This window comes from Poecile atricapillus, chromosome 27 (assembly GCF_030490865.1).
Source record: "Poecile atricapillus isolate bPoeAtr1 chromosome 27, bPoeAtr1.hap1, whole genome shotgun sequence".
NCBI classification, from domain to species: Eukaryota; Metazoa; Chordata; class Aves; order Passeriformes; family Paridae; genus Poecile; species Poecile atricapillus.
The window spans coordinates 8,126-226,061 of NC_081275.1; the positions used below are offsets into that span (position 1 = coordinate 8,126).

At 45.0% G+C, this 217,936-nt stretch overlaps 3 protein-coding genes and 2 long non-coding RNA genes across 6 annotated transcripts; 1 reads left to right on the top strand and 4 right to left on the bottom strand.

Moving 5' to 3' along the window:
• Positions 1 to 2,411: 2,411 nt before the first annotated feature.
• On the bottom strand, positions 2,412 to 6,852 carry LOC131588954 (uncharacterized). Its single transcript, XR_009279678.1, has 5 exons — positions 6,793 to 6,852; positions 6,670 to 6,713; positions 6,537 to 6,581; positions 4,855 to 4,972; positions 2,412 to 3,980 (listed from the first exon to the last, which is right to left on the bottom strand). It is a non-coding gene; the product is annotated as an uncharacterized LOC131588954 (long non-coding RNA).
• A 16,319-nt stretch (positions 6,853 to 23,171) lies between these two features.
• On the bottom strand, positions 23,172 to 26,583 carry LOC131589000 (histone-lysine N-methyltransferase EHMT2-like). Its single transcript, XM_058858096.1, has 3 exons — positions 26,462 to 26,583; positions 25,834 to 25,938; positions 23,172 to 23,270 (listed from the first exon to the last, which is right to left on the bottom strand). The coding sequence occupies exons 1-3, from the start codon at positions 26,573 to 26,575 to the stop codon at positions 23,244 to 23,246; spliced, it is 246 nt and encodes an 81-aa protein (XP_058714079.1). The 5' UTR covers positions 26,576 to 26,583; the 3' UTR covers positions 23,172 to 23,243.
• Positions 26,584 to 30,887: 4,304 nt separating this feature from the next.
• On the bottom strand, positions 30,888 to 32,204 carry LOC131588956 (uncharacterized). The gene is made up of 4 exons (XR_009279679.1): positions 31,691 to 32,204; positions 31,434 to 31,596; positions 31,271 to 31,350; positions 30,888 to 31,193 (listed from the first exon to the last, which is right to left on the bottom strand). It is a non-coding gene; the product is annotated as an uncharacterized LOC131588956 (long non-coding RNA).
• Positions 32,205 to 49,114: 16,910 nt separating this feature from the next.
• Positions 49,115 to 210,670, top strand: TANC2 (tetratricopeptide repeat, ankyrin repeat and coiled-coil containing 2). The gene is made up of 31 exons (XM_058857940.1): positions 49,115 to 49,458; positions 50,046 to 50,184; positions 50,932 to 51,007; positions 67,950 to 68,012; positions 76,178 to 76,277; positions 95,062 to 95,133; positions 99,367 to 99,546; positions 121,171 to 121,278; positions 129,959 to 130,107; positions 136,628 to 136,814; positions 145,227 to 145,490; positions 148,981 to 149,106; positions 152,605 to 152,886; positions 155,442 to 155,575; positions 164,073 to 164,304; positions 166,866 to 167,032; positions 168,478 to 169,085; positions 179,929 to 180,037; positions 184,299 to 184,421; positions 185,437 to 185,673; positions 187,507 to 187,692; positions 188,571 to 188,664; positions 191,699 to 191,832; positions 192,445 to 192,568; positions 194,815 to 194,990; positions 195,791 to 195,923; positions 196,479 to 196,508; positions 197,385 to 197,476; positions 198,964 to 199,110; positions 201,012 to 201,112; positions 203,045 to 210,670. The coding sequence occupies exons 5-31, from the start codon at positions 76,211 to 76,213 to the stop codon at positions 205,041 to 205,043; spliced, it is 6,261 nt and encodes a 2,086-aa protein (XP_058713923.1). The 5' UTR covers positions 49,115 to 49,458; positions 50,046 to 50,184; positions 50,932 to 51,007; positions 67,950 to 68,012; positions 76,178 to 76,210; the 3' UTR covers positions 205,044 to 210,670.
• Positions 210,671 to 211,112: 442 nt separating this feature from the next.
• Positions 211,113 to 214,385, bottom strand: LOC131588941 (transmembrane ascorbate-dependent reductase CYB561). 2 transcript variants are annotated; one of them, XM_058858020.1, is made up of 6 exons: positions 214,274 to 214,385; positions 213,479 to 213,578; positions 213,094 to 213,192; positions 212,720 to 212,823; positions 212,485 to 212,642; positions 211,113 to 211,884 (listed from the first exon to the last, which is right to left on the bottom strand). In XM_058858020.1, the coding sequence occupies exons 1-6, from the start codon at positions 214,277 to 214,279 to the stop codon at positions 211,686 to 211,688; spliced, it is 666 nt and encodes a 221-aa protein (XP_058714003.1). In that variant the 5' UTR covers positions 214,280 to 214,385; the 3' UTR covers positions 211,113 to 211,685. The 2 variants fall into 2 exon arrangements, with proteins under 2 accessions (XP_058714003.1, XP_058714002.1); XM_058858019.1 differs by having other exon boundaries at positions 213,371 to 213,578.
• Positions 214,386 to 217,936: the final 3,551 nt, after the last annotated feature.

The window sequence follows — 217,936 nt, forward strand, 5'->3', positions numbered from 1 at the left end:
GCGGCTTGCGCGAGGGGTGTTGTGCTTGCGTTACTATGCCGTTTTTTCGTGTTTTTGTACGTATTTTATTAAAAATTTTTTTTTGTCGTTTTTCAACATGGCGGCTGCGTGACGTCATCGGAGGCGGTCCTTGGGGGCGGTGCGGCGTGACGGACAGCTCCGGGGCGGGGCCGGGGGCGGCGCGGCGTGACGGACAGCTCCGGGGCGGGGCCGGGGGCGGTGCGGCGTGACGGAGAGCTCCGGGGCGGGGCCGGGGGCGGTGCGGCGTGATGGACAGCTGCGGGGCGGGGCCGGGGGCGGTGCGGCGTGACGGACAGCTGCCGGGCGGGGCTGGGGGCGGTGCGGCGTGACGGAGCGCTCCGGGGCGGGGTCGGCGCGACAGACAGCTCTGGGGGCGGGGCTGGGGGCGGTCCGGCGTCATGGACAGCTGCGGGGGTGGTGTTTTGGGGTTTTTTTTGCTGTAATTGGGCTGGTGGTTTTTTGTGGAGCCGTGTTGGTGCATGGATTAGTCACAGGGATGGGTGGTGTGCAGGGGCAGTGCTTGGGGTTGGCTGAGTCATTTGGGACTGGGTGTTTGTGGCTGGGGGGTGTATGAGGGGGTCGTTGTTTTGGGCTGGGGGGGTGCAGGGGCGGGGTGAGTGCTTGGGCTGGGGGGGTGCAGGGGCGGGGTGAGTGCTTGGGGCTGGGGGGGTGCAGGGGCGGGGTGAGTGCTTGGGGCTGGGGGGTGCAGGGGCGGGGTGAGTGATTGGCGCTGGGGCGGTGCAGGGGCGGTGTGAGTGATTGGGGAGTGGGTGCTTGGGGATGGGTCAGTGGTGGTTACCTGGTGGTAGGAGGCAGTGGTGGTGTGAGAGGGCTTGGGGGTGGGTATAGTGTGGGTGTGTATGGGTGGGGACCCCCTATAGAGGGTATATACTATAAAGAAAAAGAATAAAAACTATAAGTCTGGTGCAGCAGTAGAAGGTTTCGTGCTCCCGGGGAGTAAATGGTATCTATTTATAATCAAGATTTATTTGTTTATTTACTCCCCGGGAGCATGAAAGGTTCTACTGCTGCTTTTTTTAAACTTTAAAGCTAGAAAGCAAAACACAAAGTTAGAGGAGAAAGGAGTTTGAGTTGATCATTTCTTTTCACTCAAACTTTAAGTTGGAGTGAAAAGAAAGGATGAACTCAAACTTGAGAGAAAAGAAAAGTTCTTTTCTCTGTAACTCAGAGTTAGAGGGAAAGGAAATAGAGAAGGAAAAGAAATACAGTCTAAACTCTGAGTGACAGAGAAAAGGGAAAGAGACTTAGAGTGAAAAGAAAGAGAGGGACAGTGCAAAGCAACAGGGAAAGGAAATAGAAAGAGAGGTAGAAGGAAAACAAAGAGAGGGAGAATGGAACAAAATAAAAACTCTATTTCCTTTCTCTCTGAGTAAGAGAGAAAAGAAACAGAGTTGAAGGGAGGAGAAGAAGAAAAAGAGAGGGACAGGGGAAAGAAACCAACTCTGTTTCTTTCCTGTCTAACTCAGAGGTAGAGAGAAACAAAACAGAGACAATTCCTGTTCACTGTAACTCTAAGTTACAGTGGAAAGAAATCGACTCCCTTTGCTTTCTGTCTAACTCGGAGCTAGAGGGAAAGAAAACCAAGTTGGAGTGAAAAGAAGAAGAGAGGGACAGGGGAAAGAAACCAACTCCGTTTCTTTCCTGTCTAACTCAGAGGTGGAGAGAAACAAAACAGAGACAATTCCTGTTCACTGTAACTCTGAGTTACAGTGGAAAGAAATCGACTCCATTTGCTTTCTGTCTAACTCGGAGCTAGAGGGAAAGAAGACAAAGTTGGACTGAAAAGAAAACAGCTCTACTTCTTTTCTGTCTAACTCAGAGGTAGAGAGAAAGGAAACAGAGGCGAGGGCCTGTTCACTGTAACTCAGAGTTACAGTGGAAAGGAATCGTCTCCGTTTGCTGTCTGTCTAACTCGGAGCGAGAGGGAAAAGAAACAGAGGAAGAGCGGAGAGAAACCGACTCTATTTCATTTCTGTCTAACTCAGAGGTGGAGAGAAAGGAAACAGAGGCGAGGCCCGGACACTGTAACTCAGAGTTACGGTGGCAAGGAATCGACGCTGCTTGCTGTCTGTCCAACTCGGAGCTAGAGGGAAAAGTAACAGAGTTGGAAGGAAAAGAAAGGGTTAGACTCAGAGAGCAAAGAAACAGAAAAGTAGAGGTAGCAACAGTGACTCAGAGAAAGTGACAGACAGAAAGGAGGTTAGAAAGAGACAGAAAAGCAAGAAATAGAATGAAAATAATGACTACAGCACACCACAAACACAGGGGTCGGGGAGGAGGGGGCAGTTGGGATCATCTTTATTAGGGGTTAGGCACCTTTATTGAATGAATTTATTTACAGTACAGCAAAACACATCGAAACTGGATACAAATGCAGTACAATACAATACAATCCATGTACATGTTGAAAAACTCCTAATTCACACACAGAGTAATACAGAGAAACACGGCAGCAAATACAGAACAATACAAGCCAAATACATATTAACATAAAATAACCATTTCTGAAAAGGACAATGCACGCTGTTTCATTATTACCGCTCTCCCAAACCACAGCGAGCACACACAAAACACAATACTCATTCATCACAGAAGCCGGCTTCAGCTTGCACACATGCTCACCTTCGCTCTCCTCTCGACCGCCCCGTTATAACCCTGCCGTCAGCGGTCCTCGGGAACGTGGTTCCCGGGAGCCTCAAAATCAGCCTGCCTGACGAAAACCCCGGTCCGGGGCCGGTCCGTGCCCAAACTTAGGCGATGACTGTCGCCTCGCAGACCGGCCGGGACCGAGGAAAAAAAACCCCAGCTGGGAGGGAAAAAAAAAAAACCCCCCCAGCTGGGGATTTTTTATTCTAAATTTAAATGTGAATTCAAAGTCCTGAAAAGCAAAAGCAATACACACAAGGTTAGAACCGCACAACACGCACCCGCCCCTCCTACCCCACGGGAACTCGGTTCCCGGGGGCCTCAAAAATCGGCCTGCCTGACGAAAACCCCGGTCCGGGGCCGGTCCGTGCCCAAACTTAGGCGATGACTGTCGCCTCGCAGACCGGCCGGGACCGAGGAAAAAAAACCCCAGCTGGGAGGGAAAAAAAAAAAAACCCCCCCAGCTGGGGATTTTTTATTCTAAATTTAAATGTGAATTCAAAGTCCTGAAAAGCAAAAGCAATACACACAAGGTTAGAACCGCACAACACGCACCCGCCCCTCCTACCCCACGGGAACTCGGTTCCCGGGGGCCTCAAAAATCGGCCTGCCTGACGAAAACCCCGGTCCGGGGCCGGTCCGTGCCCAAACTTAGGCGATGACTGTCGCCTCGCAGACCGGCCGGGACCGAGGAAAAAAAACCCCAGCTGGGAGGGAAAAAAAAAAAACCCCCCCAGCTGGGGATTTTTTATTCTAAATTTAAATGTGAATTCAAAGTCCTGAAAAGCAAAAGCAATACACACAAGGTTAGAACCGCACAACACGCACCCGCCCCTCCTACCCCACGGGAACTCGGTTCCCGGGGGCCTCAAAAATCGGCCTGCCTGACGAAAACCCCGGTCCAGGGCCGGTCCGTGCCCAAACTTAGGCGATGACTGTCGCCTCGCAGACCGGCCGGGACCGAGGAAAAAAAACCCCAGCTGGGAGGGAAAAAAAAAAACCCCCCCAGCTGGGGATTTTTTATTCTAAATTTAAATGTGAATTTAAAGTCCTGAAAAGCAAAAGCACTACACACAAGGTTAGAACCGCTCAACACGCACACACACACAAGCACACCCAGACCCACCGACTCTCACAGACAGACACGCTCTGACACACAGTAGGAGACTAACTCACACAGTGACCGCAACCCTTATTTAAAACACTGTGCTAAACAAAATGCCCCGAGATATCTTCTCGCTGCTGCTTCTCAGCATCAAATGGTAGATCCTCAGAAAATAGGTATCGGAGACCTGCAAGACAACACAAGGTGGTCAGTGAGGGATTGTATGGTAGCTAGGAGTCAGCCCCCCTCTAGGCCCACACATTTTGTACACAAAAACCTCATAGAAAACAGGACCTATAACCTTTTATACCTGTTCTACCTAACTCTAACTATGTGCCAGGGCAGGGCAGCTCCAAGCCCAGGCACTTTACAGAGGCAAGCACAGCACAAGGCACTTTTTACAGAGGCAAGCACAGCACAAGGCACTTTTTACAGAGGCAAGCACAGCACAAGGCACTTTTTACAGAGGCAAGCACAGCACAAGGCACTTTTTACAGAGGCAAGCACAGCACAAGGCACTTTTTACAGAGGCAAGCACAGCACAAGGCACTTTTTACAGAGGCGAGCACAGCACAAGGCACTTTTTACAGAGGCGAGCACAGCACAAGGCACTTTTTACAGAGGCGAGCACAGCACAAGGCACTTTTTACAGAGGCAAGCACAGCACAAGGCACTTTTTACAGAGGCGAGCACAGCACAAGGCACTTTTTACAGAGGCAAGCACAGCACAAGGCACTTTTTACAGAGGCAAGCGCAGGCGATGTCTGCCGGGTGAACGTGGCGATAGCCGCAGGGACGCGAAGGCCGGTTCCTCGGACGAAAAAATCCACGACGACGTCGAGAGGCTGAGACGGCCGACGACGTGAAACGCGAGCGCATGAGAGGATGGATTGGAACTGCCCTGCCCGGCAAAAGCTCTGGGGAGCTCGAAAAGAAACCCTCTCCCTTGGCTTCAGAGGGGCCCACCCCACTACAGCCCTGTCCTGTACCTTAACTTCAAATTGGCTCCACTGATTATAAATGCTTTTCCCCTGATCCCAACTTCCACCTGTGATGCTTACCTTTTGTAACGTAATAGGACAAGACCCATCCTCGATAGGATGTGTACGTCGAGACGTCCCCCGCGCCGGCTTCGGTGCGGCCGATCGCAAACTTCGGCTCTGCCTCTCTGCACGGAACCTCGGACAAAACAGAAAATATGACTGGCACCATCCACAAGGTGGAATTACTGATGCGGTTCCTTTATTCCATCTTGGACTACAAAAGCTTGTCAGCCAACCAGGGACTTAAACAGAAGAAAAACCACTCAGTCCCACCTCTTGTACTCAAAGATCCCCTGTAAAGTTCTGAAGACAGAGCCCTCAAATGAGTGTGGGGTGCTTTGCATCTAGGCATGTGCAGTTTTTAAAAAATTCGAATCGCCTCCCTTGCTTTCTAGACACTGCTCACCGGCATGGCAGGCTAGGGGCGGCTGAGGCGAAACGTCTTTCCCCCGATACCGAGTGCACGACAAATCTGCAACCCCTTCTGTCTCTCAGAATCCTGTCCATGACACCAATTCGTGTCAGGATCCACGAGGTGGGATTTGTGATGTGGTTCTTTCATTCTATCTTAGAGAACTAAACATTATCAGCAAACAAGTACTTTAAACAGAAAAATCAGTCAGTCCAAACTCTTGTACTCAAATATCCCTTGTAAAATTCTGAAGACAGAGCCCTCAAATGAGTGTGGGGTGCTTTGCATCTAGGCGTGTGCAGTTCTTAAAAAATTCGAATCGCCTCCCTTGCTTTCTAGACACTGCTCACCAGCGTGGCAGGCTAGGGGCGGCTGAGGCGAAACGTCTTTGCCCGACACTGAGTGCACGAAAAATCTGCAACCCCTTCTGTCTCTCAGAATCCTGTCCGTGACACCGATTCGTGTCGGGATCCACGAGGTGGGATTTGTCATGTGTTTCCTTCATTCTATCTTAGAAAACTGAACATTATCAGCAAACAAGTACTTTAAACAGAAAAATCAGTCAGTCCAAACTCTTGTACTCAAATATCCCTTGTATAATTCTGAAGACAGAGCCCTCAAACGAGTGTGGGGTGCTTTGCATCTAGGCGTGTGCAGTTTTTAAAAAATTCGAATCGCCTCCCTTGCTTTCTAGACACTGCTCACCAGCGTGGCAGGCTAGGGGCGGCTGAGGCGAAACGTCTTTGCCCGAGACTGAGCGCACAACAAATCTGCAACCCCTTGTCTCTCAGAATCCTGTCCGTGACACCGATTCGTGTCAGGATCCACAAGGTGGGATTTGTCATGTGGTTCCTTCATTCTATCTTAGAGAACTAAACATTATCAGCAAACAAGTACTTTAAACAGAAAAATCAGTCAGTCCAAACTCTTGCATTCAAATATCCCTTGTAAAATTCTGAAGACAGAGCCCTCAAATGAGTGTGGGGTGCTTTGCACCGAAGCGTGTGCAGTTTTTGAGAAATTCGAATCGCCTCCCTTGCTTTCTAGACACTGCTCACCGGCGTGGCAGGCTAGGGGGGCTGAGGCGAAACGTCTTTCCCCCGATACTGAGTGCACGACAAATCTGCAACCCCTTCTGTCTCTCAGAATCCTGTCCGTGACACCGATTCGTGTCAGGATCCACAAGGTGGGATTCGTGATATGGTTCTTTCATTCTATCTTAGAGAACTAAACATTATCAGCAAACCAGGGACTTAAACACCAAAACACACTTAGAGCTTGCACCCACCTGTCCTCTGGCATCCTGGGCTGGGATATCTTGCAAGTAGACCACCTAACATAAAAAAACAAGGGATTAAAGTGATAGCAGAAACTGAGACCCCAGCAAGAACAACTGCTTCTCTCCACCAACCGAGGCTCACCTTCACAATGCTTCACCTTCACTGCTGCTATCCAGCTTTACTTCCTGAAAAAAAATACAAAGAGCAGAGCTGTAACACAGTGACCGACTCCAGCCCCGCTGCAAAAGAAGAACCGTGACCGACCTTCTCAGGGGGATCCCCTCATCTGGGACGAGGCGCTATGCCGGGAGGTCGATCCATCCGCATCTGAAAGAAAGTTAGGAAAAACGTCGAAGTGCTGCAGGGTAACTTCACAGCTCCAGACACCTTCTGCCAACGTAAGAATACTACCTAGACTCCAACTACAGCCCGTATTACGAGTCTCCAATTACAAGTGCCCGGGACTTGTCCTTGAACACCTGCAACGGGGCCGGGCGGCAGGGCAGAGCAGTTCCGGACCGAATACCCCCAGACACCCGTGACACGTGAGACGAGGGGACACGACAGGGAGAGAAAACTCTGAGACGAGAAAGTCCTCACGAGGACCGAGAAAATGCTGAACGAGATGACCGAGGAGGGACCGAAGGCGAGCCCGCCGGGCTCGGATGACCCCGGAGGAAAAAGATGCTAACGGAACGACTTATTCCGAGAACCGCGGAGACGGATGCCTGAGAATCCTGTGGCTGGAAGTCTCTGCCTGCCTTTGAATCGGCACAAGTCCTTATCCACTGTAAAGAAAGATTACTGCATACAGCTGTCAACACAGCTGAGAACAAGACCTAAAAAGACATCCGATCGGATGCTGCTGAACAGAGATGCGATTCTGACGCCTGTCTGACCTCCCGAATCGAAACTTCGCCGGCGTCGGCCCCGGGCCGAGGAACGCAAAGATGGGAGATGACCGGAAGGACCTGGGGTTTCTCATAAGCTCCTGGGAGAACTAAGGCAAGAGACATGTTACACGAGATGAACGGAAGACACAGAAAGCACAACAGACAAGTGACAACACACCTTGGGACTGCTCTGCCCTGCCCGCCTCAGCATTGTTAGCCAAAGTGAGCCTTTCCCTCACGGTGGCCCCAAAGGCCAGTTCTCAAACCTCCCCCTCCCCATAGCTGACTCAAAACCCTAACCGGTGTGAATCCTAACCCACTACCCTGCTTCGATCCCCTCTGTGACCACAGCCCTCGACTTATCTCTCCGAAGCGAATCCATCGGAGAGACCGATCTGCTGCTAAGGAAAGCTGCCGCAGCGGTTCCCTTTTGTGTCACGATGAATCTGCTGAGAGAATCTGAAGTATCGCACTTGACGTGACCTAGAACTTCAGGAAACTGCAATCCTCCTAAAAAAAACCCAAACAGAAGAATCATTATAAAAGCATCTTATCACCCCTGAACTCTCAACCCAAAATCATGAACTTAAATACTCCCTGTGTTCCATAATGTTTTCTTCAAGGTGTTTTCAAAACCTCTGCTGCTTCAAATGCCCAAAAGATACCTGCTAAAAGCAGGCTGGAGTAAATTGAAAGAGCCTCTTCGCTGAAATGAGAGACAAGCTCTTTAGCCCAGCTGATTCCCTTGGAGGGAATAATGCCCCTTAGCACAGCCTGGGGTTAATATACCCCTAATTGAGCCCGCCTCTTTTTCCCACGATGCCTGGGAAAGGGGAGGCGGCAAATCCCACCGGGTATAAAAGCCCTCAGAGGGACCGTAGCTGTTTGGCTCCTCTGAGTTAAAATTGAGGTAAAGAGCTCTGCGTAGAAGACAACTTTTTGGGAAAAGACAGTGTTTTCTTTTTTTACTGCAATTACTCAGAGCAATGGAGCAAAGGGAAAAAAAAAGGTAAGAAGCAAAACTTTGTGTTTCAGCAGTGTTGCCGGCTAAGTTGGATAATTTATGGACTTGCATAATTATTTATTAGTGATTACTAAGTAGCACTCCCCCTGTGATTAATTAGGGTGGAGAAGAATAGTATAGATATGAATGGTGTCTTATAGGGACCTCTAATTAGGGCTCTCTACATTATAAATGAAAATAAGAAAAAGAATAGACTCCCAGTTGGCATTACCGTTACATACCTGCTGGACTCACTCCTGTTGGAAATATTTGTTGCCGGGGCGTGGGTAGAGGTACCCTGAAATGCAGCTTTAAACCCTTGAAATGCTGTGTCCTAGTTTAGGGCAAATTAGGGAGGAAAACTCCAAATGGGGGTTTCCCCAGGGAAATGACCCCTCCCTACCAACTGGTCCAGGAAAGGAAAAAAAAAATTCCTTGGAAAGAAGTGGAAAAAGCTGTTTATTTAACAGAAATTGAATAATATGAAATAATAAAACCTCTCACTGTTCGATGGGATGGCAAGTCTAGGAAGAAAAGTCCTTTTCATGTGGTGTAGCTCGCCTCGCTCGGGTTCTCATCGGTCCTTCCGGCGCTGAAAAGTGCCGAGGCCCGGGCCCCGGTGGGCCAAAGGCGTGAGCTCCCGGGGTTTGGCCGGGTGCTCGGTCCGGAGCAGGTTTGCACAGATCCAAGGAAACAAAAAAAGGAAAAAAAAACAAAGGTCCAGGGAACTCCTCTGCCTCAGCTAGCTAAAACCAACTAAAAGCCAGAGAGAAGCTCTGTCCCGCTGTCTGTCTGTGCTGCAGACACCACGGTCCAGGAGCGGGATGTGTGGGAGTGATGTTTGTTCCTTAACGCAAACGGCATGCTTCTTCTTCCCCCCGCTCTCGCTTTCGGAGCCAGTCTTAAAGGTGCAGAACTTAATATTTAACATTAACCAGACGATTGGGGATACCGGTATCATAAAGTCACCCCAGGACATGCTGGAAAAGGCAACGCTAAAAATGAGCAAATGGGGCAGCTACCTCCACTTAAACGGATACAGTGGTAAATAAATGGCTTCTCCCCTTTAATTTAAACCCGTCAAATATTGGGAAAAAGAGTGGTTTTCCTCACTTTAAATCTCTCTGGTGATTGAAAAGGGGGCATTTTTCGGTTAATTCAGATCCATAAAAAAGCATTATCCCTGCTTTCCCTTTCCACTTAAAGTGGAAAAAAATAGAAAATGGGCATTCTCTATCAATTAATATCTCTAACAGCACAGAAAAGGCAGAGTTACCTCCAATTGAGACTATCAAAATTGCAGGGGAAGTGGATTTCTGTTCAATTCAAACACAGGCGATTGGGGAAAAGGAAGCTTTTTCCCTCAGCTTAAACGCCTTTTTACCTGATAACCCATCCCTTCTTTGGGGCTGTGGAGATGGAGTAGCGAGGTAGAAGAGGAAAGCTGAAAACTGCCGCCCCCCCCCCCCCCCCCCCCCGCCGGGAATGTGCGTGCTGCCCCGCCCGCTCGGGTGACCCTGCTCGGCAGGACGGGCTTTTCTCTCGGCTTTATCTTAAAGTGACGCCCCCCGCCCGAGTGAAACCGCCTGATCCCCCGGTCCCTGCTGGGTGCCGTGACCCTCGTTCCCGGAGGAACTCCCGGGATGCCCCCGCTGGCCCCTCTGGCGGCTCCCTGCGCGAGCCTTGCCCGGGTAAGCCTCTCAAAACTGCCTCTGCCGGGAGCTGCTCCCTTCTTGTCCTCACCAGTCACACCTGAGGCTGCAGCACCTTGGGGGGGGGGGGGGGGGAGGGGGTTGGGGGTGAGGCGCAGAAACATCCTGCCGATCGTTCCCTCTCTTACGTGTCCCGGGGTCCGTCCCCGAAACGCCGGGGTGCTGGGCTTTCATTTCCGCGATAGAGAACCGGTCTCCTCCTCCGGGTGCTGTGGCCGAAATTGGGATTCTGCCGCATAAATCCCCTGCGTGCTGGGTTTGTGATTACCGAGGAAATTCCTCACGGGGTCCTAGGCGATTACCGGTTACTGACTTCTGCTTCCCTTGAGCGGTCGGGGGTTTGCCCGGCTCGTTTAGGGCTAATCCTGGCTGAACCCGAGCGCCCCCGTCGCTGCTCTGCCCTGAATTTCAGTGAAATATCGATATAGTTTATAAATGCTCCCTTTGCTCGCCGCTCGGTCTTTCCCCACGCAGCCGCGGGGATCGGGCTCGCTCTGCGCTTCGATCCCGGCCCCGGCGGTCCCGCCCGGAGGCTGCGGGTCATGGACGCGAGCTGAGGACCGCTACAAATGTGGGGTTTTAAAGTAAAATTTCTATTACGCCCGGCTAAATGATCAAAATAACTACGTGTATTGATGATCACCAGGGAAAGCTTTTCAGGGAAGAAAATAGTCGTTTTGGTAGCGCAGATCCCGTTTTGACAATAATTGCATTCATTTGGGTTTGGGAATCCTGCCGGTGTAAGACATCTGAGAACTGGTATTTTGCAATTTGATATTTTGAAATCGGGTGCTTTTCATATTTTGGAACTCACTAGTTTACTATTTTGAAACGGAATAATTTTGGAATTTTGGAACCCCGTATTCTGGTATTTTGCAATTGGATTCCTTTGGAAATTTTCAACTCGGTGATTTGAAACTGCGTGACGCTGGTATTTTTGGACTTGTTCTGCTGTTTTAGAAGTGGGCATTGCTCTCCCCCTGCGCGGTTTGACAGGCTGGCAGGGGGGGGGAGGCACGGGGGGCGCGGGGATGGCGGCAGGAGCCTCGGCGATAAAAGCTGTGATTGCGCATGCGTGGATGGCGTCAGCGCCGCAGGGCAGCATGGGGGAGTGGTGTACGGCAGCGGGAGTTTCGGATCGGCCCGGGCCGCACTGCTCAGATCGGTGTCGCTGGACGGCAGCGGCGGCGGCGGGGCTGGCGGCCCCACGGGTGCCGGGAAAGCGGAGCCTCTGGGGCGGCAAGGCGGCGCGGGCGGCACGGAGGGGGTGTAGGGGAGCTGAGCTGCGGGAACGGCGATGCCGAGGGTGGGCGGGGTGGCGGAGCCGGGAACCACGGTGTCGGCAGGGGAAGCCGGGACGGCGGTACGGGGCAGGACCGCAACATCGGGGGTAGCTGGGACGGCAGGAGGGAGGCAAAAGCGGGCGGGCGGTGGGACGGGGAAGGCGGGGGGAGAGGTGGGAACGGAGCGTGCCGGAACTGGGGTAGGGGGAACGGGGGCCGCGTGGTCGGGGGCGCGCCGGTCTCAGTGGGCAGGAAAGGAGGGGGGCCGGCGGGGACAGAGGATGCGGGGGCCGCGTGGTCGGGGGGAGGGGTAGGAGATACGGGGGTTGCGGGGGTACGGGGGGCTCGTCACGCATTGTGTATTGGCAGCACGCATTTCTACGAGTGCTCTGCAGGCTGGGAGGAGCTTAGCGGCCGCCACAGTTCGGCGAGAGATGTTATTAAAAAGCTTATTACCAACTGTGTCCCAAAAATGTCTAGTAAAAAATTCTGAGTGTTTTGCGTTTGGGAAATTAACTAGAGTCCAGGTTAGAAGGGTTTTTAGTTCTCGTTTAGGCAATTTACTTTGGCTGGCTTTTAGTGAGAATTTTAGTTGCTTATACAGCTTTTTTTCTGGGGTTGAATAGTTTTGACCCGTGATGGACTGGTTTGTGACTCACCTCTTATTTTAATGATGTCGGCTCGTCTCTCAGAGCTCGGGTGATGGGTGCTGGCCGGGCACCTCCCGTCCATTCTCGGGTGTCACTTAGTAATACTCGCACATAACCACGCTGCAGAGTCGTCTGAAAACTACAGTGCGGACACTGCAGCAGAAAAACTTTTAGAGAGTTCGGGGTGTAGATGCTGTGACAGCGTCTGCCCCTCGCTCGACCACGTAGAGGCTTTGCCCACCTAGCCCAGGTGAGACGTCGCCTCGCAACGCCCCCCTGAGCTCGGGGGCTCCACGGAAACCAGGGGTTCAGACGCTGCTTGGCAACCCCCGAAGAAACCACGCAGGGGATGTCCCGTGTAGCACAGAAGAGGCGTGGCTTTGCCACCCTTCTCAGTGCCACGGGGCCCTGCGGAAACCAGGGGTGCGGACGCCGTTCGGAACGTGCGCCCCGAAAAAGCCACGCGGCGGATACCTCTAGAGCTCCGGAGCCGACGCTGCTGAGCGACGGCCGGCCAGTGCCCGAGGGTGCCGCGGAACAGTGGAAAGAGAGTTACAGTGTTATGGTGATCAGCCGCATAAACTGCGCTCTAGACGGCCTTAAAGGGTGAAAAAACCTGTCTTCGTAGTTGCCAGTGATGATGGAGCAGTGTCTCACCGATGGAGGAGTCGTGGGATGGCTCGTAAACGTGCGGGCGCCAGGTATTGGTGTGTAAAAACGCTCACTCGCGGTGAGAGACTTCTCCGGGGTCAAGCTGTTCAAGTATAAGCAATTTATTATAAGGGTAAAAAGAGGGGAGATCCGTGTCCGCCACCGGCCTCGGCGTCCGCGTGGTCCGGGGAAGGGGAGAGAGAACGGGTAGAGCAGAGGAGGAGAGGTTGGGAAAGGGGAGGGAGGGAATAAGAGAGCAATAGAGGGAAAGAGGGAAAAACCAGAGGTAGAGAGCAGGGAAGATTAGTGGGGTAGGACCAGGGAGAGGGGGCTGAGAGTTAAGAGTGGGGGAGAGGGCTAGACGGGAAGGAGGTGAGGGAGCGGGGTTCAGAGGTAAGAGCGGGGGAGAGGGGAGCTGAGAGAGGGGTAAGAGTTGAGAGCGAAGTTCTTGTTACAATCCAATATATCTTTTTCTATCGTGAATATTCTAATTCTTAGTAACCGATCACCATGAGACACGGCCACTAAAGAGTTTACATACAGTCTATGCGCTTCCCTATATTAACGTACAGTGCTGCGCTTTAGACTCTACAAAGCTTTACAAGTTCTTTCCTTCTTTACCTTTGGACTTCTCGATCAGCAGAAGGACATTGTTTTGTCAGCAGGGATTCTCGTTCAACTGGCTAGGCTGTTGTTCTTTGGTTAACCGGCACTCAGTATCCTAGGACTCAGAGCAGGCTTTCATTTCTGCTTTGATTCTAGCCTTCATATTTTCAGAATCTTCTGACAAACAATCAGATTCATAAGGTTTCCCTGTTTCACCCTCCCCAACAGAGTTGCTTCCCTCAGTTTCAACTACTTTCGTCCTCATCATCCCCATTTTTTCTAGGGACGCTTTGGAGGGACTAGGAAGATGAAATCAAAAGGAAAAAAGGAGAAAGATCCCCCCTGCAAATCCAGATCCCCCCTGCAAATCCATGCACCGGTTCATCTGCTCGGCTGCTGCTGCTTGACAGAGGTTTGTCCGATACCCGGTGCTGTTGCCCCTGGGTGAGAGGGTAGGGGCGGAAAGGGCTCGCCGCTATTTCCCTGAACGCCTCGTTGTCTGCACCTGACACGCTGGGGCGCTCGGCTTCCCTTTATGTGGCTAAGGACTCCTGTCCTCCTTCGGGTGCCCAAAGCTGAAACTAGAATTCCACCTTCAGAATTTCACGTGTCTCGGGTTTGTGACTCCCGAGGAATTTTTCCCCAGCAATCGTTCAGTGGTGAATTTTTGCTCTGCAGTCATTACTGCCTTGGCCTTCTGTGGACGTGTTTCAAACGCTCATTGAGAGCTGAGGAGCCGAGTTGGCTTGTTTATGACTTAGCTGACAAGCCCAGGCTAAATCCAAACACCCCGAATTACGGCGAAATACTAATGCGGTTTAGAAAGAGGCCTCTTCCGTGCGACTCGGTCCTTTGCCGCGCGTGCCCGGAGATTTACTCCGTCCTTCGTTCCCGACCGTGCCTCTTCGGCGGCCCGCCTCTCGCGGACGCAAACCGAATGAAATTCTACTACGAGTGTTGCCTTGAAAAATAATCTTCTAAGTACATCTAGCTACGTGATTAAAACACATCCGTGCCTTGGCAGTCGTGTACGGAAAGCTTTTCGGTGGAGAAAATAGCTATTTTGATAGCACGCTTTCATACGCCTTCAGAAAAAGCAGAATTCGTACCGGCTCCTGAGACTCCCCGCTGAAGAACCCGGCCGTCCTCGCGACGCCCGATGCGGCGGACGTCGGGGGAAAAGCCGAGCCTGGAGTGAAAAAGAGACGGTGAGTATGCGGCCTTTAAAAAAAGCCTTCGCGCGACAATAACGGGAACCTGTCGTGTTTATTCTTTGCTCATTTTTTCTGATAATGTAAATACCACGTAAAAGTACGTGAAACACGAAGCAGAGCTAGGATTTTACGGGTCTTCATTTCGGCAGTCTGGATGAAAAATGTCTCTTCCTGCGCTAACACCCGGTCCGGTTTGAATCCATATTTAGCCTGAATCTTCCTTGCCTCCCGTTTCCCATTTCTAGGAACTGCTTCCCGGTCTAAGGACGAGGCTGGATGCCAACCCTGTTCCACAAAGTTCAAGGAGAAGCTGGATGTCCTGTTTGATCGCTTGTGACCATTTGTACCACAGATCTTCTCTGTTGTATCCTGACCAGAGGCAGAAGTGAATCCTCAGGTCTCCAGAGAAGTAACCCACATTTCATCGATAATTTTACCGACAAATATTGTCCACGTATTTGTTACTATGGCCTAAAGGAATTACTCACGTGAGACGCTTGCGGCCGAGGTCACGTGGGGTAAGTTGAGATTCGGATGTGGGCTCTGGGATAGCCTTCCGTCCTGGCAGGGGAGGCCCGGTGATTAGCTTAGGACTAGACGAGACTAGTCCCCGGTGCTTCGAAGGAAGGTACGAGAAAGCTCAGGAGTAATAACTGTTTTATGCATCCATCTGTTGCTTAAGTCTCTGTAGTTTTACCTGTGAATGTAAACAACACTTAGAGCTTTCCAAACGACCCTTTCTGCACCGCTGCGCGTGGGACCGCTCGGGGAAGGCGGCCGGAGCGGGACGTACCGGGGGACCCGGGTGCGGCGGCCGCGAAGGAATGCCGTGAGGTCAGGAGACGCCGAGCGGTACGTCTGGCCCGGGTCAGAGCCACGCCGGAAGGGGAGCGGGAGCTGAGAGTACGGGACGGGGTCGTACTTTGTTCCGAGACAAGTAATTCCCCATCATTTTTCCTTATTACTTTGAACTCTAACAGCATCGAAACAGACATAAACTTAGAAGAATTTAAGGTTTTAGAGAAGTGGAGGCCTTAATTAATAATAAGCCTTGCTAAATTGAATTAAAATAAATAGATGGGCCTCGTTAAAATTAAAAGTAGATAGAAAGGCTTTGCAAAAATCAGAGGTTAATGATTGGCTAATAACTAATTGTTCATCAACTTTATGCTAGTTCAGCTGAGCTTATAATGAGAAACAAAGAATCTGGTAAGGAACTTCAGAAACATAAGACAATTGCAAATCAGAAACTCATTGAAAACATGAAACTAGGAGCCCGGCCGAGGGTTCATTTGCCACTTTGCATTGAAAAGATAGAAAGGTAAGGAAGAGGAAGAGATATATTCCCTCCTCCCTTTGGTGACCGCTTGTCATAATAAGACCACCGACCCATTTCAAAGAACAAACTACGCATGCTTAATTGCTTTTTACCTAATTAGCATAAGAAGCAGAGAATGGGTGGCAACTGAGTTATGAATAGGCATTTGTATTGGATATTTCTGTAGATAAAAAGCCTGTGTTCACCTGTATTAAGGGGAGAACCAGCACTGGCCCAGAGCTGTTACTAAACATACACTTTTGAACCCTAAAATGTTAAAGAGTCTTTGTCCAGCTCAGTTAGATGTTGATACTAGATCATATCCTTATTTTGGTAAATCGCAGCCTTTGTGTTTCTCTGTTTAAGATACAGGTTTCCGGTGAGTTGGTTGCTCGTGGCTTTTCTTTGTTTCACCGCAAAATCAGTTGTAAGTTGTTTTTGGATCAAATCCCGATGGCTCTCGTTCCTTGTGGATTCGGAAGGAAAATGTTGAAACCGAGGTGCCTATAAAATACCTTAGAAAAAAAAAAATCAAAAAGGACTCGTGAGCGGGGAGCAAGCTTTTAAACTGCAACTAATCAGATTTCAGTCCAATGAACTTGACTGTTCAGTGACATGATATGAAAATGAAATCATCACATATACACATACAATACGTTATACATCTACTAGACATATCTCAATATATAATTGATTATATGTCTCACACAATTTGTAAACAACTATTGGCCAAAATTCGTACACAGTTCTGTGACTGTGGCATTGAGCTTTGGCTGAAATAAAAGTCCGGTTTGCTACCTTGCGAGTGCGCAAATCCGCCGGTCTATCGCGGCGAGCCCCCGTCCTTATAGAGTTCCGGCTCCTCCGGAGAGGCCTCAAAACTTGGCGATCTCGGGCAGCGGTTTCGTGGGCGATTCAATCGCTTAAAAAAGGAAGCGTACAAATTTATCTCTACGTTGTGAAGAGCGACTCGCTGCTGCCACACGGTGTGTTTGTGTAAGGGAACCCTGAGTGAACGGTTACGGAGCGAGTGACGCCACGATCTGCCGACAAATTTTACGATGCGGCTGCCAAAACCCACGGCGTTGCGGCTGGGGGAGGAGCGGGTGGTGTTGGATTCTGGAATACAGAGTGCGTGCCCTTGTTTCTGATACTTAGTTATAAGAACCAGAAAAACACTGAATTTCATATAATATGAAATTCATGAGCATGTTTTTGTGGTGATACATGAAAACAAATGTTAAAGTTAGATAGGAAAAGCTGAAAGTGTAAGTGTGTAGATTAGGAAGTTTTTTTTAAATCACTGGGTGAAAAAGTTAGTTTAGAGAACAGGAGACAAGATGGAGGATTTATGGTGTTGTCTGTTTACCTTCTTCTTTCTTCATGTTCTTCTCCTGGAGGTTTTTGGGTAATAGTAAGAGATGGGACAGAAAATGCCGTACTGCATCACAGAGGAGATGGGTCATTGGGTCATTAAGAAAAATAATATACGTGTCTATTGTTAATTGGGTAAAAATAGGTATAAAGATGCAAGAACTGCGTATTTTTGGGCCGTTCTTAAACCACAGCAGAAACAACTCGGGCGACTTCGGTGAAACCGCTGAAAGCGAGCGACAAAAGAAAAGAGAAACAACAGAAAGCTGGACATCTTGGAGAGGGATTAAAAAAAAAAAGAGTTTTAATTGGACAATTCAAAAATTGGAAGCTTTGTAAATTGTATTGTTGGTAAATCAGCAAATTGTTGTAATCTTGACTGAGTTTTAAAAAGAAGTCTCTATTGAATGAAATGCCTTCAAAAATAGATCAAAAAGTTTATAGATATTTTATAGAAAAATATATATAATGTGGTATTTCTAATAATATCTGCTGGTTTTGTTTTTACAAAGCAACATGGAAAATGATGATACTTATGCATCCCAAGAAATTTAAAAGATTTTTGTTCTGTTTCAGTATTCCTAATACGTGAAGGTTTTGAAAATGTTGTCTTCTCTGTACACCTACTGGTAATATAGTATTGTATGATATGGAGTGAGCATCAAGTATTATTACTGTAGTTACAGTCAATTTCTGCAGGACACACTTCTTTAAAACTGGATTGAAAGATCATATGATTAACCCTACAGAAAAAGGACTGAATGACAGGTTTATTTCATTTGAATAAGTGTATTGTTGATTGAGATGAATACAGTTTTCAGTAATTGCAAAGTTATGTTAACCACATATTACCCATTTGCTTGGTATTTTTTTACAATTTTAGTAAGATAATTTTAATGTGAGTCCTTTTGGTAGAAAAAACATGTATAACAGTATATATACCATTTTGGATTTTAGTTAAAAAGTTAGACTTAACGTTTCTGAAAAGTACTGCAACAGCTGAATAGCAACTTGCCAAATCTGTATTTTTTTATTGTATTTCTTAATCTAGTAAAACTGTGTTCTAAAAATCCAAACAAATTTAAGCGTATGCCGAGCAAATTCTTGCTACGAATGGGTATTTTTAATAACATCTGCAGTTATTGTGAGTTATTCTCAAAGCCAGATAACAGGGAATTGCTATATATTTGTTGCGTCCTTATAATCGCTATAGTGAATCAATATTCCTGTTCTATTGTGTTCAAAAAGTATATACCAAATTTTTAGTTGCCTTTTTTTTATAATAGAGTAAGATTGAGTTGTGTTTTCATCTGATATAGATTAAGTGTTAATAGAATTCATCAAAGTTAAATTTCACTTGGTTTAAGTTTGAGTGTTTTTAAGTTAAGTTATAACTTTGGTATTTTTTTGATGTTTAAATATTGTTTAAATTCAAATTGCTTCATGTTTTATTGAAGACATTTGTTTAAACTGCAAAGTATAGTTATTTTCCTGGAGAGATGAAGATAACTACAACTGAAACACCTGTGATAGAACGCTGATGAACACCTGCTTGTGGATAGAAGTGAATGCGGTCTGTGACACCCTTGACTTCATCGGGAGTTCTATTGCTTGTTCCAATCTCTGCAGTTTTTGTTTGTTATAGCTTTCTTATTTTTCAGTGTTTCCAGAATTTTAAGATGTACCATTGCTGAGGGTCAGCTGCCATGGAAAAGGCTTCAGATTAAACCGACTGCTGAAAGGTTTAAAGGTCTGGTACCTGAGGCTTCTGATCCTTTGCTTTGTACAAACGCATTTTAACAGTTTGCGGTGCTGTAAGCATCTCATAGCTGCTACTATTGAGAACCTTGCTTTGGAAATGAGTTAAGAGGCATCTTTCCGGTTCAAACCGTAGGCCCTGGCCAAGCCTTGACTTTACCTGGATAGAGAATTGACAAACCCAGAAGTTTTCTGGACCAAAACAACACTCAGGTCAATTTGACTTGGCAATTAGTGAATTAATATAGCAGCTGGATTTTTACAGTGGGCTTGGAAATTTGTTATCCGGACATGTCAATACAAACTCCAGCATCTCTGGAATGGTTTCAGAAAAATAGCTGAAAAGTAAAAATCAAAAGCATTGTAAGATGCATTACTGGCTTATCTGCAAATTATAGCAGTCACAAGCTTCAGAAAGAAGCCCTTATTGAAGTGCCTTCAAAAATGGATCAAAAAGTTTAAAAATGTTGCATAATAGAATACATATAGATGTTGTATTTCTAATGATATCTGTTGGTTTTGTTTTTACAGAATAACATAGAAAATTATATTTATGCATCCCAAGAAATTTAAAAGATTTTTCTTCAGTTTCAGTATTCTCAATACATGAAAGTTTTGAAAATGTTATCTTCTCTATACATCTACTGATAATGTAGTATTGTATGATACAGAGTGATCAAGCAGTATTACTGTAGTTACAGTCAGTTTCTACAAGATGCATTTCTTTAAAATTAAGTTGAAAAATCATATGATTAATCCTACAGAAAAAGGATTTAATGACAGGTTTCTTTCATTTTTAACCTTTCATTTGAATAAGTGTATTGTAGATTTAGTTCAATACAGTTTTCAGTAATCTCAAAGTTATATTAACCATATATTACCCATTTGCTTGGTATTTTTTTTACAATTTTAATAAAGAAATTTTAATGTGAGTCCTTTTGTTATAAAAAAAAAAAAAACCAAAACCAAACCTGTATAACAGCATATATACCAATTTGGATTTTAGATTTTAGTTTAAAAAGTTAAACTTAATGTTTCTGAAAAGTACTACAAAAGCTGAATCGCAAATTACCAAATCTGTGGTGGTGTATTTTTTCTCTAGTAAAACTGAATTCTAAAAATCCTAACAAATTTAAGCATATACCAAGCAAATTCTTGTTACGAATGGTATTTTTAATAACATGTGCAGTTATTATAAGTTATTCTCAAAACCAGATAACATAGAATGGTGATGAATTTGTTGCATCCCTATAATCTCTATAGTGAATCAATATTCCTGTTATATTGTGTTCAAAGAAGTGTATACCAAACTTTTAATTGCCTTTTTTTATAATAACAGAGTAAGATTAAGTTGTGTTTTCATCTAATATAGATTGTGTTAATAAGATTAAGCAAAGTTAAATTTCACTATGTTTAAGTTTGAGTGTTTTTTACTTAAGTTATAACTTTAGTATTTTTTGACGTTAAGTTTTGTTACTTTCTTTTATCATAATTATTTTTTAACAAGTTAAAATTTAAATTTCTTTATGTTTTATTGAAGACATTTGTTTAAAATGCATAGTTATTTTCCTATAGAGATGAAGATAATTACAACTGAAACAGTGGTGACAGAACACTGGTGAACACCTGCTTAAGAATAGAGGTGAATGCAATTTGTGACACCCGTGATTTCATTAGAAGTTCTATTGTTTGTTATAATCTCTACAGTTTTAGTTTTCTAAAAGTTGCATAAAAAACTTAGTGATTGTTATTTACAAAAAATTTTAAAGTTTTTCACTTTAATTCATTTTTAGTCACTAAGACGTGAATATTTTAAATTTATTATCTTGATTTCCTCAGACACTCACTGATGACATATTCATTCTATAATGTAAATTTATAGATTTCTATGATGAGCATTATGTATAAAGTGTCATTGTATTTACAGGCAGCTTTATACATATTTTAATATATCTTTGTGTATAAAGGGTCATTGTATTTACAGGCAGCTTTATACATATTTTAATATATCTTTGTGTAATTACCTTTTAGACACGTGTCATTTGAGATTTTTTTGTTTTCTCACTACAGATGCATCTTGGTAAATAAGTTATGCAGCTGCTTCTATACAGAGTTTTTTTGTCTTGGTTTTTACTCTTTTCCTTGTTTAAGAAGATTTGCATTTACCTAATCCAATGTAGCTTTATTATTTTAGTTTCCAGAATTCTAAGAAAATGTGTCATGGTTGAAAGTCAAGGGTTATGAAAGAAACTTCAGATTAAATTAACTACTGAATGGTTTAATTAGTCAATTACCTAAGACATCTGATCATTGTTTTATACAAATGCCTTTTAAAAGTTTGCTGTGTTTTAAGCATCTTATAGCTGCTATTTTTAAACCCCTTGCTTTGAAAATTACTTAAGAGACATCTTTCCAGATGAGGCCTAAGGCTCTGGCCAAGCCTTGACTTTACCTGGATAGAGAATTTACCAATAAACCCAGAAGTTTTCTGCACCAAAACAATACTCAGGTCAATTGGACTTGGCAATTAGTGAATTAATATAGCAGCTGGATTTTACAGCGGGCTTGGAGAATTGTTATCCAGACATGATTTTCCAATCTTCCGTTGATTTATCAGCAGTGACAGACTCTGGGATGAGAGTATATATTTAGTAATTCATATTACAGATTATTCAGATAAGTTTAATATTGCATAATATTAATTATGAATCTTCTTAATAAGTTTTTGATTTCTGTAAAAGTGTTATTTCCTATATGTGTATACATGTGCAAGTGTTTTAATTTGATGGTTTTTCATTGTCATAACAAAAAAACCAAATACCTTACTTAATTACAAAAAAAGGGGGGGAACCAAGGCTATGCCTCAGAAGTATAAAAACCTGATAAATCTTAAATTTTTGGAAAAAGTGTAAAGATCTTATATCTATTGCAAATAATTCTTGAACGGTCCTTTTTAAACAAGTCTTTTACTAAGCCAGTTCCATCAATTATCAGGTATTGTTCTAACAAGACTCGAGCAAAGTTGAGAGAGAATTCTTTGGTTCTGGTCAAAAGTTCAGAAGCAAAAAGATTAAAAAATTCATTTCAATTAATAATTTGGAAGAAAGTGTATGTTTGTGTATTCACAGGTTTAAAGCAGAAGTAACTTCCTAGAGAAGAACCTGGAAACTCATCAGCCGCAGAGACAAACAGACGGCCCAAAGAGCAGAAGAGCGAGCACGCAGATGTGAACCGTATCGAGACCGCAGTTGACGGCTGAACGCCTTTGATCCCGCGTGCGAGAGCGATGAACTTTGGGTTTCGTGTGAAAAAGTGGGAAAATGAATATTGTAAAGCCTCATTTGTTAAAACATGAGTGAAGGAAAAATAACCCTTCTTGAAAAGTAATCCAATAAAAGATTTAGGTTGATTTTCTTTATTGTTTTTTTGGTTTTTTTTAAAAAAGAGAGGGGCGGATGTTGGAGTCTGAGATACAGACTGTGTGCCCTTGTTTTTAATATTTAGTTCTAGGATTCAAGGAAACACTGAATTTCATATAATATGAAATTCATGTGCATGTTTTCATGGTGACACATGAAAACAAATGTTAAAGTTAGATAGGAAAAGTGTAAATGTGTAGATTAGAAAGTTTCTTAAATCACTGGGTGAAAAAGTAGTTTAGAGAACAGGAGACAAGATGGAGGATTTAGGGTGTTGTCTCTTGTCCTCCTTCTTTCTTCTTCATGTTCTTCTCCTAGGGGTGTTTGGGTAGTAGTAGGTAATTGGGTAGAAAATGTCACAGTGCAGCACACAGGTGTTGGGTCATTGGGTCACTAAGAAAAATAATTTAGTTGGCACCTGTTAATTGGGTAAATGGACATATAAAAGACCTTGAAGAAGATCTTTGTTAGCCATTTTACCCCTTTTCTATCATAGTGTACATAGCTCCTTGTACCTTGTAATGCTGATAACAAAAAATTAACAACTGAGACCGAACGAGAGAAAACTTGCCTCCCTCTCATCAATCTTCAGTTCAAAGGGAAAAAGAACCCAAATCTAAAAGTCCATAAAGAGACAAAATCACTCCATCAGATGTCACTGGTAGCCCACCAGAAACTCCTCTCCTCCGGCATTCCATGCCGATGTTGATTTGCCACTCGAATTTGGCCCTGTAATAACAGCAAAATTGTTGCCGTCTGTCAGGTATGTGTTGTTAGACGCAGGTTTTTCCATAGCCATCTTTTCAAGAACGGGGTGCCATCCCTGCTTGATTGCTAAATTATCAATAAATTCTGGAAAAACTAAATAAGAAAAAAAATCTAAGAGACTGAGGAGTTAATATGGAAACCTTTATATCATTAAACTAGTATGTTTTGAAATAAAGTGAATTCTTCCAGGCCTACTGCAAAAATCAAATTCCTAAAAATAAAATAACCAAAAAACAAACAGCATCAAATTCCCATCAATGTCATCAATAAAATCTCAGTACCTCCACCAACTAAGGGAAAAAAAATCTTAAGCTAGAAAAAATCTGAACCCCCTCAAAAAGATTCAACACTGAAACACAACTCATCCAAACACTTCAACTAACAATACCAAAACAAATTTTCAAAACAAATATTCCCCCTATCTAAACAACCAATACCACATAAAACAACTAATGTACTCTCATCACAGTGCATCCGTGTCAAAAATCTAAATTGCCCTAAAATTTTTAATTTAATCACAACCCCAAAATAAAAACTTCAATCTCATTAACAAAAAAAACCCCAAAACAGGTAACACAAACAAAACCCACACCGTACAACCGACTACCGGCAAAAACAGATGCTATGCTCTGTCACTAACAGTTCTTATCACATCAGCAAAGTTAAACGTAAATAAAAAGCAACCCTACTGAACTCCACACAACAAATCACACCAACTATTAAAAAATAATCAGACCAATGCACTGAACTCAAAACCATTCAACTAACCCTAAACAATAGTTAAAAAAAACCCCAAAGCTCTACCGTTATACTAATACATAATTACAATACTCAATAAAAAAAATAATACCTAATGAAAAACATAAAAAATCGATCTAAACTACTAAAATGTTAAAAAAATCACCCCCAAAAATATACCTCTAAAAATCCACCATATAAATGCCTGTGTCCCCAGAAGTAAAACTAATAAGAAACACACTACAGAAAGAAATCCAAACTTATCATCAACACCTAAACTAAAAAAGACAACATTAAATAAATAGAACATATACGTTTTTATACACCAACTACAAACAAAATAAAATTATACCATCAATTACTAAAAATCACCTTAAAACCACTCAATAGAAAAACTTTCAAAAATTGAAAACTGCATCTAACAAAAGCCACCTAATTAACACCCCAAATTCACCTAAACAAACCAACCCTACCCCATCTGAACTCCTACATCCAATAAACAAAACCCAATAAGGTGTGTTCCTTCTATCCCAGGTGTGCCCAGGTGTCCCCAGATGTCCCCAGGTCCCCCCAGGTGAGTTCCAGATGTATCCTCTCCATCCCAGGTGTGTCCCAGGTACCCCCAGGTGTCCCCAGCTGTCCCCAGGTGTCCCCAGGTGTGTCCCAGATGTATCCTCTCTATCCCAGGTGTCCCCAGGTATGTTCCCAGGTACCCCCCCCAGGTACCCTCAGGTGTGCCCAGGTGTGTTCCTTCTATCCCAGGTGTCCCCAGGTGTGTCCCCAGGTGTATCTCAGGTATCTCACGTGTGCCCAGGTGTCTCCAGGTATATCTCAGGTGTCCCCAGGTGTCCCCAGGTGTGTCCCAGGTTTATCTCAGGGGCCCCCAGGTGTCCCCAGGTGTGTCCCCAAGGTGTCCCCAGGTGTATCTCAGGTGTCCCCAAGTGTGTCCCAGATGTCCCCAGCTGTGTTCCAGGTGTGTTTCTAGAACGTGTTCTAGATTGTTCTAGACTGGGTTCTAGATCGGGTTCTAGATCGGGTTCTAGAGCGTTCTAGACAACGTTCTAGATTGTTCTAGACTGGGTTCTAGAGCGTTCTAGACTGTGTTCTAGAGCGGTCTAGATTGGGTTCTAGAGTGTTCTAGATCGTGTTCCAGATCGTTCTAGACTGGGTTCTAGATTGTTCTAGATTGGGTTCTAGATTGAGTTCTAGACTGTTCTGGACTGGGTTCTAGACTGGGTTCCAGGTGTGTCCCAGCTGTCCCCAGGTGTCCCCAGGTCCCCCCAGGTGTCCCCAAATGTCTCCCAGATGTTCTCCAGGTGTCCCCAGGTGTGTCTCAGGTATCTCAGATGTTCCCCAGCTGTCCCCAGGTGTGTCTCAGCTGTCCCCAGGTGTCCCCAGTTGTCCCCAGGTGGTCCCCAGGTGTCACCAGGTGTCCCCAGGTGTATCTCAGCTGTCCCCAGGTGTGGTTTTGGTGTCCCCAGGTGTGTCCCCAGGTGTGTCCCCAGGTGTCCCCAGATGTCCCCAGATGTGTCCAGGTGTCCCCAGGTGTGTCTCAGGTCCCCCCAGGTGTCCCCAAATGTCTCCCAGATGTTCTCCAGGTGTCCCCAGGTGTGTCTCAGGTATCTCAGATGTTCCCCAGATGTTCCTCAGCTGTCCCCAGGTGTGTCTCAGCTGTCCCCAGGTGTCCCCAGTTGTCCCCAGGTGGCCCCCTGGTGTCACTAGGTGTCCCCAGGTGTATCTCAGCTGTCCCCAGGTGTGGTTTTGGTGTCCCCAGGTGTGTCTCAGGTCCCCCCAGGTGTCCCCAGGTGTGTCCCCAGCTGTCCCCAGGTGTGTCCAGGTGTCCCCAGGTGTGTCCAGGGGTCCCCAAGTGTGTCTCAGGTCCCCCCAGGTGTCCCCAGGTGTCCCCAGGTGCGCTCACGTTGTCGGTCAGGGTGACGTCGGCCCCTCGGGTCAGCGGTCGCCGAATGACCTCGATGTGTTTGTGCTCGGCCGCCCAAATGATCGGGGTGCAGCCGCCGTTGTCCTGAGGGGTCATCCAGGGGTCAGCGCTGCCTCCAGACACCCAAAATCACCCCAAAACACCCCAAAAACAACCCAAAACCAGCACAAAACCAGCCCCAAAACAACCCCCAAAACAACCCCAAAACCAGCCCTAAAACAGCCAAAAAAACACCCGAAAAACAACCCCTAAACAGCCCAAAAACAGCCCCAGAGCAGCCCTGACCCTCTGACTACTGCCAGGACACTCCGGACACTGAGTGGACACTCAGGGGTCACTCAGGACACAGTGAGTGGACACTCAGGGGACACTCAGGGGACACTCACACACTCAGGGGTCACTCAGGACAGTGAGTGGACACTCAGGGGTCACTCACTGACTTCTCACCTGGGCGTTGACGTCCACCTGTCCAGTTCCCAGCAGGGACACACAGAGTGGACACTCACACACTCAGGACACACTCAGGGCTCACTCAGAACACTCAGGACAGTGAGTGGACACTCAGGACAGTGAGTGGACACTCAGTGGTCACTCACTGACCACTCACCTGGGCGTTGACGTCCACCTGTCCGGTTCCCAGCAGCAGCTCCACCATCTCCAGGTTCCCGTTCTTGGCCGCGTGGTGCAGGCAGGTGGAGCCGTCCTCCTCCTGTGACGTCATCGACAGGGGACGCAGTGATGTCATCGACGGCCGCGCCATGACGTCATCGACGGCAGAGCCGTGATGTCATACACGGGGGACATGGTGACGTCATACACGGGGGTGGTGACATCATATGGAGGCGTGAGGTGATGTCAGACACAGGGGGGTGGTGACGTCATACATTGGGGGGGCTTGTGACGTCACACAGGGGGCGGTGACGTCACGATCTGGCGATGACATCACGGAGTGCGGATGACGTCACCGGGCGGGACACGTGACGTCACGTGGGGAGAGAAGGTGACATCACAGGGAACACTATGACGTCACCGGGCCGACGATGACATCACAAAACCGGTGATGACATCACCGGGTGCGGGGCAGGGACAACGTCACCGGGATCAAAATTGAGGTTCCCAAAGATCCTGAAGGAGATTTGGGGCACTTTTGGGGGATTTGGGGCACTTTTGTGGGGTTTGGGGACAGAAGATGAGACACCCCAGGCAGGAGACGCAGCCCCGGTGGAAACGGTGCCCGATGCGCACGTCAGGGTGGCATTCGAGAAATGTGCCCTAAAATCCAGAAATCGGCACAAAATCAGCCAAAATCAGCAAAAATTGGTGAAAAAACGGCAAAAAACCAGCCTGAAATAGCCCAAAATCACCTAAAACCACCCTGAAATCAACCAAAATCAGCCTGAAGTACCCCAAAATCACTCAAAATCAGCCTGAAACACCCCAAAATACCCAAAAATTGCCATGAAACACCCCAAAATCACTCAAAATCACCCTGAAATCAACTGAAATCAACCTGAAACACCCCAAAATCAGTCTCAAGCACCCCAAAATCAGCAAAAAAACAGCCTGAAATCACCAGAAATCACCCTGAAATCAACCAAAATTGGCCTGAAATGCACCAAAATCACTCAAAATCAGCCTAAAATACACCAAAACCAAACTGAAGTCACCCGAAATCCGCCTGAAACACCCCAAAATCAGCCTAGTCAACCAAAATCACCCTGAAGTCACCTAAAATCAAACTGAAATAACCCAAAATCACCCTGAAATACCCTGAAATCAACCAAAAATCTCCAAAAAACCTCCAAAATCCCCCAAACTGATCCCTAAAAGGCACAAATTGAGGTTCCCAAAGATCCTGAAGGGGATTTGGGGCAGTTTTGGGGGATTTGGGGATTTTTACAGAATTTTCTTGTATTTTATGAGATTTTTTCTAGATTTTTTAGGATTTTTCCAGGGTTTTTTGCAATTTTTTTGTATTTCATGGGATTTTCACGGGTTTTTTTTTTTGATTGGGGTAATTTTTGGGTTAAATTCCGGTGATTTTGGGTTTTTCTGGACTCACAGTAGTGCAGAAGTGCCCGCAGCCGGGGTAGCAGTGCTGTTTGACCCCAAAATTCAGGATTTTTATGGGATTTTTTGCCGTTTTCTCGTATTTTATGGGATTTTTTGTTTTGTTTTTTTTTTATTTGAGTATTCTTTTGGATTAAATTCCTGGTATTTCGGGTTTTTCTGGACTCACGGCCGTGCAGAAGTGCCCGCAGCCGGGGTAGCAGTGGTGTTTGACCCCCAAAACTCAGGATTTTTATGGGATTTTTTGCCGTTTTTGCATATTTTACCCAATTTTCACAGGGTTTTTTTTGGATCTGAGGATTTCTTGGGTTAAATTCCGGTGACTTTGGGTTTTTCTGGACTCACGGTGGTGCAGAAGTGCACGCAGCCGGGGCAGCAGTGGTGCTTGACACCCAAATTCGGGATTTTTATGGGATTTTTTGCAGTTTTCTCATATTTTACCCAATTTTCACAGGGTTTTTTTTGGATTTGAGGATTTTTTTGGGTTGAATTCCGGTGATTTTGGGTTTTTCTGGGCTCACAGTAGTGCAGAAGTGCCTGCAGCCGGGGTAGCAGTGCTGTTTGACCCCAAAATTCAGGATTTTTATAGGATTTTTTGCCGTTTTCTCGTATTTTATGGGATTTTTTGGTTTTTTTTTTTTTTATTTGAGTATTCTTTTGGATTAAATTCCTGGTATTTCGGGTTTTTCTGGACTCACGGCCGTGCAGAAGTGCCCGCAGCCGGGGTAGCAGTGGTGCTTGACACCCAAATTCGGGATTTTTATGGGATTTTTTGCAGTTTTCTCATATTTTACCCAATTTTCACAGGGTTTTTTTTGGATTTGAGGATTTTTTTGGGTTGAATTCCGGTGATTTTGGGTTTTTCTGGGCTCACAGCGGTGCAGAAGTGCCCGCAGCCGGGGCACCCCTTTTCTTGTTGCAGCAGAGCTCCTTTTTGGGAGGGGGTCTAGTCCTAGAAGGGCTTCCAATAAAGCAGGGTGCTGCTGTCCAGGGCAGTTGGAGTTGTTCTGTGCCTTCTTTGGGGGTGAGGAGCAAAGGCTGAGGGGGACGGGGTGGGCACTGGGGGGCTCCCATGTCCCTTGCGGCATGCCGAGGTCCCCGGCAGAGGGAGGCAGGCGCTGCGCTGGAGGAGCAAGGTGAGCGGGGAATGGGGAGGGCTCGTGCCGGGTACCCTTGCCCAGAGGGGACCCCGAGCTGCCAGGAAATTCCCTGGGAGGGCTGGATGCAGAATCCAAAAAGCTGTGGAGTTGTTCTGGTTTTTACGGTAGGTATTGGCAAGGAACGGGAACTGATCTCTCTAAATTCCCTTGGAAAGAAACCCCCTCTCTGTGCACGCCGTCGTTAGGGTTTTGTTATGTCAGAAATGGCTTAGGGTTAAGAAAGTGGGTTTTGTGTTTCCACCTCTTACTTCCCTGTAAAATATGAGTGTATAAAACACATCTGTGCATCCATGAGGTACTAAAATGCACCAAGAGAAATTTCTGTGCCTAAGTTCCAGACAGACGAGTGCGTTCTGCACTCGGGGTTCACCAGAGCTTTATATTTTTGTCATTCTGACCTGTTAGCTGAATGAATGGGTAGAGTTTCAAAGAGAAAGCAATGCAAAGTTCAAAAAGCAGAACATTAGAAAGAGAAATATATAAATATATACATGTAAAAGTAAATATAGGGGAGCTAGATAGATATATATAGAGAGTTAGAGAAAGAAAAAAGAAATAAATACAAGTAATCCAAATCTAGACAAGTAGATTAATATTCAGTATGAAAACCATATGGATAGATGCTAATATAACATATTTTAATATCTGTTGTGTATTATATCTAGGTGTGTAAAAAAAGAAGTTCAATATGATAGAAATAAGTATGAAAAATATTTAAACCAAGGGACTTTTTGTTTTTTATTTACTTACAGGCATGGCATTTAAATGAATAATATAGAAATGAAAATATACACATCTATAATAAACAAATGAAGATAGATAGATAGCCATAAAATAGAAATAAATACAAGTAATCCATTTCTGGACAAGTAGATTAAAACCTCAAAAAAAGCTCAGAGACTAGAACTACATGAAGGCCTCCACCCTGAGAGACATGAACTTAAGGAACACCATTACAAAGTCCTTTATCCCACAGTCCTTTTTCCCAACACAAAGGAAGTACCAATATAACGTAATTAGTATAGGTTTTTCTTACTCTTTTGAACCCCACATCGGGCAGCAAATAATGTAATGCTTAGAAAGCTAAGACAAAACTCAAAGAGCTGAAGGATAAATTCACAGCTCCAGCCACCTTGTGTCCATCTAGGAACACCCGCTAGACTCCAACTACACCCTACATGACAAATTTCAAATTACAGGGGCCTAGGACTCGGCCTTTTACACCTACACCCAGGCTGGGCAGCAGGACAGAGCAGCTCCGGGACAACTACACCCAGACACCCGTGACACACAAGACAACAGACGAGGGGACACAACGGGGAGACAAAACTCTGGGCCACAAGAACGGCCGCAAGGACCGAGAGAACGCGGAACGAGATGAGCCGGGTGAGAATGAAGGCGAGCTGATGAAGCTCGCAGAACCCGGGAGGAAGAAGATGCTGACGGAATGACAAACTCCAGCAACTGCCAAGACGGATGCCCGAGAATCTGAGGGCCACAGCCCCCTACCTATCTCTGCGTTTCTTCAAGACCTAAGCCGCAACAATGGATCCTCGCGGCGCACGGCTGTCGACACAGCTCGGAACAAGACCTCTAAAAGACATCCGATCGGATGCTTTTAAAAGAGAGACGCGATTCCGAGGCCTCTGAGGGCTCCCGAGGCAAAGCTTCGATGGTGTCGGGCTGAGGAGCCCAGAGATCAGAGACGCGAGGAGTGACGCCGGGGTTTCTGGTAAGCCCCCAGAAGAGATAAGGCGAGGCATGTACAACACGAGAGGCACAAAAGACACACAAGGCACGATGGACAAGTGATGGGACACGCCCCGGGACTGCTCTGTCCTGCACACCTCAGCACTGTGAACAAATGTGAGGCTCTCCCTTCACGTGGCCTAAGGGGCCACAGCCTGGACCTCCCCGTCCCCAAAGCTGACTCCATAACCCCAGGTCCAGAGTCCCGACCCGGCACCCCGATTTCAGCCCCTCTGCAATTCGCAGCCTCCGACTCAGCTCTCGGATGCCTAGCGGGGAGGATCCACATGGAGCGCCAAGGAAGGCCGCCTCGCCATCTGGGAAGTTCCTGCCATCGCCAGGCTGCCGTCTCTCGGTCAGCTACAATAAATAAAACACAAAATCAGAGGCTGATCTTTGCAGGGCATCAGCCAAAACCCAACAATTCCGCTACTCACGGTCTCCTGCGCACGGCCGCATCCTGAGGCCGCGCGCTTCGGCCGCGCCGGGAGCTGGACGCCGTCGTCACAGGGCGCGCCTGAGTTAAGAGAAGACAAAGTGATGCGGCATTGCTGAAACTCAAAGGGACCCTCGCTCCTCCTCCCGACATCCCCAACTCACGGCAACCCCTCGGCCCGTTCCTGAAGGCCACCCACACGGCCCCTTTACGTGGAAAAGGCTGCGTCACACGGTTCCATAACGCTTCCGCAGGGCTCACGGGAGCGGCGAAGCAGCTGTGCCGGCCGGTTGGCGAGGGGGTCTCGGGGAAATGCGACTGGACCGCCTAAAGCACGCAAACAAGATGGGAGGCTTAGCATTGCACCGGAAACTGAGAGCCCAGCGATAACAACAGCTTCCCTCCACTGGTCAACGCTCACCTTGCCCACTTCGCCTTGACTGCTGCCAGCTGGCTCTACTTCCTAAAAATAAACACAAAGAGGAGACCTGTAACACAGTGACCGGTTCCAGTTGCCCTGCAAAGACAAACATTGACTTACCTTCTCGCGGGAACCCCCTTACCCTGGATGGGGCGCTCTGCCACCGATTTTATCCGTCCGCATCTGAAAGAAAGCTGAGACAAAAGTCAAAGTGCTGCAGGGTAACTTTACAGCTCCACGCATCTTGTGTCAATCTAGGAACACCCGCTAGACTCCAACTACACCCTACATGACAAATTTCAAATTACAGGGGCCTAGGACTCGGCCTTTTACACCTACACCCAGGCTGGGCAGCAGGACAGAGCAGCTCCGGGACAACTACACCCAGACACCCGTGACACACAAGACAACAGACGAGGGGACACAACGGGGAGACAAAACTCTGGGCCACAAGAACGGCCGCAAGGACCGAGAGAACGCGGAATGAGATGAGCCGGGTGAGAATGAAGACGAGCTGATGAAGCTCGCAGAACCCGGGAGGAAGAAGATGCTGACGGAATGACAAACTCCAGCAACTGCCAAGACGGATGCCCGAGAATCTGAGGGCCACAGCCCCCTACCTATCTCTGCGTTTCTTCAAGACCTAAGCCGCAACAATGGATCCTCGCGGCGCACGGCTGTCGACACAGCTCGGAACAAGACCTCTAAAAGACATCCGATCGGATGCTTTTAAAAGAGAGACGCGATTCCGAGGCCTCTGAGGGCTCCCGAGGCAAAGCTTCGATGGTGTCGGGCTGAGGAGCCCAGAGATCAGAGACGCGAGGAGTGACGCCGGGGTTTCTGGTAAGCCCCCAGAAGAGATAAGGCGAGGCACGTACAACACGAGAGGCACAAAAGACACACAAGGCACGATGGACAAGTGATGGGACACGCCCCGGGACTGCTCTGTCCTGCACACCTCAGCACTGTGAACAAATGTGAGGCTCTCCCTTCACGTGGCCTAAGGGGCCACAGCCTGGACCTCCCCGTCCCCAAAGCTGACTCCATAACCCCAGGTCCAGAGTCCCGACCCGGCACCCCGATTTCAGCCCCTCTGCAGTTCGCAGCCTCCGACTCAGCTCTCGGATGCCTAGCGGGGAGGATCCACATGGAGCGCCAAGGAAGGCCGCCTCGCCATCTGGGAAGTTCCTGCCATCGCCAGGCTGCCGTCTCTCGGTCAGCTACAATAAATAAAACACAAAATCAGAGGCTGATCTTTGCAGGGCATCAGCCAAAACCCAACAATTCCGCTACTCACGGTCTCCTGCGCACGGCCGCATCCTGAGGCCGCGCGCTTCGGCCGCGCCGGGAGCTGGACGCCGTCGTCACAGGGCGCGCCTGAGTTAAGAGAAGACAAAGTGATGCGGCATTGCTGAAACTCAAAGGGACCCTCGCTCCTCCTCCCGACATCCCCAACTCACGGCAACCCCTCGGCCCGTTCCTGAAGGCCACCCACACGGCCCCTTTACGTGGAAAAGGCTGCGTCACACGGTTCCATAACGCTTCCGCAGGGCTCACGGGAGCGGCGAAGCAGCTGTGCCGGCCGGTTGGCGAGGGGGTCTCGGGGAAATGCGACTGGACCGCCTAAAGCACGCAAACAAGATGGGAGGCTTAGCATTGCACCGGAAACTGAGAGCCCAGCGATAACAACAGCTTCCCTCCACTGGTCAACGCTCACCTTGCCCACTTCGCCTTGACTGCTGCCAGCTGGCTCTACTTCCTAAAAATAAACACAAAGAGGAGACCTGTAACACAGTGACCGGTTCCAGTTGCCCTGCAAAGACAAACATTGACTTACCTTCTCGCGGGAACCCCCTTACCCTGGATGGGGCGCTCTGCCACCGATTTTATCCGTCCGCATCTGAAAGAAAGCTGAGACAAAAGTCAAAGTGCTGCAGGGTAACTTTACAGCTCCACGCATCTTGTGTCAATCTAGGAACACCCGCTAGACTCCAACTACACCCTACATGACAAATTTCAAATTACAGGGGCCTAGGACTCGGCCTTTTACACCTACACCCAGGCTGGGCAGCAGGACAGAGCAGCTCCGGGACAACTACACCCAGACACCCGTGACACACAAGACAACAGACGAGGGGACACAACGGGGAGACAAAACTCTGGGCCACAAGAACGGCCGCAAGGACCGAGAGAACGCGGAACGAGATGAGCCGGGTGAGAATGAAGGCGAGCTGATGAAGCTCGCAGAACCCGGGAGGAAGAAGATGCTGACGGAATGACAAACTCCAGCAACTGCCAAGACGGATGCCCGAGAATCTGAGGGCCACAGCCCCCTACCTATCTCTGCGTTTCTTCAAGACCTAAGCCGCAACAATGGATCCTCGCGGCGCACGGCTGTCGACACAGCTCGGAACAAGACCTCTAAAAGACATCCGATCGGATGCTTTTAAAAGAGAGACGCGATTCCGAGGCCTCTGAGGGCTCCCGAGGCAAAGCTTCGATGGTGTCGGGCTGAGGAGCCCAGAGATCAGAGACGCGAGGAGTGATGCCGGGGTTTCTGGTAAGCCCCCAGAAGAGATAAGGCGAGGCACGTACAACACGAGAAGCACAAAAGACACAGAAGGCACGATGGACAAGTGATGGGACACGCCCTGGGACTGCTCTGTCCTGCGCACCTCAGCACTGTGAACAAAAGTGAGGCTCTCCCTTCACGTGGCCTAAGGGGCCACAGCCTGGACCTCCCCATCAACAAAGCTGACTCCATAATCCCAGGCCACGCTTTCATCCCCTCTGCAATTCATAGCCTTCGACTCAGCTCTCAGATGCCCGGCAGGGTGGATCCACATGGAGCGCCAAGGAAGGCCGCCTCGCCATCTGGGAAGTTCCTGCCATCGCCAGGCTGCCGTCTCTAGGTCAGCAACAATAAATTAAACAGAAAATCAGCGGCTGATCTTTGCAGGGCATCAGCCAAAACCCAACAATTCCGCTACTCACGGTCTCCTGCGCACGGCCACGTCCTGAGGCCGCACGCTTCGGCCGCGCCGGGAGCCGGACGCCGTCGTCGCAGGGCACGCCTGAGTTAAGAAAAGACAAAGTGATGCGGCATTGCTGAAACTCAAAGGGACCCTCGCTCCTCCTCCCGACATCCCCAACTCACGGCAACCCCTCGGCCCGTTCCTGAAAGCCACAAACACGACCCCTTTACGTGGAAAAGGCTCCGACTCACGGTCCCGTAAAGCTTCCGCAGGGCTCACGGGAGCGGCGAAGCAGCTGTGCCGGCCAGTTGGCGAGGGGATCTCAGCGAAATGTGACTGGACCGCCTAAAACACGCAAACAAGATGGGACGCTTGGCATTGCACCGGAAACTGAGAGCCCAGCGATAACAACAGCTTCCCTCCACCGGTCAATGCTCACCTTGCCCACTTCGCCTTGACTGCTGCCAGCTGGCTCTACTTCCTAAAAATAAACACAAAGAGGAGACCTGTAACACAGTGACCGGTTCCAGTTGCCCTGCAAAGACAAACATTGACTTACCTTCTCGCGGGAACCCCCTTACCCTGGATGGGGCGCTCTGCCACCGATTTTATCCGTCCGCATCTGAAAGAAAGCTGAGACAAAAGTCAAAGTGCTGCAGGGTAACTTTACAGCTCCACGCATCTTGTGTCAATCTAGGAACACCCGCTAGACTCCAACTACACCCTACATGACAAATTTCAAATTACAGGGGCCTAGGACTCGGCCTTTTACACCTACACCCAGGCTGGGCAGCAGGACAGAGCAGCTCCGGGACAACTACACCCAGACACCCGTGACACACAAGACAACAGACGAGGGGACACAACGGGGAGACAAAACTCTGGGCCACAAGAACGGCCGCAAGGACCGAGAGAACGCGGAATGAGATGAGCCGGGTAAGAATGAAGGCGAGCTGATGAAGCTCGCAGAACCCAGGAGGAAGAAGATGCTGATGGAATGACAAACTCCAGCAACTGCCAAGACGGATGCCCGAGAATCTGAGGGCCACAGCCCCCTACCTATCTCTGCGTTTCTTCAAGACCTAAGCCGCAACAATGGATCCTCGCGGCGCACGGCTGTCGACACAGCTCGGAACAAGACCTCTAAAAGACATCCGATCGGATGCTTTTAAAAGAGAGACGCGATTCCAAGGCCTCTGAGGGCTCCCGAGGCAAAGCTTCGATGGTGTCGGGCTGAGGAGCCCAGAGATCAGAGACGCGAGGAGTGACGCCGGGGTTTCTGGTAAGCCCCCAGAAGAGATAAGGCAAGGCACGTACAACACGAGAGGCACAAAAGACACAGAAGGCACGACGGACAAGTGATGGGACACGCCCCGGGACTGCTCTGTCCTGCACACCTCAGCACTGTGAACAAAAGTGAGGCTCTCCCACCGTGTGGCCTAAGGGGCCACAGCCTGGACCTCCCCGTCCCCAAAGCTGACTCCATAATCCCAGGTCACAAGTCCCGACCCGGCACCCTGCTTTCAGCCCCTCTGCAATTTGTAGACTTTGACTCAGCTCTGGGATGCCCGGCGGGGAGGATCCACACGAGGACGCCCTGTAAGGCCACTGCGCTATCCGGGAAGTTCCTGCCATCGCCAGGATGTCGTCTCCTCGTCAGCTACAATCTAGAAGACCAAATATCAATGCAGGATCTTAGCGGCACATCTGTGAAAACCCAGCACTTACCTTCTCTAGAGAATGCCCAAGTTCATGGGCTGCACACTTCACCCCACAGGGAGGCAGAGGCTTGCTTCACAGCAGTATTGGCTGACACAGCCAAATTACCACCACCTCAAGAAGGGGAGGAAGACTCTCCAGTCAGTGAGGGACAGGGAGCCCAGGGTACCCCAAGGATGGAAACCCCAGCTTATATGACAGCAGTAGGCCCTAGCACTCACTATCACTTCCTGGCTGGCCCTAGCACCAGGGGTACTGCCTGCAGCTCTCGGGGGTTCTGGCACTCTGCTGCTTTGGGGTTCCTGCCTGCAGATTTCTCAGGAAAATGGGGGGCATTTTTAGGGCTACTGTTTAGGGTTTGAATAGTCCTGTACGCTACCTTATATCCCAACCTGTACCCCTTTTATTTTCACTGTTTGTCTCCAGCCCTTGAGCTTTTGACCTCTGAAGCCCTCCCTCAGCCTCTCTGTGTCACTGCCAAGCTCCCCCGCTGAACCCTACAAACTTATTTAGAACCCTACGCTTGCAACCGGGGATGCTCCTTATCCATAGGCCCCAAGAGATGTCCATTAGCCCGGACCAGGCAATCCACAGTTGCTCCCTACCCTACCTAAGTTTGGCCCTGAGACAGGGCAGAGGCTGACAGAGCCGAACTCTTTGCGGAGGCTAGGCACGAAGCCCTGCCAACCGCCGCCTCGAGGAGGGGTGGGAGCAATCCCCGGCTGCGGAGGGACCGAGAGCCCAGGGTGGGGCGGGGCGGGAAACCCCCTGTTTCCCCAACCCTACGGATCGTCCCCCCACTATCTCCTGGCTGACCCTAGCACCAGGGGTACTGTCTGCAGTACCAGGGGTTCTGGCACTTTGCTGCTTTAGGGTTCCTGCCTGCAGCTGTCTCAGGGAAATGGGAGCGCTGTTAGGGCTGCTGTTTAGGGTTTGAATAGTCCTGTACGCTACCTTATATCCCAACCTGTACCCCTTTTATTTTCACTGTTTGTCTCCAGCCCTCGACCTCTCTGTGTCACTGCCAAGCTCCCCCGCTGAACCCTACAAACTTATTTAGAACCCTACGCTTGCAACCGGGGATGCTCCTTATCCATAGGCCCCAAGAGATGTCCATTAGCCCGGACCAGGCAATCCACAGTTGCTCCCTACCCTACCTAAGTTTGGCCCTGAGACAGGGCAGAGGCTGACAGAGCCGAACTCTTTGCGGAGGCTAGGCACGAAGCCCTGCCAACCGCCGCCTCGAGGAGGGGTGGGAGCAATCCCCGGCTGCGGAGGGACCGAGAGCCCAGGGTGGGGCGGGGCGGGAAACCCCCTGTTTCCCCAACCCTACGGATCGTCCCCCCACTATCTCCTGGCTGACCCTAGCACCAGGGGTACTGTCTGCAGTACCAGGGGTTCTGGCACTTTGCTGCTTTAGGGTTCCTGCCTGCAGCTGCCTCAGGGAAACGGGAGCGCTGTTAGGGCTGCTGTTTAGGGTTTGGGGTGGGGTACACCTGAACTCCACCTTACCTATACCCCTTCTTTTCACTGTTTCCTCAGCCTTTTTTTTTCTTGGAATTCTTGTGACAGATTGAGGGCACCGGGGAGGGACTGCCAAGATGAAATCAAAAGGGAAAAGCAGAAAGATCACCCCTGCAAATCCACACTGGCTCAGCTGTTCAGGTGCTGCTTCCTGGCAAAAAGCTTTGTCCCTCACCACCTCCTTTAAGCGGTGCTCCACCTCCAAGTGCATCCAGGTGCTCCCCCAGACCCTATGAGATGCTCTCACCATCACTCCATCAGATGCCACTGGGAGCCCACCAGAAACTCCTCTCCTCCAGCAGATCCATACCAATGTTCAGTTGCCACTCGAATTTGGCCCTGTAATAACAGCAAAATTGTTGCCCTCCGTCAGGTACGTGTTGTTAGTCACAGGTTTTTCCATAGCCATCTTTTCAAGAACGGGGTGCCATCCCTGCTTGATTACTAACTCTATCAGTAAATTCTGGAAAACCTAAATGAGAAAAAAAAAATCTAAGAGACTGAGGAGTTAATATGGAAACCTTTACATCATTAAACTAGTATGTTTTGAAATAAAGTGAATTTTTCCAGGCTTACTACAAAAACCACATTCCTAAAAATAAAATAACCAAAAAACAAACAGCATCAAGTTCCCACCAATATCATCAATAAAATCACAATACCTCCACCAACCAAGGGAAAAAAATCTTAACCTAGAAAAAATCTGAACCCCCTCAAAAAGATTCAACACTGAAACACAACTCATGCTAACACTTCAACTAACAATACTAAAATAAATTTTCAAAACAAATATAAAAACCCTTCTAAAATCTACTGGTCTTTTCTCCACAACAAAAAAAAATTCCTTTAAAATCAGTTAAAAAATGGACTGAAACCTGCCTTCTATTAAGAAACACATTCATTTTAAAACATTTCCTCCCAGTTTGTCTCAAACCTTTCCGAGGTTTGGATCCCGTTCCAGTGCACCAGAACCAAATCAACCTGCTCTGGCTCCGGAAACATCAGCGACACCAAACCCAGAGCACGAAGCACCTCGCCGCTCCTACCCCGCTGTCCCTCGGCCCTGCTCTCTCGCGTCCTACGCTGCAGAGCGCTGGGAGCCAGGTTCAGCCCCGAGAATTGTCACATCCATTTCCTCGGACATTCCAGCTTCCACGGGGATATTGCGGGGACCCCCTGCATTCCATTCCCTAGTACAGCAGCAAGACAAAGTTCTCCTCCAGCCCGCGTCTCCAGAAAATCGTGTACAAGGGTTAACAAGCCTCGAGGTGTGAGAAATACGGTCTGCCCAAAAAGCCCTCCTCTGCATCCAGAGGAAATGAACATCACAAACAGATTCATGCACACCAGATGCACGGGACGCTGTCAGCTTGGACCTGCAGTTAACTCGGCAATGGAAAAACCTGAGCTCGAAGCCCTCACGTGAGGGTGCAAAAGGTATTGGACGCAGTTTCTAGAAGGCGCCACATCGTTATTTAAAGGCGCGGCTCGGCTAAAGAGCAAAACCGACAAAGCCCCGAGACAAAAAGGCCGGAAGGTCGGGCTTTTCCCCCTCCCCTCCTCCCAGCGGCTTTTGCCAGCGCACTCTGAACCTGACGAGCCACGAGTGTCCCCCAGCGGCCCTCGCCGGGACTCGCTCCCGGGCTGGCTCCGCTCCAGGTGCGGGGGGACCGGGGGAGCCACGCGAGCCCCGGCAGCGGCGGCACTCGGCACCCGGGGGCGGCCCCGCGCTCCCGGCCCCGGACGGAGCGCGGCTCCCGGCAGGAAAGCGGCTCCTCCGGCGGCCCGAAGGGACCCCGGCGGTGCCCGAGCCCCGCGCCCGGAGCGGGCGGAGCGGCCGGGACGGACACAGCTCCGCGCCGCGGCTCCCGCCTGCCGGCCCGGCAGAGCTCACCTCGCCTCCGCATGGCTCTGTCGCTCCCCGGCAAGAGGAAATCAAAAAGGAAAAGGAGAAAAGTCCCCCCTGCAAACCCGCACTGGCTTACTTGCTCCGATGCTGCTTCCAGACACAAAGGTTTGTCCCTCGGCACCTCCTTTAAGCAATGCTCCATGTCCAAGTGCATCCAGCTGTTCTCCCAGACCCTATGAGATGGTCTCGGTATCGTTCCATGAGACACCCCCGGGGGAGCCCACCATAAACCCCTCTTCTCCAACTGCTCCGTGCCCAAGTGAACTGAGGGAAACCCTCCCCCTAAAACAGCCCCGGGCAGGACCCACCCGCTCCTCATCAACCTCACTGCTCACACCTGGGGCTGCTCTGTCCCCTCATCAACCTCACTGCTGACACCTGGGGCTGTTCTGAGCCCTCATCATCCTCACAGTTCAGTTTGTGCTGTTGCCATCCTACGGGTGAGGGCAGGGGCAGAAGTAACTTGTTGCTCATTCCCTGGACAGCTCATTGTCTGCACCTGACACACGGGGGCACCAGGCTTTCCTTGCTATGGATGAGGACACCTCTCCTCCTCCAGGTGCCCAAGGCTGAAAATGGAATTCCACCTCCACAATTCCATGTGTTTGAGTTTCATAATTCCCAATGTAATTCCCCATGGATCATAAGACATCACCTCCAATTTTTCCTCTAGAATCACTGCTGTGCCTTTCTGTGGAAGTGTTTGACACATCAATGCAGAGTTCAGGGGCTTGTTTATGGCTTATCCTGAGGAGCACAAAGGAAATCCAAACACCCAGAATTACAGGGAAGTAGGGATAAAGTTTATAAATACTCCTCTTCCCTGCAACTCCCTGGCAACCTCCCATTGACCTTTTACTCTTAACCTCTGAATTTTGACCTTTGACTATTGACTTTAGCTCTCTGAAGTTTGATTCCCTGATAATTGACTTTGAACCACACAACCTTGGAAAATTAACCCGTAACGTTGGACCTTGGACCCTTTACTCTTGATCTTTGAACCCTGACCATTCACATGTGACCCCTGAAGTTTGAATCCCTGACTTTTCACTTTAACCGCTGACCCCTGATCGCTGAGCTTTTGCCCTTGACCTCAGCCCTTTAATATTAAAGCACTATATTTTAATAATTTTTTTAAACTTAGATTTATAGTTATTTATATTTTATACATATTCTTATATATAATATAGATTATATTACAATAAAATACATAATATTACTTATATTTTGTGTGCATATTTATTTACGTCTATATTATAGATTTTCTATTGATATTACGTGTTGATGTTGTCTTCGAGGCGCTATTAGGAGAGTTCCTCCTAATCTTGCCTGCCTTCGCTGTTAGTTTCAGATCTCTGTTTACTTGGTAATAAATAGATGGCCTCTTGGAAGACACACAAATGACAATGATTAAATTGTACATTTTCTGCTGATTGCAACATGGACCTGTGCAGCTTTGTTTGGTGCAGGTCTCCTACTTTTCTGCCCAGACCTGTCAAGGCTCTGCAAGGTGACTTTCTGCCCTGGAGCACTGTGCTGAGGCCCCCTAAATGCCACATGCTGAGCCATAGAATAAATAAATCTGCCTGTCCGAGAGTCATTGCTGGTCCCGCTTAGCCCTTTGGACTTACTTTACCGCTGTGTAGAGCCTCACAAATTTGTTTGTTTCCCTTAAAAAATAATAAGTCTGCCTATATTTAAGGCATGAGGTGGACATTGTCCCCCTAAAAGATAGAGCCAGGGAATGGCTAAGCCTTTTAATATCCTTAGGTGGGAATTAGGGAGCAAGAATGGATGCTTTGTAAGGAATTACTGGTTATTATTACAGACCTCTGAAAAACAGACATGAAATTAGCAGTTTTGTGTCATTTCATTACTACTTCGGCAGTCTGCTTTCTCTTCCTTTAAAGCTAAGATGGTTGCTAGGGCCTTGTAGCGAATAACCTTTTTTTGTTCAGTGCAAGGTGGAGTGTAATTACTTTATAATTTTGGTTTGTGGGGCCATTTTAGACATTTTCAGAGAAAAATAATTCAGCTTTTGTTAACCCGCTTCATAATTGGCTGCCAGTCGCTGGCATGTCACAGCAAAGACAGAGGAGCTCTGTGTCTGTGCTCATCATTTGCACTCGGTACTTGCCTGAGAATCTGGCACCACCCGTGAGATGATCGTGGACTCGACATTGTTGTATGCTGGCACTGGCTGACTTTGAAGAGTGAAGCTCCCTGTCAGCGTCTGGTTTAGTGGCAGGATCTGTGTGGAGGAGAGGTCATGGACAGCAGCTGCTGGAGCCGAGAAAGCGCACTTTGGATTAAGGCGGACGTGCTGCAAAATGACCGAACTCTTTCACTTTGAGGCAAAGACTTACTTCTGGGAGTCAATAAACTTACTCTCCTACACGGTTGTAGTAAAGTTTTCCCCCATCAGATTGCTTTTTTAGGACATGGCAGCTCTTTAGTTAGTTTTTATGGTCGGAGGACCGGAACACCTCTGTTACGAAGAGAGACTGAGAGAGCTGGAAGTACTCGGCCTGGAGCAGAGAAAACTGCGAGAGCCCTTAGAGCCCTGGTACGGGTTGCCCAGAGAAGCTGTGGCTGCCCCGTCCCTGGAAGTATTCCAGGCCAGACTGGATGGGGCTTGGAGTAGCCAAGTCTGCACGGTCTCGTGGAAGGTGAAATGAGATGGGCTTTAAGGTCCTTCCAATTCAAATCATTCCACGATTGTATATAACTGCGTTACAGCTGTGCACGGAGGGGCACGGAGAGAGCGGTAGGGCAGGTTCTTAGATCAAAGTGGGTGTCTCATACCCAGGTTGCTCCATCTGAGCGTTTATCCAGTGTGGCTCAGGGTGGCAGAAAGTCTGTGGTCAGTCATCCAAGGCGTGATTTTCTCCCCTGCAAGATAGGTCCTCCCTGCTTGGTCAGTTATCTCAGGCTTCGCCTCTAGCCCATGAGGAATTTACTTGCGGGCTGAGAGGCAGCAGACATGTGATCTGCTGCAGACGTCTCTTGTGGGCCACAGATCCCACCTGTGATGTAGGTATCGTGTGAAGCACGGGTGGACCTGCAGTATCACTGGTGAGTCCCTGAAGGGCTTTTCAAGCCACAGCCCCACTGGCACGTGGTCCCTACTGCAGCCTTAATGCAGCTCACACCTACAGGGAGAAACCTCTCCTCCGTTCCTGAATGCCCTGTGGGCCTACACTGACACAGCTGCTATGCCAGCACCTCAGTGGTTGATGAAGTGCTGCAATCCAGGGCTGCAGACGTCACGGTTTGGGGTTTTTTCCCCTTACTGCTTTCCCACATGTACAAATTCTCAACCGGTGCAAATGCTGACAAACGCCTGGGGAGCCAGCCTTGCTGGGAGCTGCTCAGAATGGCAGACGCTATGTATTTATGGCTTGAAAAGTGTTTAAAATCACAGGAAACATATTTTTGCTTAAGGCGTGTCTCTAACTTGGGATCCATCGCTTGCGCATGTTGCCATAGCAACGCTGCAATGGCATGGGAGTTGTTTCTGTGGCTGATTTCCGAGCAGATTGTGTCAGGAGCTGTTACCAAGCAACCCACTCCTATGCTCCCATGACTAGGAAACGCAGACAGTGCTTTTTAATATTGCCCAGGTTTTTGATCATATGTTCATTTTGTCAACTTTGGTCTTTTTGATGTGAAGCAATCGCTGTGGAGTATTACAGAAAGATCCCTGTTTTGTGGGGACCTCCCCCTCCACGGTTTCTCTCACAGGAATGTTCGGTGTGGGAACATTCACAGGAAGGCAAAAACAACATTCCACTTATTTACAAAAAAAATAAAAAAAGGTGCACTCAACAGATGCTGCTGAAGAACAATTAAAGGCAGACCTTCGGCCTCAGTGGAAAGAGCTGCATCCTTTACTTCCCAGGTGTGCACCCGATCCGGTATCATGTTCCAGGATAAGCCTCCCAAAATGCAGGTGTTGAAATGCTCTTTGGAAGCTTCTCCTAGTTTCTGCTCTGATTCTCATTCCTTCTGTTTATCTCCCCAGTAGTTAGAAGGGTTTTGATAACAGTCTGCTTGTGGAGAAGGATGGGTGATGATCCAGTCATTCCCTGGACCCCTCTGGGGATGGGAACTCCACCACCTTCCTGGGCAGTTCCTTCTGACAACCCTTTTCTCCAAATAAATTACTCGTGATGTCTAGCCTGAGCCTCCCCTGGAGCAATACAACCCGTATCTGTGTGTTGCAGAGGTGGGTTTTCTCCAACCCTGTGATCCAGCTGACACTGGAAGGTGTTGATGTCCCCTCCTGCGAACGGTCTCCTCTTTTCCGTTTCTAGGAATGCGGCTGTTTGTCTTGAACAGCTCTGCAGCTTCTTTGGAGCAGGAACCTGACATTCTGTACCCAAATGGCCTAAAAGCCACCTCAGAGTTACACAGACATTTTAGAAATGAACCCATCGAACACTTAACACCTGGTGTTACTTTCAAAACTGAAAGTTATTTTAATTTGAAAAGTGCTCCAAAGCTTGACAGAGTTTCCCACATATTTTTACTGCCTTCCAACTGGAAAAATTTGGAAAATAGTAGGAAAGTATGCGCATATGTCCGGAGGGAAAGCTCGCTCTGCAAAAGCCTGGAAATGTGTTTGGAAGCAATCTCTTTTCCAAGTACAGTTGAAATTAAATAAAATTAAATTAATTGAAATCTTACTTTTCTAAAAAAGTGGCAATCAAATTAAATCTTATTTTCTTAATAATAATACTTTTGTCAAAATTTTCTGATGCATTCAAATTCTCCTGTATGGGATGGAGCATTTGCTTTTCTCATTCCTCTAAATAACAAACCAAGAGACTCTGGGAAATAACATTAAGCATTAAATGAAATTGATGTTAGAATTGCAAAGCCAAGGATTTAAGCTTAGGAAATGAAGGAATTGAGGCTCCTGTTTGATTTCATTCATCATTTAGGCCTTAGCTGTCCTTGCTACATGCCTCCTTTTGTTTTCTATCACCTGTTGGGTTGTTATTGACATAGGGCCAAGTATGCACCGAACGCATGCATGTTACTGCTGTAGGAATTCCATGGCCTGACTGCACAGGACTAACTCGGTGAGTAAAGCAGAGGTAACACTGTACTGGACTCACGTCTCCAGCTGTTTTCTGTTCATTATTCCTGTAACCTGCAGGCATACTTCCAGTGGAGCTGTGGCACATGTGGTTCAACGGCCGGTTTAGAAACCTTTGGCTTTTTCACAGTTCTGAATAGATCTGTGGCAAACGCTCAGCCAAATGACATCTGGAAAGCCAGTGGGAAGCAATCAAAAAGGGGAAAAACCTTTCCTGCATGTGAACAAAAGTGTTGGCTGAAAGGTAAATATCTCCTAGATGGGCAGCTCCTGCCCTCAGCAAGTGTCCCGACAGCTCAGCATTCTGATCCAGAATCCAAGTTTTTAGTTGTGTTGCTGCTGCTGAGGCCAATGTATCACTCACGGTATCATAGAGTCAGAACGGTTTGAGTTGGAAGGACCTTAAAGATCATCTGCCCTGCGGCGGGCAGAGAGACCTTCCACTAGACTAGGCGCTCCGAGCCCTGTCTGACCTGGCCTTGGACGCTTCTGGGGCTGGGGCAGCCACAGCTTCTCTGGGCACTCCGTGTCAGGCCTCGCCACCCTTAGAGGGAACAATTTCTTCCCGGTATCCCATCTCACCCTGCCCTCTGTCAGTTTAAAACCTTTTCCCCTTGTCTTGGCACTCCAGACCCTTGTAAATAGTCTCTCTCCATCTATCTCATAGGCTCCTTTCAGATAGCGGAAGGTCACAATTAGGTTACCCTTGGTCTCTTCTCCAGGCGGAACGATCCCAATTCTTTTGGCTTTTCCACGCAGCAGAGCTGCTCCATCCTTCTGATCATCTCAGTGCCTCCTCTGGACTCACTCCAACAGGTCCCTGTCCTTCCTACGCTCGGATCCCAGGGATGGATGAGGCTCTGCAGGCGTCAGTGGCAAGTGAACTCTCAAAGCTTCCTCAGAAGGTTTCATTTTTGTTGTCTAAATGGAGGAAAAACCAAAAGGAATGCTGCTAAAATTATCTCTTGTTTTATAACCGAGTGGGAATGGCTGAGGGAACCCTGACAGGCAGCGGGATCTCCCACCGGGGTTGAGTATATGCCCTCTCTCTCCTATTGGGGTCCCTGTGGTGGATTAAACAAACTACAGGAAATGTCAGCAGTAACTGAATAAACAATCTGTTTGAATAGTGTTGGCTGAATAAATGACTGGTTTGATGGCAGCCACTGGAGAAGGGTTCTGTCAATAACAGTGTCACTCAGGTATGTCAATATGGAGATTTGGGATTGCACTATCAGCATTTGTCAGGCTATGGATTTTTCCTGTATTAAAAGGGAATATAAAAGAGGCAGTGTGAATACAGGACAGTTAGAGCACGGTTGGCATAGCTGGGGGCACGTGGCGAGGAGCAGGTCATGTGGCGTTGCCCTTACCGGGTGCCGCGCCTTGGTGCACGTAATCTCTGTCCCAGGAAAATCACCTCTGGGCTTTTATGGTCACTTGTAAAGGTGTGTCTGAGAACTTTGTAGAGATGACCCTAATTCTTGAAACTTGGCTGTAAGGAAAGAAATGAACGTTTATTTTCTTAAACCATTGTTAAGCCTGAGCGTCTGCAGGATGGCTGTTTCCAGGGAGGTTGAAGGTAAAGGATGATAATTGGAAGGTCTGCGTTAGTAATGCTTTTGGAAGGCGACATTAAAATTTTGAAGTGTAACTTTTTGCTGTGCAGAAAATGTACCTAAATCCTGAACTTCTCGAGTCAGTTCTTTTATGTGTTAGCTTGGGCCCGGGTGTTGTACGCTGCTCTGTGGCTTACCAGACATTCTGGGACCCGGTCATTAGGATACTTGTGCCCTTTCCCCAACGTGTGGGATGATCTGCCTTATGCTCAAAAGTGTAATAACTGGAAAAATATTTAAAACTCCAGCAAAAACTTGCTTTGAAATCTGTTTTCTTAGGAGTGATATTGATACAGATATAAGCAGTTGACATCAATCCTGAGAGTATTTTCTTGTAGGTGGAACTGTTATTCCTCCTTGAAACTGTAACTATGCACAGTCAGTGATTTGCTATGCTAAAAAGTTGCTGAAAGAAAAATGGGAAGTATTATGGCTTTGTATTCCCCTCAGTACAGGTGGTTAAAAAGGACTAAAGGGCAGCAGATGATAAGCAATTCTGGAAAGCACTTGCGCAGGAAGTAACGAGGGAGGCAGGAGAGTACGGATTTAGACGAAAACGTTCCTGGAAGGTTTCCCTACTGTAATTTTTTGTTGAAGTGCTCGCTGCACTGCCTCCTGTGATGCCGCTGTCCTGTGAAGGCAAAACCCAGCGACTGCACTAACAGCCGATGTGGATGACAAGTCTGCATTCACTCTGATCCCAACTTAATTCCAGAAACTTGGCATCTTGTTCGTCAGTTCTGCTATAAATACATGTAAAACCCAAAGCACAGCTCTCTTTGGGTTTCATTAACATTTCTGAGGCAGGATTCTTTCTATTGCGGTTTATTCCTTGTACGAGTCGTTTTCTTGACTCACAACTGAAGATTACCCTATTGCTTAATTTATTTGGTGATTAATTTGGCACTGTGGGCAGATGTGATGTAAAGCTCTTAACCATTCCAGGGTGAGATGGAGGCAAGCGATCTGCACCCAGGAGGTTTAATGAGGCATCCATCCCAAGGGAGTGGAGATAATTTAATTAAAGGGAACATTTTGTACTGGACTAAAAAGATTATTTTGTTGACTAAGACATAAATATTAGTTTTCTTAAAGGGAAATACCCAGTGAAAACCCAGTATTCTGTTTACCATATAATTTTATTGTGAAAAAATAATGTTTTTCATTTTTATGAGAACCCCTATTTTCTGTCAGTTACATTTCATTCATATGGACAATTAGGTAATGCCAAGATGCTAATTGGATTGGTGGTTTCAGTGGGTACCTTACACTATTTAGGGAATTTAAGTAAGTGCTCATATTAGCTTTAACAGGTAATGCAGCATTTCCTGGGTGTTCCTTGTGCTTCTGGTCTTCAACTGTATGTGATGATCAGTAAAACATTTCAGTTTCCAGGTATTATTCCCAGAAGTCTCATTTGTTACCAAGAACCAATGGAAGTCAGTGGAGGTGCTGCCACACACCTAGAGGTAGGTACCTGGAGGTGGTCACAGGCACCAGGGCCATTGTGTTCCATCGCATCATGACGTGTCAGCACCCAAACATCCCTCTGGCAGCCCTGGCCGAGCAGTATCTGCAGGAACAGGTTCAACCCTTTGCTGACTAGGCCCTGCACAGGTGCTGACAGAGCCTGAAGCTGACAGAGGTCCGTTCCTGGCCCGTGGAGCTGCCCTGGAAGGTGTTTCCTTACTCCCTCCCTTGTGGGCGACCCTCCCTGCAGCTCACAGAATCATACAATGGTTTGGGTTGGACAGGACCTTGAAGACCACCCAGTTTGAAGATATACCCCCTTGTCCTGTCACTCTGGGCCCTTGTAAATAGTCTCTTTCCATCCTTCTTGTAGGCTGCGTTCAGGTAGTGGAAGGGACAATTAGATCACCCGAGGTTTCTTCTCCAGGCTGAACAATTCCAATTCTCTCAGCCTTGCCTCAGAGCAGAGCTGCTCCACCTCTCTCATCATCTTGGTGCCTCCTCTGGATTCCCTTCAACAAGTCCATGTCCTTCCTGCGCAGGGATCCCAGGGCTCGATGCAGCTCTGCAGGTGGGGGTCTCACCTGAGCGGGGCGGAGGGGCCCTGGACCTGCTGCCCACAGGGGTGGGGAGGCAACCCAGTATACGATCGGCTTTCCGAGCTGCGAGCGCACGTGGCTGGAGCACGTCCCGCTTCTCAGCCACAGCCCCGACCCCCACCCGCCGCCGCCAGTGCGCGGCCCCCCGCCCACGGCACCCCGCCCGCCTCCCGCCAAAGCTTCCGTTGCTCGCCGGGCGCGAGCGCTGCTCCTTCGCTCCCAGCCGGGGCCGAGTACAGGCGGCAAAGTGTCAGCGAGGCGCATCCCCCGCCGCCTTCCGCAGCCGCGCCAGGTATGGCCGGAGAGGAAGGGGTGGGGAGGAAAAGGAAAGAAAGGAAAGGCAATGCCCGCAGCACGGACCCGAGAGCAATCGCCCGCAGCGGAGGCTGCGCTCTAGAGGACCGTGGCGCGCCGGTTTTGTATAGCCGTGCCCTCGTCATGAATCCGCGCTTGGCCGCGCCCCTCCGTGCGTTCATGGGGGGTGGTGGGTAGGGAGCCCCGGGAGCGCGCGCGCCCGTGCGCCGTTTCCCTTCCCCGCCCTCTGCGGGCTCCCGGGAGACGGCGGCGAGCTCGGAGCGACCGAGCGAAGGAACCGGGGCAGGGAAGAGGAAAGGGCAGGGGAGGAGCGGCGGCTCCCCGGGGAGGCCGCGGCGGGCCCGGACGAACGGGCGGAGGGGGCGCTGTGGCCGGCGGGCAGTGAAGGAGCCGCCGAGGAGGGGCGAGACCGGCCGCCCCCGTCCCCTCCCCTTCGGGCGCGCGCTCGCCGCGGCGGCGGCGCTTCCCGGCGATGCGGCGAGAGGAAGGCGCAGCCGCGCTCTGAAAGGGGCCGCCGGGAGCCTCCCGCGCCAGGTAAGGACCAGCAGAGCGCTGGGCGCGAGGGTGCTGGTGGAGCCCCGCGGCCGCAGAGGGGAGGGTGGGACACGACAGGGACACACCGCGAGGGGGCAACGCCCGGCGGTGGGGGGGGGGCGGGGAGAGAGATCGTGACCCCCGCCACGTCCCTCCCGGGGGCGGGGGACGGGGCCGAGGGGACCGCAACAGCAGGGCTGAGGTGAGGGGCTCCTCCCCGCGACTCCCAGGCAGGGGGAACCGGCGCCGTCGCTAATTGAACCCTGCCTCGCTAATTCGACTGGGATGCGGCAGCGGCGAGCGCTGGGAAAGGCGGGGTCGACGCGAGCAGCGAGTTATCGCTGTTTATTCCGCCCTGGGAATGCCGATCCGACCTCTCGGGCCCGGGGGAGGCTGCAGGGAGGCCGTTTTTCTCACGCCGCGTTTAGCGGGAGGTGCCGCAGGTACCGCACACGTGATGCGAGCGCACACCGCCCTCGCCCCCGCTGCAGCGGAGACCGGGAGGGTTAAGCCCCCTCCCTCTGCGCCCGCGGAGGGGTGAGTAAGGCATGTGGAGTCTAATGACACACTGTATTTCTCTGTTACAGGCGTGGGTTGGTCGGTGGGGGCTAAAATGCAAAAAAGCTATGCGAGATGATGAGGCAGACGGCGCTCAGATGGGTATTTTGGAAGAAAAAGGCAGATTCTCATCCCCGTTTTTGTTGGGAAGTTCCGGAGCTAGTGTCGGTAAGCTGGTTTAGACAATGATGAACCAGCGTGGGTTTTAGGCTTTTATAAAGGTGAAAATAGTGCAAGGAAAATTAAATATCTGGAGAATTGAAATAAATTATGGAGGCCAATTAATACTGCAGGGGAGTGCAACATAGCTTCAGTATAGGAGCGAAGGCAAATCGGTGTTGGATTGGGAGAAGAAGAAATATGGCAGACGTGCTTTGGAGAGCAATAACATGGCTGGGAGACCCTTCCAGCTCAGGCTGGAGCGTGGAAAGATTCCTGGAAAATGCTAAAGGTTGGGTGTTGTCTATTTTCCTTATTCAGTCCTTTGAACTTAATTTCCAAACCTGCACCTGGAAACATCCATTCCTAAGGCATGTATTAAAAAGGAAAAGGGAACTGGTGCAATAAGTGCCTTTTGGGGAGAGTGTTTTGAAGGGGATTTGCTGGCTACAGTCACGTGAAGCTTTTTACTTTCTGTGGTGAGAGACACTTTAGATTATGGGCAGTTGGTGTGGAGGAATGTTTACGTAGGAAATGCGTGATAGTCCTGTGGTTGAATGCAGAAAGTACAATATATTGCCACTTGCCATAATCAAAATCTCATTTTTTTGGCTCTGCAAACAAACTATTGGTGGAAAGAGAGAGGTAATGCTTAGGCAAAGACTACCTTGGCCAGTTTGAGGTCTGTGGCTTTTATGACTCTCGGGCTTCTAAGAAAATAAACAAACCACTTAGAATTGTGCTTCTTTTTTGTAGTGACTCATCCTAAGGGCATCCTACACAGTCAAAGACCGTGTACTCCCACTTTACCCCAGTTTTGTTGGAGTGGCAGGTTCGTATCCTGTTTGGATCTCTGCTGTGGCCATGGAATATTGTAGCATCTTGGCCTGCAACGTAGACTTGTAATTACTGTGTGAATACTGGTTGCATGTTCACGGCAACAGGATGGCTAATATAATTGTATAGAATAAACTCCTTATCAGTATTCATTGCCTTGTAGCGATTCCTCACTTGTTCTCATCTTTCTGTCTTTTCCATTGGTTTTCCCAGGATCCTGTGTGAGCTTCCGGGTTGGATACGCTAGATAAATTTCAGGTTGCGTGCCCTAGATGTACATTCAGTTAAACCTTTAGAAATACCAGTGCTATATACGTTGATGTTGAGAAATCCATGAGCATATCTGTTATGTGCAGGGCATTTTTACAAGATGAATTAATACATTGCAGACAAGCATTCCTAACTTCTGCTTGCAAATTCTCACTTATTAATATTAATGACCATAAATGCAAATGGTTTAAGGCCCAAATATGTATCACACACAGCATTATGCACTCTGTCCTCTGAGTTTTGTGAGTGTGGAATAATGTATATTTCCAGAAGAACGCTTTGCTGCCAGACCTTCTTGTGACACATTTAAGTTATTTATACTAAGTATTCATTAGTTTATAGTCTGGTATTTTGTTTAATTTCAGGATGCTTGTTAAAATTCAAAGTAGCATTTCTTACTTTTTTGTTAGACTGCAAAAAAAAACAATAAGAAGGAAGCCAGAAAACTAAAGCAACCCCTTAGTACGTTAAAAACAAAAAAGTTGACTTGTGACCCTCCCAAATGTGTGCATGGTTTTTCTCATTAGAAAAAGAGTAGGATTATGTCCTTCCTTATGTTTTATCAAGGTGTGCCTTTTCTGGAGGTGGTTAAACGTGAGAGCCTGGTAACACCTGTAATCCATGTTTCGCACTATTAAAAAAACCCTTCTGCTTTGAAATTCTTTCAAAAGCAAACGCCTTATTTCTTGTCTCTTTGATGTATAAGCATTGATTCTTTCAGCTTTTGAGAGTGAATTTTCTTCAGAGAACAATAGTTATTTCCTTTGACATCCAGACAGGCAAATGGCTTTGAGTGTTGTTTCTTGATGAGGTTAGGCAGATTTTAAATAGCGCCGAGCTGGTAACCTCTCACCCCTGTTCTCCCACCTGCAGTTTTGTGGACCCTCTGTCATGTGCTTCGTTCAACTTTTGATCGGCTGCTATTTGAATGACAGCTATTTATTTTGTGGAGTTCATTTCTTGCTGGATCAACAAACTCAACTTGACCTGTGGAACGTGAAAGTGACAGGGGGAGGATGCAGGAGTAGGAAATAGACCAGCTGGGTTTATTCTTTGTGGCAGCCGTGACCTCTCTGCGTGGTTGATGCCAGTTGGGAACTTGTGTCTGGAGTATTGCACAAAGCCGTAAGATGGCACCTTTTGGTGTACAGGAAGTGAATGGTTTATGTTTAATAGTCCAGAAATACTCACAGTCTTGCGGCCTTTGTTATGTCATTATATTGGTTATAACCCTCGCAGTCAGCCTGATCGGTAGTCTCAGGTTGTTTTGCGCTTTGTTTCCAATGTGATAAAATATGTGCCCACCTCTAGGAGTTCTTTCAGCATCCTTAGGACATGGGAAGCCCTGTGGTGACGTAGGACACGGTGACATTGCCGGTAAGGGCTTTGGGAGGTTACCGTGGTCATCGGCGATGACAGAACCCAGCCCGCTGGTTGTTTTTGAATCTTGTAGTTCAAGTCTTCAACTGAAACGTGGCCCTGCGTGAGCTACTGCGAAGAAAATTAGCTCCAGCCCAGCCCAGAATGGCACCTTCATTTTAACTTGAAGGTGGAGAACATGCCTGTTGCACTCACTGGAGATAAATTAGTGTTTGGAGTTCACTGCACCTACCTGCAAATACTTTATCCAGTGAACTGAGTCATTTGTCTCTGGTTTATTTGCCAGCTGGATTTTATGAGCTTGGAAAAACCAAATTCTAATTATGTTATTTAGAATGGTTCCAGTCCCATTACTGTGTGGGTCAAAAATGCAGTTGTTTGTTTTACATTAATTTAAAAAGTAATTACTTTAAATAAAAACCTTACATTACTTAGAGGAAATAGCACTTGTTTTGTGGACTTGCATTAGAAAGGGCATTTAGAGCCCAGCCTTGGAATTATCCCTTGCGAAGCTGTCCCATCTCAGGGTACCTCGAGTTTCTGCTTCCGCAGCCCGTCATGGAAGGATTTAGTTTAGCAAGGATGCTGAACACATTGGAGAGGAATTTAGCGTGGAATTACCTGGATTCTGATGAGAGAGCAGAAGCTACTTTGCTAGGTTGTGAATAAAAATGCTCTGTGTTCTGGGTGCTGTGGTAATGGGACTGTGGTGTTTCAGTTCCTCAGGAGGAGAAATCTTTGAATAACCTGTTGAGTTTCCTGAGCAGCCTGGCTTTCTTCCTGCGTAGCATTTATTCCCTGTCTTTCCAGAATTCAGCAAATAACAGAATTTATACTGTGGCATGAGAAACTCTATCTTGAAAAACACTCTGTAAGAGAACATCAATTAGTAACGATAAAACATTAAAAGTACCATGTGCTTATTTGACTCAACTTTGGGTTTGTGCCATGTTGTGTCATTATTTGATTTGAAGGAATCATTACTTATTCATGGCTTTTATAAAATGTATGCAATAGTTGGGTGTCTATGTATTCTGCATAAAGAAAACTTGGGTCCAAGTTTTGCTTCCTCAGTAATTTTTATAAGATTTTGGTGACGTTTTTTCCTGCTCTGAGTAGAGGGTTTGTTTACTAAAAATGTTGCTTTTTTTGAACTTAAAATTTGAGTAGCTTTCTTTTCCCTTTCCTCTCCCATCTGTCTGTCCTGTTGCATTGTAAAGAAGAGGATTATTTAGCTCTACTGAAGAAGTAACCTGAGGTAGGAATCCTTTAAGAGCCAATTTGGCAGAGGCACATGCAGATACTTGAGGAACACACAGGATCCCGGTGAGTTCATGTTACTATTCCTATACGGGCAGGTCTCCGCACGCCGCCAGAGCCCTGGTGCTGCTGAGGAGCGATGCTGTATGAGCTAGGGAATGGAAGGCAGGGAAGTAATCTGGGAGAGTGGTGTTGTCTCTTGAGCTGGCATCACTAATGAAGAGAGTGATGAATCATGCATGTTGACATTTCAGCTCTTACCAGCATTTGTTATTTATTTGTCATTTATGAAAAGAACATATTTGTGACCGGAGGAGCATCTTCCTGGGCAGACTGGGAGCTCTGCAGAGTGAGGGCAGGTTTGCTGTTAATTTTGCTGTTTGGCTGCGGAGGGGTTTGTTGTAAGACAGATGTAATTTCAGAATCTTGGGGCAACTTGTTGCTCATTAGTTGCTCACTTGTGCTTAATGAGAAAGAATGGAGCGGTACGTCCGGAGTGGAGGTCCTGGGGTAGATGAACGATCCTTTCTTGCACCACAAGTGGTTCCATTCATGGTGCCTCGTTTCACAGAAGTTACTGAAAAGTCATCTGATGAGCATTTGTGACGTTACTGTGCCGATCAAAGCGGAGCAAGCTCAAAGCTGTGTTTGTTCCTCACTGTGCTGCAAGTGTATGCAAATATCAAAAGGGTGTCTGCCATTATCCCGGCCTTCCCAGAGCTTGGAAGAGTGGAGACAAGCCTTCTGCTGCTCTGTCCTGGAGTTCTTAATTTGTAAATTTGTGATAATTTCTTTTAGAGTAGGTTGCAAGTGAGACTGCAGAGGTCTGCTTGTGTTTTGAAATGATTTGTCTTTACATCCAGATTTCCATATGTTCTGGTTCTCTGCCATTGGAATTAGCTGACTTGGTTTTCAGAGATCAGGTTTGCCGATTTCCCTTCGCAGATTTCCAGTGTGTAAAAGTTGAAGCTCATATCACACCAGTAATGAAATTCAGCTGACTAGTTGAACTACATCATTTACCGTCATCTGCAGGGAATATTTTTAAGATTAAAATACAGAATAGCTTGACAGTTGAGGAAAAAATGCCAAATAACAATGAATAGGGTAAATGCGTCGCTCTTGTCTGAGTTCCTCACTTTATTGGTGGATATTCAATTATTTTTGCTTACATCAGCTGTAATCGATAATTATGGTTGAATTGTAGTGATCTCATGATTTGCAGCAATCTCTTTGATGGAAGGAGGAAGTATTTTGGATAGGTGAATCGTTACTTGCAAATCACACTGAATATTTGTTCTTAATTAAGAAGTGTGAGAAAATAGATGATTGATTGGTATTTTATGATGGGGACCTTCTTGTTTACTTATTTTCTTTTTAAATATGTTGGGTATTTCTTTGATTTTCCCCTTTCATGCCTGTACGATTTCCATGGCAGGTACAATAATATTTGACAGATAGCTGCTATTTTTCTGTATTCGGATTATTTAATGCATTTATAAAGCAATCAGTAGGAAACACCTCTGCTGCAATTTATGTTTTTTATATGCCTTAATAAGTAAGCCTTGTACATGGGTGTGAATGGTTTCCTCCTTTTTTTTGTGTTCTCTTCAGGTGTCTTTCTTAAAAATTGGTGTTTCCTTCCTTGTTTGGATGAGAACCTCGATGAACACATACGAAACAGAGAAACCATCAGTGCATATGAAAAATACCAAAATTAAAGAAGTGTAAAAAATCTTTCAGAATGGGATGTAGCGTTAGTGGTTCAGAAAGCAGTTGTGCATTGCCTTTAATAGGCTGAAAAGCATTAACTGATATTCTTGAAAGTGTCTTAAATGTCTTTAATGTGGAAACAATAATGGTCTCTTCTGTTCCTGCCAGACACCTTGTTAGTAATCCGGACTTCCCCGGAGGTGAATTTTCTTTCCTTGAATTGTGGAGTGCGAAGCTCATTGAGTTGGATCCTGTCAGTGTTTCAACATTGGCTTAAATATTGGTAATAATATAAATACTCTGTTGATGGGCTTTGATGCCATGCTTAGCATTTCCAGTGGTCTGCCTCTGGCTGAGGTTATGAAATACTACTTCCAATGAAGTCAAGGAGAAAATAGAAAGAAAACTGGGAGAAGACACTGGAAAGAAAAAAATGTTAATTGATTCCTGGTCCTGTATCTAGAGGTATGTTGGAGGATTTAGATTCTCTCTGCATTTGTTAGATGGAATATTGCTTATTGGCTTTATTATTTTAGAGAAGCGGCACAAAGGAAAATAAAGGTCTTTATTGCTCTTTGAGGAAGTTTTGCCTGCCCTGTCCCATCATCCAGCTGGTGATTCCTGCTTAAAGCTGCTGGTTTCTCAGCTGTGCTGAACCAGGTGTCTGGGTGTAAGGTAAAAAGAATTATCACATTTTGCTGCCTTCTGGTGTTCTTGCCCTGAAATTGCTTACTGGTAGAGTTGATCAAGAGGAGTTAGCAGTCCTGCTTGCCCCACCAGTCTGGTACAGGAGATTGGGGTGCAGCCTATTTCCATCAGTAAAAGTGAGCTTCTGCTATTTTAATTTCTTGGGTTGGGTCTCCTAAAGTTGGCATTTTGAATGAAGAAATATAAGAAAGTGAAGGAACAATGTGTAACCAGAGTGTGCTGAACAGTGAAATGTGAGTATTCCTGTGGTCGGTCCTTTTATTTACCTCTTTAATAAGAGACGATTTTCCCTTTTGCCCTATCTTCCATTGTTTAGCATAGGATTATTCTCTGTCTAGAAATTATTTTATATCGTAGGGTGCCCTTAATGTTCCAGATAGCGGCGTGAAGAGGCCTAGTAACAAGGAGATAAAGGTACAAAGTGATTTTGTAGAAATCAGTTACATGATTTTAATGCTGAGAAGTATCAGTGGGAAAGCCTGAATGTTCTGTAGTTCACCAGGACTGGGGTATGGGAGCATTTATTCATTTATTTATTTATTTAGGGTGCTTGAAATTTGAAATTGGTCAAAAAGTGTTGTCTTTTTGGACCTAAGACCCTTGTGCTCCTGTTTCTCCAGGCTCCTTCAGAGCAGACACATTCCTGGTTTCCTGTCTCAGCTCTGCTCAGTGTCTGACTGAGCAGAAGATGATCTGGGGGCAGAAGGGGGGTCGGTGACTGAGTAGATAACTGGAATGGTTTTAGCCAGGCTGTCCCTGCAAGTGCTCTAGAGGAAAGTCTTCGGCTAAAGGCAGTTTAGCAAGCAAACAGATAAACAACTTTCTATCCTTCAGAGATGTTATGGCATAGAATATGGAAGGGTTTAGAGAGAGGGAAAACCGAAGTCAAATAGTGAGGATAGGTTTTTAGAAATAAGTGATGCTTGGAGAAGAAAGACAAAAGGGTGGGTGGGGGTGTGTGTGTGACTTTAATGAGAGTTGTTAAACTGAGCCTGTGGAGAGGTGGATAGTGTGATTTGAATGGTCAAAGTAAATGCTTGTGCCCGTAGATTTTGCTGATTTATCCCAGCTTGCAGGCCCTGGTGTTCTTCATGTGACTTTGTATTTGAGGATATTTGCAAAATGATCTAGGTTATGGCAGGTATTCTGCGTGTGTGTAGCTGTGTGCTGCTTGATCTGTTGCTTTCTGTGTAAGTTGGGCTCTAATGCTGATTATCTTTCCCAGCAGCTTTTGCATTTCTACATAATCTTTGTTTAGTAGATAATTTATATTTTATGGAGGGACAAATCCCCCATTTTCTTACTTAATGGATTTTTCTCTTCTTACTCAAATGATTTTCCTGATTGATTTTCAGTCTAAGATTTGATTAGAGGACCCCAGCTCAGTTTCCTGCTGCTTCACACAGTTGTTAGTATGAGATAACTCAGCTTCACAGTTAGAACATCTGTGTTTGATTGAAATCCTTCGGAGCAGCTTTTCACTGGCACCAGCCTTTGGTTAATACCTGCATGTGGGCCGTGACATCCCTTGTTTCCGTGTCTTCAGGAGTGGGGATTTAGTGTAACAGGCACCGGGAAAGAAAAGACTGCTGTTCTTTGAAGGCTGAAACTGTAGTGGAGCTACATGTGCCCACCCGCTTTCTCTTCGGTCCGGTAATATCACCTCTGTCTTGATTCAGAGAAAATGAAGAAGCTGTAATGCTGACAGCAGGCAGTGCTGCTCCACCTCCTCAGCAGAGGTGGAAAGGACCATCTGGCACTATGTGGGTAGCAGTTATCCCAAAAAGTAATAACAGTGGGAGTTCTTGCCAGTTACAAGTTGTGATCACAGGCCAAATGGTGTCATTCTAAATCAGTGTACGTTTTCAGAGATAAAGAGATGCAAGTATTTATTTTTGCCAACTTGAGAAGTATTTTCAGTCATGGGGGGCTCTGCTGGGGTTTTAGTTGCTGGCATTTCAGAGAATGTGTGAGGGGAGTAAGTCAGAGGAGTATTGCTGTGATGCCTGCTAGACCAGCTTCTAGGCAGTAAAAAAGTTGGCTTTTTGTATTATGTAAGCCTCAACTTGATTCTTCCATGAGACTGAGGAGTTTTTTTCAGAGGCTATGTAATGGAGTGCTCTGTTAATTCGATTTAGACTTTGCCCCATGAAATGGGGACTGAAGATCTCAGTCCTTATCTTTAGCCCTACTAACTAGTCTTGAGCAAATTGCTGCTCTAAAATGATAAGAAAAAATTTTTAATGAGGTGAAAAACTCTCCCTCTTGCTTTTAGAAGCACTTCAGTATAGTGGCCTGTGGTATTTTTGTCAGAAAAGTTGGGTATGGCATAATCAGAAGTGCTGTACAGTGGCTGCAGAGCTGGTTAACAGGTTGCTTAGTAACCCGGATGGAGGAACTGAGAGTGTACTGGTAGAACCTGTGGATGGCATTAGCTTTCAAGGTGTTGCAGGGATAGGAGCAAAGGATTAGATTCAAATGGATCTTGAAAAATTGGAAGCTTAGAGTGTGAACAAGTTAATTTCTCAGCATTTATTCTGAATAAAAATGGTCAGCACTATAAATACGCAGAAACAGGAGCAGCACAAAGTGCTGTAAAACATCTGAAATGAAAATTGAAAAATATCATTTGCATTTGCACAGAGCTAGGGAAATTTAGGGGGAATTGTGAATTTGTACCCTTTTTCAGACCTAGGTTCTTGTTGCAGACTTGCTCAGACTATGTCAATACTATGCATCAGTGTGGAGAAAATTTCTGCGCAGATGCAGACAGGCTTTCAAAGAGGACTTTGGTCTTTATCACATTTTCTGGGCAGATGTAGCTGCTTTCCTGTCAGTGTACGTTGTCTCGGCACAGAGACTTTGCCAGGATCTTTCCAGCCCCCGCATAGCCGTAGCTGCAGGAATCCTCATAACGTGTCTAAGCTTTGCTTTGGACTCTGATTTTGCCGATTTCTTTGTGTGGTGGTGGTGGTGTTCTGTTTTTTGTTGGTTTTTTTTTTTTTTTTTAACTGCTTCTGCCTCTTGTAAATTGTCCAGAGGCCCAGTTTACCAAATCTGGTCAATAAAGATTCTGTCCAAGCCTACTGGATACACCCCTAGTCCTTGCACTGAATCAGTTTTCCTTGTTCTGTTACTGTAGTTTGGATCTTTGGGAGTAGAAATCAGAGTTGAAATTGGTGGATACATGTGCAGATTTCTTAAGCGAGTTAACAAATGTTATTTTGTAAGTGTGTGCATGTAGTTGTTTAATCTTTTTATCAAATTATTTCTCTTAAGAAATATAGTTTAAGTCAGATATGAAGGCACCATTTTGGAATAATCCCCTCAATTAGTTAACTTTTTGTGACAAGTTTCAGCACTCACGTAAACCAAGTCCATGGTATGGCTCGTAGGTACCTGATGTATTCTCTAATGTTGCCTGGTTACAATTAAAATTTTGCACTAAGAAAGCCATTATGATAAACTTTTGCATTGCTTTTGTCCTCACAGACAGGCAGCTGAAAAAGCGGATCAGGCCATCACCTTTACTGATGACATGTGCACGTGTTTTCATGTAGACAAGGTTTTTGACTCCAGCACAACCGCTAAAAATCAGATGCAAATAAACGTTCTTCATAAATGGAGGCAAATGAAAAACCTTTCCAAGTCTGGATAAAACAATCGTTAAAGGAAGATTCAGTCATGCAACATAAGCTTATTTAGCTGTTCCTCATTATCTGGAAACCGAGCAACCGTACAGACCTTTCAAGTGATGAGTCTGGCTCTTTATCTACCATGTGCTCTGAGCTGGTTTTCCTCAGTTTACGAGTAATGCAATATAAGAATAATCTTGTAGTAGTAACGATTACCTGTTTAGCTGTGAATGCAGTAGAGCTGAATGTGGATGTGTAGATTTATTTACCCTTATCAGATGTCACATTCTGCCACCTGTGCTCTTGTGTCTGATGGACGCAAGTGCTGGCTGCAATGTGCAGTTCTGGAATTTGGGCAGCTTAAACCTTTCCTGTCAACTGTCTATACTATAAATCCCCAGATTTATATCTGCTGGCACCTTGTTCGTAGTCTAGACACTTGTGCTGACTTCTGTGTAGAGCCAGTCCTGCCTGCTTACATTCAAGAAGTGTCTTTCTGTATTGTATTAAGAGCTTACCCATATGCTTCAGGCTTGGAGCGCAGGAAGTCTGCTGGCAGCAGGCCTGCTATTCCATATTCTGAGCTCAGGCTCTTTGTGAATAGTCAGGAAGAAAAAAACAGCCATAAAGCATGCCAAGTTGTTGACTGACTGATATCTAGGTAAGTTTTTCAAGAAAATTTGAATAAACATTATGTGTAAGAAATGATGCGGTGTGGCTGGTTGTGGTGTAAACGGCAGGATGTGACTGAAAATAAGATTGAGCAGTGTATAGGGGGAAGTGCTCAGCTTACTCTGGGGCTCTCACAGTGAGAGTGTTTTCTGCATGCTGCTGTTTATCTCTTCAAGGCTTTCAGGACTTTGCTCTTTGTGATTCCCTTTGTGAACCCCATGCAGCTTGCTTTAAGGTTATCTGGTTTCTCCTGTTAAAAAGAATCTTCACTTGCATCAGGAAGTGAGGAAACCACAGTTGTTTTGGCCAGAAGCATAATTCTGTATATCTCCGTTTTTGCTGCCGGTTGTGGGATGAAGCCAGAAACTCCTGATTGTTAGCTGAGGAGGACAGTATGGAGTGGAGCTTGTGTCTACAACACTGAATTCTTTTGAAGCCTGCTATGTGCTGTAATTCCAAATATACTCATACAATGGCTTCAGTTATAACTCACAGTTTAAACACACCGTCTGAAGTAGTCAGGCTTATGTTAAATATCACTTATATGCGCCATGGAAGAAAAAAGGTATATAAAGAAGCCCTGTCCTTCAAGTACTTACTGAACTGTGTGTTGCCCTGTTGGAAGGTTTGAAGAAGTGACTTAAAGCAGAATATGCACTTCTGCCGAGTCCCAGTTTTCCTGCATGGAACAGGTAGCCAGCTATCAAATAAATGAGAGTCAAGTGAAATGCTCTCATTTAAATCCCCTCTGCTGCATTTCACTCAGAATCTAAGATCTGGTCTGTAGTGCTACCAGACTGTTAACTACACAAAAAAAGACTGTTCTTTTACTGTAAGTGTGGATTCACAGATGAAACATCCTTTGTAAGGTATGTTCTTTCCTTCTGTCTTTCCTCTTGTTTTAACCCAAAGCCCAAGTTGTTTGTGTCTATTAAACCTTAGCACTTCTGATTTTGCTGAATACAAGAAAATGCTTGAAAGATAACTGCAACAATACAATATGTTTGATTGACTTTTTATAAGGATATGTACGTACCTGGGAAAGCTGTCAGTAGGATGTTACTTTTGTTTCAGTCAACTGTGGATAATTATTTCCTCTGGCTATATGAGAACAAACTAATTCAAATCAAGTATTCAACGTAATTGTAATACTTCTGTTAAAAAAAAAAAAAAAAACAAACCAAAAAGCAAGACCTCTCTTTTACCCTCTCTTTCCTTTAAAGATTCATTTCTCCCCCTCCTCAATCCTGTTTAATTTTTCCAGTTTCTTCCCCTGTGTGCATTTCTTGCTCCTGACTAGTGTTTTTAACTTCAAGTATTTCCAGCTTATTTCCACATGTTGTATTTACAAAGAGGAAAACAGACTGGGAAGAGTAGTGTTTGAATTCAGGTTGGGCTTTCTGAAGGAACAGAGAAAATATTTTGACGTTCTTGGTTTCTTCTGTGGAAGCTGATTAAGGAGGTTTGAAGTAGATATTTTATATCCTCAGGGGTTATTTTATCTCCTCAGAGGGTTCTGAGCTAAAGCAGCACAGTGCCAGCTGTTGAGATACTGCCTCAGGTTGGAGCAACAGAAGTTCCCTGTGGGACAGGTCCTATGCATGTCTCCTTTCAGTGGAAAGTTAAATGAGACAAATTAAATGAGACTTGTGAAAGATGAGCTCAGTTTCTAGCAAAAATTAAAATAAATCAAAAGGACAGCAGGGAGAAGAAGGAATCTTTACCAGTCCATTCTGGAGTCATTTCCAGCAGGCCGTGGCTCTTCCAGCTGCATCTCAGTCTCACAGCATTAGCTGTGATGGTGGTGTGTGGACACAGGGTTGTAAATGTGCCGCTTGGGATAAAGCTGCGCTGTAAATGACACTCTTGAATTTTAGCAATTTTTTCCTTTCAGTTGTTAGAATCCCAGGACGGTTTAGGTGGAAAGGGACCTTAAAGTTCATCTCTGCCTGCGGTGGGCAGGGTGGACTTCCACAAGATCATGTTTGGTCCACTAGACTAGACCAGGTTGGGTTGCATATATTTAAGCAGTGTTGTCAGGCATTTTTCTTTGGTTCTTACTGAAATCCCTGGCAAAGCTTACAGCAGCATTGAGAGGATGGGAATAGGCTTGGGATTGGGATGTTCCGAAGGCCTGCTGTGTTAGATGTCTTCTCAGTGTCATGGTGTCTCTGGACCATTAAGTCTTCCCGTGTAGGTATTTTCTGGCATCTATTAAAGGTCAGAAAATTACAGTAAGTCCTCTAGCCTTGAATTATTCTGGAAGGAAAGTATTTTTCTTGGTGCATCCTGACCATACCCCATCATTTCCTAGTCATATGGGCACAGGGAGTGCAGGACCCAAACCAGCTGGATAATAAACAACCAACTGATCTGAGACAGAGGAGGGAGGGAGGGCGAACAGACAGGTTGTATTCAGAGTTATTAAACATAGGATGGTAATTAGAGTGTGAAGACGTGAGACAGATGAGGGCTGGGGACCACCAGATACCGTAAAAACAAGACAGTAACAGCTTCTGCCCCCACACTGATGGGGGAAAGGTGGTAAATAGCTAAGTTTGTAAATTTTATAAACATGATTAAAATACTGAAAAATACGATCCTCCATTAAAAGGTCGGAACTATTTGTGAGCAGAAAAAAAATAATTTATCTCTCTATAATTTTCATATAAAAGCAGGAGTCTGAGTTGTTAAGAGCAGAATTTGTATGTCATCTAGATTTAACATGCATGGTGGGGTTTTTTTAAGGCACATGAGATAAGCAAAAAATATCTTAATTTAAAGCATGGTCAGTTTTCTGATTTTTTTTTTCATAATTCCATTGAGGTCTGGATGCTTTCCCATACTTATTTAGAGGGATGATCATGAAGAAACTGTTGCCAATTTAAAATAGGATAGAGTGGATGCTTGTTTAATACTGTTGAAAATCAGCCAAGACGTATCTAATTCTGGACTGGAGTGTTACGTTGTATGGTTTTATTTGTGGAATTCTTGATTTATCAATGGTCTACGTTCCTCTGTAAGAACAGTGTTGGGAGTAAGGTGTCCTTTTAGTTCTGGCTCACCTATGGAATTTTTACCCATTAGTTGCGAGGAAAACCTGGCTGCGGGTACTCAGTGGGTGCTTGAAAACCACAGAGTTCGGCCGGGCCCAGAGGGGAAGGGGGGCAGGAAAAGGGAAGGGTGGGGACAGTTTGGCGGCTTCTTCAGCTTCAGAGAAGGACACTTTGCTGGGAGCTGTTGCTGCGGAGAGAAGGGAATTCGCCATCACCCAGACGGAGCTGCTGCTTCTTCTTCTCCTTCTTCCCTCTTCGTTGGTGGCCTCGCACCCCCTGTCCTGCCGGGACGTGTGGCAGTGCCAGGCACCTCTGAGGAGCTGCTGATTCACCTCAGCCACCGGCCCGGGATCTCTGCTCATCCCTGCTGTTCCACCTCGGTCGCCATCCCGCGATCTCAGCTCATCCCTGCTGTTCCAGCTGAGTGTTCCTCAGAGCCCTGCAGGAGCACCGGCACTGCCCTCCCGAGGGGGTTTGTGGAGCAAAGCCTCTCCTCCATCCCTTCCTGTCCCAGCCGAGAAAGCTGTCACGGGCTCCCTGGTTCTGTTTTCTTGCTAATGCTGTAGTTATTGTTGTTTGTGTGCCTCGTTATACTAGTGAAGAACTGTTATCCCTATCCTCATATCTGTGCCTGAGAGCCCTTGATTTCAAAATTATAATAATTCGGAGGGAGGGGGTCTACATTTTCATTCCAAGGGAGGCTCCTGCCCTCCCTAGCAGACACCTGTCTTCCGAAACCAAGGCAGTACAGCCATGATGTATGGTAACATATGATTCAAATCTTACTTTTAATTAGAGAATAAATTACAGAATACCAGGTTCATTAGACAAACTCTTTGTCAAGATGGAAACATAAGACTTGTTTTCCAGATTAGTTCCCAGTAAAATTAGGTCAGTATAGTTACATGATGGTAACTTAAAGAATGTTGTCATTTTCCTGATCTTTGATTTGTTAGGTGACAGACATCATTAAAACACACATTTTCCTTAAAAATTAATGTAGGCAAGTTAGAACTGGAATCAAGATTATTTTTAGTCAGTATGTATTTTGTTTCCAACATGTATATATGTGCAAAGAATTTAAGCTGTGATTTGATTTGATTTTAGAATACTATCCAAGCTTACTCAATTTGTCAAATGAATACCAGCTGGTGCATCTGACAGCCAAAACTAGAAAAATAACCTCATTTAAAGATGGAAATCCCTATTCATGAGACCATTTCAGAGCCTTTGCTTTCCAGCAGGACTGGTTGAGCAGCATGTTCTAATCATTGGGGTAGTTTTGGTTTTCAAAGACAGATGGTCATTGTGTTTAATGTCTGTGTATTAATGTTCTGTTGATAAAAGTATGAGTAAGTTGCTAATTTCTCTGGGAAAATATAATTAAACTGTTGAGATCAGGATGCATGTGACCTGTACTATGTTTGGTCCAGAGGCATCAGATCCAATTAGCTTTGCAAAATTGCTCTGCATTTTTACCTGCTTGCTTGGATTGAGGGGAAAAAAGGTTCCTTTGTTTACTCTAGGATGAACAGAAAACTAGTCTTATTTCAGCCTTTTATTCGGATGTTTCTCAGTACTAATGTTCAATATATCATACATTCTGGTATGATTTCAGACTAGGTAGTCAAGTTGCCATGGGTGGCAGCTTTTTTGGTTTCCATCTCGAATCCTTTTTTCTTCATGGATTTTAGCCTGACTTGAAAATATTGCAGCTACAGTGTGTGTTGCTATACCTGAAAGTATTCATTCCTTATATAGGCAGTTTTCTGTATTAGGGTGACAGGAAGGTGCTTAATTCTGTCAGCTGAAAGTGTTGACAATATTGGGATTTTTTTTTTTCATAAACCATGCTTACCTGTTTTAGTAATTGCTGCATAGTCTCTAAATATATTTGTTGTGGTACAACATGTCAGAATTTATACCTTTCCTACAGTTCAATAACAGAATTTACAAATATAATTAGAAGTTTAAAGGTATTTAAAGAATAAAAGCACTTTAATGACATTCAGTTTTTATTGACAACACACTAATATCTGCTGCATTACATAAAGATTTCTAATGTAATCCTGTGAGCAGATAAAAGCTCTGCTGTTTAAAAGCCCAACACAAAGCAGATTTCATTGGATCCGCTCGTGGAATGCTGACGGGCGGTTCCTGAGCAGATGATGGGTTGCAAGTGCTTGTCTGCAGCTCACACAGCACAGGCCATTCCTGCTCTTTGTTTTACGACGTATCATATTAAGAGCTGTATTAAGAAGATAGATGGCAGCAAACTGAAACATTTATAAGGAGTTATTTTTAGTTATTACCTTAATGTTTCCTGTTTTCCAAAAATTGTAACATTGCTGCTTTTCAAAGAAAAAAATATTCACTCACCCCAGGTGTTTGCAGGTACTCACATTTGGACTGTTTAAAAGAATTGTGGAAAATGCCAAATACACATTTTCAGATCTGTTCTTTCTTTTGTCTATTTAGGGTCTAAGGAATAGAGGGGTTTTTTTAGATTCACAGAATGCCAGAACGGTTTGGGGTGAAGTGGACCGTAAAGTTCATGCAGTTCCACACCCTACCATAGACGGGGACACCTTCCACTAGACCGGGTTGCTCTGAGCCCCGTCCATCCTGGCCTTTGACTATTTCGAGGGATGGGGCAGCCACAGCTGGGAAACCTGTGCCAGGGTCTCACCACCCTCACAGGGAGCAATTTCTGTCCAATATCTGATCTAATCCTGCCCTCTTTCAGTTCAAGGCCATTCTTCCCTTGTCCTCTCACTCAATGCCCTTGTGAAAACTCCCCCTCTAGGAACTTAAATCATGTGAAGTAATATCTAAAAAAGTCTTGCTTGATCTGAGCCTGTTTGGGTTTAGGTTCCCTGCTGGTCTTGTGTTCTGTGTGGTTGGACACTGAGAAACTGGAGCCGTTTTGAGTGGTTTCTGCCAAAGGCTAAATGCTCCTGCATTCTGGTGATTTGGGGCACAGGCAGCTTCCACAAGTCAGAAAGGGACTTTGAAGAAGGAACATCCTCTCGAAGAGCAACAGAATGCTCAGCTAGTGGGGCAGAGTCCAGGGCAGGACTGTGTGGGAGCTCGGGTCTCTGACAGAGGCTGTGGGACATTCCTCCTGTCGCAGGGATCCCCGTTAGTGCTGCAGGATGAGCTGCCTTTGGAGATTTACTTGCTTGACTGAACAAAACCTCCCTGATCCCTTGGAAGGGCTCTGCCGATTACTGGCTCTGTAGCTGTTTTTCCAGAGAAATGAAAAATTGAAAGCAGGGAGGTAATTGGCGGGCCTGAGAAATAAAATAGGGTTTTTGATCAATTTATGGAATGTCCTACAGTTTTACATACAAAATTATAAATCTAAAACCATAGGAGAAGTCGCTGTTACGGTTCTGGGAGCACCATGAATCCCAAGTAAAGCTGTCAATTGCTTCTCAGTGTCCTCTTGCAGGAGAACAAAAAACCTGACTGATGCAGTTGAACACTTATTCTACTTCGCTTTAAACTTACAAATACAAGGTGGCCTCAATTTACTTGGATTCTTTTTGTTTGTTTGTTGGATGACAAATGAGGTGTGTCTGTATTTCCTTCTACTTGCTGGTTCTCAAATGAGATTTCTAAAACAATAGATTGGTGAAGGCTGTAATACAGTAACATCAGCACAAATAAAACACAGGCTGGGAATAAAATAGCTGCTCTCATCTTTTTCAGTAAATTGCAAGATACAGTTCTTGCGGCTTTTAGTTGATGAACTTCATGTACATGATGACAAAGTGAAGGGCCAAGTACTGAACTCTTGATTTAGTGCTGGATCCCTCTTGGAAGTTATGTTTATGTAAGGATTGAGTTCTTCAAAAACCACAGTGGGGAGGTTATAGGATTTTAGCAGAACTTGATAGGATGAAGGGAAATACACTTGTTAAACCGTGTACTATATGATGTGTGTCGAAGAGCAGTATATCTGCTTTTCTTCTCTCATTTGAAAAGTGGTGAGAAGGAAAAGGCAAGTGACCAAAGTTACTATGGATTAACAGCAATTTAAAAGCAGGAACATTTGCTTTTTAAATGTAAAAATGAAGAGGGGGATCTCCTGATGCTTACACAGTAATACTCTGGAAAAATTGTGGGTTTATTCTTGGGATGAGATTATCGTAGCTCTGCCCACGTCTGGGCAGGACGGGGCACAGAGGGTGCTGAGAAGATGCTACTTAATTCTGTTGTGTTTCTTTATGTCTTCCAGGACTTGCAGTGAATGGAGGAGGACACTTTTTGCTAGAGATTTAACTTGTCTAAAGATATCGAGGTAAGAGAATTTTTCCTTCCTACAATCCCATGTGTTCTTTACAGGCATGATTTAATTGTTTAAATAGAGTTACAGTTGTCTTCTCTCGTTTCATTGTTAATGTGTGATCACCTGAAATTGGAACAAGGCCTGAAATTGGAATAAGTCTGCTGTCTTTGTATAACAGTTTTACCAGCCCTTAACCTGATTGTATTAGAGAAAAAGATGTAAGAGCTTTCACATATTAGTGTTTGATCATTCTCTTTTCCTACTGGAGGTAGGAAAGGTAGAAGAATGGATGTAATAAAGCAATATGTGGGCTTTCATGTTACTTCTTGAGTTCATTCTAACTACTATATAAAATTCTGATTCTTCTTTGTAAATGCAATGTGTAATAGTGACACTGCATTCTGAAAAAATGTACTTTGGTGTTTTAATTTTTCAAATTTTTTTTTACTAATATAAAATCCAAAATATCCCATGTTGTGAAAAAAATCTCCAGTGCTTGCCAATGGATTCAATTCCAGTTTCATATTAAATATTATTAAGACTTGAGCAAATTTGCAGAACAGGCTTACAGCAGCTCCTTAATTAGGTTTGTGTTTGAAGATGTATTTTGATAATTTAAGAACAATAATTACAATTTCCTTTAATCTCTTGGAATAGACGAGTACTATAACATTTTCTATCTTTATACATTGCCCATTTTTTTGTTTTCATTTTCTGTTGTACCAGTTAATCTTCAAAAGTAACTTCAGATTGATAAGAGGCTTGAGCAGAATGTCCAACAGGGGGCTGGTGTGATTTTGAGGGACAAATTTTTGGACGCTCCATGTCACAGCCAAAAGCTGAAATGCAAGAAACTCTCTACATTTCAGTCTTGTGATGGTTTGGGGAAGAATCAGAATGGTGGATCCTGGCACAGTGAGGTTTGTTGATTCAGCACAGGGAGGACGTGGAGCTATTGGAATAACAGGAGGCACCAAAATGATCGTAGGGATGGAGCAGCTCAGCTATGAGGAAAGGCTGGGACAGCTGGGATTGTTCAGAAAGCAGAGGACTCCGGGGTGGCCTTACACCCTTTCAACACCTGAAAGGAGCCTGCAAGAAAGATGGAGAGAGATTATTTACAAGGGCCTGGAGTGGCAGGACAAGGAAGAATGGCTTCAGTGACAGAGAGTATATTTGATTAGATATGAGAAAGAAATTGTTGCCTGTGAGGGTGGGCAGGGCCTGGCACAGGTGCCCAGAGAAGCTGTGGCTGCCCCTGGATCCCTGACAGTGCCCAAGGCCAGGTTGGACACTGGGGCTTGGAGCAACCTGGGACAGTGGAAGGTGTCCCTGCCCATGGCAGGGGGTGGGACCAGGTGAACTTCAAGGTCCATTCCAGCCTTGGCCATTCTATGATTCCAGCAATAGGAAGTGCCCTGAAATTTCTTTCAAGGCAGTTTAGCAAGACTCAGCTTGTGCAGAACTGTACCACATTTTATTTCAAGCTTAAATGCCTATTCACGTGGTTGTTGATGGAGGCAGCTACTAGTAATATTTAAAACCAAAGCAATAATTTTAACTGTTATGAGCAACACAGAAGACACTAAAAGCACCAGGGGTGAATTGATGAAAGTGAGGTGATGGAATTTCTAGCTTTTGTTTAGTTATCATTTTTCTCCGAGGCTGGATAATTATGACATTGTATATAGAGAATGGAAGTGTTCTTTGGGAATTCAGTCTGTATCATTAATCTAGGTATAACCCTAATCTAGAATTAGAAACCAGGTTATGCAAAATGACAAAGCCTGGTTCAGAATTAAATTTTCTGCATTTCAAGGTCATCATGTTTTCATGCTGGGGAGAGAACTGACTGTTGACTTTCTCCTACTGAGTGATTGCATTCTTTCTGCTATGTTTCTGGTCTCATTTTAAATAGGTGTTAAATGTCAACACTTAAATAAAAAGTATTGCTGGAGAAATCTTTTTCCCAGAAAAGTAAATTCAAATGTTGACTGAAAAGTTATGGTTACAAAGTCCGTTAATTGGTATTCTGTGGCAGGCAGGGTTATCTGATGAGGATTGTTATTGTTTGAGAGTAGCGAGTTTCTCTGGATTCAGAGCGAGTAATAAGCTGTCTGTCATTGCAGTCTTTCTCTGAGAGCAGTCATGCTTTTATTCTCCTTTGTCCTTACTTGAAGTGCGACTGTGTTCCGGACAAAAGGGAAAACAATCTCCTGTTAGCAAAGAACGGGAAGCTTGAGCCTGCACAGAGCCCGCGTGTGTTGAGGGATTGAGCATTGCCCCTTCCTGGTGGTGTACTTTTGCCTCTCAGCTCCAGGTACAAACAGCTTCACCCTCTGGAAGCGCTGCTTTCCTAGCATAGCACCAAAATGAGCTGTTCCTCTGCTAAATTGTGTGGGTTTCCATAAGAATACAGTGCTTGTCTCCTACCTTCCAGGCTGTAATGGTATAAAAATTACCTCTGAACATAAATGCCACAGACTTAAAGTGAACGTAATTGCCACAGACTCGTCAATAAATTTGTATGGCCACAGTCACCTTAGGGATGTTGTTGGGAACTTCACAACCATGGAAATAATTACTTTGTTATGTTCTCAGAACTGCTTTTTAACAGGAGAATTAACAGCTGCTTCATTTGATAAAATAAAAGGAGGGATTGAGGTCAACCTCCTGCTTCCTTGTGAAATGTTGCGTTGATCTGCTGCAAATGTTTTTCCAGTGGGAATACTGTTAGGTGTTTTATGGGTGCATTTTTATGTATTTCTATCAAAGACAGTTGGAGAAGCAAAGACAATGGGGTCATATCAGGAGGACAGGTGAGCGAACAAGTGCTGGGGCTCTGGGATTGTAGGAGTCAGTGCAGGATCTGTAGGAAAGGCAGTCCAGAGATCTCCAAGTATTTTGTTTAAGAGTGAAACAGCAGATGGGCCTTCACATCAGGCCCCCCATGATAGTTACTAGTGGTCAGGCGTTTGTGAGGAAACATAACATCAAACAATTAATTTTGTTGTTCTAAAGCCTGTTAGAGAACTCTGTTTAATAAACTTTTAATTGCTTAAAGACCTCTAGGCAGGGTTTAGTGCTTTTAATACCTTCGTTGTTTTCCTATTTCCAAATAATCCTAGAAGTTCTTGGCAAGCTCGCTAGGTCTCAACAGTACTCTTTTCATTCCTAAAGTTCCTGGAAATACTTAATCTCTAAACTTAATCTCTAAATTGTGCTCCCGTGTGTTCAAATGTGCACAGACCAAGCTCGTAAATATACATTTCCTTTGACTTCAGAGTTATTGTAATCAGTTATTCCCGCCGCTGTGGTGAGTCAGAGTGTTCTGGGAGGCAGAATTTAATGGATTTGATCGTCATGAAGTTCATGGAGCTTCTGCCGCTTCCTGACAGTTCTCGGTGAAGACTGTGGCCATCCCAGTCCTCCTGTGAGCATCAAAGTACAGTTTAAGCTTTCTTTAGTCCTCGTCATCAGGCTGTCTCTCAAAACACCCTCTGGAATTTCAGGGCAATTTAAAATAAGGATTCAGGTTAAACTTTGAATAATTAATTTGAGGAGCATGAAAAGTTTCAGCTTGGTAGCAGTTACAGGCAAACGTGGAACACATCTGTTTGCAATACCCATTATACATGGAGTAAATGCTTGAAAGTTAAGCCCCGTTGTGTGTTTTGTTTGCATTTTTCAATTTATTTCATTGTGTGATAATTAGTTTTATAAATCTGTCACTTGTGTAAAAAAAGTCCTTGTTATCTCTTCCTTCCTGAAGCTTCAATGCTCTTTGAAAACAGTTCACTAATTTATGAAAAGTTAGGGGGTTTTTTTGTTCAAAAAATGTTCATTTGGGCTTTACATGTTGGTAAATCCTGAAAACTAATATTCAGAAAGGTTCCTTTTTCTGGCATCTTCATATAGGATCCTTGTTACACACACTTCTTAATTTCTACTGTAGTGAGTTCAGCTTCCCTCATGAAATCAGCTCATCTTGTGCTACCAGGAACCTTTGAAATAGAATGTTTTACGAGTACCAAGGTTTTCCATTACATTGCACAACTGCATATATTTTCCATCAATGGACTTTTGGTTTGGTTGTGTTTTTTTTTAAGTGACCCTTCAAAAACAATTTTCTTTCCTTTGTTCCTTTGGGGAATTCAGGGAAGGTATACTGAAGGAATGTGGTGCCTCAGGATTGTCTGAGATGGACAGAAGCTGATAAATAAAGGAATAAGCACTGAGATTCTCATTGAAAAATGTGCTTTAATTGAAGTTTACAAATACTTCTGCTTTATAACATGATAAATGTTTATAACATTATTATTATTATTTTTATTTATAATATTATGTTTAATCTATTAACATAATGTATTGAGAGTTCTTGAACACTCCATAGTGTATTCTGCTGAATATTAAGAAGGTTCTGGAAGTAAATTCTGTCTTAATTTGCTGCTGCCTGATCCAGAGAGTGAGGTAATGGGATCTCATGGGCTGGCACAGGCTTGTACTTCAGTTTTCAACTACAAATTCATATCCAAGGAGGCAGCTGACAGAATGGTTGACCCACCTCCGATTCCAATTTAGCAAGATGGTATTTTTATTTTTTTTCTTTTTTTTTGGAGGGGGTGAGGGAGGGGGGTTGTCTTTTTCAGCTATTCAGTTAAAGCTCTGCTGTTGCCACACTCTGGCTATGCTGCTGATACCTGTGTGCACCATGTGCTACGCAGCAAGCCTGACTGCTGCACAGGGCTGTCTCCTGGCTGAGATTGGGTACACGGATAAAGAGCTCTGTTTCTACTAACGTGTTTGTTTGTAAGACCAAAATGTTTACAGTAATTTTATTTTCTACGACAAGTTTTTGTAATGCTCGTCCCTCTACATAGGTATTTTTATTGCAGAGGTGAGGAAGGAACTGAACACTTAAGGGGAAATCAAATTCTTAAGAGATGTGCATTGCACACATGACTTAGGATGCATTCCCTTCCTCCTTTTGTAGTTAGAAATTTGTCTTATTGGAGAAAGCACAGAATTCTAATATTAAGATATACATTTAATAACTTCTCACACTGATGTGCTTGAAATTTGGCAGCAATGTTTGTACAACTCACTGGACATCAAACACACTTTTGAACAAGAGCTTAGCTTTGCTAATCAGCTTTATAGAAAATAAAATTTTATTTTTAGTACGGTGATCAGAGAGGAGGAGAGTACAGGGGTCTGGTTGTTCTACTGGTGGTATATAGGCAGAAAAATTTGCTTTGATTTTGTAGTTCTGTGTCTGACACACAATATCTCTGTAAAAAGAAGCAAAACTGACTTCTGTGGGCTGTAATAATATGTAGCCACCCAAAACATGAGGTGGTTTTTGGAGCCTGTCTACAAACTCTGTCTTAAAATTAAGAAAATACTGAATGAAATAGGCCTTAGTCATCCTAGAGGATTTTATGAGATGTCACTGACTTGTTCAGGCTTAGCATTTGGTGTAAGTTTGCAGCTTGCAGAGCTCAGTCTGCCTCTACCCCCTCCATTTTGTGTTTTTTTCCTCATCGTATTTGTACTACTGCCTTCTCACGCTCCAGAAACTTATTATTGTTTGTGTATTTCATTGAAACTTAGATTTGTTGGAAGATCAAACAACATGTGGCAGTGTCTGGACATTAACCAGGAGATTCTTGAGCTGTTTTTTTTCTAAAAATGCTGTGTAGGAGATTATACCTTTTTTAGTCATCTGCTGATACTGTTTGGAGACTTGTACTCATGCAGTGTTTTCATTTTGTTTGGTAAACTTAAAAATGACAAGATAAAGGGAAAATCAAGTGTAGTATCTCTTGGTTGTCCAAATTCTTGCCACAGACATCCTGTGTCATTGGGGGTGTGAAGGATCCCCATCACATTCCTCCAGCTTTTGCTTCTGACAGAGCTGCTGCTGATTCTGAAGAAAGGCATTAACCTGGGCTGTGAGGTACATGAAGGAGTTCACGGTATAGGATGAAAAATTGTCTGATCCAGCTCCTCCTAATACTGTAATTCTGTTTGCTGTTTAATGCTTCTAATTCCATGAACTAATACGACCAACAGGATTTTTAATTTAGAGTGCTTATTCTTAAATATTACTTCTGGCTTAGTGGTGTTGGCTGAACAGAGGAAGAGCGGTGACCATGTTTGCTCAAAGCCACAGAGAGACACAGTTGTGTGTGAAAATGAAAGCTAGCAGCTGATTTTGGTCACCTGCTCCTCTGTGTTGTGAACACCTTAACTAATCAGGATATAAGGATATAGGAGTGCTTAGCTTAGAATACATCAATATTGTGTGTGAGCTACAATGAGGAACCATGCCAGGAATTGCAGCTAAAGTAGAGTCACAGAATTACTGAGTGGTTCAGGTTGAAGGAACCTTAAAGACCATCTAGTTCCAACCCCCTGCCACGGGCAGAGTCATCTTCCTGTAGTCTAGCAGTCCCCTGAGAGTATGGAATTAGTCCTTGGGATATCCCTTGTCTGGTAACGCAGGGTCTTTAGGCAAGACATCAGTTCTCTCTCTTGTCTGGGGTTCTTAGGAGCAAATTCATGGCGACCCTGGCTGTGCCCTAGACAGAGCCTTAATTCAGCCCTAGTACCAGCACAGCACTTCCTGGCCCTGTTGGCCACGTGCAGGATGCAGGTAAATACAATTATTAGCAAACTATCAGGCTCACCTTTGGCATGGCCTAGGCCCAAGCTAGGTGACTTCTTTGACAGAATTTGGTTGAATGCAGTTTTAGCTCAGCACTGGTGGCTTAGCTCTTCTCAGTTCTCTCCACAGTGCATGCCAGCATGGGGAAAGTCTCTAAACAATTGTCTGTGTACCCAGATGGAATTTTTTTTGATCGTCATGTCAACAGTGGGATGCTCTGAAGGGGACCTAAGCCTCATTTAGGAGCCTTGCGAATGAGCCTGAACACCAACTCCTTGTGTTTTGGTGGTGGAAGGGTGCCGGGGATGCTCAAGTGATTCATAAATGCAAAGGATTTATGAATTTAATACTCATTCATGCATGCATACAGACTCCCAGATCTGTTTGTGGAATTTGGCAAGTGAGTGGGAACTTGTGTCAGGAAAGGCTTCAGTTGCTGTCATCCCTGTGTGCTTACTGGGGCTTGGGATGTGTGTACTCTGAGCTGCTGCCCTGGAATGCCGGTGTCTCTCGGTAAGTGAGTAAATCATATTCAAAGGACTTTCAGTGGCTTTAAAAATACATACAAAGCTCTTTGAACTGTCCTCTATTGTATTATCAGAATTGAAAGTATCAAACAAATGTGAAGAAATGCAAGATGGCATTTACTGAGCATCCTCCAAGAGAAACCAAATATTGTTAAGGGAAAAAAAATTCGTTACTTTTACAAGCTGAATGTGTTACCTTGTAACTATGGAACATCATATGTCCAATAGAAAGAAAATTGATTTATTTTATGTACTGATCAAAGACTCTTTACAATTATTTTGGTCTGGTTTGAAATGCTTTTGTTGTAGGTGTTTTGATGCTTTACGTGCTTTAGTAAGAGGCTTTTCCCCAGCACAGGCTCTCAGTGTGCCTGGTGATCCCAGACATTCTTATCTTCAGCAGTACTCAGACAACTTTTCTTTTTCCCCCCCAAGAAATATACAGCAAGGAAAATATAGGGGTAATGTTTATGTTCGATTTTTTGCATCAATTACTCTGGGTTTGAGTGATTTGTCTCCTCATGACAATTTATTCAACTTGCAGGAGAATTTGGCAGTCAACCAGCCCAAGAGCCGCAGAGCATCTGGAGTCATGGTTGGTGTCAGCAGGATTGATTTTCTAAGCAACAGGAAGGGCAGCAGCTCCTTCTGATGGGTTTGGTTTTAATAGTGATGGGAAACGGAGGCAGTTTGCTAAATGCTGTGGCTTTCCCACTTCTGTGTGATAATAAATTATTTGGTAAAATAGGTTGGCTCTACCAGCAGCACTGGAATTGTACCTGGAAATAAAGCCCGGATAACTTGAAAGCAAACTAAATGGTAGGCTTTATGTGGATGTTGTTGTTAGGAATTGTATTGGCAAAATAGTTTTTCATCATTTTATCTTGGTTTTAGCACTTCTTTACCTCTTCTCCATAATAGCTTCCTGTTGTCCAAATGGGACCATTGATTTTTTATGTCTGTTGTTCTGCTTTCCATAGTGTTTGCAATAAACCAAGTGGAACAGGATCGCCATGTTTCGAAACAGTCTCAAAATGCTTCTTACAGGAGGGAAGTCAAACCGCAAAAACAGGTCCAGTGGTAAGTAATCGTCACCTCGTCGTGCATGTGGAATGTGGGCACTTTTGAAACCATTCCTTTTATATGTGTTTTGGTCTTAGCAGGACTTTCTTCTTGTTAATGAACAGATGTACTCAGCTGACGATCTTGTAGACTCCAAACATCATTGTACTTCATTTTAATATTGTGATGTGCTTTTAATTTGAAACTGTATTTATATTTATTTTAAAATGTATGTAAACCATCATCAGGTTTTATTGTGGAGATGAGATGCAGGGAAAACCAAATGAGAGTTCTATGTAATCTTGTAGTAAACAAGAATCAAGGTTCACATTTCATTTATGGGAAGTAATAATTTTTCTTTTTCTTCTGAAATGTCTGTGATAACTTGTGGCAGTAAAACCTGCTTAATTGCAGCCAAAATTTCTGAGAGCAGCAGCAATTTCTTTTAAGCTTTTATTTTTAAAGAGGAGGGAGGAAGAGGAATGGGAATAGTTGAAATTGAAGGAGAAATTGCCCAAGTTTAATAATTTATGTCAATTTCGTTTTTCCACCATCTCAGGAGAGGAGTTTACAGTTAGTATTGGTTCATGTGGCTTGGCCTGTTTCATCCATGATATTTTGGGAGATAGTAATTGTAAAACAAAGCATTACAGAAATATTGATAGGCTTTAAAAACATTTTTATTTAACTTTCATAGTTTTTTCCAAAAACTGAGTGTTGGCAGAATAAGAGCTTTTAATTAGATCTTTCATTTTGAATTTTAAAGCCATCTGGCAGCACACCTTAAATATTTTGGGATATGGTGTCTATTTGTGCTCGTGCATCCGTGTTAATGTGGATATTTATGTTATGGATGTTTATATGGATGTTCTTTGAGAAACCGGAGGTGAGGATGAAGAGACGCAGTGGTGGTAAAGGCAGTGGGAAAATGGGCTGTTTTCCCTCGGTTTAAGCAAGTTGTTTAGTGTTTCTCACACTGCTAGAATTTGGCCATTGTTATTGGCTTCCTGTCTATGTTGTATTTGGGGAAGGAGAGTTGTGGGGCTTTGCTGTGGGGCAGCACTGATGCCTTAGGCATCAGTGATCTCTTATTCCAGTGTCTGGTGACAGTTGCGGGGTGTTGGTCTATCCTGAAGGCGCTTGCCCTGGGAAGTTCAAGAGTGCATCGTGGTGTTGTAGTTGGTGTGGATCTCAAAGCAGGGAAAAGTCTGTTTTGCAAAGGCACCATGTGCATTCAGGCCTGAAGTGGTGGCTGTTCATTGCTTTTATGGAGAAGATTTCCTTACCATGGGAACTTCTCAGTGTCTTGTGGTAGGAGTGGTTAGTGTGAGGGAGATGCCTGCATGAAAAGACAGGTTTGGGGAAGACGTGAGCAGATGGCTCCATCCTCTTGTGATTTGTGTCACTTTTACTGTTTGAAAGTATAAATCCTTTGATGATACCTTTAGGAAACCATACACAGACAATTCACCTTAAGTTGTAATTTCTGTACAAAGCCCTCTCTTTGTCAGATGTGCTGCTAACAGGCCGTAGTATTCCTTTTGGCTTATCTCCCAGAAGCAATATTAAAGATTTTGTACATGCCAAACTCTGCAAATACGTGTTTCTTCTTTTGTGAATGAAAAATGTCAGTTCTGAAGTACTGAGATTTGACAGTGGTTTTGGGCAAAGCAGAAGAGATGGGTTTTCTTATTCATGTACTGAAAAAATAATACGACAGAATTGAATTGATAAGGTTCTCTCTAATGCCTAGTGTCTGTACTGTATGTTTAATTTACTGCAATTCTGCCCTTGAAATAAGTTGCTTTTTTGAGAAGTTTTGTTTGGCATTCTTCAGGGCAAGAGAGGGAACGGGAGAATGAGATGCTCAGGTTTGTTATATTGTTTGTGACTAAGCGGCAAACATCCCTGCACTGCATAACAATTTTTCAGATAGTTGTTAATCTTCCAAACTCTTACATGATATTAGATTAATTCCTTGCTGCCTAGATTTTTTTAAGACGAGTATATTTAAGTCTGTATTTCTTTGCAACACACTGAAGAAAAGAATCAGTAAATCTTCCATGTACATTTCTGTGTCACATGCAGTACTGTAAGCCTGAAACTTGCTATATTTATTTGCTTTGCAGTTCTGGCAAACTACAGTTTTGATACTTTAAAAGCAGATTAAAAAGGACACAATTTACCTAATAATATACGAAAGGGATTTGTCACCCTGTCACTGACAGGATCTTGATGAATCCTCCGATCCCCTTGAAGAAATCCCAGAATGGCTTGGGGTGGAAAGGAATTTAAATGTCTAGTCCCATCGTCCTCCTGTGGGCAGGGACACCTTCCACTATCCCAGGTGGCTCCAAGCCCCATGCATCCTGGCCTTGGATACTCCAGGGATCCAGGGGCAGCCACAGCTTCTCTGGGCAACCTGTGCCGGGGCCTGACCACCCTCACAGTAAATGCAACTGTCTTTCAGCAGCTGGGTCCAGGTGTTGCATTCTTTTGAACATTTTCACATGGTCAGTGCTGTCCTTCAGGTCCCTCCAACAGTGTTGTCTTCACTTGTGGGTTTTGTCTTGGCAGTTTCTATAGGGACATAGGTGGGACACTTCAGGTTTTGGATTTTTTTCTCATTCAAGTGCTCTAAAAAGATTATGTGTTTATTGAAATTTTTATTTTTTTCCCTCATTAACATGATTTAGAATGCTAATTAGATGAAAATTAAGCTTCCCTGATGGTTTTGGTGCTCTCATTTGCTGCATGACCTTAGAGCTACACCCATCTCTGAGAACTGTGAACAAGCTCTAAATCCTAAGGTCCATGTTGGGTAAATCATCTGTTGGCTTCAGGTGTGCTGTGTACTGAGTCTGAGTCTCGTGGGCTGATGGCAGCCCACCCAGATGTCTCTGAAATTGCACTGTGCCTTCATTTCCTACACTCCAGTCATCTTGCATTCCAGTGTGGGAATAAACCTTTGAAGCAGGGTTAAAGGTATTTCGTTGTTTTCTTGGGGAATCCAAAGGAGCACCCTGGCCTTTGCAATTCCTGTGCTTTGCTGCGTCTTTCATTTGCAGTAGCATTCGACAGACAGGAGCAGTGGAGTCAGGGTAATGATTCCTAGAAGCGATGTGGTTCTCGATTAAAAGAAAACTGGTAGTGATAGCAGTGAAAAGCCTTCTTAATTTTCCTTCTTTAGAAACTGCTGAGCAACTTCTCTGGGAACCGTGGTTAACATTTATTTTACCTCAGCCAGGGTGGGTTTTCCTCTTTGGTGCTCGATGGTGTTGTGATTCAGGAACACACAAAATATTTATAAAAGAAGAATACAATTACACACATCTGAATGTATAGTTACGTACACTACTACCAAATTAAAATAAATTAATTTCTACTACAGCATCAGCCTAGGTAATCTCCTGTGATCAATTCTGGGTGTCTGGGTGTCCTTTCAGAGCTCCAGTGCTGGGATTTCAAAGTATGTGCTCTGGACACAGAGTGCTCAGTGCACATGTGTGTGCACATACTTAATGTCTTGTCTTAAGAAAAATTCCCCTGTGACTCAAGAGCACTCAGGATGGTTTACATTAATGCCTTGAGGACCCAATATGCCTGCAACAGTGTTTTGATTAGGTTGGTTTTTTTCTGATATAAATGGATATTCCACAAAGCTGCCAGATAGCAGCATCTCTGGTGCTGAAATGGGATCTCAGTATAGTTGCTGATTATCTTTGTTTTTCCAGTGTAAATTAACTTAGAGATGCACAGACATACAAGCTTTCTGATCCGTTTATATCCGTAGCTATATTATGTAAGATGTGTTTCTTTTAAAATGCAAAAGGACTGTGTTTTTCTCCATCCTGTTATTCCTTCTGGGTGAAGATCCAGCAGGATTGTTGTGGCCAGAGCCCTATGGCCAGGGCAAGCAGGTGTAATAACCTGCAGATAGGCAAACCTGCTGCTGCTTCTAAGAGATGTTTGTGGCTTCTTCCCCACTAATTCAGTTCTTCCAGGGCAGTTCTGTTCTCTGAATCCAGAGACTGAGGTTTTCTGTTGTTTTCACTTGTTTTTATCAAGGACCTGTCTCATACTTATCTGCAGTTTTCTTGCTTTATTAATCATTCCTTGGTCTGGGTGTATACTGAAGTAGTGCATATCAAATCAGTGCGCTTGTATTCATTCCAGTATCCTGTTAGGGAACTAATTCCATGTAATGGATCCAGTCATTCCACCTATTACAGTTTTCCTTGTTCTTTTCCAAGCAGATGGACTATTTCCCTCTTACATTATCACATTAAATTAACGCTGCTGTAAGAGTTTGGATTCCCTCTAGAACCTGGTAAAATTCAGCTGCAAAACTGCACATTTTCTTTGGCTTTGTGTTTCGCATTGCTTTGTGAGGAGAAGCCCAAGAATTTGTGCTGTTTATTTCTGACAGAGATAAATGTAGCCTTAAGCAAAAGAAAAAAAATGGGGGGGGGGGTGGAGACCCCAAACCAACAAACCACCACAGAAAGAACCCAAATGAACAAACAACACTCCCCGCACACACAGAAGAAAAAAAACCCAAAACAAGGCAAGTACTCTAAAATCTGAGTATCTGAGGCATGCAATCCTTAGCCCAAAGGGTCTTCTTTTCCCGTCTGAGTTAGTTAGGAATTACATCTTGCTTGTTCTTAACTATAAAATGCATGATTTTTATCTGGAGCTTCCCAGCCAGGAGCCTTCCTGTCATTCAGAATATTTTTGGTGCAGAGTGTTAAAAAATTTCTTCTTTCCTGGTTCACAGAAGACCCAATTACTACTCACTTCCAACATATTTATAGGGTTTTTTGGAATCTGCCACTTCATATTTTAATTCCAGGACTGAAAGGGCCCCTGTCAAATGCTCTTCTCCTTTGATTCCTGCCTTTCAAAGATAAAAGGCATTTCTATGAAGGTCTCATTCCTGCTTGACCAGGTCTCTGTGCAGTTTCTGATCTATCTGATCTTTTGTGGAAGTCTGAGGATAACTTTTAACCCTGAAGAGTTTGAGGGTCACAATTGTTTTTTTCAGTTTCATTTCTGAAATAAATTGCTGAGTGATGAGATCCAGTCAATGGGTCCTATAGATGTCAGGTAGCTTAATTTAAGAAAGTGTTAGAAGTGAGGTATTAAAAGACCCATCATGTATTATGGTCCTGAATACTGGCTGTATCCACACGTTCAAGGTATTCCATCCAAATAAAAATGCGGATCCTGTCCTTCCACAAAAATGGCAGGTTTTTCATAAATCCATTTTTAAACAACGTGCGAGTATGTTGACAAAGCCTCTCACCAGAGTAAAGTTTGTCCTTCAGTTTGTTTAAGTATGAACTGACCTTTCCTGAAAGTTGGTTTTGCATTTATGTAGTGCGGTGTTCTCCTTCTGAAGAAGGCAGTATATCAGGAAGATTTATATGTACACAGGCATGCTGTTTGCTTCCTAGGATTCTGATTTATTTGATCAAAATATGTCTTGTTCATGTACCAGACTCTCAGACAAATAGAAGATGTTTGGACATTGAAGCTTCTGCTTCTCTCCTGCACTACTATTGTAGAGGGAATTTTAGCAGCCTATATTGGAATAATATGTGTTTATTTCCTTCTGATTCACAAATACCGGACAAGATTTTTCCATGTGTGACCATCGCCAACTCCTAAGAACATGTGCAGAGCCAGAAGGTCCCCCCTGAGCCTCCTTTTCTTCAGGCTGAGCCCCTTTACCAGCTCCCTCAGCTGCTCCTGGTGCTCCAGACCCTTCCCCAGCTCCATTCCCTTCCCTGGACGTGGTCTTTCTTGTAGTAAGGGCCCCAGAAGTCAGGACACAGGACTCGTGTTTTGGATACAAAAACAAGTGGGATTTTGTGGTGGTACTCCCATTTACTGACAGATTTGTGCTGAAATATTGGTGCTTTACTGGGGCTGAGCCAGTAGATGGAGCAGGCGTTTTCCATCAAATCCCACCGAAATTCCTGTGCTGATGTGCAAAGGAGATGAAGTTGCATCTTCCCACATCTAATGACCTTGTCTTCTCTTATTCGGCATAAAAAAGCTATTCTCATATACAATTCACTAGCCTCAAAAGGAAATAATATCAATTTGAGGGATTTGTTCAGCCAAACTGTTGTAAAGTGGAGTGTGCTTTCCAGAATGTCTGAGGAAACCTTAAGGATTTGCATATCTGTAATAGTTTAAAAATCCAATCAAATCTTTTAAGAAAATAAGGTTTATTTCAGTGAATTCAACATTTTCACCTGGAAAATCAGTAAGAAATCACTGAGATATATAATAACTTGGGGATTCTCTGCTGGAGGAGGCCTGGCTCCAGGAACAAACTTGGATTCCTTCCCTTAAAGCAGGATTTAAACAAAATCTGTAATCTATTAAAAAGGATTTTTTTGTTTTTATACAAGCAATCTAAAGTAATATTTTGCACAATTTTAGAAACTTACTAAGTATCGAATGTTTCTAACTGAATAAATTGTTTTAGAAATATTCAACCATATGCATGTTGATTTTGCCATTTTACCTCAGTGTGTTGAATATATAATATGTTTTCTTGTCATCACACCTTGACCTGTTACAAAAATAAGCAACATCTTCATGTGCAGGAAAGAGAATTAAAATGGAGAAAAGTCTAAGCTAAATACAGCATCAGAGAATGCCAGAATGGTTTGGGTTGGAAGGGACCTTAATGCCCATCCAGTCCCACCCCCTGCCATGGCAGGGACACCTCCCACTGTCCCAGGCTGCTCCAAGCCCTGTCCAGCCTGGCCTGGGCACTGCCAGGGATCCAGGGGCAGCCACAGCTGCTCTGGGCGCCTGTGCCAGGGCCTCCTCTCACACTGCAGTTTCCTAAGTTCTCACAAGAAGGAAGGGATCTTACGGAGCAGGCTGTGAGGCTGAGTACTGGTTCTGTGCTCCTTGAGCAGAACACTTTTGGATTTAAACAGTTGAGTACCAGCTGCAGATGTTCTCGTGTTCACTCATATAGTGTGGTAGGAGCATTCCCAGACAAAATGAAACAAACCCTACTGTACTTAGTGTCTGTTACCCAGCTCAATTTTCAGCACACTCTCCTCGATGTAATTAATCCCTGTTAGTCTTGACATGCCTTTACTTAAATCTCTGCCCAAGAGGTGAGATTTTTTCCATATTGCATTTTTCCCCAGTTCCTAAAGATAAATATTATTTATATTCAGTGTTACTTGTCCCTGGGAAGTGTTAGTGCAGATTCTTACAGTTGTTTATTATATTGACAGGTGTTGAATCCGTATTGATCCATTTTAGGATTTTATTTCAGGTATGATTACTGTTTTTATTTTTGAGGGATTTTTACGATCAGCACTGTATATGTGAAGTGCTTTTCCAAGACATGCATTCCACTTGGTTCACATAAAGCATTTCTTGGCTGCAAGAAGTACCCGTGCCAGGTGTAAGGCATGACTCTGGAATTCCATCATGAAATTCTCTTTTTGGAGTTGCAGTTGCCCTTCCTTTTTTCCTTTTTTTCCTTCAGGAAGAGTAAATGTCTATAACTTACTAATACTTTTAATGGAAAATCCATATTTTCTTTGTGAGAGGATTGACTTTTAAGCCGCACCTTTTCAGGAGTTTCTTCCCTTCGGCCTCTTCTACTGCTCGCACAAACTTCTCCTCTCAGCATGTCTATGAGGACTCTTTTTTTTAGTATCAGATATATTTTTAGACAACTCATGGATAATTTTTGCTAGAGCTTCCATCTATAACTGACCTATTTGAAGGAATTCTGGAAATTTTTGCTGCAAGATCTTCTGGAGTGGGAGGATTTATGTTTCCTTTTATATAATTTTCTTTTTGAGAATGAGATCAATATAGCAGCCAACCCATATTCTCTAAGCATGCAAAAAACCCTCAAAACCTAAGCAAGTTATGGACATGATTTTATCAGAAGCTTTGATAAGGTGTCTCGATCTCAGCAGAACATACTTTTTGTCATCTAAATAGTTTTGAAAATCTTCTTCAGGTGAATTCAGAATGATTATCAGCCATCACTTATCCTCTGAGGCTCTGTTACTGATTTGCTGATAGACAAAACTAATCTGTTGAACTGGACCTTTGGACCATTTTTAGAGTAAAAAATAAAGTTCATAAATTATTTCATGATTCCAACATGCAGATTTAAAAAGAGGCTTTTAATTTTTATATGGGGGTTTCTTTTGTTATGATTTCAAGTGACACAGTTTAATTGTATACTAAATACAGTCTGCTTTCAACTTATATTAAACCACTTTCTTTCCCTGATACCACAAGAATTAATAGTGCATTTAAATTATTTTTTCATCGTATTGTTCTTATCTGATTTGTATGATTGAGTCATTTATTTGCCTAATGTGACATGGGAAGCTCCTTTTTGTCTCTCAGTCCAGCTGTCTGTATTTTAGTTACATAGTTATGGTGGTTTTAAAATTAATGAATGAAATACAGTGTATAATTTCTAAATATTATTAGCAACACAATTTTTTATTCCATATATGTTGCCGCTGAAGATGAACAGATCACACGGACACAGGTCGAGGTGTGGTGAGAGAAAAAAAAGAGTTTATTTTTCCCCCCAGGATTTATAGGCTTCTGACCACAGCCAGGGATTGGATGGCCAGGATAACACTTTCTCACAGCACTGGCCATGAGAGATGTCCATCACAACACGTGTAACAGAAAGAATGTACACATATCTATGTTTACAGTTACTGTCCTGGGAAAGTCTTTAGAAAACTATGTTAGCAAGCTCAGAAGCTGAGTTTTCAGGGCGACATCTCACCCTTTTCGGTTTAATAAAAAGAAAAGAAAAAAGAAAAATGAACAAAGAAACTAGCAACATTATAAACAATCCAAATAATAAATAATAGAAAAATACAATACTCCATACAATCAGAAGGCTGTAATTTCAGGGTGATATCTCACCCTTTCGTTAGTACAAAAAAAAACTTTTTTTTTTTTTTTTTAAAACCCAGAAAAACAACAAAACTCAAAAAAAATAAATGAAACAAATGTCCAACATCAACACCTGCTTGTGGATGGCTCTCAATTTGGTCACGGAAGCAAAAGCCATGGCCAAACTGAAAGGTGCCTGGGAAAACATATGAAATGCTATGACAGCAGCCTGTAATTCCATCAATTGGGCTGATCCAGCCCCATTACTCTCTAAAAAAAACAAACTAAAAAACAAAACAGCGACATCAATGGAAAGATTAATGTAATAAACTTGAGGAGCAGAAACTGCTCACAGAACCTCCTCCAGCATCTACTGTGCCTGTAAGGTCAGTGTCAGAGGTGACTTTAAAATCAGAGTCCCCCTTTAATAGACCAAACAAGGGAGACAGTTCTGTCGTGGTCAGTCCCATATAAGGACACAACCATGTGAAAGTCCATTAATATCTGGACAGCATTCATGCGGTGTCTGCACTGAATGCAAAAAAAAAAAATTGCACCTCCAAATGCAGGACTGTTTGTCCCAAAATCATTTTTGACCCTCAAATAATTTCAGGGAGGTTGTAGAGACAAGCAGCAGGAAACTGCTTGCAAACTCCAGAGTGGGCTAGAGCCCCATATCATCGGCAAATGCCGGCAAATTTTGCATGCCTTACGGCAAAATCTCCATTGATATCTCTGCGTGGGCTCAGCATTAATGATAGCTGGCACCAGAAAGACAAATTTCGGTCTGTCATCGGGATGCAAAGGAATTGCAAAGAACAATCCTTCAGATCCACAATGAGGACTAGCAAATCAACAGGAAATATGGCAGGTGAAGGCATGTTAGCCTGCAACATCCCCATGCTTTCCATCATAGCAGTAACTTTCTGGAAGTGTTGTAGCAACCTCCATTTCCCAGACTTCGTCTTGATACAGAAAACAGGAATGTCCCAGGGACTGGTTGAAACTCCAGATCACTGTGATCCAACTGTTCCTGCATCAGGTCACGGAGGGTGACCAGTCTATCATGAGAAAGGAAAACAGAATCTGCTGAACAAAGAGTCAGTCTCTAGTTCTTCTTTGTGTTGAATGTCTCAGCATCGGGTCCAAGGGTCCATCAGCAAACCAGACAATCGTGATGTCCATGCCAGTGTCAAAACCCACGGAAGCTAATCTCTGACAGCATCTCACCAAGGATGGACAGGGTGCAGACCCATTCAGGATGATCCCTGGCTGTCAGAACAGCAGTCCAGTGACCCAGGGAGGTCCAGGGAACCCGAAGCCACCATCTCCCCGCAGCTGGTTCTCAGCGCTGCGAACACAAGACTCAAAAGGCACAAGGTGAGCAAATCTAGGAACAGGAGGCAGGAGTGTGGAACCCATGGCAGAAATGCACCCCAGGAAATTTGAATCAACGTCCCCTAGGTGAACAATGATGCCTTGAGCAGTGGTGTTCAACCATGCCACAAGAAGAGCACTCATGCCCTCACCCACCGGACCAAAGCATTCGGAAGCACATGGAATGCCTGATATGCTCAGCTGCACAGTCATCTTACAGGAGGACAAGGTCCATAGGCCAGCTGAAGAGGCTCCAGCAGCCTGGGACCCCTGGCCCGTCAAGGCCACCGACTTCTGTCCCGCCGCAGCACCACCGGAGCCAGTGGTAAACAGCTCAGGACCTTGGTCTGCCACAGCCGCAGGAGGCGACGGGGGAGGCCTGGCTCCAGCCGCAGGCTCGGGCCATGCCCGGGAACCCGAGGCGGGGGGGGCTGAAGGCAGCTCGGCACAGCCCGCTCCCGGCGCGGGGGGGAACCGGGGCGCCGGTAAAGGCACAGCCGGGGAAGCCGCAGCACCGTCCCGCTCCGCTGCCAGGGAACAACCCGGGCTCGCAGGACGGGAATCCGGCAGCACAGGGCCGGCAGAACCCAGCCCCGCGTCCGCAGCACCCGCAGCACCCGTGCCCCCGCCCCACGAATCCGGCACGGGGCCCGGGCCCGTTCCGTCCCCCACCGCGGGGCAGGGCACGGCCCAGCTGCAGCACGGACATGGGACGGACCCCGAGGCATCCCCCGGGGCCGGCACCACCCCCGTTCAGGCACCCCCTCATCGGTCTGTGCCTGGAGGGCACGCGGAGGCGGCGACCCTGCCCCGGGCTTCCACCGCCGCGGCGCGGGCCGAGGAGGGCTTACACCCCCCGGGTCCGCGGCGCCCCGGACAGCCTGCCGGCAGGGATCCAACCCCGCCCCGGACAGCCTGCCGGCAGGGACCCAACCCCGCCCCGGGCCCACACCGCCGGGGTGCGGGCCGAGAAGGGATTACACCCCCGGGGTCAGCGGCGCCCCGGACAGCCTGCCGGCAGGGATCCAACCCCGCCCCGGGTTTACACCGTCGGGGCGCGGGCCGATGAGGGCTTACACCCACCGGTCCCGCGGCGGCCCCGTTCAACCCGCCGGGGGCCCCGGCGATCCTAGGGGAGCCGACCTCGGGACCTGACCTCAGAAAGCCGCACCTTCGCCAGATCCCCAGCAACCGGAGCACCCGGGGCTCATAACCGACCAGCAGAGCCTCGATCAGGGAACCGCCTACAGCGTCCCAAGCCGACTGAGAAAAAATCGCTTCAACCACAGGGAAAAACCCCTCAGTTTTCCCGTACTCACACAATTGCTGAAAGTCAGCATACGAAACATCAATTCCTCTCTGATCATGCACTGCACGCCATATCTCCAAAACCAGGCCCTCCGTAAGAGAGAGCCCAAAACCATCCATAGCCACAGGCTAGACAGTACCCTGTAACACACGCGCAAGACACGGCGAGGTCACCAGATGTTGCCGCTGAAGATGAACAGATCACACGGACACAGGTCGAGGTGTGGTGAGAGAAAGAAAGAGTTTATTTTTCCCTCCTGGATTTATAGGCTTCTGACCACGGCCAGGGATTGGATGGTCAGGATAACACTTTCTCACTGCACTGGCCATGAGAGATGTCCATCGCAAGACGTGTAACAGAAAGAATGTACACATATCTATGTTTACAGTTACTGTCCTGGGAAAGTCTTTAGAAAACTATGTTAGCAAGCTCAGAAGCTGAGTTTTCAGGGCGACACATATATATTTGTAATGAAGTCATCTTCCCACATCAAAATAAAAAAATAAAAAAAAAAAAGAAAGGGTTGTTGGGTTTGATTTACATACTCAGTATAGGTGTCTCTGGATAAAAGAGTCACTTGATGTTAGTAGAAACAAGGATGCCACTTTTTCTGTATGATATTGGTGAGATTAATTGTAGCCCAGATTAGAAGTACCGGCTTTTTTCCAGTGAGAAATAACAGCTTCTGCAATGATGAAGGTACAGATCTGTGTCCCTGCTACCGGAACGAACTTAGGATTCATTGTGCTCCAGAATAACTCAGATGTTGGTGTATATGATTTCTGATTTCCTGTACATGCCAGGGAAGAAATCCATTTGTACTCATGTCTGAAATACCTGGGCAGGAATGTTGACTGCGTCTCTTGTAGGAATAGGACATAAGTTAATAAATTTATTATGACAAGGGTGTTTTTGTGCTGTGGTTTTTGTACAAGCTGCCAACACAGTAAGACCTTAATTTCAGTTTAGGCTTTGAAGTACTGCAGCAATAAAAATGAACACAAATATACTTGCAGAGGCAATTTTTTTTTTTTTTAAATGTCCTCTAAGAAGCCTTTTGGCCTCTGACCACTGGGTTGTTTGGTTGTTTTTTTTTCCTTTCGGTTTGTTGTTTCTTGGGTTTTTTTCCTATGGATTTTCCTAGCTACTGAGCCTTATGCGGAGCTAATAGAGGATATGCCACAAGAAGACAATGGATTTTTGCATTTTGAAGTCCATTTATCATTGAATTGCAGAGTGGTTTGGGCTGAAAAGGACCTTAAAGCCCATCCAGTGCCACCCCATGCCATGGGCAGGGACACCTCCCACTGTCCCAGGCTGCCTCCCAATGTCCAGCCTGGCCTTGGAAGCTTGCAGGGATCCAGGGGCAGCCACAGCTGCTCTGTGCAGTCTGTTAGGAAGTGTGTCTGTTGTCATGCACAGTCCCAGCAAGTGACAATGCTCTGCTCCTAAAGAGAGGAAGTTTTTGCCATAAAAATGTAGCAGGAGGAGGTGGAGGAAAATAGTGCCAGCTTTTGGAAGGCGCTGAGGTATTTTAGCATCGCATTCGCTGATGATTCCCTGGATCTGTGTTAGAGCTGCCTCAATAAACCAAACAAATCCATAATTCCTCTGTCCAAATGACTTTCCTCGAAGACACAGGAACTTGGACGATAAATGGATGGACTTCAGTATGTTTATGAATTGCCAAAGCCTCTTAAGCCAAATTGCTACTTGTACCAGCCACAGCGTGGGCACAGGACCTGAGCAGTGCTGGGTGCTGGAGAGGTACCTCAGTTGCTGTGTCCAGTTCTGGGCCCCTCATGGCAAGACATTGTGGGGCTGGAGCATGTCCAGGGAAGGAAATGGACCTGGGGAAGGCTCTGGAGCCCCAGGAGCAGCTGAGGGAGCTGGGAAAGAGGCACAGCCTGGAGAGAAGGAGGCTCAGGAGGGCCCTTCTGGCTCTGCACAACTCCCTGATGGGAGGGACAGCCAGGGAGGGGCTCGGGCTCTGCTCTCAGGGAAAACAGGTACAGGAGGAGAAGGTATGGCCTCAGGCTGGGCCAGGGAAGGCTCAGGTTAGACATCAGCAGGAATTTCTTCTCAGAAAGGGTTATCAAACATTGGCAGGAGCTGCCCAGGGTGCCGGAGGTGTCCAAGGAACAGCGACATGGCACTCAGTACTCTGGGCTGGGGACAAGGTGGGCATCGGGCACAGGTTGGACTCGCTGATCTTGGAGGTCTTTCCCAACCTTAATGATTCTGTGCTAAGGGATTCGTTGGAAAGTGATTGGGGAGCTGGATTTTCATGATACGGTGATTAATAACCCAGGTCTGTGCTATAGTTCCGTCAGTAAAAATATTCCACCCTCAACACCCACAGACATTCCTGCATCCCTCCCCTGCACCCTGATACTCCCACCAGGGAGTTGTTTTCATGGGGGTAGATGTTTTATTCTATTAGTAATTTAATGCAGTTCTCTAAAATTTTTAATTATCATAATAATTCATATCATATTGATTTTAATCATAACACTGCAATAATGCTATTTCTAACCATAACACCGACTTTTACCACAATACTAATTTTATAAAAACAACGGCGACAATAATAATAGTTTTATAATAGAATTAATTATAGCATAATAAGAATTTGTGATGGTGGTGCATATTGTTTTCTGAGGCAGAAAAATACTCACAAACTAAATAATCAGGAAGGACTTTTGATTAAAATAATTGTCTTCAGAACCAGACTGGGCTCCCTCTTCTCTCCTACTCTGGCTGGGGAACATTTTGCCCCTTTCCAGGCACATCTCATCCAGAGAGAGCAATGGGAAGATCATGTGGCACGTGTCATTTCTTACCAGGCTGGAATCCATCAGGAATGCTGAGAACAAGATTTGCAACTCCCTCTCCTACGCGGGCATCGCTGCGGCGGGTTCCAGGGTTGGACTCAGTACCGGCACCTGCAGCAGCAGTGCTGGCAGCTCCAGGATCCTTGTGGTGGGCTCTAGCCCCTGGAGCTGTTTGATTTATTTATTTTGAGGATTTTTTTCCCCTGTTTTGGGAGCACAATGGCAGTTAGGAGCCTCAACTCCAGACGCTGTGCCGTGCACACAGGGATGCTTCCGCAGGGATGCTGGGCTGGGCTGAAATCGGATCTGTCCCTAACAGCTTGACTGGCTTTGTGTGAGTCTTCCTCCTTTTCCAGATGCCATTTTGATACGATTTTGATGGATATAAACTATTGATTTATAGCTCTTACAGTGGAGTGTGCAACTGCCAGTTGCTGTGAGAGCAGCAGCACATCGAATGCAGTCGGTTCCTGCCGCAGATTCCCCAGCATGCGTGGAAGCAGCCTCACCCACCCTTGGATTCTTTTGCCTTAAAAATTGCTTTGTCAGATCAGAGATCTTGAGAGATGTTTAGTCATGGTATGGATTTTAAGGGCCTTTTAATTAAATAGGAAGCCAGAAATATTGGGCTGCTGGCATTTGATTTTGTATAAAGCTTGTTATGTTTGCCGTTAATGAGAATTACCTGGCAGGAGGTGCTGACAGAGGTGATGCCAGAGGTGCTGTGGGATTTACTGACATGAGATGTGCTGGTGCAGATGTATCTGGCTTCTGTTTGGAGCCCCCTCATACTAATTGTGGTGCTTTGTGCAGGGGATTTGTTTAGGAATGCTGAAGCTTTGAGATTTTCTTTCCCTGTCAGAACAGTCAGTTCAAGGAATCCCGTTGTGTGTATTGGGGAGGATTTGTTATGTCATTGCTTTAAATGGAGGACTGGTGGAATGGGGATGGGGTGAGGAGAGGAAACAGCAGTGCTTCTCAGACTTGGCTACAGCAGGAGAGGCTGCTCTGCTAATCCTGTGACTAATCACAATCTTTGAGATCCCTTAATCTCTTTTTAAGTTTTGGAGAGAAAGAGTTAATAGCCATGACTGTTTACTTTGTTCTTGCCACAGGCTCAGGCACTCAGAACCCTTGTCGGGTTTCTGACCTGTGTCCAGCATCCCAGATGGACTGATGGTGGACACTGATGAGACAGCAGCTTTCAAAAACTAAAATAATGTGTAAGAGTTAATGGAAAGATGTAAGAGTCAATATAGGGATTTTCTTAACACTGAGATTTTTTAAAAGATCACAAAAATTTTTCTCCCTTTCACAGTGAGAGGCAAGAGAATATGAATTACTGAGTCAGTATTTACTGTATTATTCACTTCCCTTATGGCATTTGACTATTTTCTTTTGCATGAGAACTTCTGTAAAGCTCCTTAAACAGGTTCATCTCAGTCTGATCTTTATTTTAAATTAACACAGATAGCTGTGTTCTCTAGCAATGATTTCACAACTGATTTACTTCTGGTGACCTCTTTTAGCTGTTGCATTGAAGGATTTGTCAATAACTTTGGTGTTTCACCACACTGGCAATCGTTACAGCAACTGAGTTGATTGAACTTCAGAAGTGATACTGTCCACAGATGTTGTCTGAATAGTAGGTCATGTCTATAAACAATGGCTATTGCTAAAGCAAATACTAACAGCTACCTAAAATCATGCATAAATAAAATAACTAGGAATATTGTTGTGAAGACAGTCCTGATGCACACACAGAGGTGGATGTAGATACAAGCACTTGGAAGTTCAAAAAATGTGAGAATTAATATTCCCTTAGAAACAGCAATCTCCTCTTTTTTGTGTGTACAGTGAGATAACTTCATAATTACGTGTGGTATTGTTCCCTGCTAACCTTGCCCCTCCACTGCCGGGAGCAGATTGTGCTCAACATTTTGATTTGTAGTGAAGAGAAAAAGAATGAACTAGTTCAGTTATTCAGGTCTTAACTGTGGCTGTTCCTTTCCATCCTTGGTTTCCCCCAAGCTCCACCTTTGCTGCAGCTGTATCAAATGCAGCAGTGGTTGTGTGCTGACTGAAGATTTGATATCTGCTGAGTCATCTGGTTTATTTTTTCCGTTCTCACCCACTAATTGCATTTTGGAAATTAATTTACCGTGAGCTTTCTTTCCCCCTTAATATGGTGTATAACTTGCAGGATGATCCATCCCAGACTCTCGACTCTTCTTCTCCTTCTCCAGCCCAGGGGCTTTGGTGGCCTCTTGTCACCATTTTGTGTCCCACCCTTGAGTGCTGGAACATTCTGGGGAGCAGGACCCCGCATCTGCTGCCCCCAGCCCCTCCATTGGCCATGGCTTGTTCTCGGGGCAGGGTTTGATACACCGAGGTAACTACGGCAGAGGTGTTGTCTTTCCACATGATCAGGGAGATTGATTCATAGAATCAGAGATCTCCGGATGGGTCGGGTTGGAAGGGACCTTAAAGTTCATCCAGTTCCACCCACTGAGCCCCATGTAGCTTGGTGTCAAGCACTTGCAAGGGTGATGGAACTTTCAGGGAGGGAGTTTGTCTTTTGCTGATGATCATGTGTCTTTGGATAAATACAGGAGTTTATTCCTGATTTTAATACTGGGACCTTTTTGTCTTTTGAAATGTTTAGTCTTTACAATTATTTTGCATTTGGATTTATGTTCACAGCTCAAAAGGGTTTTTGTTTTCTCTATGACTTAGAGGTTGTCTGTGGGGGCTCATAGCCAGGGGCCATTAGGGATGATAATGATTTCCTTGTGCACAGCCATGGCCAAACCAACACTGGGTGTTACTAGCAAAAATGCAGCCAGGGCTCTTTAATGCTGTTGACTGTAGGAAGGTTCAGTGCAGCTAGTTCCAAGCAGGTGTCTCCGGGTTACTAAAAGCTCCTATTGACATATCCCAGCTGTAGTTGTATTTGCAGTGTGACATCCTTCTGGCAACCAGAATGCAAAAGGGAACTGGGCAAGTGTTGTGGTCTGTGGCCTCCTTGGCAACTGGCTTATCAGGAGGGGTGCAGCTCATTTAAAATTAGGATTCTGGGCTGCTGTAGCCAGATGACCTTCACATGCAACTGCTGTGTCAGCAGGGAAGGATGCAAAGGTGACAGAAATGGCCTGGCTGGCTTCCGTTCAAGGTGCCTGAGCATTACTACAGGGAAACTGAAAGCTGGGAGCATTTCAGCAAGGGAAGAGGGAACAGAAGACCCTTCCTGGCCTGGGCTGTGGTTCCTCTTTTTCTAGGGTTGGGGGTAGACTGAAATTTTTAGTTCCCATTTTAGTTCTCCTCCTCTGCTGCAATTCACAACTTCCCATCCAGAAGCCAGACACAGCTCACATGTAGCAGGAGTTGATAAAGTCAAATTACGGCATAACAGGCCCCTCCAGCAAATAACCTTTATAGAGCTATCCACAGATACAAATATATCAAAATGCAGTTGTTTTTAGTGTCATCAAAACACATCAATGCTGAACTGACTGTTGAGTTTTTAAACAGCTATTTAAGAATTCAGTTATTTCAAAACTGTTTTTAAAGATTTTAAAAGCTTTGCCTTCCCCTGCCAGAGGAGGTAAGAACTGCTAAAATACAGCCTGCATTTGAAATCCCTGGGTTTGTTTTTTCCCAATCTGCAGAGCTGGGCTTCTTTTTGCTCTTAGCTGCCAGAGACTCCATGTACTCAAGCATCTAGATTGATGGGTGTATCTATTGTTTCTAATCTGGTCAGTTGATCAATGAAGAGCAGCCTGTAATTAATTGTATAATATTGTACACCATGTCCCACTCTGCATTTTACCCAGATGGATTTGGGATTTGTTAACTGTAGCTGCTTTCCTAAATAGTTTCAAGAGGATGTAATAAGGCGTTTTGTTCTTCCCAGCCTTGCTGGTTTTCAGCAGACAAATAATTTTAAAGGGACACAATTTAAAGTTCCATATTTCAAATACTTTTTTTTTTATTTTTTTCTGGATCTCTTTATTCCAATTCTTAATATTTTTATACTTTGACATAACAGTCCAAAGTGAAGGAACTCTTTGAAGATGCACAATTTGGTTTTTATCTCATTCAGATGTCTGTGGGATCAATAGGAGCAAGTATAACCTTCCTTCTATCCCGAGGACCTCATGGATTTCATTGCAGTGAGCTGGGGCAAAGGTGGAAGGAGCAGCAGAGTCAAGCAGCAATTTTCCCAGTATCAGTCTGCCAGAGGGACCTTCTGTCCTGCTGTTCCTTCCGAGATAGGTGATGGGACTCAAGGAAAAGTTGCATCTGCCTGACCTGTCCACTATGATGTTCTACTTGTGCTGTTTTGGTTCTCATGCAGATGGAGGGAACGAGGAGCCACCAGACCGAAGACAGGCAAGTGTAGACTCCCGTCAGAGCCGAGCTGGGCAAGGTAAAACCTGAGTGTTGTTCTGCCTCGGACACTTGTCTCATTTATTCACTTTTGATACCTCCCACGTGTTGTGTTTTTGCCAAACTGTGTGACCTGACAGACTTTGTCCCCATCATTATTACCCAGACAGCTACCAACATACTGAGATTCACAAATCTTTTTGAGTGGCTGAAGGAGCTTAATCTAATACCTGGTGCAGCACATGTGGTGCATGATGTCTCTGTAATGCAGCCAGAGGCACAGAGGGTTCTGCTGTTGGAGCTGGTGATGCTGGAATTCTTCAGTACATACCAGCCCATACCAACATTCGGTTTCCAAGTTTCTACATGCCTTTCCCCGATGTCAAAGGGGGAACCTGTCAGGTTCACCATAACCAGGTTATCCTTCCCCAAGCCCTGGGATGCAATGGAGCAGAACCTGTGTGTACCTGTCTGGGGGCTGAACAGCCCCTCATTACATCTACTTTGGTTTGTTTCATCTCACAGGAAGATCACAAAAGGTCCAAGGAAGGAAGTACAAAAACCAGGGTTTATATTCTTTAAATAACAATCCAACAGACTTTTTTGTTGAGTATCTGTCACTTCAGAGTAGGTTTAGTGGTTGGTTAACACCACACAGAGCCCTATAATGGGCATTTCTGTCCCTGACAGCAGCAGGTCTTAGATTTATGCTGGCTTATGTGTCCTTTGAAGCAGCTTTATTTAGTTTTAAGCATTTTCTCATTTGGGAGGGTTGTGAAAATGATGTATTCTCACACAGCTTTGAGACTGAACAGAATTTTTTGGAAGTAGGGCTCTAGTAGGTTCTATATGCATTAGCTTACTCTCTCTGGGATTGCAGCAATAATTTTCCTTTCATTTAGGCTCAGGCCTGTTGTTGTCATGGTGTCCTAATGACTTATTGTGGGGACATTTTCTCCAGAGAATTGTCCTTTTTTGGCAGTATTCCAGTGTTGCCTGGGTGAGATGATTTTGAGTGATTGAACTGATCAAAATTGGGGGGATCAGAATTGGTAGTTAAAACCCTGAAGCTGTGAAGTGTCAATTGCTCTGTTCACATAGGATCTTTCAATTATTGTATTTAAATTTATTATTTTAAGTTTTATTGTTTTAAAGTAGAGTTAAAGTATAATTAGGAAGGAACCATGGAATTTATCACTGTACAATATCCCATGGCAGCTTGCACACAAGATGCAGTGCTTTGACGTTCAGAGAGTAACTGTTCTTTCCCACTCTGAGCTCAAAAGAAGTTGTTGCTGTGTAACTGTGTGCTAGAGGCTGAGCTTTGCTCTTCTGTGGGTCCCTGGCATGTGTTTGACTTGTGTCTAATGGCTTCTTGTTATGGGGCAGAGCAGCTCAGATGCAGCCGCTGCTGGGAGCTTCCTGAGCACATTCTATTCTCTCAAGTTCCTTTTAAACCCATCTAATCTGGATCTCTGCTGCTATGGGAAAGGCATGTGTTTTGGGACTTTTATTTTTTTTTTTGCAAATCCTTGCCCAAGAATCACCAGTCTGTACCTCTTCACTTCGATGACTGCGACTGAAGGAACTGAAGTAACTAGCAAGAAGTTTCAGTGTGAGAGGGAATAAAAAGGGAACAGTTAAAAAAAGCTTCCAAGTTCTCGGAGCAACAAAGTTCTGAGCTAAATATTTCCATTTGGATCAGTCAATGCAATTCTAGAGGCAGCATGGAAGGAGAAGTCTCTGTGCTCTATAGAAGCATTATCTCTGACTTTTCCCAGCTCTGTGTCCATCTTGAAATCTGACTGCACATGATAATGGGTATTTTTCACGATGGTGGGTTAAGGAAATTTATTAACCTTGGTTAAAGCATCCAGCTGAAATGGGGCAGTTGCCTTCCTGCTGTCTGACCTTCCTCATTACCATTACTGTGATTCCCAAGTATCTTCAAAGCTTCATCAGCAGGACAAGTGGAAACAGTTGTAAGTTCTGCCAGGGGAGGTTTAGGTTGGAGGTTTTGGTTAGGTTGGTTTAGGAAAATGTTTTTCATTGAAAGATTTTTCATTGAAAGAATTGTCAAGCCGTGGAACAGACTGGCCAGGGCTGTGGTGGAGTCACCATCCCTGGAAGTGTTGCAAAAACATGTGGATGTGACACTTCAGGACATGGTTTAGTGGTGAACATAGTGGTTATGCTGGGTTGATGGTTGGACTTGATGATCTTAAAGGTCTTTTCCTACCTGAATGATTCTGTGATAATCATGTAAAACTCCAAGAAATAGTTTATTAGGTCAAATATGCACTTTACAGTAACATTTTATTTAAAAATATTATATAAGCAAACTGTTAAAGTTCCAGTTTGGCTATCAATGAGCCTTAATTCCAGGATTTGATAAGCCAAATATTCTTTCTCATCAAAACAAATTTCAGACTGTTTCAGGGGTTTTGTTTGTGTGTTTATTTACTCTGCCAAGGAGGAGAGAGAAATTTTGATATGTGTGAAATGAAGGTAGTACCTTATGGATGTTTTGTGAGTTCACTGTTTTATTGTAAAGCACTTGAATTTTAAGAGGGAAAACTTTGCCAACCTATAAGTACTTTTATTTCTGTACAAGATGCTGCCCTTGATTTTAAGTAGATTGATCAAAGACACTGGGAACTTACACCAGAATAACCAGTGAAATGCACGTAGACTGGTCTTTCACAGACTTTAAGCTGCAGGAGATGCCCATGACTTACAGTTCCCTAAAAGTTAGCCTGAGGCAATTGAAATTATTTTTAAGAATAAAAACCGTTGGTGGAAAATATTTTTTTCATTTGTGGTGCCAAATGTATTTTAAAAACCCATCATGGGCTGGCTTTTGGAATGCTAGTTTTGGCAGCGGTGGTGGTTTGTCTCCCCTGACACTCCCTGTGTCCCTGTGCCCTGTCCAGGCTGGCAGAGTCTGCAGAGAGCTCATGGTAGCTGGTGAGTGATGAGCAAGCAGAGATTGAGTGGTGTTTTGACCTGTCAGAGCCAGCGTAGGTGTGAAGGGTGTCAGTGCTTATTTGGCTTTCGTGTAAAGAGCAACACAAAACTGCTGAGAGACATTCCTGAATGCTGGTACCAGGAATGGATGAATTTTTGCCACCGGTGCTGCAGCCTCCTAGAACCCTTCAGGATCTGGTCCAAGATTTTGACAGTTATTTCAACATGTTTTTTCTGCTGATCTTAAGCAATATGTTGGGTTGTTCACATTGTACTTTGGGTATTGGGAATACAGCTCGTCCATCGTCTCCTCTGAAGTACCCTGCATTTGAGGCTCTTACCCTTCCGTCTTATGCCCACTCTTGTCCATCTCCCTTTCTGTACAGCAAGCATTTTCTCTTTTAAACACACTCTCACAAGCTGCTGAGAACAGCACAGCTATCCGTTGGAAATCCAGTGAGGAATGTCTTTTTGGAGGGAAAACATCAGCACGCGATAAGAGCTAAAATCCGTCTTGTAACAGCATGACACATGTCCTGCCTTCTCACATTATTGAAATATTAATGAAAAGTTAATGATAACAGGTTGGGTTGGTTTTGCATATGAATTATTAGTTGTCTGGGTTAGGTTGTTCATCTTACTGACAAGAGTGGAGATCTAGGTGTCCTTGACCACAAAGTTTCCATTATTTACAGCTAGTAAGAAGAACCTCTTGCTGATCCGAAGCACCTTCCCTTCACTGTTTATTAATATTGGTTACAATTAGCAACGAGTCCTTTTATTGTTCTATCTTCACTTGTTCTCATGCTATTCCATGTATTCCATTGTGGAAACGGATGGGGGATGTGACCCCCACACGGACTTTGTGCATCTCTCAGGAGAGTTGGACCTGTTGGCTGTTTTTAGAGGTGTGTTTTACTTCGTTTTATTTGGAGTTTATGGGGTTTTTTAGGCTAAAGGTCCTCCTGCTGAAATTTAATTTATCTGAAGGGATTTTTATTAGAAACTGACAGTCTAACAACTATGGTCATTATATGGAAAACTGGTGACTCTAAGACTCTGAAAGACAAATTAAGAACATTGAAAGAAATTCTTCATGGTTCTGCTGTTCATCATACAGAGAGGGGTACTGAGATGCTCTTTCAAATTTCTTCACGGGATGTGTCATGAGTGTGCAGAGGGAACAAGCAGTTGGCAAGTCAGCTCTGCGCAGAGCTCCCTCCAGCCAGCCCTTTTGGAATGATGGAAGCAGGATTCCTTCCCTTGCATTCTAACTAATTAATTTTTATTTTCCTCTTTCCATCAGGCACCTCCACAGAGAACGACTGTGCTTTTGAACCTGACTACGCTATTCCGCCACTCCCAGTGACCGAAGGTATGCAGCACATTCGGATAATGGAGGGCATGTCCCGCTCCCTTCCATCCTCCCCCTTACTCACACATCAGTCTATCAGTGTTCGGCTCCAACCTGTGAAGAAGTTAACTGGTAAGGACTTATATAAAGTTCACTGGGGCTTTTAAGGTCCGTTGGTGCAAAAATCTGTAAGAAAAAGCTTTGAACAGTTTCTGTATCAAAGTCATTCCCTTGTTTATTACAGCATCTGCTTCAGTCAAACCTGGGGATGGATTGGATTTTTGTGTTGAGAGAGAAATCTTTCTTTGCTGAAAAAGGTCTCTCTGGTTTACAAATACTCTCTAGTTTTTGAGAAATTTCTATCAGAGTGTGTTTTAGTTCCACTTTGTATTGCTGTTTCTGCACAGTGGCAGCATTACAGTGATTTTGAAGAAGTTAATCCTTAAATTTTGAATGTTGAGAGACCATCTGAGAAATTACGAACTTCGTAGCAAAATTATTTGGTTCATGCATATTTTTAGATACTGCTTTGTTTATCTAACCTGTCAGGATGGTGGTATGAATACCTAGAGATGGTGCAGTAGTGTGATTTTCAAAAGCACATCCATATAAAAGCCTGGAAAAAAGTAATTTTACTGGTAGCAGTTTTTGAGAAATTTGCTTCTTGCCTAGAATCTGACCCCAGCTCTGTGCCCAGCTTTATGGTCAGCCAAGGTCTTGTGCTTGTGCTGAGGGAAACTTCCAAAAAGAGTTTCTACCAAATATAATCTGATCTATGTGTACAAAAGAGAGCTTTGCTGCACTTGGTGCCTTTTGTTTCCTCTGCCCTGTGGTGAAAAGAGAACTGGGAAAGGGTAGGGGGGAGAGATTCTGAGTTGTGACAGAGTCACGATTCCACGATTGGGCAGGGCTGCTCTTTGGAGCATATCACTAGTTCCTCAAAAGCCCTGGAATTCCAGCAGTGGCTGTTGCAGGTGGTATTTGAAAGAGAAGGATGGGGATTCCTACAAACCTCAGAGGTTGGGAGCTCTCCGGAGCCTGTGCTAAGAGCCACACTGCAGGTGTTCACCCAGTGAAAATGCATATTCCTCTGTTAGTGTGGCTGGGAAATGAAATGCCATGGAATCTAGACCTGAACAGGTTGGGTAGGAGCCAGGATGTCAATAAAATGCTGGTAATTGTTATTGCACAGAAGCAAAAGAAATGTGTAGGCTTCCGGTTTTGTTCAGAGGTTTGTTTTGGGGTTGCACAGAACTCTTGGAAATGGACTGGGGAGGTGACTACATCTGTTTTGTCACCACCTTGCATACTTTGCCTTTTCTGTCTGCTTTAAAAATCCTGTTCCAGGTGGACCTAGTCCCATACACCAGTCAAACCCTGCTCGTGCTTTGCACGTCCTTGTCTTGATGACTCCAGTGAAGCTCCCAGTACACTTAGAATTAGGGATGTGTTTCCATGCACTGATGAAGAAGATTTTTTAAAATTATTAGTTTAATTTACTGTTGATATTGTAAAATGAAGGTGTTTATTTTACATCTTCCTGAAATCATGGTAGGAATTTGTTTACTTTCATTAAGGTGACATGGAAAGGAGCTGGAAGAGCAGTGCTTCTGCTCTTTGCAGTTCACAGTATTTATCACATTTCCTCAACTGTTCCTTGTTGTCCGTCTTCTAGTACTAATCTGAGAGATTTAAAAAGGGAAAATACTCCTCAGTGGCAGAAAGAATCATTAAAGTGTGCAGTATCCTGAGCTTGAAGGGACCTACAGGGGTCATCCAGTCCAGCCCCTGGCCCTGCACAGACCCCCAGCAATCCCACCCTGCCTGGGAGCAGCAGCCAAACGCTCCTGGAGCTCCAGCAGCCTCGGGGCCGTGCCCATTCCCTGGGGAACCTGGGCAGTGCCAGCACCCACTGGGGGAAAAACCTTTCCCTAAATCCAGCCTGGCCCAGCGCCAGCCGTTCCTTCAGGTGAGAGAAGGTGGCTGTGGAATGACTGACCATTTACTATATGAGCAAATAAAACACTGGGGTTTTCTTTGCTAGGGGATATTGACTGGCAGTTGGTAAAGAACCTCCTCATTTTAATTCTTTAGTAAACTACCGTGTTCTATAAAACAAAGAAAAATTGGTGTTAATACTAGGTTTGTGAAGACAACTTCACAGCCTTTTGCTATTTTTTGATGTATTTCTGCCCAGTTTCACCCAATAACCCTCTCTGATTTTACAGAAGCCTTGTAAATGCTGTCACAACACACTGAAAACCTGGCAGAATTGATACATGACCTGATTCAAAAATCTGTGCCTGTGGGAGCTTTTACATAAAACCAAGGCACCAGGAGCTGGTGGCCAGGAGTGAGTGGCCAGAGAGGTTTCACCAGCGCTTGCTGGCTGTGAAGAGCCTTGTGGGTCCCTTCCTATTCAGAATATTTATTCCATGTTTCTATAATTCTGTGATGATTTCCTCGTGTGCTCTGTCTCATTCCACTGTCCAGTGGCTAATCATACACAGTAACAGCAGAGATTTCTGTTGGAAAAGGGATGAAGGTGATTTTGGAAAATTGAAGTTAGAATCTTTTGTCCAGCTGACAGTTGACACATGGATTTTTAAAACTGACCTTCAGAGCATGGAAGGTTGTTGAGAAATTATCCAAATGTCAGGGTTTTTCATGCTCTTTGCTTCACACAGACGTTTGTGTGAGACTACCCTATTCCTGTCATAATTCTGTATCTGCAGAGCAGTTGGTGAGCGGATGGGACCCTCGCCTTTATGGGACATAAAAATCTTACTCCTTAAATTTTAATGTACATCCTAGGACCATTTAGTAGATACTTAGAGCAGCCTTCTAGTATCTGAAGGAGCCTACAAGGAATCCAAAAAGGGACTTTCTGTTTGGAACTGGAGTGACAGGACAAGGGGAAATGGGTTCAGTCTGCAAGAGGGGAAATTGAGGTTGGGTGTGTGGAAGAAATTCCTGGCTGTTAGGGTGGACAGGCCCTGGCACAGGTGCCCAGAGTAGCTGTGGCTGCCCCTGGATCCCTGGAGTGTCCCAGGCCAGGCTGGACAGGGCTGGGAGCGGCCTGGGACAGTGGAAGGTGTCCCTGCCATGGCAGGGGGATGGGCTTTAATGTCTTTTCCAACCCAAACCATTCCTTAACTCTATGCTAATATAATCTTTTAAAGTTATTAATCTGTCTAGTTTGTAACCAAGACAGCTTTTCATCCACAGAAAAGTTAAAATATCCATTTTTGGTAAAAAGCCTCAGGAACGCATTCCACAGAGTGAGTTTTCTACCCAGAGGAACTAAGGTCACTCACTCACATGTTGGTATCTGGGTTTGCTGGGTATGAAGACTTGGCTGGATTCAGAGGTTGATAAATATTCCACATGCGTGCAGTTTCCACTCTGCTGAGTAGACTGGTGATTAAGAAAAATTAAGATCATTGTGGCTCTAAGGGGTGAAGTAATAGTCAGCATAAGTAATAAGCTCTCCCCCTCTTGCCTGTGTCACCTCTTGTTTAGCACTGGCTGAAAACATACTTAAATCAGCATGTTCAACCTCAGTTTGTGTTATTTAATTTTTTTTGTAATCGTGAAATTACATTTGCATTTTTTGTAATCATGAAAATCATGTGAAAAATAATGTAATACAGAGAAAAAAAACTCCCCACCTTCCCAGCCCAGGATGAGTAATGGAAGACGCCATTTTGGTTTGTGTCTGCAATAAAATTAGCACTTAAAAGTTACTGTGCTTGCTGCACAAACACCAACTGCTGTTGAAACAATGGGCTTAAATATTCTACTGTACATCAAGAGTGTGTTATTGCTGATTCAAAGCCATAAGTGTGATGAAAATAATGCAGGTGCTCTGTATACCTGCCTTGAGGACAGCAGTACTTTTCAGGAGGGTGCTTAGGGATGAATGTATGTAAGTGCTTTTGGGAACCGGTGCCAAAAATACATGCATTAGGTTAATAAAGGAGATACTGGGCTGAAAGACTCAGATGATGATGTTTTATTCCACTCCCATGGAACCCACCATGTGCAGAGGGTTTGCACAAAGCCCTGTGCTGCATCCCACTCCTCCTTCTCCTCCTCCTCCTCCTCCTCCTCCTCCTCCTCCTCCTCCTCCTCCTACTCAGGAATAAGTGTTCATTTACATATTGTACATTTATATGTGCAGGGATAATTTTATTCATCACTGTACTTGGCTGTTGCTATTTTTTCTACTGAATGACAGATTGCAAGCATTGGGATTCTCTTAGAAAGAGCACGTGTGCGAATGCCTATGCAGAGAGTGAGATGGGGAGAAGATTAGCAAGATATTTAGGAAAAAAATTGTGTTTTTCTAACAAAAACCTGGCCTAGATGTTTCAGTTTGGATTTTCAGAGGCCTGATTCCTGCTGTATCTAGTCTGAATTAGCTGCTTCAGTGTCTTCAAAGACATGGGCCTGGGGGACTGGTTTCACTGCAGATCTTCTCTTTGAGAACATTCCTCCCTTGTGTTTGGGGAATGTGGGAACTTTCCCTAAGAATAAAATTCATATGAATCGGTAGGACTGTTCCTAAAAATCAGTGGGTTCAGGCAATTAATAGCTGCCTCATTCCTAAAGAAAATGTGTATTTTTTCACTAGATCCTTCAGAGATGGTGAGAGCAGGGCTGAGCAGGATGGAGAATTGCTCTTCCCAGTGGTGCCAGTAAGGACCCAGCACTGTGGTTCTCAACACCCTCCAGGTCCATCTGGGCTGGGATCCTCACACACAACATTCCCAGTGCCACCATCACCCATGTCATTTGTAGTGCTGGGGTCTTGTCTTCTCCCATCCCTCATGGGATACTCTTGCATCTCTTGGGAGTAGCCACGAGGAGTGTCACATCTCCCTTCCCTATATCTTCAGCAAATGGTTCAGTATTCTTTGATGTTAACTGTAATTGTGGGACTAAAAAGCTCAAATTTCTCTACCTGAAAACTTTATTGTTTCTTGTTTAGTGGTGATAAACCCAGATTAATAATTTCAGCCCCCAGGACCACTTGTTCTCTCCGAATTTTTGTACCTGCTCAGCTGGGTGTGAGCATGAGAGATGATGAGGCACAGCTTCAGGGGTGGGAGTGCTGGGGGGAAGCTGTCAGTGCTGGCACATGTGGGAAGTGGTGAAGTCACTGCTCCTGGAAGTGCTCCAAAAATGTGTGGCTCTGGCACTTAACTACACCGTTTAGTGTGGAATGTGATGGTGTTGCAGCGTTGATGGTTGGATTTGATCATCTTCAAGGTCTTTTCCAGCCATAATGACGATTATGTGATGTGAGCATGGTGGGACCCTAGCACAAGTTCCCAAAGCAGCTGTGGCTGCCCCTGGATCCGTGGAAGTGTCCAAGGCCAGGCTGGACGGGGCTTGGAGCAGCCTGGTCTAGTGGAATGTTACCCTGCCCATGGGCACGGCAGTGGCAACTGGATGATCTTCAATGTCCCTTCCAACCCAGGCCATTCTGGGATTCTGTGTTTAAAAATGAAATAAATCATCAATGGGAAGGATTTTTGATCGTTAAAGTTTCAGTTGCTGAGCCCCGGCTCCAGCACTGCAGCGCTGTGGTTGTGCTGGGTGCAACAGTGGCTGTCCTCTCCCTCACTGTGTATTGTCTGTTTGGGCACATGCATTAAGTGAAAAGCACTTATATGCTTTATACCAGATAATGGTTCTGGTAAATAATGTGTTTTTCTCCAATGTTGCACAGGGAATTCAAATTTGGCCTTGCTCACAGCTTGTGATGGCAGGTGTGTGTGAGTTGGCTTTCTCTGCTCTGCTGTACCTGAAGATGCTTTGCGTGCTCTGCCAGCCTCCCTTGCCCAGCCATGCCTGGGTTATGGGTTACTTTGGGAATGTTCTCCTGTTTCTGGGAGGCCTGGAAGGATCTGTGTTGGTGTCAGTGCCACTCAGCCACCTGATGGTGCTGTAGTTTGGCTCATCTCATCCTTGCTCTGTAAGGACAGAGCTCCTCACCTGTTTGGGGCTGCACGTGCCTGGGGGTATTCTGTTTTCACAGATGTTAGTTTGGGTCCTTATTAGTGTCCAGCCATTTTCCTTAATAATTTCAAGTATTTCAATTCCAGTTATTTGCACACACTGCAGAATCATGTTGTTTTGGTGCAATTCTCCCAACACAAACGTGTCTGAGCTGGATGTGATCCTGTCAGAAATTTGTGCCGTCTGCTCATTGTGAACAATGAAACCTGTTCCCAGCCAAGGGGGTGCTGCAGCTTTAAAGCGTCTTAGGGCTTACAGCCATTTAGTATAAATTGTTCCCAGAATCCATGTCACAGCTCCTTATATGGTGCTGCCTTTTTTTTCTTTTCCTCTTAGTTGCCATGACAACAGCAGCACTGCACCATTCATCGGCTCTGGTCCGGGGCTGCATCACCAGCCCGCCAGCTTACTCCAAAATGTTTGGGAGAGCATCCCTGAATTGGTCACTCTGGTCTCCTGATCCATTATTTCCCAGTTCTTTCAGCAGTTTGCTCTAGGAAAAGAGCAAATTAGGCTGCGCCACAGAAAGAAACTGTAAAAACCCTTCCTTTTCCCCCCAAGGGAGGCGTAGAGGCTACATTTGCTGCAACGTTCTGGTAGGAATTAAAGCCGCTCTATAGCACTGGGAGACTTGATGAAGAGGGAAGGCTGTGTGTCCTTAAACTTCTCTGGAATCCTCCTGGAGCCTGCTTCCTGCCACCCAGAGGATGTGCAGGTGATGCTTGTAGGGGCAGCAGGTGCTGCAGGGAGACGGTGCTTGTGATTTTGGGAACAGAGCTTGACATCAGCAGCAGGAGGTGTCACCTGTAACATCACCCTGACGTGGGGAGCAGCAGGATGGAGCCAGCGCTAGGCAGAGGGAGGGATCAGAGGAGGATCTGTGGCAGAGTGCTCTCCAGGCAGCGGTACCCCTGAATTCCCAGACCGGCTGACTGCGCTGTTGGGCTGCATGCGCAGGGAATGGCGAGAGCAAGCAAAGCCCTGTGAGTATTTGGACAATGTGTCGTGCGTGGTCTTTGATTTGGATTGTGCCTGGCATTCTTCAGCCTCCTGTGACTGCAGAAAATCAACGTACAATAAGGGATTCTGGAGCTCCTAGTTGGTAAGGAAGCCATTACTAGGAGGGAGTTAGTGTCAGATAGAGTGATGATGCTGGTGGTTGTCTTTTACTTGCTGCAATAGTTTTACATAATCTGTGTTTGTCACCTCTTTGCTCAGATGTGAAGAATTTCTCATACAAAATGTAAAATGTGCAATGAAAAAATTTGATTTCTGAGCATTGCTGAAATAGAACTGCTGAGGAGTGAGTTGAAAATGCTACAGACACCAAGACGTTTGTTTTCAATATGTTAGAACAATGGGATTCAGATAATGTTCCAAAATGACCACAAATTCGAGTGGATTATAAAATCCCTTTTTTGCTAAGGGAAGTAAATATTTGCTTTTCACTGAAAGAGTGAGCATCTAGAAATAAAAGTAAATAAGCAACCATTACCAAGGTAGAATTTGAGGAAAAGGTCTTGAAGTGCATGGTGCTCATGTTGAAGCTAATTTTTGGAGGATATTATGCTTAAAATTTTTGGTGTCAGGGAGACTTTGTTCCTTTTAAAGTATTTTTATACCATAGTGTTTGCAGTAGGCTTACATTTCTTGTCATTGAATTCTCTGTCATGCTGTCAGCATGACACTGATCTGAAATTCCTGTTCCTGTGTAGGAGTGGAGGTTGGGTGGGAGGCCCACCCTGTGTCTCAGAATGCATAGCAGTGCCACTTACCAGTTACCTGGAAAGTGACATTAGATTTGGGGGGGTTCCAGATATATAATTTGTTTTTTCTGGGCAGAATTAATTTTCCATTGATGTTTCCCTGATGCCTTGCAATCTCCGTCCACCTAGAAGTCTCATGAGTAGAAAACTTGTGTTTTGTCAGAATTACTGGGTTGGCCCCTTTTTAAAAATTACCTAAAATATACACAACATTTCATTGTGGTTTGGGCATATGGATTTTCAGTCCTGTTTTATGCTCTTAATGTGGTAAACCTGATGTCTCAGGAAAATTTCTTAATGGAAAGGGTGGTCAGGCACTGGAAGGGGCTGCTCAGGGTGGTGGTGGAGTCCCCATCCCTGGAGGTGTCCAAGGATTGACTGGATGTGGCACTCAGTGCTCTGGGCTGATGATTCTGGGATTCTGTCTCCATCAGTGAAACCTGCTGGAGAAGGAGAATCATCATTCAGTTACAATAACATATGCTGAGTATTTTTTTCCTGGTATGTCAGGTCTAACTGACATTTTTGGGATTCTTAATCCGTTACTTTGGGACCTGTGATTTGTTTTCACAGGCACATACTCAAATGGAAACCATTTGGGCTTGCAGAGATGAAACAGGTGGATGAACGTACTCACAAGATGGACTTTTATCTCTATTAAACCAACATAACTCTTCCTGTGAAATGAAAATTTCTGATATAAATGTTTTGGAGCGCCAAAACTATCCCTGAAATTTATGCAGATAAATGTTGTGTCTGTTTGTAATTTGGAATTAAACCAGGTCTTGTGTTGAAGGGTTTTTGTTTGTTGGAGACCTGTAAAATTAATGATGTTTCTGCATTAATTTCAGGATTGTTTGGAAGTAGCTTTTATTTTCTTAAATAAAGGGAAGGGGAAAACTGGCATGTAATATTTACTGGCTTTTGAAAGAAACTTACCAGTTCTAGCATGGATTTTCCTCAGTGCTGTTTTCAAGACAAACCCTGTCCATCTTATTTTGACACCCAACTGTCTTTCATATTGACAGAGCTGAAATTGCAGTAGAAATATGCAGAAAATCCCATGTTTTCTCCTTGGTGCTGGTGTGAGGTTGTTGCAGAACCTTTAGAATTTGCTATTCCCAAGGATGTTTTTATTTGCATGAAGGCTGTTGGACTGCTCATCCTTGCAGAGGATGTGGTAAACCTGTCATCACAACACTGGAGCTGGGAAAAGGTGATAATAGCTCTGCATTTCAGATAATTGTGCAGATGCTTAAACAGGGGGAGAACCCCAAAAGTTTCTCTAGTGTAGATAGTGTTTAAAAGGCAAAAAAATTGCCTTGAAACTCCACGAGTTTTCAGAGGCTCAGACAAATAAATTGTCCTTATTTCACGTTGGGGCTGCACAAAATGGAGCATCTGTCACGATTACACTTCTGGTGTGTGAGAATTTTTAATTTTTAGACATAGCTAAGTGGTTTCTATAGCAAGAGGAGGTGGTGTGGAAAACCTCCTGTGGAGTTAAATCAGGCCATCACTCTTCCCTTGGCTACATCTTTCCTCCTACTCCTGGAATGTGCCTTCAGAGGTGTCCTGTGCACTTGAGAGCAGAAAGGCATTCACAGGATACTTTCATGTGGAATAAGCCCTTGCATCCTCCTGGGTTGCTTGTTTTCTAAGGAAAAGCCCTCATCTCCAGCTGGGCATGTTCTCTGGTCCTCTCCTACTTCTGTCACAACCTGTTTTGGAAACTTCTTCCTCTGTGAAGAGGGAATGACCACACAGGTGTGTTGGGTTGGGTCATGTGCCCAAAGATTGAGCATTATTTTTGCAGAAGTTAATTTCTGATGTGATTTCTACCTGGCTGGCTCTAACCATGCAGGAAGCCTTGATTGGGTTCAGTTAAACTCATGGTCTTATCACCAAGCTTGGGGTGATGCCATGCATGAGACATTCCAGCACAACATAACCAGGATCATGGTGGGATCATTGCAGAGCCACATGCCAAGTTTTCATCACAGATCCCCTGACCAATGCTCAAACCAGACCAGATATTGAGGATTGAGCCGATCTTTGGCTCTGGACCATTGCTTTGGCTCTTTTCTTTCCTTGCTCTGTGGTGATTTTCCTGGAGTAGCTGTTAATGCTCAGTAATTCCTAGATAGCTAGGAGCTAGATAAATCTCATAGATTCCTAGATAAAGGAGCTACAAGAAAGAGGGAGAGGGAGTTTTTACAAGGGCTTGTGGTGTCAGGATAAGGGGGAATGGCTTTAAACTGACAGAGGGTATGTTTAGATTGGATATTAGGAAGAAATTTTCTTCCCTGTGAGGGTGGTCAGGCCCTGGCACAGGTTGCCCAGAGAAGCCATGGCTGCCCCATCCCTGGCAGTGTTCGAGGCCAGATTGGATGGGGCTTGGAGCAGCCTGGGACAGTGGAAGGTGTCCCTGCCCATAGCAGGGGTAGGACTGGATGAGCTTTAGAGTCCCTGAACCAAAACAATTTTGTGATTCTGTGAGATATTGCTGTTTTAAGCTTATTTGGAGTTCTATCAGAGATGTCTTTGCCCCAACCTCCAAGCTGTATTCCAGTATACTTTGGGACCTGTTGTTGCCAGAAACCTTCACCAATGATTCTTGCACCTAAAAATATGCAATAGTGTAATCTATCCCTCTTCCATGCACTTCACTAAGAAATAGCATATTGTTTGTTACCAAAATATGATGCTTAATTCATTTCTAAGTACTTATTGTGTGTATACATTTCTAAACAACCTGCTTTCTTATTCCAGCAGCAGCAGCTTTTTTAATCGGCAGAACAATCCCCCTCTAAGCACCCGCTTTGTTGAGCTGCAGCTGATGGCCTGAGGTTTTTGTGCTGCAGGTGAAGATGGGCATTTTTTTGTGTCAACGGGGAAGAAACATCCTACAACTAAATGAAGTGAGAAAACAAATTAACCCAAACTGGTTTGAAATAGTGCTTTCACCAAAGGAAAAAAAAGAATCCCCATTTTGAATATTTATTTGGTTCAATATCTCAGTATTCATTTCATCAAATATTTAGGGTCCTGACACATGCCGTGTCTTGACTGAATGTCACGTATCTGACAGAACCCACAGGTCTGGACTGTCTGTCATGGTCTGAACCCTGATTTTTAAAGGACTTCTGTGGCTTGTTTGTAGCTCTGTGTGTGACACCACTGCAGATTGCAGTGAGCCTGGTCCCTCACCAGATGCTGCTTTAGGTCTCGGTAGTGAATTATTCTTCAGGATTTTTTAAACACCCAGTTATAACTTACTAATCCTCATTCTCCATCTCCCTAGTTAGAAAAGATACTTTTGGACTAGTGTCCCAAATCAGCCTGGTTATACAGGCAAGAGGCATGGCAAAGGGAAATGAAGATATTCTGGAAGATTGGAACATTCTTTAAACCATTTTTGGGTTTTTTGGGTTTTTGGGTTTTTTTGGGGTTTTTGGGGGTTTTTTGGGTTTTTTTTTGTTCTACACAAGAGAAATAAACAATAATAATGTGAAGAAGTGGAGTTGAGGGTGCAAGGAGGAACCGAGGCAGATGAAAGCTGGGGTGAGACAATGCTCTGTGGCTAGTTTTGAAACAAGTGTGTCTTGCAGGATTGCCTTTGCAAAACACAGCCCACTCTGGAGCTCCCAGACAGGCACCTTTATGTCTGATACTTCTGTTGCAATGTTCTGCTCCATAGTTTCTGTGGTGGGGAGAAAAACGCCTCTGCAGTGGAAGGAGGAGCAGCCACCATGCCTGGGGTCTCCAGCAGCCCTTCACTGTCAGAATTGGATTGAGTGTTGCTCTTGGATTACAGGCTGACTTTTAATTTCTTTATTTCTTCTTCCCTGATTTAAAAAGTGTGTATATAATGGAGCTTGATTCTTAGGCACAGAGAGTCACCTGTGGCTGTATTTTGTAAGCCCAGATGGCCACCACATGTGATAAGACCTGTGGATGGTGTGCCATAGAGCCATCAGGGGCCCTTTGGTTGCAGATGTTTGCAGGTTGTGGAAGGATTAAACTTGAAATTTCTATAAGCATTTTCTCTGCAGAGATGAAAGCAGGATTAGGACAATACAGGTTTTATCCCTGTTATGCTTTTCTTTTTATCTTCTCAGCCATGGAAGTGAGTAGGTGTAAGTGAGAAAGTGGTTTGTGGAAGTGAAAGTCACCATATGGGTGTGTTTGTCAATAAATGGTCCTGGCCCTGTTGCATGTCATGGCTGTTGCTCTTCCAGCTTGGAAAGGGGCCCTGAGAGTGCTGCCTTCCTATTATTTACGCTTACAGGACTAGACCTGGTCCTGGGACATTGGCACTGTCATGGGATTTGTATGCACCAAAGCCTCAGAGAGGTTTTGGGTCTTAAATCCCCTCATGATGAGGAGCATGGCACTCCCTTGTCAGTGACAGTCTGCTCCAACCATCTGTCTTCACACAAATAATCACATGGACATTAGGTATTTCAATTAAATCCTTGAGGCATGCCATGTGTCCTTGTCCCTGCTCATCTGTGGAAAGAAAGGATCATGAACAGTCATCACTCCTCAAAGCTGAAAGTTCTAGCAGCTCCTTTTATTTCACAAGGAAATGAAGAATTTGAAAAGCAGATGAATTACTGAAAACTACAGGTGTCTGAATTAGCAATTTTCTTAGGTAAAACCCACCTTGAAAATGCAGTTTTTCAAGTGTTAACAAACAAGTTCAGCCAATTCAGGCTTGCGCCTTGCCAATAAGCAGCTTCATTTTAAGGATAGAATATTCTGTGAAGCTGCTATCAGCAGAGCAGTAGGGATCTTAAATCCAGTTTCATATGAATGGAACAGTTTTGCATATGTGTCAATGTAATTACAGCTCTGCTGGTATCAACTAACCCAACTAAATTAGTTTTAGCATAGCAAAATTTAAGTGACTTGCACAGAAATAAAATTACCTTATCTATTCTTAATCTCTTGCCTTTATTTTAAAATATCAAGCTTTTTATTTATATTGGCTTGTAGCGGTGTAGTCCTGGTCATAAACAGTAGTTTATATAGTGAACAGGGTGCAGTCTCTCACATGCTCTACCTTGGGATTACTTGGGCTGTGAACAGTCAGATATTTTACAATTTACTCTTCCCTCTTTTATGGTTACAATATCTTGGTTCGATCTTACGGAAATGGTGGGAGAATGAATGAGATTTTGTTTACGTGCAGCTTTGGCTTGCTGCTGGACTTTGCCCTGCCACTCCTGTTCTAACTTAATTTGCTGGTATAATTTGGTACCTACCTTTGGTCATTCTTGGCTGCTTGTAAAATATTTCAGCAGTGCTTTTGCAGAGGTGTGTAGAGTGAATAATTAATTTTTGTTATTCTTTCTCAGTTCCTTTCCAAACCCCTAATGCAGGTTATATATTTTTACTGGACTAATTATGGAGAATGGGTCCAGAATCAGAGGCAGTGGGTACCCAGTATGTGGGTACAGGCACTGCAAAGACAAGATGGCAGAGCTTTGTCTGGGATGGCAGCAAAGGTAGAGCAGGTCATGAAAGCAAACTGGGACGAGCATGAAGAGCAGGGGGTGGTCAAGGGTGCTGAATTACTTCTCTGCTGGATAACTGCTCATTTATAACTCTCAAAACACCAGGCAGCTGGCAGGTGGTGGTTGTGGCATCAAGTGCTAAAAAGAGCCTGGAGGGCTCTCTGGGAAGCTGCAGACCTGCTGGCCTGGTGTGTATGTAGAACATGTTAATAGGAGGTTTGAAGGGCAGAATTCATCACAGCATCACAGAATGGTTTGGGTTGGAAAGGACTTTAAAAACAGGGTTTTTTAAGTGCAGACAAAGTCTGAAACTTGAAAACTGACTGCAACAGAAATTTATTGCTTGTTATCATAACAAGATGACTTAGAAAGCTGGAGCAGGTGGTGCTGCCTTCCTTTCTCTGCTTTCATCTTCCTCATCTCATGCACAGGGTTCTACCTTGAGTCACATATGAGGAATTTCTGTTGAAACAGGCAATTGTAAGAGGCTTCAGAAGACGCTGAAAAGAAGAATATTTGATGCTAAATGACATGGAGAAGTGTACAGTGTGCCACAGCATCAAGGACTTGATAAGTTTGGATGGGAAGGTGAAAGTCCCATCTCCTCCTCCTGCCATGTCTATATATTAATTAACATAGGAACTTCTTTCTCCTCAGAGCTGTCCCTTGTGTGGACAATGACTTGTTGGCACCCCACACTGGAAAAAAGCCTTATCTAGAAGGGAAACGAGGGCGGTTTTTTTATTTCTGGGATCAGTAATAAGAGCAACTTTCTTCCTGAGGCTTGCTGGAGTATTCCAGGGAGCATCTGCTCAGGAGATTGACATTGGGATGCTCCAAAACTAAACCCTTCAGGCTGAGCTGGGGGAGGGCACTTTGCTGGCTGGTGTCTCCAGCAGTGGTAAGTTTGATAGAAGAATCAGTGTTCCATTGCTCTGAATGCCACAAAATTGTTTATAATAATAAGCGAAATGGAAGTCAAGCTGAATTCCTTTTGGAAGCACAAACTATAGCCAGTTTAGTATTTTAGGAGAAATTATTTTCTCTCTGAATATATAAATGTATTGTAAGCATCATTGTATTACCATTATTGAACACTTCAGACAGAAATCTGTATTATTTTATTCTACATATATTTAAAATTCATATAAGCCTTTTTTTCAAAACCAGGTGATGTTCTCCGCTGAACATTGAGTAGGGATGTCTGTTCAAACAGACGACCATTTTGATCAATTATTTGGGAGGGTTTGTAATAATTTTGGTAAGATAGGTAATAATTTGATTTAATTACACTTTTTCAGATAACTCATCTTTTTTTGAGGTCACTGAACATCTTTCTGTAACTTTAGTGGAGTGGCTTGCTGATATTTTCTGTGACTTGTTCATCTGGAGAGACAAGAGGGGAGGAAAGAATGTTCCAAGAGGTTTCTACAGTCCCGTGGGATTGCAGAATCCACTGCTTTGGAGAAGATTATTCCTCATTTTTTCATGGGAAAAATAAAATTCAGGGGCAGTAACAGGCAAAACCTTCATGTTACAGACATCTATGGTTTAAAGAACTTCTAAATTAATGTAGTTGCTTTTTTGAGCTCTCCTTTCCCATTGCTGTCCTGCCATCACCAGCTTGCTGAACTCTCTTCCTGCTTTTATTTGTTCTTGTCTCTTTCCACCTATATTTCCTTCAATCTTCTTGTTTCAGGGCCTTATCATCTAAACTAAACATGTTTTCTGAAAATTTTGGAACAAGCATGATGCTTCCAGACAACACATTGCTCTCACCACTTTTCTGTGCTGCCCTGCCCTCACTACTGTGGTAATGTGGGATGAGAATAGAGAGGCTGGGGAATATAATTTAAAAAGCTTTTACAGTCTCAGATAATAGAAGAGGCAAATACTGTTACACAACGGATTCTGTAAAATAGTGCTGGATTATATAAAGAGGATGTTAACCTTCATTGTATGTATTGTCACTGATTTAATTTTTAAAAAAAATTTATACCTAAAAATTCTGATTACACACAGCTGATACATTATTTCTTCTGGTGTCCCAGAGAAGCTGTGGCTGCCCCATCCCTGGACACGTTCATGGAGCTTGGAGCAAGCTGATCTAGTGGAAGGTGTTCCTGCCCATGACAGGAAGTGGGACTGGATCATTTTTTTAAGGTCCTTTCTAACCCAAACCATTCTAGGGTTCCAGGATTAGTGCCACAGCAAAAATAATCATGTGGTCCGTAATTTCCTCTTTATGGCTCTTCCATCAGCCCAATAAAAGGGTCCTTTGGGCCAGGGGAAGGACAAAAGCTTAATCCACTGTGTGCTGGATTTTGTCCAGCTGTGCTGAATGTGACTGTTACTTGTTCCAGGACTTCCATGGATCAATAACTGCAACACTGAAAACATTTTATTTCGAGGGAGGCTTCAATAAAGTCATCTCTGCACAGCACTGTGGAGCTGCTGGGATGCTTCCAAACATGAGTCAGGCTTTGGCATGAGCTGGGATAAGTGAAAGATGGGAATGGAAGATGCACTGAGCACCCACTTTTGCTCTGTTTAAGTTCAAGCTTCCAATGTTTGCTCTTCAAACCATGGCTCTGGCTCTTCCCAAACATAGTGCAGCTTGGGCAGGATTTTGTGAAACTTAAAGATTTTGAGGATTTAATTCAAATACCAAATTTATGTTACAAAAGAGGCTATGGGGGTTATGAAGGTTGTGGCTTTCTCATTCCTGGAAGTGTTAAAAGCCAGGTTGGATATAGCCTTGAGCAGCCTGGTCTAGTAGGAGGTGTCCCTGCCCATCCAGGGGTGATTTTGACTAGATGAACTTTAGGGTGCGTTCCAACCCCTTAACATTCTGTGATAAAATTGTGCTTACGCTAGTTAAAAACACAATATTAATGTGCAAAATTCATCTTTACCTCAGCTGGATTACTCACAAGAGATGAGTGTGTGGTAAACACCCAATGGCAAGGGTTTGGGACTAGGTGATCTTCAGGATCCCTTCCAATCTAAACCAGTTTGTGATTCTGTGGAACATGCCCATCATTTTTCGCATGTTTTTATCTCATCAACCTGTGATAAACAAAGTATTTTTACAGAAAGAGAGCAGATTTCATTATTTCATCCTCTTGTGACAGAGGAAGTTTCAAAGCACAGGTGAAATCCAACTGTTTAACATGGGGAGAACACAAAACTACATACAAACGCTGATTTTGAGCCAAGCTCCTTGGCCAGACTCTACCCAGGACCTGCCGTAGGAGTGATCAAGGAAAATTCAGGCACATGGCCACGTGTGTTTGTGTTTTATAGCAATGAAGTGTGTGAGAGTCTGTGAGTAAAAAGCTGCAGTAGTTTGTGTTGATGCAGTTTGGGCGGTAATGTTCATTTTCCTAGTTCTTGTAAGGGACTGGTGCACAGAGAGGCGTCCAGGTTCCCTGGGATGGATCAGTCCGTCATCTATGCAATGGGAAAAGAGTTGCTGTTTCCTCCAACATTTTCCTGGGACATAGATAAATCTGTGTATCTTCATGGGTGCACACACAAACAAAGGTATCTGTGTCTGTGTGGATTCAGATCTCCTGAAATAAAACCTTGTTCAATCAGATCATTAGGTGTTTAATAACTCCTTGTTAGTAAAGATTCCCTTCAGAGCTCAAACTGAATTTCATAGCTGAAACCTTTTGCTAATCCATGATAATTTTCTTTTATCGATGCCTTTTAATCTAAAGAAAACCCTTTTTTAATTAAAATACTAACTCACCTATAAATGGTTAAATGGCATAATAGAAAATGCAATAGGATTAGGGAACTTAATAGGCTGAAGGAGAAAGTAGTGTTACTAGAGATACAGTGATTATTCCAAAAGAATAGACACATTTGGATTTATTTTGGTTTGGTTTGATGTGCAAGTAGATGCTTGGCATTGATCACAAACAGCCCTGCATTGGTCCCAGTCCTACATGCCGGTTCAAAAAGATAAACCACCAGCAACTCCTGATCACAGTAGGGGTCACAGCTCTCCCAAACTGCTCATCCAGACTCGGGAATGGGAGCCTCAGTGGTAATTACTATGGGCATGCAAGTATGAGGGATGTTGTGAATGGGGCAGATTGTTTCAGTTTGCCAGGTGGAAACAGAACTTTCCAAGTGCTCTGAGTCCCTGTTTTTAAAGAGAGTCTTAAAAAGTCAGGCTGCTGACACTGCAGTTACTAATGTAATACTTCCCCTATTGTTAGTTTAACACAGAATCCCAGACCTGGTTTGGGTGGGAAGGGACCTTAAAGCCCATCCAGTCCCATCTCCTGCCACAGGCCGGGACACCTTCCGCTATCCCAGATTGCTCCAACCCTGTACAACCTGGCCTTGGACACTTGCAGGGATGGGGCAGCCACAGCTGGGCATCCGGTGCCAGGGCCTGCCTGCTCTCACAGGGAACAGACTTGGTCCCCACTGGAAGACAGACAGCCTGCTGCAGAAAGTGTCATAAATGAGCCAGCTAATTAAATTTTCTGATTGCTGGCAAATTAGCAGCTAAGTGTTTTGCATTAGATGGTTAATTCCTCCCCTGGAATAAGCATCACTTTCCTTGTGCAGGAAGAGTTGCTGGCAAAGTCAAATGAGAATTTTTATTTGCATCGACAGAAAGATTTTCAGTTTTGCTCTGCTGGCTTGGGCACCGGTGGGGATTGATCTCACTAAGAACTGCAGAACTGGCCCCAAAAATGTGCAGTATTGGCTTGAAATAACATCTCAGCCACTGAAATTGAAGTTCCTACTTCAGTAGTAGCAAGTCAGTTCCTATATGCTGCCAATATATGATGCCTGTATGATGTCATTACTCCATTGGGCACAGGAGTGGCCTGTGAGGTGGACATAGATCATGGGCTGCAGCCATCAGCTCCTGGCTGTCATCAGTGACAGGTGGTGGGACCCCAGGGACGAGGTTGTGACTTCAGGTTCTACGTAATCAATATGCTTTTCTGAATTAAATGCTAGTTTTGCAGTTCTAGAAAGCCAGCATTGCTAGTGACAGCCATCTTTACTCAATCCATTATATTTTTATAACTGGTTATTGCAGACATCCTTTTTCCTGGTGTTCTTGGAAGATGTCATTTTCTCTGCTCAAAAAAACTGCAGTTGTGTAACAGGAAGGGTTATTTTCATGCTGTTTAGGGCCTGGAGCTGGTCAATTGCATACAGAAAATCCTTACAGGAATAAGAGGCCTAAAGGACTCAGCAGGTACAGAATACTTCAAATAGTTGTTTCATGCTTTTGTTAGTTTTTATAATTTGTGCCAGAAACTCATCCCATGATTATGATCATAAGATTTGCCTTTGTTCTCAGGAAGAGGTTCAGGACCAAGAAAAATCGTTGTGCTTTGAAAAGCCACTTTTATAAAATGATCGGTGTTATCTGTTAACATTTGGCTGTAGAGTGTCAAAACAGATTTTAGAGTTTATGACATTGTCATTTGTTATTTAGTCCAGTAGAAGACTAATGCCCAAATCTGAATCTGTCAGGATAATCTTCATTTGAACATGAGTCAGAGGTGCTTAATTCTTGTACGTGAAAATCCTCCTTTCCTGTAATCGGGTTATGGGTGAATTAGGAGGAGTTTTTGTCTTTTCCACATTTAGGATATTTGTAATAACAGAAATTCTTCCTTCGGTGTCTTTTCCCCACCTGTATTTACATGGAGAGCCTTGTATTGACTTCAGCCTTTTAAAGTAAACTGTTGTTTACTTTAACAATGTGAGTCATGGTGACATGGTGTGTCTTGGCTGGTGGAAGTGTGTTTCTAAGGCTCAAGTCAAGCTTTTAAGGAAACGAAAACATAATAAACTAGATGCCAGGCCAGGCTGGACAGTGCTCTAAGAGCCTGGTATAGTAGAAGGTATCCTTTCGCATGGCAGGGAGTGGAACTGAATGAGCTTTGAATTCCCTTCCAACACAACCCAGTCTGTGATTTTGTGATGCTATGAAATGCATTAAAATGTGCGTGGTGGAACTTGCAGTATATGGTACAATGTTCTTTATTGCCCTCAAGAGAAAAAATGGTGGATCAGCTTGTTTGATCCATGAGCCAATCACGCCTGTCATCAGTCAGTTCTATAGAGAAGGCAGGAATTAGTGGGGGAATGAGCACCTCAGTGAGGTGTAAAAGACATCCACAGTAAATGTAGAAATAAAGCCCAATGGAATGGGAGATTGATTCCATCCTTACAGGTGAGAGGCAAAAGGTTCAGTGTTGATCTGTCAAAACATGCAGATCCTGCATCTTTCACAGACCTGTGTGTCCACACAGCAAGTGGTGTGGTGATCACATTGCCCTCTCTGTGTTTATTAAAATTCTCCTTCCTCTTTTTAAGAATAACCTTTAGTGCAGAACCTTATAGTGGCAGTCCCATCAGTTACTAACATTTCTTGAACTGTGAAAATCCTGTTAGTTTTGTATTTTAGAACACAGTGAGCACTGCCACATGTGCATGAGATGAAATATGATCCTGGTGTCAGCCAGAAGTGATAAAGACAGGCTATTTTTAATATGTATTATAGAAATGACTGTTACTGAGACTGTGCTAAAACATATTTATTAAAACTTCAATTAGAAATGAAATATTAAAGGATTGACCAGTGCAAAATTATTATTCTAAACAATTTTCAGGTCATAGCAATAATCTTCTCAATATTAAAATGTTTTCATTGTATCAGGATCTGGCACAAGATTGTTACTGGGAATGATTTTTCACAGGTGTTGGCTAGTTTGTGGCTGTGGGGTTTTTGTGTGTGCACATGTTGGATTTTTTCCAGGGGGCACTATATAGAATTGACTGCTGTTTTCTAGCGTTTAGAATCATTGTGTGTTTGAGTGGTGCTGCACATCCATGAGCATTGTGGGATGGGGGAGACAGAAGGGGCTCCAGGCTGTCTGTATCTTCCTTAGTCTCTCACATTCCTCCTGCCTGGCACTGCTCCTGAGACACTGGCCCTGATGGGCTTGTGGGGAATGTGCTGGCAATATGTCTCATATTGATCTAGGAGCTTCTTGTGTAAAATGGAAATAATACCTGTTTTTCCTCAGCACATCTCCTAAGATGGATCATGAGGGGGTAGAGAGGAGGGTTTTTAGCACACCTGTTTTGGTGCAGTGATGGGCGGTTGATTCCTTGCCTTTCTTCTGCTTCACAGGGACTCTACTGAAAAAACATACCCCAGTCATCATCTCTGTTTGGCACACTCTTTTTAAAAAGAATTCTGGAATCACTACTGTGTAGCTTGGTTAGAGTGATCTGGTTGTGTCTTTGTCTGTCAGGCTCCCCGTCCTTGGACCTTCTCAGCCTTTCCCAGCACCATGGCAGCTCCCTAAAACCAGGAGATTTGTTGCTGCCTCAGAGATCATTCTCCGACCTGTTGAGCTTTTATTACAGGACATGCAAAAGAACAACCTCCCAATCTTTAGTTGCAGATCCCAAATTTAATTTGCAAGACAATGGAACTATAAATATAAATTATGTAAATGGAAGGGCAGAAGCACTGATCCCTGGAATCGGTGCTGAGGGGCTTTTCAAATTAGCCTTTCATTGTAACGGGCATGAGAGTTTAAATTGGAAATGCAATATGACAATCTTTGCATGTAACTTATTCTCCAGCTCTCTTTCTCTGGTCTGGAATAAATTTAAAGACTTTTACTTAGCCACTTTCATTAATTTTACTCCAAACAAATGTTGTACAGAATTTCTTGTCTTTTGGAGTTCAGACTGGAAAAACATGGAGAAAATCCCATTTTTCTGGCACTAGTGGTCGGTGCTGCTTTGTTACAGACACTTTTACCTTTCCCCCATCCTCTGTTAAGTCTCTTGATCTTTTATGGATTTGCAAGGATAAAAGTGGAGTGCTTCTTTTGGGCTTGGAGAGTGTTAGCTTTGCTTTGCTCTTTTGTGTTGAATACCAAACCTGTTTGGTCCAACAATGAGACTGTCTTGAAATTGAAATTTTATGTTCAAGGAAACAATTGCTGAACATAGCATTTATGTGTGCAGATATTTACAGTTAAATATCTTAAAGCTTGATGGGCTCTGTGTACTTATCTATCATCTTTGCTTTTCCACAGTTGCTGAATCCTCATTTGCTCATTTGCTTCCTATAAAAAAATTCAATGAAGTAGGAGAAAAGTTTTAGAGGAGAAAAGAAAAACTTTTAGAGTATCAGGAATGTGTCTCAGTGTTCACACTCTTTAAAGTCAGCCTGTGCACTTTGAAAGTTTAAGAGCCATCTCCTTTGTAAAGAATGCAGATAATTGTTTTCCTGGCAAAAAGAAAAAAAAAAAAAAAAAAGTAACCTGATATGAGTCTGACAGTGATGTTTAGTTAAGTGCTTCCATCTGTTGCTTGCTATTTCCCTTATTCATGACCTCTCTTTTTCTCTCCCCCTTCTTCTCCTTCAGCCCCTCTGAGGAAAGCAAAGTTTGTTGAGAGCCCTCGAATCCCAGAGTCTGAGCTTGGCTCCCCAACCCTCTCTGCCCAGAAGCTGGACGTTGATGCATTCTGCCCCGGTAAGCTGCATGAGAAGACTCTGTGCAGAGGCAACAGGCAGAAAGATTTTTTAAATGTGTAATGTAGGTCCTTTGGCCAGGTGGTTGGTTGGACCTTCCCTAGCTAAGTTTTGCTGTCTTGGAAATTTGAATAAGTGTTAATTTGTCATAATTGCCCATTTACGTTTGTTTCTTGCAATTTTGCATGTGGCTGCTCTCCCCTCAGAAACCCTCAGAATAATTTAGAAGGTCTAGAGAGTTGCTTTTGAGAAAATGAAAATGAGCCAATAAACATACTTCTTTAATTTTTAATGCTGGTATGCAGAGAGGCTGCATCTCTGTCAAACCACATCTCAGAAACATCATTAAATCAGCTGAAGCAAAACTGTGGGACCTTATTACCTGCATCCAAGAACATTGGCGTGTTTACTTTCATTTCGTTTTTAAAGAAATACCTTCTAATTTATGTATTCTGTAGTAGTTGCTCTGAAATATATACATCTTGCTTGAGGCCTCTGGTTGAAAAATAAATAAGAGTGGGTCATGTCTCTTCCTGGCTCAGTCCTGTTCATGTCTGTCAGTTTGGGCAGGCATTACCTAAATCCCCCAAGCCCCGGCAAACCCAGCACATGTGAGTGTCTGGAATCTGCAGCTCAGTATAATTTCCCAGATTCTTCCTCACTTGGAAGTGGCAACCTGGGGAGGGCTAGAGTCTCTGGAGGTGCTGAGAGAAGGCTGAAAGCAGCAGCAAGTGTTTTGGTGGATTTTGTGCTGAATTCTGCACTTTCTTCTCTTGGCTTTTCTTGATTATGAACCAAAGGGATGCATACTCACTATAGGCTTTGGATGGAAAAAAGAGTGTTTGAAATGGTGTGCAAACGTGTGACATCTGCCTCTGAAATCTGTAGCTACAGTAGCCAAGGTCATATTAATAAATGACTGTGAAATTTGTTTATTTCTGTGGCTGATGAACTTGAAGAATAGCTTGTACTCAAAACTGGAGGAATTAATTGAATGTTGTCCAGATTTTGAATGTGGGTTTTCTTGAATGTATTGTGTCTGAAAGAGAAGTTGTCTTAGAAAATCAAGACAGTTCCTGTGCTTGGCAATGCCTAATTTGAGACCACAGTTGCCTGAAAAGTGCTTCTCCTTTTTCAATCATCATGAATTATAATGAAAATTTTGCTGCTGCTGCTGCCCGTTTTTCTAACTGAACAGCTTCAACTGTTGTAATTGTTAATAATTATAAACTTGTTATGATTGCATCCACAGAGAATTATCATTGCACTGTAAGATTGAAGAAACCTAAATTCCACATTCCCACACCCAGACATGTCCCTCCCCTCTGCCAGAGCTTTGGAGGGCAGGACTCCTGCCAAGCCCAGGGATGGGATCTCCAAGTGCCATCTTGGTATACTTGGAATAGGGAAACGGGATAAGAACAGAGGAGTACATGCCAGGGAAGTGCATGGACTTAGAGTCAAGGTGGAAACTGCAGGTTGAGGGTTCAGGTTGTTTCCATTTCCTTAAATGTGATCCCAGGGAGCTGTTGGGGAGCTGCTGTCTTCATGTGTGCCCAGGTCCAGGGACTGTGGCCAGGTTTATGCTGGCAGTTGGGACAGGCAGGGGAAGAGAGGAGGATAGAATCCATTGGGGAAGGATTTCTGAAGCTGATCATGGAAAAAAAATGCCAGAATTTGTGGATGCTTCTGTGAAAGTAGTAGTGCTGCTGGAGGTTTTGCTTGTCTGAAAGGCTGGATTGAAGGAGATCAAGATACAACACCTTGGAAGAAGTAGGTGGTTGGGAGAGGATCCTTGTGTAAATAGGGAAAGAAAGAAAGAAGAAAGAGAAAAAAAAAGAAAAAAAAGAATTGTGGTCAACTCACAAGGACCAAATGGGATATAGCATTCAGCTCCTGATGGGAAGGTGGAGGAAGAGTCCTACTCTGGATCATATCAAAGCCTCAGGCACTGACTGGAATCAGTTTACCAAGGAAATTCAACTCCTTTCTTCTGTACTAGGTTTATATTAACCCTCTTCTAAAGCGTGTGCATCCTGTGAAAGATATAGTACACAGGGCTAAATCCCAAACATTTCCAAGAATAATGGTGTGAGTTGAAAGAAGGAAAAAAATTAGGCTGATGATCTGCCTGGCAGTGGAGGGGAGGTGGAGTGGTTTTTAATGTGATCCCTGGCAAAAAATGTAATTAATTATACATCTGAAAGCACTTCCAAACACTAAATAGCAAAGAAAAGATAACATTAGCTCTAGTGCATATATAGGAATAATGATTTCAGTTTGAGATGCTGAGAGGTGAAATTCTGCTCAGTATCAAAATGTTTATTTTGAGGCTTCAGGCAAAATTCAGCACATTCCAGGGAGGTGGTTTCCTGAGCAACCACAGTGCCACTGCTTGGCCCCTCATGCTGCTGGGGGGAAGATTTGCCTGTGACATGTTCAGTGTGAGTCAGTGTGGGGGAGTGACGTGCTCCCGACGTACCAGCTCCGAGGAGGGAGAAAGAAGATCACGATACCGAGTGTCTTTTGAGGGAAGTTCTAATACCAAGCAAAAATAGTAAAGTTATAAGCTTGGTATAATTTTTTTTTTTAATTATTATTATTATTATTACATTCATTGCATAGAGAAAAGAGTATAGATACTTTAAAAATAATTAAATCTTCCTACATGAATTTAGAAATTAGCCCATATTTTATAGTTCTTGCAGCTAAGATGATGGCAAAAAAAGCTGTTCCATGACTTTGAAAAACCCCTTTCTACTGGAATTATCACAGAATAACCTGAGTTGAAATGGACCCACAAGAATCATCGAGTCAAATCAAAGTTTCTGCAGATAGTTTTGTAGTTGCAGAGGTTGTTCAGATTTCAATCCAGCACTTCTTGGCTTGAAGTGTTCCTGGTGGAGGAGTTCTTCCCTGTCTCTTCTCTGCGTGGCTAGTGAAGCACAGGTTTCCCACCCCCGGAAACGTTCAAGGCCAGGTTGAACGGGGCTTGGAGCAGCCCGGTCTAGTGGGAGGTGGATGGTGGAGTGGGATGAGCTAGAAGGTCTCCTCCAACCCAGACCATTCTGTGACTTAGCAGAGACTTTATAAGGAGGGTCTCAGAAGGTTTCTGACCCATCTTCCCTCCTTGTCTCTGCTCCAATCCTGCAGACACTGTTCAGCAGAGCCATTTGTATTTTCCCTGCTGTCAGCCTTCTGAAGACAGGGAGGCTGGGGATGACACCCTCACATACATCATTGCTCTTAAAGAAGAACAACATAGAATAGCAGGAATTTACCTTCAAACCTCTGTTGTTCAACTGTCAAACCTTTTCTGCAGTGATTCTGGTGACTCAGTTTAATATGTAGGGGTTTTCCCCCACTTTATCACACCTCACTCCTGCCAAGAGGCACTTCTTGTGTGGTGAATGCTGTCCTGACTTCCTGGTTCTTAGTTGTGGTCATGAGGGAATCCTTTGAGCTGCTTTTGGTTTTTCATGATAGCTTAAACATGTTTTGACTTCTAATTGCTCAGAAAACCTATTGGAAACTATCAGAGATGGATGGTGCTTTCAGGTAATGGCCTTTTGCCTCAGATTAATGTTTGCACTTGCGTTTTATGTAATTTATTACCTTGTTGTCGTGTTCCAAAGGCTAAGTCTGTTATGACATTATCTTTTAATTTGATTAACTCCTTCTTCAGAAATTTTGGGACACAAATCTTGAGTGTCTGGTTTGCTTGTTGCACATTAGGCTGGAAGGCATCTGTTTTCATCCCTGATTGATTTAGGAATCACTGCAGTGCTCCCACCACAGACAGGGAGGGGAGTGATTTACCATGGCAGTGGCACTTGTGTTCATCTCATCACTCCTTTTTCTCTTCCTTTGGTTAAAGAACCATCGAGCTTGACATCGGCTTGCTGGTGCTTCTCTCTTTTTGTCATGTAAAATGTGTATTTTTCATTTCATGCTATCTTCATGTTTCTTCTAAACACAACAAAATGCTTGTCAGATCTTAGACAAAGCCCTTTCAGAGGGAATGCAGGAACCAGCACTGCTCTCTGATTTGTCATTGTAAAGATACAGGTGCTAAGCCAAAAAATCCTACAAAACCCCAAACAAATTTAGCCAGCAGGATTCTGGTCCAGCCTCTGTCATATTGAACAGTGATGAAGTGGGGGGAAGGAGAGGGAATAACCAAACCAACCGTGATCTGACAAATGGTTCTACTGTTGAATCTTGTAGTTGTCCCAGCACTGTCAAGCCCACTGACCTGAAAGGAATGAGAGATGATTGTGATCAGCCTAATTGCAGTAGAGCCATAATTTGGCACACTGGTTGCTATGGAAGCGATTGACTTTTCTTGTGCTGTTCCTGGGAGGATGCTGCTGGTTCCTTCTGCCATATCAAGAGATGAAAGCAGTTTCAGAATAAACTCCTGTATTATCAAACAAGTCCCAGTCTGGTCTGAAATTCTGGATAGGAGAGGGGAATATTGAAGGCATTGCTAGAGTTCCAGGTGTGAATTGGAATCCACTTGGGATTGGCCACAGACCAGTTGCCGTTAGGTGTCATTGAGTTTGCTTGAACTGGAAGTTGCAACTTTGAGGATTGCGGCTGGGTCCAGAGTTTCAGGTTTATTGAATCTTCTTACCAAAGCGGAGTTGTTCAAGTTAAGAAGTGAAAATAATACAAATCCCATAGATTATTTCCATATGTTTTAACTGTTAAATAATTGGAGACAACATGCTTTTCTTGAAGCTTCCTGGTGCAGTCCATTACTAATCAACCCTTACAACCTAGGGTTTGGGTTCATCTACCTGGAAGAGAAAAAAAGAGGGGCTAGGGCTGTAAATGATCCAAATTCTGTTTTTGTGATGAACTGCCCAACTTTAAAATGTGGCTGCTTTCAAAGATGTAACCTAGATGGCTCCTGAGGTGTGTTTCACTTCAGATGCTTCAGCAGCAGCAGCCTAGCACCTCTGGCTGCCCATCTGGATGGATCCCCGGGAATCTGAGTTGTTGTTTCACCTCAGCAAGCAGCAGTGCTTGATTTCAAGTGGCCTTTTGGGAAACAGTAACATTTTTGTGCTAATACTTTGGCTTTTTGAATATTTATCACTTTCTGCCAGTGAATAAATATGTACATAAGCAAACCAACCCTGATGGTTTTGAAACTCTCAGTGATGGGCCTGTGAGGATCAGTGTAAAATGTTTTCTTCCACATCTGAGCAGGTGGGGCAGATTTCTCCTTGATTGAGTGGCTCTGGCAGAGGAGTTTCCTCTTGTAGTGTACTATTTTTTGACAACAAGAGCAGCCCACACTGATGCTCTCGAATCCCAGCAGGGTTTGGGTTGGAAGGCACCTTAAAGATCATTCAGTCCCATTCCCTGACATGGGCAGGGACACCTTCTACTAGAACAGGTTTCTCCAAGCTCCATTCAGCCTGTCCTTGAACACTTGCAGGGATGGAGGCAGCCACAGGTTCTCTGGGTGACCTGTTAGGAAGTGTGTGTGCTATCAGGCACAGTCCCAGCAAGTGTCCATGATCTGCTCTAAAGGAGTGGAAGTTTTGGCCATAAAAATATAGCTGGAGGAGAGGGGAAAGAAAGGAAGCTAACTTTTGCAAAGTGCTGAGGCATTTTAGCAGTCAGTGGGTGATTCTTCCCTGGATCCATGTTGCAGCTCCCTCAATAAACCAAACAAATCCATGATTGTTCACCTTGCAATAGTTCTGTTCCTACTCAGTGTCTGTCAGGCTGGATTAGGTATGTGTTGGCACTCTGTGGCTCCCAGCACAATGACAGCCTGACGTGTCAGTGATAGCACCATCCCAGTTGTGTTTGGGATCCTTGATGTCTTTACACAAACTTCATTTTCCTTCTTAGTTCCCTGTTGAGTTCTTTAGGAGTTCTTTAGGTGGGGTTTAACTTGAAGTTAGCCTTTGCCTTGTGTTTATGCCTGCCCTAAGTGGAAATACAGGGATGCTAAACAAGGCAGAAAGGAAGGAGATGATGGTTGCTGGAGGTCTTGGTCATGGTTGTGCTGATTAGTGACTAGAGTGATTAATCAGTACTCTCTTTTTCCTTCTGGCTCAGATATCTATTCCCAAATCCTTTAGAATCTAGAAGAAATGGTCAATAATTCTGCTTCTTTTTTTCCCACAGTGTTTTGGGATGCCGTTATTTTGTTTCACCTCTTTATGGAGGCAACCCCCTTAGTATTCATTTTATCATTATTGTTAGCTGTAACAATAGAAGAAGGGGTGGTTACATTTGTAGGAAACTGCTCCATTCTTAATCTTCAAGGTTAAACTCAACCTTCAAGGAGTCAATTTTGGTTGGGAGTTGTTCCCAGCACTAAACCAAAGGAAACTGGCTGTGCTCAGTGCCCTGCATCTGCCTCACCTCCTAAATCCTCCCAGGTGGGCAGTGCAGAGGTAGATCCGGCTGTTCCTTTCTGCCCAGTTGTGTAAGTCAGCATCATTTGAACATTTTTAATATTATGGTTGTAAAGACAGAAAGGGGAATGCACAATAAGCTGTGAAGCTGATGCCTTAAGTTTTAGCTTTCATATTTTCCAGATTCTGTACTGCATTAATATATAACTCTGAACTTCGTATAGTGTCAGCAAGTTCTCCTCACTGTGTAGTCAGACACAACAATCCTTTTCCAGCCTGAGAACCAAGGACCATTGCAGTTTCAGGCCCAAAAGGTGTAAACAACAGCGAATTGAGGAGAGCAGTCTTGGGAGGATGGGACTTCATAACCTGAAGCTGTAATTGGACAATTAACCCCAGTATGTAAATAGGCCAAAACTTAGAAAAGTGTAAAAACATGTGATCCATCATCCATTTTTGGTGAAGCCATGGCCAGGCTCTTGTACTGCCCAAGGTGTATCCTTTGAAGGCCTTTAATACCTACTTTATTCCTTTACAGTGTCTAGCCTCTCTTCTAGGTAGCCTCTCAAGGTATCAGTGCCATATCTAGGGAATGGCTTTTACCAAAAAAAGTCTAACTTCAAAAAGGTAGTCTACCTTTTTAAAGAAACAAAGAACCTTGGAAATAAAAGTCTCTCTAGTTTTCGTTTTACATAAATGTCTCTGTTCTGACTTGGGCTCCTAGAGCCGGTAAATGTCCACAGATTGACTGTGGGTGGTCAGCAGTTCCACAAATTGGGCCATCCATCTAAATTTGTCTCTCTTAAATCTATTGGATTTACATCAGCCTTGGTTCAGGCAGTACAGTAGGGATTCAGTAACTGATACAGCTTATGTGGACCTACTCTATCATCCATTTTCATAACAGTGAAGCCATTGTGGAAGGACAGCTCCAGATGGTCAACTCCCAGAGCTGGTAGTGCTTAGGAATGCAGTTGTGGTTGCATGGGAGATGCTCCCAGATTTTTAATTTGCAGTAATGCAGATGAGACATCCAAAAATCGCTGTAAGCTTCTGTGAACTGTACTCTGTGAGGTTAAATGAGAATTTCTGGAAGCAACTGGCTTAAATTTCTTGAGGTTTTGTACATATTCCAGATTCTGTGATCGGTGGGTTTCAGTTACAATTATCAAAAAGCAATATTTTATTTATTTAAAGTAGCATCCTTTTACTGTTTTACTGTTACTGCAGGCTTAGTGCTGGAGGAACCCAAACCAGGACAGAGCTGGGAAACAGAGATGGGCTCTTTTCCAGATTGTACATTATCAGATGAATAATTAACTGTAGACTAATTGCAAATCCTAATTAGTCTCCTATAACTGCAATAAGCACAGTATTACTTCAGTGTAATGTGGTAAGAACTTGACCTTCAAGCTTTAACCCTGGTGCTGGTGTGAGCAGGAAGAACTTGACTTTAAGAACCCAAATTATATCTGTGATACTACAAGTCAAAAACCCCCACAGACTTTTGTTACAAAATTAAAAGGATACAGAAAAGCCAGTAAACATGCCTGGCCTTTGCCCAGTGTGCATTGCTAGCTGGAAGCTTGTCTGTGCTGCTTTCCCTGCAGGTGGTGGAAAAAAAAAATTGAACAAATTATCAGGAATGTTGGTTTTGGCCTGTTTTGTAGACTTGATGAGGAATTGGCAGGCAGGTTACTTTGTGGCATGGCCCATAGGGTGAATGCAGAAGGTGAGTTCCATCTGGAGGGATTTGAATTTCTATATGAGTGTGTTTGGGACAGCAGGTGACAGTGGAAGTTGCATATGTATTTTGTGTCTTGGTCTTTCCTGTTAGCTACTCAGTAGCACAGGTTGGTTGCTCTGCAGCTTGTGGAGCACCTTCCAAATGGCACTCATAGCGTTGTCTTCTGTGTGAGTAACTTGGAGGCAGTTTCTGTGCCTCCAAGAAACAGAGGGAGGAGAGCAAACACTCTCTTCTCCAATGCTGGTGCAGAAAATCTTGTTCCCTGGTAGCTCTGGTGCTTCTGCTACCTAGGTGTGCTTCCATGGGAGGTGCTGAGAAAATAACAAGCAGTGAGAGGAGAAGCAGCAGTTAACACTGGAGAAAACTTATACCTATGTTACATGACCTGAAATGAATGACCGGAATGAAATGGTAAAACAGACTTGAATAACGTGAATAACCTGAAAACCCGGATACTGAGGGTACACAACAGGTAGTGGTGTGTTGGTAAAGCCACTGGGCAGCAGCCAAAGTAAACAATTCCTGTCTGAATCTGGTTTCCTTCTGTTTAGGTGATACTGAGCAAGAGCTGGGACCCCCTCCATCCGTAGATGAGGCAGCAAACACACTCATGACTCGCCTGGGCTTCCTCCTCGGAGAGAAAGTCACGGAGGTTCAGCCAGGGCCCCAGTACAGCATGGAGGTGCAGGACGAGAACCAGGTACGAGCCCCCCGATCCTGAACGGCATGGGTTGGGATCACTGTGGTGTTTGGGAGAGGGTGGTTATTGTCTAATTCCATGGCAACCAGGTGTTGCCATGCAGTGCATATGCATGTGGTGCTGAGGTAAAGGTTGTATCTCCTCATCATGCAGTGACTCATCCTTAGAGAACAGCAGGCCGTGGTTCAGGGTTCAGGCATGTGTAGGAGTGGGCAGTGTTTCTAATCAGATTATAGTGACCAAAATAATCTGTATTTGCCTGGCATCTTCTCTGTGATATATCAGAAGTAATTCATTCTTTTTACATAAAGACTCACAGTCTCTGCAGAAGGGAGAGGAAAATAGTAATAGTGTGGTTTTACAGATAGGCACAGTTCTTGCTCATATTTGCCCAACAAGGTCATTTCATGCTGGAAAACAGATAAAGAAGGCAAATCATAAAATCTTTATTCTGGTGGAACTTGTTACACATCTGGCTGGCTGGAAAGCTTTGGGCTATGATATGGATTTTGTAGAAACTGTCTGAGCCTGAGTTTCTCCCTCCTTTTCCTCAGGTACAGACAATTAGCAGTTTTGCTGAGAGTGAAAATAGGAGGCTTTCCCTCCCCCCCACCTCCGCCCCTTTTTGTATTTAAATTGACAGTTGGACAGTATGCAGCAGAAGAGCACAAAACTAAGCAGCCATTTCCAATTCTCTGTTCTTTTAATTGTCATTGGGCGACTCTGCATGAATCACTCAGATATTTAACATAAATGTAATTCAGAGAACCTGAATTCCTTAAAAAGAGAGTCAGTGAAAAGTGGCCTGTCCTCAGCACAGAATGAATGTGGACCCGTTGGACCAAGTCCAAAGGAGGCCATGGAGTTTGTCCAAGTGCCTGAGTCCCTCTGCTCTGGAGCCAGGCTGGGACAGCCAGGCTGGGAATGTTCAGACTGGAGAACAGAAGGCTCTAGGGAGACCTTAGAGCCCCTTCCAGTGCCTAAAGGGGCTCCAGGAGAACTGGAGAGGGATGTTGGACAAGGGCCTGGAGTGACATGAATGGCTTCCCACTGCCAGAGGGCATGGTTAGATGGGATGTTGGGAAGCAATTCATCTGGGTGGGGGTGGTGAGGTGCTGGCACAGGGTGCCCAGAGAAGCTGTGGCTGTCCCAGGATCCCTGGAAGTGTCCAAGGCCAGGTTGGGTTGACTGACTAACACATTTTTGATCTCCAGCATGAGCTAGTTTGAGTGAAGGCCAAGAAATGTGGTTCTGTAAAGTTTTTGCCTTTAACACATACGTTACACTTTTAACACTTTCCATTCAATTTTTTAAAGCAAGTTGTGGGTTTAAAATGGACTGTACTGTACATTGGGCTAGAAAATGTCCTTTTAACAGCAGCCTATTTCAACTGAATACTTCAAGGCCAAGCAGAGCTTTCTACTATAAATGGTTCCTTTTGTTGTTACCTTTTGACAAAAATTAAAATCCCATCTTTTTTCTAAAGCCAAAGATGTCTTTGGTGAATAAATAGAAGAAAAAAATCTAAAGAGAAATATTAGAGACTTGTCCTCTAAACTAGATTGATGTCGTGGGCTGTGTGCTAATTTTTGCATGAAAAAGTTTTTTCCAGGGCCTTTGAATGCAATTCATGTTCAGGAGAAGACAGAGTGAGGCTGGTTCCTCAACTACCGAGTTAATTTTTTCCTTCCTTTGTAAGCATCTCCTGATGTCAGCACTTGCCTTGAATCCTGGAATACTCAAGGCTGGAAGTGACCTCTCGAGGTCAACCCATCCATGCACCCCTGGTGGCAGGGCTGGCTTCACTGAGGGACTGTGGTTCTCAGGGCTCCTCCAGGCAGGGTTTGAAGATCTCCGCTGATGGAGATCAGTGGGCTCTCCAGACAGGCTGTTTTGGGGCTCACCAACTTTTAACTGTGAAAAACATTTTTCTTCTACCTAGTAGAAAATTTCCTCGATGGAACCTGGGACTGTAGCTCCTTGTCCTTTCCCTTTCCACACTTCCAAGAAGAGTGTGGCTGTGTCTTCTCTCCAGGCCCTGCAGAGAGTGGAAGGGTGCAGCTATCCTTGGATCCAGTGTAGCTGTCCTTTCTGTAGGCTGAATCAACCTTCTCCATCAGCCTCTCCACCTCAGCCCCAGCCATCTCACATTTTTGGGGCTCTCCTCTGACTCTGCCATCTCCTACTGGCTGTCTTAGCAAATAAATCCTATCCAAGCTCAAGTTGCTTCCAAACTGCAACAAATTTTGAGAAAACCTCTCCAGCTCTCCATCCTAAACTGAATTTCTTCTGCTATACTACTTACAGTTCTATTGAAAATCATGCAGTGAGATATTAAGGGATTTGCAAAGATTACTTCTTCTATTAATCATTGATTAATTAAAATCTGATTGAGACTTTGACCAGTAGTTTGCACTTGAATCTAAAAATTAGAACAGTATTTTAGGTTTTAATGTGTTAATTTACATGAGCTGAGCAGAGAAAACATTCTTTGTATCAAAAGCTGCTGCTTGTTATTCCAGCCATGCTTTGCCTTCTCAAGCGAGACAATAATTATGTGCCATCTCACCAGTGCTTAAGCTGAAAGGAACATAAGGAATGGGAGCATTTGCACTGAAACTGCCCAATCTCTACATCTCTGCGTTGCCTTTTCCCCCAGTTGCTTTATTTTGAATATATCCAAGGATATATTCTCTAATCCAGATTGTAATAAAATAGTCTGTTTTCTATGCTTTTAATCATGATTTCCTTAATGGGAGATGATGAGGATTAAATCTTTATTCTCCTACTTTTTCTGGAAATTCTTTCTAACTGTATTTTCTGCCAGAGCAGCACAAAGGACATTGAGGCCCTGGTAGAACAGAGTAATTTTTCAAAGTTCAGTGAAAATGTGACAGATGAAACAGCAGCAATAATAATACAGAATGTTCTGTCAATGGAAATTTATATTTAAAACTTGCACAGAGGAACATTTTTCTCTATCAATACAAAAATAAAACATGTCAATCAATGCCAAGTGATATACTGTGTTATTTCATAATTTCCAGTTGCAAGGAGCTTGTTCTTCAGGAGCTGCATTGATAACACAGCAAATAAAGGAACTTCTATCACTTCTGGCATTTCATGAAACAATAGTTTTATCAGCTGGAGGGAAGATGAGCGTACCATCCTTGCACTGAATTTTAATTTGCTTTAAAGTGAAATGATTTCTGTGTTAAAGTTAGTGGATGTTATTTTGTAGTGAGATAAGTTTCAGTGGGAATTTGTTTAATATCATAGTTAAAGACATAGAAAAACTCCACCATAAAGAATTTATAATAGTAATAAGGCTTTACATTCTGAAAGATCCCATATGTAAGCTGATTGAATTTTAGATGTTGTCGTTTGAGATTGTCAGGCACTTCTGGAGATCATCTAAACCAACCTTCTGCTTCAAGCAGGGCCAGCTGAGATTGGGTTGGGTTATTCCCCACCTGGAATTCTCTATACAATTCTGGTGCCCCCAACATAAAAAGACATGGAACTGAGCAGGGCTGGGCAGAGGACAAGCTTCACCCCTTCCCCTGCCAGCATGACTCTTCCACATGCAGGATACCCCTGGCCTTCCTTGTCCATAGCTCCCCAGTTGTATTACCTTGAACTTGATGCAGTTCATTGGATTGTCAGTGAGTTCGAAGAAAATATTGGGAGGAGCTGATTAAATGGCTCAGATGTGCTGATGGAGTCCCATCAGTTGTGATAAATCAGAAGATAGTCCCACTGTGATGGGTAACTCAGTGAAAACATCTGTGTGGCGCAAGCCAAACAGCAAGCCAAAAAGAGCCCTGTATTAGGTTATATTAAAAATAATAATAAACCCCATCAATTTTAAAGGGAAAAAAATAATGGAATGCTTTCATTGAATGTGACACACAAGTAGTTTTTAATTTGGCCACTACAATAAATGAGCTAGAAATCATTTTATAAAATTAAAAGCAGATTTAGAAAAATACAGTAGTGTATTTACACATCTGAAAAATTTGCAGTATGAGGACATGGAAAAGGTTCATGGAGAGAGAATGTGCATGACAGGTGCTGTAATGAATGTGTGAAACCAGAATATTCAGAGAGCCAAAATAACCAGAGCAGTCAGCTTGCCTAAAGTTCCTAGAAGGCAATGGGGAAAAAGGAGTTGTACTGGTAAGTGCCTAGAATGTGAAAGAAGGGAAAATAACAATAACTGGGATTTACCAGTGACACTTTAAATTGGATGGAGAGAGGAGAGGGTTGCTTTGCTTGTCCCAGATATTTCAAGAGAGATGACGATGGTGTCAGTAGCCACCACGTACACCGTGGGTATTTTAGAATCACCAGATTCTAAAATCTACTTCTTGTTTGAATGCTTCCAGGGATGGTGACTCCACCACTGTCTTGGGCCTGCCAGGTCCAGTGCCTGACCACTCTATCAGCAAGAAATTTTCCCTGTTATCCAACCTGAACCTACCCTAGACCAACATCAGGCAATTTGCCCTTATCGTGTTGTGTGTTGCTTGGAAGAAGAGACCAACCCTGGCGTATACCACAGGGAGATTATAAATTAACGTGGAAATACTCACACAATTAATTTTCTGCTGTGTTGGGATGTCTGTGTTAATACACAAACCTGCCAGCAGAGCTGTGACATTGGGACTGTGTCCCTGCTTTGCTGATGTGCTGATCCATGTTGGGGATATTCTGTAATTAGGCTGAGATCAATTCAGCTCCCTCTGGCATGAGAGTAGAGCTGTGGGGTGATCATGGGGCTGTCCCATCCCCCCTGCCATGTCCTGTTGCCTCCAGCACCAGGGCAGTTACACTCCGAGTAAGGATTTTTACAAAACCCATGGGAATACTTGGACAAAGTAGGTTTTTCCTGGTAGCTTCACATGGTAACTGCCTCCTAATATAAAACACCACGTTCAACTTTAAAAGTCCCTCCCAGACATTTTTTAAGTTTCAAATCTGAAATAGGGAGGAGGAAAAAAAAATTACATGTCAAGTCTGTTACGCAGTTTGCAGGTATGATGCTTTCTGTGGTCTCCTTCAAATGTCACAGAAAAGGGGATGCAAAGCCACACAGTTATGTGGGGATGCTCACACAGAATAAAAGAAATCTCATTTGACCAAATTCCAGATGGGGAATGAACCTCTGCTGTTCCTTCCTTGGGACAGTGAGTGAAGTGCTGTCTGCTGAGCCCAGCTTCAGCCGACAGCAGCAGTGCAGAAGAACTGGCTGTGCACTGCACTGTCCCCTGAGCCAGGGAGACGTGGGGTCACCTTCCTCTGCAGAACCCTAAAGGTAAACTTGAGGGAGGATCACATGCTGAAATTCCCATTTTTTAATGCATACTTTTTGCCAATCCTCGAGGGGCAATAGACTGATGCTCCTGAGGGTGTGGCTCCTCCCAAGTGCCCAACCTGTGAGTGGGTGCCAGTTCCGTTGGTCAGTCCTGTGCAAGTAAAGTGTTGAAATTACCTGTTTATTAAAAAAAAAAAAAACCAAATAAAAAACCAACAAAAACCTGAAGTCCACTGTAAGGGTGATGAAGTTGGTGTGTTGCGTTCACAAGAAGCCAGCTGTGCCTGCCAACCCACTTGACCCTGCATAGCAGTTTTGGCCTGCAGATGACTCATGACATGTCTTCAGCAGGGAGAACCTTTTTCCAGTGGAGCTTCTGTATCCAGTAGCATGTGGTTAAAACAAGGGCTCTGTCATATATCAAATTGAATTCAAGAATGATTTTAGATTTTTAATAAATCCATCTCCCTGCACAGGATCAGATGGATAAACTCCTCCAGGTCCCTTGTACACGGTACCCTATAGAGTCTCACCAAAAATTACTTTTAAAGCAACACCCTCTTTATGCTGTTTTATTTTCCATATTATTGCGGGTTTGTTTAAACTTTATCTGGTGGGGAAAGCAGGCCTAGGCAGGGAAGGGCTATCTGGTATCTAGATCTCTGCTGTTTTCCTGGAATGGAGAAAACATTTATAGAGCAAAATAAAAACTGCAGCCCTAGAAGGATTCTGAGAAGATGAAAATGGCCCAGAGGTCTTTGTAGGATTTCTTAGATATGATGATTGTAGCTGTAAGTAAAGGTGAGATCACACTGCGTGCTTCCCACTCCAGAGCTGTCCACTTCAACACAGACACAGAATTTCCATTTCTGTCATGGTTTTTGCACATCTGAGCTTTTTTTTTTTAAGCTTCCAGTTCAATGCTAACAAAACAATCAAAACTCCTGATCAAGTATGGAATCAGGCTTTTGATAAATACCACTATTTATGTTTCCTGTGGCTCCTATTGAATGTGGAAGCTGGGATCTCTAAAGTGTGAAGGAGAAAATGAGCCCAGTGTCTGCCACGGGTGGGGGTGGCCTAGTGGATGTTTTCATTTTTAACCTCAGCAGGCAAAGCAAATCCTCAAGCGTGAGCTATAGAAAGACCTTCCCCCTCGCAGTGCCTGTGGTGAGTGATATGTTTCTGCTTCCCATTTTCCAGAGCTCGGCGGTGACGCAGCGCATCAGCCCCTGCTCCACGCTGACGAGCAGCACGGCCTCGCCGCCGGCCAGCAGCCCCTGCTCCACGCTGCCGCCCGTCAGCACCAGCGTCACGGCCAAGGACTGCACCTATGGGGCTGTCACCAGCCCCACATCCACGCTGGAGAGCAGAGACAGCGGCATCATTGGTGAGTGTTGGGCCGTGCTCCTCCTCTTCCTCCTCCTGCTCCTCCTCACTGCTCCTTCCTCACTGCTGCTGGCTGAGCCTCCGTGCACTGGGCTGGTCTAACAAGGGTAGGTTTATCATCAGAGGATCCCAGGATGGTTTGAGTTGGAAAGGATCTTAAAGACCATCCTGTTCCACTGCTTGCCATGGCAGGGACACTTTCCACTATCACACATCACCCTAATCCCCAGTGTCCAGCCTGGCCTTGGGCACTGCCAGGGATCCAGGGACAGCCACAGCTGCTCTGGGCACCTGTGCCAGGGCCTCCCACCTATGCAGGGAGCAATTCCTTCCCACTATCCCATCTATCCCTGCCCTCTGGCAGTGGGAAGCCATTCCCTGTGTCCTGTCACTCCAGGATCTTGTCCCAAGTCCCTCTCCAGTTCTCCTGGAGCCCCTGTGGACACTTGAAGGGGCTCTGAGCTCTCCCTGGAGCCTTCTGTTCTCCAGTCTGAATAACCTCTGCTCTCCCAGCCTGGCTTCAGAGCAGAGGAATTCCAGGCATGTCATCAATTCAGTGACTACCTCTGGACTCACCCCAGCTGTTTCATGTCCCTTGGTAACCCCAGAGCTGGATGCAGTGCTCTATTTAGATAATATTATTTGTCTACGTTTGCTAATTAGGGGGATGGTTTTACATTATTCAGGTTAATAGTGCAGTGACCAAGGTGATCTGTGCCCCTCCATCTTCCATTCCTCATAGGTAAAACTACATAGTAGTTAGTGAAAATTGGGATGTATGAAGTTGATAACTTCGCATCAGTTAATTTACTTTTGGAACTTAAATTGTTTAAATGATGCAAGAGAAAGCCTTGGGTAGGATCTGAACTCAATTATCACAAATTTCAGTGAATTTCTGTAGGTGCTGTAGCAGGCTTCTATTTGAGTGATCTGTGGGTTGCAAGTGTAAAGAATCCGGAGAAAATAACATATACAGGTTAATTCTGTTCAGTAACTCTGCAGTCACAATGGGAAAACATTTTTGTTTGTATGACATCAAACAGGATGATCGTCACTTGGGTGTCTTTGCCACATGTTCTAGGTTGAGTATTTCCCCAACTTAAGAAGATTTTATTTTGCCACCAATTTATGTAGTATTTAAAAAAAAAATTAAAAAGGCAGGTTGATAATTTAGGGAGGTTAGTTGCACTAGTGGTTAACATTTTGCGTGGCTGATCAGGGAATCTGGGCTTAGTTCAGCTCTTGGATGCCACAGCAACCCTTGCAGCACTTCTGCCTGCATGATCTTAAAATGCAAATGGGTGAGCTATTCTGAGCTGTGTGCCGAAGTAGGTTAATGAATCCTGGGAAAAGTCACTGCAGATTCCCACCCCCTCGCCTCCCTGCTCAGCATGTCCCACCATCAGAGTTCCACCTTCTCCCACATCCAGCCCCAAAGCTCGGCTGGGCTGGAGGGTCACAGTGAGTAGTGAGTGGATGTTTGATCCCAGCTGGGTCCTGTCTCTGCCCAAGCTGTCAGTTGGTTCTAAGAGCTGAGCAAAGGTTGAAAGGATAAAAAAAAAGTTACAAGATCCAGATCTTGACATTCAGATATTCTTTATTTGTAAAAGAAAAGCAATAGGTAATGGGGGAGAAGGTGAGCCAAGAGGAGAGGTAGGAGCAAATCAGCCCTTTCTTCTGGATGCCACAGAATCCTTTCCATGTAAAACAGAATGGCTGGTGAAAATCCTGACCTGACTGTAACCTCTGAATAGCTTCCAGGATTTTTTGGCTCTCACTATGTAAAAGCAGCCAACTGTTGATGTTAAAAAAATCTGCTACTGAAAAGAAAACTGGTCAAAGAATCATGTGCTGCTCTGGGGAAACTGACCCCACAGCCCCTCCAGTGTGAGCTTGGAAGCTTTGCTGCTGGAATGCAGCAGAATACAGGGAAACCTCCACCAGTCTTATCAATCCTTTGAAATAACCAGCAAACTTTTCTTGCTAGTATGCAAAGCTTATCCAAATGATGTTCAAGCAGCACTTTGTCATTAGCAGCAGTCTCCTAAGGAAGGGCTGTTTTCCATGTGGCATCTTCCTGTAGAAGTGTGTTCATACACCCCAAGTTGAAATGCGGGCACACTTTTTCCCTGGGATGATCTGTACTCTGTTCCATGCTGAATTGTCAGGGGATCATCCTGTGCAGGGACAGGTAAGAAGGAAGAGCAGCTTAAAAGGGAAAGCAGTGAGCAGTGGAAATCCTCTGGTCCCCCTGCTGTGGTGAATTGTACAGGTCCTGTACCGTATGGACCAGATGTCTTCACTTAGATTTTGTGGATTTATTTGATGGAAAATAACATATAAAGGAGCTCTGTCCCCTACTGGGAATCCCTGTAAAGCTCTTATTCCTGAGCTTTTATCAAGATCCTGCCTTCTACACATGTATGTGTTTGTGGGTTAAAAATAGGTTTGTTAATAAATTTGCCTAAGCGCCTGATAAGCAGAATAGATGCTGCTGACAATGAAACAAGATTGATTTATTTCCAACTTTATCTGCTTTGAGAAGGGAACAAAGAGCAGCTCAAAAGGCGTGTCAAGATAAATTTAAGTCAGGTTAAATATTTTTGTGATCTTACAGTTAAAGCATTTGAATTCTGACATTCTCATCAGTATTATGAAATGCTCTGTTAATAATGAATAACGTTTCTGAGAATTACGGATCTTTTTTGTACTCTCAATGGCTTCTAGTTGGGCTCATTCCCCAAAGAGGAGTGTCCTGAAAAGTGTCTCATCCCAGTGACTAGTGAGCTTTTGTTCACTAATGCACCTTCATATTGTAGGTGATGGGGATGATGGTTCAGGAGGAGAAGAGGGAGCTGACTTTTCAAGTTTCTCATCAGCTCTTGAGCCAGATCAGTTGCTCACCACCACGCACCCAATGCCTTGCCAGTTCCCCACCTTTCAGGTACCAACTACTCCTTTCAGGTAGCTGTAGAGAGCAGTAAGGTCTCTCCGAGTTTCTTTTTGTCCTGGCCGAGTTGCCCCAGCTCCCTCAGCTGTTCCTCATCAGACTTGACCTCCAGATCCCTTCCCCAGCTCTGTTGCCTTCTCTGAACACGGTCCAGCCCCTTCATGTGTTTTTGTAGGAACATGTTTGTAGAGAGAAAGCTCAGCATAAAGAGTCAGGCTGGGCAAGGTTAAGAGCCAGTGGCTTGTGGCCATTCCCCCAGTTCCATCAGCCGTTGCCTCTGATTTTTGTGCCTCTCTGTTGCAGAGATGTCACTCCAGATGTGCCTGTGTCTGTGCTCTGTAAAAGGGGTATGTGTAAATAATAACATACAGCAGCGTTGATGTTTTGGTAAAGATCGTTAAGGTTGCTATCTCTATATTAGAGTTGGGACCTCTTTAAGAGATATTTTTCATGTTTACAGTAGTGGACTGTGCTTTAGAACACTAATTACTTTGTTTCCTAAGTAATAAGCAGTTTCTAAGCTGAAGTTTTGCTGAGCTGTTCTCTCTCGCAGTGTTTGCAGGGAGTTGGGCTCAGGAGGTGGGAGGGTCTCGCTCTGTTGCAGTGCTGTTTTACCCAGACCCTGCATTTCTCGCCTCAGTAGCAGCCATGATAGCTCTGCAACACAATCATCCCATTTGTCATCCCATTCTTTATCTTATTCCTCATCCCATTCCTCATCCTGCTTGTCAGCTGGTGCAGCAGGGAATTCAGATCTAGCACAGAATAGATATAGTGTCAGGTGATGTTACTGTCGAGGTATTTTTCATTTTGTTTTGAGACCTTTTCTGTGCTCACCATAATTTATAACACCCCTAGGCCTGACACAGAAATGGCTTTACCTGTTTGATCTCTGTCTATTTGCAGGATTGTTTATATGAATTAAATCAGTGATTTTTTTTTTTTTTTTTTTTTTTTTATCCTATTTGATAGCATCTTTGAAAGAGAAGTTAAACATCCAGAAAGTGGTGTGGATTTTGGCCTCAAGCCTTGTTGAGGATAGACCTCGGGCATTTTGGGTTTGGGTTTTTTTCTGTGGAGGTGCCATAGACTCACTGCCTGGTGGTGTCCAGGAGAGAATAATGTTCTAAAGGTGTGCCAGGGTTGTTGGGGCACTGACCAACAAGGTTTCCCTTAGGAATAGTTTTCTATTCCCAAGGTTTCCCTTAGGAATAGTTTGGACTTACACTTTCTGCCTGCCATATTTTTCTGTTTGGCAGCTGGAGCAGTCTCGGGTGATGTGGCTATATTTAGGTGTATCCTGTGGCTCAGTTTATGGAGGCTTATGTAGATTAGGGTAAGAAATTTATTTCACTCCTTGCCAACTTGCACGTGTTAGCTGGGACATTTCTAATGGAATGAGGCAAGTGGTGCTGAAGTGAAATGAGGTTAATTCAGGCTGGGTTTGTAGCTCATTGCGGTGCATTATATGAAAGCTCATTGCTTTGCTGCAGTTATTTCTTTAAATCAACAAAATCCCTGTATCTTACTTGAGGCACTATAAATCTTCATATGTAATTAATGTTACAGCTGTTGGTCATTGTCACATGGGACCTACAAAAACTGCTTCTCCCACAGTTACAGCAAGAAGGTGAATGTAAAGGTTGATATTTCTCAGGCATGGTCTTTGTCTTGAGGAGAATTAGATGGAATGTTAAAAATTCCCTTGTGTGTTTGACTAGAGGCACATTCAGTTGAAAACCTCCCAGGGCATAGGCTAGCTTGCAGCTGAATGAGAAATAATACTTGTGGCTTGTAAATACACAAAACTGTCTTGAGAAGTGTAGTGCTGTCTGTAGTGCTGAGCTGCTGTCTTGGGGGGCTACTGCTGCTTCGGTACAGCTCTGTTGTTTCCCCAAAGAAATAAAAATATTTTACCCAAGTTATTTGCAAAAAGTTATAATCAGAGCTTTTGTTTCCAAGGGAAACAAGCCACGTTGGAAAGTTTGACAGAGGAAACACAGGAGTAAATCTTGACTACTTAAAGCAGGGTGGGATTGTGAAATGACTCCAGCACTTTTGGAGTGTGTGCGCTCCTAGTACCACAGTCCATGTGCCTTCAAAGCTGCTTGAAGCTGTTGCAGGTAGTGCTGGTGCTGTGGGTGGGATGGGATCATGGGGACAGAGATTCAGCAAATCCCAGGAAAAAGCTGCAGACAGGATTGCAGATGGGCACTGCGCTGCCTGCGCACTCATCCAAGGGGCTTTCCACGGGATAGCATTCATTATGTGTTTTCCAGCAGTCGGGTGATCTGAATGCCTTGAATTCTGTCTGTGCTCACGTTAAATAGCGTGAGACTGTGCCAGTGGAGACTGGAGATACAGCTATGTATCTATAAATATATAGATCTATATGCACGCTTGTCTGTATTTGTGTCCCTGTGGTATTACTTCAGTGCTATAGAGAACCTCAGCTATTTCTGCATGTCAGGTTTCTCCTATTCTGTGTGTGACTCACTGCCCCTTCCTTCTCCATCCCTGCAGTGTCTTGTTTGCTCCCAGCAGCCGCCAGCATGCACTGTGGTCGGGGTGATCCAATGGAGCAGGGCCTATGCACAGCAAGGTTCTGATTTTTTTTCACCAGGGTTGTGCTTTTTTGTCTGGATTTAGCAGTTGAAGAACCTCAAGGGTTCTCCCGTAGCCTCCTGTGTGCCGGTGGGTTCCTACCATGGCACCCCCAGTGCGTCCCATCTGTGCCCTGATGCGCTGGGTCCCTTGGAGACTGGTCCGTTCAATTCAAAGATTGCAATTTTTTTTTTAGCTTTTGACTAATGAGGTGTCCTTATTTTTAAAAATAATAGAATTATAGAGTGGTTTGTGTTGGAAGGGACCTTTAAAGACCAGCTACTTCCAGTGCCCTTGCACTGTCCCCAGGTATCACATCCACATGTTTTTTCGAATGTTTCCAGGGATGGTGCCTCTATCTCACTGGCCTGGACAGCCTGTTCCAGGACTTCACCATCCTTTCAATGAAGACATTTTCCCTAATATCCAGCCTTCACCTTACTTGGTTGCAACCTGAGGCTGTTTCCTCTCATCCTGGCAGAAAGGAATGGAATGGGAAAGAAGGGAATAGGAATGGGGATGGGATGGGATGGGATGGGATGGGATGGCAGTTAGGAGTTAGGAGTTAGGATAAAATAGAATAGAATAGAATAGAATAGAATAGAATAGAATAGAATAGAATAGAATAGAATAGAATAGAATACAATACAATACAATACAATACAATACAATACAATACAATACAATACAATACAATATAATACAATACAATACAATATAATACAATACAATACAATACAATACAATATTTCAGTGTGAAGGGACCTACAATGATCACCTGATCCAACTCCCTGACCATTTCAGGGCTGGCCAGATCTTTGCACTTTCATTGTATTTATCTGCCAATTTGGCGTTCACAACTTTTCTTCCCTGAATATCACTCTGCATCTTAGTAGTTGCAGGTAATGAAAATTTTCTGAAATTACCTTTCTGAAATGTGCTTTCTTCAGTTGTCACTGTGAAGGTGAGCAGCTCTAGGGGTGACACTATGGGAGATGTGTCAGCTCAGTGTGTCCGTTCATGTCGCTGACTTGCAGCTAACCTGATGCTTTTGCTTTTTAACTAAAATTAAAATTATTTTGGTTTATAATAGCTCCTAGAAGAGACTAAATCCATAGAGCCATCACTTCAGCATGTGTAGAAGCACTTAGATTACCCAGGGCTGTTCAGCAGGTAAATTAATCCATAGGGAACCTTCCTAAATACCTGATTCAATAACAAGTTTGCACATAAAACAGTTTTAGTGTAAACCAGAGAAAATTGTGTTTAAAATGAACACAAATTGTTGATTAGAAAAAGGGGCAGCAGGACTTAATAGCTCTTTTTTTTTTTTCTTTTTTGTTGTTTCACTTAGAGAAAACTTATTTTGACACAAGGTTATTTTGTTTTTTCTCGGTTTGATGTGTTGGAAGATGACTGATGTCAGCTGCTGAATTTTTTCTACAGAGACTAATTAGACATATACTGAGATGGGCTTTTAAAAGTAATGGATTCTAATTGGATCAATGGAGTTGTTTTCTGTGAACAAAAAACTTGGCATCCCTTGCCCTGCAAACTCAGTCTTTGAAATGGAGTTTTTTTATAGAGAATAATTTCAAACATATTTCTTAGACAATTTGAGGGAGCAAGAGAAGTATGTGAACAGTGAAAGTGTGTGAAAGTAATTTTTTTATCTTAAATCATAAATATGTTTACCTGACAGCAAGCCTGAGTATAAATGCCAACAAGTAAATACCAGTTCTTAGCAGTTGCGTGTGTTGGTTTTAAATTTCAAAATACGTTGCAAGTGACTAAATTTTGAAACATTGGATGGGATGCAAAGATACTGAACCCACTCCCTAGAAAAAAACCCACTCCCAGTGAAGATTGAAGCTGTTGTTAGGGTGGATAAAGAACAGGTTTCTGAGAGAAGCTGTGGCTTCCGCTATCCCAGGTTGCTCCTGCCCTGTTCCTGGAAGTGCCCAAGGCCAGGTTGGGGATGGAGCTTGGAGCAGGTGTCCCTGCCCATGGCAGGGGGTGGAACTGGATGGTATGTAAGGTCACTTCCAACCCAAGCCATTCTTTATTTCTCTAACATACTCAGATAAACTGGTGTGGGTGTTGGGACCTTGTCTCAGTGACTAAGATTATGACCTTGAATAAATATACAGGGGACTAAAGATGAGAGGAAAGTCAATAGTCTAAAGAGATTTACAGCCGTGGGTAACTACGCTGGAATCCAGAAGAGAAAATACAAATGGGGAGAACATGGGGATGTTCTGGATCAACTGAGTGTTGTCACTTCCCAGCAAAAATCCTCACCTGTTAAATGAAATTATATAGGGGAAACTGAGTGGATTACAGTTCATAAAAACTTCCTGTCAGTCAAATGAGATAAGGGCTTCGGTTTCTGAACCAAACTAATCCATGGAAGCTGGTTGTTCAGGCAGGTTCAGTGGAGGCTTCTTAGTGTCAGACCTTGCAAAGTTCTGCAGACATTTCCTGGAAATGGAAAGGTAGAAACTATGATGCCAATTAAAAGACATGAGGAGCCATGGCAATGTTTCCTCCTAAATAATTTCTATTATTTCTGGAATGATGTATTTGAATACAATGCAGCACAGAATTTTTAATACTCTTTGTAATTAAAAATGGCTTTTAATGATATGAGCAAAAACATTAGAGCTTAAATGTTCTTTTAGAAGTCGTAAGCAGAAACACTATCATTAAACTAAAATCCATAATCTCTGATTTATGTGAATGTGGAAAATATGATGAAGATAATTTTTGGCTCTTGCATGTCTCAGCTTGGCATTGAGCAGCATGTGTTCAAGCCACTCTTGCTTCGTTACTCATTTTGTTATAATTTCTTCCTTCAAGCTACGTTGACAAGTTACTCTGAGAATGTGGAACGTACTAAATATGGAGGGGAAAGCAGTAAGGAACTTGGATCTGGGGGAAATCTTAAACAGTGGCAATCCCAGAAATCCAGCATGGACTCCTGCCTGTACCGCGTGGATGAGAACATGTCAGCCTCCACCTACAGCCTCAACAAAATCCCCGAGAGGAACCTGGAGACGGTCCTGTCCCAGTCAGTGCAGTCAATTCCTCTTTACCTTATGCCACGGCCAAATTCAGTAGCAGGTAAGAAATTAATGTTTGTGCCTTTAGGTCAGAGCCAGACACAGCACACAGATGTCACAACTGTTTCCTTATCCAGGAATCTCCTTCCTGGAGTCATCATGCTAAGAATGACAAAAATTGGTTTTTTGTTTGACTTACTGGTTCTAAATGGAAAATTCCTCTGTGGAAACCTGTTTCTGATTGTGTTTAATGGTTATTTCAGCAGTTTATGGTCCCTTTCTTACAAAATTATACAACAAGATTACAGCAGAATATGTTTAAAAAGAAAAAAACAGATTCTTTACTGTCATTACAATGCAAATGTCTTGGTTTTAATGTGCCAAGACATAATGGCTATTTCTGCTATTTCAAAAGATTCATTGCAAGTAAAATCAAGTGTCTGATATTCTCTGAAGAGCTTAAGAGCTCTGGAGTTAAGAGAATGGTGGTACTTTCTGTCTACAGATTTGCTCTGGGTCCCGTCTCTCCCAGTGGACTGTGTCCCAAACATCTCACAACTCACAGCACCTGGCATTTGCTAGTGACTGACATTTTTTGTCTTGGCATAAAATCAACATTATTTTCATTTAAATTCATGTCTGCTCTTCAAAACATTTCTAAATGGTGCTGTGCCTTACCTTATTGATGTCTTTTACCTGCATTCCCCTGAATCCGGTAACAGCAGGGCAAAAAAACAGTGATGGGATTAGAAATATTAAAGCATTGCTGGAAAGCTGCTTGCTTAGAGTTACTCCCCATTCCTTTATTGCCCCATTTTTTTTTCCTTTGTGGGTAACTTCTTTGGGGTAGAATGTGTTGTCTATGTGTCTGTGTAGACATGTGGAGAAAGCCGCCATAAGAATTCTGAGTCCTGGTGGACGCTGCTCCAGAAAGCCCAGAGACAATTCTGAGAGATATCCCAAAGAGCCTGGGATGTTTTCTGTTAAATCAGCATCCCTTGGTGAACCAGGCTGCATTGCATAACTGGATTAGTTTTCCTTTTTAATCTCACTTCAGCCGGTCACAGACCTAAAAGCAGTGTAGAAATGAGATTTACAGATGGTGAAGTAAACCTCCAGAGCATGGAGGTGCAGCACAGTCTGAAAACCTCAGACTGGAGAGAGGGGAGAGAGAAAAACTTGCTTTAGATTAATTCCTTATAAATGACATTATGTAAACACCTTCCAAAGCAAACAGAGTAGGCTGGGCACCATAAATTTAAATATGTGTGTGTTGATGTAATTGTCTTTGGAAGCTGTTGACTTGCTTGGTGCACTTAGAGGCAAATAGTATTTCAAGAGGAAACCATGCAGTAAAGTTCAGGAACAACTTTTCCTTCTGGGTGTTTATTTTTTAGTAGAGATTTTGCTGTTTAGAAGTGCTGTGTCAGCTAACACAGTTCACATTTGTCCTAGTTTAGAGCAAATTTGGGAGAGAACCTCCAAATGGGGTTCCCCCAGAAAAGAAAAATTCAGATGGCCCCTGCCCCCCAATTGGTTTGGGGAAAAAAGGTTCCTTGGAGAGAAGTGGAAAAAACTGTTTTTTTAATAGAAATTAAATAATATTAAACAATAAAACCTCTTGCTGTTCGATGAGATGGCAAGTCAAGGAAGAAAAGTCCTTTTCATGTGTTGTAGCTCGGCTCACTCAGTTTCTTATCAGTCCCTCCGGCGCTGGAAAGTGCCGAGGCCCAGGCCCCGGTGGGCCAAAGGCGTGAGCTCCCGGGGTTTGGCTGGGTGTTCAGTCCAGAGCAGGCTTGCACAGATCCAAGGAAAAAAATGAAAAAAAGTCCAGGGAGCTCCTCTGCCTCAGCTAGCTAAAACTAACTAACAGTAAAAGAGAAGCTCTGTCCCGCTGTCTGTCCGTGCTGCAGACACCACAGATCAGGAGCGGGATGTGTGGGAGTGATGTTTTCCTTCAACACACACTGCAGCTTCTTCTTCCCCCCTTCGCTCTCAGAGCCAGTCTTAAAGGTGCAGAACTCAATATGGAATATAAACCAGGCAATTGGGAATACCAGTATCATAAAGTCACGCCAGGACATTCCACCCCTTATCCCCATATCATCAACTTATTACCAAAATTTATATATATTCTAACTCTACAACACATACATTATATACAGACAAGGGCATTAATTCATGGTTCTCACCCAACAATCGGATCTCCCTGAGGTTAAATCGTGGAAGTAACCACAATGAGAATTCGAGATTTGGCTTAATGTTTTATCATCAAAATATCACATATTGGCTCCTGTATGTTTATGGCACCTGAAAATTATGGGGTTTAGGTAATGGATTTATATGGGTGGTTTTCCCAAACAGTTTAACTTCATTATTGTTGTGCCTAAATGATGGGAAAGGGAAACCAAGTGTAGTTTCAGTGTTGATTTAAGTCTGTCTGCAAATGTAACATTGCTCAAAGAGTTAATGCTGAGCTACCAATTCCATGTCCTTGCTCCAGTGACACACTGGTTGGGTAACCACTTGATAAACCAGATTAGTTGACTAATCCAACTGAAAATTAACCCACCAGAAAATAGGTATATTAATTTTGAGCCTCAAGGTCATCAGTCAGTGTAGAGACAGTGTAGCTGGGAGTGGGACAAAAAGCTGCCTTTCTTTTAGTGGTATTCTCTGGTATTCCACATTTTAAGGTAATCATGAATTCACAGCTTTGCTAAAACAGGCTCTTCTCCACTTTGTTTTTTTAAATGCAGTTGAATTTATACATGGTCAGTTGGGAAGCAAAGCATAGCAGCACTTAATACCTGCTGGCTTTTTTTTTTTCCCCCTCCTTTTTTTTCTTTTTGGCTTTTTTTTTTTTTTTTAAAGGTTCTCCCCAAGTATCTTACAAACCAGCACAAAAATACCCATTTTTATAGCAGCTTACAAAGTGCAGTCACTGAATGTGTTGTGTCCCTGCTGTCACTTAGCAGTTTACAACTAGGAGCAGTTTTTACACACGGTCTTCACCTGAGGGTGGGCAGGCCCTGGCACAGGTGCCCAGAGCAGCTGTGGCTGCTCCTGGATCCCTGGCAGTGTTCCAGGCCAGGCTGGACAGGGCTTGGAGCAGCCTGGGACAGTGGGAGGTGTCCCTGCCCCATCAGTGAAGAGGAGATGGCAGGCTTCAGCATAAACTGCACCAGTGAGTTGTCTTTAACCTATAGGAAACGTTGTCTCTGTCAGCTTTGCACAGACATGACTGAGTTTGTGATTGGCAGAATTGAGACCAGGTACAAGAGAGTCCATGTCTTCATTTTCCATATATCTTCTTTTATTTGGGAACACCAACAGGAGACCAGACCAGAGCAAATGCCAGTGAGGCATGAGAAAAAGTCACCAAAACAATGTACTTCTTCCTAGGGGAAATGGTACTTGGTTCGTGTCAGCTCTGTTGTCTCAAGGTACTTACATCTCCATGTATTTTCATTAAAAACTGAAAAATGCAATAACCAGAGCGTGAGATCCAAACGCCAGGTGTGATGTACTTCTTTACTTTCTCATGGCAGCCACCAGCTCAGCCCACCTGGAAGATCTGGCTTACCTGGATGAGCAGAGACACACTCCCCTGCGCACATCACTGCGGATGCCACGGCAGAGCGTGGCCAGCGCCCGGGCACAGCAGGACCTGCGAGGTAGGAGCACAGCGGGGCCCTCGGGCAACAGCCACCGCATCCATGTCCATGTGAAGACCAGAATCCCAGGATGGTTTGGGCTGAAAAGGACCTTAAAGCCAGAGCCACCCCTGTCATGGGCAGGGACACCTCCCACTGTCCCAGGCTGCTCCAAGCCCCAATGTCCAGCCTGGCCTGGGGACACTTGCAGGGATCCAGGGGCAGCCACAGCTTCTGTGGGCACCTGTGCCAGGGCCTGCCCACCCTGCCAGGGAAGAATTCCTTCCCAATATCTCATCCAACCCTGCCCTCTGGCCATTCCCCCTTGTCCTGTCCCTTCAAGCCCTTGTCCAAAGTCCTTTTCCTGCTCTCTTGGAGCCTTTTTAGGCTTCAATAAGGTCATCCCAGAGCCTTCTCTTGTCTCTTCTCCAGGATGAATACCCCTCACCTGGATGAATAGCTCTCACCTGGTCTCCTCAGGATTAATACTTAGATAAGTTATTAAAAATGAGAAATTTTATGGACTACTACTTTTTTTCCTTATTTCCTTATTTTTTTTGATCAAGGCCAGGGACTACAGTTCCCTGTTGCATTCTGCAGTGTGCCAGTGTGGAAGGAGCCTAGTGCAGTGACGGGGCCACCAGCTCAGCCAGCGCTTGTAGGGATGCTCACAATGCCCGTATTCAGGCAGCTCTTTGACTTCTGAAAGGCCTTTTGAGAGGGGAAATTTCTGTGGCTCTTTGTGGCAAATTACACAAACAAGACATTAGCAATGAGAAAAGTAGCCAGGACTGACAATTTTACTGTTTTGCTTATTCCCAGGCAGCTCCTGCTTGACTTGTTCCATGTCCTTGGGATTTTGGCCCACCCTTCAATTTACATCCCACTTTTAATCTGAGCTCAGTCTTCCACCACGTGCTTAAGATGTTACTGTGTCAGTCCTGAGTCTGCAGTAGATCACCAGGCTAATGCTTCAGCCCATCATTTTTTGTTGCACAGATGAATAAATGGCTGAGAAAGCTCATTTGAGATATTTTCAGACTGTTTCTTTGCCCATAAGACTGGTTTATAAGACTCCTCTGTGCATAGAGGAGGGGTTTCTTTTGGCCATACATGAAACTTTCCTGTTCTCTAGGGGTTTTTTTTTTTTGGGCCCACCATCTTAGGGTGAGGAAATGGGGAGCTTGAAGGCACAGGCACAACCTACTCGACCTGGTACTGGGCTATGTACCAAACACATGAGCCCCCAAAGAGTGGGTTTGTGAGCTTTGGATGGCAGTCTGTAATGAAATCCTCCTGGCTGCTGAGGCAGTTCTAGAAGTGCATGAGCAGGCAGTAAGTGAAGAAAACAAAGTTTGACAGACCAAATTTCCATATGTTCGGAGGCAGCAGCTTGCCAAGGCTGTGTAATTTGCAGTGATTGCATCCAAAACATTCAACTTTATTGTAGGAACAGAATCAAATTGTTTTCCAGACACACTTTTAAAACCCTTGTAGCACTACATATTTTCCTCCTGTGCTTTGTTTTGTTTTGGGTTTTTTTTTCCCTTTTTGTGGCAGTTGCATGAGAACAGCAGCAGTGTTTCAACTTCTTAAAATTTGTTTCTGATCCTACCTGAGTTGCTGTGCTGTTTTTAAAAGGAGAGGGAGATGTGAAAAAGTAAACCATCACTACTTGGAAATATTTTCATGCCATTGTATATGCGGGGGGGAGGGGGGTTGTTCTTCTCTGAAATTATGCATTTTGCAGCTATTGCTGTGAAATTGCATCAATCTGGGCTGTTACAAACAGCAGCTCTTTGTTCCAGCTGGAAATCCTAAACTTGTGTTTAAATTTAATATCCCTAGTCTTGGCACTGGGCTGAAATAGTGAAGACATTTCTGGCCCTGTGCTGGGGGACACATTACAGCCCACTGTCTGTTCCCAGTGTTCCAAAATCATAGTGAGAGAGACTAAATGGGAGATTGTCTCTGCTGTTTTTTGTTAAATCAATTATTTTAAGCAGGGAAGCAGTAGAGTAATCCCAACGCTTGAGTGTGACAAGGATTCATCCCAGTAACAAGTTTTTAATAGGATGGGGAAGGCAACTTTTGCTTTCTCTGTTTTCATCCCTGGGGATTTAAGGCTGTTCAGGTTGCTGTAACCCAAGGCATAAACTGATGGCTATGATGTACCATGGGTTTTCTTCTCCAAAAAGCAAATGCCAGCAGTGCTGCAGGATGGGAAGAACCAAGATTTTTGGCTGAGGTTTGGGATGAAGGAGAGGATAGTTCCCACTCCCCCAATATATTGTGGATCTCTATATGTAATAGGCAGTGGTATGCTTTCCCTAAGCTGTTTTTCTAATTTTCAAGGGATTTTCCTCACAGTATGTATTCAATACTGTTGCCTTGCAGGTAAGAGAGTTTCACATGCTTCTTAAAAACACTAAAAAATAGTTTAGCCTTTTCAGGCACAGAGGGGAGAAGAAGGAGCTGGTTTCATCTGAATGGATGTAGATGTTTAAGATGACACTTGAAAGAGTCACAGGATCATTAAGGTTTGAAATGCATCCTGTAAGTTCATCAAATCCAACCATTCCCCCAGCACTGCTTTAGGCTACCACTGACCCACATCCACAAGTGACACATTCTTTTAAATCCCTCCAGGGATGGGGATTCCACCACTGCCCTGGGCAGCCTGTGCCAGGGCTGAACAGCCCTTTAGGTGACGAAATTCTCCCTGCTATCCAAAAGTTGCAGTCTAAAGCAAGTAAAGGAAATAAACTCAGATATTTGCTTAGCTTACCATAATACACCCAGATCTGAGTTGCTTGAATTGAAGTTTTCAGCCACAGGAGAGCGCCTGGCTGCATATGGCGGGCAGTGTTTCAGTTCTGTATTTTAATTTGTTGCTTGGGCTCTACAGAAATTGCACAGTATTTAATCAGCACCAGCACACGTGGTCTATTGGGGAGGTAGTTATTACTCTTCTTGATAACTTTATGGTGCATTAAAACATCATTTTTCATTCTGAAAAGAGGTGTTTTAATTGCTGAACAGGAACATGCTGTCAGCAGTCTGATTTAACTTACTTCAGAAGAATTGAAATAACTTCGTTTAGATGGAATTAACACTTACAGGTGCTGAGATTGTTGTGGGCTCATTGGATTGAACAAGTGAACACACATTGTGTGTCTCTGTGTTGAACCATCAGTCCTGTCTCCCAGGAGCTGCTGTGCAGAGTGCAGCATTTGCCCAGGGCCTTTGACTGTGGTGGATTTAAGAGAAAATTAATTTCTCCAGCCACAATTTTTCCCCAGTTCCAAGCTACTCCCTGTAAATCCTCAATGCCTTTGTTGGAAAGTACTGTGGATGAGACAGATGCTTTCACAACAAACCTGTGGGTGATCCAGAATTGTGGGGTTTTTTTCACCTTTCGTAACGGAAAGATTTTTGTGTGAGATAAATATCCATTTCCGAACTCTGCTTTCCCCTATGGCGTGGATGTTGATGTTCTTCCCACATCTCCCTTTCCAGTGCGCTTCGCGCCCTACAGACCCCCCGACATCTCCCTGAAGCCGCTGCTCTTTGAGGTGCCCAGCATCACCACCGAGTCTGTGTTTGTGGGCCGGGACTGGGTGTTCCACGAGATCGATGCACAGCTGCAGAGCTCGAACGCCAGCGTCAACCGTGGGGTGGTGATCGTCGGGAACATCGGCTTCGGCAAAACCGCCATCATCTCCAGGCTGGTTGCGCTCAGCTGCCATGGCACGAGGATGAGGCAGATTGCTTCAGATAGCCCCCACGCCTCTCCAAAACGTAAGCACAGCAGCACATGGGTCTCCAAAACTCAGAGAGCTTTTACGTCAGCTTTTAGAGTGGTCTGGGGTGAAATAACCCCATTTCTCTTCAGGTCCAAGAAATCAGCTTGGTCTTTGTTGTCAAGCAAAGGAAGGACATTTGAGAAATATGTCATAGAAGCCCTGAATAGTTTGGATTGGAAAGGACTTTAAAGATTATCTTGTTCCAGCTCCCTGCCATAAGGCAGGGACACCTTCCACTATCCCAGGCTGCTCTAAGCCTCACCCAGCCTGACCTTGAACACTTCCAGAGATGGGGCAGCCACAGCTTCCCTGGGCAACCTGTGCCAGGGCCTCCCCACCCTCACAGGGAACAATTCCTTCCTAATATCTAATCTAAATCTACCTTCCTTCAGTTTGAGGCCATTCCCTCTTGTCCTATCACTCCATACCCTTGTGTGAAGTCCCTCTTCAGCTCTCTTTGAGTCCCTCTAGGTACTGCTACAGGCAGCTTTTATACTGTTCCTGTTCCTAAGTTGCTTTTTGAAGAGTCAAAGTAGTCTGTCTCTGACTTGTCTGGCTTAGAAACATCACAGACTTTCTCTGCCTGGGAAGACTCCAATTTTAGAATCATAGAATCACAGAATGGTTTGAGTTTGAAGGGACCTTTAAAGGTCATGTAGTCCAATCCCCCTGCTCATGACATCTCCAGCCAGATCAGGCAACTAGTATTCTGTGATGATGAATCCATGCCCCTGCATTCTTTTTCCCATACGGATTGTTTATCTCATTGAATCATGGTATAAATAGTCCCTGCAGGTCATGAGCCCATGTAGGCTCAAGACCTAAGATTGCTCTACCTCCTCTGTACCTATCCAGTTCCCATCTCTACGCACTGACAGGTTTGCAGGTGGAGATGACAACATTTTAAAGTCACTCAGCTCTCAGTAAGTGAGTAAGACAGGACTAAAAATACTGAGTTAGGTACCTGAAGGTATCTTTAAGGATGTAGGTCACTGTATGTCAGTGAATGTGTAGTTAAATCTGTTTACTGAAATGCTGTGCTCTTGCCTTGTTGGAAGAGCTGAAATGTTGGCATGTTGAACAGTATTACTTGTCAGAGCTAAATGAACAATGTGTGGTGAAAGGCAGGGCTTGTTTCTACATTCTAACTGCAGCTCTGCAGTGCACCAGCTGTGAGTGTGTGTCCCCAGTCTGCTTAGGGTGGTAGTGGACATTTAAGAGATGACTGTGCTTAACTCCTTCTGGGCTAAAAGGTGGATTTCTCATATGAGGTGCCCTGTACCCTTAGTCCATAGATGATGAAGATCCTTGATCCCACCTAATACTTTGTTTAGTTCACTCTGGTGTGTCCATGTAGTTGAAAGCTGAATGATTCCTCAGTGTCAGTTATTAGGATGGAAACTTTCAGAATCAATAATTAAAACTGTGCTAATTAATACGTGCTAATCAGGTGGTCTGACACTGCTACAGCAGTTGTGCATTTAAACTGGCTTCAATAGAGCCTCATAGTTCTAATTCCTTTCTCAGAAAATTAATACAGGTGACAGTGGTGTTATGCTCAGAATCAAGAATGTGCTTCATTCTAACACATTCAGGGTTTAATTCTGGAGGCAGCAGTCATCCTCCTCTGTTGTTTGCCATTAAATGGGTCATTGTTTGCATGATTATTTCCCATCAAGCTCAGGCATGCACTGCAGCAATCCAGTCCAGGAGAATCCTCTGCCAGCACAGACTGCACTTAGGAGTGCTGGTGTTCTCAAAATAATAAATAATTAGACATCGCCAAGTGCTGCATGTTGTGGTGTCATTCAAAAATCCTCCATATGAGTACTTAGGAGGGAAAATAAAAATTCTTTGGGAATGATATCCACAAAGGCCAGGTGGATGAGCTTCTATAGCAATCTGCTGGTAAAGGAAATTTCTGCTTTACCAGGAAAAAGAAGCGGCTAAAATGCACTAGAACACAGTTAAACTTGCCAGAGATGATTCCAGGATAATTTATTATTTGCTTGTGAGCCTTTTCCAGATCCTTGAGCTGCTCCTGCTCTTCTCCTCCTGATCAAATAAATGGGCTTCAGATGGCTGTATTAGCTGGGGCTCTTAATTCATTTATGTTAGAAAATAGGCCTGTAATTCAGAAAAATTGGCTGTCTGTGCTGAAGGAGGACTTGGAACTAAATTTACCAGCGATTGTTCATAACAAGGGAAGGTCTGTGGGCAGAAGTGCAGAGCAGGAGAACTTTGCACTGAAATCCACCAAACCTGAAGGCAGAGCCTGCCAGAGGGCCCAGTTCGCTGCATTATTGTCATAATTTAAAAGTCAATGAAATTATAGCGGAGAAGATGAATATGACAAGATCAAGGCTTTTTCTTTTTTCTTCCTTTCCTGCTTCCAAAAGAAGTTTCTTGAGAAGCCTCTGGCCTGGATATCCCCGAAATCCCAACCACAGTATTTGTGGGAAGTATTTTAACTGCCATACATAGGAAGCAGCAGCTGCCTGGTTTGTAATAATAATGTTAGTGGTTGTCCTAACCTCTTTCCTTGGACAGATGTGGATGCCAACCGAGAGCTGCCCTTGGCCCAGCCGCCTTCTGCCCACCCGTCCATCACGAGCGGGAGCTGCCCTGGGACCCCCGAGATGCGCCGGCGCCAGGAGGAGGCCATGCGGAGATTGGCCTCACAGGTACATGAACACCCAGCTCAGGGCTTTTCCTTGGGAAAATGGCAGTTTTAATGGGGGTCCTTGGAAGTTCTCCTGCTTGATGTCCCTTGGAAAATCCATGTGTTCAAATGCTCACTTTGGGATCTGAGAGAGACAGACTTCTGGAAGGAGTTTTATTACCCAGGAAAGTTCTTTCTCTAAAATGAAACTCCCAGTGCATCAAATACACTCCCCTGTTACTCTTGAGGGTTTGTCTTTCACAGCCACCATACTTTCTCATTAGAAATGTTAGGATATGACACAATTACTGAAATAATTGTGTTTTTTCTTCAGCACTGAGAACAAAATTGCCCAGTGTTTGAGAAGTGTTTTGTTTGAAAAGGGCAGGTACTGTACCTGGGGAAAGCACAAGCTGAGTGTAAGTGCTGTGTGTGCACTTGGGAATTTTTCAGAAAATTCTCCAAAGTAGACCATAGCCTTTGGAACAATACAGAAATTACTTGCTGTTATGGCAGGAGTGGTTTATATGGAACACTGTCAATTACGTACATGAGATTTACACCTTAAATTTTATTGTATTACTGAGATTTAACCCTAACTCTGTGGTAATGGGAAGGTGCCATTCTATTGCTTTGAAATCCAAGGAGTTTGGTCTTGCTCTTCTTCCACCTTTCGGGAAGATGCGAGCAGTTAATTCTTTCCTGTCACCTGCTCCCACTTCGGAGAGGAAAATAGCAAGAAAAGTCTCTGTTCTAAGTCATTACCAGGATGTGTTTTGCTTAGCTTTTTGTGCCAGATACTGTCTTGTCCTGACTGCTTTCCTGCTGCACCCAGATGGCCAAGCAGGGAGCATGTGCTGCATAAATAAATACTAAGATTTGATACTCTCCCCTTCCACATGGAGTTCTTGAAAGGAATGCAATGCCCAGGTCTGGTTTTGTTCAAAATGCATTAGTCATTGTATTCTTTGCAAATCTGAAGCTCTGCAGACTACCAGAAAGGGCAGTAAAATGTGCTATCTCTGCTTAAAATACCTCATATATCGCTTCCCCTGAGTGCTTAAGTCATCCTGCTGGGTATGTAATTGATAAATGGATGCCGTTTTAGCTTTAGTTTCCTCCTGGAAAAGGTAAAAAATATGGATCTTTCAAACATTGTGTCACATCCACAACATAGATCACTCTCTGAAGTGTTTTTTGACATCTCCGATCACTGGAGAAAGAGCTAAAAACAACCCTTACAGCCAAAATTAAAGTAAAAATAGGTTGTTGTACCTTGGCTGCAGACGCTTTAGGAAGGATTTTAAGGTCCTGCTCATTCTTTAGCCACTTTTTTTTTTTGTAGAATAAATCCAGTGTGTTGCTGCCAGAACACAACAGCTGAGGTTGGGAGATGTGCTGCCCATAGTGCCTGCAGCAGGATTACCCACTGGGAGCAAGGCCGTTAATCTCCCAGTAAATCTCCACTACTGTAAATGAAGGCAGATTCTAGAAATAACAGTCCCCAGCTTCCAGACATCAGGCCTTGATGAACGGATCAATGCCAAGGCTGATGAGTTGACCTTACAGCGCTTGGAATCGCTTCTTATGCCCGAATTGCTGACACAGCACATGGAATTTGCAAAAAGCTCCATGGTGTTCAGCAAACAGTTCCTGGGATGACTCAGAGCAGTAGCACGGCTTGATTCAGCACTGGGAGGCCTTGGGTCTCTTCCCAGCGTTACTGTTACCCTTTCTGGGATCCTTGGAGACCAGCATCTCATCTGCCTCACTCCCATTCCCTGGCTCATAAAAGAAAAGTGATCCCTGCAGGTAATAGTCCTTGGATAACTGATGCTGGAAGGGACATGTAACCAGGTGTTAGTGGTTTATTATTTAGGAAGAGTGGGTGACTTCCAGGTGTGTTGGATGAAGACATGCATTGAAATAAAGCACATGCTTAAATCGTCACTCAAGGCTTTATTTCCTGCCCTGAATGCAAGTTGTTCTGAAAAAATAGGAGATTTTTTTGTTTTGTTCAATTTTGTAATCAATTTTTTTGAGCTCCATGTTCTTATTTATTCTTTGTCATAAACAGCAGTTTCGTTTATTGCATGAAAACCTTTTCCAGAAGGGCTGTGCTGCACACGACAGACAGAGAGTTTGATGGATTATCAAGCCTCAGGAAGAAAAATAAAGACAAATAAAATGGTTAAGGATGTTTGTCAAACTGATGGCTGGGAGTCATGTGCATAGTGCACTTGTAGTGGCCTCCTGGGTAGCACAACTCAGCATCGCACATCGACATCCTTGCTGTCAACCCCAGATGAATTGATTGGCGTGGAAGAGCTGTGCCATGTGATGTCCTCCTCGATAAAACGAACACTCCCTGTCCTACCACAGCTGTGGGGTTCGATGTCTCTGAGTGACACTGGGGGAAAAAGCATTACTGACCTGGCAACAGAATCGGAAATCCCTTAAAATAACAGCATGGAGCTCTTTGTTGTGCATGCAGTCGCCTCCCTCAGAAACTTGATCACACATGTCTGTCTTGCCTTTTGAGGCATCATGAAAATTTTGAGGCATTGAAAATGCTGAACTCTTAGCTGAGGAAAACCACCAAATGGCTAGTAGACAATAGTAAAAATAGTTGGTTAAAATAATTCCGCTTCTGAATATGAATGTCTGATGCCACATTCTCCAACAGGCGTTCATGGGTTTAGTTTAGGAAAAACCTTCATATAGATAAGCTTAAGGCTTTCCAAAGTCTAACACAAAAAAGAAAAGAAGGAGAAAAAAGACTGGAATGCCCTTTAGTGCTGGAGGAGGGGGAGAGGAACAGCATTTTCCTGTGTCAGTAGCTATGGAATAAAAAAAGAGTTGCTGATGCCCTCCTTAAATAGGTTTTGTCCAACTGGCTGAAGGAAAAAGAGCCAAAGGAAGGGAAAAACCCTTCGGTCAATCTGGATGGAAAAGTATTTCTTGGATGTGTGTGTTTTATAGTCACGTTTACACTGAAGTCAGAATTGAAGTAGAGAAGAAAGTGTTGACAGTGATGGACAACCACAATTTTCAGGGTTATTTTAGGAGCTAGATGAACCATATGTGAGGAGCTGGATAAAGCTGTGTGCAGATGTTCCACCTCTGCCTGCACTGAGCAGAGCAGGATGTTCTCAGATTGGGCAGAGGTCACTGTGCTAGAGAAATGCAGATCGTTACAAAAGCAGATTAATAATATACAAACAGTCTTAGGTAATGGTTGGCACAAGCTCTAGAATGCTGGTGGGAAGCTCGTTGTCCTCTCACCCACTCCCTTCCCTCTGCAAATGTCACTTATCCCAGTATTCAGAAGTTATGTATCTATGATGACAGAAATGAAAGGTGAACAAACAGTTGCTTTTCCTCCTCTGGATTACTCAGGGCTGCACTTTTCTGCCTGGTTTTTGTACAGTAAATTCTTGGGGGCAAAGTTTGCATTTAGCCCTTAATGTCAGAGATGAGCAAATCATCAATTTTAGAACTAAGGAACTGCTGACTGGCAAGCAGGAGCTCAACACGGTCCTGCCATGCTGACCTTCCCTTTTCCCTGAAGGTTTATCCTTTACTCACAGAGGATTTTTAATGGATTGGCTACCCAATTTTAACTAATACGTTGAACAGCTTTATTCTTTTGGTTTCTGGATGCTGTGTGGTGGCTTGTGGTAGCAGCACTTAAACAAATGGACCTGAAACCCAGCTCAGCTGCACTAATGGGTCATACCCCGTGCAGAGCAGCTGGTGGAGGAGCTGCACATCCATTGCATTAGTGCATTTTGCTGATGCTGAACACAGCTGGTGGCTCCAGAGGCTCTTCTCCCCATCCTCCAAGCCATATTCAAAGCATCACTAGCATTGCTGCAGGCATATAAAAAGAGAGTGCTCCTACCTTACACAGAGGTGGAGGCATTCATTGCTGCTGAGCCTTGATGCCCTGGGCCACTAATGAGTTTCAGAGGGCTTTTTCCAGCATACTCAGCTATGTAAAAGTAATGCACATTCCCAATAAACTGGGTCACCATGTGCCACATACTGGGTCACAGTCATGTGCAGTGCTGACGGCCATTTCCATTAGCACAGCCAGCATTGTGCCTGGCATGTGGCATAGTGGCAGGTCAAAGTGTTACACTGCATTTATTTGAAGCTATTTTGTATGGGTTAAAAAAAATAAATCTTGTTAAAGGTTAAAATACAATGCTGAAGCCCTTTAAGAGCACTGGAGGAAGTGGGGTGTTGCTGTGGGCTCAGGGGTCTGGGAGAGGTTGGTCCAAGGGGGGTTAGCTGTCTTTGCATGACATGCTTCCAGAAGGAAGCCAAGAGAAACCACAAGGGAGGTGTGATGGCAAAAGAATACTCCCTAAATGGAGTAGATTCTGTTTCAGAAGTAGTGCTGGAGAACTGCTTGAAATTGGCCTATGCTAATAATTAAAAATAACTTCTTTCTCTTGAGCCATCTCCATACCCTCCCACTCCTTTGATATTCATGCTGTCCTTCCAGCCTTTCCTGTTACTGTCATCTTCTCCCTCTGCTGTCATGCCACTTGTTCCCCATCCTTTTCTTTTCTTTTCCCACCTCACAGATCAGTCCCTTCTCACTCTCTTTACCTGATGACTGACACACAAACCCTTTTGTGTCTCATTTTTTCCCTCTCCTTTGCCCTCTCACCCTCTTCCTCTTGCTCCATTCATGTGGCTCTTGCCCACTCATCCACCAGCATTTTCCATTTTCCTTGGAATATCTGTTTTGCTTTTAACATCCTTCATCCAGCAACTCTCTCCTTTGCACAGCAGGAAGGTGAAGATTACATGAGGCTGGATGAAGGCAGACTTGGGATGTGATTGTGGCAAAAAAGAGAGAGTAACAATGACTGGTGTTGGAAGGACTGGGAGAAGAGACTCCTGAAGACCTACTGGGTTAAACGTCTAGAGAGAATATAAATAATGTCTTCATCATTCGGCTTTGGCAGTTACAAAGATGAAGTTTATGTTCTTTCAGAGTAAATGAGTGTTTTGGGGCTCCCTGATCCCACTTTAGGAGGAAATGGGGTCATGTTGGCTGTGGTCCGTTCACTGTGCTCTCTGTCTCCACATCTGGTGTTCCTCAAGTCTTGTAACACATAATTAATTTTTAGAAAAATGAGCTACCAAGAAATTCATGATAAATGTGCTATTTTAGTGTATCCAGCTGGACTCTACGTATCATTTTAGGAGAGGGGGGTGGTCCTTGGAAGTAAAATACTCATCATACAAGTGTGAACTATTTTGCAGCTCCTTTTCAAGCAAGAAAGGAAACTACTTTTCCAGACATTTGATATTCAATACAAAAACCATAACACCTTGATTTCTCAGTATGGAGTCACTCAACTCCATTTTCAGCCCTTAGGAAAATTACATGAGCAGGTACTTTGAGCACTTGACTGGATGTAGGTATTACTTTTCCCATCCTTTGTTGTAATCCACTTCTTGCTTTAGGGTTGCTGACAGGCCTTTTGTACTTTGCAATCCAGTGATTTGAATTTAGTCAAACTTCAAAACGAGGAAATCATTTAACAAGCCTGATAGCTGAAATAAAGGTTTAAAAGTTTTGGAAGTCTAATTTAATGTTTATAGAATTTAGTGCACTGGGATGACAAAGATCAAATTGAAACTATGGTCAGAAAAATTATGTCTTAAATTGTATCAGACACAAATAACAATTTGCTGAACACAACATCCAGGCATGCCCATATTTTGAAACCACATGATGTTCCCTGGTGGTTTCACTTACTTTATTATTATTATTTTATTTAGATAAATGTTTAACTCAAGGCTTTGTTTATAATAAGGCATGGTTGGAACTTTTTCAAATATTATTTTAAGGCAAAATAGTTAGATCTGTGGAAAATTAAGCTTTTATTGAGAGAGAGAGCACACCTTTTCCTGTGAAAAGTTAATTTCCAGGGTATACAATGGTTTTTTTTGTTTGTTTGTTTTTTGGCTTATCCAGTCAAGAAAAAGGAGGAGAGATCAAAATCACCTCCGAATCATGATTAGAGCAGAGAGCGGTCATTTCAGATGCTGAGCAAAGTCTAGATGTGGTCTCATATATCTTAGAAGAGCATCCTTAGCAGTGAAGCTGGTAATCCATCCCTCTTCCCAGAGAAATTAACCTTGAACAATTAATGAAGTATTTAAAGTGAAATAATTGGAAAGGGACCTTTCCCAGAGCATTACTGGCATTCAGTAAATACAGGATAGAAAGAACAGTTTGAACCTGTTTGGAGTCCCATCCACACCAGCCGCTGGCCATCCTGGAGCTCTTGCACTCACTTCTCACATTAAGCTGGTCTCATTCCCAAGGCTGGAACAGGCTTGGAAACCTTGAAAAGTTTTACAGCGTGAGAAACCTGTTTCCCACTCAGCTCCACGTATGTGAGTGTGGTGGTTTTAAGCACTAGCTAAAAATCACCAGAGTACTTACTCATCTTTTGCTGTGAGATATGGATTAGGAGAAGGGCAAAGCAGGCTCAAAACTTAAAAGGAATAAAAAAAGTTTATTAACAGAACTACAAGAATAAGAAACCAGAATAAAACCTCCAGAAACCTTTTCTCCTCCCACCCAACCTTTTTTCCTTTCCCAACCGACACCGTAGAGATAAAACTTGAGATATTAAAGCAGTACCAACTATACAGAAGTCTTTTTATCAGTCTCTGTAGAGAGAGGAGTTTTCTCTTGTCATTCCGTGGAGAGTTCTCCACAAGACAAGTGGTTTTCTCGGGGCTTTTCATTTCCATGCCTGGCAGACACCTGGGAAAAAACCTCTGCCATCATGTTTTCCTCACATTTGCACACCACTCAGAGGTGTGTTCATGGGCCATGAACTCAAGAGGTATTATTTTAAGGATGAGTTATTCATTAAAAGAGACTTTATTTTTGAGTCTACACACCAATTGCATAGGAAATCAGAGTAACGTCTTTTAGTGGAACCTGATACCAAGGAATGGCAACTTCCCAACTTCATTGAAATGAACACGTTATAATCCCCAAATAAATAGAATTGATGAAAAGAAATCATTACCTTTTTAATAATTGCTTTACATAGTGCTGTTCTCTAAGGGAATTCATTATATTTTAACTGGCTGGTAGGAAGAATTCTTTAAGGAATTTAGAGGTATCCATTAAAGCTTAAATACATGTATTAGGGCTTGATGCTTGAAATAACAGCTCAGCTTTCTCATCACTGCATGTGTCACACCTCATTTTGACTGGGAAAGGAAATTATTGCATTATACCCCATTGGTAATTACATATTGAAAATTAAAAGCCAGTGCTGAACCAGCAATGGGCGAGGACCTCACAGCCTGATGTGTTCATTCCTTGGTACTGTCCTTCACCGCCCTGGCCACCCTGCAGTCCAAGGGTTAGGTATTGCAGGTGGAAAGACAGAAAGCCTTCATTGTGTCCAAAGCCATGGGCACGTTTCATCCCAGCTGCCCCGAGGAGCTTTTCTTTTGCACAGTGTTCTCAGCTATATTGTCCTTCTCAAGTTCAGAAATGCTGTTTTGCAACATTCTGTGCTACAGTGCTCCAGGGCAGTGGTGGTTTTGGTACAGAACTGCTCCCACCTGCCTTGCTCTGGGATATTTTTGGATACTCTGTGATATTTGAAAAGAAAACCCAGTCCAGAATGGGAGCTGGAGAAAAGCTTTGTGCCCTGGCAGAGGCTCATTCCAAATGAGCAGGCAGTGCAGGAGGCTGAAGGTATCAAGGGAGCAGGAGAAGGTGGGCTGGAGTGGTGCCAGAGCAGCTTCCCAAGAGAATCTCAAGCAGAGACAGATTTTTGAGGGCCTTTTTTATATTGCACAAGAAAATATGAAAGTTGGCAGCATGGCCTGAGATGGTATCACTGGTTTTCTGCTTATTTTAATAAGTGGGCAGAATGTAGCAGGGCTCTAGCAGAGTTTGCTGAGCTGGAAAAATCAGGGGAAAGCTGAGAAAAAGGGAATTTTACTTTTTTTTATTATTTTTTTTTTATTGAATTGGTTTTTGAATGAAGCATGGGATCACAGTGTATGAGTAAAGTACAGTGAGCCTGACATCGCCCCCCAGTTCAGGGGAATCTGTACTTCCAAGGTGCTGCCTCACTGTGATGGACACAGGGAGCACTGTCTGTCCACTTCCACATGAAGCTTGATATGAGAAAACAAAGCAAATAAAGAATAAGTTCAAGAAAACAATCACAAGTTATTATCACCAAGTCCTTAACTACTGTCACTGGCCATCTCTGCAAACAGCTACAGCTTAATTCCCTTTATTCCTCAAGCGGGAGGTCCAGTCATTTTTCAGGATCAGTGCCTGTTTTTACCAACTGATTTGTCTGGATTCTTGTCATGGGTAGTTAACACTCACTGCTCTTAAAGATTTCACCTGCCAGAACAGATCAAACTCGCCAAAGGGAAAACCCATCTGTCCTGACGTGGCTCTGATGAAGACATGGAGTTTTTCATTCTTTTCTCTTTGCTAGGTTGTAGCTTATCACTACTGCCAGGCTGACAACGCGTACACCTGCCTGGTGCCCGAGTTTGTGCACAACGTGGCCGCCCTGCTCTGCCGCTCGCCGCAGTTCGTGGCGTACCGGGAGCAGCTGCTGCGTGAGCCCCACCTGCAGAGCCTGCTCAGCCTCCGCTCCTGTGTGCAGGACCCCATGGCCTCCTTCCGCAGGGGGGTCCTGGAGCCCCTGGAGAACCTGCACAAAGGTACTGATGTTCCCTGTGCTTGCCCCAACCTCCCATGCACCTCTTTTTATTATGATTCTAAAAATGACATTGGATCTGGGTGTTTAAACAAAGCGATGGGTTAATCTGTCTGAATCACTTCTCGAGCTGAAGAGAAGAGGTAGGAGAAGCTAGGAAGACTGAGAATCATGGAATGGTTTGTGTTGGAAGGGACCTTAAAGCCCACCACTGCCAGGGATCCAGGGGCAGCCCCAGCTGCTCTGGGCACCCTCATACAGAAGAATTTGTTCCCAGTATGCCACTTGGCTTCTTTCATATCCCAAACATGTCCTTGTAGTTCTCAAGGTAAAAACAAGCAACCAGTTCCATTCACAGTACTCCTTACAGCAACATGTTCTGATTTATTTGTGTAGGGGTGACTTTTTTTCCCTTTCCCTGCCACTGTTTAGCTTTGGAAGCTTTCATCAAATGACTGCTATCATAAAAGTCCATAGACACCCTATGTAAAGCTTCTGGGGGAGCTGGTTACAAGCCTTATAGTGATACCAGGTGTAGAGCTTTTTTTAATACAGCATTGATTTTGTCTTCTTTTCTTTCTCCCCTCTTCAAGTTATAACTAATTCATTGTGACAGTCACTAAATTTAAGATCTTTCTCGTTGCCATGAAAACTGTCAGAGCATTGCAGAGTTCAAGACTGTTGTCCTTCAGAATCATGTTTATTACTGTGCCTTTGCTGCATCTTGGCTACAAAAATAGTTCAGATAATTTTGTTACCACCCTACACACTACAGTGTAAAATCCAACATGAAATTGATGCAGCTTCTGCCAGATTCAAAGCCCTGATGTTCAAATCAGCTCTTCAAAAATGTGTCCAAGCTCTGAGCAGCAGCATCTGGATCCAACCTGCCCAGTTCCACCAGGCACAAAGCATATGTAAAGCCAGCACAGCATGACAGCAGTGGGTTTTCCTGGCATGGAGAAATGTCATTGTGGAAAGAGTGTGGTTGCTCTTTACTATCATCACTCTTGGCAAAAAGAAAAAGGATAAATTTAGGAACTACTGCTCTAAAGGAAAATAATTCCTGGTTATTACAGTAGCTCCTTGGGAAATGTTTCAGCTCTTGAATTCAGAGTGCTTCAGAGAATTCATATAGTTCTTCTCAAGGAGGTTGACCCCTATCTGGCCCTAAGTTCTGAGAGGTGGAAAAATTTTATATTAAGCCTTTTTTTTTTCCTTTCCTCTTGGGTTCTGCACTCAGCACAGCTCCAACAGAGCCACTGACCAGGACTCACACATTTCAAACCTCCTGGTTGAAGTGCTGGCAAGCTAATTTGCACCAAGTGTTTTCTAACAAGATGAACAGTATCTGGAAATTGGTTCTAAAATATGTAATATTTAAGACTCTCTAAATATATCAGCAGGTCTTTTACAAGGTGCTGTTGAAGCTTTCGTGCTACACTGTTGCACAGGTGTTAACGGTGAACATCGCTGAGAAAGTTAGATTCATGCTTCTCAAATACATATTTAATGTCAAAGAATCTAAATAACATATAGGAGAACACAGTTCTAATTCTTCCCCTACTCCCTGCTTTCTCCTCTCTCCCTTAGGCTTTATGAGGAACATGAGATATGGGTATAAAATTCAGGCATTACATTCACTCCAAGATTTCAGAGAGGAATAAAGTATATTTTCTAGTGTACCCAAAAATCTTACTGAGAAGTTAACTGAAAAAGCAGCTAGGGTAATTTTAGTGCAAAATATATTTTTGTCATGTGTATGTTTACAGTGCAGTAGGAAATAAATGCAACAATGTTGACGTAAGGCAAGGACAAGATGCTCAGCAGTCCCAAATACACAGTGTTTGCTCTCCCTGGAATACCATAGGGACCACTGGCTCTCATCCTCAATGAATATTCTATGCTGGGGTTTTACTGAAAAGTTTCTGGTGCAGTTTAAAGTCAAGGAGAAAAACTCACCTGCTGCTGGGAATATTGAGCTTTTTGAAAGCAGGAGTTTATCTGTAGTACTTTACAGATTATGAGTCTGTCGTGTGACTGTTGTATGTGAATAGCATATGCCATGAACAGACTCAAATTTCACATTTTGCACCTGGTTTTGGGTCTTTTTAGGCAAAATTACCTTTGAGAAGAAAACCCCTTGCGCTTAAGAAACAAGTCCAAAAGTATCTCTACCATTAGTTTTAACACCATACTCAGCTCTCAGTGTCTGACATAGAAAAAATGACTGCACTGTCAGCATCACCTGGGTTACTATATTCTCCAGCAGCAAAAAAATCCTGTTTAAACAGTCCACAATTTACTTCTTGTAGGATTTTCAAGGCCAGGTTAGAACAACCTGGTCTAGTGGAAGATGTCCCTTTCCCCAGCTGGAGGGTGGAACAAGATGACCTGTAAAGGTCAATATGCAATTAATGGATCATTTAAAAAGTGCTGCTTTTTGTGGGTGTTTTCTTCTTTGGCGATACCTGGTCACGATTTAAAACTCTATAGTGATGTTGCAGTACATTATGGTTGAGTGTCTTTAGCCTTTCCAATGAATACTTTTTCTCTTTCCCTCAGAGAGGAAGATCCCTGATGAAGATTTCATTATATTAATTGATGGTTTAAATGAGGCTGAGTTTCACAAGCCAGATTATGGAGATACCATAGTATCGTTCCTGAGCAAAATGATTGGAAAATTCCCTTCCTGGCTGAAGCTGGTAGTGACAGTCAGGACAAGTCTACAGGTATGTTGAGACCCAAAACAGGGATAAATCGTGTCATTGTCATGATGGACTTTAGTAAACAAGATTTTACTGGATATTCTGGATTTGCTCAAGATCCTTTATTTCCAGGTTTCCTTTTGGCTTTTTTATTCTTGGATTTACATCCATGTCCCCAGGCTCACCCTACAGCTTTGGAAGGGTCTAATCCGTCAGCACTTACTCATGTCAGTAAATGTTCATCAGCAAACAGTTGAGATCATTTCATGGGACAGCTGACATGCCAATAAGCCCCAACTCATGGAGCCATTAGGAAGGCAGCACCTGGTGTCTGTCACCCTGTGCAGCCAAAGAAGATCCTCAGCTCCACGTGGAAGGGCAAAGGAATTGGGATCTTCATTCCTTTCAGTGTGACCCAGAGCATGATGATTTCAGTCTGATTAGGCCAAGACGTTATTCAGCTCAAGACTGTGGTGGTGAGCAGGTGTGGAAGCTCAGCAGGCAGCTGAGTCTGGTTCCAGCCCCATCAGGGCAGCCAGCCCCCACATAGTCCTTGTCAGTGGGAATGGCAGCTACTTCCCAAGATCCAGGAGAGCACAGTCTATTTGCTGTTCAGTGCTGGGGTCCATTTTTTGCTCATGGAGTAAATTAAAAATCATTTGGAGGAAATACTTTTGTAATTTTAAGTAAATTGCATCCCGATGGCTCGAATTCCTCATTTAATTAGGGCTTTTGTATCCCCGAAGTCTTCACTGCAGCTTAAGTTTGCATTGTGCTCTCCCTCTATTTTGCTGGAGAGTTTATGGCTTTTCTGGAGTCAACCTTGTACAGATGTGTTGCATCACTTCTCCTCTCCTCACAGCAGCTGAGAGCACATGAGGCAAGAGTTTCTTTGGAGAGGCCTTTGATGATCTTTGGTTTATGCTGAATCTGGGAGTTCAGTAGATGAGCGTTCCCTGAGCGCAGCATCCTGCAGCAGACAGACATAGTTGCTTTGCACTGGAAAATACTCACTATTATCTGTCCTGATGTTTCTGTGCATCTGTGGATGTGGAATGCAGAAGGATGCTCCCAGGGAGGTTCTTGGTCTCAGCTTCAGCAAGTTTCTTGTGGCCTCAGATCTGTCATCTGAATGTCCATTCCCTCTGAAAGGACAGCAGAAAAGGATGGGAGGTGAATCTGTGGTTGGGAGGGATAGGAATAACAAGGACACTGCTCTGTCTGAATTTACCAGCCCTTTGCATGGATGGACTGTTAAAAACTTATTTCAGCCATGTTTCACACACAGCCTGCCTGATTATAGATGAGAGTGTGAGGCCCTGAGGGCACAAACTACTGTTTGTGTTCTTGCCCTGATGGAAGGTCTTAAAGGAGTCTCAAAGGTGCTATTGTAATAGAAATTTAATTTACTTAATGAATAGTAAAACACTGTCAGCATGAGTATCTTTTTTGTCTTTCTTTCTTTGTAGGAAATAATTAAGCTGTTGCCCTTCCACAGAATATTTTTGGATAGACTGGAAGAGAATGAAGCCATTGACCAGGATCTGCAGTCATACATCCTTCATCGGATACACAGCAGCTCGGAGATCCAGAACAACATCTCGCTCAACGGCAAAATGGACAACACTACATTTGGCAAACTCAGTTCTCACCTCAAGACCTTGAGCCAAGGGTCCTACCTATACCTGAAACTTACTTTTGATCTCATAGAGAAAGGATACCTAGTTCTAAAAAGCTCCAGCTACAAAGTGGTCCCGGTGTCCCTGTCCGAAGTGTACCTGTTGCAGTGCAATATGAAGTTCCCAACACAGTCTTCCTTTGATCGGGTCATGCCTCTCTTGAACGTAGCAGTGGCTTCTCTGCACCCATTAACAGATGAACATATTTTTCAGGCCATTAATGCAGGTAACATTGAGGGCACTTTGGAGTGGGAGGACTTTCAGCAGAGGATGGAGAACCTTTCTATGTTTCTTATCAAACGTAGAGACATGACGCGAATGTTTGTTCATCCCTCTTTCCGAGAGTGGCTTATTTGGAGAGAAGAAGGTGAAAAAACAAAGTTTCTTTGTGATCCAAGGTAAGCAAATGCTCTGAGAAATCGGTGCTTACCAATGTGTTACTCTGCACTGTAACGTGAATCATATTATTTTACAAGGTTGCACATGGCTGCAGTTAGCTAGCTAGCTCGCTAGCTTTGTGTTCTTGCCCTGAAGGGCAAAGCTAGCTTTGCTCTGTGTTCACTACAGGTCTCTACATTCTGTCCTGATCACCTGAGCTCTTTATGCTGTTTATGGAAAGAAACAAGCATCTCTGGGCACACACCTGAGTTGGCAAACCTAACAGTCATCTTTAGGATGAGATGAGCTGTTCCTCAGAAGGCCCCAGGCTGTCTAGCTCAGTTATCACCAGGGGCAGGTTACTCCTGCCAGCTCAGTCCTGGAGGAGAGGAATCATCATCCCTTTCTCCAAAGGTTTCAGAAGCACAGGAAGTGGAAGATAAGAAGTGGAAAGATGGGTAGTGTGCATACATCTTCTTCAGCTGCTTCTTTTTCAAGTTGTGCTTCATGAAGTCCTACTAAATGTTTTGCTGAAAACAAAATAAAGAGCATAATTGTTCTCTAGTGATTTTGGGCTGTAAATGCATCTGTAATCTATCCTGACAGAAGCTGAGTTCCTGGCTTAGCTCACAGGGAACAGAATTTAATCACAGTTAGATTTATATTCTCTAATCCAAATTATCTCTATCAGCATTACTTTTGTTTCTAGTGACAAGTGCAAACGGGCAATCTGGTTGTAATTCTTGTAGTTTATAAGTTTTGCTCCATTTTTCTGCACATTTCTTAAAATATGATTATAATAATTAGGGAAACAGATTCAAGGATGTGTCAGTGACTTGATGGTCAGTCTGAGGACAATCTCATAGTATCTGCTGGATCTGGAAAGCACCTGGCTGATTAAGGCAGCTGTTGCTGTTAGTGGTGTCAGAGTAATTTTACCACTTTAAATTTTGAGGTAAACAGGCTGTAGAAAAATACCAAATAGCTCCTCTCATTAGGCATCTTCTTGTTTTTAGTGGGTTCTGACAATATTCCTGTTGAGTGAGCCCTTGATAAAGCATCTCACAGCAGCAGGTGCCTTCAGATCCATCAGAGAGTTATTTAGTATCCTGACTTGGAAGTCACTGAGTGCTTCACGTAATGCTGTTCTACCCTGTTTGCAGTGTCTGTGTGATGCTTGCTCCAGTGGAGCTGAGAGCTTCCTCCATCCCAGTCACTCCCACCTGGTGCTACTGGTTCTGTGGCCTGGCTGCAAGAGAGCTTGCTGTCAGCTGGGTGAGGGGACAGCAGCCAGTACTCCTGGCAATTCTCACTGATCACACAGCACCTGACAGAATGATCCCTAACAAGAGCAACTCAGAAAAATCACTGCTTTCCAAATGATTGCTTTCCATCATTACCATGAAAATAGCATCTAGGTGCAGGGTGCTTCTCTGGTGGGTGGGGTGTGTATTGGATGCTGTGGATGGTAGCAGTGCCTATGGCTGAGTAACCTGGGGACTGTGGGTCCAGAAATTCTCATCATCCTCACAGTGGTGGTAAAGGACACTCAGAACACCAGACTCAGAAGGAAGTTCAAATGTGCTGCATTTTAGATGGTTTTGCACTGAAACAAAGCGTGTGATCATCAAAGGCACAAGTCAGACCGTGTTCACTCAACAAACCACCAGACAGATTTTTGCTCAACATTTGGGTTTGGTGTTGCCTTTCCCAAGCATCACAAGCACATCATGCTGCTCTCAAAGGCCATTTAGAAGATTTTCAGATATCACTTTCCATCTCATATATGCCATTAATGTGAGGAAATTAATGGTGACTTTATGGGCACCGCTTATGCTCTGTGCAAGCAGGGTACCCCCACAGAACTGACCTGGCTTAGCTCCTTCCCACAGGCAAAAAGAAGTTCCAGTGCATCAACAGGCTCTCACTACCATGGGCATGAGCCCATACGTACTGGAGGACTAATATGTATCTCTGATGTATAATGTGCACTAATTGTGTTATGCTCTGATGGTAACTAATGAAACCAGATACAATCCAGAGATAAGTAGAGAAGGATCCCTGAGCTATGAGACTCCTCAAAATCCTCCTGTCCAGCTGATACTGAGCTCAGAGCATAGGAAACCCTGAGCAGCAATTAAGATGAGTAATGACTTTTCATGTTACTTCTTGGAAGAGAAGCAGAGCTGGCCACTGTCAGAGCTCACAGCAGTAGCCTGTGAAAATTTGTCTGCATCTGGTTTGTTCACAGCCAGATGGATTTCTTTCTGCTCGCTTGGGAATTGAGAAGACATGACAACTGTACAGAGCATCCTCAGGATTGTCGGATGTGGAACAGTTTGACCGTACCATGTCAGTACGTGAAGAGTAAGGTCACTGAGGCTGATATTTTTCCCTGCAAGAAGAGCTTTGAAGTGAAATGTGGGTTTGTGAAGCTGCTTTTAATTGACTGACCCTGACAGAGTGTCCAGGTGTGAGGCCATTACAAAGGAAATTGGGATAATGGGCCTTGTGTCCACTCATATCCTAGCACTGCAGCTGGGATAATTTTCCTGATTTTATTAGTGAGAGTGAGTTTTTGTGTTCACCGAAGCATGGAAAAGAGGGGAGGGGAGAGGAGGAACACAATGTCTGAGAATTACCACTTTTTCTATGCTTTGAAGAAAAACAGCAGATCTCCACCCTCTGGGGTTTTGGTTAGCCCGTTGTGATGCTGACCCTCTTCTTTGAACCCTCATCATGCGTTTGCTGTCCAAAGCAAAGGCTAATTAGCTCTGAAGAGTAATGTTCTCACTGCTGGTCTCCCCAGAGAGAAACCCCTCCCAGCCCCTCCGTGTTTTAGCACAGGGCTCCAGTGAGGCACTTGTCAGAGCACTTAACCAGCATTGCAGTAATGACCTCCCCAGCCTGTTAGGCCAGCACATCAACCAAGTGGCTTCCTTAACAAATAACATAAAACATTTTAGGGAAAGACTCAATCCTTTGTGACTGGTGCATGGATAAAATGGTTCTTACTGCACATTCCTCCTACACTTGTATTTCTAAACCTAAATTCTGCTCTAATGCAGTGCTTCTTTCTGCCCAGACTTGATCAGAAACTTCTATGCAATTATTTTCCATGCTTTTATAACACTAATAAAATGTTTCATTGTTGTGCTGCTGCTGAAGGGGCTGTGAGCAAGACAGAAATGAAGTGGTTTGCCTTGTCAAGGCAGTAAGAGAGCTGTAGTCAGATATGGACCCCAGAAGTGAAATTACTTTATCCAGGCTTAAGTATAAACATCTGAGTTATTTGTTGAGACTTGCTTTATAGTCGGAGGAGAGAAATTAGAGTGATTCATTTCATCCTGAGCTGAAAGGCTGCATTGGGTCAGATGAGAAGTGCCTGGGAAGCATCTCTTCCAGCTGAGTTATGAGGAATCTCAGGATGATGGGCTCCCCAGGAGATGACTCCAGTATTGACAGGGCTGGATGAAGTGAATCTCTCCAGGCTGGTTCTCTACCCCACACACAGGGCTTTGAAGCAGATACACAGATTTTATTTTCTTTTCTTGTTCAGGAAAGCTAAGGTGGGAAAAAGATACTCTCCGTGCTGTTGCCTGTATGACTATCCCAGTTTGGGCTTTTGTATTTCAGCTTGGCACTGGACCAACCAGTGCTGTGTGTGCTGGTAGTGGTGGCTGAGGGAAGAGGCTCTTTGTGGTGCATGGGGATGTCCCAGCATCCATGGGACCATACCAAAATGAAGCATTTTAGACCTTCACCTCAAGTGCTTCACCTCTGCCTTGGTGAAGCCGAACCTCACCTAATTTTAGGGGCTTGCCATCCAGGTGTCTTGCTCAGGCAGTCACTCCTGTCTCCTTGAGTCTTTGGAGCAGTTCATCTGGCCTGTTCTAGCTGCTGACTGAGGTGAGCTGAACCCCAAACCTCTGTCCCTGGACTGGCCTAAGGGTCAGTGAGGCGTGGATGTGCTGCCCCATGGAGTGACCTGCGTGGGACTGGAACTTGGCAGAGGTGACACCAGCAGAGGTGGTGCCTTTGGCATAGGTTTGCTCCTGGTTGCTGTTGCTGGGGCAGTGGATTTTGAAGGATAAGCATTTTATGAACCCACAGCAAGGCCACTTCTTCACATCTACCCTCCTCTTCTATATCCATAAACCAAATCTGTTCCTCAAACCCTATATCAAGATATATGGCATGGATAAACATGCAGCAGGGATCCAGGCAGAAAGATGCAGCTCTCATCTAACACCCAAGTTGCCATGGTTTCTGACAGAGCTGTCTTTTAGTACAATACTCTGTAGGTATTTTGCATTCTCCTTTTTCTCTTGGGATCGCATTGCAAGTGGAGACTTTTCCTACACAAAATTAATGTTTTTATCTGTTACCCAGCAAAATGATAGAGTAAAGGCTTTAGAGCAAAATCAGGGGTTTTTGTTTTATTTTGATGGAATGCTGAATCTGATTGACAAATAACAGTCCTCAGTGTAAAGATAATTCATTTAGGAAGTTAGGAGAAAAAGAAACTGGTGAAAGTGATATTTCTAACAATTCAGGGATACAACAAACAGCTTTAAATGGGGAGTTGGTCCTTGCATTACACAACTTATAAAGTTACCCCCATATGGAGCTCCCCTGGGCATTATGGTACATGGATTAATTGACTTTCTTTCTCTTTTTTATTATAAGACTCTCAAAAGCTCTTAAAATACACTCTGACTGATTGTTAACTGAAGTGATCAAGTGTTCACCAAAACCCAGGGTAGGTTTTAATTGTTTTCTCCACGTCCATGAGGGATGGATTTTACTCAGCAAAGCAAAGGCATTGTTTAAATTCAAGGTGAGGCAGAATAATGGGTTTAGAATTTATTTGAGTGCAGTGCCTACTAGTACCTTGTGGGGCCAGAGATGGAATAATCAGGTTTTCCAAACTGGTTGGCAGCAGCGCTATCTCTCAAGGGGCTGCCATCATTATTTAGCTTTGCTTTACACTACCTCTCTTAATGTCATTTTCATTGCTCCAGAGCTCCAGTTTTGTAGCTCTGCAAGTATTGTAGCTCACAGTGGGCTTTCTGAGTGCCCCAGGCAGAGGTACAGGCAGCACTTGCCACATCAGCGCGGCCACAAGGGACACGTTGTTGGTTGTTTTGCCATCCCCAGCCATGCATGCCACGTGCCACCAAAATACATGAGGTCAGGTTATTTCCTTGCCCAGCCTGCTGTCTTCGTCATCCACACTTGTGAAAGGCCTGAACTCAGTTAGTGAAATGAACTACCAGGTCACCATGGGGTCTGGTTGTTCAAGATCATTTCCACAGCTCTAATTTTGGTAAAAGTGGTGGCTGAGCTGTTGTTTAGGGCAGAACTTCCTCTACACCCATTGCATGGGAATGAGAGTACAACATTTCTCACTCTTGTAATTTACCCCTCAAGCCGTATTTAGTGAGTGCCATATTTGTGACTCACAGAGATGAGTCCATCATCATGTCCTCCAGTAAACTGGAGAGGCAAACCCAATCTGTTCACCAAGTATGGAGTGCTGACTCTGAGAGTACAACTTTTAGGCTTCCCATATGTCTTGCAGAAAAATTTTTTTTTATTGCATGACTTGGAGTACATTTTGAAATGTAAAAAGAATGGGCAATAACTCAACCAAATGAGTGTAGGAAATCTGTGTGCAAATTTCACATCTCCAGCATCTCAAGATGTTAACTCTAGTCAAAGAATCATGGAGTGATTTCTCTTGAAAGGACTTCAAAGCCCATCCAGCTCCACCCTTGCCATGGGCAGGGACACTTTCCACTACACCAGGTTGCTGCAAATCCCATCCAAACTGGCCTTGGACACTTCCAAGGAAGGGGCAGCCACAGCTTCTCTGTGCAGCCTGTGCCAGGACCTCACCATCCTCACAGGGAACAATTCCTTCCCAATATCCCATCTACCCCTGCCCTCTGGCAGTGGAAAGCCATTCCCCATTGTCCTGTCACTCCAGACCCTTGTCCAACGTCTCTCTCCAGCTGTCTTGGAGTCCCTTTCTAATCTCATGCAGAAATCAGAGGTCACAAGTAAGTTACTGAAGCCATTGGTAGCAAGCTGGGTATCTGTAACAGGGATTTAGCAGTGCAGTGAAGTGACTTTTCTGCAGGATTTCCCCTGAACTACAGTCAGAGCTGCAGCTGCAGTGTCAGTTGGAAGAGACAAGGAGAAAAGGCAGACAGATTTTAAATGATGACAGATGAGATTGAGAGCAGTGTGATCACTACCACCATAAAGGACATCAGTAGAGCAGCTTGTTTTGACTGGCTCATTAGGCATGCAAACCTCAGCATTGGGATGCAGCAGGGGGTTGAATATATTTAGTACCTTAAGTTACTGTCCTCATAAAATCTGCTCTTTTCTTTTGGACTTTAAACATCTGTCTACTGGGCCATTTTCACGTCTAAATGGAAGAAAATATTCACAGAATAATCCATCCTGTGGGCACTGAGCCACCAAGAAGAGAGGAGTGGAGTTAACCAGAAACCGATCGAAGAAAGAAATGTTACTGAATTTCTTCCTGTTATTTTGTTCCTCAAATATTAAGACCCACTTTTAGAGCAAAATCATCCTCTAGCAGTGCCTGAGAGAGTAGCCTTGACTGTTTTGTTTGATTTTTTTTTTTATACTGTGAATTCCTTCCAAGTTAATTTGCTATTATAACATCAGAGGGAAACTGCATTACAAAAAAATCAATGAATCAATATAGGTGATAAACTGTTTCTTCCAGAGGGGCTCCTGGAGCTGAGCTTGGCTTTTCTGCAAGACAAGCATCCAGATATCCTTCTGCAAAGGAAGAGGCTCTGGGCTTTGTCAGAGCGCACATCAGTCTCTGCACTGCAGTTATGACATTACACTTGGCAGAGCTGAATAAAACGTGAATACACATCTTCTGAAGACCAGATTCAGTGGGCACAGTGTCAAATCTCTAGATTCTGGAATGTTTTCATGGGATTAGCTGAAAGAAGTGAGATGTGGGTGTAAATCAGGGAATTTGGACTTTGTTCAGAAGTGAACAGGATTGATTCTCATTTATTTTTTGCTTGTTTTTCACTCTGGTGCTACAATGCCTTAACACTGGAGTAATTTTGTACCCTTTAAAGTATTTTTTACCTGAGAACTGGAAGAGTTCAAATGACACACAGATCTGGAAGCTTTTTTTTTTTTTTTTTTAATTTATTCATTCTCCTTCACTGCTCTTTGGTTACACCAGTATTTTGTCAGTGAGACTTTGTCCTTTTCCGTCTGTGACATGAGGAATGGGGTCACCTGGGGACTGTGCTTGAGATACCAACATCCTGCATCATCTTGCTCCGCACCCAGAGTTGCGTGACTCATGTTTGGGTGTATAAGGGAGCAATTGTGTAGAGATCAAATCCAGCATCTATTTATAAGTGCATGGAGTGACAGGACAAGGGGGGATGGTTTCAAACTGACAGAGAGTAGGTTTAAATTGGATATTAGGAAAATATTCTTTCCTGAGAGGATGGTGAGGCCCTGGCACAGGGTGCCCAGAGAAGCTGTGGCTGCCTCTGGATCTCTGGCAGTGCCCAAGGCCATGTTGGATGGGGCTTGGAGCAACCTGGGAGAGTGGAAGGTGTCCCTGCCCATCAGAGGGGGTTGGACTGGATGGAATTTAAGGTCCCTTCCAACCCAAACCATTCCATAATTCTACATAATCTTGTGCATGGCCTTCTCTTCCTTTGCTTAGATCTGCTGTAGGTGTGCACTGGTTCATACCACTTAGGGTGTTGGAATGATTAGAGACTCATTTTTATGTCTTTTTTACATAAATAAATAAATACCTACATACATACATACATAAATAAATAAATATGCTTAGACATAGGTAATTATGTGTGTATGAACACACTGTGCATATGCATGCACGTGCACACCCAGACACACACATATGTGTCCATCTAGGCAGACTCCTGACCATTGCAGGAGTTGATACAGGCACAGAGAGCAGATTAAAGCTTTAGGAGCTGAGCTGGCAGGGCTATTAATTTTTCACCAAAAAAAAAAAAAAAAAAAATCTTACATTAAAAATAGAAAAATCTCTGATGATAAACTCTGCAGTGGTGAAATTCAAAGCATATCATTTCACTGAGCTCCTTGATGTAGAAATCATTACTGCCACTCTGCTGTATGAAAGAAAAAAAAAAAAGCCTGTGCTGTTGCACCTGGTTTAGTTTCCAATTAATGTTGACAGAACAAGTATTTATCAAGCAGCCGAAAGCCAAGGTCTGGGAAGCATTGCAGAGGTAATGTATTTACTCATGAATACTGTACTTTATTCTGTAGTAGTACATGCCTTATTCATAACACCAAAGTCATGTCTATAATTAAATTTAGGTAAATACCCTTCCAACTGCAGCTGAAAAGCAATTTAGGAGCTGACTGAGGAACCTGGACTGGTGTGTCACGTGGGAGCTGCACTTCAGCTCTTGCTGTGAAGAACAGGCACCTCAGAAGCTTCTGGATTTTCAATTCATGCTTAGGATTAATGCAGTTATAGATCCATTCAGAGCCTTCCTAAACATTCTTAAAGAGTTTTTCACCAACAAGCAAAAACCTGGTATTATTTACTCTCCTGGGATGTGGAACACAGAGGCAGAGTGGCGTGGCTGAAGAGTCCCTATGCACAGCTGCTTACAGTCTGGAGCAGAAAGATGCAGCTTCTGATCCCTTCCTGAGAATCTCTTCAGAAAGAGAAGTAGCTGAAGGCTCTGAATCATGGAATCATAAAACCTTTGCATGGTTTATGTTAGAAAGGACCTTAGAGGCCATTCAGTCCAAGCCCCTGCCGTGGGGTTATGTCAAGGTGCTATAACCATTTTCAAGGCGCTTCTGTTCCAGCGTTTTTTGTTTAGTCCCTTCTGTTGGTGCTATATGGAGAATTCTCACAGCACAGATGCATGGGATTGGAGGCACTGCCCTGTGCACCAGGGCATCGTGATGGGTTTTCAGCCCTCAGCTGAGGCACCAAAGCTGTGTTGTGATGGGCAGAGTCACCATCTGGAGAGGCTTTTCCTCCAGTCATGGGAAGCATGGAGCAAGAGATCCCAGCACAGGCTGTGTGCCAGGCCAAAGTGTGGAGAGCAGGTTTTTTTTTGGCAAAAAAAAGAGGGTTTTCTTCAATTTCTTTTTATGGCCAAGTCACCCTAAGAGTGAAAGTACTATCAGTCAAAAAAATCATTTCAGAAAACAGTTATTTGAGTTGATGGTACCTGTATAAACAGAGCTGCATTTTGGAATGAAGCAGCACAAAAGTCCACACAGTGCAACGGTGTATTACCTGTAAATGGGATGTGGTGCTCTCTCATCTTCCAAACCTGGGGACCAAGTCCTGCCTCATAAGAAAAATATGATTTGTTTTTCCTCCCCCTCCTCCAGCAGGCATATTCCTGTCTTCCCAGCACCACGAGGGCTGACAGAGCATCACTGGGCTCTGTTCACACAAATCCATGTGTTTCCTATCAAAAAGGAGGTTCATTGGCAAGGCTCAGGGGGCACCTTGCCAAAAACCTGGCCAGGGCATTACAAATCATTCACTTTTTTTCTGAGTTTGAGGTGGACAGTAATTCACCCTGAATAGGGATGAGCTGGTAAATCCCCACTGCTGTGGAAAGCTTCTATCTTGTGTAATATTTACTAGATGTTTGGCCATCCAAAGTATTTCTTTGCTTTACCAGACAGGGATGAGATAATAACATTTCCTGTCCTTAAAAGCCCTTTTAAAACCACAGTTGATATCATAATTTATTTTCCATGGCTGGAAGGGGTTTGATTGCTTTTAGTGCAGTCACATTTTTATGTACTTCTAGAAATGAAGTGACTTAAAAGGACTCCCTTGGGAGCAGCCAGGGGCTTAAGGAAGAATATAGTTTTCGTTGGTAAAACCAAAAAAATATCGCACAGACCACTGGGGTCCCAGCGTGGAGCCTCTCTGGCTCCTGCCCTGCTCACTGCATCCCCTGCTGTAGCATCCACATGTGCCTGGGGCACCTGCAGGATCAAGTATTTGCTGATCTGAAACAGAAATGGTATTAAAACTTCACACTTTTGCATCATGTGTGCTTTGTGTCTCTGTGGAGAGTCTTCTTGCATCTTTGAGAAAATCCAGCCATGTTGAACTTGCACAGTTACAATATGGAAATCTATAAATGTCTGAAGGTTTAAAAATGTCAGTAAAATCACCTTTAGCAGCAGAAGTTATTGTCTATTTTATTATATTTTGCCTTGAACAGGACTTGGTGCGTAGTTCAGTTAATTTGCTGTGGTTGTCAATCTGTTGGGGCATTGCCAGAAGGGTTTTTTTTTCTGGAAAAGCTGGAGAATATGTTTAGAAGGAGTTTTACAAAGAACTAAAGTTGTTTCACTCCATGGGACTGTCCACAGGGTAGTGAGTGCAGGTGTAATTTAAAGGATATTTAATTCAAAGTGTGGATATTTTAAATATGGCATTTTCTAGTGGCTTCAGGTTGGTTACATGCTTTGTAAATGTGGTTCTCCTCTGCAAAATGACTATAAAAGTAACACTGCAGCTTTCATGACATTGTACCTCTGGTGTTTCTAAATTTACATCTGCTCACAGAAAAGATATTGGGGTTTTTTTTTGCTGTGTGCCAATGTCTAAGGGGCTTTGAGCTGTCAGTGATCACCAGTAATAAAGGATGCAATTAATTGTTGGTTTACAAGTGATAATTCAGCGAGCTCCATTTCCCAAAGCTGGATGTGATTGAAGGATTAGCATTTTTGTCCTCAAAAGTTGTTTTGTTGGTGTAATAAGGAGTACTAACATACTTTTTCTTCTGATTTTAGGAGTGGCCACACACTGCTTGCCTTCTGGTTTTCCCGACAAGAAGGAAAATTAAATAGACAGCAAACAATTGAACTGGGACATCACATTCTCAAAGCACATATTTTTAAGGTAACAAAAATTCAAATGAAGGTTTACACCAATCTCATCTGCAGCACTGGCAGCACTCGGTCTCGTCTTGTCGTGGGGTTGGTGTAAGAAGTGTGATTGCTTGAGGCTGCTGAAACACCTAGAAGTGAGCTTTAGAAAATCAGCCATGGTATCTAAGAAATCCTTAAAATTAAACCCTCCTTCAGACAGTAAATTCAGCAGATAGCCTTCTTACCTAAAACTGCTCTTCTACCAAAAGTTGCTTCTTGCCCTGAAAGATAAGTACCTGTAGCAGCATATACAAAAAAGGAAATCTTTTAAAAGGAGCGGTTTTGGAGAATCTAATGCAAAATTTAGGTTGTAACAGTAAAATTTGATGGTTGTTGAAATTGGCTGATTGGTCCATCTTACTCTTCACACAGACATTTAAGACCTGGGCAACTGAAAGGCAAACTTGGATGTGAGTATCAATATGACCCATAAACTAAGTATCATTCTTCCTGCTGGCCCAGGCACCAGAAGGTGGGAATGAGAGGGTGTATTTGTAAGGTCACAGGAAATACAGATTTTCTTACAACTGTTAGGACCTGTGGGTGCTTAACACTAGTAAAAAACAAGGCTGTATTTTCATCTGGTCTCTATATGATTTTATAGACTTGAGGGCTTTGCCACTCCAGCTTCTGCTCCTAGAGCAAATATGTGATTTCTGCTTTGTGTCAGTTCTTTTGGATTCATTTGTTGTATTCCCTATGCCAAATTGACCATCAGGTGTAGCAGCAAAGTCTGCTTGTTTGGGAAGATGATGGCTGGAGCCAAAGGGAAGACCCCCAGATTGCTGCATTATCCCTCAGGGTATCAATTTCACATTTTCAGTTACATCCCCAAAGCCAAATTCAGCCCTGAGTTTACTGTTCAGCTGCATTTACGTCTGAAACTGGTTCCAAACCTTCTTCATTTCACATAGTCCATAGTGAGAACCATTAACAGGGATTCAGACTCTGAGCAAATGACAACTTTCATTAAGTAGACAGGTTTCCAATAGGTTCCAGGTTTAATTGAGCAATATTTACAATAGTAGAAAATGCCAATTAGTATATGACAAATGTCAGTCCACCCTTCTGTTCCTCATCACTCAGCAAAATCCTTCGGTTTACAACATTGCAGGAGGACCAGCATCACAGTGACTGATAAGCATAACAGAACATTGTTTGCAAGCACTACAAAGTTTTGAAGGTGTTTGAATTAGCCAGATTAAAAATTGTAACTTAGTATTTTGCTTTTCCTTGAATAAATTTATTTTTACTGCTTATTTTAACAAGTATTTACTGAGAATTTGTGAGTGTTTACTGAGTGAAACAAGAGCTGCAGCAGTTTCTGAAGGAGGCTCCTCTAGGCTTCAATATTGCAGACCATGTTTAAGAGTTCAAGCATTCTTTAAAGAAAATATTTCCAAGAGTGCATGCACAGACTCTTTACAAATTGTTACCGACTGTATTTGTTTCTAAACAAGCATTTTTTCCCATTCAGGCCTTTCATTCTGGCTAATCTTTTGCTGAAGCCATTTCCAGTGTAGCATTGGGCTTTCTGCCAAGTAGGGAGCATGTCAGGTCATCAGTTCAGGGTGTTTTTGGTCAAGTTGCCATGTTACAGTAGCAGACACAAAGATCTTTCTGCAGACACAAAGATCCTAATTTTGAAGGCATTTATGGAGGTCTGGTGGCATTATAATTCCATTTTATGTACCTATCAGGAAGCCAGGAGAATATTAGACTGGAGCTAAAGCATTTTGACCAGCCAGGGAGTACTGAGAGCTAGGTATAGAGCCAAACTTCGCTAAAGCAGAGCAGAAAATGTATTTATCCTTCTCTGGTCCTTCCTAGTTTGAATCCACTGGTACTTTAGCAAGGTGATGATGGAACACTTGTAATTTCCAGGTGTAAAAAAATGAAAGTGGTGCAGAGTTCTGACCTGACACATGGGTGGGAAGACATTTTCACGTTCCCATCTTTACTTGCTGGCTGAGATCTGATGGTTTTGTATTCTCTTTTAAACACAAACATCCTCAAACAGTTTAGGGGGAAGAAAAAGTACAAATGTTTTAGTCTTTTAAATCAGTTGCCAATCTTAACAGGAGCCTACAGGAAGCCAACTTGAAAAGCCTGTCATGGAATAAAAGGGCACAAAGAGAAATGTGTAGCTGTGACACAAGCAGACCCAAACTTCAGGTTGATGTATGTTTTGCAAATCAGCCAAAGAGAAGGCTTGAATTTCATCCTAAATTAAAGTGTCAGTAATACAGAAGTGGGTGATGCTTGGAGCAACCTGGTCTACTGGAAGGTGTCACTGCCCATGGCAGGGGGATGGAATGAGATGGGCTGTAAGGTTCCTTCTAGCCCAAATCAGTCTGAGATTCTGTAAGGTGCCGGTGGCCAAATAGCAGAAAAGGTGATAAGGTGAAAATTAAAGATGCTGACAGACAGAACAGGAAAAACCAACTGATTGAACACTGGGGTTGTGAGGGCTGGCAAAAATGTTCAAATTATCAGGCCATACACTGGTCTCATGTTGGATGGTCCCAATCAAGTGGGAACCACTGATGGTATTTTGGTTTGATGTTGTATGCAGCTGGGATTTGTTTTTGCTGAAGGATTCACTCTGCTCCACAGTTCTGAAGAGGGAATTAGAAAAGGAAGATACAAGCTGTAAAATGAGAAATAGGGCAGGCTTTTGCCTGAATGGTAACTGAATGATAATGGTGTTGAATGTACTTTTTCTTTAAAGGATAAATGTCACCTTTTATGTCTTGCATTAATATCTAAGTGTGTATATATATATATATATATACATACATACATATATATGTTTGTGTGTATTCTAATGCAACAGTTAAGATTTCTGTAGCATCTGTGATTATCTTCAGAGGGCTATTCTCAAATTAGCTACCCTTTTCCTTGATCCTGATGGTGATTCAGGCAGCTTATTTATGGGCTTGATAGTAGTTACAACTGTTTTTAAATTGTTTTAACTGTTTATTGTAAAATTGCTTTCCCTTTCCAATTTCACCATCTTGAGTTCATGAAATTTTATATTGACTTCTAATGTCCTGCTTTGTGTCATTCATTTCAAAGCAGCATTTAACAGCGGCTCAGATTCCTGAGCTCTTTTTCCCACAGCACAAACAGGTATTTTTCTTGGTTTAGTTCTCGGAATTTTAAAGAAATAAGTACATGGAGTTGTTATTTGTTAGAGCCTGTCTAATCTATTGCTTCTTTTGGTGATTGAACTGTTTCAAGTGAAAAATCTGTTGATGGCTAGGGCAATGCTGCAGATTATCTTTCACACAGAGGAATTAGAGGTTGCAGCTGAGTTCAGCAATGGGTTGGGATGATGATTCCCACACATCTTCCTTCAGAGGAAACAAATCCCACCTTGTGCTGCTGGTTTTGTTCCACCAGCATCATTCCAGTCACAGACCCTGGAACTGGGACCCTGCTGCTTTGCAGGGTTGGAGGTGACCACCCGGAGTGCAAGAAAGCAGAAATCAGGGTTTGCATGTAAACCAGAATTAAATGTGCGTTTAAAGATGCCTGTGCAGTTTCCATGGAATCAGCAGGCTTTCATGGGAAATCGGTAGCAGAGCAGCAGCATTCAGGGCATACTCACGGCATGGCTCCTGCTGGAGTCGCCATCCCATCCGTCTGCTCTTCCATCCAGCTGATCTCTCCCATCTGCTGGCTATGGAGAAATTATGGCTCCTTCCACAGGAGGGAGAAACCTGTTTAACTATGCTCTGCCAATTAGGGATGCTGGGAAATATGTCAGACTTTTGATATATTATGTATAACCTGATTGTGGACACCAACTAGAAAAGTTGGAAACAATCTGCTATAAGATACCAGGGCTTACTGCTCCAGACTGTGGTTGAAAGTTCCTGAATTTGTCTGATTGTGAGCAGATACTGTGTACTTCATTTAAAAAAAGGAAAAAAAGCAGCAGTTTGTGCTCCTTAACATGGCATTTTGTGAGGGTGTTGAATGGATCTGGTTCCTCACAGTTAAATCCTGACTTTCCTGGACCTTGGAGATGGCTGCATTACCATTGCAAGTAATTTTCTGCAAGCTTATTAATTGATTGTGAAGGTCAGATATGTCAAATTGTCACATTATCTTAGGTGTAATCGCTATTGTCCTGTAACTCCTTGGAAGTCCAGAGACCCAGAAGGCTCTGCCCAAGGTAACTGAGCAGATTTGTAAGCTTGGATCTAAGTTACTTTCTTTTTCAGGGTCTGAGTAAAAAAGTTGGGGTGTCTTCCTCCATCCTGCAAGGTCTTTGGATCTCCTACAGTACTGAAGGTCTTTCAATGGCTTTGGCGTCTCTGAGAAACCTCTACACACCAAACATAAAGGTATTGGAGGAGGAGGGGGAGAGCTGAGGGGTTCAGAATTCACACAAGAAGCTCCAGCAGTGGGCAGTGACCATGCAGACTATTCTGTGGAGCCGTGTCCAGTGTCCTAGCCAGGCTGAGGCTGAGCAGCTTGCTGGGTGTTTGTCCTGAGCTGAGGAGAGGCCTTTAGTCAGCTGAGATTCTCTTTACCATTCGGGGTAGTTCATCAACTCCGCTACTTAAACCAGGGAACTCCTTTTAGTTGCACTGAGCATACAGTGAGTTTGTACCTGTGCAAAATGGGATTTTTCCTTCCCAAAGATGTGGAATGCAACAACTGGTGTTGGAACTTGACATGTAAAGGGCTCTGGCTTAGATAGGCATGAGTGCTGAGGTGACACCAAATCCAACAGTGCTCGTGTGCTGGTTCAGGCACTTCCTTTGCGGTGGTGAGATCTCTGTGCTGACTTAGGTGAGCCCATCTCTACAGCAGAAAGGACTGCAGACAGAGATACAGGTTTTCTCACATGGAAGGATGTTTATCCCAGGTCCTTCCCACCCAGGCAAGGTGAGTTCAGTGTCTGTCCCCATGTCCTTTCCTTGTCAATCTCCAGCATCAAGTGTTGCCTTTTCCACTGGTGCCAAGTGCAAAGGGAGCTATGCAGTGGGACAGCCAAACCAGCCATAGAGAGGAATCCCATGGGAAGGGTGCTGAATACAGCTCTCTGTAGCTGTGTGTTTTGATTCCCGATCCCCACCATGTCCCCAGCTGCTGCAATGGGGCTGGAGTGACCTTGTTCCAAGACAAAGGATGGCTGCACCCTTCAGACCATTTCCTAGCCACTTGGGAAGTGATTAAACCGCTCCGTCTGCATCATATGGGACCATCTATCGGGCAGATGTTTTTACTCAGCATTTTATGTCTTTGCTGTTTGCTTGGACATGTGCCAAGGGCCCTGGTTTCTGTTGCGGTGTCGCCCTGATGATCTCCTGTCTCTCCGTGAAGCTCAGCCAACAGCTCTCCCTCCCTGTGCAGGTCAGTCGGTTGCTGATTTTAGGAGGTGCAAATGTGAATTACCGGACGGAAGTTCTGAACAACGCCCCCATTTTGTGTGTCCAATCTCACCTGGGATACGCAGAGATGGTGGCTTTGCTCCTGGAGTTTGGGGCCAACGTTGACGCTGCTTCAGAGAGTGGCCTGACCCCGCTGGGCTACGCAGCTGCTGCCGGATTCCTGAGCATTGTGGTGCTGCTGTGCAAGAAACGGGCCAAGGTAAAGAAACCATATCGCTCAAAAGCTGATCTAACCTGTGCCACGTCTGCTCAAGGCTGGATAGGAGCTGCCAGCAGGACAGGGAACACTTTCTAGGGAGCATCCTCCAGCAGATGAGGCCAGGAGGCTGCTTTTGGTGTTGTTTTTTCTGCTAAAATGTAGTGGGTTTAAAAGTCCCACATTGACACCAACTCCTGAGAGTAATTGGTGTCTGGAATTCAGGTCTGAGGTAGGAGCTGCCTAGTGACACTGTGCTGGTGACCTGTATAAGGATGTTCTGGTGAAATCCTTGAACCTCACAAGGTTAAAATGGCAACACTGCTTTTCCAGCACAAAACATTCTTTAAATATCTCCGTGAGACACATTTTCCAAAAATTTTCATCAGACTTGTCCTAGAAAAATCCCCTTTGTTTAGCTTTGTGATGAGTGTTTGGAGTTTTAATTGTATATAATGAGTCAAGTAGAAATACTTTGTTGAAGAAGAAGATTATGCTGATTTTTGAAGTGGAGCCTCCTGGAAACAATTTGTGGTTTCTCTATATCTTTCATTTCAGTTCAAAAGGCAAAATATGGGTTTGTGTAGTTTTGGTATGGGTGTCAGGATGACTGAGGGACTGTTTAGATCTTGCTGGGTTTTGTTGTCTGTAATAATGTGAGGATGGTATGAAGGAAAGAAGGAATTTTGCTTTTGTTGCATATTTTGAGAGAATTTAGTGACAGAAGTCCTGCCGCTCATACTTTTCCTTGAATATCCCTAACAGTACTGAGGAAATAGCCCAAAACACAGTTTGGTGTAGTCTGAAGACCGATATTTGAAGAAAATTGCAGTACTGATTACTGCAGGAGTTGAGAAAGGAGAAATACTGATATATGATTAATGTGAATGTGTTATAATATATGAAATATTTCTCATATGTATTATATAACTGTAATTTACGTCAGGCCCTGGCACAGAACAGCTGTGGCTGCACCATCCCTGGCAGTGTCCAAGGCCAGTTTGGACAGGCCTTGGAGCAACCTGGGACAGTGGGAGGTGTCCCTGCCCTGGGGCAGTGGAGTGGAATGAGATGGTGTTTAAGGTCCCTTCCAACCCAAACCATTCTGTGATTCTGTGAAAAAATATGTTAATATAATAATTATTTGTTATTTTTCTGATAAATAGTACACTGCAGAACGCAGAAGAGGTTAACCTGAAGGAGAATGATAACTGACCTGCCTTTCTTGTTTTCTCCAAGTATCCCTGTTGGGATAGTATCTAGAAATCCCAGTTGATGTATTCAGGCATCCCCTGAATACTGGAAACCATGCCCCATAATACAACCAAATAAGTTCCTCCAGGGCTGTCAAGCACTGTTTCTGATTCCTATTGATTGTGCCTGCACGGGGTTCACGTTACGGTGTCTGACTGTAGGCTGAGACACTTCTGGGACTCTCAGAAGAACTGATAACCTGGAAAACTGGTTTTCCTTTTGTAGATATTGCTAAAGGAGACAATACCAGTGTGTATGATTCCAATGCACAAGAAAATTTGGATGCTGGACTTCAGGACACAAAGGAAAAGATATTTTGTAGTCTTTAAGTCTGAAGAAAATGTAAGAAACCTAAAAAAAAGTAATGATATCTTTCCCAAAGCAAACATTTGTGGCCAAGATAATGCCAGAGCCTGAGACCTTGCTTTGGAAATGTTTGTTTTCTGGTCATGGAAGTGATAGTTTACCAGAAAAATGTACATTTTGCACATGTGGCATTATTTTGAATTCAGGATTGAAAACTCCAAAGAATCAAGATGTGTTGCTCATGATTTTAATTGTATTTTGTCATCTCTTTTCAAGGTGGATCATTTGGACAAAAATGGGCAGTGTGCCCTGGTCCACGCCGCTCTCAGGGGACACTTGGAGGTGGCGAAGTTTTTGATCCAGTGCGACTGGAGCATGGCCGGGCAGCAGCAGGGAGTGTTCAAGAAGAGCCACGCAATCCAGCAGGCCCTGATTGCCGCTGCCAGCATGGGCTACACTGAGGTAGGACTGACTCTGCCTCTGCAGAGAGGAAAACCAAAGCTTGGCCCTTTCCTGCCCACTCACCAAAGGACGTCTGGAGGTGGAATCCAGAGTACTCCTGTCCTGCTCTTCCTCCCTGTCCTGTCCCAGTGTTTACAGATCCCTTGGCAAACCCTGTGGTCTGGGCAGCCATCCAGGAGAGGAAGAGTAACATGCCTTTAAGATGTCAGAATAAACTTCTGGAATAAACTAAGCAGGGATAAGATGGCTGGACACATGTTGCCTACACTGCTCCTCCATCATGGGTGGGGAGTGTGAGAACATGTAACTTTGGACTGTGTGTCAGGAGAGAGAAGAGACAGAGAGCTTCCTCCTGCCATCCTGACAAAGATTTATGATGGGGAAAATGATATATAGAATAATTTAGGTTGGAAAAGACCATTAAGGTCATTGAGTCCAACCGTTAACCCTGTGCCAACCCACCACTGCCATTAGTCCCCTCCACAGAGCTCCAGCAACTCCTGGCAGCCCCGTTCCTTCTTCTTTCCTTGAGGATGAGTTTATTTCCTACCAAATACCTCCTCTCTGCCTCACATCCTCCAGGAGTTGCATCCACTGCACACACCAGGTCATCTCCAACAGAACAGACACAGTTATGGGGAACTGACTCTACCAAATCTCATCATGTGCTGTCATATCAAGACACTTGGATGGTTTTTTTGCTTGTACAGGGAAGCGTGTTCAGTGATTAATCTCAGGAAGAATATTTCCTTGATCTCAGGGTGCCAGGCAGAGACTGTTCCCTTCCCTCTGTATATTCCAAGCAGCTCATGTGATGGTGTCTGCAGTTCCTGTATAACACATTTGAGTTCATGATCTGACACATCTTTTTGTTTTAGATCGTTTCCTACCTGCTCGATCTTCCAGAAAAAGATGAAGAGGAGGTAGAGAGAGCACAGATCAACAGCTTTGACAGTCTTTGGGGAGAGACAGGTGATTTCTGTAGAAGCTGTAGCTTCCCTTCCCTTCCCATCCCATGTCCTGGGTAGCTCTGACATTCCCAGCCTGCCTGTTTCCATCTCTGTTGTGCCACACCTCTGCCTTCAAAAATGCCAAAAGCTGGACTAACCAGACATCCAGGAGCTTCTCAATCAGAGAGGGGTTTCTAAGTAACTGGGACAATTGGGAATGTGGATTTGTGATTGACAAATCACACACAAACTGGGAAGCCATCTCAAAGGAATATGCACTTACACACTAAAATTAGTAGTAGGTAAGTTGGGAAAACGTGCAAGAATGAGCCAGCCACCAAACTGAGAAACCTTTTGCGCACATGAAACAAGTCAATAAGTTCATATGAAACTCAAGACTGTCTATCACATAACAATTACTATTTTCCCAAAAGTAACTAGAGAGTTTAAATAAATTTGGAAAGAAATGCAGGTTTCCACCTAAAAATAGCAATTTGCTCTGAAATTCGAATATTGGCTTGTCTGGGTTTTGCCACTTGTTGCTCATATCTCATCTTCCACAGAGCAGAGCCGAGTGCCTGGCTCGATGATATCAGCCTGATATCATCCAAATGGCAGTGCCAAGTGACATCATAAGTTTAGGAATTGCTGACAGCACACTATAGCCAACTCCAGATGGAGTATTTCCCCCTGGGACAAAACTAACATCAGAACCCAGCAGAAAAGTGTCTGAGTCACTTATGCTATCTCCGTCAGAGTTGGAGGTGCAAAAAACATCTCTATCAAACTGTTTGTCTTGCTGCCAGGCCATGAAACAGATACAGGTGCTGGATAGGAGCAGTTTAATGATTCCTTCCCCAGGTAAAGTTGTTTTTTCTACAAGAAAACACAGCAGCAGCAGAAGCAGAATACGCAGGTCCCTGGTGGAGGAGGGCATAATTTGACATTGCTCACTGACGGAGATGGGCACATCCACACTTGAACCCAATCTCAGGCTGTGTTTGAGCTGTTTTGAGAAACACAGCAGTTGTTGTGTGGTGTTTATGCCAAGACTTGGTTATTGCATGGTGAGTAGTCCTTCTGGCACTACATCCTCATGGAAAAGCTGCAAAATGTACAAAAAATCCTGTTTACCAGTGCAAGATTCTGGTTGCTGTTCCTTGGCTGGGCTCCGTGAACTCACCTTGGTTGTGCTGGACCATGGGAGCTCTTCAGCAGACAGTAGAACTTCAAACCAGCCCGTTTTCATCCTCCTTAGTTCATCCTGGAGGAACAAGGTCTGGCTGCTCAGTAGCAGAGGAGCTTTGGAGCTTCCCTTGAGCTGGAGCTGCAAAGGACAGGCTGGAGCCGTGTACCTGCCAGCTCCTTGGACCCCGAGGAAAGCAGAAAGATGTGTCACTGCAGGCAGAAGGGATTGCAAGAGAAAGTGGAGAAATTGTGAATCAAATTACCCTGTTTCAGTAAAGTCTTCTCCAAAGAACATTTCTTAACAAACACCAGACACTGGAGTGATTTATGTTTTCATTGTTGCAAACATAAGTAATTTTGAAGTAAAATACCTCAAATTAACCTGCAGCATTGCGAGTGGAGGCAGGTTTAGAAGTAGAACCCAGCAGTCCTGCATGCCCATCCTTCTGCCTCCTTCTATATTTGTAGCTTACATTTAAAACCCACATGGATCTGATTATAGATTTTGCAGAATGTTCTGCTTGTGGCAGCAAAGCGATTTTTCTTTTAACTCTTGTTGTCTCTCAACCCCAAGAGAAGAAAATTCAGCCATAATATGGAAGAGGATTGAGAATTAATTAAATCCGCCAGCATTAACAGTGTTGCAGTTGGAAACCCATCAACACCTTGTAATCAGCCAACCCACAGAAATGTACTGCAAAGAAAAAACAAGCGACATCAGTCAGAAATAGACTCCCACCTTCTGCTCCAACTCCTACCAGAAGCAGCAGAGCGTGGAGCCAGTGGAGCTGTGTTGAAGTGCACAGAAAGTTAGGGAGAGGGAGGAACCAGAAAGTCTAAAATTAATACTGAAATAAGTCACTGGCAGGTCCTGAACTTGGAACTATTTTCAGATTGAATATGTGTTCTCTAACTCAACCACACCTCTGAGTTAACAGAGCACATTTTGTCAGAGAAGGAGCTCTCAGATGTTGCTTCTACCCACCTGTAATATCATGAGCATATGAAAATGAGAGATATTTTTGGGTTTGCACAAAAACCCTGGCTGGTAGGATCAGCCCTGGCCAGAAACAAAGCCCAGAAATAGTGTTTTTCTTGGAAAACAGGTGAACAAATCCATCCTATTTTGCTTTCCAGGTGCTTCCCTGGTTTCAAAGATCTACAGACTAAAGTGGGATATGGAAAATAGAAGTAATTTATCTGGATCTCACTGCTCTGTGCTTGTTTGGACAAAAGAAAGCCACAAGAGTGGCTGACATCAATGGCTGGCAGGATCTGTTAGTGCCTCCTGCTTGATCCCCCACTTGCTCCCTTGTAGTCATGGTGGGTGAGGCAATGACAGGTTGCAGGTCTTGTCAAGTACCTGAAGACCTGTATTTTCTCTGGATATTGTCCCCCTAGTAAGATACATTTGGCCTCACAGCCTATGGCTTTGGCAATGGGGAAAACAGTAACAGATTCACAATTGCATTTCTTTGCAGCTAAATCTGAACTTCAGTCACATTTGAACCTCAGACACCCCTTGAACCTCAGTCACAAATGCCTCTAGATTATTTTATACTTACTGGGGTTCTCATCCCATTTCAGTGTGACTTGCAGAAAACCATAAAATCTGATTTTCTCGAACAGCCTAATTCCATGACATTATGTAAACTTTTCATGGAAGAGTTGACCTTGAGGTAACTAAAATGACAAGAGTTGAAAGTGTACCAATCCAGCCCATTTCCTTTGTTCATTTTGCCTGCCATGAGACAGGTTTGGCATTTCAGGCCCCATCACTTTGGTATCCAGCAGAAAGACCCGTTTCCAGATAGAACACTCCACTGAGCATGTGGCTCTTCCCCTGACTGCTTTCCTCTCTCATGTAGCTCTGACGGCGGCAGCGGGGCGCGGGAAGCTGGAGGTGTGCAGGCTGCTCCTGGAGCAGGGAGCCGCAGTGGCGCAGCCCAACCGCCGCGGAGTTGTCCCGCTCTTCAGCGCCGTCAGACAGGGCCACTGGCAGGTCAGTGGGGTCCTCACACCCTGGGGTGGCCAGAGATGGTGGGTCAGGCCATCCCTTCTGTCTTGCTGGAATAGGCATGGAGAAAACAAGCCCCAGCTCTTTAGGGGAATGGCCAGAGCAAAAAGAAGTGTTACTGATGCTTCTATCACCCCAAGCTCTGGCTGGCTACAGACAACTTTGCTTAAGTCCCTTGTTGTCATAGAATCATGGAATGGTTTGGGTTGGAAGAGATCTTAAGAGACCGTCAAATTCCATCCCGCTGCTATGGGCAGGGATACCTTCCACTATCCCAGATTTCTCCCATCCAGCGTGGCCTTGAACAGTTCCAGGGATGGGGCAGCCACAGTTTCTCTGGTTATCTCACTGTTTGAGAAGGGTTTGAAATGAAATGGGATTCTCATGACTAAAAAGAACATTTTTCTTATCCTTACATATATATATGTCCCTTCCTTTTCATAATCCACAATAATCCATTCAGCAATCCCAGAGAGCACCATGCCTGGAGGGGTGGGAGTTTTTAGAATGTGGGGTCTGCTCTGCTCTTCCTTGGCTCTGGCATCTTCTTAGCTGTGTCTGCACGTGTAATCTGAGTCCTGGCATTGTGTGTTGCAGATCGTGGATCTCCTGCTCACGCACGGGGCTGACGTGAACATGGCAGACAAGCAGGGCCGCACACCGCTGATGATGGCCGCGTCCGAGGGACACCTGGGCACCGTGGAGTTTCTGCTTGCACAAGGTTAGAGCTCGTGTTGGGGACCAGCTGTGGTCCACACCAGCTCCGGCTCAGCTGGAGTTTGTGATATCAGGGTGTGGATTGTAATCCCACGGCTTCCAGCTCATTGGACAGCAAGGCTGGAATAGTCATAGCCTTAATCTTGGCTGTCTGTTTCGTTGATTGCTTGGTGCTCCCAGACTCAAAACCACCCATCTGAGTTAGCAAATAACCGCAGGTCCTTTGAGCAGTGGGTTAAGAATGTGCCCTTGAACCACACTGAAAAATTTTCCCCTTAGACAAAAATGAACGCAGGATGTGGCTGAACTGTTGGCACTGCTGCAGAAGGGCAGCAAGGCAAGACTGGGGGCACGTGGTGACACTTCCATTTTTAGCTCTCTTATTTTTTCCCACATTTTTGACACCAGCACCAGCAGGATGGTAAGGCCCCAGAACAGGCAAGGATTTGGTAAACTTGCTGAAAATAAAACAGAATTATTTTGAAGATAAGCCTCCTCTGCACCCACAGCCTCCTCTGTGCTCAGTTATTTCACTGATGACTCTCCTTCAGTGACAGTTGCTCAGCCAGCAGGAACATGGGCCAGTTTTGCTCATTCCTGCTGTACCTGATTGAGATGAGTTAGAACAATTTGCTGCTGGTGAAAACACCATCAGTTCTTACTGCTGCAGTTCCTTAGAGACTTTTTTGTCTTTTATTTTGGACAAATAGCCAATGTTGTTTTGGTTGGGTATTTATTTAATTTATTTTATTTTTTTAGAAAAAGCATTTAATTGTTGTGTTTTTATTTGATATTTTTATTCCAGGAAAGATCCCTCTTTGGGAAGGGATATTTTCTTCATCTTGTAACTGCCTGTGTCTGACCTTTTAGCCAAAAAGTGAGACACCTGAATATTTTATGTAATGGTTGTTAAGAACATTTTTTCAATTTAAATTGACAAGAACAAGCTTCTCATTGCCCATCTGTCTGTCCTGAGCCACAGCCAGTGGGATCCTTGCTGCTCAGTGCTGTAACCTGCACAGGGATGTGACAAAGATCAGTTTGAGTTTCTTAGGAATTGATAAAATTAATTCTTTTCTGGTCTTCTGTAATTTTTAAATCTCAAATTAACACTCTCCATCTTCGAGATGAAACGTGGCCCCTTCTGCAGCTTGACTAATAAATCTGTTTCTGAACACACCTGGAGCAAACATTTCTGTGCTGTACTCCCTCACAAATAGGTTGTGCCAGCAGGGAGAACTTAGTCTGCTCTCAGCTAAGCAACCTGTGTAGACCAGGGATGTGTCAGCTGGGATAAACGTTTAGGAAATTCACATCACTCCTACATTTGGTGGACATTCTAGAGGCAGGGAATCTCATGCTGGGAGACTTGGAGTTTGCCTCCAGGAGAAGAGCACTGCAGCATCAATTCATCCCAAATGCTGGAAGGAGCATCCTGCAGGTAGCTGCAGCTCCTCGGAGGAGCAAAGCTGATACAGATCATCTCTGCACACTCCAGAGCCAGAGCCATCACTCTGCCATGGCAACAGGAGTTTTCTGCATGCCATGAAGAGGAGTGTTCACTTAAAGCTGCTGTTCAGCTCTCATATCCATATCCATATGCCGTGTGGAGCAGTACTGACCCGTTGGTATGGCAGCGCCATTTCCTCGTCCAAGAAAACGTCAAGTCCCCCTCTCCTTGGCTTATGGTTGGCAGTAGTGTATCCCACAATGTTGTATTTATACTGGGTAATGTTCAGGAAGAGGTACTGCTGGAAATTGTGTACTTTTGGGTAAAGGGGAGGGAAGTGAAGAAGGGAAAATACATGCTTTTTTAGGAGAACTGAGCTGAATTGACTTAATTCCCCATGGTGACCTGCCAAAACAGCAAAATGGTCTTCATCTCTGACTCACACAGGCTGGAATCTTATTGGATTAAGTAAAAAAAAAGTAGTTAAAAAGAATGATATCTCAGATGAGGGAAGTCAAATCCACCGTGCTGCTCAGATGTTTGCCAGGAAAGCCCTCAGAGGTATGCATGAAAAAGTTTGCAGCTTGGTGTGAATCAACTCCTTTGCTTCCACAGTTCCCATCAGTGTATTTGAAGTTGCCACAGAGATGGGATCTGTGGTGGGAGAAATGTTAATAAAGGAATTAATAATTATGGACAGAGTTCTCTGAAAACAAGCTGTCATTGCCAAGCAGAGGGTTTGTGGTAAACAGTGTTAAACAAGGGAGAGCTCTGAAGTGAACTGCTGCCTGTTCTTTCAGGTGCCTCCATTTCTCTGATGGACAAAGAGGGCTTGACAGCCCTCAGCTGGGCCTGCCTGAAGGGCCACCTGCCCGTGGTGCGTTCCCTGGTGGAGAACGGAGCTGCCACGGACCATGCAGACAAGAATGGCCGCACGCCACTGGACCTGGCAGCGTTCTACGGCGATGCTGAGGTGGTGAGTGGCCTGTGGTACACCCAGGGAAAATGGGTAGTTGGTGTAAGAGCCATAAAATCATAACAGTTCCGCTTGATGTAGCAATAAACACATGGAGTCCTGGCCCTCCGTGTGGGAAGGTGCTTCCACAAAAGCTGATCGGGGAATCCCAGAAGAGTTTGAGTTGGAAGGGAACTTAAGGACTGACTCATTCCACCCTGTGACATGGGCAGGGACACTTTCCAGTATCCCAGATTGCTCCAAGCCCTTTCCAACCTGGCCTTGAACACTTCAAGGAATGGGGCAGCCACAACTTCTCTGGGCACCCTGTGACAGGGCCTCACTGCCATTGCAGGAAGGATTTCTTCCTAATATCCAGTCAAAACCTACTTTTTTTTCAATTTAAAGCCATTCCCCCTTGTTCTGTCATTCCAGGCCCTTGTCTAAAGTCCCTCCAACCTTCTTAGAGCCCCTTTAGGCAGACTGAATAATCCCAATTCTCCCAGCCTCTTTAACAGAGGTGCTCCAGCCTTTGGAGCATCTCCATGACCTTCTTTGGACTTGCTCCAACAGGTTGATGTCCTTCCTGTGCTTGGGACCCCAGAGCTGGATACAGCCCTCCAGTCTCACCAAAGACCAGAATGGAGTAGAGGGACAGAATCCCTTCCCTTGACCTGCTACCCACAGTGTACCCTCAGACCCCATGGAGGTGCTTTTAGCCCAGACAGTGGAAAAGAACAAGCTTCTGCTGATCCTACGTTCCCAGCAGTGTATGGGGTCTCACCCAGGAGCAGAACTGACTATTTGCATTCTCATTGCAGGTTCAGTTCCTGGTGGACCATGGGGCCATGATCGAGCACGTTGACTACAGTGGGATGCGGCCCCTCGACAGAGCAGTGGGCTGCCGCAACACCTCAGTTGTTGTCACCCTCCTGAAGAAAGGAGCAAAGATAGGTAGGAGCAGGGGAACGCTGCCACTGGTTCTGTGCTCAGGCAGGACTCAAGCAGTGGGGCTGGCATCCTAAAAAATACAAGTATAACCCAGAGGCAGCCTCAGCCCCAGCCACTGCTTCACACTCTGAAGCAGATGGCAAGTCAGGACTACTTGGTCCTCTTTAGTAAAATGGGGAGTTTATTTTTTTTATCCTGTCATATTACTTAGCTTAAGTTAATCAATAAACAATTGTTTCTTTGGCAAGGTCTTTCCTCTGGTAATGCTTTTTCTATCTATAATAGTCTGAGTTGCCAAGTGTACTCTGTCCATGCCTTGCTGTGAGCTGCTGCGTTCACTTGCTCTGTGTATGCTTCCAGACCTCAGTGTACCTGCACTGCACCACACAGCTGCTCACGTTACGTTTTCCTGTGAAAAGGGATTTTGCTGGTGCATTGGCTTCCTCGCTGCCTGCCTCTCACGGCTGCTTTTTTCCTTTCTTTTTTTTTTTTTTTTCACCTTCATCCATTTTTTTCCCCCTCTCTCCTACAACTTCTTGTTTTCTCCTTTCTTTGAAGGTTGTCAGACGTTACCGAGTCGCCCACGAGGTATATCTCATTGCTGTCAGCATCAGCTTCGATCTGATAGCTTTGTCAGCCTTGCTTTCTCCTGTTTGATTTAGCCTGCATGCGTTCCCAACACCTCTAATCTTTTAATTTACCTCACCTTCAAATAATTTTTTTAATAACTGTTGCAGAGAATAACTTGAACTCAAAAACTAACCTCCTTCCCCCAAAACGTACTGAATCTACTTATAGAATATTGTTTGACTTATTCTTCACCCACACTAATAAGATGTCCTCAAATTTTTGCCACCCCTTCCCTCCCAGTAGACACGAGCTGGGTCTGCAGGGTGGCCCCTGTGCAGAGCCAGTGTCCCCAGCCCAATGACACCTTCAGCACCAGTAGCACTTATATACGACCTTTCCTTTGTAATTTTTTCAGCCTTAAGGGATTTTCTACTCTAGTCTTTCACATCTTGTGAAGCTGGAAATCACAGTCTACTTAACCACAGACCACCTATCAGCAGTGAAACTGAAGATTCCCTAGCAGACTTCCATAGATTTGAATTTAGAAATGCTTTTATGTAACTACTCTGATTTTTCCTTTAACTACAGTTTTTTCCCCCATCCCAGCCTGTTCCACATTCAGCACTGCCCTCTTGTGGAAACAGCTCCATCCTTTCCCAGACCATTGGGATTATCCTTAATGACTGCAAAGGAAAACCATTACAATGGGGATTATGTTAATTTAAGTGTCAGAGGAATTGTCAGCTCAATCCTTTGGAGCACTCTGCCCTTTGACCATGCCAAGTTGTTCTCTCCAGCAGAAATTCCCACCCCAGGGTATTTTTTTCCACCCAGCTTCCTACCACCCTTGCATTGTATGAGTTCTTTACCCATCATGCATCCTGTACACTACAGGTCCAGCAACTTGGGCAATGGCAACCTCCAAACCAGACATCATGATCATCCTGTTGAGCAAGCTGATGGAGGAGGGCGACATGTTTTATAAGGTGAGATGGGTGGGTTTGGAACATGGAACAGATGCAGCTTGCAGCATCACTTGGTGTCAAGTTTTGGCTGTGTTCGGGCAGTACTTGGTCCTCCCCAGCCTAAGTGGTTCTGTGATTCTAATGCTGGTGCCTTTACCCATGGCACGTAAAAGCTCCTGCTCACAGAGTTCCTTGTGTTCTAAACCATTTGGTTTTGGTTAGTGGGGTTGGAGAAGAGGGGATTGATTCCCCAAACCTGCAACAAAGCTGAAACAAAGCCAGATTACTCTGGATTTGAGCCAGCACTTCATTTCCTCATTGAAAACAGCAGGACCTAAGTGTTTGCTGGGAGTGCTTCTGCCACTGCATCAGGTCTGGCAGCCTTGTCATTACCTAGTGGGCTCACTGTTGGGGGAACGTGGCAACAGGATAGAATATCCCAGAAAGACTCCTGGAATAAACTTCTTGCAGTGAAAAGAGATTGTGAGGACACAGCTGGCTTTGTCATGTCCTTTAGCCCATGGGAGACATTCCACTGTTACAGTTAGGGAGTCTTTTTTTTTCTTTCTGTTTGTTTTAAGCCAATCTTTAAAACCTTGGGATTTACACACACTTACAAAATGTGAAGTACAACAATGATTCACTGTGAGGCTCTAAGGGTGAAGCAAAAAATACACAAAGCTGGCATTGTAATCGGAGTTACCTGCCAGAGAAACATGATACAGCTGAGAAACCTGAGTCTACAAGTTTTTAAAACTCACTATTTGTAGCTGCAAAATTTTTATGTCTGGGTCATGAGGAACTGTGTGTGTCCTAGATCCCATCCTGCCCTCGTTCTCTCACCCTGCCTGTCAGCTGCCCCCCTTCAGGTTACACATCGTCCCATCCCAAAATTAGTTGCCAAAAATAGCAGAGATGAGTCACCTTTGAATGTGACTGTTGCATGCCAATAATTATAAACGGAACCCAGTTAAAAGACTCAGATGCAGAGTTTTAAACATCTGAAGTCCAGGGAGGACTGAATCTCATCCTGTTTGTCCAAGTTCAGAGCCAGGGCAGTGCCGTAACATTGATCTTTGCTATTGCCCTCTGAGCCCCAGAGCTCCACCCAAAGTCCCACAGTTTGTGTTCCTTACCCTCCTGGATGTCCATTAAGCTTTGGGTGGAGGGTGTTTTCCAGGAATGGGTAACTGATCACCCAGCTCAAAAGACCATCGAGCCAAGAGCCAGATGGAGTTGTATCGAGTTAACACCATTTCTCCATGTTTCCTGCTGTAATGTGACAGCTCTGTATGAAGTGGGAGATCTCAACTTGTGCAAGGCATCTGCCTTTCCAGCTCAGATGTTCCCTTGATCAAATGTTCTGCCCTTCCTTTCTAGGAAAGAGCTAAGTAGTGAAGTTTTGTTTCCTTAGACACTTAAAACATTGGTGGGGCTGATGAGTGAATTCTCTGCTGGGAAGTAAACCCAACCCAAGGATGAGTTTTGACGTGTTTTCCTTTTAATAGAAAGGTAAAGTGAAAGAGGCTGCCCAGCGCTACCAGTATGCTCTGAAAAAATTCCCCAGAGAAGGGTTTGGAGAAGACCTGAAAACCTTCCGTGAGCTGAAGGTGTCGCTGCTTCTCAACCTCTCCCGGTGTCGACGGAAAATGAATGTAAGTGTCCCCTCTTTTCATGGCCTTAAGCACAGTGCCACAGCTTTGTGCCTCTGCAGAGGCATGTCCACCCCAATCGTGCTTTAGCCTCTCAGATCTCTCTGTAACCTGGTTGTCCTTCACAGAGCACTGACATTTTATAATTCCAAAGCAGTAGTGATTTAGTACGCGTTTCAGATTATTAAAAATTCATTGCTATGTTTATAGCTCTTTGAATTTTTTATTACTCCCTTTTGATGATGATGTTCACATCATCGCATGGGGGTGGAGGCATTTTCCAGATTTCTGGGGCAACAGTGAGGAGGAGCCAGGAGATGTGCTTCTCTGAATACTAATTAATTTCAAATGAAGGAGCATATGCTTAGGGGGTTAGGTTAGCACTTCCCCAGGGCAGTGACTCATCCAGAAACACCTCCACAAGACTCCCTCTTGTCCTAGAACTTCCAGATCCCTGTCACTCTCCCCACTACAATCTGGCAGCATCCAGCAACCAGCTCGTGCAGATAGATGCCTGTTCTGCCAGCCTTCCCTGGCTTGGAGTGCAGGGGCTTTCACTTCCGAAAATTGAAGTCTGCATAAACTCAAAAAGTGACATTGCTGAGGTCGTGAGTCAGCAAAAGTTACACTTTTGGAGGGGAAGGAGCTTTTGGGACACTTTCATTTCTTTTTCTATGAGGAAGAAAGATTGAAAACCAGGGGAATAATATCTTGATGCTGGTGAACAAACACAGTTTGGAGAAAAAGTGTGAACCTTCTCTTTAAATCAGACAGTTCACAGCTAATCAACTCCATCCCTTGTACTGTGCTTTGAGGACAAGATTTTTGGTTTATCGTTGACTGGGGAATGCCAGGTTTTGTGATAGAAAATTTCAGAAGGTTGTATTTGCTCTTGCAGGTTTTGCACCTGTAGATGAGACCATATAGGTACCTGTCTCATGACTGCATTCCCAATTCAGTTTGTTGGACAGTAACTCCTCAGTAACTGCTGCTGCAGGTACAAACAGAAGTTTAAGCTTCCCCAGGCAGGGCATGCCCAATGCAAGGGTTGGCTTCACAAGTTTTTGAACAAATCATGAGCAGCACTATTCACTCCTTTCTCCCAGAGCTGCTCAGGTCATAGCCCAGTGCAGCAATCCAAAGCAGTGTTTCATTGCAAAATGGAATCCTCCCCACTAGGAAGAGTTCTCCTTCACAAGTGCTGAGCTTAGTGGGACACAAAGCATTCAGGATAAGACAAGGGAGGGTGGTGACAGGGTCTAAACCAGAGCTGATAATCTGGTCTCATGGCACTGCCCCTGGAAAGTACCCAGAGCAGTCCCATCCCACACTGTCACCCTCTCCCTGCTCTCAAACTATCCCCCCAGGTGAGCTGTCATGAAGAAGTGAGGAACAGTGGTATTGATAGGAGACCTTTGCCAGGCAGGTCCTGTTGGCAGCTAATGTAGCTCTGTCCTTCACAGGCAGTTTTCTCCAGCCCCTTGAAGAATGTCAGTGTGTTCAGGGAAGCAGAAGGGCATGGGAAAGGTTTCCTATTGCTTTCAACTATGGAAAAAAAATGGCTCATGAGATGATGTTCCAGCCTCTGCAAGTCCATATGTTTCCTCAAGACTTTAGGTTGTTAGAGAGAGATTTACATGCACTTGTTGGGGACACAATGAGACTTGCTGGCCTCTGTGGGTGATGACAGCAACTTGCGTTAACCACGCCCAAGTCTTTGGAAATGCCATCATAGCTCCCAGTCTGTAAATGACATTGAATCCATGTGAAATATTCCAATGCCATTAAGTTTTCCATGCAATACAAAAAAAAATCCATACTAAGTTGGTTTTATTCCCATGCTGTATGTATTTTTATTTCTAAATTTATTCAGTTACTTACCTGCGCACCTATTCAAATGACAGGATTTTGGAATGGCAGAAGAATTTGCCACTAAAGCACTGGAGCTGAAACCGAAATCTTACGAAGCTTACTATGCAAGAGCAAGGGCCAAACGCAGCAGCAGGTGAGGAGGGACAGAAAGAAGGGTGTGAGGGGCCAGGCTCTGCAAGCTTGTCACATCAAGTGTGGGCACCCACTGTGCAAAGCCAGGCAGTGCCCCCACGGGAGGAAATGGACAAGGAACGTTCATTAATGAGATCACAAACTTCCTGAGTTTACTCCAAAGTAATGCCCTCCCTCATTTGGTGATTTCTGTGTCCAAATGTTTTGAGAGGTTTGTCTCAGTGGAACTTTGCCTGGACTTCTTACAACACTGTGCACCAAAGTGGGGTGTTCTTTTTCAAAGTACACTTAGTTTGACTACAGCTTGGACTCAAAGCAGAATATGACTCTGGCCTTTGTTGTGTAAGAGGGAAGACACATTCGTCACAGTGGTCTTCTCTAGCCTTAAAATCTGTGCATCTCTATCCTGCATCTGCCCAGCAGATGCTGCTGACCAGCGGAGCAGTGGCTGCAGGCAGGCACTGTCCAAGGAGCCTCCAGCCAGAACTTGTGCCCAGGGCGCTACAACCAGCTCCTGGAGGGCTACCTACCTCCCTGAAGGCTAAGAGATATGAGATTAGATCTATTTGCCATTCCTAATGAGCATCAGGACTCCTTGGGAATTCTTCTTCACAAGGAATGGGCACCCTGACACTGCATCTCTTTAATTTTCAGCCAGAATATCTCACATTGCAGTGCAGGTATGTGAGCCCCTCTGTGCAAACATCCCAGCTCAGCAGATACCACCACTGTGTGACATTCCATGCTGGAGTAAAGGGTGGAGCTGGGCCCCTGGCCCAGCTGGTGCAGGTCCACCAGGTCCTGATGTGGGAGGTGAAGCCATAACTTTCTGTTCCACAGAGGAGGAGCTGAGCTGTATACACACCTCATGCCTTTCCTTTAATGGTCTCCTCTCCATTGTTCCCAAAACATTAAGAGGAACCTTAAGACCCATGTTCCTCTCCAGATGATATCAGTCTCCCACATACCAGTGTCCTTTTCTCCTCGGGTCTCTCCAACAGAAACTGTCACCACTTGGGCTTTGCTTCTCCCTGTCCCAGTCTATGCCCAGCAGCATCCTGAAGTCACGCTGGTAGAGAAGGAGGCCTTTCCTTATTCCACCTGATCCTTGATGGCTTGTACAAAAGATTAAGCCAGTGTTGGGAGGTGCTGGGGGGAGAATCACAGATGGGGACCTTTTCCCCCATCTGGGTGGGTTTTCACAGATCACAGTCATGTTCAAACACATCATTTTGCTCCAGAGTGAACAGTGTCCCTATAAATGAAAACTCCCTTCCCAAACCCCCCACCTCCCTGTTACAGCTCCTAGGCTGGCCTTTCCCTCACAAAGGCTTCCCTGGGCTCACAGCCTCTGGCACATTGCTTGATTGCTTCATTCCAAAGAAGTTAGCCAAATCCACTGCACAACTGGAGAGACAAGCCTTGCCCAGAGCACTGACCTGTGGGAGCCCCTGAGCTCTGAAGCCAGGCCTGACGCTGTGTGGTCTTGGCATGAGGCAGAAGTTAAATTTTCACTGGTGTAAGTGGCTGTAGCTCTGTCAGAGCTTGTTTGCAGCAGAGGTGAGCTGGGTTTGCAGTGATCAATGTGTTGGTGTCCCCTTCGCTAAAACAGAGGTGAAGCTCATGGTGATGCTGGAGGGAGTAATTAATTAGCCCCTAACATAAGCTGCAGAGGCAGACATGTTTGCTGTTGTGGGTTGTGCCATCTCAGGACTCTGTTCCCTTTGTCTCCAGAATTTTCCCTCTGTTTGGATAACATAAATCCAAGGGAGGCCCATAAGGCAGCGTGTGAGAAGTGCAGCAAGCAGTAGCAATCACAAATCTCTGCCTCAGTAACATGCACAAGCCACTTTATTGCCCTGGAATCTCTGAAAACAGCTCCATCCAAATCCAGAGTACTTTCAGATCTCATTTCTGTTCCTTTGTCAAGCAGGCAGTTTTCAGCAGCCCTGGAGGACCTGAACGAGGCCATCAAACTGTGTCCTAACAACCGTGAGATCCAGCGGCTGCTGATGCGGGTGGAGGAGGAGTGCAGGCAGGTGCAGCAGCAGCAGCAACAGCAGCAGCAGCAGCAACAGCAGCAGCAGCAGCAGCAGCAGCAGCAGCCACCATCGCCACTCCCAGTGGAGCCAGAACCTGAAGCCCAGCATGAAGAGCTGTATACTGTGCAGGATATCTTTGAGGAGGAATACCTTGAGCAGGATGTAGAAAATGTTTCCATTGGCTTGCAGACAGAGTCCAGGCCAAACCAAGGGCTGCCCATCATCCAGAGCCCACCCCCATCTCCAGCTCACAGGGATTCAGCCTATATTTCTGGCTCACCTCTCAGCTCTCATCAAGTCTTTGATTTCAGGTCCAACAGCTCTGTGGGTTCACCGACCAGGCAGGGGTACCAGTCCACATCTCCTGCTCTGTCTCCAACACACCAAAACTCACATTACAGACCCAGTCCTCCACACACATCCCCAGCTCACCAGGGCTCCACTTACCGCTTCAGCCCCCCTCCTGTCGGAAGCCAAGGGAAGGAGTATCAGAGCCCGCCCCCATCTCCCCTCCGCAGAGGCCCGCAGTACCGCGCCAGTCCCCCCGCAGAGAGCATGAGCGTTTATAGGTCCCAGTCCGGCTCCCCAGTGCGCTACCAGCAGGAACCCAGTGGGGTCACCCAGCTCCCCAGCAGACCCAAGTCTCCGCTATCCAAGATGACGCAGAGATCCTTCCAGATGCCCCAGCTGCCGGTGGCTGTGCCGCAGCCAGGACTGAGGCTGCAGCCAGCCAAGGCACAGATCGTGAGGAGCAATCAGCCCAGCTCTGCCGTCCATTCCAGTACTGTCATCCCAACAGGTGCGTACAGCCAGGTTGCCCACTCGATGGCCAGCAAGTACCAGTCGTCATCAGGGGACATGGGGGTCAGCCAGAGCCGGCTGGTCTACCAGGGCTCCATCGGGGGCATTGTGGGTGACAGCAGGCCCGTGCAGCACGTACAGGCAAGTCTCAGCGCCGGAGCCATCTGTCAGCATGGAGGGCTGGCCAAAGAAGACCTTCCACAGAGACCATCCTCAGCATACAGAGGGGGGATGAGATACAACCAGACACCTCAGATTGGGCGAAGCCAGTCCGCCTCCTACTATCCGGTGTGCCACTCAAAGCTTGACCTGGAGCGTTCTTCCCTCCCCGCCAACCAGCTGGGCTCTCCAGATGTGTCTCATCTCATAAGAAGGCCCATCACAGTCAATCCCAGTGAAATCAAGCCTCACCCACCAACTCCAAGGCCTCTACTCCATTCTCAGAGCGTTGGCCTCCGCTTCTCCCCTTCCAGCAATAGCATCTCTTCCACCTCCAACCTGACTCCCAACTTTCGCCCCTCTGCCTCAATTCAGCAAATGGAGATTCCCCTCAAGCCAGCCTACGACAGATCATGCGATGAGCTGTCTCCAGTCTCGCCCACACAGGGGGGCTACCCCAGCGAGCCAGCCCGTTCCCGGACCACGCCTTTCATGGGAATCATAGATAAAACTGCTCGGACTCAGCAGTACCCCCATCTCCATCAACAGAACCGGACCTGGGCTGTGTCATCAGTGGACACTGTCATTAGTCCTACATCTCCTGGCAATCTGCCCCAGCCAGAATCCTTTAGCCCGCCCTCTTCAATCAGCAACATTGCCTTTTATAACAAAACCAACAATGCACAGAATGGCCATTTGCTAGAGGAAGACTATTACAGCCCCCATGGGATGCTGGCCAATGGGTCCCGGGGAGACCTCCTGGAGAGAGTCACCCAAGCCTCCTCGTATCCCGATGTCAAGGTGGCAAGGACGCTGCCTGTGGCGCAGGCCTACCAGGATAACCTGTACAGGCAGCTCTCCAGGGACTCCAGGCAAGGGCAGACGTCCCCAATCAAACCAAAGAGACCATTTGTGGAGTCTAATGTGTAAAAGACACTTGTTGGAGTGAGACCCTCATGTTTTCAGCACACACTTCCAAGCTTGATTTCCATGCATACTCTTATAATTATAATTACTATTATTATTATTATTTTTATTTCTCTTTGATAGCTACATGATCAAGTTTCTCCGGTACTTTATGTGGTGGTCAGACAGCCATGCACGTGCTCCAGCCCTTTTGTTCCCCAGCTGACTGTGAAGCCAACATCAGCAGAGCCAGTGTTTGCCCAATTCCAGCAAAGTTCCAACCAGGATATCTTAGTCCATGATGTGGGGTGATCCAGAGATAACCCTACACAGCAGGAGGTAACCAGATCTTTTTCAAGAGACAACTGCCTTGGATTTAAATTGGTTTCTTTTGTTTCAGTGATTTCTTACTCAACTCTGATGGGAATTCCTAGGGAATTCCACAGGAGCCTTTCCCAAGGATGCATTCACAGGTCCCCGTGCCAGCCAGGTTGTTTGGCTCTTTGCCCCAAAGAGAGGATTACCCTCAGTGATTTAACACCAGTAGCTATGCACAGCACCCACAATACCCATCCTGATTCTGCTGGTTTACAGCGCTTTCCTTCCGTATTTAACTTGTCATTGGCCAGAAGGGGTGGGGATCAGACGGCACTTTGCTGCTTTCCAAGTATCTACCAGGTACCCTCACACTTATTTCTTTGCTCTGGGGCATTTTACAAGCACTGAGGGATTAAGGTTGGCCCTTTGTTATTTGTTTTAATTAGCCAAGGGAATTGGCCAGGAACCTCTTGTGCATGAACTGGGATTGCACTAACTGCTTCACACTGCTGGCAGACTACACCTCATCCACAGCATTTGCACAGGGCAAGTTAGTATTGGGGACTTATCTAAATCTGGGGGGATTTATCACTTGCAAGAAGAGCAAAAATCTGACTTAGGAAATGGTATTCAAAGAGGAAAATTGCAATTCTTAATTGTTTTTTACATTTTTTTTAGGATGAGGATATAGAACATGGCATGATGGTCCCAAAAGAGGAAGGGTCCTTCTGCAGTCCCAGCCCTGCAGCATCCCTTCCCTGCTCAGTCCTGCCAGGGAGCAGGGGCTGTAGCAAGGGCTATGCTTCTCTGAGATCCTCTGTTCCCAAAATCCTGGACAGGGACACCGTGTTCCATATCTGTGTATGGTAGAGACCATGTGTTCCTTTTTGAGAAGCTGTAGTTAAGAGAAACCTATTTATAATTTATTTATGTTATCTATTTCAGGAAATTTCCCAGTTTGGGTTGGGTTTTTTCTATTATTTTCAGTTTTGTAATCAAATGCAAGTCTCATCAAGACAACATGAAAAGCAAGGGCCGGTTCCAAAATCCTTTTTATAGAATTTTCAATAATTTTTCAATTATTTGCTGAAAATTTCTTTCGAGGTGGGGGTAAGAATTTCCTTTACTGATTCCTTTATTCCTGGTGGGTTTGTGATTTGCCTTTTCTGTTCTGAGGGTGAAGGGTGGGATGATGGGAGGGAGAGCGATAATGCTGTAGCTTGTTTTAAAGCAAACTAGTGCCTGTTGCCCAATGCCAAACCTCACTCATATCAACTCTTGGAAGCGATTCAGTGCTGAGCAGGGGAGCGTTACCTCCAAAGGGCTACTGCGAATCGATTGCAAGACTTCTTGAACCAAATCACAAGCTCCAACCTCTGCTGGTGTGAGTGAGCACATCCCAGCACCACATCACTGCAGCTGCACCCATTCACACCAGCTCAGTGCAGGGTCCGGAACTCTTTAAGCAAACCCTGGCTTCGATGGGGCTTTTTTTTTCCCCTGTCTGTGGCTCAGCACATCTCATTGCTATTTCATTGCCTAATTTGCTCAGAGAAAGCTGGGACATGCACACCTTGGGCCAGGGGAGGCTTGTGTCTTATAGACACATGGAAAGCATTTGGGAGGCAGGGTTCCTCTATGAGTTTTGGCAATTTTGGGGCTTTCTTGGGCCATCTGGTGTTTGTCAAAGCAAATTTGGATTGAGGTTGGTGTTTTCTTCCTTGAGGTGCAACCCAGTGCTGACTCTTTGCTTTATCCCAGGGCTCTGTAAAATGGGGGCTGGCTGGGACCCCTTCGATGGGGCAGGTACCCTGTGAGGACACTCAGCTCTGTGCATGGTTTCTCGCCTTGCAAATGGGGTGTGATGGTTTTCTTTCTTCCTCTCATTTTTGAAATAACATGCTCTGTATTGTAAGGAATAACCGATTTCTCCTCTGCATCCCACACACCCATAGCTGGGAGACGTATCCTGGGTCTGGAGCAGCATCAGTCACTTTGCTTAGTGCTTCCCATCCTCCAGTTTTCTGCCTGAGTGAGTGGCTTCCTACCTTTAGTTGCTTCTTTGAAAGGAACAAGTAACCCAGTTCAGCCCTGTCCCTGTTCTGTCTGGCTGAGTGAGACACGCTGCGACCGCAGGTGGATCCTCGCCACTGCCACACCAACAGGGTGGTCCAGGAGCATTGACAGGAGAACTGCTCGTGCTTTGCTTTTGCCACTCACTGCCTTCTGCTCCCAGTCCTGTCCTTCAAAACATCCCCTACAGCACTCCTGTGTGTAACTTTTCAGTTTCTGAAGATGTTTTAAGGGAAAAAGAAAACAGCTCACGCTTTTAACACAACCATGAAGCTGAAGAAGGCTTGAAACACTGCGGCATGCAGGTTTTTTCACAATTCCACATGTTACATTTTCCACAGATTCTTGCACTAATGGTTTTCCATCTGTTCTCTCTGTAAATGGCTGCACTTTACTGTTTGAATTTGTTACTATGATAAATATTGGATATTTAAGCGTGAGTAGTGTCTTAATTAGAAAAATAGCAAAACAGCTCATGTCTCTTAGTGTATTTTTCAAAAAAAAAAAAAGAGAAAAGAAACAAAGCAATGAATCATAACATTTATAGCACAAGAACTGACTCCTGTATATAAGCATCAACAAATTGAGTAATTTTTGAATACAAAATTATTTGCAGTGTTTTTAAAGCACTTTCCCGGCAATTCTCTTACAGACAGTCAAGCAGAGATGGCTGCTGTGGTCACCAGGTGGGTGAGAAGCACATTTCTTCCTGGAAAAGCTGTTCTTGCTCAGTCTCTTATGTCTTCTAAGTCACAATTTAATCTTTGCATGAGGAGAAAAAGAGGTCATTCTATGTTGTGCTAGCATGGCCCCGTTGTGCTTGGGGGGAGCACAAGATCAGCTCTCACCCTGAGGGCCCTTCATCCTCTCCTCTTAGATGTAGGTCTGACAACCACAGGCCACATTGTGGGATCACACTCAGTTTCAGACATTGAGCTGTCCTGTATGTCTGTGCTACATATTTAATTGCTTTTTGAGTAATTAAGATGCAGGACAGTGCTGCCAGCTGGTGCCACTCCCAGCTGCAGTGGTACCATGGGCAAGCCCCGTCTTCGAGCAAGTAGGATTTTGGGTCCACCGAGCAAAGCAGGTTCTTGATATTGAAACTCCGGTTTTCATTCTTGGGGTGCATGGGGAAGGCAGTGCCAAAAGTGATGGTGAAGCTGACTCTTCCTTTAGCCAACCTTCCCACCAGGTGTCTCTCATCCTCACCTGTGGCTGCTCTGAGACCCAGGTGTGCCACCGCAGAGCTGGAATCTTCTCTCCCAGCATCAGGTGTGGGTGTCTGCCCCATCCCTCAGTGGGGGTTCATTGGCTCTTGCTTTTCTCCCAGGTCAGGAGGATGCTGTGGCCCAGGGGAGGGGACACTAACATGGTGGGGGGCTCTGCAGTGTCCCCCCAGCCAGGCTGGGAGTGGCATCAGAGGGCTTTGGACATAGTCTTGAGTGGGCATCAAAGTGCTTAGGAAGGAGGGTTTTACAAAGACAGATCCTTTGAGATCCATCTCCAAAGGATGCACAGCCTGAGCTGCTTTCTCTGTGTCACTGTTTGGGAGGACTGTGACAGCTACAGCAACCTGAGATGTGTTTCTGTCCATCTGTCTGTCCGCTGTGGCACCAGTGCCCAGCTATATCAATCCAACCACTGAACTTTCTGGTTATTTTTTTTTAACCTAGCTGTGAAGAAAACCGTGTGGCTGGTGTGAACATGTGAGCATGCGTATGCCAAACACCAGAGTCATGCTGGGATGAGGTCTGGAACCAGAGTGGGTAGTAAACTGGGAGCGATTCAGTCTCCTTTACAAATGTTGCAGTATATTCAGGGCTACCCAGGAGAAGTCTAGCTAAAACCGAAGTGCCAGCTCTGCCTTACCTAGAGAACCAAGCAAGCCAGCGTGCCTGCTCATCCTCCGCCTTCCTTGCCTGCGGGGGTCAAAGTGAGCTGCCACGAGCTCCTTGGTGGTTGTACTTTGCTGTAGTCTTGGGAATTCAAGGTAACTCTTCTGGGTTATCAGCGTTTACCCAAGGGCTTAGGGAAAGAGCTGGGACCTCTGCAAATCAATGCCTTCACCCCATGCTGGCTGCACTGCGCAGGCTGCTGGGTGGTGTGTTGGACACAAAGCACAACGGTTGAAAGTGAATCTGCGTTCTTTTCAGCTTTGTGTGAATAATTGCTGGATTTTCATTCAATCACTCTTTTTTCTAATATAAACCACTAAGGGCTCAATTCTTTAGCAAGATGCGTTCGTGTCCAACTCTTGACTATACAGCTGGATCTCACCACAACTGGTACAGACCGACCCAAGAGATCACAGCGAGCATGGCCATCCCAGGGAAAGGCAACAGACACCCAACCTGCCAGCCGTATCCTTCCTCCTGCTCATATTCTAGCTGTCGTGGTACTGGGGAGTCGGCAGATGGGTCCCATCTGATGGGATCGCATCCATGGTTGTGAAAACAGAGGGCTGCTTTGCCGAAAGACTTCATCCCTTTGGGTGATGCTGTCCAGAGACAGCGGTGGGGAGGCAAGTCAGGGTCGGGATGGGTAGGTGGGAAAGCCTTGTGCACATAGAGCTGGGTCCCCACAGGTCTGCCTCACTGGGCACTGCTCAGCCAGCCACTGAGAGCAGCACTGTGTGCTACATAAAGTCCATTGTGTTGCTACACCGATAACCAGAGACTCCGTGGACTCTGCCAGTACCGCTGGGCTCATCCCTGTCCAGCCTTTTCTTTGCCATAGTGTTGCATTCAGCGTTCCATCTCCTTTCTGTCTTCGCATCCAAGAGGATCTGAGTTGGGTACAAACACGTCCACTACACCTGCCTTGTGCTTTGTACAACTCCCTGGTTGCCGTCCTCTGAGACACTTGCTGGGAAGATCTTTAAGACACTCAAATTTTCCTTTAGCTTTTCTATAATTCTGATGTAAAGGACTTCCTCTCTGTACAGTATATTATCCAGTGCATGTTCTATTCTCTCTGATATATTGAACACCACACAGTTGTGATATTGTGCAGTGGGAAGAGCAGCCCCTGCCAACAGCAGAGGCCTTTGCCTCTCATCTCTAAGGAAAAAAGAAAACATATTTTTTCCTTTGCTGTATTTGCTTGAGCAGAGTTTTCTTGTCTGTACATGTGAGCTGTGAGATAGATGTGAAAAGTTCAAAAGAATGCATTCCCCCCCCCCCCAATGTATACAGATTGTAATCTGTACAATGAAAACTGTATGTATGAAAAAATGTACTTATTTATAAATGGTTAACACTTGGAAATGGTGTCTGGTCTGCTGTTTTTCCCACACTGGGGTCAGTGAAGGAGTATTCTGATGCTTCTTGGTGTGGAAATGATGGTGTGAGGGTTGGGTCTCACAGTGGCTGCATAGGGGTGGGGACAGGGAACCACCAGGAGCAGGAGGCGACAGAGTCAGCGCTACTGCTGCCACCAGCAAAAGGCATTTAATAACAGAGTGGCTAATAATTGTAACACCCAGTGCATGGCCAGACCCTGGAGATGTCCCCATGGGGTCCCTCACACAACCACCGAGGTCTGCAGTGCTGGACAGGACAATCCCATCCCTAATACCCACCCACCCTCCCTGGCCCCTCAGGCAGTTTCTCTCCCAGCTGCCTTCAGCATGTGGGAACTCGAGGGTACCCCAAAACTGATCTGGGGGGCAGAGTCAGGAGGAGGACAGGGTTAGCTGCAAACATTTATTAGGTTGGGAGCATCCACTGAGCAAACACATCAAGCATGGGGAGAAAACACTTCAGACACGAAGCTACTGAACCTGCATGGGCATAGGGTCACTCCAAATCCCCAGGGAGCCCTTTAGGGGAGTGTCCCCGACATGTGGCAATGCTGGAGGGTTAGGGGCTACCAGTGAGTGAGACTTCCCAGGGGTGGCAAACATCCCATCTGCCCACCAGCACTGGGAACAGGCTGTAGGTTTTGGCCACCCACAGTGCAGAAATCTCTGCTCCCACTCCATCCCCAGAGTGGGGAAGAGCCCAGAGACCCCTCTTTGTGCCCCTGCCAGCACTGCCATTCCCACAGGGCTGGGATGAGTTCAGGGGCCACCAAAGTATGGACAGGGCAGAGCTTAGGATGATTAAGGCCAAGCGAGGCCAAGTCCAGTGGGAAGCATTGCCCAAGCATGTCCTTCCCCAGCTGTCCTTGTAACCCTGGGCTGGGCAGATATGCAAACCACCAGGGACAGGGTGCACAGGAACATTTCAGACATCACAAGGAGCCCATGCCGGAGACCAGGAGCTGGGGATGTCACTGGCTGCCACCACCAGGGCTCTCTCCCTCTGTCAGGGTCTTGAAGTCCATGGACAGGGCCAGCTCCTCTGCCAGCGGTGGGCGCTTCCACTCCTCCCGTGTCAGCACGTAGCCCACCACTAGCCCGAAGGCCACCAGCAGCACCCCCAGGGTGTTGGCCAGGATGCCCTCAGGCACAAAGTGGCTGTAGGAATCACTGCAGGGGTGGAGAGGGATGCTCAAGCCTTAAGGGGTGGGTGGCTTGTCCCTGTCCTGCCTGGGACCCTCTCCTCATCCTTCTGGCACACACCATGGGAAAGGTCCCTTTCCCCAGATCAGAACAGGAGTGGAGTGTTGGTGTTTTGCTCACTTTTGGGAGACACTTGGTGACAGCATCTGGTGGCACAGTCCTGTACTGGGGCTACCCAGTGCCCTCCCTGCTAGAGGGAAGTTGCTCCTGGGATGCCCCATAGCCCTGTCCCCACAGTGCTGGGGCTGGGGGTGACCCCAGTGTGCAGCTGGAGTCATCACTCTGTCCACCAGCTGCAAGAGCAGAGGCCTCAGGAACATTAGTGTCCTGAGTGGTTCTGCAAACTCCTGGACACAGGGGAGTGGCACTGGGCATTTTATCCACATTCCCAGAGAAAGCTGTTGCAGGTTCTAACCCCTTGATAAACATCATCTGGTAAGTGATTCAGCAGCAGCAGAAATAAAGGCCTCAGGGAGAGATTTAAGAGCCGCAGACTGAGCAGGGACAGGGGCATCCCTCCGCTGGAGGTCTGGGGTGCCACCCCCTCACCCCAGCTCAGTCACCCACCTGAGTTTGAAGAGGAGCATCTCAGTAATGCCCAACAAGCAGGAGGTGATGGAGAGGATGAAGAGGGTGATGCCAAAGAAGATGTGCTGGGGCTTGTACCACCCTCTCAGCAAGAAGGAGGCACCAGGGAACAGAAAGAAGCTGCAGCCCAGGAACCACTGTGGGGACACAGGGGTGTCACAGGTGCTGCAGAGTCCCTTCCCTCCCAGAGGGCCAGGGGCTTCCCACCCCTTACCTGCAGGAGGTAGAGCACAAAGGTGGCCATCCCACACCAGGAGTGCAGGCTGTACATGTCAGGGATGCCCTTAGTCTGGTGTGACTCGAAGACAGCAATGATTCCTGTGGAGAAGAGCCCATCACCACCAGGGCTACATCCTGTCCAATCCACCCATCCCATCCCATCCCATCCCATCCCATCCCATCCCATCCCATCCCATCCCATCCCATCCCATCCCATCCCATCCCATCCCATCCCATCCCATCCCATCCCAGCCCAGCCCAGCCCAGCCCATCCCAGCCCATCCCAGCCCAGCCCAGCCCAGCCCATCCCAGCCCAGCCCAGCCCAGCCCAGCCCAGCCCAGCCCAGCCCAGCCCAGCCCAGTGCTCACCCACGAGGGCAATGACCAGTGCCAGGCCATGGAGCAGCGCATGCAGTGCCTTGGTGGAGCGCTTGGCTTCGTGCCTGAACACGCGGTACACCAGGAGAGCTGCACGGAGAAGGTACATGAACACCCACAGGTATCACCCAGCATCGCTCAGGGATGTTTGTGCAACTTTCCCGTGTCATTTGTCACCACTTTGTCCCCTTCCTTCCCTGCCCGACCACAGCTCCAGGCTTTGGAGGCTGCAGCGGGGACAGGGGACGTGTCCCACCGTCCTGCTCACCGTCACCTTGGAGGAACACCATGCCCAGCACCATGCAGAGGGGGTGGGCGTTGAACTGGAGGGGGCTGTGCCAGGCCACGCCGCCCCGGTAGCGGCCCAGCCAGGCACCTGTGGTGGCCAGGAGCGTCAGGCCCAGCAGCTGCGACACGGCCACGTACACCGAGAGCCCGGTGGGGCTGGTGGGCGGCGGGGCCCCATCCATGGACGCCTGCAGGGACAGAGGGGTGGGGGCAGCGAAACCACAGTGGCCCCAGGCGACAGCAGGTCCCGGCTGGCCGGTCCTGGGTCAGGGTCCTGCTCCGAGCAGCGTCCGTCACCTCCGCTCCACCCTCACCTGCCGGCCGCTTCCTGCTCCCGCTGCGTCACCCGCACCTGGAGGTGGCTCCGAGCCGCAGCGGCACACCCATCCCCGTGCTCCTGCACCTCCTGCCCGTTCCTGGACTCCCGTCCAATCCTCCTGTCCCTGCCTGCCTGCTTCTGTCCTTTTTCCCAACCCTCCTGACCCTGCCTATGCCCTGCCTGTCCCAACCCTCCTGCAACAACCGTCCCTCTGTCCATACCCCTCCATCCTTGTCCTTCTGTGCTTGTCCCTGCTTCCATCCTTTTCATCTCCGTCCTCCAGCACTGTCCCTCCATCCCCATCCCTCGCTCCCCATCCCTCCCACTCCATGCTCATCCCATGGCCCACCTTCAACCTCTCCCCAGTCCACCCACTCCCAGACCACCACAACAACCCCCAAACCCTGAGAGGAAGGCAGCGCAGGGGCAAGCAAGGGATCCCCTCCATGATAAAATCAATGGTCCTTGGGGACGTGGGGCTGAGTGAATATCTGTGCTGCGGGGGGACAAACACATGGTGTCACCCAACCGCCAGAGACCCCTCCTATGGCCCCTACAACTCACCTGCATTATGCTTTGTGCTGGGTTGTCCCTCACTGGGTCAGAGCCACCTCCACCACTGTCACAGCCACCTCTCCTCTTCCCTGTCACCTAGAGACAGCAGGTCCTAGTCCCCAGGTCCAACGTTCCCCCTCTGCCCTGGCCCCTTTTCACTGCCTCTGAGGAGGAGGAGCGCCCTGCTAGCTATGGCAGACGGACCCACAATGCTGTCAGGACTGGGGGAGCGTGGAGAGAGGGAATGCATTAAGACTACATGCACACTTTGTTCCCAGCCACCTTTATTGGATCAGCCAGATAAGTGGGTTAAGGGAATTGGTTTATCCCATTAAGTTTCACTGCAAAGGCCGCCTGTGTCCAGCATCACTGCCTGGGGCCATGGGTGCTCTGCGGGACGGACAGGGGGACCAGACTGGGGAGGGACAGTGAGAGGCACCGGCCTCACAACAGCCACCCCCAAACTCTCATCGCACCCAGGGGCTGCTGGCACATCTGGAGGTTGCAGATGGGGACCCATGTAGTCCTGTCCTGTCCTCCCACCAGATGCAAATATCTGGCCCTCATGGCACTCACACAAGGCAAACACAGTCCCCAACAGCACTGAGGATGCAGGGACAGGGAATGAACACCCACAACCTGGCAGCAGGACACAGGGTGTGCCTGTTGGGAGCGGGATCTTCTGAGTTGCCCATTAGCCACCACTGAATGCTGGGAAAACTGGAAATGACTGGACCCCTTCACCAGGACCTGAAGGGTCCTGTCTGATCCCCTCCCCGCCTCTGTCCCCCCTGCACCCTCAAGCACATCCCCAGTTTCACCCTCCCAGGGAAAATCCAGTGCTTCTTACTTATGGTGGGTGTTTTCTCTGGTTAATCTGCTTAGCCCACCCCATCACCCCCTCTGGGCGGGGAGGATGCTCTAAAAAGCACGTTTCACACCCCCTGTGGCCTCTGGGGCTCTCCAAAATGCCAGGGGCGGGGTCTCAGGGCCTGTCTCTGCCCTCGATGGGGGCTATAGGCTTCTGCAGGGGAGGGGATTCTCTCCAGTTCATAGCTCAGGAGGGTCTGAGTGATGTCTTGGGGGTGGTTGGAGGCAGACACCGACGCAGCTCCCCCGTGTCCCCCAGCCCTACCTGTGGGTGCCGAGTGGTGCTGCCTGTGCCAGACCCAGCGGTGACAGTGTCTGAGCAGGGACAGGGCCACCGCGTTGGCAAGGCAACGGAGCGATGACAAAGCGAGGGGGAGCTGCACCCCCAGCATCGCTGCAGAGGGAGGTGTCACCGCAGGCAGGAGCGGAGGCAGGGGGCTGCGAAATGAGAGGGGAATCTCCGCCAGGTGGAGTCTGTGTATCCTGGGGACAGTCCCCAAGGTCAGTCACTTACAGTGTGTGTGACGCCCAGCCCCGGCCGCTCCCACCCCCGAGCTGCTCACCCTGGTGCGCTCTGTGACACCGCAGCCCCAAACAGGCCAGGACCAGGCTCTGCCAAGGACTGACCCCTGCTCAGGGGCTTTGTCACCATTTAATTTGTGTTTGGGCCTTGCACGGCTCTGGTTCATCCCTGCACCCACCAGCAGCACTGGAGTGACATCCTGACACTGGGAACCATCCTCGGCGGATCGGAAAAATCGGGGAATAGCAGAGGACCCCCGACCTCCAGCTGCCCCGCCGCCCTTCCAGCCCCGCTGGGCACATCCTGCACTCCCTGTGGAAAATTCCTGAGGGAGAAAAAGCCTGGAGACAGGATATGAGGGAAAATACTGGGGAACTGGGAATACTGGGGACCTGGGTGGAGAGGAGGGGTGTCCCCATCTCAGCTCTTCCTGGCCGACGCCGGGAAAGAGTCCCCGGGGCGAGCAGCACCCCAGGACCACCCACAGCCACGGCCCCCCCCTGCCGTGTCTGTGTGTCCCTGTCCCTGTCCCTGTGTGTGACACCGCTAGATGTCACCAGGAGCTCGCGGCGCTCAGCGCCCTGGGGAGAGAGGGACCGCCCAGGGCTCTGGAGCATCCCCGGCCCTGGATCACCCGTAGGAGACAGAGACCAGGCACGGCCCGGGTGGGAACTCCCCCAGCCCTAAGGCTGGACCCCCAGAGGGACACGGGGCACCCCCAGAGCCAGAGCACCCTTGGGAATCAGCGCACCCTTACTCACGGCGGGGTTTGCAACACCCTCCGCCCTGGACCACCCATGGGATCTTGGAGCATCCTGGGACTTAGAGTGGCTGGTGGGATCTGGGGCTCCCCTGGTGCAGAAGATCAGGTGTAACAGCCTCTATTGGGGTTATATATAATATAATATATAATATATTTTAATATATATATTATAATATATTTGGGTTATATATCATATCTATAAGGGCTGCTCCCCCAGCCCTTCCCTTGGGCACTTGGGTCTGCTCTCACCCACACAGAAACTGAGCAAAGACACCTGAAGTCCCAGCTGAAACCCCCACCAACATCCCATTCCTTTCTCCCCCCTCCCCACCACCAGCAGGGACTTGTGCAGTGGGGCACAAACCCCAGGAGCTGGGGACCCGCCACTGCCACCATGGCGTGATTCAGCAGAACTGAAACCCCACTGCAGCCCCAGAGCCTGATGGAGACCTGACACAGCAACAGCAAAGTCTGGCTCCTGCTGCAGCCCGGGGCAGAGTCCCAGAGCCACCACCACGAGCAGAGGGAGCTGAGCTACGAGATATGGGGCATGGTGCTGCCAGAGGAGACACTGTCACCACACAGCCTCTGCTGGGCCTTTACACTGGTTGGAAAATGGTTTACCAGAGTCATCTGCTAAAGCCATAAAAGCCACCATAAACTGAAAAACCTTCAGACATCAGGCTGTGCCATGGCTGGGATGAGCTGGCCGGGGGGGTGGGCAGAGCAGAGGGAGGACTCCCCCTCACCACAGCTGAGACCCTTGGAAAATCTGCAAAAGGAATTTAGATGAGATTTGGAGATTCATTTTCTTTAGGATACTTGTCAAGACATAAAGCCCTGATGAGAACAGCTCTGTGTAACCCAACACCAAACAGGTTTATAAATGTTTATAAACATGTGTCTGGCTGAACTATCTCAACTTCCAGCAGGCAAAGAAAGAGAACAGCCCTTAAGCCTTCAGAATTAAATGGAGGTGGATCTTGTCCCATCCATGCAGCAGCAACAATGGCAGCGTTTGCTAAGGGACAACAGTGGCGGCCAATCCAGGGATAAAGGAGCCACTTCACTGCCGAGTTCCTCTTACCAGGGAGGAGCAGCCATTTGTAACGAGCTCTTTAATTAAAGGCACTGCTAGGGGCATAATGGCTTTATTAAATCTGCCTGAGCTTTCCCTGAGCTGGAGGTAATGAAATCCTCCTGGCACTGCTGGGATGGGGATTTGTCAGTCAGGGACCAGAACCTGTGCTTGCTGTCCTGGCATAGACCTGCAGGTTGAGGGGATGCTTGGGACCTCTTGGGCTGCTCAGGGCTGCCCAAGGCCTCTCAGGGATGTTCAAGGCTTCTCAGGGCTACTGAGAGGTGTTCCAGGATACTCGGATGTGCTTGGGACTGCCACAGCTTCCTTCAGATCAGTGAGTGAAGTGGCTCTGGAGATGCTGGTCCAGCTCCCCAGCTATTGGCTGAGCCTGGAACCCTTTCCAGGTTTGTCCTGGGCTGTCAAGAATCCAGGGAT

Coding starts and splice junctions, on each gene's coding strand:
- LOC131588941 (XM_058858019.1), bottom strand. Junction 213,193..213,370: donor GGTGTTCCTCCAAGGTGACG/GTGAGCAGGACG, acceptor TTCTCCGTGCAG/CTCTCCTGGTGTACCGCGTG. Junction 212,643..212,719: donor TTGTGCTCTACCTCCTGCAG/GTAAGGGGTGGG, acceptor GTGTCCCCACAG/TGGTTCCTGGGCTGCAGCTT.
- LOC131589000 (XM_058858096.1), bottom strand. CDS start 26,575: ATGACGTCACAGGAGGAGGACGGCTCCACCTGCCTGCACCACGCGGCC. Junction 25,939..26,461: donor AGGTGGACGTCAACGCCCAG/GTGAGTGGTCAG, acceptor ATGACCCCTCAG/GACAACGGCGGCTGCACCCC. Junction 23,271..25,833: donor ACGTCACCCTGACCGACAAC/GTGAGCGCACCT, acceptor TTTCTTATTTAG/TTTTTCCAGAATTTATTGAT.
- TANC2 (XM_058857940.1), top strand. CDS start 76,211: ATGTTTCGAAACAGTCTCAAAATGCTTCTTACAGGAGGGAAGTCAAAC. Junction 76,278..95,061: donor CCGCAAAAACAGGTCCAGTG/GTAAGTAATCGT, acceptor GTTCTCATGCAG/ATGGAGGGAACGAGGAGCCA. Junction 152,887..155,441: donor CCCCCACGCCTCTCCAAAAC/GTAAGCACAGCA, acceptor TTCCTTGGACAG/ATGTGGATGCCAACCGAGAG.